The sequence below is a fragment of the Struthio camelus genome, chromosome 18, assembly GCF_040807025.1.
Source record: "Struthio camelus isolate bStrCam1 chromosome 18, bStrCam1.hap1, whole genome shotgun sequence".
In the NCBI taxonomy this organism is placed as follows: Eukaryota; Metazoa; Chordata; class Aves; order Struthioniformes; family Struthionidae; genus Struthio; species Struthio camelus.
The window spans coordinates 1,692,501-1,936,946 of NC_090959.1; the positions used below are offsets into that span (position 1 = coordinate 1,692,501).

Here is a 244,446-nt window from a genome sequence, read left to right on the forward strand (position 1 = left end):
GGAATCCCTCAGCGAGAACAGGTACGCTGCGGACTGGAAATCATGGATATAGTACTGGGACTTCAAAGGCTAGGACTAAAAGCAGTGCTGTTCAGGCTGGAGCTCTCCCGGCCAAGAATGATGAATCAAAGAAGGTTCTCTCAAGAACAGCAGTCACGGAGGCAAAGGTAGGACATCTCCCAGGCAGACCTTCTGGAGTAAGGACAGTGACTCCAAAGGTTCAAAATCTTAGCAGCAAGGCATCTTTGAAAAAAACTGGCACAAGCAGTACTGATACTGGTTCTTACAAAACCAAAAAGACTAAAGAGCCTGTAACCCAAAGGGAAACTAAGGAAACTTTCAGACATCCCCCTATAACGCCACATGAATACATGCTCTCTTTGTACAGGACTCTCTCCGATGCAGAAAGAAAAGGTGTTAATGGAAGTGTAAAACTGGAGGCTGGACTTGCCAATACAATAACCAGCTTTATAGACAAAGGACAAGGTAAGAGAGTAGCTCCAGCATGTATGTGCGTGTGTCTGTGTGTGTATGGACAGGGAGGGATGCGTGTGCGTGTATGCATGTTTATACATTTAGAGAGCGTTATCAGAAGATAATAATACATTTTTTAAGTCAAATAGCTCTTTTTAATGTAAATGAAACCGTACAACTTTGCTGCAGTTTTTACTCTCATGCGTTATCTCAGAAAATTCATCTAGAGGCAGAACTAGATGGTTGTGTGGCAGCCAAACACAACATTTAGAGAGAGATAGAACACATTTTAGATGCTTAAAGAAGTGTATTGCTGAAAATCCATCAGTCTTTGCATCTTTAGGTGTTTAAAAACCTTTTAAAACCTGGTTTTATGTTCTTTGCATAACTATCTCCTGGAAACTGGTAAGATTGGATCTTGTTGTAAATGAAATGACATGATATGCTATGAACATGGCTAATAGCATTAGCATTCTGTGAAAAAACTGCAAGTTTCATTATCGAAGAGCCAGCCTGTTTTGTTCAAGGCAGAGTTGTGACGAACTACAGTATAGTCCCAGGAGTCATTATAGCATAGCACAGATGTATCTGTGCTAGCTTTAAGCTAATGCTTTTGGGTACCACTAGCCTCCTAAGCACAGAAGCTCACAACTAAGCACAGGCTACCTCGAGCAAATAGTTTCTGGGACTCCAGAATTTGCAGTTCAACATTCTGGTTCCAAACACTTTTAGAAACTTAGACTAGTGTATGCTATCACATGAGAAATAACCAGGCTCCAAAAGAAAGGTGTTCACCTTATCGCTTAAGTTGGATAGTTAGCCCCATGCTGCTTCCAATGATGTTAGTAAGGGTTTTGTCATGGTCTGAAGGAAGCAACAAAGGGTACTGCTAACAAGGTAATGATAGAAGACTCAGCCAGGATAGACAATTCATTTTCCATTTAATTAAGAATAGCTTGACTTCTAGGGAGGGATGATACGCTGCTCACAAGTGCTGTGTTCCAGTTCAAGTCCTCGGCTTGCCACTGCACGGCATCGTCAATGTAACATGTCGATAAAATGTTGGCTCAGCCATATTCCTCATTAGTGCCGCTCGTGAGCTTAACCAAGCAAATGTAACATCAGGTTAAAGGGAGGTATGTTTTTCTGCCCAATTTGAAAAAGTTGTGAATCATGGGGAGTTAAGTTAATAAGGCAATTATCCTTGTGTCTGGCAGTTCCTGGGGGATGTTGGTTTTAAAAGACTAATTCACTATTGTATTGTCTAAGGGTAAATTTGCTCGCGTTTGGAGCCAGCACGGGACCTGGGCACCACTGAAATCCTGTTCCAGTAATTTAAGTAGGGTGTAAGGGGTGAATAGGCCCTGTGAGTGCTCAGCCCTGAAAAAGGACTATTTTCCAATTGGCTAATTGCTACTTTGAAGCTAGAAAATGCACCCTGGTGAAAGAAATTACATTTCTACAAGGCAAACTCAGAAGCTCATTTCCTTGTTGAGTCATGGAGTTCTTCTGGGTCCCTGATCCCTTAGACAAAAAATATTGTTTCAGATGAGTATGCTAATTAAGGGATCTTCTAGGCTTATGAATAAACTTCAGAAATACCATGAAGAACTGAATAACCACTATTAATCTGTGCTTGATATGCTTTTAAAAATGTGTGTGCTTTTTTTAGATGAGCGAGCGCCAACCATAAGGAAACAAAAATATATTTTTGACATCAGTGCATTAGAAAAAGATGGCTTGCTGGGAGCAGAGCTTCGAATATTAAGGAAAAAGCCTTCTGATGCATGGAAGTCTCATTCTTCTGGAAAAACTTCCCAAGTGAAATTATTTAGTTGCTCCACAAACAGACAAGCAGCTACACTCCTGGATTCTCGTACTATCAGTGTCACAGATACACCAAAATGGGAAGTGTTTGACATCTGGAAACTTTTTAGGAACTTTAAAAACTTGGTTAACTTGTGTTTTGAACTGGAAACTTTTGACAGAGGGAGAGCTGTTGATCTCAGGAGTGTGGGTTTTAACAGAACAGGAAGACAGGTCAATGAAAAGGCTCTCTTCTTGGTATTTGGGAGGACAAAAAAGAGAGACTTGTTCTTCAATGAAATTAAAGCTAGATCAGGCCAAGATGACAAAACTGTTTATGAGTACTTATTCAATCAGAGGCGGAAGAGAAGAGCTCCTCTAGCAACGCGGCAAGGGAAGAGGCCCAGCAAGAATCTGAAAGCGAGGTGTAGCAGAAAAGCCCTCCATGTGAATTTTAAGGATATGGGCTGGGATGACTGGATCATAGCCCCTCTAGAATATGAAGCATATCACTGTGAAGGGCTTTGTGAATTCCCCCTTCGATCCCATTTGGAGCCCACCAATCACGCAGTTATCCAAACTTTAATGAACTCAATGGACCCAGAATCTACGCCCCCAACTTGCTGTGTCCCAACTAGACTGAGTCCCATTAGCATTCTTTTCATTGACTCTGCAAACAACGTAGTCTACAAGCAGTATGAGGACATGGTAGTGGAGTCATGTGGTTGTAGGTAGCAGAACAGTTGCTCCCATGACTATGTTATGAAAGGCAACATGACAAACTGAACATAACCTCTCCTCAAACAAGGTTAACTAAACTTCTTACCTCTAGGGTAAGTTTGTTTATGAAGATGTAGCAGTAAATCCAGTGCTTCTGCATGTTTCTTCACTGTGGGCATATTTCAGCAGTATTTGGCTGCTGTCATGCAGCCCAATATAAGGCCTTGCGTAGAGAATCTGATAGCAACACAAGACTGGCTCTAACTAAAGTCGGTGACAGAGGAAATTAGACCTCTGCACCGCTAGATCATCTGCTTTTATCCCAGAGGCAGTTGGTAAAGATGGTATCAGTGAGCTGTGGATATGATCTGTTTGACTCTTTAATAGTGTTCTTGAGCCTGAATTTACATCTGAGTCCCATGTGCATTGTCCATTACACAACGTTAGAAAAGAGCCCTGATGTCTAGAAGAGGAGGCTGGGTTCTGGTGTGTTCTGAGCTTGGTGTAAATAGTTACACTGTAATATGATTTCTTTCTGATTAGCTATGGAAACTATGCATATATAAAAAGGAGTAATTAAATATAATATTCTGATTTAGTTTAAGTTGTACATGGAGATAGGTGATGCAGGAGGTATTTGTTTCCATGTATGTTTTCCTCCAAGCTACATATCTTTCTTAAGTATCCACCTTTTCATTATTATGTAGCAAGTTATAGTACTCTGTATAAGGTCCAAGTTGCTCTCAAATGTTCATAGAAAGTGTTAAATTACAGCATAAGATGTAATAAATTATTGACACAGTGCTACATTGTGTCTAGCTATCCAACTCTGCATAATTATAATGCTGTTAAGAATTTGTTTTGAATGTTTTTGTACAATAAATGCAAGTGAAAGGGACTTTTCAGTGCAGCAGAATGCTAGTGGCATGGATAACATGTCCATGTACTTTATTTGCCTCTAACTCTGCTGCCACAGAGAGAGATGATGGAAACATGGGAAGAAAGATGTGGTTTGATCTGGTGTGGAATGATACTATCACTTTGTATCTGGGGCAAGAATGGGTTATGCTGATGATTATAAAGGAGCTCTGGTATCATTTTATTCCACCCTGCAAGGACAATATGTTTGTGTATCCCCCTTTTCTATTCATGACATGTTTGGATTATGAATTTATTCTGGGATTACTCTTTGTATGCTTCCACCTACAAAACTAGGTACTAGAGGTTCAACTAGAGAGGGATCAGACGGACCATAAGAACTGCCAAAAATGATTGAAGTAGCTTATCAATAGTCTAATATGCACATGCCAAGGTTGATTCTATCACTATCTTTGATTTATCACAGTTTAAACCAGCAGGTCACATGATTTCCTGGGTCTGAACTCTGCTCAGCGCAGCTTCACTGATGTCGGCAGTGGCAGAGAGCTGAATATGGCCTCTCACACCCTGAAGCCCACATTCGATGATCTCAGACTGGATCTGTTGTAGCTCACATGAGGGGCAAACGGTTCTAAAAAACTGGGCGACAGCCATAGATAAGCGATGGCAAAAAGTGCTGCCCTTCCTCCTGCACTCTCTAGGCTGCTGAGCCTTTAACCAGTTTAAGAGGACTGGTTAAGTGGGCTTGCTTCCAGATGCATGGGGTTCCCCTGGGTAGGTGCACGTCATGTACTATAACCCACAGCAGAGTGATATAGAAAAAGCACTGCAGGGACCGTATGTGTGACCTCCCTGTAATAGTTTTGCAGCATGATTTGTACCTGCAGAAAAGGATATTACTCAGCTCAGGCTGGATGATAACGCAAAATGCGGTAACACAGAATGAATGCTGTACTTGAGAGGGGAAAGAATCACTAAATAGTAGGTCAATATGAATTTAAAACGATGGGCACTTGGAGCTACTCTGTCATATGCACATAAGAAATTCTGGTGTCTTACGGATCTAGTTTGTGAATGAGGGCTATCTCCAGTACTGTTGTCTTCTTTCTGGATTCTCAGGATGTACGCTTCCCAGACCTTGGTCTTCTGGTCCCAACTGAGTCTTAGACTCAGTCTAACTGTTATTGTCCCTTGCTGAATACTTACCACCAGCCAGTCTTACTGGTTTCAGATATTTCAAAGATTCTCAAACAACAAGGAGCTTCTAATGCCGTGCTTTACCACAAGCTTACGTAGACATTGTTACACTAGTAGAGAAAACAAGACAAGTCCTGAGCCAACAGATTGTTTCAGACTCTTTTTGCTCATTCTGCTCATTCTGCTCAAGCATTTCTTTTCTTTCCGCTGGGTGACTGACTCGCAGCCTTTAAGGCTACTTTCTCTAGCACTGACCGCAGCTACCTCTACCGAGGATGATTACATTACTATGAGAAAGGGTGTGAACAAATACTGTTCCTCATGCACATGCCTGTTTGTTCTTTCCCAGTGAAGCTTCTGTTCCCACTTATGACAGACCCTAATATAATAGTGCAATAAACTGCACTCTGCAGTTTATTGGCAGCACTGGCACATTTCTCACTGGGCTTAGGGTGAGCAGTTTAAAATATGCTGTAACAAATATTGCCTATCTAGGTTCATCCGCCACTTTCCAATTCACTGTCTGGTAAAACAGTGTCTTTGGTTTTTTAATCACTGAATACATCATCTTGGTGCTTACAGCATGGACCTAAGGACTGCTGTGTGCTTCTGTGCTCTTGGTCTGTGAGGGCACTGCTGCTCAGCTCTCTGGGATGGATATTTTAATGGTATAGCAATGTTTTTGAGGATTTTGTTAGAGTGATAGTCTGGGAAATACGGCCCTCTCCTCTTTATTTTATGTGTGTGTGTCATCCTATGTTGTTTGAAAGTGGATGGTGAAGCCATGTACTATTTAATTCTCTTTACCATGATACAGTACTAATCACTTAGGTCCTGCTCTGACTCGTCTCAGACTTCAGGAATCCCTATATGGCTCAGCCCATGTAGAGGCTGGCTGTTCTGGCCAGAACTCCTTCTCATACCAGCTTTTCCCTTGCAGTTGATGCTGCAGGAGGTTATTCTTAGTGAGTCCTTGAAGCTGCAGTTAGGAAAATCTGAATGTCTTCCACATCCTTTGCTAAAGCAGAGATTATCTCTTCTGTTGGATTTACATGTTCCTCAACCCAGATTTTTGAAAGGGACAATCAGATGGAAAGGAAAGGTGTGAGAATTCAGGTAAAACTAGCGACTCAGCTTGGTATAGGAATACTTCTACGCTCCAGCTTCTACTCCCCCTAATCAATTATCTCTGTAATTACTCTAATTCAGCCTCTGCAATTATATTGCTATCAATAAAAACAAATTAAAGAGGATATTGCTAGAGCGCTGCTAAGCACCTATAAGAAAGGCTTGGTCTTGGAGAATACTCTGGGAACATGCTGAGAAGAGTAACTGTTCTTAAGAAGACACAAGGCTGCGTTATGAAATTTGTAGCTTAAAAATCATAACTAGGCCTGCCTTCATTGGGGGGAAATGCCTGCTGCCAAGGTACGTGATGCCCAGTTCTTCTGGACTTGCAGCTGGCAGTCTGGGAGCATCCAGGGCAGTTCTAGGGATCTAGGGCTTCAATGGAGCTTTGCATTGCATTCCTGCCATAACTTCAGGCCTTGCCCTTTGCATGTTGCATTCCGTTTCATAAAATCTGCAAGTAAACCTGCTCATTATTTGCCACCGGAAGCTGATAGAATGAAGTCATTGCAAAATGATTAGCCAACACTGGAATGTCTCTTTGCAGATGATCATACTGCAGTACGTCTAACTCTTCCAAAATACTACCTAGTTTTCGTGGATAAGCTAAACTTGAAGGCCTACTTTAACATAAAAAGAAAATATCCTATAATTCATTGTAGACGCAAATTTGTTCTTTGTCAAAGGCTGAATAATGCTCTGTAACAGAGAACTCCATTGAGAATGACTTTCCTTCAAAATGGCTGTAGCCTTCTACTGTTTTCAACTGGAATAAAACTGTCGTTATGAACGATACTCTTTTCAAGATGACAGTTGTTTCCGAAGGAAGTGTATCTTAAGTTGTCTTAAAAGAAAAAATTAACTCCTAGGATTACAGCTAAGCACCACCTTTCTAAAAGGCAGTTTGCTTCAGGTGCAGCTGGATCCATGAGGCACAGTGATAGTTTTGGAGGAAGGTGTGACAGTAGCATTTGTGTTACAGATGATGCATCACAGAGTTTGGAAGGCTGAGGAGGAAAATAGCTGGACACTTCAGGCTGGAGGGCTGCAGATCAGCCTGAGGCTCTTGGTGAGGCAGGCTATGATAAAAGTTTTAAAAACCCTGAAGTTATCACTTAGTAGGTATCTCTCCGAGGTTCTTGTTTCCTGTCTTTGTGTGGGGTTTTCAGTACATTAATAAAACAAGGTAACGATGCAGTTAAATAGTAATTAAATGGAGTATGCATCAGCATCTGAATGGAAAAAAAAATGCTAAGATTTTGCAATTATTCTAAAGCAAACAGTATGAACCTAGGAAAAATTAAAAGAAATACAAACATATTGAGGTCTCCAAAAGCACTCTTTGGATACTGGGTTAAAACTCAAAATTCAGCTAGGTAGTATTAAGACCTTAAAGGAAAATGAAAAAAAGTGAACAGGTTTTTAATACGAGTTTAAGCCAATTTGAAACTACAGACACTAAAATGCTTTTATTATAATGGATTATTACCACATAAAAATGACCAGACAGTGAGTTTGGCCTAGACAGAAGTAATTTCAGGCAGAGTGTTCAAATTAGGGGTAACCTGACATCCACTTTGCTTTGCTGCCAGCTCAGATGTGGTGAGAGCTGAAAGGGAGAGTCCTAGCACTGTCCAAGTTTGCTCCAGCTCAAAGTGATGAGCTTATAATGGTGGGCATCCTAGACAGCAGGATTAAGGTAATTTTTTCCACATTTAACGCTCAAATTGAATATCCTTGGTTTATAATACTGGTAGTGATGCTGAAAGCATCCTTTTGCATTTGCATTACTGATATTGTTTGATAACTCTGGGAACTCCAGTTCAATGTTATTTTGTTCAGGACTGGTCTACTGAGCATTGACTAACTTTCCTCATGGACCTCAACTACCCTATAGATGATTTATTGATGTATTTTTTGAGCCCTTGGGATCATCTGGAGCAGACTATTATGAAGCAGTTTCTGTTATTCTAATTTATCAAAAAATTCAACAGCTATAAGAAAATGCTGCCATGGTGAGCTATCAGTTTCTTTTTCTGAATTCCTTTTTTTTTTTTCATTCAATATTTACTCACAAAGCCTTTGCAAATCTTGTTGGGCTTTTACATGGAAATTTGGGTTATATGGAGTTAGAACAGAAATGTTTATCCGAGGTTTCCAAGATACGTGAAAGGTGGCCATTACAAATATTCATTATCACAGAAAAGCACAGACGTGCAACCCACGTGGACTTCGTTCAGCCCTCATCCCTTTCTGAAAACAGAGGTTCAGGGATAGGGCACAATCTGGGACTGACACACAGCGAAGAAAGTGGAAAGAAACAGAGAACCTTGGAACTACTTAAGTCTGGCACTGCTTTCTTTAGTATGGTCGTTATACAATGTGCAAAGATAGACACCTTGAATTATTGTTATGGCTTTCTTCCCATGGGTGAATTGGTGTTAGCAACTGGATGGTAGAAACACACAGAAACCCGAGCTGTAAAGCAATACAGGTTAAAAGTTCAGCTTTCCACCTTTATGATGGCAGGTTTCACTCTCTCACTGAGAATGCCTCATTTGTATTTACTTTTTGGGGTCATTATCTGTCCCATGAGAGTCTTTGTGAAGGTCCAAATTTCAAATAAACAGTACACTATAAGACAGGTATGTGTGGCTAATTTTTGTTGTATTTGGCTAAAATATGGTACTAAGCTGAATAGGTAAACATAAAAGTATGCCATTTAAAACAATGCATTCCCATTAGTGTTTGAATATGTGCCTAAACTCCATGTACACTTTTACATGGTTATGTCATTTCCTGTGTAAAATGTGCTTGTTTATACAGCAGCCATATGAAAGATGCAGTAACCCGCTATGTGGGCTATTTGAAGCTGTCTTTAAGAAACATAAAAACCCCTTGACCCTTGTATAATAAAAGGTGTTAAAAGATACTGCTTTTATAACATCTTAGCCAAGACTAATAAGAACGTACAAAGCAAACAATTTTTTTTTTACTCCATAGTCTTGGTCAATCACGTGTTATTTTATGAATTTACTGTTGCTGTTGGGTAGTAAAACGATATTTAAAAATAAAATTGCACTAGCTTTCATTGCTTCTCAACAAATTTAATAAAGAAGGAAATCTTAACTTTTTTGAAAAACAGTAAATACAGTACAGTAAATATAGTTCTTAGAATAGCCTATTTATTCTGTTATCCTGAGTTCGCTGATGTCCATATTTTGCTGGGGGCATGAGGAGGGTTGCAGAATTAGTTTCAATTTTCTGCAATGGTTAGGCTAGCTGAAGTAACACAAATGGATTCAGTTTTCCTTGGTGTTATTTTGAGGGGCACAGCTGTCAAGAAAAATGGCTCTGCTAAATAATAATGGTAGTTAATTGGCTGACTGTCTGCTAGGGTACAGAAAATGTCCTGTTTGCTGGGTTTCTCTGAGTCTCTTTGCCATCCAGGAATCCAGGTTCTGCAGACCCTGCCCATCGTACCACCAGGGATATGTCATTGCATTTAGCGTAATGCTTCTGCACGCTCAGTTACTGTCTGCTTGTTTTTGACAAGATGCCATTTATTATGGCATAAAGTCAGAAATGAGCCTTTTATTGATAAAACCAGACACATTTGATTTTGCTTGTGTATAGGACTTCAAAATATTAATTTCTCCAGAAATGCTGAAAGACAACTTAGATCCTCCACAGGTTTAGAGAAGGGAGAGAAGATCTTCACAGGACCTCTCCTCTGGAGGGTACAAACAAACTCATAAACTTGAGATGGCAAAGAAGTCATTAACTCAGATTGTTAGTGACCAAATTACAAGATCCCAGCTAGAGAGGATAAGAGGCTGATGGGCCTCTTCTGGGAGCAGGTGCTCTACAGAAACGCTGCAGGGAACGTGGCTCGGGAGAAAGGGCTCAGGAATGATCGGCTTTCAGGAGGAGGCAGGTCGGCAGTCCCAGAGCATTGGAGGATGGGAGGGACTGAAAGCTGGGTGGTGGAGAGCATAATAACACAAACTGAATGCTGGAGCAACTGTAGAACGAATACACCCTCAAATGGAACAAGATGGGTGGGGTAAAGGGAACATAACATGTTTGCATGCCTACCAGTAAAAATACTTCTTTTGAGGGCTTGGTGTGAATAACTCTTCTTTCCTCTTTCCACTTCCCCATCCTTCCCATGCTAGCAGCTTTCAAGGCTTTACTCAGATCTCTCACCTGGGAGCGGGTGAAGGTTTAGAGCAAGAGCAGGCTGCAGACAAAGAAGACAAACAGCTCCTAACGGTGGCACTGAACAGCCAGAAACAGCCAGTAGCTTTAGCACAAGTACTAACTGTGGCCATGTGTGCTGTTGGGGGAGGTCCAGAGCACCACAACTGAGAAAACTGAAACTGGATGATGAGGCACTTTCATTTATGGGATCTTCAGATGGGTCATGAGCTTCACTGTGGGCTGCAGACAGACAGGCAGTCTCTCTCTTGTCTAGGCCGTGTGCAGCTTGAAGTTAAAACGACTGGTGATACAGCTCTGGACAGTTACTTCGGGCGGTTAATTTTGGCATTTTGGTGCCTTTTACAATAGCCCTTGGTGACAGCACGCTCATTCAGAGGAGTAAAGTGAGTGCTCAGGCTTCCCAGACAGTCAGAGGGGAGAGGCAAACCCTGGAAGAGTGAACTGAAGTGTCTGTGGGCTGAAGAGCAGGCTGACGGAAGAGACACATGCAGATTGGGTCCCTCTGTCCATTTTGGGATTCAGCTGTACAAATGAGAGAGTCTCACCGTCTAGGAAAAAAACCTGTTAAACATATCAATCCTCATTTTTTCCACTTGCCCAGGGAGTGGACGGTTCAAACCCAGCTCTCTCTCCCTGTCACACTTATACCTGGATGAAGGGACCGGGAGCGGGGAACCCTTCATGTCTCCCATGGCATAGCTGAATGTGGGCTCCTACTCGGGAAGGTTACATCCTGCCTGTGCCCTAGAATATGAAGCAGAACAGGAGGCAAACACAGAGGAAGCAAAGCAGAACAAAGGAGGGCTGACAGATGTCTACTCCAGCACACCTTGCAGGGAGTGCACCCTTTGGGGAGTAAGAGATCTAACCAAAATTTCTTATCTAGATCACACAGAGGGAAGACTTGTACTAAATGCTGCCACGTTCAACTCAGTCCTTTCTAACTTCTGGGTCCTTAGATGTGAACAGTTTTATCATAGAAAGTTTTATCATAGAATGTACCTAGCAGTGTCGGTACATTCTGAGAACAGCTATTGGATGAGTCCTATAGGCAAGAAATATCGAGTGAGGGGAGGGAGAGAGGGAAGGAAGAAAGGACTTGGGTGATTAGTGGCAGCACAGCTAATACTCGTGTTTTGGACATCCATCCAAAGAGTTACTCCAACACAGGAACATATTCATAAGGAGCTGCCACTACCATAGTGATGGCACATAGACACAGTCAAGTTTACAGATCCCTGAGCTATAGCCCTGCACCCAGGCTTGATCAAGGATGAGATATTTGCTTGACCATCTAGGGACTACAGTCCAGGGATCTTCACTTCATGGTGTCCATGTTAGCATTTAAACCCATTTGGTATGGGCTGATGATGGAAGCTGAATCTCAGCTATATTCAAAAATATTACAGAACTGGGACCAGTTCATTGATGACTTCATTTTTTCCTGTAAGGAATAATGTAGTGTGATTAATGATCAATGAGTCAAGTGACTAGCTAGATCTTTCTAAGGTATAGAAACTCTAAAAACAGCTTGATTCATTGTAGTACTTATAAAAATAAGCTGCTATTTACCTCAAACTATAAATACAGTGGAGCTATCTCTCAGTTGTAATGTTTCTGGTAAGAGGAAAAGCCATATGAAATAATTCACTTCTTGCAACAGTAATGAAATATTCCCCATGCCCGTAAGATAAGAAAGTGATGAAGGGCATGTGCTGGAGTTGTTGGTGTTTTAAAACATTTAACCTGCACCAGTAAACCTACTGATTTTTAATAAATCCTGGAATACTGGGGAAATTCCAGAAGTTTGAGGAGCTCTAGAGAAAAGGAAGTTAATTCAGCACTAAAAAGGGTCACTGTGATGATGAGGTCAATTACAAGCAAACTATGGGACTGCTGATACTGATTGAATCTTATAATGTGATTGAAGAGTGGTAGCACAACTCATAGGTGATAAGAGCAGGAAGAACAATTAAGATGCCTGATGAGCTGCATAGCATAGATGGAAAATTTTACACAGGGATTTTGAGTCTCTGAAAACGTCAGCTGAATTTCTACAGCAATTGAGATAGCAAACATAATGTTAGGAGGGACTACAAAAGAGTATGCAGGCACTCCAGGAATTTACATGGCTCTTGAATACTATGTGATACAGTAGAGCTGGAAAAGGGCAACAGGAACAACTGAAAGTACAAAATGGCTTCTGTAAGAAGAGTAATTAGACAGAGTGGGGCTCTTCAGCCTGGAGGTGACTAGGGCAAGGAGGTGAAGTGGTGAGGGCTAAGAAAGCGAACAAGGAACAAGGTTCTCCCAGACAAGAACCATAGTGCACCATGTGAAACCAGTTTGGGCAGGTTTGGAACAAACAGAAAGATACTGATTCCTACAACGTAGCCCAGCTACAGAACTACTGACCATAGGCTGTTTTGAATGCTAAAAGTCTATATCTGTTAAAAAAAATCAATGAGTAAGTTCATAGACAAAAAATTCATCAAAAGCTGCTAAACATAGGGCCCTGGGACTTTCTGAGCCACTGATAGCTGGAAGCTGAGAAGCTGTGCCAGGAAAACCTCTTCACACGTCTGTCCTGTCCTTATTCTCTTCTTTAGGGATCTGCTATTGTCTACTGGAGATGAGCCAAGTGGGCCCACGGTCTCACTCGGCAAAACCATTCTTAGGTTCTATATCAAGCCCAAAACTTCCAGTGGAGCTAGTACAATAGGACCTCCTGGCTTAGTCTGTGGAGTAGGACTAAGTGGCTTTGGCCACTGTCCTGTTGGACTGGCATGGCTTTCTGATGTGGCCTCTTCTCCAACCTTTTTTTGTGTGTGTGTGCGCCTATTTTTAAAGTTCCTTGGAATTAAATGATGCTACATAACAGCTGGTTATTATTTATTTGTAAAGAAGGATCCAGGGTTGATTAAAGGACCAACAGCTTTGAAAAGCTCATCACATTCAGCTGTAGTCTTATTTTGTGAATAATAGCACTTTACTGTTTAATAAGCACCTTATTTCTACGTACTAGCCAGTTTCTGCTTTGTATCAGTGGTTTGCCTTCTTTGTCTGCTACACTGAAAAGCCTACCCCCATTGGCATTGTTCTACCAACGCAGATTGTGATGAAATTTCTTCTTTTTTTTCCATGGAAGAGGTGGATAAGCTTGATTATACTTTTACTGTGCACCTTTTTACCAGATTCTTTCTTCTTCATGTAGTTTTTCTTTAGACTGTTGAAAATCCTTGTTTTCAGCCGAGTTAAAAAGTAACTTCGCCTCACTAAAAAGTTCCTATTTGACAAGATCAATTTAATGCCTGTTAATCAATATGAAGTAAAAGTTATCTTGTTTTTTAGGGTGAGACATTGATACAAGTAAAGGCGCAACCTCATGAGCCCTGTTAGCGCTAGATTCAGGAACAGACCTGTGTCCCAGGCTGGAGTGCTCTCCAGGAGTGAACCGTGCTGCCAGGAGGAGTGAACCCTTCAAGAGGGGATAAAAGAAAGATGCTGACAGCCATCTGCACTTCCTGACTTTTGAACAAGTGCTGGGCAGAGGACTGACAGAGTTTCTGCTGCTCAAATATATTAGCTATAACTCTTGCTCTTGGGACATTCTCCAGACACCCCAAGGACGTGAAGATCAAGATAGCCTCTCTTTGGCATGGATTTAAAGGTCATTTGAAAGCTGCACTGGAACAGATGCCTGATTCATATGGGTTCTGTTATCCTGTCAGCTCTGAAATGCATGTGCTTTCCTGTAGCTTAAGGAGGTTAGCACCTCTTGCTGTGAGTCAGTAGGACACCTCTGTTACCTGCTCATAACCGCTTATTCCCAGCTAGAGGGTATGTGGCATGCATCACTTCTCACTGGTGCCCTGCTCTCCCTGCACAGTGGCAGGTGTCTCGAGGAGGGATCAGCTCTGGATATCAGCCAGGTTTTTGTGCTGCGGTCTCCAGTGTAGGCAATACCAAAGCTCGAGAGCACTGCACACTTCCCTATGCCCCACAGGAGTGGTGTGACGCACACAAGGACTCTTGCACTGCTTTTGCTCCCCAGCCTCAGAGCAGCAGTGGGAGTGCAGTGCTGGATGCAGCCCCTCTAAGGAAGGGGCCCCAGGAGGAAACACTTGGGGCCCTTCGAATTTTTTGCTTATTTTTATCGGGATACGTGGGATATACTGCCACTGCATGTGCCATCTGTTGCTTTGTCCTTCTAGGATTCTTTGGAGAAGCAGGAGCCCCTCAATACCACAGGAGAAGGTTCCAATTTACAGCACACGGCCAGCTCCTGTTGCTCTTGTTGGGAGCCATGTGAAGGGAAGGAAGAGGGAATTACTGCTGGAAGGTGAGGGACGGCAGGGACATCTCTCAGTGAAAATGTCTTTGCTATAGAGGGCCTGACAGGGTGTCCCCGACAGATTATCCCAGATAGCTAAATCTTGCCCCATATTATATGGTTTTGATCACAAACATAAATGTACTTGGTAAAAAACAGAAGGTCAGGAAGGTTTAAGACACGGTATATGAGAAAACATTTTCCAGATTTCAGCTTCCTCCAAGGTAATATGCAAGTGTAATTAAAACAGAACCTGGAAATATAGAGTACAGTACTCTATTGAAAGTGTGTTGTATGAGCTGAACTCCCTTCATTGATAGTTTTCCAAAACACACAGCTGCAATAATCTTTATCCAGGAGAAGGGAATAAATTAAGTCTGAACACCTCTGCATATAGTACAGTACAGTGTAAAGCGCTGCACCCCACATAACCTCTTAGTGGTAATGGAAAGCTGAAGGAGGCGCAAGTGGAAAACCTCTCTGACCAGCAAACATTTTCTTCTTCGGAAAGCACATAGATGGGAAAAAAAGCTTATGAAGTAGAGGCTGCTTAAGTACTGGGATGTCTTGTTTCTGAAGCTGTCTGCTCAAGTCATTGAGACTCCACAATGGCAGCATGCCAAAGCACACTCCAAGCTTGACAGGTGGGGAGGGAAACGTCCTGGGCTTGCCCCAGCAAACAGTGAGAACTGATGGCAAGCTAAAGCGAACAAATAGGAGTTTATCATACTTAACAGTAGCGGCAGCCACTAGGATATATAAGACTGGAAAAAGTAATCAGGTCCTACTTCTACTTCCCCTGAAGCGTTCAGTCATGGAGTTCAGGTTTTGCTTGCTAGGTTACACCAAACTCAGAGAAGTAGAGCAGTGAGGAGCCTGTTCTGCTTCACATCTGCTTTGTCTCCTGCTGCACTGGAGCAGGAGAGAGGTAATCCCTTTCTGGAGACCAGAGCAAGGACCACTGTGCACCCTCAGCCAAGGAATTCCAGATCAGGGAATTAGTCCTCACACTTGCCAGACTTTGCTAGAACCTTAGTGCGCTGTAAGGATTGCACTTTTATTGAAAAAATCCTATTTTCTTGTATTTTTATTTTTTAAATAGCATTTAGCCTGGGAAGTAGCCTTAACAAATGTGCTCACACAGACATCCCAAACTGCATATTCAGTCTTATGGAGAGGACTAAGCATCTTTTAAGTTGTTAATGACATAATTAGCTTCCATTAAAATCCCTTCTTCAGCTTGTAATTGTTGTCCTAACAGTGGACTTAGTCTGAAAATGTCCAGATTTACGCAGCATGCAAAGGAGAAAGGTTTTGCAAAAATCTCCAAGGCTCCAAGGGCCTGTTATCTCTATCTATGCTCCAAGTCCTAAAAGGGTGCATTAGACAGGACATAGTGCCAGGCCTGCACTGGCTCCATTGGTACATACAAGGCCCTTTCAGAACCTGTAGCACCGGAAAAGTATGCTGCAAAGACACTCAAATAGCTGCAGGGGCCAGCTGGCAGTCTTGCAGTATTGGCATTGAATCAGAATTAATAAGATCTGCTGGACCTGAACTGAGTTTTGGGTTTCTCTTCATCTTGATCTCCAGAGTGCCCTGGAATACCCATATAGACTATTTTCTCTTTTGTTATCTGGAGTACCCCAGTCTCTCCTATCCTAGGTAAAACGGAGAGATCCTGTCTCCTCATATGATTATGAGGATTTATGATTTTCTTTGGCTTTTATTCTCTGGAAGCAGGAGCAGGGGGTTAAGAAGGAACACGAATTTAATTTTAAATTTTGCATCTAGTAGGGAACTCTAGAATAAGCAGAGAAAAGACTGATATTGAAACATCTGTACTTTTGCTCCAGTCTTTCTTTGTTTTTTATAAAGAGGGAGCTCTCCCCAGCAGACGCTGGGTTAACAGTTGCGTCTTTAGGTTGATTTTGATTCCTCAGGTGACTGAGAAGAGAAAAATACAAAAAGTTGTCATAGTAGTGTAAATATTTAGAATATTTCAAAAATAACCCGTACAGATACTTCTTAAAGATGAAAGTATATATGTCTATATAAAAATGATAAAAAAGGAAAAGGAATTCCTGTAGGAAAAGGAATATCCTAGAATATCCAAATGAGGGCAAACATTTAAAAAGTAATAAATCCTCTAGGCATCAAAACTGGCCTGGAACATTTTGATGATACATTTTTTCATGCAAAAGTGACAGCTTCTCAAAGTGAAGTTTTGGGGGAAGGTAAACACCCAGTTTTGATGGAGTGCTATTCTGAGTCCAGCATGGTATTACTGAACAAAATACCCAACTGGCCCTTGCCCCACTTGCCCCATACAGAACAGCCCATACCCTAGGGCTGAGTACTTCTGTGCAATACTAATACTATCTTCAAGCTTTGCCCTGTCTAGTTGAGATTAAGGAATTTCAATTTGAATCTTTCACATCAAAGATGGTCATCCCAATTATCATGATAGAGGCCTCTGCTTCTCTCCCACTCTTTCTTGTGGCACTTTCTGGATATCACTAATTAGCAGTCCACTAAGACAGAAAGTCACTTCCTGTTCTGATTGATAAATATTCAATTATCAGTTGGCCAAGTCTCACAGTTGATAATATTCCACTCTGCTTGCTTTACAACTCTTCTTGCCTTACACATTCTGCAATTATATTGCCTGCAAATAAACGTGGCTGTGGTCCAAACAAACAATGAAATTAGTAAGTCACTTGAAACTGGATTGAAACAGCTGCAAGAATAAGATCAGTTCCTATGCTGGCTTACATGGGTTAAAACTGGATCAAAATTCTTAAAAAAAAGTGCTGGCCATAACTTGGATCTGTCAGTCATTTTAAAGGGCTGTTCTGCCAATCCACTCCTTTTTGGTGGATCTGAACACTGAACAACTTCCTATGTGCTTTTACCCAAAGCCTTTCATTTCCAGCTCCCTCCTGCCTCTGTACTCCAGAATCGCAATCCCTGATTGTCTCCATTCTCTGTCAAAAGGAGATCCTTATTCTATCTTCACATACCTGGACAACAGGTGGATGTGGAATTTTCCTACCCTGAGTTTTTTCAATCCTGTTGTCACTGTTCATACTCATTCTTTACATTTGAGTGCTTAATGGACTGAGGCTTTGGCTAGAACTATGCCACCCTTCCTGTACTGCACATTAGTTGACCTGTCAAGATGAAGCCTTGCCAGCCACCTCAACTGTCTTCACCTAGACCAGGTGCTCCAGAAAACCTGATGCTTCTCAGAGCCAAAGTTAAGCTCAAACTGGAACCCAAAGCAGGCGCCAGCTCCTCTGGCTGTGGTTCAGAGCCTAGAGCCATAGCGTTTGCAAACTACTCCTATCCATCTTTCAGGTTACTCAGTTGTACTTCTTCTTTTGTCGTTTTGCTCATTTTCTGAGTGGCCAAGCTAGGGTCTCCAGTCTGTGTGCACAGAATGACATGGAGGGTGTGCGTGTGTGTGCATGCGCACAAGCTGAGAGAATTCAGGCTGTGAAGAAGTGGTTGCATAGAAGGAAAGCCATAAAAATAGACAATGGGACAAGACATACATACAGTAAATATTTATTATTTTCAAATAAAGAGCTTGCAGTATAACTATATATGTGAAATCTCTAAGGGTCTGCACCTCCACTGGAAAATTTTCAGGAACCTTAAGTTTGAATCCCATAACTCACTGACCTGGGGACTCACGCTACCTGGGGTTAATCACAGTTCACCTTCTTTCTGCAAGGCACCAGAAAGGGAAACTGATAATATATACCTTATGAGTGGCTCACACAAGGATCTTAAAGCAGTTATGAGAATGTGCCTTCATACCAAAGTCTAATAAAAGGCCCTTTCCCCAGTATCCTGGCCTCTCAAAAGGGACTCCCGGGAGAGGTTTGTTCCCTGTGCTTGCTGGTGTGGGGACAGGGCTTCAAGGTCGTTACCACCGCTTCTCCCCTTACCCCCTTTCTGTTACCTGCAGGAAGATCACTACTGTCACATTCAGCATCACTACTACTGCTACTGCCAGCAGCAGTTAGGATGGCAGTTGGACACAGTTTGACAATAAAGCTAAACTGACCCAATAGCCGATTGCTGCCAAAACAGTCAGTCTAGTGTCATGTTGTCCTGTGGGCCCCCCCCCCCCCAACGCTGTGCTACACATTCCTGGCATTCCTCTGATCCTGAGGAGCGTTGGTTTAGGTAGCTAAGCTCACAGAAAATTAATTCTACTAAAAACAACAAAAAAGACAATTTTCTGCTGGTCTAGCTCCTCGAACCAGGTCACCGGCTCAGCATTCATTAGATGAATGCTAGTGCTAGCACAGCGCTAGCACATTCCTTTCAGTAATGAGTGATTTTATGTGCTTAGCTGTACTATCAAACCATATCCTTTCTTACTTCATCTACTAGCCCCATCTAAGCAGAAATACAGGAACAAAGGGAGGCCTCTCCAACCTCCCTCCCAAGATTTGTACATTGTCACTGCAACCATTTCTATGGCACCAATCACCTGAGTAAAGAAGCAACCACTCCTGCAGTCACCAGACTTTTCCCACCACCAGTTTCCCACCAGCAATGTCCAAGGAGGGGACATTGTTGGTAGACACTGCAGAGTCCTATTTCCATTCTGCTTTTACTAGCTTTCTGCACAACCTGCTTCTCTATCACATAGCAGTCCAATATCCTTTCTTGGTCGTACTTAAAAAATGACAAATATTTGCAGCATTCTGCAGTTTCTCACACTCTCCCTTCTTTATCTCTGCTGTGCTCCAAATTCAGATTCTGTACTCATCCCTTTCTCTCTGCACTCGTGTCTGATTTGCGTCCTGTATTATTCCTGAGTATACACATCCATCCAGCCCCATTACTGCTGTTTCCCAACCAGGAGAGCAAGTTTCTCTCTCCCGTTCTTTTCCAATTCTCCTTCAATTAACTCCCCTAAAATGCTTTCCCTCAGCCCATGTTTTGTGGCCCCTTATCTCCTCCCTCTAATAACTGCTCCCTCTAGCTGACTGCAATGACTTCAGCCAGCTGCCTGGCCTTTAAGTAGAAAGATGACAGGGTTGAGGCTGAAACACAAGGTCCCTTCAAAATGGATTACCATCTTCCTTTGGGGTTCTTCTTCCCTGTTCAGTCACCTAGTTGCGAGCATTCCTATCACCATTGTTAATGGCCCTGGATGAAAAAACATCAGCAGTTAGATGGGAACTTAGCTGCCCTGCCTGTGGGACCTCCTGTTGTCCCTGGTTAAATAAAAATGCTTGCCCAGGAACAATTCTACAAGGAAGATTCATTTTGACTAAGGTAAGACACAGGCAGTCACGGAGCTCCCCACTGAGCAGAACCATAAAGACTGTGTAAGTAAGGGGGAGTAAGTTGCCAGTGCTCTGAGGAAATTCCTTTAGAGCTGAATTTGAAACTCAATGGACTGACATAGGAAGGACTTAGCTGCTACACTGAGAATGAAATAACAGAGTGAGGCAGAAGAGTCTCACCTGAGACATTAATTTTCTGCCCTTGAAATGTGCTGAAATCCTCCTCTGCATCATTAGGTAAGACATCAGGAACTGGTATAATCGGTGCAATTATTAGATACAGCTCTTGAGTTAGATAGGGAGAACAAACACTCACTAAGGTATATTGACTACTGCACAACACTGAGACTCCTCTGCTACGGACAGAGTCTTTTCTCTGTAGTTACATAGAGTAGCGTAGGGATTCTCGAGCTGAATTGCTTTCAACAACTCTAGCTTATTAATGGTGATGAGGCCTCAGAAACATGTATGCATTCTCCCCTATTGCCCTCTCACCAAAAAAAAAAAAAAAAAAAAGGCTGTTAAAAACATTGTTTAATATTGCTTGGAGCCTAATACATGCAGGACAGCTAAGCAAATAGAAAGAAACAGAGCTAGCTTTAACCTTCCTCCCTAGACTAGCTATGGGCACAGGAACCAAAAGAAATGTAGCACATCGCTGACAGAGATCTTCAGTTTCCTGTGTATAACATCCAACACAATTTCTGAGCAACTTGTTCACTAAACGCATTGTCAGATACAGTTCAAGTTATTTTGGGAGAGAGCTGCAGTGAGTCAGAACATCTCAAAAAACCCTAACTGTACATACAGGAATCTGGGATGCCTGTAAAGAAGGAAGGCCAAGTAGGTGATTCCATTGGCCCCATGAGATCTGACATTTAAGAACATATGAAAGAATTCTAAGGACTACTGTGGAGTTTCAGGACCATTAAAGCAGCTGCTACTGCTCTCTTGAGAAGCTGACATCCCAATAAATATGCTGGGAAAGAGGGGAGTAGAATATTATAGTTCCCCAAGCCCTTTAAGACAGCACTGCTGCTGTAAAGAGCAGCCTCACTCTTCCCCAGCTGCTCTTGCCCACATCTGCACCAGCCTCCCTCTTACCAGTAGTAACATTTGTGAGGTGATGTGGATGTGATCCAGACTAAAACTAACCTGGCAAAACAAACCAGCTCATTTTGACCTCTGTCAGGTTGCTGATCTGATTCACTCTGCAGCCTCATGAAAGCTGGTGCCAGTAGAAGAAAGAGGTGGGGAACACACAGTGGGAGCAGGCAGGACCATTCCTGCCTGCAAAGTCCTGGCTCTGGGGCCTATGGGACACTGGCATATAGGGCTTTATCCTGTTTTCTTGCTACCACCGCTATGAAATCTCCGTGCTGGCGCCTGTGTGAGGGTCTCAAGGAAACTGTCTTCTGCTTGGGGCTGCCAGAACAGCCAGCCCAACCTCAGCTAGGGGAAACCCTGCTGCTCTCACGGCCAGCTTCCCATGTCAACCAGCAGGGCTTGACCCTTATGGGTCAAGCTTTCTAGGAGAGAGAACTTACAAGCGGCAAGCACAGATTTGCCACCTTTCCCCCTTCCAAACCAAACCCAAATGCACCGGCACCCCCAGCCTCGGCTAGCCCCCCCCCCCCCATCTCCCGCCTCACAACACCCCCCGGCAGACCGCGGCCCCCACTCCCGCCCGGCTCGCTCCACGCAGCGGCGGCCCTGAGGCGACGGCAGAGCGCGCGCGGCGCCGCCCACCAACGGCCGCTGCCGCAGCCACCCCCCCGCGCGCTCACCCGCCCCCCGCCCCTCTGGCTAACGGCCGCCGCGCGCGCCTCTCGCACCGCGCGTGCGCGGCCCGGAAGGGGCCGAGCCCGGCCCGCCGCGCCGCCGGAAGCGGCGCCCGGGATCCATGGCGGCGCTGGTGAGAGTCGTGGTAAGTGGCGGCGAGAGCTGGGGTTGCCTTCCCCGCCCCCGCAGTGCGCGGCGGCCCCTTCCGCGTGACGGGACGGGGCGGGGCGGCGCAGGCATGGTGGGCGGCGGCGGCGCTGCTGAGGGGACGAGCGGCGTGTGAGGCTGAGCGCGTCCCCGTGGGGGTGGTTCCGGTATCGCCCCTGCGGTGCTGGTCACGGACGTGACAGTCCCACGGGCTCCTGCGGGTCCCTGTCTCCAGCGTGGCCTTTCCCTAGGCAGCGTGATTAAGAAAAAAAATATTAAACGATGCTTATAAAGGAGTTGTGGTTTTCGTAAACGGTAATCGTTTTAACTTTTGACGTCGCTGTGAGAGGTTACTGCACCCGACCGCTTATTCCTGTCCTTCTCAGAGTGCGGCACTCAGGTGGTTCGGGCATTCCCCGTGTCCGTGGCGGATGTCTCTCGTGAAGGGGCGGGAAGGGGAAAGGCGTGAGCTTTTCTTTCGGAGGTTGTACTTACATAACAATTATGTAAGACTTTACTCCTCTGGTTGGGGCTTTGTGTTTGAGAAAATTTGTCTGGGACTTCTCCAGTCACTTTGGACATGGTGTGTATGCTCTGTGGGACGGGGATTCTCTCTCCTTGAGATTCCTTTCTCACTTATGAGGTACTTGATAGCGAAGATCATATAAAGACTCCAGTTTCTGTGTTAAGTGGAACAGGTTGCGCTCCTATGAAGGAATGAGAGTGTATTTATTTCCTATCACTCAGCTGTTTTATTCTTTCTAATGCACTTGTGTCTATCACCTTTTTTGTGTATATGAGCTTTTAACGTCTGTGCAGCAGGATACCACTCTTCAGTAGAACTGAGAAAAGTGAAGTCTGTGACTGGGTTCTGAGATTCTGTCACAATACAAATACTGGGATGCCAGCTGTGCTAGGTGGAGAAATATTTATGAAGGAAGAAGACCTTTAGTCAAAGGGCTGTACCCACTTACAAAATTAATCCTCTTGTTTTTTTTGGAACTGACGTTGTCTCAAGGTGTGGTTTTACCAGCATGGTGAGCCCTACCGGAGAGCTCACTGCAACTGGAATGAGGAGTCCCTGCTCCCTCCTCCCGTTCCTAGTCTTCCTCCCTGCTTGCATCTCTGTACCAGATATCTGGCAAAACGTGGCAGGGGAGTTTGGTGAGGGCTTCTTACAGATCCTCTCAGTCAATGGAATAATGCTTCGTAAACATCTTAACTTATTCTGTGGGTATAAAAATTGTGGTGTAGTTTTATGATGCGTACAGCCCACTATTTTCCGTGATTGTTCTGTTTCTGCCTTCAAACGCTGGTTGCATGCTTTTCTTAAATAAATAAATAAAGGTTTGCCTTCATTTATTTAATCAAAACTTTTGGTTTTTTTTAAATACAAGTTTGGAGTTTAATCGGAACATTGTTGTGTGAGTGAATAAGATCTGCAGAAGGCGGAGGACAGCTAAACTGTTTCTGAGTTATTAGGATGCTCCTCTTCATTGCTAGTCTCTCTGTTCCAGAGCTGCCAGACTGGAGTAACACAATGGATAGCAGCATGCAGTGGATTATTACAGACAACCATGGTCCAAGGCCAATGTAGAAGGATGCTCTATGGTATTTTCCAGGTAGGACGTCAGAGTCCGTGAAAGTGTGTAAAAACTGGAATGTGCTTATATCTGTAAGGAAAAGTCACAATTTTTAAGCAGAGAGGTTTCCAAAAGTTTTGCCTCACCATCTGTGTACTGATGAAATGCCAAGTTTTTGAGAAGGGCATGTAAGCTCCAAATTTTCTTGGTTCACCTGTATTGAGAAAACAATCAAAACTACTTACCAGTGCTGCAGATCCAGAAAGAGGCATCTTGAAGGGCTGAAGAAAGTGTTTTCTCTAAATTAAGTGGAAGGGAATGGTTTCAGTATGTTCTGTGGGACATGGTGAGGCAATTTAGAAGTCTTCTGCTGCTGAAAGGAGGAGTTCTCACTCTTCCTCCTCTCTGTTCCTGCTCTTACCTTGTGCTGGCTCTGGTGTTTGTTAGACCCTTTTGTGAGGTAGTTTAACTCATTGAAATATGAGAAAATTATCTCGAAAAGAAGTGAACATTTTCTATCTTTTTACTGAGGGGAGGAGTAGGGAGCAAGACCTCCTTCTTTTGATCTCAGCTCTTTACCTCATAGTTGCTTTCATTCCAGCTATGTAGTTTTTTAATGGGTAAGAGTGTGAGTTGTCTTTAGTGGATAGAATGACAGAAGTCCTAATTTACGTGTCGTTTTTCTGAAGAAGTCGTTACAAGCTATTTAGTCATGATCCCACTTAATGGCCAGCATTTTAAAGAGCATGTCTCCACAGTACAATAACCTTAGAGTTTCTAATACAGAGATGGTACGTCTGCCTGGCACAGCACAACACTGAATAGTGATGTTACTTCCATTTTAAAGCACTGCTTTACATTGTTACTTCCATTTTATGCTAATATGCATGGTACCAGCTTGTGCCTGTCCTTAATAAATTATCAAAAGGTTGTGTAATAGCAGTTAATAAGCAGGTGAAAAAATGCTTATAAAATGGCAATACATGCAGACTATACGAACGGAGTTAGGGTATGTTGATGTTTTCTTGTTGCATAAAATGAAATCAGAGGAGATTGTTAAACCTCTTTTCTGTTCTCCTGTATATGACAGCTAGTAGAGCCAGCCGTGACACACAAAATTAGAAACTCTGACTTCTAAGCTCTTTGCCTTTGATATCTTTCATCAAATCAGTCCTTTCTGTCCTGGAGAGATTAACTGTAGCCATACAATTAAAGCCCCCGTCCATATTAAGTAGCATACAGTGTTGGGAGTGCTGAAGAAAATGAACATGCGTGAAGTTCATTGGTAAAGTTATAGATTTACTGTGAGCCACCATTTTAGGATTCAGTAAAATCCTAGGAATGAAATGAAACAGCATATTTACCTTGACCATGCCTGACGTTAGTGATGAACAAGTTACTGCTACTCTGGACATGCTGGGAAGGTATGACAGGTGTTTTATTCAGTGTGCCACTTCTTACCTGGGGATCCCACCCACTCTTACTTGATACCTTTCTTTACCACGCAGTTGCACTGTAATACAAATTGTGTGTCACATGGCGGTTATAGTGATACATACCTATTCCTTTGTAACTTGTTGTGCTCGAGTCCTGTCCACAAAGACAATTAGGTGGGCTATAAAGTTGCTCTTAAAATCTCTTTCTCTGCAAGGCCAAGGAAGAAGAATTATTTAGTAAGAGACAAAAAAACATAAGAAGAATTAATTCCTCAGAAAATCAAAGCAGCCTAGCCTGTGGTTTTTGAGAGTGGAGAGGTCTGCCAGTGCATTTCACCTGTACGCTTACAGAGTGCTAGGAAATACGTAATATGGGGCATTACGCTTGACAACCTATTTATTTGTAACAGTTTGACAGTAAGTTTATGCTTTATGTGATACAAAGTTCTGCAGGATTAGAGTGTACTATAATTGTCTTGGAAGCAAATTAAGGGTAATTGGTGTAAAGTTAAGTGTCACTACCAAATGGTCTCTTCACTTTTTTTCTTTTTTTTTCTTTTATCACTTTTATTAGAGACGCAAGACTGGCCGATTCCCACTGTCTACTGAGCGTGTTGGATTGTCTCAAGCCAGTGGAGCCATTACACAGCAAAACAGATCGTTTTACAATACAAATAAGGTTAGAAGAGTTTGTTGTTATCATTGGAGGGCACATTGTGCTAAGTATTATATAGGTACAGGTAACAAAATATTTTTGAAAATGTTTAGGAAGTGATTCAACTTTTGTATAACGTGTTTTCATATAGCATTAACAATAGGTCCGATAATTTGAGAGGTGCTTTGTTCCTTTCCAGAAAATGAAGTGCTAACGTAGGAAAGTCTGGTTGCAGCTGGGTAATTTGTGGGGAGGTTCCCATGACAAGCCCAGTTAGGAAAGAATCTAAGTTAAGGAAAGTAGTAATAAGAGGGGGGGCAGATGGTCCTTTCTTACCTTCAAAGAAGGAAGCACAGAAATTTCCTTTATATATTGGGAGTGACAAGGTGACAACAGTTTTGCTATATGCTAAAGCCTTAAAATTGTCACGCAGGGTATTAATAATGACTAATTCTAGTGTGCAGCTAATAATGAAAGTCTGTTCATCAATACTACTTTGTTAATGTGTGTCTTTTGTCTTGGAATAGAAGTCGTCTGGAGCATGAACCATCTCCATAGGATTTACTTAGTATTTAATCCAAAAGAGTCAACATCTCAAATAACAAATACTATGATCTTGCTGTAGTGATCTCAATGCAAATATAGTGGCAAAATGCAAGAGAAATGGGAGGACAGAGGGAAAATGAGGGAGCGATAAGTAAAATTTACATTAAAAAAACCAATACCACTTTGCTCTCTGCCAAGAGCAGCACGAAGATCTTCAAGGCAGAGGTGAGAAGCTTGTATTTGACATAGTGGAAAAGGACTAGTGGAAGAGTACCAGGGTAGAATGATGAGTCAGGAAACTTCCTGGTTAAGATGGCCTTGGTATATAAGAAACCACGCAGGATTTATGAACAGAGAAAAAGCTGTTTACAGCAGGGCAGATAAGGTTTGAGATAAGTGCTTGAACTGCAGCGTTAATATTTTGAACAGAGAAGAACTTACTCATTTTTGAAATGTGAACTTGACTACTCTTGGTGAGAAAGTGAGTTAGAATTAATGGGGAACTCCAACTGTTTCCTTTTTGTATTTGTTGTTAGAATTAAGAGGATTGACTGCTTTGAGCGCTGAGTTTCAGGTGTTGTGCAGGAAAGTCTGCATGAGGTAGGCCTTTCAGTGTCCTGATCAATTTGTTAATTTGAACAAGTTATAAAACGTATTTTGAATTTTTCAGTATATGTTTTGTAGATCTGATTTTTATACACGCTTGTCTGACTGTTTAATTGCATGTGGCTATAGCTGTAGCATTGGCAGGCTGAACTACATACCTCTGTCTGTACCTTGAACCAAGCACTCACTAATTAAATCCTCTCTGCATCTCCTGAGCTAGTTCAGGCAAACTTCTGAATGAAGTAAGAACCACGGAATTTCTTAGAAAAAGGCTATTTTCTGGTTTAAAAAAAAATTTTTTTTGGGTGATGAACTAACAGAATTTGAATCAAGATAATTTTGATTTTAAGGGTCAACTTCCTCTGCATAATGAAAAACCTGTAATGAGGGAAACTTCATAATGTATTTGTAGACAAGGGCGATGTGCTAGAACTAATCTGTCTAGATTAACTAGGGCCTAACTGTGATTTTAATTAGTGTGGAGAAGATGAGCAAGATAAGCTTGAAGAACAGCGTAATAAAAATTGGTTTAAAACTTCATGTACGTCTCAGTAGACTTACTGGGTCCATCACATATGGCAGAGGGAGAGAAGGTACCTTTGCAGAGGTAATTGTTCTGGATGATAACAGTGGACGTGGTGAGCAGGTTTAGTGGCCAACATTCAAAGCAAGGATCTGAGTATTAAGGAAGATCCTGGGTAGTCTGATGCTCTATCTTACTGGGTGATTGATAGATACCAAAATGGTACTGAGCGTGTTTCTTCCTGTTTACCTAAATACTAGGCATGATGGAGGTCAAGACATTAACAGCCATCCATGGACAGTATGAGAATACAATGTGTTTTCGTGAAATGCTAATGCTGAATATACATGGCAATTACGTCTCAAAGCTGCAATTTTTGTCCCCTTTGCAGTTAATTAAGCATAGCAACTTGTACTGGATATGTGTCTGTATTTTACTATGTCTCTTTTAAAATCATTCATATTACAGGAAAATGAAAGTTTGTCAGTAGCGTTACTTCAAAAATTACTGTACTAGCGCTAGGAAAGTTTTGGAGAATACAGCAAGAATGATCAGGGATGGGAAGAGCCTTCTGTATGTGAAGAGACTAGGTTAGGACTCTTGGAATCTAGAAAGAGGTAACAGATGGGGATATATATGATACTAGCTTATACAATTCCTTAAAAATACTGAACAAAGGGATAGGAAATTATTGTTTCCTGCTTTTTATAGGAAAACGGGGTGCATCCAATGAAATTACAAGGTTCAGGTTTAAAACTGACACGAGGACATTGCTTTTGCATAACTAAACTGTGAAGCTCAAGTGTCACAACTCCATAGGCTGTGGAAGTTAAATGCTTCAAAAACTGATTGGGGTGCTGAAGGTGCATCCATTTGCAGCTGCCAAAAGTGATTGTGTGGATACGCTTTCTAGTGCAGGAATGACTTAAAAGCTGGGCAGGTGCACCCCAGGAGGCTGCTCTCTGTGTGCTATATTTCTTAGTTCTGCATCTCTTCCAAGTATCTGCTGCTGGTCCTTGCTGTAGATGGGATACAGGCCTAAGTGTTTGTTCTGGTAATGTATGACAGTTCTTTTGTTGCTAAATTGCTACACTTCCTACCAAATCTGGTAACTCTAGTGGATTTCTTTTTCTTTTTCTTTTTTTTTTTTTTTTAAATATTTTTGTGTCTTTGGAGAAACCTTTTAGAGTGAAATTCAGTGATCTAAAGTAATTTAGTGCTTCTTTGGGCAGGGAACTTTCTCAATGATAATGGCTTTCAGCTATATTCCTCAAGTATATGTAGGAGATTCACTTGCATTAGATTTTGGTTAGATTAGTTAAAAGTAGAGTAGTTTGTTGATAATATAATGAGTTAAAGTATACAGTCTAAATGTTCTTTAAAATTTGTTAGAACACAAACTATAATTACTGATGGTTGATTGCTAGTGCCAGTGTGTTTTAGGCAGAATACCACATAGATTCTTATCAACCCAATGCTCTTCAAGGTGTGTAGTTAACCTGGAAGAAAACAATTATTTTCTTGTTTGCATCTGATGCAAATAATTGACCTGATAAATACTAAGGGCTAACTATTTTTCTGATCTGGATTTTCCGCAAGTAAGATCTAGATTGACATAAAGCTCCATCAGCTGCAAGGGGAATAAGATTCTGGAGGAGCTTTTCAGTGAGAATGGTGGGTTCATGTAACTTTAGTAGTTTTAAGAAGGAACGATGTATAATTCTAGAATATGGTTTGCCTGTGCAAGTAAGGACTGAACTCAGAATGTGCAAGGGCCAGATAGATTTATTAACTAGGTTTCTGTGATTTGTTTGTTAATTTTGTCTGCAAAAGATTTAATTCCAAATAAAGCTCACACATGTAGAAAGAAAGAACATACCTCATACTTAGAAAAAAAAGGAACTATATTTTGCAAAGCAGGTTTTTGTACAAACTGTTAGAGCTTGAGCTTCCAGTGGGATTCTTACCAAAACTGTTATGTGATGCTTGCATTCAATTGCAGAAAAATGTCAAGTAGAAAGAAAAGTGTATCTTTATTTAGCATTGTGAGACTACTTGAGAAACACTGGGACTAATCCTGGTATTTGCATTTCAAACTGAAGAAGTGGAGATGGCACTGAAGAGCTTGGATCAACACTTTCTTTTTTTCTCCATTTTTTTTTTTTTTTACTCCTTGGATGCCTAATCTTGCCTTTTAATGTTTGATTTTTTAGCTTTAAACTCTAAGTTTGTACATTTGCTAGGAAAAGCTGTAACATTTCTTAGGGAAGCAAAAGTAGTCTAAATTAAATTAAACTTCTGTCCTAATGATGTTTGCTGGATCTTATTCGTTCTACTTAATGTTTGGTACGAACAAAACACAGGAATGCCTACATAATGTCATTGTGGGATCTTCAAATAATTAAATACATGCAATATTACTCATCAAAATATTTATTAGGCTGTTGAGCGGTTGAAATACTTAAATGAAAAGTGCCTGTTTTTCTGCAGGTTGCGATGAAGCTCAACTGCTTTATGGTCCTGAGATAGAAATTACTGAATACCCTGCTATTTTTTATAGCATGCCAAGGTCATACTAGATAACCGTTAAAGATTCTGTGTCTTCAGGCATTTTCATATATAATGTGGAAAGTTATAACGTAGAAAGTAGCCAATGATGTTTTCTGATGTGTGTATTAAAACTGACCTTCCTAATCTGGAGTGGTTAAGTAGGTTTTATAAAGGTATGTTTTGTAGAGAGCATCTAAATAGCTACTTGTTTTGTTTATTGAACTGAGAAAGCAAACCAAAAAAGCTAGTATTTGCAATTAACCTTGTAATTTGTCCAACTAAAATTGCTGAGATAGAAATATATGTGTGTGTTTTTTTTTTTTTTTTTTTTACATTTCAGCATTTTTCTGCAAAAGATTCCTTGCAGCCATCTGAAGAGAAAGTGGGTGCCTTCACAAGGATAATAGAAGCAATGGGCTTCACAGGACCACTGAAATATAGCAAATGGGTAAGGCATTTACTTGGTGATTTTTCTCTTTTGGTTGCTTATTACTTTTAGCATTCTAAAAAAAATCTGTTTTCCCTTATGATAGGGGGAATACTTGTGTGGAACAATCCTATTTATTGCCTAAGTAAATTCTTATTTTGTGATATAGGGAATAGTAATCTAGAGCTTGAACCTGCCTTGATTTATGCATTTCCATCACTGAGTTCCGCAGCCTACGTGTCCATTGTGGGAAGAAGTTCTGCTGCTTTCAGCTGATGCCTATTAATTTCCTATTTAAAAAATTGCTGATTATTCTACCCTTGGAGTGTTTGTTCACGTCCTGCCTTCCGCTCACAATTTTACAGATTCTTATATCCTATAATAGCTGACTTTTTCTGAACTAGAGAGACCTAATCTAACTTGTTTCTGTTACTGAGGCTATTTCATATTTTTCATTTTTGTTGCTCATCTCTGGACCTCTTAGCCTTCTATATTTCTGTGACAGGAGGGGCTGCCAAGCAAACAGTAGCGCGGTATGTTGTGCTCGCTTCGGCAGCACATAGGCTAAAATTGGAACGATAGAGAGAAGATTAGCATGCCCCTGCGCAAGGATGACATGCAAATTCGTGAAGCGTTCCATATTTTTTAGAAGACTGAGAGGTGATCTAATCAATGTGTACAAGTATGTGAAGGGGGGGGGGGTGTCGAAAGGATGAGACCAGACTCTTCTCCGTGGTGCCCAGCAACAGGACAAGAGGCAGCGGGCACCAACTGTGACATAGGAAGTTGCATCTGAGCATGAGGAGAAACTTCTTGACTGTGAGGGTGCCTGATCAGTGGAACAGGTTGCCCAGAGAGGTGGTGGAGTCTCCTTCCCTGGAGATATTCAAAACCCGTCTGGACGGGGTCATGGGCAACGTGCTCTAGATGAGCCTGCTGGAGGAAGGGGAGGTTGGACTAGATGATCTCCGGCAGTCCCTTCCAACCTCAACCGTTCTGTGATTCTGTGATGTTATTGTTGCTGTTAAGAGTCACTTTTCAAGAGTAAGCTGAGCAGGGCCAAGTCACAAATAGATTTTCCTCTTGGGAGTTTTCTAAATAATGCAGTTAGTGACTAAACAAGAGGAGTTCTGTAAGAGACACCTTCAGTTGCTTCTACAGAAGGAAAAAGAGATGGAATTCAGAACTACTTAGCTCTGAGCTAAGGACACAGTATAAAGGAGTCAGTGGGGAAGACTGTAACTAGGAAGGACTGAGCACAACTGCAGAAATTAAAACTCTATAAGGTGTTTTGAAAGATTGCAAGACAGAGTAGATCTTCTCAAAGACTGATCTGACACTATTGCTGATTACATCTTCCCCTGTCAGAAAGTAAATATAAAGGAAAGATAACTTGCACTTAAGAGGGTGAGGTATTTTGATTTAAGTTAGTTGCTTTTAATCGGGTAGTGCTAAGCCTCATGAGAGAGTACTTCTTCTTTCGTGTGTTTGTGTACATATTGTTGTAATAAAGATTCTTGTTAGCTCTAAGTGTTGATTCAGAGTTCTTCATTGCTACGCTCTACTGCCTGCTTTTCGCTGGGGACTTGGGTTTGGAGAGAATTATTTTGTGATTAAGGCCCCAGAGACCTGAGTTTGTTTTTTGGCCTTGCTAGTGCTCTCTGAGATCTTAGGGAATTTTTTTAAATATTTCTCTTTTTTTCCTCATTTTCCTCCCTTTCTGCTTACCTCTTCTTCACACCAACACCTCAATGATTAAATTTCACCAATTTGTTCCCTGTGTTACCTGCCTTATTTAAGGGCTGCATGGCAGGGAATGTTCTTTACAATACGATTTTAATATCGAGTAACGCTTGGTCTGGGGCAATGAGTTTTACTGGAAAGATACTCTACTTGCAAGCCAGACGGTGTTTCCTTTACCATGGAAATCTTCAGAACTCCAATAAGTGATGTAAATTATTTTATTGTAAGGATTTTCTATGTATACTTGATTATTGAGAAAGCTTCTAGGCCTTTGTTTGTGACAGAAAACCTGCAACTATTGAATAAGAAAAACAATGTATTTCCACAGTAGGAGAACAGCTGCAATTTTCTTACCTTCATTTTCGTCAGAGCAGATGTAAATAATGGTACTTTGGTACAACGGTTTGGTACTTTGAAGTGCCATGCTAAAAGCATAGAGTGCGGGCGCTGGGCACGCTGCAGTACAGTGCGCACTAAGATGGTCCCTAGTAGATACCAGTTTAACAAACAAACAAAGAAAACCCCAACAACCATGCTTTCTCTTTCTCATCTGGCCCTCCTCTGGTAGGGCAGTTGGCTCAGGATTTTTCAAGTTTATAAATTCTCTCCTTTGATGTCAGTGGAGGGGAATAGCTGGTAGTTCTTTTTGCTGATCTCTGCTATCAGTTATTGTGCTCTTTGAAACTTCAGCACATGTTTCTTAGTTATAGATGATACTCTGAAGGTCTTTCTGGTGTAATGGCAGACCAAGAAAAAAAATTAGAAGTGCAAAAGCATCTTTTATATTATGTGATTCATCCTTTGGGTTTCCCTTCTAATTTGTGAAACTTAGTTGGTGAATTTTCATTCTTGCAGAAAAAAAAGATTTTTAGGTGATTGGCACGTCACTTTTTTAATGCTTAAAAATTAAATTATACAGGACATTTTGAGCTGTATGCATCAGCAGTTAAAGTTATTGGAGGACACCGGGGATTGTGAATGGATTTCTTTGCAGTCTTTTTAAGGAAAGCCATTGACATTATTTTCATATAAACAGGTATTATATTAAACTTGTTTTGGAAGGGAATTCTAGAAGTCATTTAGTCAGTTTATTGCCTCAAGGCAAGAGCAATTATACTTCTGTCATTCCTGGGAGATATTAATGTGCTCTCAAAAATCTCAAGTGATTGAGATTTTTAGGAGAAGTCTTCTGAGAAGACGACTGTATATGTATGTATTTAACAACAACAGTAGCATTCGGTAGGTTTCATGATGAATACTCTAATTACTGTGTTTTCTCTTTCTCTAGAAAATTAAGGTAGCAGCTCTGCGCATGTACACGTGCTGTGTGGAGAAAACTGACTACGAGGAATTTTTTAACAGTAAGTTACAGATCTGGTAGCATTAAAATTAGGATATATTTCAGATATGTTTATACCAATAAATATGACAGAAGCAAGAGTGGGCAGACCCTAACAGTGCATGGTAAAGCAGAAGCTGATTATACTGCACCGTTCTCTTAAGCTCCAACAGTGGCAAGGGTGCAAGGGCAAACTCTGAAATATGGAATTGTTAAACTTTATCTCTTGCAGTGGAGAACAAGAGCAAATGGGGGATAGGCAGAGGCCAGAATATCCTGGAATGTGAAGAATATTGCCTTTCTTATTGCCAAGGGTAGCAGAGACTGAGAATCCAGGTGTGCATGTTCCCTTTTTCTTGGGGACAGATGGTCTCTGTGTCCTACCCATTCCCATAGTTATGAGAAGGTCCAAAATAACCAGGATGCAGATGCAGTTATATGAGAACCATGCCCCTCCAAAGGCATGCATTTTTTTTTTTTTTAAATGATGTGCAGTCAGCTAGATCTTAGGGTCCTGTTTGTCTCTTCGTCATGTCTATGATAGGATTGGCTAGAACTGGATAGAGAGTATGACTAGAACCAAGACGTACAAGTCCCTCCTCCAAGTATGTAGGAATAATATTGACTTGAATTTGGATGACTGAATTTGGATACTAAATGCCTTATTTGCCTCAGTCTTTACTGGTGAGACTGGCCGTCAGGAATCCCAGGCCCTGGAGACCAGGGAGAAAGTCTGGAGAAAGGAAGATTTTTCCCTTGGTGGCGGAGGAGGATTGAGTTAGGGATCATTTAAGCAAACTGGACATACCGGATACACCCATGAATGCTGAGGGAGCTGTCCCATGTTATTGCTAGGTCACTCTCCATCATCTTGAAAAGGTCCTGGAGAACAGGAGAGGTGCCTAAGGACTGGAAGAAAGCCAGTGCCCCTCTAGTCTTCAAAGAGGGCAAGAAGGGACAACCTAGGGAACTACAGACCAGTCAGCCTCACCTCCATCCCTGGAAAGCTGATGGTGATTAGGAGTAGTCAGCATGGATTCACCAAAAGGAAATCATGCTTGACCAACCTGAGAGCCTTCTCGGATGGAATGACTGGCTGGGTAGATGAGGGCAGAGCAGTGGATGTTGTCTGCCTGGACTTCAGCAAGGCTTTGGACACTGTCTCCCATCACATCCTCCTAGGTAAGCTCAGGAAGTGTGGGCTAGATGAGTGGACGGTGAGGTGGCTTGAGAACTGGCTGGATGGCCGAGCTCAGAGGGTTGTGGTGAATGGCGCAGAGTCAAGTTGGAGGCCTGTGGCTAGTGGTGTCCCCCAGGGGTCAGTCCTGGGTCCAGTCTTGTTCAATGTATTCATCAGTGACCTGGAGGAAGGCACAGAGTGCACCCTCAGCAAGTTAGCTGATGATCCTAAACTGGGGGGAGTGGCTGACACACCACAAGGCTGTGCTGCCATTGAGAGGGAGCTGGAGAGGCTGGAGAGCTGGGCGGAGAGGAACCTCCTGAAGTTCAACCAAGGCAAGTGCAAGGTCCTGCACACAGGGAGGAATAACCCCAGGCACCAGTACAGGCTGGGGGTTGACCTGCTGGAAAGCAACTCTGCCGAGGAGGACCTGGGAGTGCTGGTGGACAACAAGTTAAGCATGAGGCAGCAATGTGGCCTTGTGGCCAAGAAGGCCAAAGGTATCCTGGGGTGCATTAGGCAGAGTGTTGCCAGCAGGTGGAGGGAGGTGATCCTGCGCCTCTCCCTCTCCTCAGCCCTGGGGAGGCCTCCCCTGGAGTAGTGTGTCCAATTGTGGGCTCCCCAGGGCAAGAGAGACATGGCAGTACTGGAGAGAGTCCAGCGGAGGGCTCCAAAGATGATGAGGGGACTGGAGCATGTCTCCTCTGAAGAAAGGCTGCGAGAGCTGGGCCTGTTCAATCTGGAGAAGAGAAGACTGAGAGGCGATCTCATCAATGTGTACAAGTATGTGAAGGGGAGGGTGTCGAGAGGATGGGGCCAGACTCTTCTCCGTGGTGCCCAGCAGCAGGACAAGAGGCAGCGGGCACCAACTGTGACATAGGAAGTTGCATCTGAGCATGAGGAGAAACTTCTTGACTGTGAGGGTGCCTGATCAGTGGAACAGGTTGCCCAGAGAGGTGCTGGAGTCTCCTTCCCTGGAGATATTCAAAACCCGTCTGGACGGGGTTCATGGGCAACGTGCTCTAGATGAGCCTGCTGGAGGAAGGGGAGGTTGGACTAGATGATCTCCGGCAGTCCCTTCCAACCTCAACCATTCTGTGATTCTGTAACTTTTCCATGTTGCTCACAGTTCTTTAGCTGTCAGCCAAAAAATCTGTGGCTTTATTGGTATCATTACATAAACTTCAGTAATGATTTCATTCTTATGTGAATTACTCATTTCCTGTGTCAGTGTGATCCAGCTGGTAGTAAACCCATTGCCTGGGTCTGGCCTGTCACCTGACTTCCTGAGTCACCAAATACTTTCTTATGGCCTTAAAGCGCACTAGCACAGGTGGGAGATGTTGCCACCTCCTCTTGAGAGATTAGCTGAAGGCATATCTTTGTGTTCCTCTAATGTATAGCTTATTGAGGGTGGCTTGGTACATGGTGTTGCTGCTGCAAGGCTTTCCAAAGGTTTCCAGAAGGTTTTCCAAAACTGTGTTGTGGTTTCAGTGGTTGCAGAAGTTGAGAAAACTCTGTAAGCAGTAGGATTCATCGTTAGTAATCAGAAAATTAGGACCTCATTTTTCCTGTACACACACCTCTCTCCAGCTGTGTGCCCTCTCAGACTTTCTCAGCTAAGTTCTCTTCTGTTTGTGAGAACAGAAACCTCAAAGAGAGGTTTTGCTATTTTTAACTGGATTTTACTATCTCTGATTATCAGATTAATTGTAAAAAGATATATAAGTGTTGCTCTAGATGAAAATTTAAAGAAATTTCAGAATGTGACTGAGAAAATGATTTTTTTTTTTTTTTGGTACAGGCTTTTAGGTCCAGTTCTGAGTAAAATAAGTTCCATTATATTCTTGGTATTGTCTTACTATTTTAAAAAGAAAGTTGCCAAAGCTCCACCTCACTTTAAGCATATCACAAACAGCAGGTGGCCTTTCCCTCAGGTTTCTCTGTTCTCTCAAGGAGTGTCCTCATTGCTCCTTTTGTCTTTCCCTCTGCAGCACAAATTATAGCCTGTCCAGCTCTGAATTTACAGCCAGGCAAGTCTATGTTTAGGTTCAGTTGAGAGTGTTGTTACTTAAGGGAACTAAATAGCTTTTTTTGTTGTTGTTGAGATTGACAGAGCGCTTGATGGGGCACCCGTTGGTGTTCTAAGAATGCCTGTGGTTTTGGGGTCTAGGGCTGTGGTTCCAAAAAAAGCGTTGCTCTGATAGAAAAACAGATGCAAAAGGTTTGTGTTACTTCTATCTACTTACAGCTGCAGCTGGTTTTGGGACTGGCTCGAAACCTTAACAGGCCTGTGATTCATGTTAAAAATAGTCCCACTAAAAGACAGACTGGGTGAGGTGGGCAAGAACCTTTAAATTGGTTTTGCCAATTAAGAAGCTTTAGGCTATGGTTCTGCAGGCAGCTGAGTTGAAATAGTGGCCAAAGGGAAAGGGCTCACTGCTCCATCTTCCCTCCTCTGCTCCACATAGGTGCTCTGCCTGTGTCCTGGACTGGATAATTGTCATGTCCTGTAAATTGTTGAGCTCACTGAAGAAAAACTGCCTATTTTTGTGCTAGCTTACTGTTTTGCTGTGTTAGTGAATTAAAGTGGCCGAGAGAAGCATCTGATGGGCAGCAGTGGTGGGCAGTACACACTTAAGAGAAGGGAACAAGACGTGAAACCAAATATCCAGCTTTTAGTTCAAATCACCACATCTTCATCAAACTAGGTCAGCTGGGAGCAGGTTTTTCCTTCCCAAATTGGTCCTTTTTCAAATAAAGATGAACTTAAGCAAGGATCACGGCTTATTCCCGGAGGAGCGATCTGGGGAACTGGTAGGAACAGGAAACAACTACCTCTTAACTTTGTCCCTAGGTGATGCAGCAAGCATAGGTGTGCCTTAGTCTGTTGGTGCAGGTGCTGCATGCTAGTGATAATGAATTGCACTGCTTAGGATCCATAAGAGTAGTAAGGCTCCTGCATGAGATCCAGCTCAGACCTCCCTGAGCCAAAGCTGGCTGTGGGTGGACCTACTAGTATATTTGTGCATTGCTTCCACTAGCACTTCTGGCTCTAGATGCATGGTGTTGAGATATCCAAGTGAACTCTGCCCAGAGTCAGCTCAGGTCTCTGGAGAGCTTATTAGCTTTTTCTCTGTGGTTTATGAAAGTTGTTAACCTACTGAGCTGACCTTGGAAACAGTACATCCACCCATGTGCAAAACTATTTGTGGACTAATTAACCCTGTGTGATCAGGACTTGTTCTTCACAGAGCCATCTTCAGTGTTTCTGGACATGCTTTTGTGATACGGTTAATTTGTGATATGAATAATAACTGAGACTTGACCTTACGGAACTTGGATTGGTATGTGGATGTTGTAAGGTAGTTAGTTCTCGGATACAGGTGGCATAGGGTATAAAGGTTGGATGATGTGTTGTTGAGGATGGGGGGCAATGATGAGAGCTTTTCATACGTCATAGGCTATCATGCTATCTCAGTGCCTCTCTGCTGATGCTTAGTGAACTTATTGAAGGGTTCTCTTTCACAGTATGAGCCCTGTTAGCTGCCCTGCTCTGTATTATGCCTTGGAGCAGCAGTTCACAAAGTATATTTTCATATAACAGCCATGCTCTGCAGATCATGAAGCCTCTGTAGCATACAAAGAAGCTTGAATTGCAGCTCTCTGGTATTATTCTGCTGTTTATTTTATTGTGCCTGCTATTCTGTTCCTTTGTTTTATGATCACCCACAGACAAAACCTTGGGAACTCTGTTTTAGAGCTTACATCCCAAATGTCTATATTGTGCTGCTTACAAGAAAAGGAGAGACATTTTTGAAGACTTCAGCTGTTATCTGTAAAAAGGAGGAGAGCAGAGAAGTAGCAGAGGGAATAGCAACGTTATTGGTGGCAGACCTTCTGTGCAGAAAGCTTGTGGGGCTTGGGTAGTTTTAACAAAATGAGGGAAGTAGCCATTTGTGAGGAAAGTGCTTCATGCTTATCCTTATACTTGAAAGACCAGGAGACCTTTCGGGATCAGTTAGGTGATACTGAGAGATGAGCTGAAGAGTTTGGTGGATGAGGAGTATAGGGTGTCTTAAATTTGTCTTGAACTGTTAATACTGTTAATTGCTACGTTGTCATGCTGTTGCAGTGGAAAGAGCCTGTCCTATCAAAACAGCATTTCAGATAGCTCCCAGTGGAGCTGCCATGCAACTCAAAAGGGCTGGAGTTTACCTACAGCTATGTGGATCCTTCTGCCTTCCTTAGCCCATCAGGCATCTTATAAGACGCTTGCTGCCACCTCTGTCAGTCATGCTTTAGGAGTTGAACACAGACGTAGTGTGCCTATTTTTTTGCAGGGATGTTGTCCCATTGCATCCTTCTTAAAATCACGGTAGTTGCAAAGATGATCCATCACGAAAGAAAGTCTTCGTTCACATTTGCTTTCCATGCCTGATTAATTTTAAATTCAGAATATGAGTGGAGGAAGAGGTATGTCCTCATAATCGTGGTATTCATGTCTCTCATCAGATACAGACACCTGAACAGGATGCATTCTGTAGGCAGAACAGATTTATTCCCCAGCTAATATCACAGTTAATTAATAGCTAGCTTGGCTATCTGACATTTTTTCTGTATCTAAGCATATTCCCAAGGGAATAATTTCCTGTTAATTATAGGATGGAGCTTTCTGCACTGTTAGTCTGGAATAAGGCATTCCAAATCCCACAGTTTTAAAACTGCATTTCGTATGAAAAGCTAATTTCTAAAGGCATGCTTCTTATTTGAGGACTGGAAGCTTAGTTGCTGGGCTCTGTTCACAAACAGTACCACAAGGAAATGGTATGAAGTCTGTTATCAGGAGAGCTGAGGCAGCAAAGTGTGCTACAAACTAGCAATAATTGCTCATGAGCCCTAAAAAAGAAATTTCTTTGCTTTCTAATGGTTGGTGTCAGGTATTGGCTTTGACTGTTGCTGTTCCCTCTGTTACAGCCTGATATATCGTGATGCTTAGTTGCATGTTTTTCTGCCTTAGCTATGCGATATCTCTTTGTGACCATAGGATGGCTAATAGCTATAGTGCTTGCTGAAAATAAGTTCAGTCCACATATATGAACCATTGAATCAGGCATAGGGCCTCAAGATGAGGTCTTTAATTTCTGCATGACCATGTGCTCATTTAGCTTAAAAAAAAAAAAAAAAAACTGTTAAATTGATGTGTGGGTCAAGTGCTGTCATGAAGACAGCCTCCTTCAGAGAAGTGTCTGTGTACTCTTCCCTTGTAAGAGGTCTTAGTTGTTATTTTGCATGTCTTGCTGAGCTATGCTAATAATTCAGTTAAAGGAGCAAATGCTTAGGTGCCTGAACTGAGTACAGAATATAATACAATGCCTTCCTTAGTTCGAGGTGGGACTTTGCCTTTTAGTTACTGATTCCTGGAATAAGTCCAGATCTAGTACGTCCGTTACTTCCTTCTCAGTGATACCCTTTAAATTCCACAGCATCCGTCATGGGGCTTCTTAAATCACGTTGTGGGTTGAATCTGTATTTCATGCTGGAATAAGCAGGTTATTCTTTAAGTTACAGCGGAAAATTTACTGGTGTAGGAACCTACTTGCTGAACTGCTTAGTCCTTTCGTCAGGGTAATAGGTAGTCTCTGAGAAACAGATGTAACTTCCTGGGAACAGGATGAGCTTTGTGGTCCTATGTAGAGATTTTCCAGGCAAGTATTTGGTGAATGCTGTGTAGTCGGGCCAAGGTTTTAAAGTTTGTGTGACAGTGCTCTAGATAATCTGCCAGACTTAGCCTTTCCACTTGGGCCCTTGCTGATTCTGATTCAAGTGTGGGAAGAAGCAGTAAGGCCCTTATTCAACACTCTGAGAAGTTCTTAGATGAGTCCTTGCGTTACATAATGCTGCTGATCAAGCTGGATTCTTTGCAGGCCTTTTTGGCCAGTCCTGTTATGTTCTTAGTCTTACCCTGATATGTTGTGTGTTACATAATCTTTCATGTTTTGTACTGCTCTCCTCTGTTCTCTCTGATCTCAGTTTCTGTTGATCTGCAATCAACCAGGATTGGTGGCCGGTTAGGAACTCAAGTGGGGAGAACTCTGTGGAAGTTAGTGGTACTTTTCATATAGCAAACAAGACAGTCAGTAGCACCTGATCACTGTTTCACAGCATGGCCAATGAGTGTATTGAGCATTTACTGTAAGATTTGATTGCATTGTTCTGTTACGTATCTGCTTGAGAGTGGTCCAACTGCAGTTTTCAAGGCTTTGGACTCATTGTAGTCCTTCTGTGTGAATCTATACCTATTGTTTTGGAAAGGCCTCAACAGAGAGCAGGATCAGGATTTGTCATCAGGAGGTCAAATCTGAACAGAGAAAACATTGTTATTTCTTTATGGAATACTGCTTAGTAAGTGTAAAAGAACTTGAATATTGTTTTTTCTCTTCCTTAGGTGACCTGAGCATGACACATTACGGGTCATGTGGTTTTTCCTAGGTGGAGTGCCTTGAGTTTTAATGATTCCTTAGGCTCTCTGTAGAAGACTTAGTGTAGTAAGTCTCTGGGAGCAGCGAAGGGTAGAAGCTGCTGTGTTTCCCCATGTACTGCTATAAGCTTTTCTGAGACCTAACTCAGATATTTTTACCTTGTTATTTTCAAGGCAGAATATATGGGTCACTGGTTTTGGACTTAAGGGTCCCTTTACGGTCTCTTTATCCCCCTTTGTTTACTGAAGTCTCTGTTCCTCTCTGTTAGGTTCTTGTTCATTATCTCACTTCTTTGCCAGTCTCATCACTCACTAAAATGAGAAGGCCTATCCTTGCCTTCATGAGTGTGATAGGGCCCTCAGTACTGGCTGTCCCTGTATATTTAATTGCTGGTCTGTCTTTATCATTGACCTTTCTTGGTCTAAAATTGAGCTATGAATTAGGATTTTTGACTAAGAGGATGTCTTATGTGATTGAGTTGTGGGCCATCTCTTTGTAGCTTGGCATAATACATTGAGATGTAGCAGTCACTTGGCAAGATACTTTTTTAGTCAGGCAAGTTGGGTGATATAGCTCTTGCTTTTTTCATGGCTACCTACGTAAGGGTTGTCTTAGAGCAGGATTTAATATCTTCATACAGGAACTCGATTTTAGTAGAGACTTGAAAAGTTCTTAGACACAACTAACAAGAATTTGTCCGTGCTGAGAAGTAATGAGGACTAGCATATACTCAGGTCGTTATTTTGGATAGAGTGTCAGGCCTGATTTTAGGCTGGGACAGATTTGTCCAAAAATATAGCCTATGAAAAGGCAGTTCTGTTATATAATATGGACCACTGAATGCCAGGCAGGTTGTTTTGGTCTGGACCTTTTCCTGGTTCATGCTGTCATCAGCTGCTGTCCTCTGTTTTGGCTGTTATTCAAGCCTGTTACAGAATAAATGAAATATGCTGTCTGGGAGAAGGAGTTCTGTCCCTGCCAGGGTCAGTCTTCAGTTCAAGGTCTTTGCTGCATGGATTGTTGTAGCTCTCTTCTCTGTTTTACCTCTCCGTTGTCACTCTGGGAGTTGGATACTGAGGGAATCCCTGCTAGACGGGTACTTCTGCCAAAGACATCAGCCTGGTGTTTATGGACGCAGTGTCTCCCATCTCGGGGAAGTATCTGGATGAATTGCTCCAGGACTGTAAAGTCTATGACTGGGGTCTAAGATACACCTCAAACAACATCATGCCGTGTCTTTCAGTCTTACAGGAATCAAGTGTTTGAACAGATTAAGTCAGCTCCATCAAAGGGCAAATCTTCAATAGGTGCACTGTCTCCTGAGGAAGCAGATGCCTTTCAGCTATGAAGTATTCCATGTGATATGATGGTCAGCATTGCTTTCAGAGAGAGGTGCGGTACTGGCAGCAGTGAGAGCTGCTTGTAGGGAAGTCTGGTGTACCAGATTTGAATAAGCAATGCAAAAAAATGCTATCATGGACTCCTGTAGTCAGACTATCGGTCTGGCCAGCGATTGGATTGTAAATATGCATATAGTAAATGAGGCAGGCTTGATAATTGTCAATGCAAAATCATGAATTGCTGAATAAGCACAGCTGTTTTGCTCATTAGGTTTTGCTGCTGTAATTAACAACCACTGAGTAGGATACATCAAAAAACTCAGTCTTGCAAGGGGAGATGGGGTATCTGCCTGCCCTTAGGGCTGGTTGCCTTGCAGCTGCTAATGCTTGCCAAATACTGTGAGCCAGCTCTAAAGCATGGCTTCTTTAATCAGCAGATTAAGCTTCTCAGCATGTTATTGGAGTATATAGTCTAATAAATGCAAAGACTTCAACTTCTGCTCTGAATGTTAGAGTACACGTTTCCAAGAGTACGTGGAAGATTGTAGCAGGGTGCTACTGAACCTGCAAAGACAAGGGATAGATACCTTTCCTTTCAACCAGTAAAACTGATAAGGTTTAGGAGGGCATTAAGGATACTCCGATCAGTTGGTATAGGAGAGGTTGCATGTTAAAGAGATCAAGAGTAGTCTTGCTGAGAAGTGCTTCAGCTTGCTTTATGCTCGCAGGGAGTACTGATTCTCAGAACCAAAGAACTGATGGAGCTGGTATTGCTGTATATCTTAGTGTGGCCTTAGCGCTTCATGATCAGAGGCTCACCGTTTTCATTTCTGATGCTGGCAGGATTGAAAACAAACTGAAGAGGATGAATGTGAAAGGAGCTAACCTGGAACCTCCTTAAAAGGATATCTGTGGGTTTTTTTTTTGTCTCTAAACATCAGCGCAGTCAGTTAGGTTTTCTCTGTCTGCTCTACAGGTTTGTGTGAGCAATGTGGCAGTACATGTTGTTATCAAGTGAAAAAGTATCATTTGCTAGACAAACACTAGTTTTAGCTCTTTTGACTGGACAAGTACCTAAACGCATTATTTATTTTCCCATTCTCTGGAGGCAAAGTCTGTGATGCGTTGCAAGTTGTGCTCATGGCGTTGTCATGTCTCCACTTTTAATGTAGCCATTCCTCCTATAAATTGAGGATATAGTCAGTCTTAATGTAGAAGTTAAATGAATTACAAAAATAGAAGTGCAACATTTGGGAAGTTAGAGGAAAAAATTCTTCCCTCCTGGGTATTGAGTAGATCTTTAAAAATCTTTAGTATCTCAAATAGTTAGAAGTATGAACTTTGCTTTCCGATAAAGAATGTTTTTTGTTGTAGAAGACTGATAAGTAGTGACTTGTACTTCAGAAACCTCTGTCTTTTGAGCTAAGTGTTTCACTTTGATTCTTGCCTGTGGGACTCTCACTTAATGAAATGATTTGGTTAAATGCAAGCACTGTCTACTCTTACCCTGGTTAGGGAGGTTGCCCTTGGCATGCCTTTAGGCCAAAGTAGAGTTGTTCCTAGGTGCATGAACTGTTTCTTATAAGAATGAAAGAGCTAAGTGAGGAGAGGGGTGGGGGAAAACTTGTGATTAAGCTCCAAATATGGAACGTCAGTATCTTTATACTGCCTTAGAGGTGGCATAGATGATACTTGGGCATTGATGCTAAAGCAGCGGTGGTTGCCTGACCATGCTTGATGTGTTTGAAGAAAGGTTATGAAAACATTGCTTCATGATCCAGGTGAACCTCCTTGGTAATACTTGGGAGTCAGGAAGTATAGGAGTTGGGAAGGAATATGTTCAAATACAAAAGAAGACAAGGTTGACTTCCTTGGAACAGACCTTAGTGGAGACTCATTTTCTGAGTACTCTCTGGCCTCCTTACAGCTAGGCTTGAATAGTTCAGAAGACAAGGTCAGGTGCTGGACAGGCCAAGGTAACTGTCAGATCTGGGTCCTTCATATTCCATATTGCTCCTAAGACTTCTTCAGAGGAGAGACGTAGAGGAAGCTTCTTATGAGGAAGGCGTAAGGTTGAGAGGAGCAGCGAGACTTAAAGTGCACACAACCCATAGGTCCATGCTTTTCAAGCATGAGGAAGAGGAGTATGGTTTCTGTGGTGTATAGCCTAAGTCTCCAAGCTCACATCGTAATGGGACATGCATATTCATAGTGTGAACATGCACATGGACAGCCCATCTCTTGGAAACCCAGTGGCTATAGTAGCAGAATTAAATCTGGTAAGAGCAATTGTTACTCCAGTTGATCAGTTGTTTTAATCCTAATATGGAATGGCTAGAGGCTGTGAAGACTGATTGGTGCTGTGTGTTATACAGCTATGTAGTACATCAGAACAGCTGGGCTAGACCAAAGACCCGTCTAGACATCTAGACTAGACCCATCTAGTATCCTGTCTTTGGCAGTAGGCAACAGCACATCCTAAAGGAGGGTGCAAGAACCAGGCAAAGCATCCATTGATACTTCCCTATTATTCTTTACTGCTTTGGGACTTCCAGAGCCACATATTTGTGTTTAATTTTCCACTGCGGATTTTTTTCTCTGTAAATTTTGTCTTAATGAGTTATAAACATATGTATTCCTTTGAAATCTATAGTGTCCTGTGGCTACATGTTCTAGAGTTTAAGTATATGTGTGACAGTGAATGGTGTTTGCTTCTGATAGGTATTTACTGTTTAGGGCAAGAAGTTAAATTACTAAAATGTATTTGGGTTTTAGCTTAGTGAATTTCTGGTAGGTGCAGAAAGTGATGAAATTCATATTAATGTTTAGTTTTGGTTTTTACTGTTTTTTTTTTTCCCTGCCCCTTCCCCCCAAGGGTGCCATATGCCTGATACTTTGAATTCATGGTTTCTAGTAGCCCAGCTTCATGTCTGGTAAGTGAAAATTAAAATATTGTTTACAGAATGAAATTACCTTACGGTGAGAAAAAGTGGGCTCCATGGTTATTGGTAACAGTGGTTATATTTAATTTGTTAACTTTTGAATTGTAGCAGTTTTCTATTAAAGAACAAAAAGAAGCTAAAATCTTTTAAATCTTTAAATTCTGAAGTAATGGAATGACCTTTGCCATGAGTTTTCCAAAAGCCTTTCTCAGACTAGGTGGAAAAATTATGTGTAACTGTTTTAGGAAAAGTTTAAATTTACATAGAAGTGGTTTAAATTGTGAAAATTTGTGGTGATTTAAGTTGCTGCTTGTCAGAAGCATTTAACAAATTATAGCCCTGACATTTATGCTTGCACTTCTGAAATGTACATAAAGGTTGGTGAGTGCCAGCTTGGTTGTATATAAAAATATTTAACACCTTAAACAGTAGGGTTTTTTACTTTTTCATTTGTGAAATTAGTAGCCAAAAAAATCAGTTTTTCATCTAACATTACATACTTGTAAAGGTCAGAGGGATGCACAGGGGAGTACATTTTGGGGTGGAGTGAGAGGGGAGCAGATCTTTCAGGAAACTAAAGTCCATAGATTTGCTTTCAGCTACCCAGAGACTAAAAGAAGGTTTGGATTGAAATACCTGCACTTAAACATAGGCTCCTTACTTCCTTGCCTCTGTTTTTTCCCTTCTTTTCTTTTAATTTCCTGTCTCCTTGGTATATTGAAAGATGGGGCAGCTTATTTCACTGAAGAATGAATAAACTAGTAGAAGCCTTGAAATTGGAATCGGTTAATGAAATCAATTGAATCAACTAACCAGTTAATGAAAAGCCCGTGAGATTTGCTGTTTTTCTGTTTCTCACCCTTTCTTGTGGGGAAAAACGGCTTTAAAAGGCTGAATTGATAAACTAATCATTCATTTCAATATCTGAAAAACTACTGAAATAAATATGCAAAACCAAACCATTTGTAAATACCTGGGAGAAAATAAAGAGGGGTAAATGAATCTGCAAAGACTATGCCTTTTTTTCCCCCTCATGATTTTTATATCCTGTTGACAAGAAAACCTACCTTGTGATAGAAGATTATGTATCTTGACTTTGATACTCTCTTTCGTGAGAGTCTTAAAAAACGGAGCTATGATAGAGGTGAAACTAGCATGGAATGGGCACAAAACTGCTAAGATCATAGCTGTATCAGAGAAGGCCAAGAGTTGCCTCTCCTTGAGGCCGTGATGCCGAGGGGACAGATAATAAGGGAAGCTGAAGTACTCTCACATTTTAAGTTATGATGGACAGGGTGACAGCAATATACTACACAAAGAGGAATTTGGTTCCTTCCTATACTTTGTTGGGCAACAATGAAAATTTGAACGTGGAGGGTAGCACAGAAGGTTAGTTCTTCTGAGATTTATATGCCTGGCTTCTCCATGTTCCTGGGAGCTTGACCTAAGGAGGGCTGTCATTCTGGACTGCAGATGGGAGATCCAGTTTGATGTTCCAGGACAGGGGGGAATCCTGATAGGCGTGCTCACTTATTGAGGCCATAGGAAAGTGCAGTGGGTTTTGCTTATGACTAAGCTCGGTGACCAAGATCCTGCCATGGTATACTTCTACATTCAGGGTCAAGTGTACTGCTACATGCTTTCTCTCTGATTCTCTTGTTTTAATCAATCTTGATGTGGGTAAAATGGGAACAGTATTAGTGATCCTGCTAGCTCTGGCATAGTCAGGGCCATCTTCGCTCTATCGGAAGGCCTCTGCCTTTCCTGCTCGACCTTTTGTCTCAGAGTTTAGAAATCTTCCTGATCTGGCAGCCAACCATCTCACAGTGTAGATTATGGATTGCTAGCTATTAAAATGTTCCAATGTTCCCCTGCAAAGCAGTCTAGCTCATTTTCTGACTTATTTGCTCTTTCCTCTTCTACTTCAAAGTTTTAGTTTCGACTGTCTTAGGGTATCTCCTGGACCTGGAGAAGATAAGGTTTTTCTCTTAGTTTGGATTAAAAAAAACCCCTCTTGCTGCTGTTATTGCCCATCATGCTCCCGTCAACTGTGTTTCTATGTTCTTATAGCCCACCTTTTATAGACTTAAGGTACTTGTCAGAGCATAGCTCCTTGTGCTACGGATTCCAGTAGGTCCTCTGTTTGAATCCTTGGTTTGAATCCTCTTCTTGTCTATGATCATAGTTTTCCTCCTTATGTCTAGAAGGAACGGGAGGGAGGGGAATTCAGGCTCTCGTGTTTAGCCTGCCCCTTACACTAGCATCTTTAAATATAATTTTCCTTCAGATACATCCCAGTTCCTTCCCATACAGTGCTAAAATTCTACTTAAGCTAGAAATCTTATCGGTATTCTTCCTTACTGTCGTGCTTTTATGGGTCATTTCTGTTGCTCTGCATTTTTCATGTCAGGAGGACTTCTTTTTGTGCTTAGAAGCCTAGACCTTTTAGGAAATCTCAAGCTGTTCGTCTCAACTGCTGGATTTGTGTTTTCCTGTGCAGTGGCAATCTAAATGGATTAGTGACTCTGTCTGGACCTATTAGGAAACTGCCAAAGTGGTGACTTTAGTGGCTGTACCAAGAAATGTCTCAGTATAAGAATATAGGATTGTATCATGTGGTTATCTAGATCTCCCTTCATATTTTCACCAAGCGTGGTGCCATCCCTGAAGCGTTTAGGATCAAAGTAGAGGGGTACTTCAACTCCTGTTCTGAAGGACTATGGTAAGACCTGAATATTGTTTCTGATGTGGAAAACTGCATTTGAGAAGGTGTTTATCAGAGAGAGTCCAGAGGAGAACAAGAACCATCAGTTACATTAAAAAAAAAAAAAAAAAAAAAAAAACAGTTCCTGCGGGAAAAGACCAGATTTCCGTAGAGGAGACTGAGGGTGTTGTATCAATTTGAGATATGCTGTTCCAAAAGAAAGGGAATAATTTATCTATCAATCACAAAACAGAGAGTAGGGAGAAATGGAGAGTCCTGCAGGGAGGCGTTTGGGAACAAGTTTATCTCGAATGACTTCAGTATTTAGTTGCTCCTGCCTTCAGGTGAGAGAATGGACTAGGTGACCTAAGTGCTGGCACCAGGAGAGAAGATGACTACATAGCGAGGCTCAGATCTGTTAGTTTGTGCCACAGCAGAGATGTGTACATGGCTGTAAATACAATAGTTAGTGAACTTGCTAGGCTGAAGCACAGGGTAACATGCAAACCTATTTAGGAAGAGTTTAGGATTCTGCTCCTTACTGTTATTCTCAGCAACCATTATTCATAAAAGCGTATATTGCAAAATGTAGCTGGTGGCAAAGTCGATTCTGGAGCATCCTCCTCCAGTTCCCAAGTTCCTGGCCATTCATGAAAGATCTAGATTAAACAGAATAAAACAACAACCTTCTACAATTGTTGTTGATACTTTTATTGTTAAGCCAGAGTAATTTCTCTGACCTAGTGTGGCATAGCCCTAAAAGCAGTTGCACTGGGACGATTGAAGAAGCAGGAATGAGTGGCCATGTCCAGGGAATAGCAGGAAGCTCTGAGTGGGCTTTGCCCTTAAAGACAGAATGCATCATCACACCTTGATTGCTAGCACTAGTCCACTTCACAGCAGAGTCAAACAGGGTAGTGTCGATTAGCACTTTCGGTATTTAATCTGTTGGTACTGAGTGGGAATACTGACACCAACAGTTATAGCTAGGGACTGTTGAGGGGAACTGCTGCGTTTTGTCTAACATGACTGGAGGCATAGGAGCTTCTTTTCCTTTTCAGGCATTCTTTTGTATAATTTTCTTCTGACATAATCTTCTCACATAAGTTAAATGCAGTGTAAGTAATCCACCCTGACTGTTGTCATGTAGACAACTTTCTAAAGATAGGTTGGAATAATTTTACTTCAGTGGTTTGACAAAGATGAGTCAGTCTTTGAATAAATTACAGAACAGGTTCTGTAGTGAAATGATAAAATGTTTCACACTTGATCTAGTTAGAAGGTTTGTAGTCTTTAAAGAGTCTGTGTCTTTTAAACCTCAGACGGCAGGTGTAGTAACAAACTACCAAATTTTCAAATAAACTGCAGAATTCCATGATCTCACTCGTGGTGCTGCAGAACAGCTCTATGACAGCACTCTGCATCCAAACACAGAGCTGCCTTTTAGGCTTCAAAGGTAACAAGTTTTAGTCTGAACACTGCTCCATTCCTGCTCATCAGTGACCAATTGTAAGTGTTGGTCTGTGTACCAGGAGGAGAGAGGAGTACACCCCCACTGAAGACAGACTGGATGGGAACCAGTATTTATGCTCATGGGGTTTCTTGCCAAGCCAATCTTAATTTTTTTTCCCCCAAGCTTGTGTATTCAGCAACTAAAGTATAAAAATTCTTTTCTCAGCCCAAAATTAGTCTCCTAAACTGAGTCTTTTTCTCTGCAACTTGCTAAGAGTGAGAAAAAGTTTGGGATACAGTGACATGTACGAATTAACTTTTTCATACAGCTCAGTTATATAAATACACAGGAGGAACAAAGGTTTTAAAACTGGTGAAACAGAAACAGAAGTTTTAAGCTGGTTGTGCATTTGGTTTGTGGAAGGACTGGTAACTGGACAGCTCTGAGTTCTGGACCGCTATTTTAGCAGAAAGCTTTTGTCATCTTCTGTGAACAAGATGCAGGTAGATTCCTTTCCTGCTACTGTCTTGCTACTCGTTCTGCCAGCACTTCAACATTTTCCTTCTATTCTTTTGCTGTTGCTGATTTCCATTTGTCCTTCCTTGCAAGACTTTTTCTAGTTCTCATCTGGATTTGCAAGGTTTAACCAGTGTCTGCCCACCATTTTTCAGAGTCTTGATCACTCTGCCCAGCTGTCTTTCTCACTGGAGTTTGCTGCCAAACATTAAAACAAATGTCAGATTTTCTGCAAAGTGATCAAGGCTTTGCAGCGTGGTGTAGACTTGGACGTTCAGCATGCTTCAGGCAGAAAGCGGAAGAAATGAGGTGGGATATGCTACAGAGAAAGCCTAAACTTGGTCAGGTACTCCAGAACTGCCTCTCGCATGGTCAGTGTTGTTTTCAGAAGCCCTTCAGTTAGAAATCCAAGGTCCAAGGGCTTTTCTTCTCTTAATTTTAGTGTTTGAGATGAATGGCCCTTGTGTGGCACTTGGATATATGGCTCTATTCAGAAACAAGAATATAGAACTAATGCTATTCTTGGTGCCTTCGGTTTATTTTGTCTCTGTGAATCATCCTTGAGAATAAATTTTGCTTCTTTCGCTGGTTAAAAATATCTTTCCTTTACTAATCAGTATGCTAGATGAAATCCATCAAAAAGATTAGTTTCTTTCCTTCTACGAATCAGCTCAGTTGAAAGTTTTCAAGTGTTTATGATTCTACCTGTTGAGCTGGCATTCCCAAAGCACCAAATACTTTCAGTGCCTACAGGGATGCAGATCTTATTTCCACTGAAGAAATGAACAGATATAAGCACGATTTTTACCTTTTAACTCTTCTGGTATGTTCACAATTGGTACTATGTGACTGCTTCAAAGTGGCCTGCAGCAGCTATGAACTCTTACTCTCGCATAAGCTATGAGAGAAAGCTTTTATGTGGGAAGTTTCCCAGCTGTAGCATGCCTCTGTGCAAAGCAGTGACTTCTTTCAGCTCGAGTGTTTGAACACCACGCTGTCTACAACACTGTCAGTACAGGAGAGGCACTTCTGACTCAGGACGTAGGAGCCGGGCTGATTAGTGAAGTAGAGAACATGGGACCGGTGATGTGCTTGGTGTCTTAGCTTAGTGAAGAAGTAGCCTGTATTTTACTAGATCTGTAGACAGCATTGACCAAAAGAGGCAAAATAAGTTGTTGTTGCTGATGATTTTTTTTTTTATACTGAACAACAGCAGTGAAGTTTAAGTGTCTTAATGCTTTAAAAAAAAAAAAAAAAAAGTGAAACAATTCAACCTGGTATTCTCATTAAGATCCCACAACGCACTTACAAACTTGTTTGTTCTTCCAGCAGGTACTGCAGGTAGGAATTGTGGCAAATGGTTGGACATGTATCCGAAGACCCTGTAGCTGAAATAATTTAGGAGATGCTAATGTGAATTTGGGTGACGTCTATTAACTTGCTTAAGCTCTCACAACTTGGCTGGTGTAAACTCTTTTAGCACTTTAGTATACCAAGGTGAATGAAAGCTGGTTTGAATCCTAGGACAAGACATTCATTCCTGCTCCAGAGGGTGATAAGTTCTTAAGAATGTGGAATACTGTTTAACTAGATTACAGTACTATCAGCCAGAATAGAGTCCACTGACATTCTCCCTTAGCTGGATTGGCTAAAATCCAACGGGTGCAGGTCTTGAATACAGAATAGACAAGTTTGTGATAGTTTAGGGGGAAAAGTTTGTGATAGTTTAGGGGGGAAAAAAAGGCGTTTTTTTCTATGTATGGGGATTTTTTTTTTTTCTGATCACAAAAACCCATTCTGTAAGGGGACTTTTAAATGAGCTGAAATCTTTAATTTACTGTTTAAATTTACAGGAAAATTAGAAGCTATGGTTTTGTCTGGTGTTTATGTTCTTGCAGGATGTGTCTGGTACGAATGAAGCAGGAGGGTCGATCAGGAAAATATATGTGTCGCTATATAGTTCATTGTATGTGGGAGGATGTTGAACAGCGTGGTAAGGTGATGGGGGTAAGTCATCTTTGGTGTTGATTATCTTGATTATTTTGATGCTTCAGATGCTTTTGTAACTTTGTATATCTTAGAAGAAAGCCTAAGAATTAATTTGTAGCTGTGTGTGCATTTCTTTATTAGCTTAAGCTGGTATATGTAGCCCTTATTCTTGACCATTTATACCTGGACTGACTATTTTATTGAGCCAGTGAAATTTTTTTCTGAAACTATACCAAGATCTGGACCGATGCATTGATTTGACTGAAAATAATGTGTTTTCCACCTAGTCCTTGCAGAAATAGCGATGCTGCTACAAGAGAGTTGGAATTAGTGGATGGGAATGCGCAGCTGGTGTAGGGAGAAACATGACTGGTGCCAAATGTATAACCATTACTTAAGTAATTCCAGCAGAGCTTTGAGTTTTCTATATGTCTAGAACTATGAGTAAAAGGAGGGAGAAGGGACAAAGTTTTGTACATGACTCTAACTAATCATTAGTTAAGTTTTCGCTTTGACTACTTGATGTATCTAGTCTTGATCACAAAAGAGACATTGTAAGGAAAGGGTAGCTCTAAGAATAATTAATTTGCGAGTCTGAAGGAAGAAAAGGGTTTGATCTTTTTGGTGTGTGCCATGAGCAACGTTACGCTAGTTAGTTGTAACGGTCATTTCTTATCTTAAAGTCACAACTGTCTGTCTCCATCCTTGCATTGGTGACAGCCTTCAGAGAAGGCACTGCAGAAGCAGTGGAAGTAGGTGATGGTTTTTACAACACCAGTATCACAGTGGTGGCAGTGGACATGGTGCAGTTGAGGATGCCCATCTTCAGGACAGTCCTAGTGGGAGAAGAGAGCTTGGAAAGATTGCCTGTGTTGTGGAAAAAGTAAAGAATTATGCAGTGATTAGAGAGAGGTTTGTACATGATTAAAATTAATAGATCAGTCAGACAAGTGACAGTTTTCGTACAGCAATAATGTCTTATGATTGAGACTTAATTGTCAGCCACGTAGGCAAGGGGGAGGCAGCTATGGAGTTCTTTTCTTGCGACAAAAGGGGGAATTAACGGGTGAGTCAGCATTTGGTATGAAGTCACATCAGTAATTCAAGAGGTTTATATCTGATTATATCTTTTGTTTTGTGTGCAGTCCTAGAGTGTTGTTTCTGGTATGACTTCAGTTATTCCATCCATAATGGCTTTTTTCTTTTTTTTTTTTTTTTTTTTTTTCCAAGGAACTTCCTTAGCTTGTGCTAAAGGTTGCTTTTAAGGTCATGCTCTTAATCTTCTTTAGGATTAAATCTAAATTTAGGCATCTTACAATTTCTTGCTATGTTAATAGGCAGGTCATAAGTTCGTATATGGGGATCTCTACTACCCTCATCAGATGCTGTGAGGCAGCATGAGTAAGCTTGGACAAATTAGATAATAGTAGTACAGGTCATTTTTAATAGTATGGTTTGTTCTTAGAGGCTTTTACATTGGTTTCTCATTATAGGAGACCAAATGACGTAAGTGCTCATGCAGCAGGTTTCAAACTGTGCTGCTTTTGTGGACTGTAGATTATGCAGGAGCAACTCACTGAGTAGAGGAACTGAGCACCACTCTAGAAACGTGTTTTGAAGGGCAAATAGCAAACACTCCACATTATTAACTAGCTATTCTAAAATCACTATATTTAATTGCATTTTTCAAGTATTTTGTTTTTTGCCCTTCATTATTTTTAGGTTTTGGCCTTTACTTCCTTTTCGCTGTAGTTTTGGCTAAGAAAGAAATAGAAAAACACTAAGTAGTCAAACTCAGAATGAAGAGTGCACCAAAGAAAGAGATTGAACAAGATAAAGAGTTTCTGTGTTTTTGTCCTTACTTGCATCTTCCGTGTCACATCAGTGGTTGTTTCCTGTTTCTGTAGCAACTGAGACTCTCACAGGATTTAAGAGAAAAAAATTTGAAGTAATTTCTCTATTCTTTTTGACACTGTGTTTTTTTTCCTTGTATCAGCTAGCCTCAGATGTTTTCCTGTAGTTTTTCTTGTAGGAAAACTATGCTTTCCTTGAAGCAGTGGCAGACAGTAAAGAGAAGCAAAGCTGTTTACTGCCCTTACAAGCATGCAGAACTTAAAAGTGAAGCATGGTGTAAGTTAGAACTGTATTGGGATGATTCAGTAAACCTTTTTTTTTTTTTTTTTTTTTTTTTAAATAATCCTGCTTACAGTCAATTCTTTATAGGGAAAGCACAGGTTTTCCAGTTCTGGAAAATAAATTATTCTATTGCTGTCAGAAATTCTCTGAAGTGTAAAAAGTGTCCTTGTATGTGATTTTTATCCAATCTGGAGCCTCAAATGTTAATACGTGCTTGTTATAATTGTGTGGTTACTGTACGATGCAACTATAAGGAGATCTTAAGTTGTTTGAAAGCCTTTCATTCTGTACCTTGATGGGTTAGACACCTTTTCAGTTCATCCTTGAATTTAAATTTCCTAGGCTATCAGGCTTAGTTTGTAATAATGTGATTTCTATAATGCATTTTATTTTGTTACGAAGATATGTTTTTGAACGTAACCTAGTCTTAGCCATAGCTTTTATGTGGCAATAGCTGATGCTTAAACAAAGCATGTACACATTTAAGGGCTTGATCCCACAAACAGTTACATCTGTGTGTATATTTAATATAGTGTAACTGCACAGAGGCCCATTGATTTTAATGAGTCTCCTTGTGAGAGAAGGTGAACTCTTGAGGTAACTGCTAACTAGTCCAGGCGTTAAGGGTGTGTAAGAAAGCATAATGAACTCTCCTAGACTGTAAACATGGAAACTGGGACTATTCTCTTCCCCATAGTGTTTGCAAAGGCACAGAGCTTTCATAATCTTGTAGTGATTGTTTTTCATCTTTTAATGATTCCTCATCTTTCAGACGTTAGTTTGTGAAGAGCGATGAGCTTTTCAGTCTCTTCTGGTAGTTTTTGCTGTATATTGGAATAAAGTAACTTATGCATTGATCTTTGAAGAGGTTAGCTGTTTCTTTGCTCACAATCATTGCTTTAATTACCTTCCTCTCTGCTAGCAATCCTAACCCAATATACCACTACATCCATGCTCCTGCCTGGGCACTTCCTGTTTTTTTCCATGTTTATTCACTCCTCCTCACTTATTTTACTCCCCCTGGCATGCATGCCCTCTACCTCAACTCTTTCTTATTCACATCTCAGCTTGAGCAGTTACAAAGAGTTTTAAGTGGTAAATAGGTAAAGGGCACCTACCCTAGCTGTGAGGTACAACTTATTAATCTTGATATATTTATCCTTAATGTTTCATTTAAAATGAAGTTAAGTTAATGCTTTACCTTCTCTGTCATACTCAGACACAGGGCTTGTGAGCTGGTTGAAGAATATGTATAACAGCTATTTATTTTCAAGCAATTTAATCCTGCAACCAGTATCCACTCTACCTTCAAAAGAAGATAGTTAAATACATTGAGATAGCAATAGCAGATAAACAGAAAAGATGATATTAATGTTCCTCTGTTGATGATTTCAAATTTCAGAATCTGACCTTTCTTGGAAAATGAGTAGAAAATGCTGAATACTTCCAAGGTGCTGAGTTATCATCTGTATGGCTCCCAGGTGATTAGGAAATTGCATTCCTTGCTTTTTGTCTCTTGCAGGGTATCAGAGGTCACAACTGAACTCTCAAATTGGTACATTCCTGTATTGCTGTGTAAGTGACAGAGCACCTGTGTGAAATTTGCTAGTTGGATGTAATTAGGTTAATGTGTTGATGGGAAGAACTGCAGTTCTTCAACCTAATTTCATATCTAGGAATATTAAAATACTTGATACAGAAAATGGACATTGTATTCCTGAATCAATATTGATGGTTTATTAGAATATGCCGTCTGCTCTTAAATATGCAGGTTCATTGGAGCAGAAAGTGATGGAATGTAAGGCATTTTAACTGTTAATTTACATCAGCTCCAACTGCACTTGGATTTTGTATTATTTCAAAAACTGGTTGTTAAAATTACTGAAATCTGAATCTCAGCTACAAAGTTTTTGGACCTGTTAGCCTGAGCTCCTTCAGCACTCCTGATTGTCGGCAAGAGTCAGAAACTAAAACTTGACACAGCTGTAAAAACACACAGAGAGCCTGTGGCCTCAGCAAATTCTACCAGTGCAGGCATATTTCAGATATAAATTTTACTCTGCTGTCCCTAGTACTAATGAAGTCAGTTTCTTTTGGTGGGTTTGCAGCCAGGTGTGTCCAGTTCTGTGGCTAACCAGTGCTCTTTACTTAATTTTTCCACTAGTGACATTTCTATCAAACGTCAAAAACAAACAGAAAAATTGGCTTTATGCAATGGCTCAAAGTGTTAATAGTAACATTAGGCTGGGTAAAAGACTTCCTTTCGATCCTGCTTTGCCAGAGATCTCCACCTTGTGGCTTAGAGTGAATAGATTTATACTATCCAAACTGGCAGCTGCTTAATCAGTTTGTAAGGGGAATTCAGTCAGTACTAGAAATCGCTCCTATTTGTCTTCCTACCAGAGCTCTTTAGCAACCTGAATATTAATCTGACTGACCTGAATATCGTGTTTTAGCAATTGTGTGTATATAAAAGCAGACATTATAAGTTTGAGTGTATTTTTTTTCATACCCTTAGATGAAGCTGCAGATTTGATCAGGACTGTATACTCTGGAGCTCCCTGGAATGTGATTTCAGCTGATATCTCACAATAGGGACGTGACAAAAATTTACTCATCACTCTGGATGCAAATGGGATGCTAACTTAAAAAAGATGCATTAGGCTTTTTTCAAAAATCTGTAACTTCTTGTGTGCTCATTTTAACAATGATGTGTCTGGTGTGTTGTGGTGGCATTGTACTTCTGAAATGAGTAAGGCTTTTTCAGTGCAAAATAATTCATTTTATAACCATACATATTCTAAAAACTGCAAGAGAGATGATAAGAACAGGAGGGGCTGTCCAGCTCAACCTACCAGACCTGTTTTAATTTATCTTAATCCCATTTTCCTGTTTTCCCACCAGACCACTCAGACCCCTCCCCTCCCCTTTTTTTCCAGGAACACATCTAGGTGTCTTTTGAATTCATTTATTGGCTCTGCTGTGCATAGCACAATACAGTCTTTGTTATACTTTTAGCCAGAGCTGTTTATATACAGTGACCCATAATTTGCTCTCAGTTACATTGGTGAACATCTGAAGCAACACCATCAGAATCAATAACATGGTTCACATCAGTGTAACTGAGAACAGAATTTAGCTCTGTAAACTTGAATGCAACTTTCTGCCTTGATACTTTTCACAATTAAAAGACTTTAGATGATTAAAAATATCATCTTACCTCACACTAGCTATATTCTGTTTTTCAGAAACGAGCTTGGGGGTCAGAACTTCTGTTCACATCTGATATTATTGCGCTTACCTAATTTGATACACTTATTAATTAAATTATAATTATAGTCATTCTTGTGGAGAACAAAAAGTTTGAAACTTTTAAACTATAGGCTCAGAAATCATGGCAAGAATTAGACAAGTGAGATTCTAGAACAGATTTCTAAGATGAGAGGACGGCATAAAGTTGATAAAATTTTAAGAAGAAACTCAATCTTTGTATGAATTGAACTGTAGTAGGTGAGTTGCCTACAGTGGGAAGCTACTGTACTTGGAAACTCTGGAGGTCCTATTCAGGCCTGTCTCCTAAATCTCATTGAAGTCAAGGAGTGAATTTGGGATGCAAAGAACAAAAACAAGATATCATGGAAGAAGAGGGGGAGGGTTGGGGCAGGAGGAGAATGTTTGTAGTATTCTGGGAAGGGAGCAGATGGGGCAGCTGTGTATGAGATGGGGGAAGTATATTGAAGCAAAAGGTTACAGAGGTAATGATTTTGTTTGAGGAAATGGGTTGGGATACCAGATAGAGGAGAATTTTGGCACAGTTGAAAATTTAAAAAAAGGTAGAGGATTAGTTTTAATTTCAAATGCTCTTTGTATTTTTTGAAATGTATAACTTTACTAGGACATTTTGAGGAGAAAAACATTATGAAGTTATTAATGGCTTATTAGAAAACATAATGTATCAAATCTTAACAGTTTTTTAGTGTTCCCTTTTAAAAGCTTACCAAAGTAGTGAGATTCAAAAGTGCAGTTTGGTTTTCTACATTTTTGTTTGTTTGTTTGATAGGATGTGAGGCATTGTAGGACATGTTTTTTGTATTAAGAACATCCCAAATTAGTGACATTTGAATTATCCGGAGGTAGCTTATATAATTTGACAAGTAACTGTGCCCTAGATGTAAAGGCCTTCATGAGCTCAGATCCAGCTCAGCTTTTTAAAATCAAAGCAGATCCAGCTCAGCTATTTAAAATCAAAGCAATACCATATTGGCAGTTCTGGTTCCTGAGACAGCTCTTGTTTAAAAATAGTTGTCTCTTTCACACAGTGCAAAGGCCAAGTAAATAAGCTACATCAATTCTCTGCACAATGTGTGGGCCCTGTAATGCCTGTATTCATTTGATTTTCTTTTGTTACCAGGTCTCTCCCATCCCCTGTTGGTCAGGGCAATAGTTGCTGAAGAATACATTTATGTGAACGTGACAGTTTTTTTCCCGTGAGAGTTTTGATATGAAACATTGCAGATTTCAATCCTGTTCAAGAGGGTGGTGGTTCTTCTCTCTCAAGAAACTGGTGCATGTGTAGAGGTTTAAGTTTTTGCTGCTTCTCTAGGTAGAGAAACCATATATTGTATCTCAACACTTCTCTTTTGGGAATCTAAAATACTGTGGGCCTGAAGACAAGCCTTCTTGATACAAAAGAATGTACAACCCATGGAAATGGACAGTGGATATTTGTCAAGCCAAAGAAAATGCAAGGCTGCACCAAGATTGTTCCCAAGCCAACTCTTTTGTCAGCTGCTGGCCTCAGTCTTTGGCCCCACCTATGATTATGGTTAGGGTTAGGGTAAGGGTTAGGAGAGAGAGAAAGCGTAAAGCCCCATGTGGAGTGGGGCTGCAAAGGGCATGCCAAAGGAATTGTGGGGCTGCACCAAGATTGCTCCCAGGGCAACTTTTGTGTTAGGGCCAGGAATGGGGCTGCTGGGCTCTGGTTCAGGCCCCTTCGAGGGTTAGGATTAGGAGAGAGAGAAAGGGTAGAGCCCCATGTGGACTGAGGGTGCACAGGGCATGCCAAAGGAAACGTGGGGCTGCACCAAGACTGCTCCCAGGGCAACTCTTTTGTTAGGGCCAGGAGCGGGGTTAGTGGGCTCAGGCTTGGGCCCCGCCTGACGTTAGGGTTAGGTTTAGTAGAGAGAGAGAGTGTAGTGCCCTGCATGGAGTGAGACTGCAAAGGGCCTGGGAAAAGAAGTGGAGGGCTGCATGTTAAAGAACCTGGTATGCAAGTGGAAGAGAAATAGTGCATCAACTTTATAAATCTAGCTTTACCAGGTCATGGAGTTTTGAAATTGTTTCTTTCTCATGTTCTGCTTTTAATATAGTTGTTCTAGAATCGGGGCCCATGGAACTAACATGCCTGGCTCTCTGGAGCAGGCATGTTTGGGGCATACCAAGGCTACCTGGTGTTGAAATGAAGGTATAACATACGCTTGAGTTGTTTTCACTAGCCTGCCCCAGTTTTCCATGGAGTCTGGCAACAAAAATCACTTTAAATTTCCTGGATGTGTTGGAACCTGTTACTGTCAGATGGTCTTCTTGGTCTACATTGTACCTTCATCTGGCACCTGCAAGAAATACACTGGAAGCTGCCTGACAGGACCCCTTCTAGAAATACCTTTCTCATTATCCGTCACATTCTAAACCAATGTAGGGATTTCATGTGCCAAAACCGATTTTATCATACAATGATTGTCGGTTTTAGGTGCTGCCCTGTGTTCCTCAGAATCTCCAGAACATAGTTTAGTTGCCAAAATTCCGATGTTGAGCAATGAAATAACTGCAGAGCACTACTGCATAATTTTTATTTTGACAGTACAGACAATGACAACAGAAATTGGGAAAACTGTCCTTATAGAACCTGCCATAACCTCCAGGCTCAGCAGAGCTGGTAGCAGCTATATTTACACTGTTCCCTGGCCTCCTGTCAGTGCTTTGTATTTCACTTGCAATGCAGTTCATGATTTGCCTATGCTCAGTACAGGGTTAAGTAATAAATGTCCAAAATATCTAACGTAACGATATATATTGTTATCAATTTCCTAGTCCTTTGAAGTTCTCCCCAGAATTCCTCACCTGACATCTGCCAATCTGCTTGGCTTAAGTCTTTGGGACTTTTGAGAGCAAGGCGTCTCATCTTGCAGATGTAATGCTTTTTTATAAACTCCAAGCTGCAGCAGTGAAACTGAATGCACTGTTAAGTTCCTTCCTAAATACAGAAAAATATTGAAACTGATGACTTTTCTAAGTCTGAATAATCAAGATTTGCTAAAGTCATTAGAGGTATTATGTTGCTTCTGATATAGTTTGTTCGTATTATTGCTTGTGTTTTTCACTGCCAACAATGGCAATGGTATTATCTGCTGCCTCTTCAAAATTTATATTTATAAATTTCCAATTATGAATAACTTAATTTTTCCTTAAACTTGTGGTGTTTGCTTATCTTGAAAGACGGTAACACAAGTATTAATTAACATTCTGATACAGTGCAGGAATGCTATAGGTGTTCGAGACCTTGCTCATTCCCTTCCCCTTTTCTTTGTTCAGCTTTTCTTGTCTCTTGCAGACTCAACAGCACCCATGTGTTGCAGCTTTGATTAAAATGGTATGCAGCTATTCTTGGCCCTTCCAGTTCCCCTGTACTCATCCAGCTTCCAAATGCTATTTTGGGGTAAATTAAGGAATGATTTACAATCTTGTATTTTGCACAAATAGACATATTCTGGAAGTATCTGCACAGGGCACAGAGAGCACAATATCAGTGAGGTTTATTTGATGCTTAGGATCTCTTTTCTAACCTTTATTTGGGGGTGAGGATTAATAACTTTGTTTTGTTTCGGAAAGCAAAATGCAAGTGGGGCTTTGCAAACTACTATCGTTGTTGAGGGGAGAGGAAGAGACCCCCTTGCTACCATCATTGTTTACAGGGAGAGGAAGACAGATTTCTTACTACTGAGCAAATCTTTCCTGTTTTCTCTTTGGGACAGCCAATGCATTCAAACTAATAGGATCTTCATCAAACTTCCACAATATCTGTCCAGCTGAGGAAATTACTCTTGTTCTTTCTCAGTCCTGCTATGCTGTTCGAGCAGCATGGTGCTGCTCTGTTGGCTGCCCTCCTTGCTTGACTTTTTCCTCCTTTCAGGTGTGTGAATGTACGAGCTTACTTTCCCATCAGTTGCTTTTCTGTTTTGCTGGCTGTTACGTTGCACTGTTTTCCTGTATGCCTAATTTTAGTATTTTATTTTTAGTACATAGGCAGTTACTTAGGATCCTCTGTTCTTCGTTTTAACTCGTCACACCCATTCTGAATGATTTTTCTCCTTCTTTTCCTTGGGCGGCTTTGTGTTACGCAGATGCCAGAAGAATTCACTAGAGCTTGTATGTTCTTCCCTTTTCAGATCCACACCTGCTTTCACCTTTCCCCTGTCTTAGTACATCACACACTTTTCTCACCTACCTCATAACTTAGAAAAATTTGTCTGCATACCCTTTTCTTTTGCTTCTTTTGTTCTTTCTTTCCTTGCAGCAGCCCTTCTCATAGGTCATGCTGGCACCCCCAACTCTCTCCATTCCCTTCCGTTTCTTTCCCACTTGACTTGACTTTGTAATCATCAGTGCCAGCTGTGCCTGTTCTCCACCCTTTCCATGCTTCTCAGCTGATTTCAGGGTCTCAGCTGATTTCACACGCTCTTCCACCAACCTCCTATTGCAAGGGTCTGTAATGAAAGCTCAGGCTTCCTCTTAATATCTGCTTGCTTCAAACCTACTCTGGCATGTTGAAGCATCTGCATGACTTTACTTGTTTCATTTCAGATAATTCTCTTCTTCAGTTCTTTCATTTGTCTAGCTGAACACCACCTTTCCCCTTCTAACTCCCAGATGCGTATTTACCATCTTCAGCATTTCCTCAGTTACTAATCTTCCTTCTGCCTTATCCTTTTCTCTCTCTGGCTTAGACACCACTTGTATGTCTTCCCAAAACTGGTGCTAGGATCATCTGCATGACTTGTCACTCACTATGGCATTTCATCTCATGATAGTCTCCACTGGTTCTTGTGCTTCAGTGGCCTCCAGTGGGAGCAATGTCTGTTTACTCGGGGATGGAGTGGAGTGGGGGGTGCTTGGCAGTCTACTTGCATTGGCAGTCTTGATAAGCGTCTCCTGCAAGCAGCTCCTTGCCAGTTTAGTTGTAGAAGTCCTTCAAAGTCCAATCTTAAATTCTACTGCAGGCTTGATGTTTATAATACCCATACAACAATGCCTTTTAGCCTGGCTAGATAAGTGGGTTGCACACGTATATATTTTCCTCTTTGAACTCAGTATATTTTGTTACCTCATTTTCTGACTTCTCTGGTCTATTTTATCTGTTTATAAAAGCTCCCAGCTTTATGAAGCCCTTATCTTGGACGTGACTGCTTTTGCTAACAACTCCCACAATAAAATAAATGATAATGATCAGGAGGTGCAAATACAATGCATTCAATAATTTCAGTACTCTCTTTCTTTTCTTTCTTTCTCTCTCCTTTTTTCCATTTTTTTACTCCTTTAATATGAGCAACGATGCATAATACTTCTGTGCACCCCTAGACAAACTTTGTTTTTCTGTTTCCTTTCTTGTTTTGGGAAGCTCAATAGATCTTATTCTTTCTATTCCCTTGTATCTCTTCAGTTGTTATGTCTTCCTCCCCTCAGTTTCTGGTCATACACAGCATTGGCTATTTTCGTATTGGTGTTAACTAGTTAATTATCGTTACACTTCTGTAAGAACATGAATGTTGTTATTTCCATGTTCAAAAGGCAAGAAATAATGCAAAAGGTGAAAAGACTTGGTCAAAATAGCAGCACATCTGATCTTAGAGAAGGCAATCTCTATTTGTTGCTAGTAGATCTATTTGCCAATTCCGTAAGGCAATTTCCAAGTTAGTCAGTTGGCATTCTTGTGGCCACAAGGATAACTGCATGTTAAGAGGGAGATTCAGCTAAAGATGTGGCTAACGTGGGTGGGAAATTGGATCAGTACAGTCTTGGTTTATGTAAAATGAGTAACGCTTTCACCTGGGTTGGATTTCAGATGCCTGGAAATGGATTTCATAACTAAGGGATGTCACCTGAATTAGCAATTAATTTTCCTAGGTAGTGCTCAAAGCGCTAACAGTTCCTTGTGTTTGTAGATGCTATATGAAAATTCATTTTTTTAAAACAAAGGAGGTGGTAGAGACCCTATGATTGATGTAGGTCTTTGGCTTGATCTCTGGCCAAGAGGCCAGAGCCCAGAAGCTTAAACAAAGTGTCCGAATCAGGGCATCCTAAATTTACCCTGTTGTATTTCCTAATTTATTTTTTACTTACAGGGGAGAAGGTGGCCCATGTGTAGATTTAATCTTCTTTGTTCAGGAAACAATGTGAAAGGAAATTTTTGCCTCCTTGAAGTCCTTGCCTCCTCATTTAGGATCTTCTGGAAATTTATTTATTCACAGCCGCACCAAATTTGAATGAAATACAGAAGTACGATGGAAAACTCACAGTATCTTACCATGCAGCTTTTTCATGGTTTGCTTTCCTCCTTTGCCTTTTACTTGAGGGCAGAAATAGGGTAGAGAAATAATTTTTGTTCACTTCTGAAAGGTTACAGTAATAAAGAAACTCTTGTTAACATCAGAGTGTATGGCAGGCAGGAGTTTTCACAGTCTGGCATTGTTTATTTTACCAGCAATTTGGAACCTTCTGCACTCTTAAAATATTGGCAAGAAAATATTTAACTGTTAACTGTTCTGTGGCATGCGTGTGTTTGAAGCCCTGGGGAGGAGGAGTGCTTGGGGAAATCGGGTTTTTCTCAGCTTATGATTGAAACCAGAAGGTGCAGAATATTGGTAGAAGGTGAAAGTAACGTGACTTCAAATTATAATTTTAGGCCTAATGTAGAACTGATGGGAGGACGTCAAAGAAGTCATATGTGAACAGGACTGTGGTAGAAAATAGTGGGAAGTCTGATGGAGCAAACAGAAATAAGTCAGGCTGCTAGACACAGGGGAAATGAATTTCAAAGTTAGATGGTGAGAGTAAGTATTTGCATTTGTCCCTGCCTCAGTCACTGGGTAAAGGTTATAGCAGTACTAGGGATCAGCATCATGGAGTGTAGGCTTGTTAATTGCTCAGTAATTGTGTGGAATCTAGCAATTGTCACCCCATTTGGAAATGAAATAAAATTATTTTTTTTATGGAGAGTTTATGGTTTTTTTCTTTTTTGGAGAGCAGATGCAGTGGCTAGTTTGGGTAACTTGCTGTTCCTAGCGAACAGAAACTGGTTCTGGTTCCAAATTCTTGGAGAAAGCATTTTTATTTTTCCCTTCCCTCCAGGTGAAGATGACTGACTGGTATGAGCAGGATCATTCTTGCTAATATTTCTATATAAGGCGTAGCCTCTTCCTGTAGGATTACTAAAAGCTATGCTAAAGGCAGCATTTTCTTTCACTCACAGTAGTTTATTTCAGTAGAAATTCTTACTAAGTCAGCAAAGGCACCTGACTGGTATCCAGGATCATCTAATGGGCTATGCCTGTCTCATTGCAAGTCACGGCAGGGAAGAGGTAGGTAGGTGCACAGAAGAGACACCAATCAATATCTGCAAAGTTCAGCAGAAAGTGAGTAAAACGGAACGTATTTAGCAGTCGTTGTTCTCATGCTGGCTGAAGATCCAGTGTATTATTTCTAACAATGACCAAAGATGTTTCAGGAAAAAGTATAAGAAACAGAACAAATGTGAATCAGTATTTCTTCTTCTATATCTTGTGTTCACTAATGAGTAATGTGAAAGTTGCATGGGGACCATCATATTTAATAGCTGCTAATAGAGCAATCGTCTTATGAATTTGTGTAGTCCCGTTCTGAACCCATTCATATTTTTGGCTCTTTAATGTCCTGTGACAATGACTTCCACAACTTGTGTTATATGAGAAAGTACTTCTGTTTATTTTTAAAGTGCTGTTTGCTTGCTTCACTGGCCTCTTTCTAGATCTTGTTTTATGAGAGTTAATGAACAGTATTTCCCCATTCACCAACTCCATACCGCTCCTGACTTTACATTGTATCTTCCTTCTTGTAGTCCTTCCTAAGTAGAATTAGTGTTTAGTGTGTCCTCCTACCTCTAATCACATTTCTTTTCTGTTTTCTAGTTTTATATCTGTTCCGAGATGCAAAGATAGGTGTGTGCAGCATTTATTTGCAGACGCACTGTGGATTTATGGCAGAAGAGGATTCCTCTGTTTTTGTTTTCTCTTCCTTTCATAATAATTGCCAATATTTATGTCCCTTTTTCTCCACTGAGAATGGATGCTGAACTGAAATTTTCAGAGATGTGTCCACAAAAATATTTTAAAGATCCATTTCCTGAATGGTAGCTGCTAAACAAAGGCACATTGTTATATAAATTTTCCAAAAGTATACGACTGACACCTTTATCAACACTGAATATTACCAGTCATAATCATCTGAGACTGTTAATTATATTCTTTATTATAGTTTCTACTAATTTATTAGAAATGGAAGTCAAATGTATTAGTCTACTTCCCTGGATTTTCTGAAATGCTTTTCAAAAATTTATGCCACATTTCATGGCTGTGCAACCATATTAAATGTTATCTAATATGTTCCATTTAGTTTAATACTTTCTGATCCCAAGGATTTTGTTGCTCTTGATTTTTATTAAGTTATCTTAAGTCTGTTTCTATGGGCAGATCATATCGCATGGAATATGGTTCTTTCAACCCTTTTAAACTTGATCCTGTAACTTCCTTTCAGTTTTTTTAGACAGAATTCTTGCTTCCAACGTGCTCAGTTATATTATAGCGATCACGTTTAGGCTTTTAGCAAGTAGTTTTTTAAAAGAGACTTTACAGGAAAAAAACATCACAACTTCTTACCCAACTAGAGAGAGAGCACAGCAATTTTACCTCCCTTCTATCCTTTCTCTTGAGAGGTTGTCAATGAGCTCTGCCAGCATGTCCTGAAAAGAACTAAGAATTAAGAATGAGCCCCCCATCCATTTCATATAGTTAGGATTGTGTGGTGACCTACACTGCATCTTTACCTGTAAGCATGGCAAAGTTTCCAAATCAATAGACTGCAAAATAGAAACATATCTCATTTTTCTGATACACGACAGCTGGGGGTGACGATTTGTTTTCTTTCTGAAACATGTAATGCTGTATAACCTGCGTTTCTTTATCAATTTGCAGTAGACCTGGTCTAGGAAGTGTTACTGGTGGTAATGCAGTTGTTACGAAGATAGCAGAGCGTGCGAAAGTCTTTTTCCCTTAATTTGTTGTTTGTATGGATTGAAGATTTTGGCAGGAACTGGTTCTGATACAGACTAAAATATATTTAGCTTGTTGTAGGTTTTCACGGAACGTTGAGGGTGGCTTTAAAGAGTACGCTCTGAAGTTAAGTATCTACTGAAGTGCATTAAAAAATTACGTGCTTTTAATTAGAACACTAGAGAGTTTATCAAAAAAGTTAATATTTTTAAAAAGTATATGGGGAATGACAGCCGTAGTTGATTATAAGCCAGGTAGCTTGACCCTGGTTGCAGGCAAAGTAGCAGAATGGTTAATGCAAGACTAAAACAAAGTTTGGAAAAACAATTTCTGCAGTATCTTTGTCATCTATACAACTTTGTGACGTTGCCTGGAGGAACTAGGCTTCTTGGCCCCTCGCTACAGAGATTCTTTTAATTCTTTATATTATTTCAGTCTTTTTGATCTTTAGCTACATGTCTGAGTCATTTTCAGAATCACTGTCCTACAAGTAATAGTCATGTTATTGAAGGAAATAAAAGGGCTGTATGCAGTCTTTCCCACTTAATGTCGTATGCATTTATTAAAAGGACAGCAAACACTTAAAGCCTATATATAACTATATATAGTTATATTATTTATAGTTATATTATAAACTATATATTATAAGCTATTCTTTCCAAACGCAAATTTGGAGAAGGTGCAGAAAAAAGCCCAAATGTTTGAGGACTGACAAAAATGTTTTGTGGTGAAAGATTTGCCCTGTATCTCCTACAGGAACTTCTGCCGACGTTGAATGCTCCATTAATCGAAAGTGTAAATAGGAGTGATTCATGTTTATGGCAATGTGGCTAGCAGAAGTCCCCAGAGTAGACCCAGTCATAACAACAAAAGTGTACTCATACCTGTGTAACTTATTTTGCGCAAGAGATGAACTAATTTTACTGTATCAGCATAAAACACTGCTTTGCTATTACAGCTTTGACCGCTTTAGGAGTGCTCTGATGATGTAGTGTATCAGAGCACCTAGTGTAAACATTATCTTAAAGAGCCTAATCTTAGTTTGAAAAGATTACTGTTGTGACACGTTTACTAAGTACAGATATAGGCGCAAATAAAGTGTACAGAGGAAGCCTTTTATTCTAGCAGGAATGGTATAATGAGAATGAAAGGGTGGAAACTGAAGCCAGAAAATTCAAATAAGAAATGAGATACACATGTTCAACTGTGAGGGTGATATGCTTTAGCCAAACACAACTTATTGAGCTTAGTACAGAGAGAACTCAGTGAAATGTAATGGTCTGTGATATGCAGAGGGTCAGATTCTATGATCTAATCATTTCTTCTGGCTGAAATCTCTTCATAAAAAATATAGTTCAACCATAACTTATGGCCTAAAGAGAGGAATTGCTGCATGAAATTCAATGATTAGTGCTTGTACAAGGTAAGGTTGGAAGTGTCCCTTCTGGCCTTACAGACTAGGAATGGATGAGTGTGTTCAAGTAGCTTAAGGGTGCAATGCATGTTATGGCAAAAGCCATAACGGCAAGAAACTCCCGTTGAAATTGTGTTGCCTGTGGTCATCGTGGCTATGTCCACGCTAGCATGTAGTGTGGCCAACAGGGACGCATTTGTTGAGTGAAACAGTTGAGGAGCCAATGTCCCTGCTATACAGGGATGATTTTTACTCTGTGCTAATTCTGCTCTGATCCTGTGGACTAAATGCCTCTTAGCAGGTGGAGTGCATTAGAGCACGCTTTCAAGTTTGGTGCACTCTGAGACGTCTCTGAAGTGTAAACCAAAGCATGATAAGTAGGGATGATGAGATTCGCTATGAAAACATACTCTTGATCCAACTTAAGGGTGAATGTAGAATTACCGTATAGTAGCTTCATTTAAAAATTTGCTTGTATCTAAGGCAATTTCATATATGTCTAGCATATAAAATAAAGTAGTGTGTTCTTGTCTTCCCAGAAATTTTGTTAGAATACAGAAACTTAACTGAGACTTGAGTTGGTAGATTGCCTGATACAGCAATAAGCCTCAACAGCAGTCTGTTCAGCAATGCATATTGACTTGTTTGGGCTAAAGCTGAGGTTTCTCGCCATAATGTAATAACAAGAATGTGGTGTGTGCGCTGTAGTCTTAAAAAGGAGAATGTGGGATCATGGAGTCCTTCAATGAAAAGTGGTGACATGTAAAAGAAAGATGCGTTAGTTGTACATTTCCTTTTTTTAAAGGTAAGTGTGAGAGATATGCAAGTAAATATATTCCTGGTTTTGAACTAGGATTTTTCACTGTGTCAATGGTATATAAATTTATTCTGGTGACAGCTCTGCAATGGCCTGTTTCCAAAGAAGGCAAAGTCGCTAAGTCCCTAAAAAACTCCAGATGTTATCGTTTTTTCTTGTTATTAGCAATTACTCACTTGGAATTGTCTAGAAGTTTTTGTACTTAATAATGAACGGTAGGAAGAGTCAGCAGAATCATGACCAACCAGATCGTGAAGCTTGCCAGTGCTAAGAACGTGTACGTTCTTCTTGTTTCATAAAGAAGGATTTTTTTTCTATAATAATTGTACTGAAGCAATGCTGATTGTAGTTTTCAGAAACTGCAATATTCTTTTAAAAGTAATTTTACTGCCTAAGATACTGCTCCATCCCCAAAGTCATATTTTATATTTTAAACTGTTTATCTTTAAGATGTATTTATTGCCATGTTTGTTTAACTTGGTTATCTCCTTCATCAATCTATTTCTTACTAACTTAAAGCTGCTGCTCTTTGTTTTTAGTATAGAAAGCTGCTTCCCTAGGGATGTATAGTCCAGGACTTGTCTCTGTAATGGGACTATTTGTTTTCTTTGCCCCTTGCAGTTGCCTGCTGTAACATTTGTAGTATGTGTTAAGTAATCCTTGAGGTAACATTTTTATTATGTCATAAAAAGTGCGTGGCAAATATATAATAACTCATGGAATTTGTTTGTTTAAAAATGGAAGGATAATTTATTGAGTGTGTTACATGAAACCTGCTCCCCGTTATTAGAGCTGTAGAAGTGCAGCTTATTTAGAAGTATGTTCTATTGAGAAAAACCACGATCTCTGACATGCATAGAAAGTTTGAGCATGGTTGGGTAGAAATGACATCATAGTTTATGTACTCAATAAAAATTTAATTAAGTCATTACAGAAGTTGCAGTCATCATTTAACCCTCTGATTTCTTATGTTTAGTTCTTTTTTTTAAAAACATTTAGTAATAGCCAGTCACCAAATCTTGATGGCCTATAAAATATCTGCATGAATTTTAATAACTTATATTAATGGAAAAATATAAGTAACTGACATAAAAGGAATTTTCCTTGTGTTTGCACTATAAGCAGTTCTATAAAAATCAAGTGATGAAAAAGATAGCAGTTTAATGGAATAATGTTTGAACTGGACATTCGATAGTATGACAAACTAATTTACATTTTGATAGGAAGTTGTTGCGTAAACACCAAGGTTAGTACTCTTAAAGATACTAAGAAAGTATTTAGGACGTGTGGTTCACACTGTCATAAGTATTAAGATTTTAGATATGTTAGATTTCACAGCTTTTCTTTAACCTTGTGATAAGCTATACACCAAAGACAGTAATGCTCATTCCATATTAGAATTCCTACCCTGTACTCCTGTTTGCAGTTTAAAAAAAAACAAACAAACAAAAAAAAAACTTGCCCCCTGACTGCAATCTCGTAGATAAGCGTTCTGCTAGCATGCAGGATTGGAGATAATTTTCATTTATACTTATGTTGCATGCACGGTCTGTAGAAAACAAATGCTTGGTCTGTCTTAGATCTGTCACATGAGTCAATACAAAGAAGAAGCTTTACCAAAGGAAGCATAGCTCTGCCCTCATGAGACGAACTGTTTATTAGATTGTTTTGTTGACAGAAATAAGAAGCATGGGGAAAAGGAGTAACCAGTTTGCATGAGGGAGATGCGAATGAGTTATTTCAGCCATCACTCTGGACCTAGCAGTCTCTTTTTGCTCTACCTAAACTCACACAAGGCTCAATTCTGAAAGCCAATGGGTAGCTCAGGCCAAACTAGCAAATATTTAAGCAACTGTTAAATTTAGTTAAAAGTCAATGTGGAACATAAGACTGAGTCATACAGCATAGGGGGATGTAGCTTGAGAATCACCAACTCTGAAAGAAACTTAGTCATAGTGAACAATTAGTAAGTCTGAGCTTCTAGAGAGATGCTGTAGAAACAGAATTCATGTGATTCCTGAATGAGCAAGTCAATATTGACATGTAATTAAGAAATAGTGGTAGGGATGGTGCCTCTATCTTTAGCATTACAGTACTTTTACTGTAATAGCATGTCTAGCTCTGGAGCCTGTGTGTTAGAAAAAATGTTGAAAAACCTGTGAGTTTCTAAAAGTTCTATATGAATGAATCAAGGTCTGGAAAACCTGCATAACAGGTAAAGCACTTACAGAGCAGTTTTCATTATCTTAGTCTATGCTGCCACTGAAAGGACAGCCTTATCTTCACTCTTTCTGAGGCAGCATTTTGTCTCTGCTCATGTAGCTAATGTCAACACTTGGCTGAAGATTTTTTCTGCCATTTGTATATTCTTACTAACGTTGACTTTGACTTTTATTTGTGTAAAGAACTAATGGAGCTGTTTTGTACGTTCTTCTGAAGTCACTGACTACGTGAACCTCACAACTTAGAGAGAAATCCTGACATATCCCACAGTAGTCTGTCGTCTTTTCCTACTCAGAATGAAACTGGTAATATTTTTTTCATCACCTCCACTGGTTTAGAACCCATTCGAATGGTTTTCTTTTTTATTTTTCAGATTAATTCTACTGCTCTAAAAGAAGATTTGAGAAGTATGGTAGAAAATTTCTATGCAGCTCTGTTTGGATATGATGAGGTAAGAAGGTATTTTCAGAGAATGATCAGGATCAAATAGGCCATCCAATTCACTGAACAGCAAATGCTGCAGATGGGTAAAACATTTGCCATACATGTTATTGGTTAAATGTTGCCTTACGGAGGCAAACTTCTTAGCCGTTGTGATCAAGTTATGGCTTGGGTTGAACTATCTTTAAGAAAAAAAGGAAATGTATAGCATAGTGATTTAAAACATGAGACATGGAAGAGGAATGTTCTTTGTTCTGTTTTACTGTCATTGCTTGACCATCAGCAAATGATATCCTCCCTCTGAATCTCATTTTACTCCGCTGTGCTTTGAGAGCAGTATTTATAGTAAGTGTCTATGAATATTGGGAAGCAAAAGCATCTTTGTGTACAAGTGTTGATGGGACTTTGAAGTAGAAAATGCAATTGCATCAGCTCTTAGAGCAGATGCTCTAGTGGGTGTTGCTACTGTTGTTCTTATTCACATAGTGATGATATTTTTTCATGTGACTATTTGCATTATTAATATCTTGTAAACTTCATAGAGTATTGGACAATTTATGCATGCAGTTCTGTCCTTTATTTTTAAGTATAGCCAGGATGTGTATGTCTGTATGTCTTTTTCTTTCCTTTTTGTGTTGACAGTCTTTTTAGAAACAAAATGTCTAGTTAAATTAAAGACAAATGTTGACCTTTCATATTTTAACTGAATATTTTAGTCTCCTCTTGCCTTTGGCAAATGTGTCAGCAGAAGATAGGAGTTATGAGACTGTGGCGATAGCACAATATAATCTAAAAAGACAAAAAGTTCTCATGGATGTGACTGTTGTGTAAGCTAAATTTTAAAATTAGATTTAACTGGAAAAATCTAGATAGTTTTTTGATGATAAGGAGTTCTCTCCTTCTCATTTAGAATGAGGCAAATAGTCAAGTCCAGATTGCTTTTCCAGAACATCGTATTATATATCTTTTAATTTTTAGTTTTTCAAGTATCATGGGCTTCACGCAGTTCTGTAAAGTGGTACTGTCTTCTCTGTAAGGCCTATATCTTTACGGTAAAGATTTCAAAACGGAGAAACAGAGTGGTCAGCTACTACATTAGTATTCCTGCTACATTAGGAATACCCCCACCCAGATTTTTCTCATTGGCTGAATATTTGTTATAGGTTGAAGTATTTAATCTCCTATAAGATCAAGGTGGTTTTTCATTCTGAGAAAGAATGACGTTGATGCCTTTTGATAGGTATAGTCCACAGTAGCTGTGGGCTTTGAGACATCTAATGTTGTCAGGTGCCAAGTAGTTAGAATAATGGATCAGGTTTGTCCTGTTTATATATTATCTTCACGTGCAGTTTTTAATCCCCCGCCCTTTACTTAGGGAATCTTGTGTGATGATCACGTTCTGGCAGCAGCCCTTTGGAGAAACCTTTTTAACAGGAACTGTGAGGACCCTAGGCATCTGGAGTTACTCGTAGAGTACGTGCGCAAACAGGTACGCTACAGCTCATAGCACAGCTTCTCTTTGTTCTCTTGTTAGGATATTGAATGTTTATTTTTTATTGCCTGCATGCTATGTAGCTCTGTTCTCTTTGCAAGTATAACTGATTTTTATATTCATTTGTTATTTTTAAGGAGAAAAAGGTAAAACTGTAAAAACTGGCTGGCATTCATTGCAGTTGGATGAAAAATGGCTACAGAGAAATTCACAGGAGATTGAAAACAACCATGCTTATTCTTTTTCTAGACCCAGGCTATGGAGGGGCTTGACAAAGCGTGTTGGAAATGGGCTGCAGTTTGTTACAGAATTATACTCGATGTTGTGGAGTCATCCTTGACAGTGCTGTGCTTTATGGGGCTTCCTGTAACTTAATATCTGCCAGGGCCATTTAAATTACTTTTGGGAGCCTCTCCTATGGCCTAGAACCGGAGCGTTGTAAAGAAGGGATTAAGTTGCCTTAAACCCATGGAAGCAAGATCTTAAGAGGGAATGCTATTCTATAGCCCTTCGTAATGAAATGCCACTGTGATTGAAAGTCTCCTGATGGACTTTATGTGTAATAAGCAACAGATTTTGTTTTCTGGGATGATTTAAATTTCTTTCGGTTCATACCCAGAGGAGAAAATGTCAAACAGCGTTTGTCCTCTCAACCGTTAGGAGGCTTCTGAATTAGATTTCTAGGAAATGCTGGATAGGAGCTGATGGATGTAGTCCAGGGTGGGTTCCAAAGATGGAAGAAAGGGTGACAGAGAAGTTCCGGAGGAAAAATGTAGGCTATTGGGCAGGAAATTGAAGGCCAGGACTTCCACAGTAGCATTGTCCGTAATGTTTCCAATACTGTATTCAAGATCTGATAGGTATTTGGAGAGGCAGTATTTCACTCCGATTCTGACAAAAAGGTATGGGAAGTGAAAGGCTCAAATTTGTCAGGGACTGAGGACGCTTCTGGAATGCTGGAGTGCTTCTCAGGAGGGTCAGGTTTAATATGTCAGGTTGCTGATGCTTAACATCAGGGAGGTCGTAGGAAAGTTTAAAACTGAAGATAGGCAGGAAGCAAACAAGTGTAGAGAGCATGAAATTTGGGACAATTTGTCCACCAAGTGGGGAAGTCATAGCAGTGCTGCATGCTCAAGCAAAGGATAGGACAGAAGCTATCAGCAGTCAGATAGGAAACAGCGATCACACAGATAAATGTGGCACACTGGGGAAGAGTCAGCATAGCTTTTCTGAAGGCCAGTCTTGCCTCATCTGTGGAGTTACTTGAAAGAGTTACTGATGCTGAGGACAAGAAATACCTGATTTACCTAGTCCTTCAGATTTCTAGAAAATCCTAGGAAGTTCCCACCAAAGGCTTTTAAAATAAACTAGGCAGCCACAGGAGAAGATCAAGTAACTGATAGGAATACAGGCAAAAGAGGGGCAAATAAATTGTCAGATTTTAACAGAGAAGAGGTTGTTACTAGATTCAGGGGAATAGGGGTGGGAAGGGCTGTGTGCTGTTCAACATAGTTTTAAGTGAAACCGAAAGGGGAATGAGTTGTGAGGTTTGCTGATACTAGGCTATTCATGGCAATGAGTAAGTAAGCATGAGGGTTGCTTGCAGAAAGATTTCATGCAGTGAATGACTAGATGAAGAAATGGCAGATGCAGTTCAGTGTAGACAATCATAAAGTGATGCACTTGGAGAAAAAAACAGTCTCAACTTTTCATATACAGTGATGGCTCTAAACTGTCTATTACCACATCGAAATGAGCCCTTGAGATTATAAAGGGGCTATCAAAATGTCAGCTTAGTGCTAAGTAGTGTTAAAGTAAAACAAATGCTCAGAACTAATAAGGAAGGAATACAGAATAAAACATAGCATTGTCATGCCACTTTTTAGATCCATGGTACTCCTGTGATCTTGAATAATGTGTACAGTTTGGGTCCCTGCCATCAAGAAAGATCTATAACCGTACTGGAGAAGGTTCTGAGAGGAGCAGTAAGGTTGATATGAAAAAGCTTCTGTATTAGCAATGACTAGAACTCCCTAGTCTGAAAGAAAACAGCTGAGAAAGAATATGAGACAGCTCTGTGAAATCTTGAAGGCATATGGAAGGTGAGGTGGAGTAGGACCAGACGATCTGCAGAGGCCCCTTCAAAGCTCAACTCTTCTGTCATTCTGTGGGGTGTGGAAAGGTTGTTCAGTGTCTTCTGATACAAGAACTTGGGGACATATGTTGCCACAGGTTGCCTGGGATGCTAAAATGTATATGGGTTTCAAAAGCCACAGGCAAAGGTTATGAAAGAGAAATCTGTCGAGGGCCGTTAAATGTACAGCCACCTTTTCAGGCCTAATATCCCTGAACTAACAAATTGGAGAAGGCAGGGAGAGTAAACAAGGCAAATAGCACTGTATGTATGTGTTGTACTTAACTCCACCTGAAGAATCTGCTACTGGTGACTGTCAGAAGCAAGATATTGTGCTTAGGTGGCTCTTCAGCCTGGTGCTGCGTAGCCGTTGACACATGATGTTCTTTCCTTTGCTGAGAAATTCCTTGTCAGAGTGTCGTTTGTTGCTAGTAAGCATTGGAAATTCCTTGCGTAAGAAATCTTTTCCGCACTTTCTTGCTGATCCTGTCTTTAACAGTGGCTATTAGTGGATGCCCAGAGAAGAATATAATAACAGGGCAAGCGTGTGTACTATTTTCCTGGTCAACTCTCCTAGCAATCTGTGTTCCCAGCCTTCCTGAGCCAGAGGTGGTATTTTTGTGTTTTAATGCCCCTTGATGGGCTTTTTTTTTTTTTTTTTTTTTTTTTAAAACCCTTGCTGACTTCCAGTGTTTGCAGTGTCCTGTGGCAGCGAGTTTCACAGTTACCAATATATTAACCCTCTGCTGTGTGAAAAGTTGTTGTTGGTGGTGGGTTTTTTTGTTTTTTGTTTTTATTATTTACTTTGCACCTTATCATTTCATTTGATGCCACTTATTTCTTGTATGGTGAGAATGGGTATACATTCCCTGTTCACCTCCTCCAACCTACATGCTTTTATAAACCTCCGATGTCCCCTGCTAGTCAGTTTTTTTTTCCATAGTGCCCTGGTCTGTGTGAAACCACTTCCTGGAGCAAGCGCCCCAGTGCAGGTAATGGTGCTGGTAACACCTCGTCCCAGTTAACTGCTGGCAAGATGAGGTGAATCACAGGAGCCTCACGCGGCTCCTCTTTGTCCTGTGGCCACGCTTCGGCGGAGGCGTGAGCTGCGGCGTGAGTAGAAGCCTGCGTTGCAGTTGGCTCCGGGGGCCCTGCCATAGCAACCCCGTCTTTTTGGGACGCGGTCAGCAACTTTGTCCCGTTAGGGGTGCGGAAGCGCGCCGCTCGGCCCCGCTCTCGGGAGGCCGCGGGCCGGCGGGGCCGGCAGGAGCGGGCGAGCGCCGCGCGCTGACCCGAACCCGCCTGTCGCTTCCAGGTGCAGCACCTGGACGCCCTGAGCGGGGAGGAGCTGCTGCTGACGGGCGAGGTGAACTGGCGCCCCCTCGTGGAGAGCGACGCCCGCAGCATCCTGAAGCCTCTTTCCCCGGTCTACAACGATGAAGGACTCTGAGAGCGTTGTCGCTTCGCCCCGGGATCGGCTTCTCAGATCGGCTTGGGAAACTTGCCTCCGATGAAACTGGTCTGGTGTGCTGGGGTCAGGAAGGGAATAGCTGCTGTTGAAAGAATATGTTTAAATAGATGCCCTGTCTGCGGTGGCTCGATAGCAAATTGGACAGCTGTACTCTGCTGAATATTCATCTGTGATTAAATGCTTAGTTGGTTTGAGAACCTTTGTCGTTGTAATGGCACTGACTGGTCCTTGCAGACAAATTCCAACCAGACGTTTTACCATGAGTTATAGTTCTCTCAAGAAGACATATCTGTACTTTGCCTCGTTTGGAGAGCTGCTAGGTACAGACACAGCGGTGTTCCTCTGCTCACAGAATGGTGTTGAACACAAATCTGAGCTTTGCTTATTAGATGTTAATATATTCCAAAAGCCTGACATTAAGATAGAATGGCCCATTTTTGCTTTAATAGAGTTGTGAATTGCTTTAACAGATTCTAAAGGATTTTCCATGAAAATTCTTCTTAGGAACTCTGCGCTGTTGCACAAGGATATGAGGATGTAAAGAACAATGTGCCGTTCCCACTAATCCTCTATGACTAGCCATCCTAATGAGAATAAAGTGTGAAACATGGCTGGGCTGTCACTAAAAGCTACCTCAGAGTACTTGGTATTTCAGAGGAGCTCTGCCTTGCTGATATTTCCACATTCTTTTTAGAGCTGTGTTCTAGTTATTCCTTTAGGAAAATAACATCCCCATTTCTGGCCATGGCTATTCATGGGATGGGACTGTGCTATCCCCCACGCCCAAAGCAGTGGTCCAGAGCTTTTTAACAAGACCTGTCAACCCCAGTTAACACTTTACACAGATGGGCAGGCAAATTACCCCTACGTGATAATTATGAGCGCAATTGCACCACTGATTAAATCAGCAGAGGCTAAGGTGTGCTGGGTAGGTGGATGGTTTACTAGGCTATTTCCAGGTCAGTGACAAAGACTGTCTTCATTTCTCTCATGTCTAAAATACTAATCCATAATAAATGTCAGTCTGGATAAAGCTGATGTGCATGTGTTTTCTGTGCCATGTGCGCTTCTGATCAGAATAAGCCCTATAATATTAGGACTTATTCCTAATAAAACTATTAAACAAAATTAGAAGATAATAATCCCTAATTTCTGATCAAATGCTGTTATTTCTGGTGAAAGTGTGACTGTGCCAGCTGTAACTGTTCTTCCTTCTGATGTTGCTTCCTTTGGATTGTATGTTTTGGTGAATATTCAGCATCCCTCTTCTGTGTGAAGAACAGTGGGATGCAGAACACAGGCTCCTAAACACTGGTTTGCATTTTTTTAACCTTCTGTTAGGGAGCCTTCTCAGTACTTAACAAAATGCTTTTTTTTTTTTTTTTTAAATTTTTTTTCCAAAGCGAACTTCCTCAGTTTAACTTGTTATAAAATGAGTCATGTAAAGAAACCCTCTATGTGTGAGGTGTATCCCTCCTCTGTGAAAACATTACAGACCAAACAACTTGCTTGCAGTTTATTTAAGATGCTTTTGTTGAAAGCTGAGCTAAGCAGAGAAACCTCTTATGTGTGAAGTATTATACAGTGTGTGTGAGATAATAACACCTTGTAATTCATTACAGCTGGGTTGTATTTACATAAAAGAAGGCTGAGCTGTGTAGGAATTTGCTGATTAATTTATTTTTAATGGGAGTGAAGTATACCAAGTACCAAAATAAACTTTACTTTGTGTATCTTACTGCTCCTGGAATAGGTGGAAAAATTAATGGTAGATATTTTGGCTCAAAGCTACATACATTAATTCATATACAAAACAGTCATTTAAACTTTAACCCCTTTCCTAGTATGTAATTTTAAACCTAGATTCATGTTATCCATGCCATGGGAACACAGGATTAGGAGTACACCACCTTCCAACCCAGAGGACCTAGGGCACACAGGTCTGAGATCACGTAGCGTCTCTGGTACTGAAGCTGTGAAGGCTGCAAACTAGAAAACATGGGACCACTGGTCTGGGATGATGGTGTCTTTTGTACTGTGAATGTGGGACACCATACAATCAAAACCTTTCCTGTATGTAGGGATGGGAGTCTCCAGAAATTGTGGTGCTCGATTGTGGTCACTGGCATGTGTTTTTGCACTTTGATTAATATGAGAATAGAAAGACCTCTGATCAAGGTTCATTGTTTTTTCATAAAATGCCTTCATACACCCCACTGTTACAGAACTGAGCCAGCAGTCAAGGTGTGTTTTGGAGAGAAGTGGGTGGAGCTTATTAAGAGAATAAGACAGAGACTGTCTATGAATTCAAAGAGAGGCCTGCTAAAGAGGAAGAATACAACGGAGGCTGCACGGGGCGAGAGAAGAACTGGCTTCCCAGCTATTGATTATCTGGAAACAGGATTTGGGTGTAGACTATGAGAGTGTCTTTCTGGCTCTTGAGAGATGCATTGCAATAGGACAGAAAAATCCTGTTTTCTACATGTTATATGAGAGAGATCTTTACAGCCAGAAATTAGAGCCCTTGAGGAAAGCTTGCGTTTCCAATAGCAAAATCTGCATCTCACAAACATTATGGCAGCAATGATTAGCAGGTAATGTGATTTCTGTGTACAGGCCTGAACCCAGTATTATTAAGCAGGCATGTTGTAAAGGCCATCTTTTCCTATTTTCAAGGTTTTGGAGAGGGAATAATTTAAGGTGTTTTGCTTTTGGATAGTTCTTTGTTTATGCTGCTGTTTTTCTGAGAGCAGTCCCAGAGCATCAGCTTGGGCCACTTACTGTATTTTGAGTGAATGTATGGATGTGCATTTCTTCTGACAGCAGCCAAGTTCCAACCCTTTATCATCCGGCCTAGCCTCCTGTCTCATATATAGAATTCAGACGTTGCTAATTATTCTAAAGAAATTGCTGTCCAAAATTACCAGTGTCATGAGGCACCAGCATCTAGGAAGCACCGAATATTTCACCTAGATCTTGGCTTCCTTGTTCCTGTGAGCAGAAAACATGGGCCAACAATCAATGTTTTCCCTTCCATCTCTGCTGCTTTTGTTCCAGCAGGAGGGTAGGTGCATGTTTGGCTCACAAGGTCACACTTGCAGGCTCTCTTCAGACTGAGACAACTTGGGGTAGGAGGAGTCATCTGATGTAGCTCAGGCATCCAAGGGTATTTTAGATGGTTGAATTTTCCTGCAGTTCATGTCATTGCCTCTGTTCCTGTTTGCACTCCCATTTGGTATTTATATCTAGCTGTCTTCTCCTGCTTCTTAGACAGCTGAAGTGCTAAAAGCACAGGCATCCTTGATGATTCCCACATTTCCTGTCCTGTCCAGGTGCCTAAGCCCTGTTAAGAGTACAGTTACTGCTCCCGAGACTTCTGAATCCTGTCTTCACCTTCCACACAGTGCAGTTTTTAGTCAAGCCCTCAGGCCAGAGTCGCGGCTCCTGACACAGCAGTGGGATTTAACCACTGACCTGTCTCATTTATCCTGCCTTTGGCTTGGCAAATAGCATAAAGAAGAACTGGAGACTGAGTAAGAGCAAATTTTTCCACAGGAGCTTTAATGTAGTAGATGTAGAATAGCAGTGTGGTAGGGGGAGAAGCATAAGTTGGGAGAGGATTGTGACAGGCTCTGAAAGCATGGTCACTCTGATTTATGCCACTGCATGACACCTTTTGAAATGTGCGTGACACATTTTGAAGAGCAGTGGGAACCAGACAAGGATGGACCTGGACCGGGAGGCTCTGACCCACCCTGTATTTTTACACACTCTCCTACCTCTGCAGCGTCACCAAGGAGACCTGCATTCAGAGATTCGGATCAACACAGATCTGATGCAGTCTACTTGTGGCGTTCTGTGGGACAAGTTTAATCCTGAGCATGGAACAAAGGTTGTCTGCATCCTAGAGGTGTGCTGAAGTACTGCTGCAAGCATTTAAAGAAGCATGTTGATTGTCTACATGAGCATCCTGAACAATTCATCATCTTCTCTGAGCCCCAGAACTGGACTGTGTATGCTTTCTTCCAGCAAGTTGAAAATACCAGAGTGTTGGGAGTGATAGACATTCACACCAATACCTAGAAATTGCCTAGTGTCTTTCTAACTCTTCTGCTAAGAGTTATGCCATGAACAAAGTGGTGACTTGTTATGACTTCCTATGGGTTCTCAGGCCACAGTGCAGATGGATGCTTGTGGTCTTAGCCTAGTACATGTATTTTTCTGGATGATACTGGTGATAGCTAGTTTTTTAGTAGACACCCCATTATCTAGGCCCCTGTCCTCTGCATCTGCCTCTTTACATTTGGCCTGCTGTGTCTGATCGCTGTTGTCTTTTTGTACCATGAACTTTAATCAAAACTTTTTTCTCCCCTTTTCTTCACAGGAAACTGATAAACCTGTGCCCCCTTCTTGCTGCTGAACAGTGCTTCATCAGGCTTCATTTTGCCATTAGCATGCTAAAGTCAGATTAAAACCTCTTTCAGTAGTCTCGGTAGTGGTATTTCTAACACTCTGCAGCATGCATGGGGGAACACTGTCTCCATCCTTTGGGCATATTGTGTCTGCCGTCTGGACCTCAGCAGGTCTGAGAGGTCAAGGAGAGGGCAGAAGCTTAGGAGGCTGAGAAGGTTGGTAAGGACATAGGAAAAGACACTGAGGCTGAACAAGTGTGAGTATTAGTCTCCATTGCTTAGGCAGTTGTGCTGTGCTTCTGAAGCGTCCACCTTTTCTGCCTGGGAAGGGAATCTTGCCCACTGCTGTTGGTGGGCTGCCTGCCTTCCTGCACTGTGATGGGGTAGTTCCTTATTAGTAGTCTTGTGATCTTTCCCAGACTCCTCTTTCTTTCCTCCTGCCTCTTCTTCAGCTGCTTATGGCTGTCCTGTGCATGAGTTCTTCCTGAAGTTGCTGAACATGTTGAGGGAGTACTCATTTTGCTTACAGTCATTCAACCTGCTCAGCAGCTTGCTCTGCTCATTTGTGGGACAGAGGAGGTGTCTGGGCCTCATCCTTCCACTGGGAATGCAGAGCAGAACCTCACATAAGCATGATCCCCTCGTTTCCTGCTGCATTTCAGTGGCTGCTCCAGGTGTGATGTGCTGGGAGCACCCAGTGAGTTTAGGGGAAGTGGCAATAGATCTGTCTGAGGGACCTGTGACCTAATGAAAGCATTTTGCTGTATGTGAGAGTAGGAACCAGAAATACCTACTATCCTGTTTTATGTCGCCTTGTGCAGATTCTTTCATGTAGGAGGACGCTGCAACCGGTTGTTGAAGCTGGATCCTGTTGATGGTGATGTGCTAGTGCAGCTCTCCCAGGAGGTAAGGGCTGCTTCATGCTTATTTAGGAAATAAGGAGTCTTGCAAATGGAAAGCTTTCATTAAGGGTTGCATCACTCACTAAAGGAGTGAGCAGAGATCATGTTCATTCCTCATCCCACCAGCTAGCCTCCTGGGCTACTCCACATCCTGTCAAAACAGCGCATCCTGTGAGGATTTGCTCATTGTCCCACATGCTTCCTTTCATACCCTCTTCCTGCCTGTAACTAGATCCACTGATATTACAATTTCCAATTCTGTTTCTGTGTATCTCCTTTGGAAGGAGAGACAGAAGAGATGGCTGGAAGTGCTTTATCACATGGAGCCTTGCTCACATGTAGGCCCCTGCCTGTTGGCGCTTACAGAACAGCAGCCTGGAGAAGAGGCAGGTCCTTCTCATGAGCCTCTCGCTTTCAAGGGCTGTGGTCACTTTTCTGCCTAGCTCTGAGCTCCCAGAAGTCCTTACAGGCCCTGCAGGGCTATTGAACAAACCCTGGGTGACGAGTGAGAAATGTTGATGGGACCTACATGACAAATCCCTGTGTTGTCCAAAGGTTTGTTTACTTTCCTTAAGGAGTAATCAGAAGGTGTAGCAAGCACTGACATCCGCCCAGGCTCTGCAGGCATTGACAAAATTACCTCAGCCTTGGGGTGGTTGTTCTCATCTTATGATGCCTTTTAGCTCTGCTCTAGCTATAAAATTAGGTTTCTAGAAAGGTGGCCAATACTTGCACAGCACTCACTGTAGTGAGTATTTATTTTGTATTTAAAATGTACTTCCTCCTGCCCCGATACAAATGGTAACCCCCTGTTGGTCAGCTTGGATGTTCTGGGAACTCATGGAAGAGCTGTGGAATTATAAATTAAAAAGAACTCGTCGGAATTGAAACCTTCATGCAAGTATTGATGTGCCTGAATCCTGGAGTGGGGAAGGCACCAGCTTGTGTTTGGACAGGCACCAGCAAAGATGATTGGCAGCTGTATTGGGATGATAACTCTGTTTTGTCAGAGAGCTATCTTGTCTGTTTTGAGCTGCAAATCAGTACCTGAAGCAGCTCAGCCTGGACCCCAAAGTGACACGGAGTGACTCTGTGACCATGCACTGGATGCCCTGTGTGGCATAGGCAATATAGGGATCTCAGATCAGCAAGAGCATGTATGCTGGGCATGCTGCTGAGCAGGGAGCTAGCAGAGGAGGTAGGGATGTCCAAGAATCTTCCCTGCCAGCACTCGCTGTTAGATCATTTGCCCTATAGCCAGCAACTAGTATTCAACCCTGTCCTTCAGCTGCATGGGTGCGAAACTATATCTCCCCTGATTTGGAAGAGCCTTAACATATGAATGGAAAAAAATGAAACAAGGAGCTCATGTGCTGCAGCTGTGTTTAGAAAGAGAACGATTCTGTAGTGCTGTGATCAGGAAACTCAGTTGAAAAACTGGGACATTTATTTGTCTTTGTGCTGCTCTGTTGGTGAGTTCAGTATTGACACAGATCTTGGTGCAGTAATTAAAATGCAGACCTCTCCCATCTAGTTGTGTGTCCTAGTTGTTAGAACAAAACCAAGGTCACTCTTGCTGCTTTCATCTGGCCAGCGAATCTAGAATTATTGTCTGCACAGTGGAACATTTTTAAGGAGATGCCTTCCAGAAAAGCCTATTGATAAGTGCATTTGAGCACCGTGATGTGTGATGAGAGATGTGGATTTAAGTACTGAAGATGAAAAAGGGGAGACAAAGCACATCCAGCTTCCCATGTTCCAGGTGAGTGCTCTCCAAGAAGCATGTGGTTATGAAGAGAGTTAGCAGGCTCCCTTGCATCTGTGCTCAAAGAGGAAGCAGCATGCACATTTTGTGGGAAGTGCAAGGTGTTTGTATTTGGTGAACTCCAAGAAGATCTGTAGTGGGGCACGTGGATGAAGTGCTGCCTAATTTTTGGATCCCAGCTGAACTCGGGTATCAGCTAGTTGCCTAGGAACGTTCACTTGGAAGTGGGATTCAGTATGTGTGTTTAGCCAGAAGGGAATTTTCCCCCATCTTTCACTGTTGATTATAGAAGGTGTATAGACAATGCTTCTAGATAAGGTCCTAAGTTCTAGCTGGCAAAAATTGGCTGATGCGATTCCCACATCCTGTATTGGCCAACAGACTGAAGAGTGTAAATTACAGACATTCATCTCTTTGCCAGACGGTGGGGACAGGATACCTCCCATCTAATTTTAAAAGTCTCCACCGTAAACCTGGGTCACTGACTCTGGCAGCCTAAGCTCGCTCTCCTTATGCTCAGTGAACAAAGATAAGCACTTTCATGGCACAATTAATCTGAGCTGTTTAGATGTCTGCTTCAGGATGAGGTAACTGACTCCCTAGCCATCCCTTCCTCTCCCCACTGACATTGAAGAAGGCCAGGCTGGATGAGTTTGGCTGGAGACATTTGCATGGTGGGTGCTTTCATGTATGGAGGTCCACGAGAAATTACTGGAGGGAGAGCAGATCACTACTGAACACCAGCTGGAGAAAGAGTTGAAATCCCTTTACCGTACCAGAATTAGAAGTAGTGATGTTATCTGGCAGAAAACACATCTGGTGACTTCCTTTAAATTTACAGTCTTTTTATCTCTTCAGGAAGGCAAAAGGAAGCGTGATGTTAATACACAGTACCCTGGGAAAGCAGCTCCGGAGAAAGGCCTCTCATATCTATCTAACAGCCCCTTCCCTTGACTCTGTACATTGATTTTTTTCAAACTTCCTTACATTCTGTTTGGTTTTTCACCTCACGATTTTAAGTTATGCTTTTCTTTAGGCTGCTCCAACACTGAGTTGCACCTATACAACTCCTGTACCAATACCATTATTATAATTTTGTCTGATATCTGTTGTCCATGGCAGCTAACTCTGCACCTACTCTCTGCTGGCTTCGTTGCAGCACAGGTCCGGCAGATTACTTATACTTTCTGATTAAATATACCTTGGCTTCTGTTCTTGCAGTTTGCGCAGTCCTGGTACAAGTCTTCATTCTTACTTCAGCAATCTAAAGGACTAAACAGCCAATCTAAATAAATCATCTATCTCCATCTCTAGTCAATGGAGAGTGATAGCCCCTTGAGGGTGTGATTTATCTCAGCTGCCCTGGAAGCCGGTGTTTGAATGTGCTAGAGAGTAGACATTTAGCTTTTAGACAGCCTAATTTAGACTGGATAATTTAATCTGTGGGGTTTTTGTAGCTTGTAGATAAAAGGCTAGCTGATTACATCAACTATCCAGCCAGTTCTTCATGCTATGCTTTAACATCTTTCTGATTATCCTCTGTAGAGTTTAGCAGCTGCAGGGTAAGTGTGATGAATGGGGTGGGGGAGGTCCGAATTGCAGTCTGGGGACTGCTATGTGCCTCCTGTGCAGAAATTTTCTTAGGCTGCATTATGTACTGAATGTGTTCCCAACATAGTGTTTTAACTTACTATTAGTGTCTCCGCCTGTAGTGTTTGTCCAAAAATAGCTGCATAATAATTCTGGGTAACTGGAGTTAACTAATCCCCAAAATACCCAGCCCATGGACAGTATTGTCATTCACACTGTACCAGCCTCCTGTGTTTGAGTGCTCCCTTCCTTGAAGAATTTCCAGGAAGATGCTAAGTGACCATATGAGCTATTACTCTCGTAGTTTGTGGTATTTAATGATGTGTGCTGTGCTAAGATTCCTGCCATGCTTCATACAGACACTGTGGCCTTGTGATATCAAAAAATGGTGTTTTGGCTTCTCTGCTGGGTGCCAGTGTGGCAAATCCCAAGTTCCCAGGAAATGCTCATCAGGAACCAGTAGCTATGGTTCAAGAATGAATGAGTTTCTTGGCCTAGTCTCATTACCTGTTACAAAGGATATTTGTATTTCATTATAACTGCCACTGAGAAGCATGTTTGATTTGGAATAGATTTCAAGCAGGAACAAGTCGCAACATCTGCATTTCCACTGTGAGCACAATGAGGGACAAAACAGGTTAGAACCTGCTTGGCCAAGGGTGGGAACGTCACAGGAGTGAAAGGGAGGGCAGTGCATGAATCAGTTACAGGGAAAGGGAAGGAGCAGATTGAAGAGCTGATCTTCCTCACCTTCAGAAGGTGAGTATCAGGAGTGAGGCTGGCAAAGCTGAGCAAGGGAGCTCCTCCCCCAGAGTGGGAGGCTGTACCTGGTGATTAACTCCCAAGCAGAGGAGTGGAGCTCATGTAGAATCCTGAAGGAACCTGTTGGGAGGTAACTCAGGAGAGTAAGAGAAGGCCAGGAAAGTCCTGGAATCTGCCAGAGGACTAATCCAGCTAGAGAGGCATTTCTTAGCATCAGTAGCTCTGGTAATGTTCAACTACCTAGCAGTAGAGGCAAGACTGCAGTTCCACCGCAGCTATGGAGGCCAGCAAGGGGTGTCTGGACCACTGAAGAGCCGTCTAGAGCAGCTGAAGAAGCCATGGTGGAGAGAGCCCACCCCGCTGGTGCTCCAGCACAGTGAAACAGCCAGGCTTGCCATAGATGCCTTTCTTGAGCAGGGGGAACGTGGCTACCTGTGTGCCATTGCTGAGGAAAGGGAGCTACCTTTTCTTTCCTCTCTGGACATGGAATATATGAACCATCAGAGAAGCCAAAGCTTTCTAGAACCCGGTGTCTCGAAAGACAAAGAGGCCAACTCTGCTGACATGGACATTGGGGACAGGTCCTCCCTCTACTCCGAGCTAACATCTGGCACCTACTTTCCACTTATGTCTGATGTGCACCCTCCAGAGCTGGAGCTGGGATGGCCAGGGATGCCGCTACTCACAACGTCTGGCCAGACTAAAGCCACTGCGATTTTCCAAAGAAACAAGGCTAACAGCATTAAGGATTTGCTTCGGTCCCTGATCAGCCGGGCACGGACGGTACGTATAGAGCTGTGTCCCTTGAGCGGGCTCTTGTACCACAGCACCTATCTTGGTGGTTGTTCCCACAACAGTACCCCAAATGATCCAAGTTGTTGTTGCTGTCTAGATGTCTGGCGTGACGTGATTGCTCTTTTTCTAGCAGATTTATAACTGTTCCTGCTCCTTTCCTTTCTTGTAAGTTTTTTCCACCTGGGATTTCATGTCATTTGGGTAGTGCCCTTTAAGGCTCTCTGCATCTCTATTGGCATGTACGCAGAGCACGGTATCAAGGCCCAAAGCAAGTGATAGGGTGTGCAGCGTTAACGCTTAGCTGTCCTAAGCCAGCAAGCATGCACCATCAGGCCCATTTTGCCCTCCACCACGGAGTCTGCAAGGCCAGGGCTTGTCTTGATCCATGGACGTGATATGAAGTAGGACAAGAGGATTGCACTGGTCAGCTGCTGTGGGAGAACATAGGCTCTAAGTAAACTTTGAACATGGGGGACTGAAAGTCCCTGCCTATGATTTGCAGTAGGTTAGACTATATCATCATATCTTCTAGCCTTGATGTCTGTGCCTCTCTGAGTTTGAATAAGATGAGCCCATTTTTGCCCTGTCATGCAGTTCCTGCTGGGTATGGATTGCCAGCTTTCAGACATAATAAAGATTGGACAATGACAATATTTGCCTGTCAAGCACAATCCTGATGTGGGTGTGCTCAACTGAATTATGCTCCTTATTTTTTGTTTCTTTTTACTTTGCCATTATACTATGTACTAGAGCAGCAACTCAGACCACTATCTCAGATACGTTTTCCGCTTTTATCACCTTTGTCCTCTTTATGGCTCTTTTCGTGTTTTCCACATTCATTCTCTTTTGTGCTATTTCAATAGCACAATATTGCTATTGCTCAATAGCAATAACTTTTAGTGCAAAGTTCACTTTGTGCCAATCAGTCAGCTTCTAGGCAATTTCTCTTATCGCTCTAATAGTTTCTTATTTAACTCGACAGTCACTCCATAAATCCATTACTATATAGCATATAAAGTAAGGACTAAAGAATTGTTAATCTTGGACTTCAGCTGTGTCAAGAACACAAGCCATTTCCCAGCAGATCAAACGAAAGCATTGTCTTCTATCACCATCTGCAATACTGAGAAACACAGTTATGTTGTCCCCCGCAGATCCAGCTGGGGCCATGCAGCAGCTCAGACTGCTGTGCAGCTTCATAACGTCATTGAACAACCACATATCATTGAAAGTCAGGCATGACAATGAGGTAAATGGGGATCTTTATTTTTTTTTTTAAACCAAAATAAGACCCTTTTGCGACATAAGCTATTGCCCAGTTGTAAGCAGCTATTGCTTAATACCTGAATGCGCCTTTATAGGCAAATATAGGAAGTTTTGTTCAGGAAGTAAGCCACAAAAATCTTTGTTTGTCCTTGCAAGCAGCTGATTTATGACATCCTAAACACTCTGAAAAGTCCTGTGACAGTTGTTGCGTCATTTTAAGAAACAGGGATTAAGACATAGCCATGGACAAATGCACAACGTAAATGATTTCTGAGGAAATGTCCCCTTGACACCTAGCGCAAGTCCCAGATCTCTGATGATGTTTTAATCAGCGTGTTGCACCCTGATTCTTCAAACCACATGAAAAATATCTTACTACTTTCTCAGTTTGCATGAACTTGCCAGTTGCTGCAGAGAGGTTGCCCAGGCAGTAAGCACTCACAGAGGTGCTTTCTTGTACACTTTGAGCTTTTTCCCTTTTTCTGCTTGGCTTGGAAAGGCACTGAGAATCTTCAACTCTTTACATTCAAGCTGGGGCTTTTCATGCAACATTTTTGACTGTGTTGTGTAAAATGGGATAACAAGCTGTAAACCATCTTATTGGTTCATTACTAGTGTTTTACTGACTTCTGGTTTAGCAGATCTGGCCAATGCTTCCCATGATTAACTCTATGATTAACTCTATGATTGCTTCCCATGATTAACTCTCTGAACAGCAGTTCAGCTCCTTCACAGTCCCAGTTTCACATCTTTAAGTAGTTCACTGATTCATTTTGCTCGTCAGAACATCCAAAGGGATATTATTTGTACAGTTTTTAATATCAAGAGAGCAACCAGAGGTAAAAAAAAATCTTTTGTCTGAATTGGCAGTAGCAACCCAACAGAGAACCACCTACTTTTCACTTTTGAACTGCAGGTTTTGCAGTGCAATGGTTCAGATGCTTTCTGCACTAGACTTTAAATTCTCCCTGCACCCCTCCTATGTCTGTGTTCTCTTATGTGCTTACAGCTAAAACAGAAGGGAGATAGGGTGCCAGTGGGATGTGGGAAAGATATCAAGATCCCAAAAGGCTTCTCCTGGGTCCTGTAGACAGGAAGGTGTGCATCTTGAAATGTTGTTTGCAGTTTTCTCCTGGACAGTCATACTGAACAACATCAGCTGATGTGTTTTGCAACAGCATATTTGTACTGACAAATCATCGAGATGGACGTTTGTTTTATTGGTACTTTTTGCTGGTGTGGTTTGTCTTTCTACTTTACTGTATTTAACCACCTGTCTTTGAAGATATATTTTCAGATTTGAGCTTTTCTTTTTGCAGATGTAAGAAGATGCAGCATAACGACACCTAAGCCTTCATTTGTTAATATTATTACAATTTTTCTTTTGTTGGATGAGCTCCAAGCTATTTTGAGATGTTCAGACTACTTTTCTCCCCCCTCTTATGCAACTCTGACACTGGCTGCATGTCTGCATTTACATGCAATGGTAGAAGGGTCTTTAATGGTCCCCAGAGAAGCAATATATTGCTTCAAGTGGCAACACTACAGTAATGACCCAAACCACACTGCTATTGGCAAATACCAGTAAAACCAGCTGTGCTGGTTAGAAACCAGACAGATGGCAACCCCAGAGGGATGCTGGTAAGTGCTGTAATTCCCAAAGTGATGACTGCAGTCATTGCTGAATTGTGAGTTTCCAGAAGTGGATTCTGAAATGTCATGATTTAACCCTACAATGGCAAGGAGTGAATTTTTTAGAGCCTGTGGGGCAGCTGTGTCTTTGTGGTGTCCTGGCCTGCCAAGACTGTGCCGTGGGCTTGGAGGCCGTGATCAGCATGGTGAGCACGGGATGATGAACAGGGAGGTTCTGAGCCGCCCCAGCCATGCAGCTCCCGCCACGGAGGCCAAGGGGCTGAAGGCACTGGATATACTTTGCTCAGGTTTATAAGGCCAGATTGACTTAAATGCCTAAGGCTTTTTAAACATGAGACAAGTTGTCAGGAGCCTGAGTTGGAAATGGTATTTAGCTACTTAACTTGTAGTGCCGTATTGGTCTGTTGAAAATTACGTTTGAGGTTTTAGACCTTGCTTTTATGACAATACTGCCTCCTTAGGAGCTTTCAAGGGGAAGACTTCCAGGGTCTCTTGGCTTTGGGTCCAGCTGAGGTTACTGTAAGAGCTGCCTGCTTTGTTTACTGAGAGGACACTGATTGGACTGGCCCTTACAGTTGGGCTGCAGCACATAGGCTTAGTATGAGCAGCCCCCAGCCTACAGGAGTGCCCTGGCAAGGGCGCCTGCTCCTCCAGTGCACAAGGCCATGACAGGGCACATTCTGCCCTCTCACCCCACCACGCTGCCCTTTGTTGCAAACCGCAGTTCATGCAAGGCTGCCAGCCTTCCCGCTTTCTTGCCCCAGCAGCAGCTGTGGGTGCTTGCCAGCACCACCAGGACCAACACTACCCAAATCCCTCCTTGTGAAAGGATCACATGTGAAAAGGCTGTGAACAAAGCCGGAGCTTGTTGCACCTCCTGATGCCAAGCAAAGACCCGCTTTGGAAAACATGAGTCTATCACACGGGGCTCCACCCATCTTACACAAGCCAGCGTCCTGCTGCCTGGGGCGCCTGTTCCAGTGCCAACGCCAGAGAGCTACCATGAGGTTGCCAGGAGATGCAGATCTGCCTGGCAGCCAGCTGCGTCACAGCCTGGGGAGCGGGATGCCGTGGGTGACTGTTGCCCAGACTGCCCTACGCAGCCATGCGAGTGCCTGCTCTGCCTTATCCCTCTCACAGTGGGCACCAGGGACCAGGGGTGCCTTTTTTGGACAAACAACAGCCCCAAGCTCTGCTGAAGCCTGTGAGCACCAGTGGAGACGAGTCCGCTGACTTGTTCCTTCTGTGCACACTTGGCATGCATCGTGCAGCTGAGCCCAGAGAGTTTGGGGCTGAAGGAGCTTCGTTCTCTCTCGAACTCCTTTGTCGTATTGGCTTTTCAAGCTAAGTTTAGATTGTCTCTATGGCCAAGTCTGCCCCAGGCCTAAGCCTCAGATGAGCCGGGATATTGTGAGGCAACTGTGGCTGAGAGGGACTTGCCTGGGACCCCGCACAAGGTTTGAGCTATTGTTTTTTCTTGCTGCTTCCTCATTAGATGATGCATAGCCCATAAAAATCACTTGGTTAAACTGCCTGGTCTTACAGCCCTTGGTCTTCGGCTGAAGGCCAAAATGGAAAGACATAGTGAAGTCCCACTTTTTCTGTAGGTGTCAGCAGCACCTAATGTCAGTGGCCCAGCAGCAGAGTTAATGTGGGAAGTCAAATATGTTTCTCTCACTGCTTTCAGAGACCTCCTCCCAGAAGCTGACCCTACTGTCCATGCTGGATGCTAGGATTTCAGGAGGGTCAGGAGGGGACGATGGTTTGCTAGAGCCTCATATGGCTTCTGGGAAGACAACGCTGGCAAGGGCCATGGCTGTTTGGAATCAAGCTCTGAGGCCTGTGTTTCCTAGGACTGGGCTCAGAGGGTGGAGGAGAGGTGATTTTGGCCTAGACAATAAGAATGTTTTTTAGCTCTTGCTGAGGAGGAGAGGTATATTGCTTTCTCACAGCTGCCTAGCCTCCTGCTTGGATACCTGGGAGCACCCTGACATCTAGGAAGGTACTCCCTCATACCTTGCTGTGGTGGGCTGTGGGGGGTCTGCTGCAAAAAGGAGAGGACATCCAGGCTCTTGCATGACTGCCAGGAAAGGAAGAGGAGTCCTGGGCCTGCCAGGATGGCCTGCCTCAAATACTGGGGGCTGGGGACACTGCTGGGTCTTTGTGGGCATTCAGATGGACTGAATCTGGGAGATCATGTAGCAAGAGACTGCCTGGTGGACTCTGAGGCCATGGGGACCTAGTGGTGAATAGCAGGGACACGTTACCTGGAGACCCTACTTGTACCTGGTAGCCTCCTGCTGCATGGCTGTCTGTGCTTCTGACATTGCGCAAGTGAGTCCTGCGTGGGGCAAGTGCTGGCCCATTGCATGGGCTGTAGCGAGAGCATACGGGAGAGGTGCTGTGCCTGCAGCTTCCTCAGGCCATGCGGGCAGGAAGAGACGATCAAGGCCAGTGCTAGCATGGTGGCAAGCACAGCTGTGTGAGGTGCCTCACAGGGACAGTGGTCTTCCGGAACAGTTCAGATGAAGCCAAGAAATCTTGCCCACTTGCAAAGGGCTAAATTCACAAGGAGCAGACATCTCAGAGAGGAACCTTTGGGCATTCCTGCCTTATGCTACCATGGCCCAGGTACAGAGGGTCTCTTGGTGGTGTGTGCAGACAGACAGAGCTGAAGCACAGGGCCGAGAGGAGCCAGCATGCTAAGCAAAGGATTAGATAAGAGAGCAAAATAAGGCCGGCAGGGGCCCCTGCTCTGCTCATGGCAAAACACAGAGCAGGAGAGCTACCCCACCTGCCAGGCCATTGGGCCCAGCCTGTGGATCTGGAGCAGAGATGTGAGCCTGTCCCCGTGTCCTAGGTGCAGCAGTACTCTGAGCTTCTCTTTCCTGCAACTGTTTCAGGTCAGACCCATGAACCTGATTCAGGCAGTGCCCAGTTTAAAGCCTGAACCACTGCATACAGAAGAGTTAGTCTCACAGCCATCATCAGCATTTAAATTTTTATTCAAAGCGGAGCAGAAGTGGCAGAAGAAAGCTCACCCCACAGAGTCTACTCCACAGGTGCCTCAGGCCGTGGAGAATTGTATTCATGGTCATGCTCTAACACAGGCAGAAAAGGTTTCTGAGAACAGGTTTCCCACCTTCTCACAGGATGTATTATGGGCAGCAGGGACAAGCTCTATCATGGGTTTTGCACGCCAGGTATAGTGCAGAGCACATACATTGAGGTAAATAGGGCCATTGGAGCTTCACTGAAATGCTCAGAGCTCTTGGATCATCTTTATTGGGGCATTCTCTACTAGGTACAGAGACTTGAAAGCGGAGTTATACACACAACTTACAAGTGCCAAACAATTATCTTATTTACTGCTAAGATATTGTAAGGACTGGGACTAATATGCCTGATTAGTAGTTCCAGTATTTTTTCAGCTTTTGAAATGAAGCTGGCCTGTCTGTAATTCCTTGGTTACCTCACTTTTTTCAGTCCCCCAGCATGTTACCATCTTCCCTGAGATCTTAATATTAACCTTTAATGGTTTGAGGTCTAGGTTACTGGGCCGTTCTGTGAGCACCCTTCAGGGAAGTTTGTGAGACTTGGCTAACCATCCGTCTCAGCTTTCCTGCCCGTTCCTTCCTTCTCCAAGATGCTCCTCCATCCCCAGTACTAACAGTGGTGGCTAACAGATCACAGCTGTCACTTCCTGATCAAAATAGCAGCCTTCTTGCTGTTGTCTGCTGGCAGTGTCAATCTTTGCGTAAGAGTAGAGCAGCTTCTCCAGTCACATCTTAATCTGTTTATGGCCGATCTCCTTTGATCCATTGTCCTGGTTGCAGGTCATTTTATACTTTGAATTTTCTTGTTCTGGGACGACTCACTTGTACTACATACTTGTCATGACTTACCTTTCATTCTCTATTTTTTTTCTAGGTTTTGGAGAGTTCATTTAGCCAGGATGGTCTCTTACCTTCCATCCCATCTTTCCTCCACAATGGGCTGGATTGCCATTGTCGCCTTCATTCTCGTTCTTAAAGATTTGCTAATTCTCTTTAACTTCTTTTTCATTTTAAACCTCCTCCCTTAAAGAGCTTATCTTGCAGTTCTCTGGTCTATTGAGAGAGATTTTCTCTAAATACATTTTTTAAATTTTAGTGTTATTTTTTCTTCCTACTCTTAGGATTGTTGACTATTGCTTCATGGTTGCTCTCACCAAGAGATTTTAGAATATCTACCTTTTTATGGACAGAGTCGAGTTCAGAAGAGAACTCCCATTAGTTATTTCTCCATCTTTTGTATAAAAACCTGTCACTAGTGCATTTCAAGGGCTTCATAGGCATCTCTATTTCTTTGCCAAAAGATGACTGAACAGTTAAAGATTTCTCCTTGCCACAAAAGCCTGAGCTCTGGATAACTCAACCCATTGCCCATAATGGATTTCATCCATTTTATCTTTCTCGTCTGCTGAGGTATGGGCAAACCCCAGTATGATGACGTTCTCTTCTACTTTATTTATGAGGCAGGTTCTTTCAGCTGGTTGACATCATTGCAAGGCTGCTTCTATTATCTTTGAAAGCTCATGGCAATCACAGGATGGGGAGGGACGAGATGTAACTCATAACTGAAAAAGGCAAATATCACACCCATCTTCAAGAAGGGCAAGAAGGAGAGACTGGGGAGCTACAGGGCAGTCAGCCTCACCTCAGTAAGCTATATCCAGGCACATGACTGTGAAAGCCAGCATGGCAAACTGTGCCTGTCCAACCTGAGTGCCTTTGTGATGAGATGACTGGCTGTGTGGATGAGGGGAGAGCAATGGACGTTGTTTACCTTGACTTTAGGCTAGGACTTTGACATGGTTTGCTATAGTCTTCTTACAGTCAGATTGGTGAGATACAGTTTGGATAGGTAGACTACAAGGTGGGTGTAAAAACTGACTAGATCACTGGGTTAAAAAGTGTGGTGATCAGAGGTTCAAAGTACAACTAGTGGTGTTCCCCAGGGGTCAATACTCATGGCAATATTGCTTAACATCTTTATTAATGACCTGGATGATGGGATGGAGTACAACCTCAGCAAGTTTGTGGCAATACCAAATTGTGAACAGTCAATAAGCTGGAAGGCAGGGTTGCGGTTCAGAAGGACCTTGGCACACTGGAGAAATGGGCTGACAGGAACACCATGAATTTCAGCAAAGACAAATGCACAGTCCTGCCTCTGGGAGGGAATAACCCCATGCAGCAGGATATGCTGGTGGCAATTGCCTAGAAAGCAGCTTTGTGGAAGGGGCCCTGGGATCCTGATGGACAAGTTAGGCAGAATCAACCGTGCTCTTGTGGAAAAGAAGCTCATCCACATCCTGGGCTGTGCTGGCAAGAGTGCAGCCAGCAGGGATCGTTCTCCTCCATTCAGCATTGGTGAGACCCCCTCAGCAATGCTGGGCCCGATTTGGGCTCCCTAGTACAAGACAGACACTGACATACTGGAGTGACTCCAGTGGACATCACTGAGATAGTCACAGGCTATCATATGGAGCCTATGATAGGAAGAGGCCAAAAGACCTGTTTGTTCAGACTGGAGAAGGGGAGATCTCATTGCTGTCTTTGGACACCTAATGGGAGTTTATTGAGGAGCTGTGGCTAGAATCTTCTCACACCTGCAGAGCAAGTAGATTAGGGGCAATGGATACAAGCTGGAACCAGAGAAATACTGATTACATATTAAGAAATTGTTTTTTATGATAAAGGTGATCAGACACTAGAACAGGGACCCAGAGAGGCTGTGAAAATCTCCATCCTTGGATATATTCAAAACTCAGCTGGAGAAGGCACTGAGCAATCTGATATAACTCTGAAGTTGGATATAGCTTTGACATTGGCCCTGCTTTAAGCAGGGGCATATGGGGGAACGAGATGACCTCCAGAGGTCCCTTTCTGCTTGTGTTATTTGATGAGTAAGTGTAGTTCCCCCTAGGGTGTGATCTTGGGACAAGGACAAGTACATACTAGATTGAGATACCACCTCCCTTACCTGGCAGTGTGTCCTTCCTGAAGAAATGATACCCCCTTATATTAATATGCCAGTCATCCGTGGAGTCACTCTTACACCAGCTGAATCATGATTTTGGCCATTCTCAGGCTTTCCTGTTTATGTATTCTGGCACATTTGTTTAAGACAATATATATTGTTGCACAAATGATCTTGAGAGTCTGTGTGCATGCACTACCCTTCCTGCTATTTTTTTTCTGTGAATGACAGATTGATGAGATAGGAGGTGGCAGGGTGGGGAATATCTTCATAGGTATTAAAAGTGATTTTATCTACCATGGTGGGGTAAGGACTATTAAACACAATGGTCCAGATGCAATCACCGCTCTTGGCTGTACTTACCCTGAAACTCTGGAGGTTTGAAGACTTAATTCACAGTTTGTAGCACAATCAACTTGGTCATATGATTTCAACAGTCTTTTTTCCATCCATCCCCCACCCCTTTTCTCCTGGCTAGGTGATAGCAATTGTGATGGATCTGTTTACAGACATGGAGATACTGTGCGACCTGCTGGAGGCCTCAAGCAGACGGCATGTCCCTGTTTACCTGATCCTGGACGAAGAATACTTGAAGCATTTTGTGGAAATGTGCAATAAAATGGCTCTGACTGAAGACAACTTCCCAGTAAGTTTTCAGTCGCACTTTGGATGTGATAACTAAGCCTTAGAATTGATAAAAAAAAAATGCTACTTCCCTCTAGCTGGTCTCTAGGACCACTTGCCCCACCTTGTCTAACTGTCCCAGGCTAAGAGATCATGGCTGTTTGTTCTAGGAAGTTGAGATCTGTCTCTAAACACAGAGGAGGAAGAAGAAGAGCCCTTCTAGTCCTGTGTCTTGGTATTTTGTGGTCTTCATTCCAGTTTTACACCCCACAAGTGTGAGGTCAAGGCAAATAAGACAAAGCCTTACTGAAAGCTTGGCTGGGCTAGTGCAGACAGACATACAGAGGTGGACCAGGAAACTTATGTTCATGTGGACCTGTACCATCTCCCCTCCTGTGGATCTGTATCATCTCCTCTCCTTGTCCTCTCTCTAACCTTGTCCTAGGACACAGAATTGCAAGACTTAAACTCCTCTTAGTTCAAATCCCTCAGCTTAACTTTAGATTCGGGCCAGAGCTGTGGTAGTGCGATAACTGTGCGGCGAAGGGAATCAGAGAGTGCCTTTTGAAGTCCTGATGCAAAAATCTACCGTTTCCTCCTGACTCTGGTGCGCAACCTCAATGTGAAACCAAATCTTAAAAATGTCCTTGTAGGATCTGCTTTTGGGCTTGTGATTCAGCCTGTGACCTGAGTTCGTGAAGGATTTGTGAAGAGCCTGGTTCCCTACTCAATGACGTGCCCATTAGCAATGGCACGTGGTGCCCAGAGCAGACAAATAATAAAAACTAAAGTGTCAGTGTGGCAAGCTCCCTTGGGAACTCCTAGGCTCAGTCAGTTGACCACCATATAGCCTTCTGGCTACCACCTACCCATGGAAGATGTCTTGCCATGTCATTTGTCAGTCTTGCGAGGCCAGCACTCGTGCCTGTGCTCCTGCTCGGGGTGAGCAGGATTCCCTGGAGTCATGGGGTTGATACTCTTCCAGCCACCCAGTTCATATATTTCCCCTCTTCTTGGTAGAGGATGCTTGGAGGTTATTCAGTTATCTCAAAACTGTTCTTAATTAAAAAACAGGCTATGCAAAGATGCAAAAATAAAGTTTTACAACATTCAAAATAGACGCAGTTACAGCTGTCTTAACTTCTCCTCACTCTTGACCTGTCTACACAAAGTTTAATTTAGAGAGGCTTTCTTCTTCCCCCATTTTGGTGATGCTCTGTCCTTTCTTGTTTCTCACAAGCCAGACCCATTTCATCCTGCCTTTTCAGATGGCAACTGTTAGAGAGAAGCTTGTCGTGCTGGAGCACATTCGCTTTCATAAATATCTACATCAGTGAAGTCAGCTGGTGGATCCAGATAAATCTCATCACCCCAAAATGTATTTTATTTGTTTCTTATCCAAGAATCTGGCCATTGTTTTTAATGAAAATTGCCATTGGTTTACATCCATGGAGATGTCTATGTCTCTTTGTTAGACTTGATGTCATCTCTTGTACTTGAATAACTAATTAACACTTCCCTCCCCCACTCAGTGACTCATTCGCAGGTTTCTATGTGAAGTGCCTCTTAGGCTGATGCATGTCAAGCAACATTAACATACATGCTTGGTATTCACATCTAAATGGAATGAGTATACATATTTTATTCCTGGTTTTCAGTTGAGACCAGATATGATGGTAAATCTCCATTTGGATAACTGGTGACAAGCTGGGGTTTAGTGGGGAATTTGGGGCACATCACCCTCCAGCATCTTACTTCTAAGAACATTGTATGAGCCTCATGGTATCAAATCCCGGAGCTGAGCATCAGCAAATCCTGCAGTAGTGCTTCAAGCATTGGCAGCGGTCACAGCAGAAGACTCAACTGTTTGATTTTTCAGTTAGTCGTCTACTGGACCTATGACTACTGTCCAAGTCAAGTGAGAGTGATACATGGCAGTCTGGCTTTCCTGCAAGACTTCATGATTCTCATCCTGTTTGGAAAGTTTGGGGTCTGGACTGACAAGAGGAAGAAGAGGATGGAAGAAATGAGCAAGGTAATAGAAACTCAGCCAACTGTTGGAAGGACAGAGGGAGTGAAGAAATACTGCAGAGAAATCTATGGAATATCCCTTACTTGGAGCGGTTTTAACTTCCCTGAGGGGATAGGAAGCTCCTCCCAGCGAGAACAAGAATTACTAAAACCTCAGCCCTGGAAGAAAAAAAATCCTGTGTTGACTGGCAACAGGATTAGTTGAACAGCTCTCCAAGACACCAGTGTATCTTGCTCTCTTTCAGCAACCTGTTGAGGCTTTTCGTAGGATCATAGGACAATTCAAGTCGGAAGGGACCTCAGGTAATCATCGTATCTCATCGCCTGTTCAAAGCAGTGTCAGCTATGAGAGCAGATAAAGGTTTTCAGGCTCTTACCTGGTCTAGTCTTGTAAATGTCTGGGGATGGAGACTGCACAACCTCTCTGAGCAATGTGTTTCAATGGGTGACTGTCTTCAAGGAGAAAAGTTTCTCCTTTCCCCTAGGTGACAAATGACATGTTCTGGGAAGCAAGAAGGTAACAAGTGAGGATAACAGTGCAAAGGTTGTGAAGCTTCAGTCTGTCCCTGCTAAAAGTTTACATGAGCTGAAGAGAAGACTGGACAACTACTTGGAGAACGGGTGGGGTTACCACTGAGATAAACCAAAAGACGCTCAGGAAGTCCCTTGAGCAGAAAACAGAGGCTGCAACAGTATTAGGAGGCAGCATCATAAATCATTGTCCTCTTCCTACTCTTCCTTAGCTACCATTGACCACTGTAGAGATAGACTATTGGGTTTGATAGGCCCCTGGTCTGGATGAGATTTGCTGCTTTTGTGAAGCCTTGCAAGCAGTGGTGCTCCTTGCACCGGCAGGGAGACTTCCTCAGAGTAAGAGTCAAGCACGCCCTGCTGCAGTGAGCTCCCCAGCAGATGCTGGGCTATTTCCAAGAAGTCCACCTACCACCTGCAAGGACTGTTACAGAAGAGGAAGGCTGGTGGGAGTGGAGCTGAGCTCTGCCTTCGGCAGGGTGACCACCTCCTGCTCCTCGCCCCTGAGGCACAACTTCTGCACTGGGAACCCCACGTGAGGCCAGACTGGACAAGCCAGTCACTGGCTGAATATGGATGGCCCTGTGAACCCACACATCTTCCTTGGGAGAAGGGGGAGGAGGAGAGCATTTGTAGACAAATCACAACTACTCATGTTTGTCTTTTTTGCCTGCATCCTGGCATCGGCTGTTGAAAAATGTGTCTGGCCAGACTGGAAACTCCTTTGTGGCTGAGGGAAGGCCTGCCCAAGCATGCACCAACCTCCAGCATGCAACCTCTCTGCCGAGGGACAAAACAGTACCAGCAATGTGCTTGCACACCATCCTGTCACAGCTCATCACTGCTGGTCTTCATCTTTTGATAGGCTGGTGCTAGGCAGCGCAGGTGACTGGGAACTGGCCTTGAGGTGTAGTATGGGATGATCTAGTATGCCAGTGTTGATGCAGCACTAGGGATGTTTGTTTACATACTAGATGTTTTGTTTAGCACTGCATCATATAGACCAGTCCAATAACTGTATCCAGTGTTCTCTGTTCTCCTCTTCGGCTTGCCCCAGCTAAGGTGCAAATAACATCTATTATGGGCAAGCGCTTCATCTGATGAAACGCTCCTGACAGATACTGAGAGCCTCATTATATAGTCTCACATATTTCAGAAATGTTCTACAACATCAGGATTCTCCAAATTTTTTTCAAAATAACATTTGCAACTTGTTAATATTTGCTGGTATTTTTATCTTATGGAAGCAGCATTGTGACAAACTATTTTGGTATGCAAAAGCCAGAAAATACTTTATGCCTTGCTACATCCTACTTTCAGAAATAGGGCTCCAGCTTGAGATAAGCCATCATTGATACCTAAGGGAGTATTCCATTTTAATTCAATGCATAGCCTCTTACCAATGCTCCTTTCTTTGGTTTCAGAACATGCGCATAAGATGTCTGAGTGGAGATACATACTACAGCAAAGCAGGCAAGAAATTTGTGGGCCGGGTTTTGGAGAAGTTTACCCTGATCGATTGTGACCAAGTTCTTGCTGGTACATACAGGTGAGAAAAAGCAGCAATTAGGGCAACAAAGACTGATGACACCATGAAAATACTCAGTGTCAAAATGCTTGTTAAAACCCACAGAATAATGTGGCTCTTGTTCTTTTTCTTCTTTCTGATAAGGATACACTGCTCTCCCTCTTCATTTCACCCTTATATATGACATTTTCATTTTGGTGATTTACCTTCCACCCCATCCTCTTGCTTCTACCTTGCTGCTTAACTTTCAGGTATTATTAACCTCCTGTCTGCCAACACTAACACTTCCTGGACCCATCTGTCTATGAATATCGCTTCATTTCTTAAAAGTGTAAAATGTGCCCTACCAGGTCAGATGATGCTCCACCTAGCCTAGGTTTTTTCTCCAGCAGTGGCAGTAGGAGATGCTGTTTAGGGAGAGCAGCAAACCTGGCTACTATCTGCAGTCCATTCCCCTTGTTCTCTGACAGCAGGTGCAACCATTGCATTAGAGATGTTAGAGAGTAGATCCCTACCTATTCCCTTTAGTATCTGTTTTAGATCTACTGTTCTCGAATTTGCCCAAGCTCATTGTCTATTTTAAACCAGTCTTCTACTTGTTTCATTGAGTGTCCCTAGTTCTAGTGCTGCAGCTGCTCCGTTCTGCAATCTTTTTAATTGTCTTTTTCTGTATCCTCTTCAACCATGCTGTGTGCTTCTCGAGATGCGGAGACCAGAGGCACGTGCAGCCCCCAAGATATGGATGCACCAAGGTTTTACAGAAGGTCAAAAGAATGCTCTCTGCTTTGTTATTATCACCCTTCCTGATGGTGGCCAGCATTTCACTGGCTTTTTTTGGCTGACATTGCACATTGAGCTGATGATTTCAGAGAACTGCCAGCAATGACTCCAAGATCTTGCCTGAGCTGTAACTCATTTAACTGCACCTCCCTGTGCTTGAGGTCACTGATGAACACGTTGAACAAGACCAGTCCCGGCACCAATCTCTTGGGCCTCACTGCTGACTCTTATCCATGCTGAAAAGTGACCATTAAGCCTTTGCCTTTTGCACCCCATGCTTTAACTAGCTCTCAGTCCATAATAGGACCTTTTCTCCAGTCCCATGGCGACTTAGCTTTTTAATATACTTTTCTGGAGAACCTCATCAAAGACTGTTTGAAAAACGAAAAATATATACACTTTATCTGTGTCCTTACTGGCACCCTTACAAAGCTGTGGGAGGTCCATGAGGAAGGGCTTGCCCTTACAGTAGCCTTGCTGACCCTTTTGCAAGAGGCTGTATTTTTCCAAGCCTTCAGAGAGCTTGTTCTTCACAGCAGATTCTGCCATATCCCAGGAGAGAGATCAGACCCTCTTGTCTGTGGATCTCAGGATCCCCTCTGGAGCCCCAACTGTAGATGGGATCATGATGGCAACCTCCCAGTCCTCAGTGCAGCAGCTCTTTGCAGTGACCCTCACTGGGGTGAGACACGTTCTAGTGTCATCAGCAGTAACAGCTGAAGCAAAAAAGTCATTGAGCTTCTCTGCTATGGCCTTATCATCACTGAGTACCCCTTTTAACCCACGGGTCTCAAATGGCCCACCAATTCCTTTACTGGCTGTACAGCATTTTGAACGACCTCCAAGCTGCTTGTAATCATCTTGAGTTTTTGGACTGCTCCTTTTAGGTGTTTTTTGACTAACTGCTTCATTTTTACATAGTTCTGTTCCTTGAAGTTGAATATCCATGCGCTGCATTTATTTAGCTTGCTCTCTCCCACTACAGAGTTAAAATTAATTTTGTTGTGAGCATTATTACAAAGTGGCTCTTCCATTTCTACCTCTTGAACTGTCTTGTGCATCATTCCAGATCACATCCTGAATAGCATATTTCCTTGTGGGTCAAACAATTTAGACTTCTTAATCTGGGAAGTAATCATTTATTGCTTCCACAACTCAACCTAGTGAAGCATTAAGTTCATCTGTATAAGAGTGGATGAAATCTTCCGCTATTACGAGCTGTCCTAATTTTTCAGCTTCTCTAATCTCACTTAACATTGTCTGATCACCATCATTGTTCTAATTGTACTATGTTTTTATTATTAGAGTCTCAGATTTCCATCTGTAGGTCTTTCCCACAATATTTCCATGCTGTTGCACATCATATTATCCTTCACATTCAGTGCAGCTCCCCTAACATTACAGACTTTTCCATTATTTCTGTAACATTGGTGGCCTGGCAATATGGTATACCATAGGTTTTCCACCTTCCACCAGGTCTCCTTGATTACTTGTCTCCCTCTCTCTCTTGTCTATCTCCCAGCCAGCGCTTGCCAGACCCTCAGTCCACCAGCGTCTCAGCCTGTGCTGCAGCTCCAAGCTGCACCTTCACCTCTGCTCTGGCTTCATCATCTCTGAATGTGGAGGTCTTACCTGATCAAACTCTAGCAGTATAAAACTGAAGTGCCTGGTCTCAACTGATTATGTAGCATCTCTTTATAATCAATATGAAGAACAATGTCTTTGGAGGCAATTTAATCCATCCTAAGACAAGTGTCTAAGGACAATGGGGCTGAATCAATCACTGCCTGGAAATATATATCCATCTCCATTGACTGTAAGGGGATATTAGGCAACTGAGACCACTAATTTTGGGATGGCTAAAATGGAGCATGTATCTGCCGGATTGCACTCCACAGCTGGAGGAACATCTGGTGCTCTTATTTCCCTGTAACCCAGTGTATTGTCCGAAACAGAGATTCGGTTCTCTGGGTCAGTTCCTCCCTCTGCTGTTTTGGAGAAGCGATTTGGGCCTGTCATGGGCTCTCTTTCTCTACACCTATGTTGTCGAAATTTCTCAAGTTCTGGAAGATAACTGTTCGGATGAAAATGGCCTTATATCTGGCCCTCTGCCATCCCAGTAAGTACCTTATGTTCTGGACTATAAGAACCAGTCTCTGGAATTGTTCTCAATAGTGGACAGAAAAGTTTCTGCAGAAGAAATCTGAGGAGGCTCCTACTAGGTATACTGTAGCCTAGTAGTATACTCAGTACAGTAAATAATTAGATTACTCTCCCTGAAGGTGGAAGGTGGGAAAGCTAGATTGAAAGGATGACAATAGTTACTGAGCAAAGCTGAAGATCATTTATCCAGTATCCTGGGATGATACAGGCCAGAGTACAAGAACAAAGCATGGTTCTTATCCGGTAGCAGGTTTTACAGTTCAGCAGTCCTGTGCACGAGGATCAGAGGATTCAGGACCTCTGAGATTGTATGTTGTATGTGCTTCTTTATGTTTGCTTTCCCTTAAAAGACATTTCTTCCACCTGTTTGTTTAATTATTTTTGGTTGTTCTGTCTTTGGCTTCCACAATACCCTCTGGCAATGAGTTATGCAGTATAATTTATGCTTTGTGTGAAGAAGTGATCCATTGTATTTACATTAAGCCTATTGCTAGATAATTATACTTGATGTCCCCAAATTCCCATAACCTGGGAACAGTAAATCACTGTTCCCTACTTACTTTCTTGACTGCACCCATGATTTCACTTGCTTTCTTTATAATCCCTCATATGAATCATCTCTTCTCCAGCTGAAGTATCCTGGGCTGTTCAATCATTACCCATACAGGAGAACTTCCAGATCTTTAATATTAATCTCTCTCTTTTGTGAGAGGTGTTGACCAGAACGGCATGAAGTGGTCAACGATACCCCACTACACTTCAGCATAGTGGTAAAATGATGTCTTCTATCTTGTTTTCCACCCACATTCTGGCAGCTGCTAGTCTGTCTGCTGTTTGCTTTTTTGACTAGTGCTAAACATTGAAATGATTCTTTTGTTGACCTATCCAGGGCAATCCTGACCTCTTAATGTGATCTGAGAGCTCATCGTTGTTTCAGAGACTACTAGGGTTTTTGCATTAGTTTGCATTTATTGACATTGAACTTTGTCTATCATTTTGTCTCTCATTCACCCTACACCATAAGATCCTCTTGCAGCTTATTATCCAGTTTTCTTTTGACTACCCAAGATAATTTTGTCATATATGAACTCTGACATTGACTGTTTCTACCATTTTCCAGGTCTTTTTTGACTATGCTGAACTGCAAAGATCCCAACACAGAACTTGTGGGATTCCAGTGGGTAAATTGAAACTATTACTAGCAATTTGTCTCCCATTTTAACAAATTATTATTCTTTGGGAATACCTTCCTTTATACTCCACAATCACTTCTTTAAGAGCCTTTGGTGAAAGACCTTCTGTTCAAAATCTGTTTGAAAATCCAAGTATCCTCCATCAAGCAGATCATATGTACCTCTGTGTTTGCTGCCTCCTTCAAAGCATTGCAACAGGCTTTTGAGGCAGGGTGTCCTTCCACAAAAATATGCTGAGCCTTCAACATTATGATTATAGTTATTTATGCATCTAATCATTTTACTGTCTATTTGGTTCTACCAGTTTGTTCAGAATGGAAATAACACTGGCTGGTTTGTAGTTTTCCAGGAGTTCTTTAAAAGGGTTCACATTTGCTTCTTTCCATTCCTCTGCTACTATGTCCAATTTTAAATGATAGGTTATTCACTGGTTAATAATTGGAAAATTGCTGACTTCCACTGTTTGAAGGCTGTTTGCTTTAATATTTTCCTTTACTGCACCTTTTAACTATGGTGACTTTTTGGATGCTTTGAAATGTCTTTATTTTGATAGGTACATTTGCTCTGAGCCACTAATACAGCATCTTTAAACAATCTTCATGCTGCCTCAAGCATTCAGACTTGTTGGTTACTCTTTTCAAATTCTTTTTAACAGCATTCCTCACTTTCTCTTTTAAGTTAAATATTACTGTTGTGGATTATTTTGCTTCTTAAAGAACATCTGATATGAGTACATCATAGTGATTTTTGCCTAGTGGCCTTTACAAAGAGTCTTTCTGAGCTGGTAATGTTATTTCTCCTTTTGCTGGTTTTTCTGGTTAGTTTCTCAAAAAAGCAGTCATTTATAATATCTTGAATGTAGTTTCTGCAGCTCTCCTAGTCAAGGCCACTATTCTACATGGATATAAGTGAATCTCCCTTTATTCCTCTGCTTTTTGCCTTCATGGCCTCTCAGCTCTTCCTTAGCATGTCATATTTTGAATCAGTACTCTGTTCAGAAAGTTCACAGTATAGTCCTAATAGTGGAGTTCCAATACACAGGAAACATATTTTATTTGATGATATATCATTTATGTTATTTGACTTATTTTTCTTTAATGTGTCAGGCCCCTGCTCTAGCAACACCACGCCTATTTGTCCTTTCTGTATAACTTGTTCCCGTGCAATTATACTGTTCCTTGATTTTCTTCTGCCCAGTAAGTTTCTGAGATGCCTCCTGTGTCAAAGTCATCATTTCAGCACAGATATTTCATAACATCTGTTTGCTTTTTTAGCTCAGAGGATTTGTACAGATGCATGTAAACATTTGCATCTGATCTGGTTGCTCATAACTGAACCTTTCTAAACACAGCTTTATTTGTTTGGCTGCTTCTCATTGTTTCTAATTTCTTACCCGAGTTTTATTAATTTCCTTCCTGTCCTTATATCAGAATACAGGTTTTATGTTTTTATTCCTAAGGTAGAGTGAGCCATCTCAAACTGTGTGGTCTTCTACACATGACAGCTTTCCTCCAGACTCTAATTTAACCCTCCCTATATCTTTTACATTATAATGTGCAGCAGCCAGGTTTCATTTAGGTTAAGAAGGAATCCGCTTATTTCTTTAAATAATGTCCCTGTAGTTTTCCAGTTCCTCGTGAATCTACCATCCTTTCCCTAACACAGTTTCCTTAACCATGTACTGAAATGCTCTTTCTTACTTCTCTGTCCCATTCTAAGCATGGTATATAGCATTTCCTTAAGACTACCAAGAAGATCCTGATCTTTTTTAGCCTTCTATTTAGGTACTTTTATTTTACTCCCAAGACCTAGCTTATCACTCTTGGAGTTAATGGGACCTATATAGATGTTGACCAGTGTCTTCTCTGTAGCACTCCCTAGATTAAATCCAAATGTCTCTGCTCTCCCTCATCCTAGCAAGCAGCTTGCCCTTCATTCTTTGCTGACATCCTGCCTCATCATTAATTCACCCAGGACTGTATCTGTGTCCTGTCTCCCATAGACATGACACAATTTAGCATCTTCTCTATGGTATGGTTTTTATGTCTTGGGGATGGTAACCATGCTGACCCTCTGTCATGTCTTTTCCAGACTCAACATCCCCTTTTCCTCAGAGGATACCCCCTAAGCCTCCAATGATTTTCTTTGCTTTCTTGTGAAGTCTCCACTTGGTCAACCTCTTCCTTAACATTTGTTGTCCTAAACTGACACGGTGATCCATCTGAGCTGCAGTCGAGTGAAAGTATTACATAGATCTCATAGACCATAATGCAGTTCATACATTCCCAGGATGATTGCTTTTTTTTCCCAGCTCTGTGACACTGCAGACATACTCTGCACTGCACACTGTTTTCCTTAAGACATACTCTAACCCCTGATCTCCTGCAGAGCTGCCACCTGGTCATTCTCCACCCTGTATTTACCTTGAATATTTCCCTATTGAACTGCATCTGATTTTTTCAGAACCTTTTTCAAATTCAATATAAATTTTAGACTGTGCATTCCTTCTCCCTTTGATATGATTTGCCAGTTTAATAAGCGTGTACTCTTCCATCCCTTAAGCTTCCAATGAAAATAGTGGTTAACATCAGAGCCAAGATGCCAAATCCCTCTAGAGTTTCAATACATCCTTCTGTGCTGACAGTGAACCCAGATATCTAGTCTCTCTACAGCCTCTCTTGCAGGAGGTGATTTTCCTACTCAGTTCTTGACTATTCAGGTATTCAGTAAGTGCCTTTTAATTCTTCAGCTGCGAACCAAGCTCAGGGCTCTTATCTTAAACAACTGTAGGCCAATTAGTTTAGACTCCTCAACTTTTCTGTCTTTATTGATTAAATATTTATTTCCCTTTGTTTTCCTTCTTTACCATTATGTTTTTTCAGGTGTTATTTTAAGGTAACAGAGTGAATGATATGAAGGCATTTACTAGGGTAGCAAACAAGAGAGAGGAGCCCGGGGCAAATGGGGCTAAAGCTGAAATTGAAGGTCTAGTATTGAGTTTTTAAATACTCTATCAGATCAGGGAGGGTAACGAGCAGCTGGAGAAGAGCCCATGTGCTATCTGTATTTAACAACAAGCAAAAATGATACAGAGACATTTGGGCTGGTATTTTTAAAAAAGAAAAAGAAAAAAAAAAAAGAAGAAGAAGCATTTCCTTGAGAGCCAAAGTGACACAAAAGTGATAAAACTGAAACACAGAAATTACTGAATAAAAATCAAAACAGCTTATGTTGTAAACTGGGATCTCGTCAGCTGGAAACAACTGAGGTAGAGAAGTTGAGTGTGACTAACTGCGAGTCACCTGCACAGTACAGCAATGGGAGGAACCGTAGCCTTAGACTGTATTGCAGTTTTCCATGGGGACACAGGGAAGAACTAATCCTGTTGTCAAAAGTGCTCTTGAGATTGACACTTCCTCTGAAATACTGCATGGTGTTCTCATCGCTTGTGCTCAACACAAGCTGGAGCATCAGGCCATGGGAATATTTTGGCAGAACAGCCAAATAGACTGTGGTGTTTCTCAGACCACATGTCCAATCTCCTCGGAGGTGATGCTTCAGCTCCATCTCCTGGCCAAAAGCTGAGCTGCAAGTGTTCCTGAAGGATTCCTGCTCAGGAGTGTCTGAGAGTAAGCTAGGGAAGGAGATGGCCTCCGTCCTATGGAGATACTTTCCCAGATTTCAGCAATTTGTGCCTCAGGGTGCTCCAGAGCTGGAGATGGTATCTCCATAAGCAATAGTCCATTATGGAAAAATTAACGGCAGGAAAGTCCTACTGCTTTTTGAACTCATATGAACTCCTCGCATCCATGGTGCCTTGCAGTGAGGAGTTTCACAGCTTGCCTGTGTGTTGTGTTGTGCAGGGAAGTACCTCTTCTTATCTGTAATGAATTTGTCACCTGTTAATTTCATTTAATGCCTCATCTTTATACCAGAAGAGACCAGGAATGAGCATTCACTATTTCCTCCATGCCACTCATGAAGTAAAAGACTTTTATTGGTTTGTATCATTGGCTTTTCCTCCCCCTGTCATTGCTCTTCCTCTCCAAGCACTTCTGTGGGGATAGCCTGCAAAGGCATCTGGCCAAGGCCACCTCACCCACTGCTGAAGACTATGTAGTTGTCTAGGAGGACGGATTTGGGCAGCAGGGCTGTGTACTGTATCTTACCAGATATTGCCAAGGTTTATGATGACCCTGGTGTTCCTGTTTCATACCAAGGCACAAGAGCTCAGGTCTCGCTGTTCCATGCCCCTCTGGAGGCCTAAGAACAAGCACCTGATGACACAGGGCTAGGAGGCAGCTGCAGTAATGGGTATAGTATGGCTGGCAAGGTCATATCCACCTATTGTGGAAACCTGTGTTACGGCCAGGAAGAGAGCTGCGCCTCGGCACAAGTCCAGAGCTGGCTTGCTTGGACAGCATCCTTCTGGAGAGCTTTGCAGGCCAACAAATGGACTGGAGAGGGCATCGCAGGCTATTTGGCAGAAAACGTAGCGGCTGAAGAAGTATCGGGACCAGCAGCAGCAATTCTGGCAGCAATGGTAGGCATGATACTCTTGCAGGCCGCTGAACGGAGACTGTCCACATACATAAAGGCGCAGCCCTCTCTCACAGAGCCTGCCAGCAGGACTGAAGGTGGTGCAGACACATGGATAGTGTGTGCCAGCTGTGCCATGCTATAGAAGGGTGCAAAAGGCTGTAGAGTAGGCACTGAGTCAGGGATTTGCACTACGGTGAGCAAGCACAGCACTCTTGTGTAGAAGGGGAATAGCTTTAAGCAACGTGGATGGCAACACCACCGCTCCATTTGTCCCGGGAGCCAGGCAGTTCCTCTGGGATAGATGCCTTTGGCGATATAGATAAAGGCTATGTGAAATCTTCCTTCTCTGGGCATTCAGATTGCCTCAAAGAACTTGCATAGCTTTGTGAGAGATGACTTTCCTCTGAAAAAGCCACCTTTCCTGTTATATCATATTTACCCACATGCCCATTAATTGTATTCTTTAGAAGAGTTTCTACTAATTAGTGCAGTTCATTTATGGGGCTTAATGGTCGGAAACATTAAAAAAAAATATATCACATTAACAACCTTCCACTCTCCTGCTAACAAAGGCACTTTCAAGTCTGAAATTACACATCACGGTTAGCAGCTGAGCTATTTCTTTCTTGAATTACTTTGGCGGTCTTGGCTTAATGTTACCTGGTCCTTCTTACTGTTTGTTCTGGTGATTCGTTTTCTAATCTCTTCTACAGAGATTTCAATTTGAGACTGATCCTCTGTCATGTTCTATGTAAAGGTAGGTTCAGAGCAGGTTCCCAAGCTCCTGTATAGTAAACACTGATGCAGAGGAAGTCTCTGAGCACTCCTGTTACATATGGAGCATGTGTTAGCCCCAGGGAGCTGATTAGTGTGTTTCTTATGCTTTTTGCAAAGTGTGCCCCAATCATTTGGAAGGATAGGCTTTCTGATTTTAATAGCTTCTCTTCTTCTGTCATTTAGCCATCCCAACTATTGTCTGTTTTTTCTTATATCCTTCCTTTAAGGTGTATGCATTTGCTCTGAGCCCGCAATATGGGGTTTTTGGATAGTCTTCATGCCAACCAGAAAGGCTTTTTCACTCTTTTACTTCTTCTTCATTCTTACTTAATTTCCCTATCTTGACATTAAGCAGAACAGTATTGATTTTTTTTCATTTTTCGTTGCTCTTGGGGACAGGAGGGGTGCAGAGTGTAAGTATATTTTTTCTTCAGAATAAACATAATAACTGCATACTGCCCAGGAGCAAGTCAAGAGCTGCTTTTCCTACAGTAAGTTCCCAAATATCTTTTCTGTGAAGTAAACATCGATGGCTCCCAAAACATAGTGTCAGTATCACGTCCTGAAATGACATTTACTCTATTTACTTGAAAATAATTGGAGTCTCCCATTATGACTGCTCTCCTGTAGCTTCTGTGATTTCATCATATTCTTGCCTCGTCAGTATCTTGCTTTAGCAGCTGATAATGCACCCATAATGAGATGCTTCCATCCGCAAAGGTTCTACTTTATTTGTTAATATAGTCTGTTAGTTTGGTTTGACTATAGCAAGAATAAAGAAAAAGACGATGATTGGGATGTCAGGAGCCTGGGCTGCCTACTGTGTGAAAGGAGTTTTCCTGTTTAATCTGGGAAAATGAGAACTGGGAGGAGAAATGTGGTTACTATCTGCACATAAAGAGGAGGAAGAGCTATTTAAATTACAGTTTGGCACAAAGAACAAGTGGCATTACACAGATAAGGAAAAAATGCTGACTCACAATTAGTGAAAGTTCTTCCCCCTGAGAACAATGGGTGATGGTAATATCCTTCCAGCAGGAGCAGTTGGGCAAAACCGAATTCTTTTTTAAGGTGGAACTACTGAAAGGGGTCCCAAGACATTATACTGTGAGAGCAGGGACTGGACTTGCCACACACCAAAAGCGGGTGCCACAAGAAGAGAAAAGAAGTCCAAGCATGTATTGATATTCTTGATAGAAGAAAAGGAAGGACTGAAACATGGTGCTGTGCTTTTGGCCAGGGACTGACTGCTTTTTTTACACCTTATATAAAGCTAAGGAAAACCTGCCATTAATGTTTTAAAGGTTTCTACACTCTTAAAGTTAACACGCAGGATATTTCTTGTTCATATTTTCATACAATCCATTAAATCACTGAGCTGAAAAATGCCAGTCTCTGATCTACAATTAAATGATCACTTGGGGGTTGTTTTTTAAAATTATGTAATGAGTACATCCATCTCTAAAAGTAATCTCAGACTTTTATACAGCAGAGAAGGTGTTAATTTAATGACATAATTGAGTAGCAAGAAATCATTCAAATGCTAAAATCAGTGTTAAGTATCTCCTCACTTTGTTAACAAGTGTTACGTGTACTTTTTTTTTCTCTTCTTGCAGTTTCACCTGGCTTTGCAGCCAAGTCCACACCAGCCTGGCGACCCACTTCCGTGGTCAAATTGTTGCAGACTTTGACAAGGAATTCCGGTACTTGTACGCCGAATCCAAAGCAGTGACTAACTTTTGTGTGCCAGATTCTGGAACATGCCCCTCTTCTCAGAATACCTCAAAGGATGCAGAATCCCTTTTAAAAGCTGCCCAGGTGAACGATGCTGAAACCTCAAGCCCCTCAAGCAGCCTCTCAAATGTAAGCATCAAAAGCATAAAAATGTCTCCATTTCTGAAAAACTCCACCTGCAATGTACACCAGGAAAAGCAAGATTTGAGCCCTGCTTATGTTAATAAAAAGGGCAAGGAAGACACCTCTCCAAAGCCTACTTGCTTTAAGCAACAAGGGGAACCACCAGACTCCTCTCACTGTCTTCCAAATAAATCCGCCTCAGCTGTGCAGGGCAAACCAAATCTCTGCTCCCTGCTGAGGCAGGAGCAGAATTTGCAGTCCCTTTCGGAGGGTGCCAATAGCAACGGCACAAGTGAGAAGCAGAAAGGGCCCACCGCTACCTCCAGGGAATGGACAGCAGACAATTTTTATGGGATGGAAAAAAGACAGAGTCCTGGACAAGGGAAATTGGACCTGATATCTCCATACAACCAGCTAAAACGAGAGAAGAAAGCTGCAGTTCCTTGCTATGATAAACTCAGTGAGGAAATGCTGATGGAAAAGAATAGTGTGTATGGGGCTGAGAAGAGAATGACTCTTGGGCACAGTAAGCTGGATCTGATCACCAAATACAACAAGTTAAAATCTAAACAGATACACAGTCGATTCGAACTCTGACCTGGTTCTTGTGGTCCTTGAGATGTCCTTTGATCTCATTTACTAGTGGTTGTTTTTCCCTACCAATCATCATATCTGGTGCTTGAAGTCAAAATATGGGTGGCAAATTGGTCTTATTCCTATCGAAAGGTATCAATGCTATGCTGCAATCTCCAATGTGTACAGATGACTGATTCAGATGGGATTAGCAAGTACAATTTAAATTTTCAATTACAAGATGATGGTAAGTGAGAGAAAAAGAAAAAATCCACACTGCTACTTTACCCATTTTTAAAAGGACCATTTTCCCCAAAGCTGTTTTGCTCTGATTGTAAGCTGTTTGACCACTAATGTCTTCAGGATTAACACAGGTTTTCTTCATGTAGCCGTTTGTTGCAAACAAAACGGTCAAAAGGCAGGGCAACTTTGTTAAAAATAAAGATGTTCTGGTGGAAAGAGCTGTGTTGGGTCCCTTGACAGGAGGTGCGCACCCCGGGCTCGACCTGGTCCTCCTGTCGTTGAGCTGCCTGCACCGAGCTGTGCCATGCTGGGAGGACGTGGGTGGTGGGTGCACATGGGCAGCCTCAGCACCCTCTGGTGTCTGCACACATGTGGTGTGTGCACATGGCTGGCATCTGCTCATGCGTGGTGTGTGCACATGGGTGGTGTCTGCAAACACCTGCATGTACGCATGGGTGGTGCCTGCACGTGCGTGGTGCGTGGACCTGCATGGTAGGGGCACCTGGGTGGCATCTGCACGCACATCATGTGTGCACATGGGTGACGTGTCTTGGCACATGGGTGGCATCTGCAAATGGGTGACGTACGCAGATCGGTGGTGTCAGCACAGGGGCGGTGTCTGCACACGGGTGACATTGTCCGGTGGGTGAGGTCAGCACACAGACCATGTCTGCTTGTGGGGGATGGTGTCTGCACATGGGTCATGTCTACATGTGGGTTGTATCTGCATGTGAGTTGTACCTGAACGTGGAGAGCAGCTGGACACGGTAGTGCCTAGACATGCGTGGCCTGTCTGGAAACACGGGTGGTACGTCTGCAGCTGGGTGGTGTCACACGGGTCATGCCTGGGCAGGGCCGGCATGCTCAAGCACAGCTGCTATCTGGCCGCGGCGGCGTCTCCAGCTGCGGCGGCGCGGCTGGACACGGGGGCAGGAACGGCCCGCGACGCCGTGCCCGAGCATGGCCGGTGTCCGGCCGCGGTGGGGTGTCCAGCCGCGGCGGTGTGTCCGGCCGTGGCAGTGTGTCCGGCTGCGGCGGCGTGGCTGGGCACGGGGGCAGGAACGGCCCGCGACGCCGTGCCCGAGCACGGCCGGTGTCTGGCCGCGGCGGGGTGTCCGGGCACCGAGGACAGCGTCGCCCCGCGGAGGCGGCTCGGGTGCCGGCCGGTGTCGGCCCCGGGCGTGCTGCCGCCCCACGCAGAGCCCCGCGGGGGGCCCGGCCGCAGGCTCGGGCCGCGGGAGGCCGGGACAGCCGCGGCCGAGGCCCGAGGGAGCCGCCCGGGCCGGCACCTCCCGGCCGGCGGCGGCGCTGCGCCCCACAGGGCCGGGCCGGGCCGCTCCGCTCCGCTGCGCTCTGCGCCTTCCGCCCGGCGGCCGAAGCGGAAGCGGAAGCGGCGCCGCGTGCGGGTGGCAGCCCCTGTCGCGGCCCCGCGTCCCGGCCCCGCCATGGCTGTTCGCGCCAGCTTCGAGAACAACAACGAGCTGGGCTGCTTCGCCAAGCTCACCAACGCCTACTGCCTCGTGGCCATCGGCGGCTCCGAGAACTTCTACAGGTGAGGGCGCAGCGCCGCGGGCCCGGCCGCGCCGGCCTCGGCGGCCCCGTAACGGCTCCTTCTCCTTGCAGCGTCTTCGAGGGGGAGCTCTTCGGCGCCATCCCGGTGGTGCACGCCTCCATCGCCGGCTGCCGCATCATCGGCCGCCTCTGTGTCGGTAGGTGCTGGGTCCGGGCCGCTTCTGGCTCCTTAGGGCAAGGGAGGCCGCGACTCGCGTTGTGCTCCAGTGAAAACCCTAAACATCCCTCTGAACACTGTGGGTTTGATTGCGGCGGGCAGCGCGAGCAGGCAGCACCTGCCCCGCCAAGGGGAACTTTCTCCTAGGGCTTTCAAGCGTGTACGGAGAAGGTGTGAAGGTGGGGAAGCCAAGTCTTATCTAGTAGGAAAGAGCGAGGGTAAGGAAGAGCGTTTGCCTTTCAGCGCATGAAGCAGACATGTCGCTCTGCTTTCTGGCAACCTGGGAAAGGCTGCTCTGTTTCTCTGCAGGTTAGTGGTTCCCAGCCAGCGCTGGAGGTGTGCGGTAGCGGTGGTGGGGGAGCGGGGGGGAAACATTACATACGTGTAAGTCAAAGAAAAGTTTTTCACCTGTCTGGCTTGAGTTTAATTACCGTGAGAAGAATATTTTTTCTCCATCCTACCTTATTGCTTTACCACATTAAAGCAACAAAAATGAGCAGACTCTGTACATTATTGGGTGATCAGCGTCTGTAGGGGAAAATCTTTCTCAAAGTGGTTCAGTAAGAACCTTGTGCTTCCTCTAGTTCTGCTTAATAAGAGAAGCGATGAAAGGTAGTGCTGCTTACTGATTTCTACTTTGAGATAAGTCTGTATTTCATCTCAGTTTTTCCATCACCTGTGGTGCTGTTTTATTTTTAAATGGTGACATTATTTCACTTGGGCTGAATTCTGGTCCTGGGAGGAATGGATAGAGCAAGGACAATTCCAAAGCATTACATGAACTTCAGGAAAGCAGTAAGTGCGGTGGAAATGTGTTTTTTAAATTACTTTATCTAATGCAGAACTTCTTTTATTCTTTTTTTTTTTTTATTGTTGTTCTTTCAGGGAACAGACATGGACTGTTAGTCCCAAGCAGTACAACAGACCAAGAGCTTCAACATATCCGCAATAGTCTTCCAGATTCTGTACGAATTCAGCGAGTAGAAGAGCGACTCTCAGCTCTGGGCAATGTCACTACTTGCAATGACTATGTAGCTCTTGTTCATCCAGATCTTGACAGGGTATATGGCTCTTACGCTTTAAAATTCATAGCAAATGCATTTGAAATGATTCGGAAGCTACAATTTGAGTCTGTAGTTAGGTGTCTGAGGGATTATGCTAATGGCAGAGCGCTCTTCATGTAGGAGGCTGTGCTGCCTCATGTTTCCTTTCTTCTCAGGAGAGAAATCACAAACTTGGATTTTGGATTTATGACTCAGATTCAGTTAATCTGTGTTGTTTTATATAGTTAATTTTTTTTGTAGAGGTAGACCCTTCCCCAAGTAGAGTCTGTGCCCTCTTGCTGTAGCAAATGGTGTTTGTGGAAGGGATGGGATGTGGGAGTATATTGTCAGGTGCAGTTTGCTCTGGGTATGTGAAATAGAATGAATGTAAAGAAGTGGGCATGCATGTAATAATCAATTAAAGAGAACATAAAAAGGGTTTTGGTCAGGATTACAGCAATAGTTACAGCATGCTGCTGATCTAGTTGAAATTTCCAACAGAGTGTTGAAGGAGGACAAGGAAGTGGTGGTATACATATTTACAGACAATTGAGTGGAAGAGAACCGGAAGGTTCTTCTGTGGAAATTTAAAGCATGGTTAGTGGAGACAAAATTGCTGCCACTTTATATTTGAGAGCTGATATTTTAATAGCATTAGGGAGATGTGCTGTGTGGCTACAGATAATGAAGGTCCTTAGACTGTGTGCTTTCAGTTTGTGGCTAAGGTGACAGAGAAATGGGAATTGGCATAAGAAATGCAAAAAAAAAAAAAAAGAAAAAGAAAAAGAAAAACATATGCTGCAAAGACCACTGCCTTTAAATAGGATTAGAAAGTAGGTAAGATGGCCAGAAAGGGAACAGTCAAAATAAATTACAATGAAAACCTGGAGAGCTTTATCTGGAAGGGAAGGAAGTTCTCAGAGTTGCACAGAAAGACACTATTCAGGTGCGTCCTAGATCTGGGACAACAGAGGACTGATTCACAGGGTGTGCCCAGAGATCTGGTATTGAAGTGATTCATGTATTGCCAGGATCCTCCAGAAAGAGCAGGGGAAAGAGCGTTTCTTAGGAAAGACAGAGACCTGTGTTTAGTTGTAGTTTTTCAGCTTGGTATGCACAGGTAACTAGAAACACATGTGGAGTGTAAAGACTGATAAAGAAGACTAAATGTTTGTATAATAATTGAATTCCAGTGGACTGTGAAAGCGTGAACAGGTTTTCAAAGCTGATACTGGTATGCAGGAGCAGCTTGACTAATAATTCTACAGTACCATTTTGCTGAGGACTTTATTCTTGCATTGTTTTTGCAGGAGACAGAAGAGATCTTGGCAGATGTGCTAAAAGTTGAGGTTTTCAGGCAAACGGTAGCAGATCAGGTGCTGGTAGGAAGTTACTGTGTTTTTAGTAATCAAGGAGGAATTGTGCACCCCAAAACCTCAACTGATGATCAGGATGAACTCTCTTCATTGCTTCAGGTCCCACTTGTGGTAAGGATTTGTGTTTTATCTCTCCACTCCTTTCCATTCCAGTTTTCGGTTTTAATGTTTCTATGTCTTTGTGATTTTTTTTTGTTTTGTTTTCCTCACAGTCTCCTCAATACTGTATTCTCTGGAGAGCTGGTCCAAGTGGGAAATGAGAAAACTTAAAGGGGGCGTTCTCCAAGGCGTTTTCCCTGTCTTTTCTGAATCTAAATTAGCTACATAGCACTTTTAGTTTGTTCTTGAAACGTTGCTCTGTTGGAATTGTGCAAGTAGTACTAATTCATTCATGTAGATTGTGAGGTTGTCTGTGGTTTGGCCAAAGGCAACTTTTTAAAAATTTCAGTCTTAAAATCCTTTCCCTACTGAATCAAACAGCAACAACCTAGTTAGTTATGAATTTATGAATTTCAGAATAGCTATACCTCTGTGCTTCCTGTTGGTGAGGTTTTATTTTACTGAATTTCACACAGTTTTCTTTCCAGATGTTAACAACTTTTCCTTAGTCTCCAACCTTATATCTAAAATCTTTATAACTTTGTTGATGGCAGAAGTGTTATTCTCTTTTCAGGAGTGTGAATTGAGGCCCTTCACTAAAGACTTGTAATGAGAAAGCATAACAAAGTGTGGTGCTGTCAGTGTACCATGGTAACTCTTGACGGTTTGTTTTTGCTAGGCAGGAACAGTGAATCGTGGCAGTGAGGTAATTGCAGCAGGAATGGTTGTAAATGACTGGTGTGCCTTTTGCGGGCTGGATACAACCAGTACTGAACTCTCTGTTATTGAGAGTGTCTTCAGATTGAATGAAGCTCAGCCAAGTACCATTGCTACAAGCATGAGAGATTCCTTGATTGACAGGTAAGGAGGATCCAACTCTGTGTATGAGAACAATCAAAACAGGCAAGATTTTACTACAGTGAAGCTGTAAAACTAGTAGTTTTCAAATGATTCCTCTCTTTCTTGTTTTCCCTCCCCCTCTTGCTCTTTCATTTGAGTTGTTCACAAGAATTACCTTGTTGCAAAAGGGTTTATTTTTCTCCTAGCTCTTTTGGTTGGTAAGTTTTATAAGCCTGCTTAGGGGAAAAGTGTAACAGTTCTTGTTACAATTACATAATGCTTTTTTATGAGAAGCACTATCCACTTCAACTTTCAAGTACTTGTTTTCTCCATGTTCAGTGCTTAGCTTTGTCATGTATGAATTTTTTTCTTTGAACACAAATCTTGTTCTAGAAGTTAAAATGCTTGTAACTGTGCTTGGCGTCTTGGATTTTGGTTGTTCTAATCCATAACGCTTTTATTTCAAATACTTGCTAGAACCATATCTAGAGCCAGAAAGACTTCAGAGCATTTCTGCTGCCTTTGAACGTTTTTGCTGAGTTTCTTTTTGGTTGCTTGGTTACTTTTCTAAAAAGCCTTTTTGCCTAAGGCTTTGTCTAAGTTTCTTTTTAATGCTCCACTCTATGTGGAGGAGTAGCGATATGGGATGTTGCCTCTTCCATGATGTATGCAAAAAACTGTACAAGGCATCCTTAGAGATGAATATCCCATGCAAATTTCATTTGGTCTTTTAACTGATTATGACTCCTGTGGTCATTGCTTTCATGCTGAGGGTATGTTCTTGAGTGACTTAGGCCTCTACAACTTAGTGACTGAGTTCTTGTTTTTCATAAACATGTATGGGGATGGTTTATTGCATAGGGAAAGAATAAGGAATTCTTTTTTCAAAGAACCATTTGAAAGAGTTCTTTGCTGCCCTTTCATAGGACCTGCATAAAGACTTGGTGTCTGTGAGCATAACACAGAGCCATTACTAAACTTGCTCTGAATTTTCAATAACTTCTCAGACACAGGTGAGTGTACATTTCACCCTTATCAACTTGACAAGTCTATTCTTATGTCTGGGTCTTAGCAGCCACAGGGTCTGGAGCACTCTTTTTCAGACTCTTATGTTCTAGGAAGGGAAATAATCTGCAGTTGCACAGGACCAGTGGTAGAGAACTGACTATACTTTGAAATGCCTTCTGCGCTCTCTGGCACTCCATCTTCTAAGTCTTATTTTTGTTTTATCTTTTTAGCTTGACATGAGAAGTGTTGGTTCCTGCCTTCCAGGAAGCTCCCAAGGAGTGAAATGTCAGGCTGCACTTTGGAGTACAAACTTCTAGACCTTCTGCTGCAGGCCTAGCACAAGGAAGAGGCTACAAACCCAACCTTTTATAGTGTTTTGTAAACTAAGTATTACAAAACTGACAAATTGTATGTACAAGTTATAAATAAGGAATGTTCTGTATCCCTTTGCTGACATTTTCCAGTTCTTTAACAATAGAGCTCTTTCTCCCTGTGATGTTGAACTAGGCCCTCAAAATAGTCCACAATATTTACTCTTAGCTTTGGGGTATTGATCATTAGAGATTATTTTGCCTTAAATAACGCATCAGTGTTCTGTTGTGCAGCAGTCTGTTTCAGCACACATACAGCACTGCCTTCTCTTTCCACACTTCTGCTGTTCCTGTACCAAAAGTGTCCTGAGTTTACTTGCCACAGAAACATTCAGAAGGCATGAGCTGCTCTCTTGCCCTGACCTGTGGCTGTTCCCATAGGGCAGGGAAAGGTGATTTCTAAAGTGAGAAGCGATCAGCTCTGTTGAAGAATGGAGTTTCTCAAAGAAGTCAATTCAGAGACTTAAAACAGCAACAAAGTGTGAACTGCCTCCAGAACAGTGGGTTTTGATCTACACATGCCTGGTGACCTGTGTGCTGCTCCTGAGGCATCTGCAAGGGAGAGCCTAGAAAAGCATGCTACTGTCAGTAGGCTTGAACTTTCTCTACAGGAGTTGGCCACCTACACTGGGGAATTCTTAGAAGTTGAGAATCAAAATAGATTGAAATCCACTCCTCTTGAGTTATCACATAGAAAAAAGTTAAGTAATCCAGTTCTAAGCAGTTTCTCCATTCAGTCATACATTTCAGATTTGGGACCTGACTAATGGAGAGCATCTGCTCTTGTCAGGGAGCAATGATGATGAAAAAGAGCTTTAGATACTGCTTTCAGATATACGATAGTCATTTACTTTTAAACCTAGCTGTTGTTCCTTAATCTCTCATTTCTGCTTGCCTGTTAAAGGTGTGTTGAAGGCAGAGGAATGCCTCTGCTTCCCATCCTAGGGGGATGTAGAAGCATCTCTCTTGATTCCACACAGCAGCACTACTCTCAGTTGGTTTTCCTGGAGGAGGTGGAGTACTGTCCTGAACGCAGTGTAGACATAGCTCTTTTTTGGCCCTGGTGCTTCAGGCTTTGTAGAATATTAAACTTTCATTTTGGTTTTGCTCTTTGGATGTTTACGGAAGGATTTACAAGCTTCTGTTTGATTAAAGGATGTTCTTTAAATAAGGATTGCAATAGGATCTTTTCTGAATCCTGCAATCTGTCTGGAATGGTAACTGAGCCTGAGGTTGCCATTTTCAAACTCCTCACCTTCCCTCTGCCGTGGGGGAAGCCTGTAAGCAGCCCATAGCTCTCCTTGCTACTATTTGGCTAACAATTTTAGGGTTTTATGGCCCCTTTGATAGACTGGACAACCTTTCTTGTCACTGACTCCAGATCTTCTCCTCTTAGTAATTCTCAGTAGTGAGAGCTAGAAGCTGCTTTCCTTCGCTAGCTCACAGGGCTATGTCATTAGAAGTAAAATGGTGGAGCCTGCCCATTGTTCCAAGTGTTGGCATGTATTCATCACAACTGTGAAAATGAATAAAGCTGAGGCTTTCCTCTTTTTCGTCTGTTAACTGCATTTTCTTTTTCATTCCAACTGATAGGCAGGAATCCTAGTTTGTAATGGTGATCTTGGTGTGTATTACATGTTAAAAATTGCTTAGTGGTCAACAACAACAACAACAACAACAACATCCAGACTCTGAGAAATCCAATTCAGTGCTTAAACAGGAAAGATACTGGCACAATGCTGGAGGTTGTGAGATGCCAAAGAGGATTAGAGAAAGTAAGGAAAAGAGTATTGCTGCGATGTGTGACCTCCTGTAAAGATTGCATTGATACTTGAAGATTGGAAAGTGGCAAATGTGATATCAGTTCTAAACAAAGGGTGTATTGAAATTCTGAACTAGTAAGGTGAATTAATAAGGAAACAAGGAAAATTAATAGAAATTATAAAGAAGAATGGAATTAGTGGAGACATGGATATGTGATATTATGGGAGAGTACAAACCAGGCTCTTTAATGGGAAGTCATGCCCCACAAGACCCATGGGGTTCTTTGAAGGAGTCCCTGGGTATGTGGAGAAGTAGGTCTCTTGTAGTCTACGTGAATTGCCAAAAGGCATTTGGCAGGTTTTTATGCCAAAGGCTTTTGAGGAACCTGGGTGATCCTATGGAATTAGAGGGAAGCTGTTTTTTATATGGTTACAGATGGAGGAAAAGTAGAAGTAAATGGTTACATTTTTCAGTGAAATTTCACAAGTAACTCAGCTGGGAGCCATGATGTTCAGTGTTGTTGTGTCCAGCCTAGGAAAGGCACTGAAATTGTGAAGTGAAGCTTGCTCATACTGACTTATTCCAACTAGTAAGGATGAGGACAGACTGACTGAGTTGATAGGTAAATGAAATTTAATGTAGCTAAATGTCAAGTGAAGCATATTGAAAGAATCCAGATTTCACATACACAGTGATAAGCTCTGAGGAGAGCAGGAACAAATTCTTGGGCTTGATGCAGATATTTGAATGAAGACATTAGCTCAGTACTCAGCCAAAAAAGCAAACTGAATCTTTGGGATTACTAGGTAAAGAAGAAAGCCCAAACAAAGAGCATCGTTATCTGTAAGTCCGTGATGTATCTGCATCTTGAGTACTGTGTGTGGATTAGACGCAAGTATTGCATGCTGGTTGCCAGGCTTTTGTGCATATATAGGGTAATTCTGCTCTGTTACTCATTAAATTTTGGTTTTCCTCTAAACTGAAACCTCCAAAAGAATCTGGGAGAAAGAAGAGGTGATTTTCATGCTGTTGACAGTTACTTCCCGTGAGAACCTGCCTAAAAACAGTGTCAGGGCTTGCAGTTGCAAGGCCGTGAGGATAACACCAGGGAAAAATACTGCCATGACAACTCGGGCTACACAGCTGCAAGGCAATACAGAGTTGCAAGTGGCAGGCACTTGGCATTATACAGATTAAAATACTTTAAGCGCTGTGCAATACTTGACCCTTCCTTTTCAAGTGCTTTGCCTCAAAGGTGGCCTTCTCAAGTGAAAGTGCCAATAGCAAGTGTTTTGGAATAGTCAGTAAAATGAAGTCATAAGTCCCCAGCACCAGGCATTAGTGCCATAAGCTCTAGAAGTTTGTAAAAATGAAAATGCTGAGGTATTAAGCAGTAGCTTATATACCACAGTTAACCCACCTTTGGTACTAAGCAGCGCAAGGCAATGCATGAGTTCAGGTATTAAAAAGGGCTGCAGGAATTACCCGGGGAACTATAGCCGATTAATTCCTGCTATGCTGGACAACTACGTTTTAAACTATGAGGAAAGGTGGAATTAGGCTCTCATCCAATAGGACGGAGAATTGTCTCAGGTTTTTGAGGGAGGAATGAGCGTCTTGCAACTCGAGGCTCTGTGAAGAAGTTGTAGGGCATGTAGCTTTGGCTACTATAATGTACTTCAATTTCCAAAAACCTTTGTCAATATCCTTCAGCAGAGGCTTTTAAAAAATTGAGTCCCCATAGAGTGAGATGGGAGGTCCCTCTGAGGATTAATGACTAGTTTATAAGGTAGAAGCAAATGATCCCTGTTACAGTGGAGGACCACCTCTGTTCTGACTGTGGTGATTAGTATGTTCCAGCATATTTACCATTTATGAGGAAAAATGGGCCTACTTCATTGAAATTATTCACAATAGTCAAGAACTGAAAAAATGTAGAATGTTGAGTGCAGGGTAAGGTATATAATGGGCAGCTCCCTCAAGGAGCCAGAAGGGCTGGACCTGCTGCGTGCAAGGTAAATGTTTGCCAGGACTTCTCTCTTGCTGTAGAAACGCCAGACACTGCAGGGCTGTGCGTACCATGCCAAGAACACACTTGTAATTCTGTAAAGAGCCTCTTGCTTATGTGACTAGAATTGAATAAGCACTGATTTTCTTTGCTCTCCTGGGGCGGCAATATGTTGTGGTACTGTGTTTCTGGGCAGGATATAAAGACAAGGACCACGACCACCTGACAATGAGGATGCCTTAACCATGCTGATGGAAGGCAGACTGAATCGATGTTTTTCCAGCGGTCAGGTGTTGCGCTTGTGTAGCATAAGACAGGATCCCAGCAATGAGCTCAGATGTGGGAATATAAGGAGCTATCCCTTATATGAATACTGACATTTGTGTCCTGATCCTAGTCAGCCCAGGACTGCACAAGCGGATAGCAGAGGGACCTGGATCGTACTCGGGGTAGTGGATGAACTGCTCACCTACCTACCTGCCTCATTCCACCAGTTCTTCCAGGAGGTGATAATCCTCTTGTCTCTCCTGGGCTCCCTCAGTCCTTGGGTAGGTGGTACCTGAACTAAGCAAGCTGGCTGCTCACAGTGGCCATTGCCTCAGGTACAGTTAGGGCACAGACTTGGATCTCTGTCACAAATTCTTGTGTTTGGCCTGAGCGCTGGCTTTGGGCTCGCTGGAGTTTCCTTGAGGCTTTTGCTGCTTTTTCACTAGTAACTACAGAGGGGTGAGTTTCTCAGCAACTGGAATACCCATGCACGTTCTCTCTCTGCACACATCTATAGGCAAGTTTCAGGCCTGAGTAGCTTGGATTTATCCTTGTCTAATTTTTCCCTTGAAACCAAAACCTCCTTTACAATATGTACATGTCATTTCATGCTCCTCTTACAGAGCCTGGTACTCTTAGCATCTTCCCTTGCATATGTTCATGCACCTCTGGTGCAATTCAGTTTTCAGGAGGTGAAAATACTTCCTGGCTGTTTCCTGGCAAATAGGGTCTCCTAAATCCCAGAACTTTGGGGCAGGATTTCCTGAGTGTCCAGAGAGAACTGTATGAAAATCCTATTCAGCATCTGAATTTTTACAGTAACAGGCTATATAAGAAAAGGATGGGAGGGAGGAGAGATGGTTCCTTTTAAGATATCTCAGTTAACTTTTGTTCTGGATATCACCAGAGCAGGCTTCTCTATTTCTTTTACAAAAAACAGCTCAGATACTAAAATCTGATTTGGCACTGTCTCCAGTGACCTCCCAGGCTTAGCATGGGCATCCTTTTGTGTCCTCAGCAGAAATAAAAACATGCAAATATATGAATAACTGCAGTGCCCTGGAGGGGTTGTGTTACTCTGATGTGTTATGTGAGTGCAGTGAATCTAGATGCTTTTGGGGTGTATCAGCCTCAATGTGCAAGTGTGCTCTGCTGACAGATGCTGTAGTGTTGATTTGAACTTATGCCATGTGCAGCTCTTGGACTTCCAAAAGGTTAACGAGTCACTTGGAGTTATTACAAAGTACCTAAAACCCCTGGAAGTCTCAAATATACAGCATTTACCTGCACCCCAAGGGCATACCTGCACGAGCAGTTTAGTGTGCACCAGGATGCAGCTAAGAAGTAGTTGTAAAACATAAAACGCACCAAAGTGTTTCTTCAGTTCTTTGAAGCAGCAGAAGAGGCGACTGAATTTTGCAAATATACTCCAGAAGGCAATATGCAGCTGTTTGAGGAAACAGCTGAACTTGCTAAGGACTCAGTTATCACATTGCCTGTAGAGCTTGTTACTCAGCTTCGCGTAAGGGTTTGAAGGAAACAAAAGTCTGCCTTTGGGCGTGAGAGGAAAAAATAAAAACAAAAACCAGACATTTCTTTGGATTGTAAATTTTGATTTTGTTTTTTTTTTGTTTTTTGTGGTTTTTTTTTAATGATGGCTGTTGGAAGTTGCTCAAAGGTTTAGGCTGTCAGAGCTCTCAAAGAGATGGCAGCATACAGGTGAGTTCAACGTACCATGTGGCTGTGGCATTCAAAGTGTGCATTCTACCACATAAGTAGTACACATAACAACATACGGAGGAGCGTTGGGGGTGGGGGAGTCTAATTAGTAGCTCTGATTTTATTTGGTCCTTGGCACTCCTTCACCTATCATGAGACACTATCACATTTTTCACCAACATTCAAAATTTTGCATCTACTAACTTCTCAGTTATGTTTAAACATAATAAACTGCTTGGCTATGAAAATTAAATATAAAGGACAAAATGCAGTTTAAGACCACATGTTATGCTGTCCTAGTGGGCCTCACTAAAAGTATCTCTTTGTCTATCTAGCTTTCATCATAGTAATATTTGAGTGCTAGTTAGAAATTCAGAATGCTGAAAATCTTTCTGGTTCTTCTTCCCTCATCACTGTAATAATGGATATTTATAGCCTCAATTGTTTGTCAAGAAAATAAAGAGCCTTTGCTTTTTTTTTTTTGCCATAGCTGACTTTTCAAGAAGTTGTACTTTTTGTATACTAACTGGACAGTCAGTGCTTTGCACTTCCATAAATAAAATTCAGTTATAGGTAGAGGGCTTATGCTAATCACCTCTTCCCTCTTGTCAGCCTGCAAAGCACTTTCTATGCTACATGAATGGCATTTCCATACAGGGCTAGACTTCACCATTACATTGCATTAAAAGAGATTCTTCTTGCACTCTTATTTATGGTACAAGTATCAGCATCAACAATAAAATGGTTTGTGATTAGGACACAATAGCCTAAACCATTCAGAATTTTAAGTGAGATGAGCAGAAGCTACTGTTGTACGAAGAGACTTGTGATTAGTTACTGAAAGTTCAGATATTTATCTAGCCTTTATCTGGCTCTCGTGCTTCCATCAAATGCAGCTAGTGATGAACTTTCTACTGTATGGCATGCTTCCCTTGATCTTTGCCAAATACTTGCACGTGAAGAAGTGAGCAAAAACAAAAAACAAATTTCTAAGTCAAACAATGTTTGTAACATCTACAGAGATTGGATTTAGTTTTATAAACAGGCCTAATTCTTACTGTACCTTGACCATTTCAGCAAAATAAAATGACGATCTCACTCCAAACAAACATTTCCATTCTTCCTAAACCCAACAAACAAATTCCACAGTCTAGTTACACATGCCACATAACAATAATTCATCTTTTTCCAGCATCTTAACAGGGGTAGAGTGCAGCGTACTTCTATACATCTTTTTCAATTTATTCGTAACCATCAGTTCATTGTTTCTGGCTGAGGGGAGCTTAAAACAGCATCATATGATATTTAAATATCCCTTTCATGAATGGCTCCCAAAACAAAAACATACATTCCCACAACTGATTTCTTTAGACCCAATTACTTTGTCTTCAGATTGTCCCAGTCTAGGACTTGATGTTACCAGGTAATGCTATGTTGTCTCGTTTGGTACTCCTTGAGCTTCTGCTCTGCACTTGATTACCTCTTGGAGTGCTTAATGGGTCCTTTTGCACTGTGCTGAGTGGCAACGTCGATTAATTATGAATGTACAAAACCTCTGACCAGCAGGTATTGGAAAATTGTATCCAGGTATTTCCCTGGATTTTGTAATAAACTAAGAAGATATTTTAGAATGGTTCAGCATCAGAATGCCTTCTGCTTACGATACTGAAGTGTTCCCGTTCATAGATTTCATGATTTTAATTCATTTATGAGACAGCTATTAAAAAAAAGAGTCTTGAGGGGTGGTTTAGCTACACTGGAGAATGCTGGGTTTAACAGGGAGCACTGGTGCAGGGCACTGAAGGAAGTTTCCCAGGTCAGTTGAAAAAGTTTGAAGAAAACCTGTCTCGAAGTCTCTGACATTTGCAGAGTGAGCCTGTGGAGAATGGCACACCTAGACTGACACATGACTGAGGCAGTAAGAAGGGAAAGACTCCACACTGCAAGGCTGCCTGTATTTTTTTCCAGTTTTTCTGCTTCTTTCTGTCCCAGGATTTCCAAAATTTGTAGGGCTCTGAAGTAGTTCTGTTTGGTAGGCTTTTGAATGCAATTTATTTTTTTTTTTTTTGTCTGTAGTCCTCATCGGAGCAATGAGTTGAAATGTGCAGCTGGCTGTGTCATACCCATTCCTGGACAGGTCTTTTGTAATATACAACGTTTTGCTGCACCTCTTTGTTTTTAAATTGGAAGATCGTGTACACCAGGACAAGGATACACAGAGACAAAATGCAAGGGATCACGACTGCAATTGCATTTACAGTGCTAGGCACATCATTTATTGTCACCATAATATCCACATCGTCGTGGGGGAGGTGCCTGTCTTTGTTTCGTTCAACGTCCTTCTGGTTACAGCCCATCCAGTCTTTGAGGATTGACCGGGGATAGCCTGGCTCCACACTCAGCCTCTGGTTATCAAACTTCCAATACTCCTTCCCTTTGTAAAAGTAGGTATAAACTAGAAGACAAAACAGAAGATTTCTCACCACACCGTTTCCAACTTGATAAGCTCTGTCTGTGTGTGAAGAAGTACAGAGCACCTGAAAGGCTGGGAAGATGGTGGCTATTTAGACAAACAAAACATGTTCATCAAGCACGTTCCACAAATATAGCCATGCTAAGTCAGTTTTAGAGCTAGGATTTAAAGGAGAAGCCCTAGCCCTGGCTTGGGGGAGCTATGTTGTCAACAACGCACCATCTGATTGGTATTGTTCCCCTTGGACAAGGTAAGCTGGTGATCATGATTTAAGCTTAGAATAATAAAAACACTAGCCTCACTCCCCTCCTCCCCCCACCCCCCCAATTTAAAAGCAAGCACGCTGCAATAATTTACTTTCTACTAAAGCATCTGCAAGCATGTGCTCCTCAAACAAGAGCCATTAACCATAGTGACAGAATGACAGTGTTTGCCTGGGTGTGATAGACCTTGGGTCAATACTTATATGTGTGTAGTTGCTTCCACCTAGCTTGAGGGAGCAGATGTGGAATAAAATCCGTCCTTTTGGCCACAGCATCTGGCCTTCATTGTCTCGTCCTGCTGTTAATAAAAGGTTGGTATGTTATGTTGCACATCATTGCTTGAAGTACCCCTCACCTCCTCAAAGGACTCCAAAACTTCTCTTCTAATCAGTCTCAAGTGATTTGAAGAGAAAAGGGAGGGAGCCTTGGGTCTTCTGCTTCTGACCCCTTGCTTAGCTGGCTCTCACTGCAGTCTTTCAGTGGCACTGGAAGACCCAACCTGAGAGCCCTTGTCTCACATCCTTGCCCCAAAAAGCTGCAATTATGGTAATGTTGAGCAGTTGAGAAGGTTCAGGGGTTGCGATCATGGTCAGGAAGAATCATAGACTACCTGTGCTCACGGGTGTCAGGGTGACCTTTGAGGTTTTTGAGACTTGATTTCTATCTTGGTGCAACTATTTGCAACAACCCAACTCCCACAACCAAACTCCCAAACTAGACAAACTATTACCAATCTAATATTCTTAGTGACTGCAGATACATACAGCCTTCTTTGCTGATAAAAGCTCCCTGTGGAGCCTGAGGGATTCCTCTCCACACAGTGATGGGCTTTGGGTATCCCGGGTCTGTTGCTTGCTTGTCCTCGTTGTATCTCCAGTACCTGTCTCCTTTAAAGAAGTAGGTTTTACCTACAGGCTCCCAGCGCAAAGCTGTGTCAATGCCTTCCCGGGGAAGACAGCTACTCAGCTCCACAAGGCTGTGTGGGTATCCTGGTTCTGCTGTTACTTCTTTAAAAACCCAGTATTTATCTCCTAGAGATGAAGGGGAGACACAAACAGATGAATTTGCCTAATTAATAGGTGAACTGATAAAAATATAAAATAATCACAATATGATAAGGACTTCCACAGCTTAACTATGGATTATATGAAAAAGCTGCTTCTTCCTGTTCATTATAATCCTCATACCTCTTGGTTTCTTTTGATGCTTCTTAGCTCTTGTTTTGGCAGAAACTTTGAACAATTGTTCCCACTCATCTTCTCCAGTCTAGACATGATCTTAAAGACTTAGCTTATGGCTTCTCTTACCAACTTTTATTCAGGCTGAGGAGTTCCAGGTTATTTAATTACTCCTTGTAGGAGGTTATTCCATATTTTTGATCATTCCTGTTGCCTTTCTCTGAACCTTCTCTAGTTTTAATATTTTGTTGCGATGTAGAACTGAAACTGCACACTTTATTTCAGAAGAACAGGTACTATGCTTTTGTATAGGGCTATGGTGAACTTTCCATCCATTCATCTTTGCTTACAACTTGCTCTCAAGTGACAGGATCATGTTCAGAAACCATCACAGTGCAAGGAGCTAACATCGGCTTCAGCATGAAGATGGCTACGTTGTCTCTTTAGGAAAAGCACTGACAACAGCGCCTCAGAAAGGCACGTGAGCAGATCATTACCACAGAAACTTGTGTTGCATCAGGATAATATGTGATGTGTGACTAACAGCAGTGTTCCCTTCTTAGACCAGATGTAAGGAGAAGGACCATAATTAAAGTGACATTGGACTTGCACACAGGCCACAACATGTGCAAGTCAATTCACCGTATTGGCGCCTAGCTGATCCCACTGTGAACACCTCTCTTTACAGATGTTTAATGGACAGCGGTCTACATATTTAACAAGGCTCAAGGCCTGCCTCAAGGATGCTACACTCTTCCCAACAGCGCCTCCCAGCTCTTCCGACCAGGGTGCAAAATTTTCATCCTTGCTCAGAAATGTGATTTGGGAGTGTCCTACCTCTAAAGAGGTCTAACAACCTGCCTGAACATGCTCTGTGAGACAGGCAGGACACTCGCACCCCCAGGAAATTGAAAGTATTTTGTGTTATCAGATGGAAGTTAACTTTATTAGCTTTATACAGAGATCCTCCTGGCAAGGCCAACCCCCCCCCCCACTAATCAGTATTTTAAGGACTGGTTGTCATACTGGAAAGAGGGAAAAACAAAGGAGAACATGTGCATATAGATCAGTCATTATTAGTGAGACCACCAAACATTAGTCAAAATACAATGAGCATATGTAAGAAAAGGGTAGGCCTATTTTAACACATACCCACTTCAAGGTACTCTTATACCGCCCACCTTGATTATTACAGATTTTGCAGGGGTGTTGCCACAGCAACCATCTTTCCTTGTGCCCCCAGGGCAAAGACAGTACCCTGCATGACACACCTGGGATGGCCAGCAGCCACCAAGCACTTCTGCATGTGGACAGACATTTTTAAGGCTGCAGGGAGTCCTAAGGCTGAACTTTGCAATCCGAAAATCCGAAGCATGCAGATGACTCATAAGACCCATTTTGTAGCAGCCGGTGTCCTGGACAGGTAGCTCAGACCCTGAACTTGATGGCGTAAGAGCTTGCTGTAAAGCTGCAGAAGGCTGTGCAGCCCCAGTGATCTGTGCAGCTCTGCAGGAAGCTGCAGCTTAGCCTGCTGGTGACAGGAGTGCTGGGGTAGGAAGCACTTGCAAGGGTAGGGGGCTGGCTCTGCTGTGCAAGGAAATGCTGCTAGTGGTACTTCTTTGTTGTGTCTTTGGTTAGAAAATCACAGTTGGTAAGTTGATTAGTGTCTCAGGAATTTCTGGCTGAGTGAAGTGCCCCCTTGGAAAAGGACAGGGACGCAGCTAACCTGTTTTCAATCTGTGCCATGAAAGAAGAGTGTGTTTTGAGGTAGGTATGGTAGGTTTGCACTGAAATGTACAGTACCTTTGAAGAAAACAAATTTTCCATCGGATCTCTCATAGGCTGCATCAATCTTTGCGGGGAGACCTTTCCAGAATTGCTCAATTTGCATGGGATAGCCCTCCTGCACTCGGTTGTTGCGCAGTCGCCAGAACCAGCGATCCTGAGAAAAACAGAATGATCTTTAGACTGTTTGAATATTTTTATCTTGCAGTCAAATGAGGCTAGGGCGGGGTCCAGCATCAAGCATTACTAATTCCTGCCTAAGCCCTTTAACCATGAAGTCCTGGTTCAGATGACAGCTCCAAACCAGCCTAACACTGTCTCCAGTGAGGAAAATGCTTCATGGTGGAGCTGGCAGCGTGCTTTCCCAAAAAGGTGAGAAGTTCATTGCTGGTGCTGTGAAAAAGGGCAGAAAGAAAAGTAGGAAAGGAGATAAAAGAGGAGCAGGAGAAAGCATTATGAACTTATTTGTGAGTGACCTCTTTGCATGTTTTGCTGCTGAGGGGTCGTGCGTGGCCCAGTGCAACTGATGCTCAACTAACAAACCCCAGGGCAGCCTTTACCGTTACCTGGGGAATGAGTAAAGCACTCAATTGCCAAAGGCACAAAGGCAGTTTTTAAATGGCCCTTTAGATACTATACAAGATTATTAGTTAAATAGTCATATTGGATGCTCAGGGAAGAGTAAGAGCGGGGCAAGAATATGTGGTACTTCTCTCAAATACTGTCCCAAACTTGAACTATTTCCAGTTCAGGCATTTTCTGCAACTGACAGGGTTTGTCCACTTAGTGACCTTCAATATTTCCCTGTCCACAATCACACCCATTGGGAAGATTGTAAGGTATATATTTGCTAGGCCACTTTCCATCCTCTTGGAAAGGCCCTGGAGATCAGGAGAGGTGCCTGAGGCCTGGAAGAAAGCCAATGTCACGCCAGTCTTCCAAAAGGGCAAGAAGGAGGAGCCAGGAAACTACAGGTCTGTCAGCCTCACCTCCATCCCGGGAAAGCTGATGGAACAGCTCCTCCTGGAGGTCCTCACTAAGCATGTGGAGGACAAGAAGGTGATCAGGAGTAGGCAGCATGGATTCACCAAAGGGGAATCATGCTTGACCAACCTGAGAGCCTTCTATGACGGAATGACTGGCTGTGTGGATGAGGGCAGAGCAGTGGATGTTGTCTGCCTGGACTTCAGCAAGGCTTTGGACACTGTCTCCCATCACATCCTCCTAGGTAAACTCAGGAAGTGTGCGTTAGATGAGTGGACGGTGAGGTGGCTTGAGAACTGGCTGGATGGCAGAGTTCAGAGGGATGTGCTCAGTGGTGCAGAGTCAAGTTGGAGGCCTGTAGCTAGTGGTGTCCCCCAGGGGTCAGTCCTGGGTCCAGTCTTGTTCAACATGTTCATCAATGACCTGGAGGAAGGCACAGAGTGCACGCTCAGCAAGTTTGCTGATGATCCTAAACTGGGGGGAGTGGCTGACACACCACAAGGCTGTGCTGCCATTGAGAGGGAGCTGGAGAGGCTGGAGAGCTGGGCGGAGAGGAACCTCCTGAAGTTCAACCAAGGCAAGTGCAGGGTCCTGCACACAGGGAGGAATAACCCCAGGCACCAGCACAGGCTGGGGGCTGAGCTGCTGGAAAGCAGCTCTGCAGAGGAGGACCTGGGAGTCCTGGTGGACAACAAGTTAAGCATGAGGCAGCAGTGTGGCCTTGTGGCCAAGAAGGCCAATGGTATCCTGGGGTGCATTAGGCAGAGTGCTGCCAGCACGTCAAGGGAGGTGATCCTGCCCCTCTCCTCAGCCCTGGGGAGGCCTCCCCCTGGAGTAGTGTGTCCAATTGTGGGCTCCCCAGGACAAGAGAGACATGGCAGTACTGGAGAGAGTCCAGCGGAGGGCTCCAAAGATGATGAGGGGACTGGAGCATGTCTCCTCTGAAGAAAGGCTGCGAGAGCTGGGCCTGTTCAATCTGGAGAAGAGAAGACTGAGAGGCGATCTCATCACTGTGTAAAAGTATGTGAAGGGAGGATGTCAAGAGGATGGGGTCAGACTCTTCTCCGTGGTGCCCAGTGACAGGACAAGAGGCAACAGGCACAAACTGAACCCCAGGAAGTTGCATCTGAGCATGAGGAAAAACTTCTTGACTGTGAGGGTGACAGAGCACTGGAGCAGGTTGCCCAGAGAGGTTGTGGAGTCTCCTTCCCTGGAGATATTCAAAACCTGCCTGGATGCAATTTTGTGCAATGTGCTCTAGATGAGCCTGCTTGAGGAAGGGGGTTGGACTAGATCATGTCCAGAGGGCCCTTCCAACCTTGGCCATTCTGTCATTCTGTGATTCTGTGTAAGTATTTTGGGGGTAGGACCACAGTCTTCTAGATTCAAGGTGCTCTAATATGTTATTGAGCAAACAACCTCTCTTTCCTCCCTGGCTGTAGTTTATGAGCAAGGTTGACTCAAACTCCCCAAGAGCTTCAGATAGGTTGAGTGCTATGAATGCCCAATAGAAGAGCGTGCTCTCTGAAGCCCAGACTTTGTTGTGTGCCATCTCTGGAATGACTCAGGCCTAATCCCCATTCTGTTACTGCCATTGCCTTCTGGCTTTACAGGTAACTCTTTTCTCATCTTGATGGCATCTGAATTCTCTGCTAATTCAGCTGGTTCACTTTTTGGTGCACAGGCTGCCTGGGCGTTTTGTTTAGCTTGTGATTCCCATTAGGCAGCGTGGTCTACTGTTTATAAATATTACAAATCCAATCTGCTTACATTTCCTGCTAGTATTACTCATTCTCTAGCCTCAGGGGAACAGAGTTATTTTCAGGGACAATTCAAATCTTACTGTAACTACCTTATACTTTTATTTTTCTTTCCCAGTGGAAAGCCTTATGGTTAGGTCAGAATTCTTAGTACCTTGAAAACAAACATTTCTCCTCTAAAGAGAGCCACGGTGTTGAAGTTGCCATCACAGATGTTTGGTTTTGTGCCTGGAGGAGATGGCCTATCACCTAGAGGAGGACTAGGAGGTCTTGGGTGTCTCTCATGTTTTCTTTCAGAAGTAGAATGAATTCTGCGAACCGGAAGAGTCGGTAAAGGCCTGGTTGGCTCCAGTGGCTCAACAGGTGGACCTAGAGGTGAAAAGAAAATTGTTTAGCCAGGTGGACAATTTTGGATTTTCTGTGCTTCTCTCTTAGGCTTTAAAAGTCAACAGGCTGGATAAATAGCCTTGTGAATAATTTATATATTCCTTATGCACTATATACATATAAGAACACATTCCCTAGAAATGGAAAGCAGAATGAGATGCGTTCACGTGTGAAAGATGTTGCAAAATAAATGAGTGTTAAGAATTGAAGAGGAGCCAGTATGTTTTTGTATGTTTTCCCAAGGAGGCGAGAGACAAAGGAAAGGAGGAGCCACACTAATACATTCCCAACACTGCAATATAAGGGCAACTGCATGGGGAATTTAGGAATCAGAAAGCAATTACCTTATTACAGATCTATCACTAAACTTTACTTTTAGAATACTATGGGAACTATGGTGAAAAGGGGTCTTTGTTTGCTCTCATTCAAGTGATGACGCCTCTCCAAGCACAGCAGCCTGAACAACCACCTAGGAAACTGTTAGTCACAAATGATGATAGTACTGCAGTTCCCTGAACCTGCAAAGCAATCCTCCTTTTTATCCTGACCCAGCTGAGCTCTGAGATGTGACAAGGCTGCATGAATGTAAAGAGCTACAAAAATATATGTAACTGATACCTGGAGCAGAAGTCTAATTTTAAACTGACTCTGCCATAGGAGTTTGCCATTTTGTTAAATATAAGTGATAAAATCTGGAACAAACCAAATAAATAAAGAGAATCACAGTAAGATTTCTTTTTGCTTCTCAGAGAAGATCACAAGTTAGCATGACAATAAGCAGAAGGTTACTAGAGGGCAAAGATTTTGGAAAGTTTTATGTTTGATGTAATCAAATGGTATTTGATTGTTTATTTATATGAGTTATGGTTTCCAGCTCTTTCTGAACAGGGCTATTTAAGATGCTATACAAAGAGACTGCATGAAAACCTCCACCAGTGGGCAGAATAGGGAATGACTTTCATGGTTGCTGGTGGTCTCATCGTTTTAGAGGTTCAAGAGCAATAGTGATGTGCTTTAAACCAGCTGATGTTATTTAACACTTGCACTGAACTAGGGTCATCCTCATAGGCAGCTGAAGGGGAGTTATCCTGTTGTGGATGATTGTCTGACCATACCCAGAGAAGGAATTTACTAATGAGACTTTAGATAACCATGGAATCTGGACACCTATGGCATTAGAAGAGGAGTTTTGCAGATAAACATTTTGAACTATGCTATCTAAAATGATGGTTAGGTGCACAAGTACCCATATCATCTTAGCCCAGAAATATTACATTTTCCAAGGGCCCCTATAATTAATGAGTACTTAACAAGTTACAGAACGGTGGCTGAGATCAGGGAAAAATCATCACAGATAATAGTGACAAAGAAGTTATCACAGCAAGTCATAACATTTAATTATTATTAGGACTGTAACATAAAGAATATTGTCTGTAGGTTTCATGGATGTTCTGCGCAGAAGGTACCTTTCAGATTACGTAATATAGTCCAACTTCCTGCATAATCAGCCCAGAAACCTCTACCAGCAAATCCTGTGATGAGCCTAGTGTTTCTGGTACAGATGCAGCACATTTTCCAGGAAGAGGCACCCAGGTTAGGCTTAAAGATTTCAAACAATAGAAAATCCTCTGTAACGCTCAGTAAATTGTTCCAATGATTAAGCCATGGCATTCCTAAAGTCTGTATCTTACCTATTTTCTGAATTTGTGCAGATTTAGATTCAGCAATTTTTTTCTTCTTCAGTGTCTGCTAAGTATCTCAGCATCTAAGCACTTACAGGTCTTGATTTGGATGTTCTTGAACTCCCCCTTACGAGCAAAATAGGTTAGTTCTTTATGTCTGTTGCTGCAAGGTTTTTTTGTATTTGAGATCTTAAGACTTACTCTTGCAGCTCGTTTCTAAAGCTTTCCACGTGGATCATTATATTTCGATAGGATGAAAATATGGCATGTACTCATCATGTCATATTTTGAGCCACCTGCAATTTTTATTATCAACTATTTTTATTTACTTTTATTCCAGAACTTTGATAAAAGACCTCTTTGAATATTGCTCACAGAAATCCTTTAAATGAAGATTGCCTGTTAATAATTACTCTTGGAAAGCTGTCAGCTAACTTGTCTACATTAAATGCATACAAATATTGCACTGACATTGTATATTTCTCATCCTCTTTCATTTCAGCCATGCAGTGCCCAGTAACTTAGCAGGCCATAAAGTTCTTTTAAATAAAATGCCCAACCTGTGATACTGCTACTGCTAACAATCTGTGACTTTCCCAAAATGGTATGCAACACAGGTCTCCAGACACTGCCTCTTATAGAAGCAACATAGCTAGAGCCCCCTGTTAGCTGGTCAACGCGGGTGCATCCACATTAGTGTTTTAGTTCAGATCAGGCGTGTCCTTTTGAAGAGAAACGCTCAGTCATTTACACTCTTTCTGGATGAAGCTATACTAGAAGATGCCCTTCCAGAGCACATCCAATATACTGTAGCTGCAAAAGGGCATCTTAAGACAAGGATGGAGATAGTCCAAAGTAACCACCCCCACAAAATGCATACAGTGTGGATGTCAAGTCCTCAGCAATCTCCTTAACACTATCTTTAAATGCTGCTGTACAGCAGATGCTGCTATTATTTTTGGTAATATGCTTGGTAATACACAGGCAATGTATCATTGTGTGAAGCACACAGGCTATGTACTGCCATCTTCTCCAGTAAGCTGCACACCGGCAGCTAGTTGAAGGAGGGGCACTTCTGATTCAGGCTGGAAAGCTAGTTGAGGCAGGACTGTGTTGACACCGGGAGGGAAATGCTTTAGAGGAAAGAATGGGAATGAGGAAAGAGGTCCCAGGCAGATTATATGTGTAGAAAGCCTGGTTTATACAGATGGAAAATGGGGGAAATGGGAGCATGGTGTTCAGATCCTTCTTTGGCAAGTTAAAAGGGGCAGGAAATTGGAAGCCTGTAATGGCTGACAAAAATGGTACTTGACCCTGGTGATAGTACCAGAACAAGTTTGAAAACCAGTGATTGAAACACTTGGGGAGGATAGGAAATGTTTGCATTAAGGAAAGACTGGTCTTGGCTGGCACCTAAGCAAGGAAACAATGATCAGTGAGTCATTGCACATAGCAGCCCTCTCTTTAAATAGCAGTGTGATCCTTGCACTCTTGTGCTGCCTTCTATACAGCTTCAAGTTGATGTGTTTTGTAAATAAGGTTGTGCATTCTAGTATTAAAGTATCTCTAACATATGTCCTATGTGACAGGATTCCTTGCCAACAGACTAACACAAGGCACATCTTTCTAAATGAGATTATTGAATGTTGCTGCATTTGAGAGCAGAGGAAGGCAAGAACATAATTTTACAGAGACGATCATAAGCAGTAAGATGAAAACATGAAATTAAAACCCTTTTCCTCTCTTTTAAAGGAAAAAATCATGAGAGAGGAATAATAACTAAACACACTATTGATAAATGTTTCTGATTGGTCACAAAGAGAAAATATCTGATACCAAGGTGCAGCATAGGGAATACAGAATTGTCAGCATATCCAAGAATCTCAAGTAACATGAGATATTAAAAAGTCACTGAATTAAAGATAAGGTTGCTTGTAGAGCATGTAATTCCAGTTTACAGAGATATCCAAAACAAAATCCAGTCTAATTTCAGATATGTCAGATATGTATTTCCAATTTGTTAGAACAGCTGGATCGTAAGGGAAAAGATCAACACTGAAGCAAAAAAGAAAAGGTAATAAATGGGTTAAAACTACAGAAGTAAAGGAAACTGGAGAATTAGGCTATTCAGGAATGGGATACCATGGTTCAGTGTATATACTTGTGACAAGTACCATGAAACACAGAAAGGCAGTAAGAAACAATCTCTTACTCTCATTTCACAGACTCAAAGCAGCAGAAAGGACAAGGAAATCATCTGCTGTCATTTGCTATGTAGCACATGTCAATGATTCATTCATGCTTCAGTTATGCTGCTTTTTTAGCATATTTGATAGTAATTTACAAAAAAAGGCCAGAAATGAAAAGTTGACTGAAATTCTTAGTAAAGCTGTTCCAACTAAAAGGTACTGCCTTTCATTTACAGTCTGAATCTGGAGAGCTTGAACTGGTACATCTTTCTCAATGAATTCAAGAGTCCATTCTTGTAATTTAGTTTTCTGAACAGGTGCTTGGCTTTGATCCATAGTTAGTGAGTATTCCCACACCTAACTGCAAGGCCCCTCTTCCAAGAGTGCCCCGGAGGTGCCCTGGACCTACCTCTCACTAGTGACTGGGTCCACACAGAACATTCAAAAGCAGCTCTCGGAGCAGAGAGTTTGGATGGGGGAGAAGATGGACACACTTCATCAGTGCAAAAATAAACACTGAATATTTGCCTTTCTCCTTTTGGGTGCCTAAGGGTGTATTTTTGATATAAGATGTTTTTAGCATTGAAGCCCAATTAAGCCCTTTCCCTTCCTGCTCCTATGACACTGATGTGCTGCCTTAGTTGTGCCAAAGTCATTTCCAAAATGATCAAGGTTAAAAACCCTCAATTTCTTAAATTCAGTTTACAGTGAACATGTGGTGGGCAACTTAGGCTCGGCAGCAAGTCAAAGTGCTCTGGGACAGGACAAGCGGGAAGCTCTTAAGCCAGTTTCACTGTCAGCAAAACTTTTTTGTGTCATTTGCTAAATCCTTCTGGGTAGGGCCATGTGACTAGCTCAGTCTTCTTCTGGAAAAGCTGGTGCCAGTTATCTTTTGTATAATAGCCTAGCGGTTAGAGCACTTGCCCAAAAAGGCAGTGAATTTGTTTGAGTTCCTTATTTTATTGAAAAGGTTAAATCCAAAGTTATTTTCATATAAGAGCATGTTCCAGTCCTGAGACGAAGTGCCAGGTGGGGAGGAGGAGGAGATGTACTTCCTACCTGCTCCGTGTAAGCTGGTGACAGGGTGGCCTGCAAAGGCAGAGCCGTGCTGATAGCCTCACTGCAGCCTGGCCAGGGACAGGTCTGGGTTCATTGAGGGAGCTTTATCAGCTACTCTGTTACACCAAGGGTTCAAATTCACAAGAGAGGACAACCTGTACAGTAGGTTATGGCCTGTCCTGTCCTTGCGGCAGGACAGCAGTCACATTCAACTCTCTAAGCCTTAGGTGCCTGAAGTCTGCTGCAGTCTATTGTAGAAAAGATGAAAGCAAAAATAGCACCCAGAAACAAAGGCTTTCACGAGCCCTAACATGGCACTTATCTAAAGAGACTGGGATAAACTTGTGAGGGAGAATCAATGTCATACACACGGAGGTCAGGACAGTGCAGATTAGAAAAGATTCAGGTGGACCAAAGATCTGCATGAATTAAAGGATTTGCTAGCGCTGTGTGAAGAGATCACGGGTCACTGCTAACAAGGGAAGCTGAGCCACCAAATGTATTCACTGTCTGACAGCCAAAATAGCTCTGGCATTTTGCTCTGAAGGACGTATCCAGCACTGAAAGGCTTCCCACACATTTTGGAGCTGTTACTGCAACTTGCTTGGATGCAGACCTCCAGAGCAGCAAGATAACCTCCTCATGTAAGACATCAGCTATTAACAAGCTTGGGTACCACTAGTGGTAGTCACAAAAACTCCCAGAGCTGGCTGCCTGTGCTATCTAATTTTCCAGTCTGGGGCACCCACATCCACAGGCCAAAACCCCAGCTCCACACTTCCTATCTTCTATGTACTCCTGCTATATGTACAATATCCTCAGGCCTTGTCCACTCTCCTCCTCCTGCTATACAACATGAGCTCCACAGACAAACACAGACTCCTCATCCCAACCCCTCTACTTGTTCCCAACATCTCTTCAAAACAGACTCCCAACTCCAAGTCTTCCCTCAGCTTCACTCTTTATGGCACGGTCATCCCGAGGGAATGCACCAAAGGTGAATCCAAAACCTGCTGCTTCAGGCAGGGCTATGTCATGGCCAGATGGTTGTCAGTGCCTGTGCTCTTGTGACGCCAGTGAGTGCAGAGCGTGGAGCTGCTCCTGCTGCCATTGGCACTAGGTAGCGCTGCAAGGTGCTCCCTTTCACCCACACACACGGTCACTCCATCTAGTGCAAGCCCAGCTGGGTACTAGGAGGACTCTTAAGATTGTATTTTATGGAATCCTTACTGTAGGTCCCACAATATACTCTTCCATGGACTAGATGACAGCCCAGCCCCAGTATCATGCTGTCCATGAAAGTCAGCAGACAGCAATAGACCAGGCATTGGGGAAGTGCTAACAGTTAAGAGTTTCTTCTTAAAGAGGCTGAACACCCTATGTGATTTAACACTCTTGTCATTTAGCACAGAGCCAAAACATCTGAGGTCAACATGTAGCTAGTCGGTCCAGATTCATCATTGCATAGACATGGGAAGCAGTGGCAAAAGGCACCAGTTCAGGTTACACAGGGATAAAGAATATTGAATATAGATTCACATGTGGCAGTGGTGAAGATGAAACTGGACTATGTAGAGCTGTGGCAGCCAACCAACAAACTTAGAGGTGGCCAAAGCTGGAAGGACTAGAAAGACCCTTGTCCCTCAAATGGCCTAACAAAGATGCTTCAGCAATACCCAGGCCCAGCATTGTGTTAGCCAGCTAAACACTTGCACAAGTCTGACTGCAGCAATGTGGATTTGAACCACCTGAAGCTAAGCTGAAAATGTAACCGTCTCCCACGCCCAGATCAAGTCTCCTAATTCCCAGGTTATGAGGTACAAGATTGGTACTAGATCTTTCCATGAATATGCTTTTGAGAAAGGGGAGGGGGGGGGGCAAAGCACTGAATGTCATCTGGCTGCCTGCTGCTGTTGATATGTGTTAGGTCTCACAGCATCTCTCGACCTGACTCTGCTGTCTCTGGATTACAGCAGAGCTCAGACAAGATCAGTGTTATGGAAACAGTTCGACCCTAGGTTTCCGAGGAGCAGAATCTCACGTACATCTAGCAGTGAAATTAATTATTTATTTAAATGATGGTACAACAAAGTAACAGCTCGAGCTGGGTGCCTCTGGGGAGGGACCTTGCACAAAGCATTCTGGGGTAATTATACTCCTTAAAGTCTTATTTCCCTGCCTGCCAGTGACAGTCTCTTCCAGTCTTCTTTACTGAGTCAGTGGGCTCCTTCCTTTTGATTGGTTCATGTCTACATCCCGGGACAGTTGCTATGTTCCTGCTTCACAGTGCCTTATCTTATCCGAAGGTTAACCATTATCTCTGTTCATTCTGTTCTGTATCTTTGATGGCTGGTTCTAGCTGGTTTTGCAGTCGCATCCTCAGCAATATCTTTCGAGTTCATTTACAATTCAATCCTGTGGCCTGCAGGCTTCATCTGCTTTGGGCACTAGCGCTAAGCTGGGCTAGAGCTAAATTAGTTCCCTTTTTTAACACCACGGCTCTTCTGCAAAGGACAGGCTGCGTGGGAACTTGTGATACAACGTGTAACTGCAAAATTACTTTTGGTGCCTTCATTATTAGATGGCTGCTGAGTTTGCCCCCTTTTTGGATTGCTTTGGCTGTTAAATTCTGCCCAAGTCATGTTTTAATAGCACAAAGAGAAACAATGGGTTACATCAAAAGTCTGCTACATTGGGGCTGTTGCCTTCATTAGCCACATTTGATTTGGCAAGATTAATTTTTCATAAATTCTTGATTATGTTTCTGGTATTTAGTGACGGAATCCTATACTAGCTTTCTTAGTGTTTGCCCAAGACTGAGTTCTGCACTCTGGTCTCCCAGAGATATACTCTTGGCTTTTTGTTTAACTAGAGTCCATAAGCACTCTTGTAATCTCATGAATTTTTCAATAACGATAAAATATTGAAATGGGCAGGGCAGAGAACTTCTTCATCTGCTTTGTGAAACGACACGGGACAAATTATCCAGACCTATTTTCACTTGTTATCCTTAGCGAGCACTATATAGCAAGTTCCTCTGTTACTACTGGACATGAGAATATTTCATTATCTGTGGGGGATGTTGGTGTATCCTCCTGCTCATTTCTAAACACTGGTCAGAAATCTTTATTGAGCACTACTATTCTTTCTTCATCATCCAGAATAACTCTGTCATTTCATTTAAACGAAATATTCTTCCTATGGTTGTTCCCTGACAGCTATGTATTTTCCCTTCCTATCTTTTGCTTCTCTTATTGCTTTTATGTATTCTACGACTTCTAATTTATAGAAGCTCTTGGGCATCTGGTAAGTGATGCTAACTATTCCTAAATATCAGCAATCTTCCCTTATATACTTTCTTCTGAGTATCTCCTTAAGGAAATACTCCTTAAGAAGTCTCAGTTATCGGGGTCTGGCTGGTCATTTTTCAATAGATGTCTAAAGTAAAACATCTTTGCTCATCTCAATTTCAACTCATCAGATTTCAGCCTCGCATTCTCCACAGCTTGTGCGGTGGACTTGGATGTCCTTGTCTTTGGTGCTTACAATAAGCATGCCATAAAATACAGTTTTGAGAGTCCTCTTGATTGAAGCCATGTATCCTGTTGTTGCTATATAGATTACATTTTTGTTCCTTTCACTTTTCCACTGAGTGAGGATGGACTTTCAGCTAAAGGCACCTTTTTTCCTGACACAAGATAATCCCAGTTATGGACATGCATATGGTACATCATTAGTACATGTTCAACACATATCCTTTATCCTTGGTTCAAGTGCTAGGCAGACAGAATTTGGTCTACAGTTAGTGGGACGGGATATACCAGCACAATCTGCCCTTGCTGAGGAATGAGAGCAGAATGAATAGACCCCATATAGTTTTCCCATCATTTCTGTTTCCAGAATCTCATCACAGTAACCTGCATTCAAGACAGAAGGCTAAAGACTGGATGTTAACAGATTTATCAGCAGCAGAGATGGTTGGGTGAACAAAGACCTACTTAAGGGATCCTGGCACCTTGATTTTTATTACAGGAACTGATTACATCCGACATTGATATAACTAACCGGCAGCAGCACACGTAAATCATAGTCTCTATCACTACGTTTCCAAGCAATTCTTTAGAAAATCAGTGAGAGCAAATCTCATTGAGGGAAAACTAAGTGAGAGAGGATATTGCATTGGACTGTAAGCACAGAAGTTGCTATTTGGGCCTGAATCCATTCATTAGGTCTGAACCTAGTCATTCTGCCTGATCCCAGCCCTGGGGTCAAACCCACCCACAGGGGCTGAACCTAACCACTTCCACAAGGGAAGTAGGTAGGAAATCCCTTGGAGCTGGACACTTAAGTTTTGGATACAACTTAGTAGGACTTTGCAGGCACTGTGTGGAGAAGAAGATTTTTCTTCCTCTCTATCACAATCAAGGCAAAAAATGTTAGAAAGCTTTTGGGTCACAACAGATCACCTTCAGAGTATGACTTCCACCACTGGCACTTAGCCTCCTCCCTTCATGCTTCCTCTGTCGCAGACCATCTGAATACCAAGGTGACCTGTGAAGATAACACAGAGAGAGGAGGCATTTAGGAGCCACTGTGTCGATAGTTGAGGACAAAATATAATTGTACTGTCCTCCCGGCTATTGACAGAGTGTTCCCTGAACTGCACAACACCTGCCTGAAGGCATCCTGAATGGCTCTGCATCCATTACTTCATAGCCTCTGGCTGGATGAGCAAGCAGTTCTCCAAACGTGCCAGGAGCAAAGGTGGTCCTTTGTTTCAGATCGGGGGAGATAATGATCCACCTAAAAACACAGGTGTTTCTTTATCTTCTTAATATTCACTCCAAGAGTAAAACTGTGATCCAGAATACAGGCAGGCAGTTAGGTTTTGAATAAAATATAGGGGTTTTTGGTGATAAAACGCTGATCTGTCTAGACATTTCTGCAGGACTATGCCAGCTCTCCAGGTATGCAGGAAAGGCTCCTCAGTTTCAAAACAAAATGTATGGTCAACATGAGCCAGGGACAGCGAGAGAAACACACCTAACTGCTCGGTTCATGTTTGTATTAAATGAACTAGTACACTGCTCACTAGGCAAATCTGTCCATAGAGATCTCTGCTCTTCTGTAATTAGACTTAGTAAAGTGAATTCGCTATTTTACAGTTAGTTCGGGTGTCTTTGCAACAACACCCACAGCATCCCCCACAGCTGGGCAGTTGAAGCCCTTGTGATAATCACCAGATGACAGGAAGGGTTTCTCAAGCCCTTCTCACAGAGGTGTTCTCTTCTGTATGAACAACTGCTGCCCAGGTGTTAGAGCACTCCCCTGGACCACAGGAGTCCATGGTCTAAATCCTTGCTCTACACAAAAGGGAAGGTGCTCACAGGCTCTCTAACAAGATGATTCCCTTTGCGGTTGGGCATGAAAACTGTCTAAAACTCCTAGCCTGACACAGGCAGAAGAAGGATGAGAGTCTGGTCTCTGCAAGACACTCAAGCTGTGCTGCTTGCACTGCAGTTCACCTCTGGGAGAACTTTATGTTTCACATTTGCTCCACTGCAGAACAGAACACTTTTTGGACTCAGGTAAATCTGTAGGGTAAAAGAAATATTTCCATAACATAAAGTAGTGCTTCTCTGTTACCTGGAAAAGTTCCTAAGGGAGGTGGGCTCCCCTTCAGCTCCCCTTCATCAGGAAGCAGCTGAACAGGGTGGTCCAGCTCCCTCTTCTCATGTTCCAGGACTGGTGCAGGCACGGGTGAGTCCCTGGGCTGTGACAAGGACCTCCAGGTGACCCCAGGAACAGCACAGGGAACTAGAAAAGGGCTGTTACTACCTGCCTGCTCTTTGGAGGAATAGGAATGGAGATCTGGCATATGGCAGGTGATACTCAGTTGATGCACTAGAGGAGGAGTCTGGTGTTTTCTTCTGGGTCCAACAGAGTCACTGGAAAGGAGGAAGGGTACAGATGAAGGGATGCAACACAGAGAGGGAGTCTGGGATCTCTGCCATCCTTCAACGTGCCAGAGTTGGGGCATCAAGGCAGATCTTCCCTGCCACCCCTTTTCCCTCTCCTATTTCCTCTCTGAACATATTACCATGGGGTCCAAAAGCCCCAGATCTAGCAGCTTCCTCTTGCACTCCGTGCTGTTTCAAGGATGCTGGCAGAAAGTGCATGGGGATGGAGAAGGGCTGATAGGCAATGCTGGATGCTTATAAGTCCTCAAAGAGATACTCCTTTCAGCTGGTTCTATGGGTGCTTCTACTGTGTAAGTACAGAAGGATGGAGAGTCATTGGGAACAAATGTGTAGTTTATCTCCATGCTCTGAACTCTATAAACAAGAGGAGAGAGGTTTAATCACGGCATCCAAACCCCATCCCTCCTCCTTCCCCCCAACTCCAAACATCCAAACCTCAAAACAAAAACAAAAGCAGCACTATTATTTCCACCATTTCCAGCCACTCTTCCAGCAAGGGTAATGTAGTGAGAGTTAATATTTTCAGCTCCTCAGCTGCATGTGTTGGTTCATTTGTGACACAGTGAAAAAAAAAAAGGTGGCAGAGATCCTTGTCATCTTGTGTACAAGTACCAGCAGGACCAGCAAGTCCTTGCCACCTTTGTCCCTGCCACTGCTCATCCATCTGATCATAATGGACAGAAACCTCACCTTCTTTGCCCCTGCAGAGCAACAGTTCTAGATGGGATGAGCAGTCACAGGAAGAATCACACTGTCCTCAAGAGCTAGAATCTCCCAGAGCAGGTGCACCATTTTTGGAAATGAAGATTACCCTTTCAGTTCTCTCTTTTGGAGGATGGTACTTGTCCTTCACCAAGATGGACATCCATCACAATGCCATTGTCCTTAACCGCCTGCTCATTTGGCATGGGGAGGTCCACTGCAGGCACGCAAGTTCATTAGGCATGCCACACTTTTCTGCCTCATGATCATTAAAAATAACACCTTTCATAGATAAGGGTCTCTGGTATCTCTATATGCTTCCCACCTTCAGAGGACATTATCAGAAAACAGTCCTATTCCTAACTTTTCTAGGCCCTGTATGACAGCGAAGCTTGTTCTAACGGTCCTGCTCACAATGCAGTGTTGCCATGTGGAACTTACAGCCCTTTGCATCAAGCATTTCTGCTTCACAAGCCATCTTGCACATGCATGTAGCTTATATGGATCTGGGATTGCTCTATGGGGACTTGTATGGAAAAGGTGAGGGAGGGTGTGAAACAGGAACTTGTTGCACAGGAGCAATACAGCTGGAAGAAGGTGCTATTTGCTCACAGATACTGCGCCCTGATGATCCACTCACTATTCCTGGATGTTAGAGGTGTTGTCTAGTGCTGACACACTTGTTCCTTGGCCAGGGGCTTGTGTAGTCTTTGTTACAACCCTGCACCTCAGATCTCATGGAATAAGCACATACACTGACTGGGAGCTCTTCTCCTGGGCTGTAGAAAAGATATGTGAGAAGCTGACATGTTCTCAGTGAGATTTGGGAGAACCCAGATCCTCGAGGTTGTCTCCAGGCTTAATGATTTGGTCTATCATTGAGTGGAAAGGAGACCTTTCCTTTGTGACCTTAGGCTTCGAAAGGGTCTTGGGGAAGATGGCCTGGCTTACTAGTTCTACATTCTAGAGAATGAGATATGGCTCAGTGCAGGAAAAGATCTTGTACCCTTAGGGACTGAGCAGTCAGCTTTCTGTTGTACGCTTTGCTCAACACGTCATAAACCAAGCTACATTGATCTTGGAGGCCAATTAAAAATTTGTATTGGTATTGCTTCTCTATCCCATTCTGCCCCCTTAGCTTAGGGTCGTGTGCCAGCTTATGTACTTCTATTGTCACTTGGATATTTTGCTAGCAGCAAATATTTCCTCTTATTATGTTCTCTCCAAGTATCCACGTGGACATCATTTCTGTTCTGCACGTCATATGGACCCCCCTGCTCTCCAGGCATGGAACCAGGATAGTCATTCCCGACATGAGAGGCTGCTTCACAGTCCACTGCAAAAGAGTGCTTAGAGAAGGACATGAAGAATAGATGAATCATTGCTGAAGGATGATCAATACAAGCTCTGTGGTAAGGCCATGTCCGAGTGCGCCTCTTCTCTCCTTCTGCACTGAAGCTGCCTGCTACCCTGACCTCAACCCTATGACAAGTAAAGGAGTCAGTCAACTTAAATGGATATTCAGGGGACCTACACATGAGTATTATTTCCAGTTTAATTCCTTCATGCCCATGTCACTCATAACATGGACACATAAATAAAGTGGGAGAAATCCTTCTGAAAAGACATGAAATAAACAGTCACACTATTTCCCTTGTTTTGTCATGGAATATGTTACAAGGAGCACTTATGAGAAGATGGAAGTACTGTTGACTTGCCTTCAGCCCACTCTAACACACACGCTGAGTTGCTGGCCCCTCTCATCATTGGCTTATAACTAGAAATAACATTTTAAACATTGACCTCATACTAGAACGAAGCACAAACAAGATTTCACATCATCTACTATCTCTTTAGGTGAGTTTTGAAATAAATCCAGCAGAAAATTCATTCAACAAGTCAGTTATAAGATAGATTTAGATGTATTCTTTCTCTAATGGCTAAACACAGATACAACATAAAAATATATTTGAAGCACGTCATTCTCAAAAGAAAGAGACAAAATGGACTTAAGTTCTAGTAGAGCCTCTGTTCTTTGTTCTATCAACTCCATCGGAATGAAAAGTTGGAGGTTTTAACTGAATTTATTTAAAAAAAGATGCTACAGACAAGGCAGTGGCTATGTGATTTATTCTGTAGAGTACGGTCCTAAACAATACGTATTGAGTGCATGCGGCTGCTCTTCAGAAAATGTCAAGGCAGCGAGAAAGAAGAAAGCTTTGATTTTTCAATAGGTGCTTTGGTAGAAGGGCTTTTAGCATCCCCAAAGCATGACAAAGTGGATTGGTATTGTGGAAATAAAGTGCATTTAGCTGTAAGTTCCTGCTAAGACTACAAGAAAAATATTTCAGCATTCACTTCTCAGCTGTAAGGAGTTTGGACGAAAGAATCTGTCCTCATATCTCGTATCTTCTGTTTCAGGGAAAAACAACCTAAATTTTCCATCTTTTCTTTGCAACCCATAAGGATCAGAGCTATTTTTAAAATTAAACTTCAGTTTCTGGGTCAGAACTCTGTGCTAAAGGCTGAAATCTCTACCCGGAGAAACAAAGATCCTAATGCAGAAGCTGCTGCTTCTTCTCCTGGCAGGACTGGATAACCCTATAACCACCAGCACCAACCCCAGCCCATTCCATTTTGAAGGCCTCAGAAATAAGCCTTGAATGACTCCAACTCAGATTACATCAGGCAATAGTAAGTTCATACTGCCTTTTTGCAAGCTGAGTTCAAATTTCAAGTTTGTTCTATTGCACAAGGAGAATCTTAACTTAGTATGTGTCTAAAGTTTAATGCCACTAGGTAAATAAAATATAAGCGGAAGTCTTGTGGTGCTGCATCTCACTCAGCGCAGGCGATGTAGTGTAGAGCTCTCTCTGTGTTATAGCTGTGTACAAGATGCCATGCTGTGGTGTCAGGAATATAACTGTTGGGGCCCTCAGTGCACTAATAGGCCTTAATGGCCCTGACCAGCCTCACTTGACACCCCCATACGTCCCCAACCATGGCCCAGGACCCCATTTCAGTTCAGCCTGGGGCTGTCAGGCCCTGCCTAGCAACACTGTCGTGATGTGTCTCCAGATCTGCCACAGCCCTGCCCTTCCTAGCCACAGACCCTGACTCATGGGTGATGGCTCGGCCTGGCCTCGGACCTGTCTCATCACTATGGACCTGTCCAGCCATCACTGGACTGTGACTGACCCTGGTCGCTGTCACCAGACCTGATCCTGACCCCAACCTATAGACTGATGTCCTGGCCTGACCTTGGATCTTCCTCATCACCATGAACTTGTTTGATGATCTGGAATCTGGGTTGACCCCTGCTGCCCCCAGGCCTGCCACACTCGCTTCACCTGGGGACAGTGGGACAGGCCCTGACCAGCAAGGCCCCTGCCCTGCTCGCCTTGGTATTGCCTTTGATTTTTAGCAGCTTTCAAGAATGAAAACTTAGGTACATTATTTAATGAAGGTTTAAAGCTTACTGCCCCAGCACTTCATTTAAAAGACATCCAGAAGAATCTCTGTCATCCAGAGTGTTTTACTGTGTTAAAGTATGCATGATACCATAGGACAATTGCCATGCAACTTCATCCTATTAATGAACAGTGAGCAGAAATCTTCAGTTACACAGCTGGAAAAGAGCGAGTTTCCTCTAGGTGTACTACAGACCATCTTATTTTAAATGATCAACCTCATTTAGACATCTACCTTGCAGTGAGATGAATTGCACTTTACAAATGCCTGTTTATTTCTATTACCTAGACAGGTGTCAAGGAAGCTAGCCCAGAGATGTCTCTTCTTTAGGCATCTACATTTAGACAAATCAATATTATTCTAGTCACCAAAGGAAAATTTCAGTTTAAAATAACTGATATACAATTATTTTAGTCTTGGCACAAGGTCTATTAGCAGTAGTTCTAATTTCACCAGCAGATCAATGATGCAAATGTTGACTAGTATTGGGTCTGCCATTAATCCTAGCAGCAACCCATCAGAAACACCAGCCTTCTGTGATGATATCCCACTGACAGTGACCATATAAGGTTTTTTCAGATCTAATTCATACAATATCTGCTCTACTGATCCTGGGTACTAACATTTTAATCCAGGTACTATGCAGCTGTGAATGCTGCATAGCTACAAAGTATTGTTCCTCTATGCTACTATTAAGTAATCTGTTAAACTTATAATTTCTTCAAAAAATGAAAGCAGGCTTGTTTGACAAAAGCTATTTTCCACAGACTGTCTCAGTCAGCTTTCACTACTTTACCACATTAGCCTTAGCAACTGAATCTGGTATCAGCTTTTCTTTTATTTGCCTGAGGAGTGACCCCAGACTAAGCTGTTCTCCAGCTACCTGTGTCTTTCTGCTTGTCCTTTTCACTTTGTCCAAATGGTAGATAGAAAACTCTCTTTAAAAAGAAATGGACTTTATAGTGTTGAAAAATTTGAGCAGCTGAGATAGCCAAGTACAGACAAGATCAGAGATAATCGCACTCCTGTGTTTATCAGGTATAGGAGAGTCTTTTTTTTTTTTTACTAACTTCATAGAGGATATGCTTACTGCAGTTTCTAAATGATTGCTCTGACTTGCTTGCTATGCAGTCGGTGACTCCTTGTAGAGGCTGATCATAGAGCATTACCTATTCCTGCTGACAGCTCAAGAAATGCAGGGGAATACAAGGGAAATTTATTTGTTGGAGTCCCTGAAGAAATGTCACCTTTGCTCACCAAACTGTGTAGACCCCATCTGAAGGCGGTGAGGAGTATCAGATCCAGCACCTCACAGTCCATTAGCTCCTTCTAGCTCAGCCTCCCCTTGGCTGCGGCTCTTAAAACCTGCGCTTGCCTCTTCTTCAGCCACCTGCCAATCATTCTCTGAAAGTCCCTGTGCTCGCATCCCTGACTCCCTCATGTGGTGCCACATCTTCTCCAACCCCACAGTTTTCTCCTCTTATCCTTTTGCCTCCTTTTCTCTCTTTCCTCCTTGAACCTATATCTTTATGTTATACAATGATGTTCTTTTTTCAGCTGGAGATTAGAAGTGTTTCCTAAGTAGACCCAAACTTCTTTTCCCTAAGTGTTTTTCCTTGAGTGCCTAAATGTTTTTTACTTCCTCTGATATTCTTCACATTCCTCTCCTCTATTTGCATTGGCTGAAAGATGATGAGAGAAGGTGCAAGAGTTTGCCAGAGGAAGGTATTGCTAATAGATAACCCTTGGGTATAGCAATTGCTTGTATTTCCTTTTCTATTAATCCTTTATATTACAGGTATAGTGAAGCATGGAGGAGTAGCAAGATCACAAAGGTTCGGTTATTCTGATTTGTGGATTGACATCTGTGCCACGGGAACAGATGTAGTACTTGGCTGTGGAATAAGGGCTTTAAATGGTTCCCAGTTCAGCTACAGCAGAAAATCCAGCCCACTGACTGCAAGCATTTTGGGGGATACCTGTCTGTGGCTGTAAAACACTTTTTATACTTGGGCTCAACATAAATAGATGAGTGGACAGTGTTGCTCACCATAGATTTTCTGAATTCCTTGGAGGTCATCCTGGGGCAGTTTGAAGTTATGTGTTTCCATGTACTGGTAGAAAGGAGCCATGATAGCACTGGGATCATTGGAGTGTTCCAGACCCAACGCGTGACCAAGCTCATGGACTGCAACCAGGAAGAGATCGTTCCCTGCAGAAAGAACATGCAGGCAGGTTAGTATCACAGCCACACTGTTAAACAGAATCCCAAGCTCCATCTCTTCATAAAGCAAGAAGCTACTGCTTTGCTATCTTATCATATAGCAGGGCACAGTGCCAGTGTCAGCTACTGGAGAGATGGGTTTAGTCCTTAAAGTCCGTGTGGTTTTTACAGTCAGTGTCAAAGAATGGACAGGAGCTTCCTAACCCCTGGCCACATGGAGCACTTTCGGAACAGGTAAAGCATGCAGCTGCCTAGAGTGAAAGGACACCGGCGTCTACAGAAAGCAGCCAATAAAATAAGCTGTTCAGATGCCATTGCCTCCTTATCCTAAGCTTAAACACAATGCTGCCGGGTCAAGTGAGAGCACTACCAGTCTGCTAATCAACAAGTGCCTGTGGTGGGAAGGGAGCTTGGTCTCTCTCCTAGGACCGCCAATGCAGTGCTCTTACCTGACCTGGACCACAAAATCCCAGGGGAGATTTGTAATGCAGGAGGAATAAGGATAAGAAGGAAGGACACAGACTGCGGCTAACATGCCCCAGAAGCATACTCGTGATACTTGGAATAGCCCCATTCCCTCTAGTGCAGGCGCCTCAGCATGTTTTCACTTTGCCAGATTCCTAGCACTGCCCTATCTACGGGAGGTCAGCCCAGGCAGCACTATCCTGAAGGTAGATAGAGGCAGAGCCACAGAGAAAAAGCCTGGTGACACTGGTTTGGGTCCCAAAGGCAGGAGAGAGGAGGAAGGAGGAAAGGGACGTGCTCCCAACAGGAAGAGAAAGGGCTGAAGGGCCCTATCTCATGCAGAACCTGGTAGAAGAAGAGAGAAGCTGAGGCACCCTCAACTCTGTGTTACAGGCATACATTCCACTTCTGCCCCATGGGTCTGGGCCCCCCATCTCCTTGCTCTAGAGTGGTCTCTGAATGTCCTATACTGTGAGAGCACTTTGACATGGGAGGACACACAAGCAATGCCCGTGTGAGCGATGAAGATGCAGCCAACAAAAATAGAAGTAAGAGACTCACCATGCCAATAAAATGCCTGCACTTTCATCCCTGTCCACACGAGCCTTCTCTGATGTTTTTGGCAAGGCACACGCCTAGAGCACTCACAATCAGGTGGAGAGCAGAGGTGGCAGTGGCTGCTCAGTGGCTGGTTTGCAGCCCTTCTCTAGCATCCCAATGTGTGAGGGCACAGTGCCTACAGGAGCCACTTCACCACACCACCCAACTGCCCTTATTTTAGAGGTATCAAAGTTCAGTTTTGCATATATGAGCTGAGCTGGCCTTGGGATAGGAATTACAATAGGGATTCATGTAGAACTATCTCCACTTTTCAAATGCTTATTGCTTCACTGTCACTCATAAAAATGTGACAACAGCACGTCAGGAGTTTGCAAGTCTACACAGAGTGGTGCTTTGCCTGCATCTCAAGACACCTTACCATAAGCCAGTAACATACAGTGCTCAGCTGGTCATACATATTGCACCAAAATGGCTAAATCACCTAAATGTTGAAGAGTTGAAGGGAATAACCACCTGAATGCAATGCAAGCCATATTAGCATATACAAATATATTTCAAATAAATGTTCAAACACATTTGTTCAAATATAAATGACGAAAAACATGTGGGATACAATTAGCCTTATATACAGTTAAGATTCCTGAGTTTCTCTGTTCTGAAAATCTGAATGCAGACTTACTTAATAATTTATTTTTGTTCATTGCTGGGAAATCTACTGTGTGCAGAACAAGTAAATAAAATGTCCACTATAATATAAAATTTATTAAGTAATTTCATGCTAAAGATTGGAGTGATCACTTTTCATGGGTTTTCAAAAACACTCTAGAAGATAGACCCAGTTTTCAAAGGGGATTCAAAGACTCAACGTCCTGTTGAAATTTAAATGGACTTAGTCTCCTACATCACTTAAATGCTCATGAAAACTTAATTTTCATTGCTACAATAACTATTCCATACAGAAGTCCATGGTAAAAGTCCCTCAGCGCAGAGCTGACTTTCATAGGAGGACAGTGTCCATGCTAAGAGCTTGGAGACTTTTTTCTTCACCAGTTTGGTGGCATTTTCCTCACTGTTGAAATATCTGAACAGTCTTTGTATTGACAGCATATCCAGGATTTGTCTCTATATAAGTCAAGCATAGGCTGGGCTAAACTTTTTCATGAAGCCCAACCACTACATTCATTTAAATCAGGTTTAAATAACCTTCAATAACTTGTTTCTACCCAAAACAAACACCAACCCACTATAGAGCTGGAAAACAGAATCACACAGAAACATGGAATTGTTGAGGTTGTAAGGGACCTTTGGAGATCATTTAGTCCAACCTCCTGCTCAAAGCCGGGCCAACTAAGGCAGGTTGTTCAGGGCCTTGTCCAGTTGGGTTGTGACTGTCTCCAAGGATGAAGACTGCACAACCTCTCTGGGCAACCTGTTCAAGTATTTGCCTACCCTTTACAGTAAAAAATCTTCTTATATTTAAATGAAAATTCCAATATTTCAATTTGTGCCTGTTGCTTCTTGTCCTTTCACTGGGCACCGCTAAGAAAAGTCTGGATCCATTTTCTTTACTCCACCTACATCAGGTATTAATATAGAGTAATAAGACTCTCTGTGAGCCTTCTCCAGGCTAAACAGTCCCAGCTCTCTCAGCCTCTGCTTGTATGAGAGATGCTCCAGTCCCTTAATCATCTTTGTGGCTCTTTGCTGTACTTTCTTCATCAGGTCCATATCTTTCTTGTCCTGTGGAGTGCAGAACTGGACACAGAACTGTGTATGTTCAGTTTTTCTAAATGTTTCCTAACTTGATCCTCCTCTACCAAAGGTAACTCCTTGCTACAGACTTTCCCACTGGTGTCAGGGGACTGAGATTCCTGAAGGCTGCTTTTACCAATAGAGGCCAAGGTGAAGAAGGAATCAAGTACCTTGGCATTTTTCTGTGCCCTTTGCCACTAGGGGCCCTGCCCCCTCAGCAGCAGGCCCCCTCTTTTCCCTAGCCTTCCATTTGTTGCTTATGTACCTGTAGAAGCCTTTTTGTTGCCCTTCATGTCCCTTGCCAGATTCAACTCCAGATGGGCTCTGGCTTTCCTAACCCCATCCCTGTACACTCAAAGAGTGTCTCCATATTCCTGTCACCTGTCCCTGCTTCCTCTCTTGCATGCTTTGTTTTGAGTTCAGTCAGGAACTCCTTGTTAATCCAAGCGGGCCTCCTGCCACCTTCAGCTTGAGCTTGGAGGAGCTGATCCTTGACTATCAGCCAGCACTCTTGGACCCCTCTTCTGTCCAGGTCCCTCTCCCATGGGATTCTTCCAAGCAGATCCTTGAAGAGGCCAAAGTCTGCTCTCCTCACAGCCAGGCTTGTGATCCTGCTAGTTGCCTTGTTCCCTTCTCTCAGAATCCTGAACTCCACCATCTCCTGGTCACTGCAGCCAAGACTGCCCCGATCTTCTCATCCCTCACTATTCATCCTTTTTGAGTACCAAGTCCAGCAGAGAATCTTCCCTCATTGGTCCTCCATCACCTGTGTTAGGAAGTTGTCATCTACAACTTGTCATCAATGCATTACAGAAACCTCCTGGCTTGTTTCTGCCATGCTGTGTTGTCCCTCCAGCAGATATAGGGGTGGTTAAAGTCCCCCATGAGGACCAGCATCTGCGAACATGAGGCTTCCTCCAGGTGTCTGAAGAAGGCCTCATCTATTACTTCTTCCTGATCAGGAAGTCTGCAGCAGACACTCATCACAATGTCACCCATGTTAGTCTGCCCTCAAATCCTTGCCCTTAATCTCTCAGTTGGCTCATCATTCACCTCTGGGCGGAGCTCCATGCATTTTTGTTGCTCTCTCACATAAAGACAACTCCTCTCCTCGCGTTCTATCTTTCCTAAAGAGCTTGTATCCATCCATGGCAACACTCCCATTGTATGAAATATTCTACTGTGTCTCTGTAATCTCAATAGGATTAAAAGGTAGAGCCTCTTTTTGCATGCTGTTTGGAGGAGGGAAAAATAGACAAAAGGCAATGCTGAGAGAAAGAAGACCTGACATAAATGGAGACCAAGTGTAACACAATCTAGAGGAGATGAGATGTCTGGTCAGCAGTAAAGGAAAGGCAATCCATGCACCTTGACAGACAACTAGAGAATCACTCCTTTATTGCTCTGTACGCTTACTGTCCTTCAGTGTGTGCAAAGATGTCACTGCTATGAGGTACTAACTTGTCTTTGCAATGAGAACCTTATCTTAACTGGATTTTTGACAGTACCTCATTTCCAAGCTTCTCTTCACTTTCCTGACCAAGAACGCTATACCATATCCTGTAACCCACCCTCATTCTGCTCAGCCCTCAACTCCCACATGCCTTACGTCCTCCACCCACATCCTTACCCTGAAGAGCATCATCTGAAGAAAGGTCCTAGATGTCTATGAGCAAGAGCAGAAGCAATGTGCCAGGTTGCTGTGCACAACCTGATGAACAGGGAAATGACCATGAATGTCTCTGATACAGAATTTCACCTTCTTGTATGATCAAACTGCATTGTGACAAGACAAACAGCTTGTCGTGGGAATCATACGCTTGCACATTTATCTAAAAGGAAAGGTTTGCTTGGTAATCTCATGCGACTGGGATTTCTGGCATGGATCCAAAGATGATTAAGGCTCAAGCAACGTCAAATACTTTGTTTTAAAAGATGATTTGTGTGCGTACCTTGGCATGGCAGAGCATATGTGTCCTTTCCATTTAACTGCACTGAGAAAACTAGGAAGAGTTCTGAGCTGATCTGCAAGCCCAGAAAGACAAAGGCTCACACCTGAAGAAGTCTGTAACCAGACATGGCAGTCAGGCCTACCAGCTATTGTGTATTATTATTGCACATAAACGCACCTTTCTCCAGTCACCATTATGACTCACCTATACTTGGAAACACAGGCACATGGGGGAAACAGCTGCTTCTGTCAAGTTTTGAAATACCATTTTGACTGATGGTGGTGCGTGAGGATGCCATGGAGCATGGGAAGTTTTGGCTGGAGAGCTGTTTCTTTGACATCTTTCTAGATGTAAGAGACTCAGTAAAAAATGCACCTTCCCCTTTCTAGCATAGCAACAGAGGACAAGTCAACACTGGCGTGAGAAAGCTACCTTGAGGGAGATTACATTGGTGGGAGGACACACACTCGAGTGGCGATATGCTGGGAGCTAATGGCTGGAGCAGGAGATGAAGCAGTGCTCCTTCATCATCTGCTCCTACAGCAGAGCCTCTAGGAAATGAAGTGACCTCCACAGAAAGTAGGACAAGGAACTCCCGTTGCCTCTCAACAAATATGCTGATTCTCAATGCTGTGGTTGCTTCTCAGCCCAAAGTCTTTGCTAAAAGACAGTGGAACGGCACCTACGAGACACAATTTCCATCTTCTGCTCCCTTCCCAGTCAAAGATTTCTCATCACTGATTCATTCTTCCAGCTTTGTTCTTGCTCTAGCCTCCTCCTTGACAGATCCACAGCTCTGCTTCCTTCCTACATGCCCCCACCAGCTGCCTTCTCCATCCTGATAAGACAGTCCCCAAGTCTGAAAGCAGCTAAGCAATTTTCAGATGGTAAGTGGACAGCATATATTTTGTGGGAGGAAGAGATAGGAGAAAAAAGTCTGACCACTCTGCAAGCATACAGTGCTCAAAAGCCCAGCTCTGGATTCTTCATCCTATTTTTCTTGTAGCATTGGTTACATCGACACTATTAGCAAGAAGTTTTAAAATTCCCTTTATTTTGGTAGATGGTAAGGAGTTTTACAGTGTGAAAAAGAATACACTGTTCATTTTCCTTCCCAAAGGGTGAGCTATGATCTGCCTTGAAAAGAAAATATCAAAGTAAAAAACTGTTGCCTGACAGTGAACTTATCTTCTCCTCATATAGCCCTTAACCTGGAGCTGGTAGCGCTCTTTGCTGTTTTCCACTGCTGTTTGACTGCCATTTGGAAACTGTTTACTCAGCTGATCTGCAGGACTCTTGAAAGGAGTATTTCTTAGACTGTTTCTGTCAGTTCTCGAACATGCAATAAGACCTCTGACCTTCATGTTCTGCACAATACTTGTCTGAAGAACCTTCTTTATTCACTTTCATCTTTTTGGAGCAAGACATAGAAAGGAGGACAGATAGTCTAGCTTGATACTTCACTAATTGTATGTAAATGAGATCAGACAATATGATAAAGCTCCTGAATTTCCTGTTCAATCCCTCTCCTCCAAGACCAAGAACAAATAGCAAGCTGAACTTGTGTTCAGTGTACCCCAGCCACCTGTGTCAGTGAATAGATAAGAGTAAGAAGGAACTGAAGAACCTGGTTTCGCATTTGCAGAGGGAGCTCCCAAGAGAAATCCAACAATTTCTACTCATTTGCACCATCTGTACAAAATAAATTGGCCTAGTCAGAGACCTGCCTCATGCTCCTTCTTCTTGGTTCTCAGGAGGAATACAGAAGTCCACTAACAAGCATCAGAGAGAACATTTAACACTAGACTTCAAACAGCAACTAAGATTGGGGGTAGTTTCATAAGTTGGTTCACTGAATGAAATAGTTTGACTTAGTTAGGATATAATAAAACATAAAGAAATGTCGTTAATTTAGCTTTAAAGCAGCTCACATGTTTTTCTTACCAAAACAATGTTACCACTAGAAAAAGTTGTAACTGAGGGCATACCTGTAACAACATACAAGCATTGCTCATTACCATTATCATGATGCCAAATTAAGTCAACATATGGATAACTTCTTATGTTGTTTGATAGTACTATTAAAGCCCATGCACATATCAGACACAGAATCCACACTACAATATACAACTTTAAGCATGCATTTTAATTGAATTTTCTTAGTTAAAAATAAGCTGTTTCTCCTCAGAAGAGACCTCCTGTTAGTTACCGTATTCCCAGTTGAATAGGTTTACATGGGATAAATTGCAATATAGTCAAATATATCAACTCCTTGGTTAAAAGCAGATGTTTGTAAGATACCATATCTCTTTGCAGAGATAAGAAACCCCTAGTTTTACTGAAACAACTACAGAACACTGCAATCACAGATAAACAGATTTATGTATGATCTTCCTTCTAGTCATATCCTCTATCACTCATGCTTCTTTGAATTTTCATATGTGGCTGGAGAAATGGCTATTAAATCAGATAACAGACATCTTGGGAAAGGTTTTCCCTGTAAAACTGCTAGCACATGCCTTCTTTTACAGCTTCATTCATTTTAACTATCAAAATTCATATCAAAACCATTTCTTTATTTGACTATAAAACACTGTACATTGTGATGCCCAATTTCTGTAGGTCAGCAAAAGCACTCATTTAAAACTATCAGCTTATAGTAACAGGTCACAGGGACACTGTTATGGAAATACAGTGATATTACTACTAATATGGTTAGGACTCCAGTCTGTTGTTATTTGTATAATACAGACACGTTGCCTGTGTGTGTGTGTCTGTGTGTGTGTGTGTGTGTCACTGACCATGACAATAATAGAGATGCACTGGGTGTAGGTGGATTCTGTACAGCACCTAGCACAGGGCAGTATAAATCCAAGGAAGGGCTTCTAAGACAACAGGAGTACAAATTAATAATATGGTGCATCTAATGAGTAATATGAGGGGAACTGTGACTCTCCGACCTTTTTTGCATTAGTTTTATACTTGGTAAACTTCCTCACGCTAACTATCATCATGCTAACACAGATCTATGTTAGACTTTTCTACTTACTGCAGTTCACACAGATGTAACTAGAGAGACAGATAAGAAGTTTAAATTTTGAAATTTTATTAAAGTAAAAATGATAATGAAGAAGTCAGATTACTGGTTGTGACAGTGCCATGCCTAGCATAATTACAGAAGAGATGGTGTGAACTAAACATGCTTCTAAAATACACTAAAATAACCTCTTCATGCCCATGGAGACAACTGCTTGCCAAGCTCAACATAAAGAAGCTTCAGGGCAACTCTAAGCTATGCCTTGGCACTTGCATCTTCAGACCTTGCAGATCAGAATTGTCAAGCAGAAGAACATGTGATTTGTTTGCAATCCTCTGTCTGCCTCCACAACTCTCTGTTCAGTAAAGGCTGTCTTTGCTAAAGGCTTTCAATCTTCTTGCACATGAACACCTTGAAGAAGTGGTGATACTGCTTTTCCATTTGTTTGTAACAACAGAGAGACGTGGGAAATAGCTTTTCAACCTGGAAAGGAAGTAAAAATGGGTTAAAATAAATACAGGTTTCATTTTGTTCATAAACTGTTGTGATTGTAAATTTAGCAATGAATATGATACATCTTACGGACTTCATGCAAACTCTTAGAGCATCTTTAAATAGCTTCACCGGAGGAAGAACAGTGACATGTAATCTGCACAGAAACTGTACCACAGGCAGGTAGCAAAGTGTTAGCAAAATGAGATTTTGGGGAATGTCACTAATGGTAATAGAGCCAATTTGACTCTACACTCTCCTGTCTGCAGTGTGACAACTCATTGATCAACTGCAGGATTAACTTGTACAAGGTGTGAGCTGCTCTCCTTTATAGTAGTTTCTCAAACATTTTTTTTTAAGTGCAAGCCCTCGCTTCACTCATCTGAATATTACCCCTTCTCCCTGTTTCTCAAATGAGATTGCAGCACCTCAGTTTTTTCAGGGTAGATGAGTAAGGACTAGCTGTTAATACCTGGAATGCAGGTATAAACACACACTTGATCTCACCCTGGAGGAACTGACCCACTGCCAGCAACTAAAGGTGGGCAGACACTCCCGGTTAAGGCAAACACCTTTTAAAGCTACTACTCCGTGGGAGCCACAAGCCCCAGATGAAGCGCTTGAGGTGACTCAGTAGACATTTCATACATAAGTCATTGCGCTTTATGTGCACAAATACGATAACACTAGCCTTTAGGACTCCTGGTTCAGGGAAGCAAAGCGCAGTCTGAGACACATGGGCAGCACAGACCCAACAGTGCATTTTAAATCATCTGCATGGACCAGATATCTCAAAGCAGGAACTTCTATCACTGAAGTAAAGATATCCTTTCTATTAGTATAATGCCAGAAAGAGATTCAAATCCCCATGAGATCAAGTGACTGCAGAAGACAAAGAACTACACTGTATTACCAATCATCATGAAAGATAGATAGTTTGCAATACTGTCTCAAAAGGCAGTGCGCAAAGTGACTTTATGCTAGTTACGTTACAGACCTGAATGATGTTGCAAGCTGATATGTCATCTGACGTGGTGCAAATGGCACTATGCGGACAATCTCCTGTAGAAATTCACAGGAAATTGTAAAATATCTTTCTGGCATGGTGAAGCCATAACTGTCTGGGTGATGTGGAGGCAAAACTGGGCAGCCAGAGAGAGGAGAAGCAGGGACTGCTTCAGCTGGCTTGGCAGCCACAGACATGCGCTGGAATAAGAATACTCTGCTGAAAAATATTCCCCTATCTTCCACAAGTGTAGATTAATTAATAGCCTGTCATTCAATACGAAAATACCAAAGAATCATCAGTTCCAAACTGAACAACCATACTTGCCTTTTACATCATAAAGTTCTGTGCAATAAAATAATTCTTTTATTTTCTCATCTTTGTAATCCATGGGAATGGATTTTTCCTCTTCTTAGATTGCAAATGGCCTCTGTTACTCTTTATAAGTTAATCAGTGGTAGGCATTTTATTGTTTTCACTTAGAAATCTTAAATGGCATAGAATATAAAACTTTCAGGTTTTAACATTTTTTACAAGAGCTATTGCATTTGTACTCTCCCCAATGTGCACAAATTTTGTTAGCACATAATTCTCTAATTTGGTACAACAGCTGGTCAAGAAAAGAAGAACACTTATAAAAGCACGTAAAATATAAATATGATTTTCATTCTACCAGTCTTTAAAAGAAGTTATGCTGGTGGTTTTATTTTTAAAGAATATTTAAATAAATTTGAAATCAATAATTTAGAGAACTTTCCCTTTTCTCACTTGTTTTCACTTTTCTATTATGAGCTAAAAAAAGAGTAAAATAATAATAAAAAAAAGTCACATGTGATGATTTACATAGACACAGCTAGTGAAGAGAGAAAGTGGAAGTCCAAGGGATGCTAAGTCCACTTTACTGCAAACAGCAGGATCTACAGACTGAATTTAGTACTTCCCCTAGGTGGGGGAATAGCTGGAAGGTTACTATGAAAAAAGGGTTTTGAAACAGCAAGGCTAGCCCAGTCTGCTCCAAACAGGTCTTGACCCTTCAGTAAATGGAATGCAGCCAGGTTACTATAGATACTGCTGGGCATTGGCTCACTTCACTATGCTTCACATATTATCTGTTTTTTCTTCAGAGAGGAAGAAGGCAAAAGAAGACTTTCTGGCTCACCTTGAGTCTACTGTTCTGCCTTTTTTACATAGTGGGTATATTTTCCTTTGCATGGAAGGACACGTTATTCTGATCCTTATTGGCTCCTTTCTATGAATCTCAGAGTATCTCATTCTCTGTGGAAAGAAACATAATACTTTACTTCGATTATACACAAATCAATAGGATTCCAAATGCCTACATACATGTATTCATACTATGTGTATAAAACAATTATTGACAAAAGTAACAGATAGCAATGTTCTCTGTGGAACACTGTGAATATCAGGCATATTTACAAGAAGATTGTTTTGAAAGTGGAAATTGCAGGTGATCCTTATTCATGAATTTCAGCTGCAATCAATAACTAGCCCTGTCAATACTGCAAAGCTTTAGAATGCAGACTGCAATAGCACAGCACTACTGCCATGCCACATCTATCTTTGTATAATGACAATGTAAAAAACAGAAGAAAGCATTACTTACAGAGATACTGTCCAGTAGCGAAGAAGAAGAAACTGAAAACAGAAGTCTTCCATTTGCACTGGTGGTCTTTTTCTCTTCACTTTAGTTTTGTAATTCACACAGTAAATGGAACATTTGTTTCATGTGATTGGCTATGACGACTGACAAGCTTCTCTGGTGGGATTAGCTTTTAAAAAATCATAATTTGCTATAAATAACTTGCAAGTCCTTCATTTAAGGCTCTCTATGTTTTAGTTAATTTGACATGATAGGGATGTAATCTCAAACTGTTGCATAGTTAAATGGCTTGGCTTGATCTTTTTTTGCCATGCATGGTTATCTTGAGACCACATGTCTATATGTTTGCTCTCAAATTTGATTCAACATTAAAATATGATTTTAGAGAACTCTGGCTTATGGGAACCAGTCTCTAAGCAATTTTAGGATAACAACAACCTTAAGTAGAAACATTTTAGATACTGAACATTGAACTGGTCTTCTGCAATGAACAGAAGTGCTGACCAACAACATGATTTGGGGGAGTGAAATACAAAAACAGCCCGAGAGAATAAGTTGGAATTTTAATACAATCTTATGCCCTGTACAACTTCCAATATCTATATGAAAGTCAGTCAGATAATGGGCATTCTGCATTTAAGGATACATAAGTAGTTTCAAAGCAGCTCTGATTTTCCCTCTGAAAAATACTAATGCTTATTTTCAAAAATATCAGAAGCCTGAAAAATACAGATGGATTCAAAATGCCATTTATTACAACAAAACTCTTTAGACGCTGAGATGTTCTGTACCTGAGAAACCAGAGAAAGAAAATAAAAAAAATATTTAACAGCCAAAAAGTGACAAAGACTACAGGTGTACCTTCTTGTGAGTGCATGCGCTCTCTGTCAAGTTTCTCATTGTATCATAAATTGTCCTTGTTGGCCTCAGCATTTTCACAGAAAATGAATATGAAGAAAGCAGTAAAATGAAAAAGAAATGAGGCAGAAAAGTGAAGCAAAAGGTAGAGGAAACAGGAACTTTAGAATGAACTGAAGATAAAAGACTGTACCAACTTCTGGCAATATGCTGGCTGAAGAGATAGGGCTAAAAGGAAGTAGTATTTCCTTTTTCAGCAAGCATGCACGGTTCCTGTACAATTCAGGTAAGTGGGTTGCAAGCAGACAGTACAGAATCATCCTAGAGAAGTGGATAACAGTGCAAATTGGAAAGAATGCAAGGACTGGACACTCTTCATCCCTCTTTGTCCTCTCTCTCCACCTAAAATATCACTATCTTAATCAAGCAGATCAAATACTATAAAGAATGTGTTGTGGACAATGTTTCCAAAGTGATATCTTTTATAATAAACAACTACCAGGTTTTCTTATCAGGTAAGAAAAGATAAACCTAATTACATGCACCACTTCATGCTAACGCTACATAACTTATTCTAACATACTTTCAGTAAGTTTATATGATTCATCTAATGAATGCTTGCAGCAACCATTTAAATTATTTTATTTCAGAAAAGTAACAATAAGAGGTAGTTCTTTAAAGCATCAAAAACAGGGAAAAATATTGCCAGCTATCTTTCTGCACCTACAAGTATCAGTTCTCTTTCTTGACATATCTCAATGTTAAAAGAGTCTGGCTTTTTAGAAGGGAACTTGCTAATAGATAAGATAAAATTATGAGTTGCGTATCTTGGTACATCTCATATTTGCTTTGAGAAATATCTGCAATTTGCTCTGAAGTACTAGGTGATAAATGGTGTGTTCTCGGTAATGCTAAAGAACTACGGGAAAATTTAGATTGAAAGGCATGTCTGGAGATCATAAAGTCTAATTTTCTGCTTCAAGCAGGGCTAACTTCAAAGCTACATCAGGTTGCTCAGGGCCTCGCCCAGCCAGGTTTTGAAAATCTCACAGGATGGAGTTGCCATAACCTCCCTCTGCCAGGTCCCAGAGTTGCACCACTCTCATGGTGAAGAATTTTTTCCCTTATGCCCAGATGAGTTTTCCCTTGTTACAAGTTGTGGCCGTTGCCGCTTGTCTTTTCTCTGCGCACCTCCCAGAAGAGTTTGGCTCCTCAGGTGTTGGAAGACTGCCATTCGATTCCCCTGGCCTTTTCTTGTGCATCAAGCGCTCCAAACCTCCACTATCATAGTGCTCCTTCACTAGACTCAATTCAGTTTGCTGACATCAGTCTTGAACCGGGGACCTCAAACTGCACGCTCCACTGTTGTTAAACTGGAAACTTCACTGCTTTCAAATAACAATGCGCTACTGACAAAAAGGGAAGCTGGTTTTGCAAAGAGATCGAGGTAAGAGGCAGGAAAAGCTTTCTAGAAGAAAATGGTCACAAAGAACAGGAAAAGAAAAAAAGGCAGTAAGAATGGAAGGGGGAGAAAGAATGTATTTCTTCTTTAAAGAAATAAAAATCCTACCCAGAATGTAGATACATAATATTTCTGCTGCACTTCTACGAACAACATGTCTACTCTGCAGCCAAAAGGTAAAGCGTAGCCCTCCCTCCTGCCCCAGCTGCCCATTTCTACTTAATTCTGTGTGTGGGCCCAAGAACTGATCAGCTGTAAGTTAAATGAGATCAGGCAAAAAAAAAAAGGAAAAAGACAAATAGCATTTGGCTAGATCAGTTCCCTAGTTCACACTGTGGCTGCCTGAACCTTCCCTCTGGTTCAAAGGGGAATCACGTGGCAGGGACTGGGTGGGGGGAGCATGTGCATAATCCCTTGCATAGCAGTTTAAATTGATTGAAGAGCTGTAGCATTAATCTAGAAACTAACTTTCTGATGGACAATGTTTAATGGAAGATGAAAGCTAAAAGCATGGCGCTACAATTCTGTTTCTCGTTCAGGGTCAAATTATTTAAGGCTTTGAAGGACACTCACCCCTGCAAAATCCAGGGACTGAATCTGAACAGGGAGAGCAATACACCTGTTCCTTGAGACGGTCTGTAGAAGGAGAACCTGTTCTAGCCAGATACAATCTGTAAAGTATAAAGACATTGCTCAATATCTGCATTTCTATAGGGGAACTTTCCATGTTTCATTTCTAATAGCTTTTAGGGTATTCAAGACAAATGAATGGATTCCGTTATTGGCTTGTGACAGTTAAGGCAACAGGTATCAGGAGCATGGGACAGCCTATGTAAGACACCCAAGATGGATCAGATGGATAAAGGCAAGGAAGGGTCAGTGATCTAAATGGAATGGCCTTCAAGCAGGGGACATTGTGAGGCAAAGAATTTGTAGGTATCCTGAGGCATTTTAAGAGCCTTGAACTCAGTGGGAATAAAGTGAATACCAAGAAATTTAGGTTCAAACCTAAATTAATTTGGTATACTTGATTTCTGAACAGAAGCAATCCAACCAGTGACAGGAGAGTGACTGTATCAAGAGCAGAGCCAGCAGACAGGAAAACATAAATCTGACTACTGTAGAAGTCTGACTGACCTACACTCACCACAATGAGCAGAGCTATTCTTGGTGCATCCATGGCCTGATTTGAGCATTTTTTTTCTTGTGAAAATTAATCTTTAACAAAAGACAAGCAGGCTAATGGAAGCTAATGATAGTCTTCTGGATCGTTTTCTTTAACATTACAATTCATATGCCTGCTTTGTGATACCTCTGATTTTCAGCTTCTGTTCCCAGTATGCAAAATATCTGAGGGCTCGAGAAGAAAAGGGCACATAGTGAGTGACACTGTAATGGCATCTAATGCCTGGCCTTTAACTGCCACTCCAGAAGGGCAAAAGTCTCTTGTAGGTCCTGTGCCCTACCTGCCAGCCCTGTGAAAATGTACCAGGAGAAGTGCCTGCCCTGAGTAAACTGGGTCTCTAAAATATGCATATGTTTGTGCAAATGAATTCCATGGTAAAAGCGGAGATGGGAGAGAGGATCCCATCTTTAGGAAAGGGGATAAAATTCCACAAGAATCAGGGATGCTTGAGATAGTAATATTGCAAGGACTGAAAACTGCAAATCGTGACATCTCCAGTGTAGACACCAATTGGAACATGTTGGCTAGCAGACTAAAAGCCAGCTCAAAGCTATGCCCCTAAAACCAGGTACAATTTTTCATAACAGGCCATAATACTCACTGGCTAGGTGTAAGATGTTCCTCCAAAATTAGCTACTCCAATCAAAATTTTCTCCGTGAGGTGCACGCTGAATGCTTATATTTGTCAGCTTAGACAGTTTTTGGCTGTCCTGTAAAACCTCCTCCTCAACAGATTGCTGAACATATGAAACGTCCAGATGGTGGCTTCAGGAGTGCCTGCTCTGATGTCTAGATAGCTGTCCACCGAAACAGTGCTAGGCCTAGTGGCATAATTATAGTAAAAAATCTGTCCAGTTCCTCTCCTGTGTGGCTAACGGAAGCGTTCCTGGACACTGTTTCAGGCCCTTTACTCCAGAACTTCTGGCGTTCTTCTTGGCTGGCTCTACTTCAGAAGGCCTGAACAGGAAGCTTTCCAAAGAAGCCTCTGGAGGAACACATAGGGATCTACAGGGACTTGCTTGTTGTAATGACTACAAGATTTCTTTGTTTCTGTTACCAAAACACAGCATCTCCTGACAATATTTAAAGAGTGGTCACATCCAGTATTGCTGAACCTGGAACAGCAACAATCACACAGTTACAAAAACATCTTGCTATAGATGTGAAGCTGTAGCTGTACAGGGTGGGAGAGTAGCTGGAAGACAGAATACTGAAGGATGCATCCTATGTACTGCACAGTGATTAGATTTGCTGTGAAGCCGAGTTACAGTGTGGTAGCTACAGGAGTAACTTGCTACGTTGACAAGCGGAGTTGTTTCCTGAAGAAGCCCAAGTAGCTGCCCTGCAGACACACACCCACTTACATGCCACACAACAAGCAGGTGAAGGGGAGGGACCAGAGCACAACTCTAGGCATGCTGAAAGGAAATATTTCTAGTGATCCCTGGCACAGTGTGTATACCTCAGTACTTATCTAGCTTTACCATTAAAAAAGCTCTCTAAACGTCTCCCCTAAATCAATCTTGCTTCACTTTAAGCTTTCTACCGCTATTTCAGAGCATTTCCTAAGCAGGTTGGTGCTTGGTAGGGATCAGCTTTAGAACAAAATGTGGATTGCAGATAAAAACTGACAGGAGGTATCATCATTGCAGATGGGATAGCCCCAGCAGTGGCAGTTCTGATTATCAACACAGCAGCACCAGAGGTGCTTGCTACTGCCATAGGTAGTGACGGTAGAGATGGGTGCCATTGGCACCAGCACTGCAAGATACAGGCACCACTGTCTGCAGTGACAGCGACAAGAGCAAGTACCATCACGGTCAACAGAGGAAGTTCCCACTGATAGCTGTGACGGGTTGGTAGACACCCCACATTTAGCAGTAGTGGTACTGGTGACATGCACAAATAGTGGTGCTGAGATGTAACTGCTGCTGGCACCAAGGGCATGTGCCAGCCCTGGCAGCAGAGATGACACTTAGGACTACTGTATGAGTAGCTGTTTCCATCACCAGTAGTGGCAGCTCCCAGATCCTTGTGAAGTTTCAAATTCCCTTTGACATGACTTATGTACCAGCAGCAATTTCATAGCATCTGAACTGAGCTTTCCCAGAAAGTGCTAGGACACACAGTGGTTCAAACATCTCCTTTAGAAAGCTGCCATTTGTTTTCCAAAAAAGCCATGAGACCTTGTGTAGAGGAGGACTCTGCAGGTAATGGCAATGTTACTGATCTGGAAAGAGAGCTGCATCATGGAAATCAGAAAATATGCATGAGCATAAAGTGAAAAAGCTAGCTATGCTGCACCTTCTCAGAGCAACTAAACGAACAATAAGAAGGTCCCTTACAGAAAGAAATGAAATAGGACTGGAAAGAAAGCATGTGACTCCAGTTCAGAGCAGACCAAACTGAAGCTAATCTAGAGATGACTCAATGCTATGACAAGCTTTCAGGCTCACATGGAGTATAGAGGCAAGCACAATCTGACCAACAGGAATTCATGGGGGAATGGGAAGTCACCGTGTCTGAATGATGAGACAAACTAAGAGATCCTGGGGAGCTCATAGGGGAGACATTCAAACATTCCCTGTGCCACACTTTTTTTTTTTTTTTTTTTTTTTTTGAAACAGCTGTCATGTGAGACTGCAAGACTGTGAGCAGGACTCTTATGTGCCTGGAGGTGAAGGTAGTCTTATGGGAGTGGAGAGCAGAAAATATCAGGCTTTCAGAGGTAATATAACCCACTAGCTGAAGACTACAGTGGTTCTTTTACTATTTTTCTCAGGGCTGTTACTTTATGTACTTTGCATGTATATGTGTAGTATTTAAGCTTTTTTACTTTTAAAAGACCACGAAGAAGATTTGCCTGGGATTATTATTGATATTACTTGCAATGTTAAACTGGAGGTTAAAATTGATTTCATGTAATTAACCTGGATTAAAAAAAAGTTTCAATTGTCAGAGGTGTCGGAGCAGAAAATGATAATGTGAATATTTAAACTGACAGAACTTCGGGCAAGGAGAACAGAGTATTAGAAAATATTCTATTTTACCCACCTAAAAGCGGATTTTATGCAGCACATCTATGCTTGAGCCAAACTAAATAAGATATTGAAGATGCCTAGTAAGATATCACAGCACAGTCAAAAAATCTGTTTACCTTGTTTCACAGACAGGCTTTTTTGCCTACAGTGAGCAATGTATGGCTGTCACTGTGAGTCTGGAGATGGGCAGTTTAAAGTCTGTTTCGATGTTCCTACAGTATATTTGAAGTAAAAAAAAGTCCAGGACTTGGAGAATGAAAGTATAGAAAAGTTACCTTTGGTGTTCCTTCTGCTACGCAAATAATTTGGATACTGAGGCTGCCTGCACTGGCACTTAACTCAGGTGACCCAAGCCTGTGTCTAAGCAGCCAAGATAGGCCACTTGGCCTGTGAGAAGCCACTTGCAACGTAGTGCTAAGAGACTATGACTTCAAAAATTGCTTAAATTGCCTCCAAGTGCCCATACATTAAAGTCTAAAACACTTGAATCTTTGTTGCAACAAGCTGTGGATAAGCTAAGAGCTGACTGCTGCTTTCATTTTTATTGATCAGAACTTTCTATGAAAAATATGAGATAAGTCTCCCTATCTGAACGGGATACCACTGAACGGGATCTGCTCTGAGTCCAGCACTAACAAAACGGCACCACAGAACCTGCCAGTTTCATAATGAACTACAGACTGTTCATGAGCCCAACTTCCTAGCTAGTTTTGCACATCCAAAAATAATCTTCCCTGGCTTGCATATGTGAATGTCAGGGAAGGCAGTATTAAAGCTCTGACAGAATTAAGATGATAGTTTGGCAATCAGGAATTGAAATACAGTATTACTTGGCTAATGGAATTGTGTGCATGAGAGGAACAAGCAATAACATCCAATGTAAAGAAAATTCATGGTCACTTTGAAAGCCCATGCAGGATCATTTTTGCAGCAGATGACAGATATGTTGGTACATGTGTCCCTGTCACCATGGTCTTGGATAGACAAGAACAGCATCATATCCATGATGCTCTACCGCAAATTTTAAGGGATATGGTAATGGTCATGCACATTTGGTCTAGCTATCAAAAACTGGCAAAAATCAGTATAATCATGATCATACAGAACGCTACTGGTGTATACAAACGCCAGTGACCTAGTTCACTAGACAGTGTGCTAAAACTGCTAGTTAACCTCGGCGGATTACCACAAGGTGTTTTTATCAGATGGAAGGTTTCATGAACAAGGCATACCAAATTCTCCATGTATAATTCAGAGATAGGTGTTTTCATAAAAAGATCTGTTCAAATCATTCTTCATTTTCTCACATGGAGTCTTATCCAGTCAGAAATGGTTCACTTATTGATTAAAACATAATTTGCACCACGGCTGAAGAGTCCAAAATAGTTCTGTGGGGCAATGGTTGCATCCAAACATGTATTCGCTGAAACTTTTCAGGTGCCACAACACAGTAAGACAACCATAGATTAACAAAAGTAAAGCTTAAAATCGTATTGGTTTGTAGCAAAACAGGGACTAAACAGATCTCTGCATTCATCAGCCAAATATTTGGAGGACCTGCAGTGTGAGTCTCAGCACCCTGCTCTGTTGACCAGGGATTACCTTTACAATTGCCTTGTTGCAAGGCTAAACGAGCTTTGAGGCAGTTTGTTCACATTTTCTGTGCAATTAATACGCATTATAGTCAGGAATGGAGTGTTTTACATGCTGATTTTTTGTGGGTTGATGTAAAGATATTGTTGTTACTTTATGGCTATTTTAAAATTTCTATAATTATTGAATGGATGCTGAAGAGCCAAAGCAATTCTTGTTTGTATATGGGTAAATAAATGGGAGAAAGCTCTCCTCCTGCTCTACTCCTGGGTATTTTTATTCTTTTGCTGAGAGACTTTTCCAGCTCCAGATTGAATAGCCACTTTGCTCCTAGTATACGTTATCACAAGAACAAGTGAGATGCTATTTGAAGAAATATTTCCTGTTGAATGGACAATATTGTCCTCCCTAACACCTCATTTCCAATGAAAAAGACAGTGGGATAAACCTCCAACCTAGGAGAAATTCTTTAAGACCTGTTAATAGCATTTCAAGTAAAACACACCTGAGGTGAGAACCTGCAGTTCCAATGACCAGAAACAGTGAAACAGAATGAAAAACCCTCCTAAAAAGGCCTAGATTGTCTAGTAAGGAGACAGGACATTTTCACACAAACTTTTGAATACTAGGGCTAAAAACATATGCAGAATCAAATTTCTAGTGTTTAACACTCACATCTTTAATGCTCTATTACTAGCTCAGAGAGGTTGCCAGGCTCACCCCTGTCATTCTCAACTCAAGAACTTCCCTTTCCATCATCAGCACTTCTGCAGGTGAAGGGGACAAAGATCACACTCCACCCCCTCACGGGTCACGTTAAAAAGAGTTTTTAAATAACTGTGCCACTGAGTCTATATTGCACTCAAAATACATAGATGACATTTATTCTCTAGAACAGAAAATCTCAACCCTTTCATCAATTTCCACAATCAACTAAAAAAAAAAAAAACTACAGCCCTCTATGGTCTCTGAAGTACTCCTCCAACAAGACAAACTTCCTCCTGCAAGCAACATCAGAAAGAGCAACCTACAAATCACAACATGAAGAAAACGCCACAGATGAAAACATTTTGCCTCCAAAAAAACAGAAACCATGTGAAATGCTTAAGAGAATGTTAACACACACCTGCACCTCAAATACCAGTTATTTGTGCTCTGAGGAACACCTCTCACGATCCTCACCCAGCCCACCAGAAAAACAGATCACACTTCTCAATGAGCCACATGGACACAGTGTAAGGAATGGTTTTCACACCAAAAAAGACCCTCTACTCATCATACACATTTCTGTGAAACACTATCCTAACCCAAGATCTATAAAAAAATCCTCACTTTACACCCTATACTAGAATGCATATTCAGAAGAAAAACGTTTTCCAGAGCCATCCCTCCCAGTATTCAAACAGCCTCCGAACCTTGGTAAGCTCCTCATCAGAAGGAAACTTTGAGTGAAAAAATCATATAAAACCTGTCAAAACCTTCCCCTGCCTCCTTCCTGTAAGGACCTTCTATCCCAGCTATCAGCACTCCCAGGTCCCACACGCTTTCCCCACACACTGCTTTCCTGAGATGTCATATCCCATATATCAGCCACCCTTAGTTATCCTGTAGGTGAAATCAAATAACCACTAAGACCAGAAAGAACTTGCACAAATAAAGCACAAAAATTTCCAACTGCTAGGAAAACATTTCTCACAAGGCAATGGCTCAACCCCTCATTCTCAATCCTGATCCTTAAGAAACCGATAAGCTGCCCTCTCCCCACAAACCTAGGAATGAAAATATATACCTTTTTAAGACAGCAGACAGCATGGAGATCCTGCTTTTTTGCCGCAGTATGATCTCCCACGCTTTCCACACTACCCCCTGGCCACGCCCCACAGCCTGTAACCTCTTTCTCTGCCTACATCTAAGCTAATAATTTAAACATGCCAGGAAATGTTCCTTCTCGTTCTCCAAGATGACAAGTATCTTATCATTTCTGCTTTCTTCCAAATTCATATTCCCTCTAACTTCACACTTACCAGCTGCATTTTCTCTCAAAGGCGACCTAGCTGATAGATATCTACTCAAAAGCCTGCGGGACTTTCTCAATTTCTGTTCTCCTTTGAAACTGCCACGTCTGTTTCAGGCCGGAAGCTGGTTTGCGTGCCTGAAAGCTTGGCTCTTTTGCAAACCACACTAGTTGGTCTAATAAAAGACGGTACCTCTGCTTACTCTGTCCTTAGACATCATGGCCACACCGGTGCTACTATGTCTTTATACTGTTTCACATCAAATCCTGTCCATGTTCCAAGTAAACTTCTAGTCTATATACAATGTTTCCAGACATTCTTTTGAATCCGTGTTCTTCCCAAATACACTTCTGCCAGCGAAAGCTGGAGTGATATTTTACCAGTCCACTGAAAAATTCTCTTTTTGTCACCTTCAGTCCTCTACAAGTCGTCAGTGTCCTCAAGGAAAGGTTTGGAAAATAAAACCAGATGCCATTATCTTGCCTTTAGATAGCAAGATAAAGCCATAAATACACAAACAACTCTTTACTCTTTCAGGCTTAATACCACACAAACAGTTCTCTGAATCCTCAGCCCTTCAGCTTTGGGGAAAATAAATATGGATTTAAACCACCTGAAAACTCTACCACCTACTGAGAAACTACCACCAACTCCTATCCAAACACCCTCAACTTTCTGCTCCTTACTACAACTAACTCCGGTTGCCCTGAAGTATTCCATGAGATATGGAGATTACATTCCAACACTCTCTCGTTCATCTTTTTCTCTCTGGAAGCACATTTTCGGCAGCAAGAGTGGGCCAAATCTCTGAAGAGCGAAACAGCCAGTACACACGCGCTCCTGTTCACTCCTGGATGTTCACACATGGTCTGTTTAAAAAAGGCATGCAGGGTCACAAACCTACTAATAAAACGATTTGTACATTGAAGATAGAATGCATATTTCATAAAACATTGGAGCCGCTGTAGAGGAGAGGAAGGCTCCACCCCCTATTGGTGAGTGGAGGGCAAACACTTCCCATTTAAAAGCCTATCAATGTGTCTACATTCAACTCGCTCTTCTTTTCAAAAATGACCTGCACTCTTACCGTCATGATTAGAGTTTCCCAAGGTCCATGGCTCATCTGAATCAAAGTGAGTATCTCCTCCTATTCCTGGTCCAGGAAAGTAAGCATGAGCTAGGAATCCACCTTCTCCATCAAATGGAGAACTGTCTCCATGGAAACCAGAAGCAAAAAATATCATAATATCTGCCTCCTTCCTGTCATTTTTAATTTCATGGTAAGGGACCTCTTCAAAGGTAAGTGGTGTCACTCTCTGCCAAACATCAAATGCCTGACGAATGGCTCTCCTCGTGTCAAGCTCTCCAACCTTGGGCGTATAGTTGTGTACACTGCATAAATGAGAAAGAAGGCTTGTTTAAAGGTACAAGAGTCCATTCAAAACTTCTTATTGCAATTCCAAAACACAGTTGTTTCTGCAGAGTCACCATATCTAGAGGGGCTTTAATTTTTGCAACAATTCTGGGCATGCAAAGTTTTGCTTTTGCAAACAAAGTTATCAGCAAAATAATAGCCCCAATATGAAGTCCACTAATGTTAACAAGAATCTTACCAATACTTGGGCTGATCTTGCATCATTTCCTAGAAGTCTGATTACCCTCCAAATTATGGTGGAGAGAGAGAGAAGTAATTTGAAAGCTTAATTTGAAAACATTAATTACCTCAGATTTTGCCTGAAAATATCATGCTAACATGGAATCCAGAGTATGGAAAAACCCAATTACTAAAATTCTTTCTGAGAAACAAAACCTATCACTAAACTATACAACCTTACTGATGTGAGCAGTTTCATTCTCAGGACTGCTCTAACTCTTAGGAGCTCATCAGAGTGATGGACCTGCCAGTTTTGTGCAACCCACTGCATGACAGTTGATGATACAGAGCTAATTAACAAATTAGTTTAACTGAACATAGATTTCCCATAAACTTTAGCTTAAAAAGCAGGCTTCATGAGGATTTTGTGTGCATGCAATAGACTCAAACACGACTCAGCTTGGCTTGGGTGATATGAAACATCTATGTCACATGGAAAAAAACTACAGATTTGTTTCTTTCTGTCCCCTCTTAGCAAATATTGCAAATGACTTAAAGGCTGGAGTCCTGCTATCTGTCAGCGTAGCTTCAGTTCCAAAGATCAAATTATATTGTAATTTAGAGGTCTAAGAACAGAAAGGTTCTTCTGGGGTTTTTCAGCCAAAGTTACTTGTCTCATAGCTGGGACTTAAGTCATCTTTGCTCATCAATTGTTTTCTAATTGAGAACATATTTCTCAGTTATTTCAGTGCTCTGAAAATGTTCCCCTTCACCATCATCTAGAGAACTGAAGGTCTCAACTATGCATTCAAGAGGAAGTTCACTTTTTACAACTCATTGCAGAATTTGTGTATCAAAAAAATACAGATGATCTTTTTCCAAAGAAAAACGGGGACATGAGGAGGGAAATATACCTGTAGGTTATATGCTTCTGCCTCCATTTTTGTCCAGTTAGCGCATATCTCTTATTCCTCCGACTATGGCCTAAGTGGGGATGATCTGGAACTCCACACCGAGGCTTCTTCATCCACCTGGAGGGACACAATGAAAAAGAAAGCTCACTACGAGTTTGGTAAAGAGACTCAAAATAACTAGGGGTGTGACTGTAAAACCTCCTAGAGATGACCAGTACAGAAACCAAGAAGGGCTAACTGATTCTGTGACTCTGTAATTACGAAGGCTTTCACTTCTAACCACAGGAAGAGATCTCTCCAGTTGGGGAGGTCACAGTCCTTACATTCTGTTTGATCCTCCCCTATAGCCTCTACTCTTTTGAGGTCACTCACCAACATAGGAAACTCTTGCCACTATGTCCAGGTTAAACTGGGAGAGCAAAGGATGCTCTTCCTTGCAGAGGGGTCCATGCACTACTGGCACAGACAGTCATGCCTCCTTCCCTACTTCCTCTTCTTCCAGGCCTAACAAATCTTATTCTTTCTTGCATCAGCTTGACAAGGAGAAATGGACTGCGATCCACAACACTATCCTGCTTGCCGGTTTGCGCAGGCTCCAGAAGAGGTGGTAGAGATGGTTGATGGAGCAACAAATTTCTCTGTCACTGCACGTGACAGGAGAAAGAGAAGACAGGGAAAGCAAAAAAGGGACTACAGCCAGTGGTCTCCAGAGGTCCCTGCACAGCAGTTTTCTGTCACAGCCATATTTTCTCGTATTTAGCAGTGCAGCCCAGGGCAAGAGCCCAGAGCCCAGGAATACTGCAAGTAATCGCTGGCCACTGCTTTCCCAAGCACACAGACGCTGCCCTCAACCTCCTACTTCGGCTACAGCTGGAGACATTGCCACTGGCATTCTCTAGGAGATTTATGGATTTGATCATCTGTTACACTGATGACAAAGGCAAGTGTCTTACTGCGACATGATGCCTTGATGATGCGCTGCAACATTTGGTATGCAGTGGCATGCCACAACCCACTTACGCTCAAGAGCAGCATCATCGTCAGTACTGGCAGATTTGTCATGCAGGACACCAAATTCTCTCCCCTGATCTCAGCAGAGCTTCCACTTCCTACCTACCCTGGGGCAACTCTTGGCCTACAAATACAGACGGTGCTTCATTAGCTGCAGCCAGTCAATATCAATGAGTCCACACACGTCTGTTCACTTGAGCCCAGACAACGTACATCTTACCTCCCAAAATACTAGCCCCTCTTCTTCAAAAGGGAAAGTCTCTTCCCATGACCCGTAGGTGGTTTACAAGATGAAACCAGACAGGATAAAAGGGACGACACCAGGGCTCAGAGTCGACAACCATTTTGTGCTCTCTCCTAGCTCACCTCATGGGGCCAGAGTCCTCCCATGGTAGTTTGGATGAGGTCAGTAAGTAAACAGCAGGGAACAGAAGACTTGTTTCTAGACAGATACCTTCCCTCACACAGCCTAAGAAGAACATTCATTGACAGCACATGTACGGGTTTCCAGTTCAGGCAGCAAAACAGTTTGCCTAAACTCTGTCAACTTCCCCCATTTAGAAATTGCTGGTGCTCACAAGCTTCAGGGCAGTCATCTGCCATATCCCCCCTGCCAGAAAAGGACTCCTTTCTAGCCTGTCCAAATGAGAATGTGTCCATATGGCAGCTATTTCCAAGCATGGTCCTGCAGACTGATCCTTTTGCTGGACTCCAAGAAAATGGGGTCTGTCACACTCCCAGATTCAAGAGAGACATCTCTGAAGATCCTCATACATGAAAGCCTCCTTATAGGAAAAGGAGAAGGCTCTCTGTGATGGCTTTGCACATTTGGCAAGCTCTGCAATTTCATGCCATTGACCCCTGTAACACCTCTGCTTTACTCTACAGGGGCTGTCAAATCTGGAATGGTCCCACCTGGTCACTGGGACTCTCTCCTCCTCACAAAACCTCTCCTTTGCCTTCCTCTCCTCTTTATACCTCTCCTCTTTATTCCTCTCCTCTTTAGCAGTGGCTAAGATGAAGGTCAGGTAGCTGAAAACACAGGATATTCTCAAAATGGCCTCCCTTCTCTTGGGGAAAGTGGCAGAGCGCTCCCAGTTTTGGGCGACAGCAGCATTGCAATCTGAGAATGCCAAAGACACATCTCTTCAGGTAGGGTGCTTGTAATGACTGTGGCTGCAGTACTTACTCGGTGGGAATCTGGAGCCAGATGACAAGCTAGAATGGAGGTGCAGTTTCCAAAAGGGGGAAAAAACAGCAAAAAGAAAAAGAAAAACCTTCTAGTTAGAGCTTTGAATTTGGGGGTTGGGGCGGTGAGCAGGGGAGAGAATGACATCTGAGTCAGGCCAAGCACAGTATCTTTTGTGGCTTCTCTTTACTCCTTTGGTTCACAGGAAGGGCTACATGCAGGGGCGCGCAGGACTCCTCTCGGGGCCAGGCTTGCCAAGGCTCTTCAGACTGATGTGACTGCCGGGACTACGGAGGGCCAGGCAGGAGTTTAATAACTTCAGGAGTTTAACACAGATGTCTAACAAAGCTGCGCCAACATAAAAGACAAAGACACTTATGTTGCCAGGAGGCCTGCAGAAGTTCAGGCAGGCCCCAGCCAAAGCCTGAAAAAACAGCCTGAAAACAGGGTATGTGCATCACACACTCTTTGCGGTCTTAAAGAGCAAGAGGGAGCATACGAAGTATTTGATGCACTCTCCAGGACCATCTTAAAACTTCCCTGACAGCCTGGAGGGCCCTGGCTGGCTAACCTCAGTTGATGGTCTGACCATCCACTCCCAGGATCCAGTGGCCACGACCTTGGTGGCAGCTCACATAAGTGCTGAGGCCACACATGCCTACCAGGAGGCAGGAATATGTTTTATACGTGTTCATATATGTTTTCATACAAGTCTGGCCCAGAAGAGGCTGAAATGGTACTACACGATGTGGGCAACAGAACAAGAACATTCCACTCTTGCTTTCTGTGGAGAAAGCTCTAGACCTGTAGCATTGGGGCGTTCTCTCCTGCGCCTGCTCCCTCAGCCTCTGCAATGAAGGGAAACAAAAGTGGATGTAAAGGAGAATATGACATTCCCTGCTCTTGCCCCAGCTCCATGACAATGTAAGGATGCCAGGCAGGACACAGGGCCGTTCCAGAGGCAAGCTGCAGTGCTGGCACTCTGGGCTTTAGGGCCTTCCTGAGCCAAAGGTTCCCCAGGACCAGCATTTTCAGAGCAGCTAACGGACTTACCCTACACACCTTTGCCTAATGCCTGCTTCAACCCCCATTATACTTCTGCCCTCTCTGAACCCCAAGACTCTATCACCAGGGGTTCCACAGGCCAGCTACGCATTGTCCAAAAACAACTTTTGTTACCTGAACACAGCTCGGGAACACCCAGTGTGTCAACCCCCTGTGCTAACGTCAAGCTGAGACTGCTTACTTTTTATTCGGATCAGTTCCCTGATACAGCTTGCTTCCCAGCCCCATGGGCCCGAGCAAGACCCAAAGGGCCAGGCTACAAGTCCAGCCAGCCCTTCTCCTTTTCTCAGCAGTGCCGCTTTATCTCAAAAGAATCGTGCAGCTGTAGCTTGGGACCATTTATCTTCTGCAGCTAGGCTTTTTGCCAGCCAGTCTCTAGTGAGTTCTTTCCTTAACCCTTTCTTTGCTGCAGGGGACTTATAAATACACCTCCCATCTGAAACAGCAACAACAGAGAAGTATTTCAAGCAGGGCTCACGTATTGAAAGATTCTTAGGAAAGGGAGGCACCAAGAGAACTGAACCCTCACAAGGTCTGCTTGGCCCTTTTTAGATATCGACTACAGCAATCCTCCAACTTCTTGGCGTGCCCAGAAATACGCCCTTTCCAACAGCACTGCCATCCAGCTCTTGTCCACGTAGAGCTGTTTTCCACGCCTCAGGCACCAAGTCCTCCACATGACTCTCACCAAAGAAAGAAGGGACCTCTCACAGTGGCCTACCGCTGAGCTGGTGGGAGCTGTATGCTTAAACTTCCTGAAGTATACAACGCAATTGCAGCTGTGCCTTGCAACCCAAAGGCAGAGAGACCCGTACAGCAGGCTACAAGACGCAACAGCAGACAAACCAGTCAGTTCTAACACAAGAAAGACCATTTCTTGGTTCTCTCCATGACCACGTTATGACAAACACAATATTCACCGCTTTTGTGAGGCGCTACACTCACTCTTCCCGTACACTTCCAGCACTGCATCACTGCTTAACTCTGGGGCAAAATTACCAGTCAACCCCCTGACTTCAGGGAGACATGAAGTTTGCTGGGGTGCTGTCGATTTCAGGGTAGGAGAAAGTTGTTTTGATTTTCCCCTGCTGATTTTACAAGAAAGCATATAAACTCAAGCTGTTATCCTGTTACTGCTCTCTAAGCTCAGTAAGCTTCCCCCTACTTGACCCCACCTTCCTTTCACGTGCCAGTACAGCAACAGCAATAGTGGTGTTCTTTCCCATTTCCCACTTATGTGGGCAGTCCTTGTACAGGAGCTTCCACACAGTGGGCTACTACTCTTAAAGGAAAGACCAAGCTCAGGGTTTGGGCCTCTGTGGGGAAGAAGGAGCCTAAAGGCTTTAGACTTTCAATATAAGTGTCAAGGAAGGGGGGGGGGGGGAAAAAAAGGCAGAATTTTTGTCTAAGAACCCATAGAAAATAAATTTTGCACTCTAACAGGTTATAAGGAAAATTTAAAGGGCTAGAGCTCAGGACACAGACAGAAGCGACAGAAAAATTAATAATTGCAATCTCCAAAGTCATAACGCAGACTGCAGTAACAGTCCTAGGTTTGACAAATACCTGAGCAAATTCAAGGGCTCTCAGAGCCAGTCTGGCTCAGCCTTGCTCTCCTCTGGCTCTGCTTCACTGGGAGGGTGACGGAGCACTGGAACAAGTTGCCCAGAGAGGTTCTGGAGTCTCCATCCTTGGAGATATTCAAAAGCCATCTGGGCACAGCCCTCGGCAACCTGCTTTTGGTGACCTTGCTTAAGCAACTGGGTTGCACTAGATGATCTCCAAAGGTTCTTTCACACCTCAGCCATTCTGCGATTCTGGGATATGTAAAGCTGGAACAACATTGCCTGTCTAACAGATACTAGCTTCAGCATTCTGGGGCAGAACTGAAGTGTACAAGCAGGGCTGCAAAGCAGCATGGCTTACTGGCTTACTTCGTGTCCCCTTTCTTTGTGCTACTGCTTCCCTTTTAGCAGCAGAGAGCATCATGACAAGAGAGAAGAACCACCACGCACAGCACGCTTCAGAAGGGTCTTCTAACGCCCTAAGAAAGGGTCAAGGGAACAGTCTCAAGCAGTGCTAGAGCGAGTTCAGTTCTTTGGGTTACCTTTTTTGCTCACAAGACGCCTCCCCACCCCAAGAAGCATTTCTAAGACCTTATCTGGATTGTGCTTTAGTCAGTGGATGCTCCCCACTAGCACAGAACACCAGGAGACAGGCTCAGTTAAGCCTGCGGTTCATTGGTATCGAGAGACTGCTCCAGGTCACAAGGAACAAATAATACACCCTCAACATATATCACATGGTGTCTACTGTCCAACAAATGGCAAATACTTCACACCTATGTAGCCTTTGCTATCCTCATCAGGATACTACTACACCTCACAAGGAGGAAAGCTGTTCATTCGTTACTCTGCTTCTTCACAGAGAGCGTCTATGCAGAGCCACAGCTCCAATTAATTAAGAAAGACTTCTTGAGAAGACATTTGTGGAGCCAGGATTTCACCTAAACGCAGGCAGAGATGAGAATAAACACAACCTTTGAGTCATGCTCCACCTGCGTACCAGGAAGGGGGGTCTACATACAAAGAACCGCCTTTAACAAGACCTTCTCCTAACAGTTGCAAACAGTACTCCTGGCAATAAGATGAAGCTGGATTTTCCCCACATGCTTTGGTTACGGACACCGCTTCACAGTCTTCAGGTCTTCTGTGACTGCCTGAGCTAGTCGTATTAAGCACCTTTGAGGATTTGGTGCCACCAGCAATAAGAACCCAGGCGATTCCTATTGGAAGGGATCTGGAGAGGACAAGACAAACATAGCCTACGTTCATCTTACTCAATGGTTGTTGGATCCAAAACTCCTGTTACTGGGATCCCGTAAAACTGCTGCATAGCGGCAACTGCAGACTGCATAGCTTTGCCCAACTGCAAGGCAGGCAATCGGCTGTCAGGTGGAAGCAAATAGCCATACGCTTTCAACCAACCCTGAAAAACAAAGAAGCAGAGCATAAGAAGCTGCACAGTCACTTGTAACATCTACAGACAAGAACATTTCTTCCCAACAAGAAGGGACTAACCAGCTAAAGAAAGTCAACAGCCTCTCTTTTTTTGTTCCGTTTGGCAACACCATCTGGTAGCAGGCAAGGACTAAAGAGCCAGGTTCAGAGCTCCCGCCTGGACGGGAAGACAGCTTCACAGGCCTGGCCAAAGCCAGCAAAGACTGCCTACTATGCCCAGCCTCTGCCCTGTACTCCACAGCCAGGTCTCGGCCGTTGCAGAACGCAAGCCTCCTGTTCAATACTTCTTACTTAGCCTGGCGGCACGAAAGCCGCAGAGAGCCTGTAGGGAGAGGGGCCCACAAAGGAGGAAGCCCTTGCTTCAGGAGGGTGAGAAAGAAAGCGCAGCACAGGATCAGAGCTGTGGACGCCAAAGACAAGTTACACGGGTTCAAAAAGTAAGCACAGAAATTCATGCTGGGGGGGAGGGGGGAGGCGGAAGATGTGCCAGGCATCACCAAAGGCTCAAGAAAAAGCCACGCTGCAAAACTGCTGGGACACTGGACGTTTTCTACCGTTGCCTTGGCATCTGAGGTCGGCCTCTGCCAAACACAGGCTACTGGAACGGAGGGACCACAAGAAGTCTGAGCCAAAGCAGCTGACCTGGTTAAGCCGCAGTGAAAGAGCAAGCTAACCAGACCAGCTTCGACAGGCGCTGCCGCCACAAACACAAGAGGCAAGACGGTCTTCCCAAGCCGCTTCCCAGCTTAGACACATGGAAAGAGGTGAATGCACAGGCAGAGGAGCTGCAAGTGACACAAGTGGCACCGCAGAGCTGAGGCCAGTTCAGCAGCAGAAAACTAAACTGGCACCTTGGCCACGGAGAAGCGGGAGGTCCTCAGGCAGCAGCAGCGAGACAAGAGCCTGCAGGAGACGCCGGGAAGGCTTTTGGCAGAGCAGCAGTGCCCCGGCACAGGGCACGGCGGGCAGCAGGCACAGGGCAGCCAGGGCGCCGCCGCCAGCGCAGCCAGGGCCTGCTGGCCGCACTCGGCCCGCTGGCCCCGCCAGGACCCCCGGCCCAGCTCCCCGCCCCGCTCCGCTCCCGCCGCTGGCCACCTCGCTCCCGCCTAGGGCACCCCCGGCCTCGCCCCCGGCCCGCCGCGGCCCCGCTGCCCTCGGCGCCCCGCCGCGCAGCCCCCGGCCCTGCGCAGCCGCCGCAGCCCGGGCCCCAACCCCGAGCCCCGGGCCCCACCTGGCCGGTGCTGGTGTCGGTGGCGACGGCGGCGCCGAGCAGGCCGCAGAGCAGCGCCAGCAGGGAGCCCGCCGCGGCCCGGCCCCGGGGGCCCCGGCCCCGGCCCCGGCCCCAGCTCGGCGCCATGGCAGCGGCGGGGCTCCGGCCCGGCGGCGCGGGCTGCGGCGGCGCGGGCAGGCCGGAAGGGGCGGGCGGCGGCGCGGCACCGCCTCTTCCTCGGCGGGGCCGGCGGGCGCGGGGCCGGCTGGCTGCCAGCCGCCCGCCGCCGCCGCCTCGCGGGCTGTCGCCGCCCCCTGGCGGCCCGGAGGCCGCGGAGGCTGCGCGGGGACAGGCCGGGCGGCGGCAGGGCCCTGGCCCGGGAGGGCCCGGCGGGACGCGGCAGAGGCCCGAGGCCGCGGGGGCGGGGGGCGCCTCCCCGGCCGGCGGGGCTCCGCGCCGTCGCTCCGGTTCCCCCACGCCCGCCTCTGGCTGCGGAAGCGCAGGAGCGCGCAGCCGCCCGGCCTTTGGGCAGCGCCGGCGGAGGGGCGGGGCCGCGCGAGGCTGTCTGCTCCGGCCTCTCGTCTCGGGCTGCGTCGCGCCCCTTCTTGAGAGGCCCCGGGGCTCGACGGCCTCCCAGCGAGCGGGGGGCTAGGGCCGCCCCGCGGTGCCCTTTGCTTTTGCTGCGGCCTTGGAGACCTTCAGCAAACACACCCGCGTGTAGGCACCCCGGGGGCAGGAGGCCGTAGTTCTGCCAGCAGCCTGGGGCTGCGGTAAAAGTGGGGCCAGCAGTCCCGTGGGCAGCAGCAGCCCTGCCCTGAAGGCCTCCCAGGTGTGCAAGCAGCGGGCAGGCCGTTTGGAGATGCGTACGCAGGTGGAGAGCCGGATTTCTCTGCTGCCTCCGAGAGACCCAAGGGCCTCCCTTCACTTTGGCCAGAGTTGGGAGGGGGAGGGCACAACAAATGGCCCCTGCGGTGACAGTGGGAAGGCAGGGGAAGCTGTGGATGGCAGGGGCCTGGCCCGGCCCCTTGAGTGGGGAGGGGAGCACAGGGCCCAGAAGAGCAGTAGCCAACCTACACTTTCACACCGGGTTCATTAAAGAACTTTGATCCTGAGCTGGCTTGGGGGGAGGGCGACACACGCTACAAAACCAGGGAAATCTCTTGCTCTGTCTGTCATAGGCTTTACCATCCTCAGCGTAGGAGCTGGAATGAATCTCCCTTAGCAAGTGAGTCTTTTAGCGCAGTGCCCATAGCCCGCCTGGCACAAGGGGCAGCTTGCTAGACAAATCCGACTCATGCAGCAGCCGTCAGCGGCGGGGGGTGTTTGGAGCTGGAGGAGTTGGCCCGCAGACGGTGTAGCCGTGGCTGGGAAACGTCAGGCTGGAGCGGGCTGCCGTCCCCCCGGAGAGACGGTGTCGGGGCAGCGGTGCTGCCAGATGGGGGGCGTTGGGTTCTCCTGCAGGTGGGCAGGGAGTGCGCCCTCACCCAAAGCAGCTTTTTGAACCTGCTGTGCTGCGTGCCCAGGCAGGGCCAGCCCTTTGCCTCCTGACTCAAGCTGACAGCAGCTCAGCTAGCGTGCGGCTGAGGCGGTGGCTGTGCTCAGGACAGCCTCTGTGCCCTGCCTGCAGAAGCTGGGCGCAAGCTCTTTGCAGAGCCAAGCCAGCTGGAGCTCCCCCTTCCTCCCGTGCCTGTGGTTTTGTCCCAGGGAGAACTCTGAAAGGGAACAGCTCTGGCTGCCATTTCGACTCGCTGCCTTGCTAGAGAAATCCTCCTCCCACGCACACACTGCCACTTTGTCAGACCTTCCCATTCACCAGCACCCCGTGTCCGTGCGGTGGGTGCCTCTGAAAGCCCTTGCTGAGCCAGCCACAGGCAGGTAGGGCAGCAGTGAGTGCCACATTGGCGTGGAAGGAGCGTGACCTGTGAGCCTGCCCTGCTGATTGGGGTCCCGGCACACTGGGAGCAGGTGATGACCACTGAGGGACAGGATCGGGGCTCTCCCTGCTCTCAGGAGAAACCCCAGCCATGGGCAGAGAGACCTTCTGGAGGTAAAGAGCAGCACTGCCAGTACAGTGAAAGCTCACGTCCCTAGAGCCGCATGACTCTGGTACACGTGGCCTCCACTGTAACCCAGAGCCCTCTGCTTAGCCTCTGGTGGCGTCAGGACCTGCCTGTTTGCCTTTGGGGACAGCCCAGAGCCTTCTGTGTGCCCTTTGATGGCCCGCAAAGCCATCTCTTCACCTTTTCAGGAGCCCCAAAGACCTCCATTTGTCATGAAGTCTTTTCCCTCACCTCTCCCATTTGCCTTTCAGTATCATCCAGAGGGCTCTGTGTGTCTTTTGGGGCACCGAGATGTCCCCACGGGTCTTTCAGGGCAGCCCAGGGCCTCCGTGTGCCTTGTGGGGAAGCCTGGGGCCCTGCCTTGACCTTGCTGATCCTCTCCAGGAAAAGGGCACTGTGGGCAGGGGGAGGCGTGGGGCAGTACCGAGTGAGCAGAGCAGCGTCCTGGTTGGCAGCCCTCCCTAGACATGTCTGTGACTACTGATTTACAGGCTTAGGTGCTGTGCTTGGTGCTTAGGAAAGGCCAAGAGCTCAGGCCTGGCATGGACTTGTCAAGGGCTCGGTCGTTCTTGGTGTTGAGCTCTCCGGCAAGCCAAGGGCAGGCCAGGGCTGCAGGCAGGCGCCGGCGTGGCCTGGCAGCAGCAGGGCGGTGGCGCGGGAAAGCGGCAATGCAACAATGCGCACTTGTTGTGGTAGTGTTGCTCGCTGGGAGACTGGCCTGGGCGACCGGAGCTGGGTGCCGCTGGAGCAAGAGGTGCCAGCGGAGGGTCGCAGCTGCAGCAGGACTCTTGATAGGAGCCATGGAGCATTATCTTGCTGCTGGCCTCCGAAATATAGATGGACTGCTGAGGGCAGGGGAGAAGAGGGGCGAGGTGCGTGCTGGGGGGATGGAGAGGGTTCAGCTTGGGAGCTGGTGACCACGCAGGGCTGCTCTGGGGCATACGGCAGTGCGGAGGGAAGGGAGAGGGATAGACGTGGGGTGAGGCCAGTGGAGACTCTCAGGGAGTCCTGTCTCTGCCCATGCTGGATTCCAGCTCAGCAGGCAGGAGGGGTGGTGTGGAAGGACAGCAGGGGTTCGGTTTACAGGCATGGGAGCTGTAGGGAAGGAGGCGATGAAGCAGAGAGCTGCTTTGGAGTAGGCCACTCTTGGCACCCTCTTTGTCTGGAGGTGCCAAGTGCTCCAAGAGCACTTGGTAAGTGCTGTGCAAGAAGGCTCTTGAGATGGTGGCCTGAATGCCCATGAGCGTCTCTGTCTTTCTAGCTTGGGCGCAGAAGACAGCAACTTGGAGTAGGAGGTCCTGAGCTGCTGGATATCCCGCTCGGGGTCAAACTGCCTTTGCTGCCTGGCGCCAACCCTGTCTTCTACCGGGCCAAGCTGGGGGCAAAGGTAAAAGGCGTGGAAAGGGGTAGGAAAAGGCTCTCCTTTTCCATCATCTCCTTGCCTGCATCCATTGAGCTGCCTGGAGAAGAAAGAGCCATTCAGAGAAATCAGTGTGGTGACCTGCTATAGAGTGGGAGCTGCAGGCCTCTAAATGAGACAGGGCTGGGCAGGCAAAGCCAGCTCTGGGGTGCGTGCCCCTGAGAGAAGGGAGGAGTTGCAAAGAGCAGGGCCAGCTCCTGGCCAGAGGTCGGGAGAGCGTGTCCCAGCCCTGGTGTCTGCCCGTGCATGAGCTTGCATGGCCAACGCCAGCCGGGCATCTGGCACCGTGCAAGTGTGCGGCTGGTGGCCTGCGAGCAGCAGGCAGCAAGGTGTCCGGGGGATGGTGTGCTTTGGGCAGGGCCAGAGATGTGAATACAGGCTCTGGAGGCAATGCTCTCGACCTCGGAGGCTTGAAAGCGCTACCCTTAGGAGCTGAAGAAGCTCGCAAGTGTCCTTGTCTCTTTCCTGATCTCTCGTACCCTGCTCATGCTGTGGACGATACTTTTTGCAGCTTCACCAGCCATGTGGTTATTTCAGTCTGGGAGATCCATACTGCCGCTTCTTGAGCAATGAGTACCGGAGTCTGCATGACCCACATTTGCGAGCCTACTACAACCGCAAAGACAACCTCCGGAGACTGAAGAGAGGAGGTTTCATCACCAGGGATGGCAAAGTAGGTTGACCATCAGGGAGAGAAGAAGAGTTTCCACTGGGGGCGGGGGGGTTGCCAGAGCGCTTGCTGCAGCCCTCCTGTTGTGGGTGGAGGGCGCGGGGCTGCCGTGCTGATTTCCCTGGGGGCAGAAGTAGCCCAAAGCCCGCTCCGGGAATTCCCACGCCTGCTCTTCCAAGGCTGTGCCACGTTGCCTCAGCGCTGACGGAGTATGGGTGGGAGGTGTGGCAGTGGAGCGAGGAGCACTGCTCCCCCGCGGGTGGGTGGGAGCATAGCCCCCAGCTGCTGGGCAGGGCAGGGTGAGCAGGGGAGCCGCTCCGGCTGGGTTAGCCCTGTTTCTGGGAAGGCACGCTGCGTAGTTAGCATGACAAGTGTTCTCTCCATAGGTGGTTTGCAACCTGCGGGAGTTCAACGAATACAGGCAGTATCTGACAACTCTCAAGATCGAGGCTGACAAAATGTACCGGCGAGAACAAGTACGTAGAGCTCGGGGTTCCCAGGCATGCTTCACGATGCAGAGGGTTGGGGCTTTCCTTCTTTTCTCTCAGCAAGGCATGACCTGAAGAAGCGGGGAGAGTTGCGCTGGCGGGCCAGGCCTTGTGGCATGGAAACGACTGCGCAGGTCGGATCTGAGCTAGGGCGGGGGTGGGGACGGGCAGGAAGGTCGTCCCCAAACTCCCAGGGTGCTGAGGGAAGGCCTTCTCTTCTCCCTCGGTTGTGTGGCTGAAGCAGAGTGCTGCTGTGGGCCCGCGTGAAACCTCAGCATGCAGGGGCGTGAGAGCATTTTGTGGCAAAGGTGAGCTAAAAGCTGGTGTCAACTTTCAGAAAATGCTGAAACAAGAGCTGGCAAGATTAAAGGATGCCCCGAAAGTGCCAGAAGGGAGGGACATTGCTCGCCTCCGAGAGTGGCTCCTGCGGGAGCAAAGAGAGAGCCTGAGAGATGGAGAGAGGGAGATGAGGGCCAGGTAAGAGACAAGACAAGTAAGCCTTGCTCCAGGAGTGGGCCTGTGGCCTTTCCGCGTGGTGCTGGCTGGAGCTTTGTGTTCCGGGAAACGCTGCCTAAGTCAAGCGGGTGCAGATGCTGACTGTGCCTCGAGTGGCAGCATGAGTGTGTGGAGCTTGGCCAAGGCAGCTGGGAGGTGTTTGGGGCGCTTGAGGCGGGGCCCCCACAGCAGGATGATGCCAGTGGCAAAAGAGGAAATGGTCTGGGCAAGAGAGCTGCAGGTGCTGTGTTTGAGCCATCTGTGTTTGTCCGTGAAGGTTTCTTGCCATGATTGCACCGAGGATGGAGAAGCTTGAGGCTCTTGAAGAGGAGAAGGGCCTCCTGCAGCAGGCTGAGCGAGAACAGCAGCAGCTGGGAAAGAAGAAACAGCCAGGCAGCCAGAAGAGCTCAGGTAAGCTAAGAGACTGCACTGGAAAGGAACGCGTGAGGCTAACACACATCTAGAGGCAGATTTCTCCAGTCATGTCAACAGGAGCCAGCGTGTTTGCTCTCAGCTGTGGAACAGGCGCCTTGTGCTTGCTGGTGACAAAACTGCACCTAAGTCACAGCTGCTGCGTCCTTTGTGAGGCGTTCGTTCAGGCAGACGCTCTTCTGAACGGTTGTTCTGGGCTCTTGCACGTGTGCCCTCCGAGCAGGAAAGAGGGCTTGCTTAGCCCTGTGGCCAACACACTTTGCCACGGAGACCATTCACAGGCGGGAATTGTACTTCCTGTCCTTGGTAGGAGCTGCCGAGACGAGTGAGCCTTCAGCTGTTGGGAAGAAGACCAGAAGAGCTGTGCGTACTTCAGTGCTCTGCGGGGAGAGCTGGCAGGTCATGGCTCGAGCCACATGGCACAGCTTGTCATCTGAGGAAGAAGATGCTACTCGGAGAGCTCTCAAAGGGAGACCTGTGAGTAGGCGCTGGGTGGGTGCGGGTGGCCACGCCTGCTAGGTGGCAGTGCGTTGGCGCTGCGGACTCCTGGGGTGGGGGGGTGCTGGCACGCACACAGCCTGTCTCAGCTTGTGACTGCTGGTGGATGGTCAGGGCGTGTCCTGAGCAATGCCCTGAGGAAGCAGGGAGGGGTGTTGCCATGCTGGGAGGGTCTGTGTTGGAAAAATGAGGAGGGCTCTGGCCTTCCTGACCGGTGGGGCTCCTATTTCCGCCTCCCACTGACACCAGTCCCCAGGAAAACCTTCAGCTTGTCTTGGAGCCAACTGTCCCAGTGTGCACCTGCGTGGCTGGGGATTCGCTCTGCTAATGCCGCCGCCGCCGAACTGTGGGCACCGAATCACAATTCCTGCCTCTTTCTGTTGTGTGCTGAATCTTGTTCTGTAATGCATGTCTTCCCTCCTGTAGGAAGAAGAATGTCTATCAAGCAGCAAGCTGCGAAGCTGGCAAGAGGCGGCTCATCAGGAACTTGAGAGTCCTGAAGGCAACCGGAGTGAGCCGCCGCTTGAGGCCCAAGACACTGACAAGCAAGGTGCGTACAAGCCTGGACTAGAGTGCCCTAAGGCTCTGTGTTGCCTGCCAGGACTGCAGGCACTGCTCTGCTTCCTTCTGAGGGCTCGCCTTTGCTCTAGTTCAGAAATGCTTTGCAGGAGGCTCCAAGAGAGGAGCTGTAGCCTGACGGAGCTGTGGCTGCTTTGCTGGCTCCTCCCGTCACAGTAGCTGAGGGGAAGCAGTGGGGAGGGCTGGAGGCTGTGCGCTGACCTGAGTTGAGGAGCAAGGTTAAGCAGCAGCCAGAGGAGGTTTCCACAGGCTAATGTCTCTAAGCCAGTGGTGAGCGTCAGTCATACTCTCCGCAGGAAGTCTTTGTAGCCTAGGGACAAAGTCTCGCTTTGCTTTCCACACCGCCTTGCCAAGGGAGCGCTACAGGCTTGGAAGTTACTCAGGGATGGCTGTTTGTTTCTTGCTGCAGAAAGCAGTAGGGAGGATTCTTCGAGAGAGCTGTGTCTCTGTCCTGAGACAAGCAAATGCTTCTCTTCAGGAGCCTGCGAAGGAGACAGCGACGCTGACCTGAAAGAGAGCAGAAGATTTTGGCAGGTATGACAGCAGCCTCCTGCTATGTCTCAGAAGATAGCAGCTGTCGTGCTGTGACGTGGTTGAGCTGTATCTGTTAACCGGGTCCAGCTGACTTTCTTCTCTTTGTCCTGAGCCTTTCCTGCCTCACCATCACTCCCCACGCTGCCCACACGCTTGCTGCACTCCTGCATCTTTCTGCTAGGAGGGCTTTATTCGCAAAGCACCCAAGCGTCTGAGTGTCCAGAAGCGCAGCTGCTTGACTGGGGCAGCCACAGGCCTCTCTCCTTGGTGAACGTGTTGCCATTCGCTCAGTAGTCAACCTGTCAAGGTCCGAAAGAGTGAATGAGGGAGGAGGACATCTTGAGGCCGTTGCCTGGGTCTGTACGTGGCTTACAACTCACCCCCACTTTGCATGCGGCTGGCAGCCTCCCTCAGTACTGCCTCAGAGCTGCAAAGGAACCTGAGAAAAAAGGCAGGAGTGTCCTGAGAGCAGACAGTAACCATGGCACAAGAGCCCAGAGCACACAGTCCTGTACAATAACTCAACCTGCTCCTGCTCCTGTGTCCTTTGTGTTGCTTGCTTCCCGCCGGTGTAGAGCATGAGTCCTGTGGAAGTAGCAGCTGTTGAGGAGGCCCACTGTTGCCTAGTGAAGGTCCTCTGGCCATGGTCAACAGTCCCCAAGGGGCCACTAGCTCCCACTTCAGGGCCGGATTCCTCTTTTTCACCATACTCAGAGCCAGGCTGGCTGCAGTACCTACCCCTTGCTTTAGAAAACCTCCTGTGAGCGCTTTTGAGAGAGGCCAGCGACGGTTGGCTGCTAGCTGCGCGAGACCTCCAACACCTGTATCCCAGGTGGTGTCCCCTGAGCAACAGCTTTTCCTTCTGCACATCCCCGACAGCTCTCTAAGGAACGGCCTCTTTCTGCTTGGACTCAGGCTGTGTCTGCTTTGAGACTACACTTCTTCAAGCCTGACTGCTTGAAAGCCACCTAGTTAGCAGGCCATGAGGAGGGGAAGGAAAACCTGCCCAAGTCAAGGAGCACATTCACTCATCAATTCCTCCTGGTTTCTGTTCCAGAGGTCTGCAAATGAAGGCCCGCCTGATAAAGTCCAGACTATGCTGCTATGGACTACAGTAACAGAAGCGCAGGAGCTGGAAGAGGTGGCTGAGAGCGTGGTCAAGGAAGTGCTGGGGAGGGTGAAAGAGCTGGATCAGTCAGTCTGCGTTTTAAGGAGGGCTCCCTTGGCGATCAGTGGACCATTCTTTGGGAGGGCTAGAGGGGCAGAGTCTTCTGAGAGAGCTGCTCCAGATCTCCAGCAGGAAATTGGAGGGGCGGCCTCAGAGATTGTAGCAACCGTTCTCGATTCCTTTGGGAAGCATTTGGTATGCAGCACATCAGATGCCTCTGAGCGCGGGCTGTGGGCCAGGCAGAGGGAGCAGCTCACTGCCACAGGAGCCATGCGAGCTGGCACGTCTGGAGAAAGCAGCCTGGGAGAAGCTGAATTACCTCCTCTGGCTTCTCTTGACAAAATTGCCAGAGATGCTGTGGAGAGGGTTGGGTGCACCTTGGAATCGTTTGTAGCTTCCCAGTTTCAACATCACTTCCAGGGCAAATTTTCTGAAATCCTGAAGCTGCCCCTTGAGACACTTTCTGAGAGACAACTGCAGCCATCCTGCACCCCTTTCTCAAGCCAGGCCACAAAGGAAGTAGAAGGAACATCCAGAGCAGCTGAACATAGGACACCAGAGGCTACAAAGAAAAGAAAGTCCCCTATGTCACGACCGGTCCACAAAGTTGCTGCTGGATCACAAGAGAGTAGCACGCTTGCAAGGGCTAGCGTCCAAAATGCCATTTCTGAAGTTCAGCAGCTCCATTCAGAACTAAAAGTGTATGCTCAAATTGCTGTCCATGATGTTCTTGAAGCCCTGAAGCAGCAGCAGCAGAAGTTAGACAAAGAAATGCATCCAAAGGACAGTTCAGAAGAAAGCACCACGGAGAGTGAGCTAGCGGAGTCGCTATTAGATCAATGCAGTCAACCTGAGAGTGCCATTGCTTTAGGAGGGAATTGTGGGTGGTGGGTTGCAAAACAGCCCAGCCCCAGAGACTGGGACGAGAGCTATCCGGGGCAGGACTTGCGAAGGCCAGAAGGAAGGAAAATCCCTGCCAGAAAACTAGGAAAGAGTCAACCAAGAACAAAGCTCCCACATATCAGCCTCCCGGGAATGGTCATGCCTTCAGAGGCAGAAGGCCCATCTGAAGAGGAACTGTCATGTACTCTCCTGCAGTCTGTCCTCGGAGGCTCTGAACAAGATGCTCAGAGCCCACCAGAAGGCTTTCAGAAGCCCTTGAATTACCCCTCAGCAACCACATCAAGACTTTGCACATCTGTGTTGGAAACCTTACCGAAACAGAGGCCAGGGAGCATGCAAGACGCCTTGCCCACCATGGGCCAGCAGTTTTCCAGGCAGCCCGTTCCTCCAGCGACTCCAAAGCCCCCTTCCCAGAGAGGAGCCCGGTGGAGACCCATGCGTGTAAGGCTTGTGCCAGGCGAGCCGGAGCAATGGGAGTCAGGAGAGACGACGTTAGCTGGGCGGCTGGTGGAGGGTGTCCTAAGGAGGTGTGCAGCTCCAGGCTCCAGTTCTTCTGACAGCAGTGATGAGAACTAACAGTCGGCAAGAGCACTGAGAGAAATGGTCACCCCACAGAGAATAGTTTACTTCCAAGGGCTGCTTTTACGTCCTGGTATTCTGCTGCTGCTGCTGGGACTTACCGTTCATCACAACGTTCAGCAGCAACTACTCCAACAGTTTGACGAGACTTTGCGCCTTACTAGAGAGGCGGAGGCGCAGGAGTTTCTCTTCAACCAGCCTACCTGAGGGAAGGGCTCCACAGTGCATTTTTTCCCATGGACTCGGAAGGCCCGGGCTACCAAGGAGTATTCCGGGAGGAGAGGGGACTGCCAGCACTTGCCTTCCCGTCTGTGTTACTGAGCTTGGTTCAGGCCCATACGGTGTGTGTGGAGGGAAGACTGCTGTACTTTTCATATGTCTGGGACCACCACGTGTTTGAGTATAATAAACAGAGTGTTCCCCGCTTTTGTGAGGCGCTGGTGTGTCTTCTCTTCCAGTACACCTCTACCACTGCATCACTGCATCTTACCTCCCCAAATACTAGCCCCTCTTCTTCAAAAGGGAGAGTCTCTTCCCATGACCCGTAGGTGGTTTACAAGATGAAACCAGACAGGATAAAAAGCTAGGAATGAAAATTCATATCTTTTTAAGACAGCAGACAGCATGGAGATCCTGCTTTTTTGCCGCAGTATGATCTCCCACGCTTTCCACACTACCCCCTGGCCACGCCCCACAGCCTGTAACCTCTTTCTCTGCCTACATCTAAGCTAATAATTTAAACATGCCAGGAAATGTTCCTTCTCGTTCTCCAAGATGACAAGTATCTTATCATTTCTGCTTTCTTCCAAATTCATATTCCCTCTAACTTCACACTTACCAGCTGCATTTTCTCTCAAAGGCGACCTAGCTGATAGATATCTACTCAAAAGCCTGCGGGACTTTCTCAATTTCTGTTCTCCTTTGAAACTGCCACGTCTGTTTCAGGCCAGAAGCTGGTTTGCGTGCCTGAAAGCTTGGCTCTTTTGCAAACCACACTAGTTGGTCTAATAAAAGACGGTACCTCTGCTTACTCTGTCCTTAGACATCATGGCCACACCGGTGCTACTATGTCTTTATACTGTTTCACATCAAATCCTGTCCATGTTCCAAGTAAACTTCTAGTCTATATACAATGTTTCCAGACATTCTTTTGAATCCGTGTTCTTCCCAAATACACTTCTGCCAGCGAAAGCTGGAGTGATATTTTACCAGTCCACTGAAAAATTCTCTTTTTGTCACCTTCAGTCCTCTACAAGTCGTCAGTGTCCTCAAGGAAAGGTTTGGAAAATAAAACCAGATGCCATTATCTTGCCTTTAGATAGCAAGATAAAGCCATAAATACACAAACAACTCTTTACTCTTTCAGGCTTAATACTACACAAACAGTTCTCTGAATCCTCAGCCCTTCAGCTTTGGGGAAAATAAATATGGATTTAAACCACCTGAAAACTCTACCACCTACTGAGAAACTACCACCAACTCCTATCCAAACACCCTCAACTTTCTGCTCCTTACTACAACTAACTCCGGTTGCCCTGAAGTATTCCATGAGATATGGAGATTACATTCCAACACTCTCTCGTTCATCTTTTTCTCTCCGGAAGCACATTTTCGGCAGCAAGAGTGGGCCAAATCTCTGAAGAGTGAAACAGCCAGTACACACGCGCTCCTGTTCACTCCTGGATGTTCACACATGGTCTGTTTAAAAAAGGCATGCAGGGTCACAAACCTACTAATAAAACGATTTGTACATTGAAGATAGAATGCATATTTCATAAAACATTGGAGCCGCTGTAGAGGAGAGGAAGGCTCCACCCCCCATTGGTGGGTGGTGGGCAAACACTTCCCATTTAAAAGCCTATCAATGTGTCTACATGCACCTCACTCTTCTTTTCACATTCCCTCGACTAGCACTGATGGAAAGAGGCTGCCCCTTTGCAACTGCCAGCTCCTCCAACCCAGAGCTGTGGTGTGACGGGGCAGGTGGGGCCAGTGGGGCCAGTGGGGATGTGGTGAGGAAGGGGGGGTCATATGTTAGCCCTCCCCTCGCACGGATGACCGCGACGGCTGAGGCAATGCTTGGGGTTGGGCATGCTGGCTGGGAAGGAGACCTCCTAGCGCTGTCCCCGCTGCTCTGCCAAAGCTGCTGGCAGCTGGCGATGGAGGCAGCCCGGCGGTGTGGGCAGCTGAAAGGCCCCATCGTGTCGCCGAGCCCTCCTGGCCTCGGGCTCCTGGGCAGGCGGCAGCCCGGCACCAGCCCCACCGGGGCCACGGAGTTGTGCCCATGGCCCAGCTCTGGCCCCGCTGCAGCCCTGCGGCCAGGCCACTCGCGATGGGAGACGGCACAGGCACTGGGGGACATCTGCATGGGGCTGCTGCTCCCGCAGGGCAGGCACTTTCCAGCCCGCACACACACACACACACACACACACACATCCCATTAACAACACACTCACCAGCGACTCCACGCATACACTGCCTGGCAGCGACGCTGTCTTCTGCAGCAGCTCGCCTGCCACCGCCCCTCGGCTGCTCAGGGCCACAGTGCCCGGCGTGCTCCCAAAGAAGGCAGGGCGGTTGCAGGAGTGCTCAGCGTGCCCCGTTCTTTCTTCCCCAGCGGCAGAGCAATGCTGGGCACGGCGTTTCTTTCTCGGGCGGGAGCAGTCCCGGGCTCATGCTGATGGTCTCCTCCTCCAGGGGCTGCGGGCCACCTGCTGCCATTGTTAGAGCTTTGCAAGCATGCTTTCACGCCTTCCTCTTTCCTCACTGCTCTGCAACTCCACTTACAACCTCATTGACCCTGGAAGGTGTGCTTTACATGGTCGATGGGTGATCTTTGGGAGCCCAGTTACCCCAAGCGCCACTTTTGCCCCGCTCCCCGGGCGGCAGCTCTTTAGCAGACCCCTTGTGAGTTGTGTGTGGCCTGGGAGCCTCCGGTGTCCCCTTGGGCTCCTTCTCTTCTCGTGCTGGGCACCTTGCAGGCGCCATGGCCCGTGCCTGAGCCCAGCCTGCGCACGGCTCATCCACTGCCGCCCATCGCATGGGTTGCCTCGGCCTGCTGCGTGTGGAGAGGGGCGAAGGGGCCCGGGGCTGCCCTGACCAGCAGACCCCCGGAGCTGTCGCAGACCTGCTGAGCCAAGGCCTCAGCCCAGCAAAGCTCGTGGGCTGGCCCGCGGGGCCGCAGCAGCCCTGGGCATCACCTGGTGGGGACTTGCCCAGCAGCTCCGCCCCCTCCAGCCTCCATGGGGCCAACCCTGGGGCTTTGACAGGCGGAGCGGCACCCACTGGGCGAAAGGGGCTGAAACAGCACAGCAGCCCCGCACCTCCCCGGCCACTGGCAGTGAAGAGGATGCCAAGCGCATGCGGCTCTGCGTCCGGGGGTCTGCGGACGTGTCTCTGCGCGTGCACGCGTGCGTTCGCGTGTGTGCGCGTGTGTGCAGGGGGTTTGTGGGGGCTGTGTGTGCAGGCTTGGGGGTGGCTGTGCGCGTGCCCAGAGGTTCCTGGGGGAGGGGCAAGGAGAGGCGCTGGGTCAGCCTGGGCGGCAGGTGGGACACAGTGCGCTGTCCTGGGAGCTGCCCAAACGGGAAGCCCCATGGGCCGCCGGCTGCGCCTGTGCCCCTGCGCAGCCCGCGGAGGAGGCCGGAAGGCCCTTGCCACCTGCCCCGCTCACGGCAGCCTGCGCAGCCGAGCAGGGGGGCTGTCCCCAGCCCAGGCCGGGCGGTCTGGCAGAGACCTTTCTGCTGCCCGGCCCCTTGGAGAGATGGAGAAGCGCTGCCGGCCCTGGGGAGGTGGCGTGGCTGGAGGGGCCTGCGGCTGCTGGCCCTGGCTAGCAGCTCCTCTTCCGGCCGCCAGGCCCCACACCTGCCTTCCCCCAGCAGCCCTGAGGACAGGGGCTGCCCCTTGGCAACCGCCCGCTCCTCTCGCCCAGCCTTTGCGCGCAGTGCTCAGCTTGTCCCTTCCTCGAGCTCTTTGGGAGAGGAAGCGAGAGGCAGCTCCGCAAAGAGCCGTGGGCTGCAGAGCCAGCGCGACCCACCGGCAGCCGGGCGGCAGCACGAGGAGAAGGCAGGGTCCGGCAAGGCACGGCAAGGCCTGGCCCCAGGCCCAGGAAAGGAGTGTCCCAAAACTCAAGCAGACCGAACGGGCCCCAACACATGAAATCCCCCACCCTCCAAAACACCAGCAGCACCTCCCTTTGTGCCTTTGTTCCAGGCCCCGGGCACTGCGGAGGCACACAGCAGCTTCCAGCAGGCTCGCCAGCACGGCGGCGATTCCTGGCAGCAGGCGGTTTCTTCACGACGTCCCTCCTGGGAAACTGTGCCCCCTACCCCCCTACCCCTCCGCCGCAAGGCCTTTCCTCCCAGTGTCCAGGCCCGTGCCGAGAGACGCAGTCACAGAGAGTCGCTGAGAGCTCCGCTTCGTCTTTCCAGGCCGTACGTCCTGGGGGCCCTACAGCTTCCCTTTGAAGAGGCATGGGCACTGTGCGTCAGTGCTGCCTCGGCCATCATGAAAGCTTCCGAGTTACCCCGGTGGAGGCCGCTTGCTGGTCTTTCCCCCTCGAGCATCCCCACAGCCACGTTTCAAGTGAAGGTCTACCGATACCTTTCTGCTGCAGCTGACCTGCACGTGATGTCTCAAAGGGCAATTTAAATCATGGGGCTATTTAGCCAAGCTCAGTGAACATCCCTGCAGTCTGAATGCTTTTTGGGACTGGAGCTCACTTAAAGACAACACACAACACTTAAAGAACTACACAGAAATATATATTTAAAACAAACAAACCAACAAACCAACAAACATTCTCTTCCCTAAAAGTCTACCTAAACAAAGAAAAAGCTAACGCCGGAGGCCTGCGGAAAGCCAGCCCTTCCTAGCAGCAGCCAGGGTGAAGGACGTTTTGGCCTGCAACAGAAAAGGAGGCATTTGCAGGGAAAAGGAACGGGTTGCGGGCATGCCGTTTCCCAGAGCCCCTTTCCCGGCTCCCCAGACTCTTCCCGGCAAGTGCTGCTGGTAGTCCCGCCGCAAAGCCAGAGGCTTCCTGCGCAGACCTGAGCTGATGGCCAGGCACAGGGGCTCAGGCAGAGAGCTCCTGAGGGCTTTGGTGCTCCTGTGCGTCGGGCAGCTTTGCCCCAGCACCCATGCCTGGGAGACCTGCCCGACTGCCCTGCCGCCATCCCCTCTGGCTGCTCTCGGAAACCACCGCGGGAGCAACGGGAATGGGAAGGGCCCAAGCCCGGTCTGTCCCCGTCCAGGCGGCAGCAGGGGCAATACCTGGCCACTGCAGCCATAACTCTGCCAGTCCATGGGTTGGGGCTGGCTGCAGCCTGCCAGGCCGTTGGTCCCCAGAGCCTGAAACAGACAAGGAGGCGTTGCTAGGGAAGGTCCCAAAGCCGGCGGTCTCTGTCCCCAGGGCCTCTTGGCCTGCCCCTGCCCGCGGCAGGCAGTGCACAGCGCAGCCAGTGCTCCTGCCTGCCCACAGCAGGCTGCCTCCCACCAGCCGACCCCTTTCAGAGCTGGAGACAACGCGGGGCAAAGAGGCAGTTAAAGTGCTGCCTTTGTCCCTGTCCCCGGCTACCAGGAGCATCGGGAAGGCTGCTCTCCAGGACAGCCTTGCTCCTTCCGTTGCTTCTGTGCAGCTGGCAGAGGGCCTGGCAGGTGGCAGGGCTCCTGTTGCGGGCAGCTTTCACCGCCTGCTCCTCTCCGGCCAGGGGAGCTGTGCCCCTTGCCCTCAAATCCTCTGAGCGGCCAGCTCCTCTGCAAGAGGGTGCCAAGTGCCTGTGGCCTTTTTGCCCAGCCGGGAGGTCACAGCAGTGACGGCCTCCCATCAGCACTGCTGAGAGCTCGTCCCCGAGTGCTCCTCCTGCCTCGGAAGCAATTGCAGCAGGAGGAGGCTGCTCAGTGATCTACAGGCAAAGGCATTGCAGGGTGCTGAGGACGCCTCCTGGGCTGTTCTCCCCAGCTGACACGCTTGGGAGCAACAGGAAGCACCGAGCCCTGGTCTGTGCCCGGCAGGCAGCCGGCTGCGGGGGGAGTACCTGGCCACCGCTGCTGTAGCTCTCCCACTCCATTGGTTCTGGCTGGTCGCCGCCAGCCAGCCCGTCTGTGCCCAGAGCCTGAAAGAGAGGAGGCGGCGTTTGCAGGGAAGGTCATGAAGGCAGCAGGCTCTGGCCCCAGGGCGTCTCTTCCTCCCCCTGCAAGCTACCCCAAACTTGCCCGCAGTCCTCTGCGAGGCCAGCCCCTCTCCAAGAGGCTGGCAAGCACCTGAGCTCTCAGCGCCCACCCGGGAGGGAGGGCACAGCCGTGATGGCCTCCCGCAAGGCCTGCCGGCTGCTTCTCCCCAAGCACCTGGGCACAGAAAATGTTCCCTCTAGCAACAGCCCTGGCAGTCCTTGAGTCTCCGGGCAACAGCTGGGGGTGGGTGCAGCCTTTGGAAACACCACCCTTTTTCCCAGCTCCCCAGACAGTTTTCCTACAAGAGCTGCTGTCATTGCCACAGTGCCGGAGGCTTCCTGCGCAGACCTGAGCTGATGGCCAGGCACAGGGGCTCCTGAGGGCTTTGGCGCTCCTGCGCGTCGGGCAGCTTTGCCCCAGCGCCCATGGCCGGGAGACCTGCCCGACTCCTCTGCCGTCATCCCCCCTGGCTGCTCTCGGAAACCACCGCGGGAGCAACAGGAAGGGCCAAGCCCCCATCCGTCCCCGTCCAGGCGGCAGCAGGGGCAGTACCTGGCAGCTGTAACTTTGCCAGTCCATGGCTTCGGGCTGATCAGTGCCAGGCAGGCCGCTGCTCCCCAGAGCCTGAAACAGACAAGGAGGCCTTGGCAGGCAAGGTGACGAAGCCAGCAGGCTCTGGCCCCAAGGCCTCTTTTCTCCCCCTGCCTGGGCCAAGCGGTGCACAGCGCAGGCAGTGCTCTTGCCTGCCCACAGCCGGCAGGCACCCTCCCACCAGCCCTTCGTTTTCCCGGACGGGAGAAGACTGTGCCCGCAGAAGCCATGGCAAAGGTTTCCCCTAGGAACGACCCTGCAGAGTGTGCTTCTGTCCCTGGCTGCAAGGCACGTGTGGATGGGCACGTTGCTGGGCTTTGCTTGGTCCTGCACTTGCTTCCGTGCAGCTGGCAGAGGGCCTGGGAGGCGTCAGGGCCCTGGCGCCAGGCACGTGTCTCCACCTTCCCCCTCTGCAGCTGCAGGAGCTGTCCCACTTGCCCCCAGTCGTCTGCGAGGCCAGCTCTTCTCCAAGAGGCTGGCTGCCATGCTCCCGTCCGGCTGCTCTCGGAAAACCACAGCCCCATCTGTCCCCATGGTCCAGCCAGCTGGCTGTGGGGGGAGTACCTGGCCACTGCAGCCGTAGCTCTGCCAGTCCATTGGCTCTGGGTTGCCCCAGCCAGCCAGGCCGTCCATCTCCAAACCCTGCCAGAGAAAAGGAGGCTTTTGCAGGGCAGGCCATGAAGCCAGCGGCCTCTGGCCCCAGGGCCTCTTGTCCTCTCCCTGCCCGGGGCACGTGGCGCACAGTGTATAGGCCTGCCCGCAGCAGGCTCCTTCCCACCGGCAGTCCATTTTCCAGGGCGGCAGGCAAGTGGAGAAAAGAGAAAAGTGAGAGCTGGCCTGAGCCCAGCGTGGCCTGCCGTGGATTTGGGCCATGCCTTCTGAGCCATCACACAGCCCCTCCTGTACCCGCCCAGCTCCCCGGCATCTTCTCCCCAGCCTCACTGGCCCTTGCTGCTGGCCGACCCTGCTACACACCTTGTCGCACCGTGGCCAGCACTGGAGCCTCTGTGGGACCGAGTCCTTGGAAGCATCCGTGTTCCCGCGGCGACAACGGCCGCATTGTGATGTGACTGGAGGTGGGGGGGGGGGCCGGGCTGGGGAGGCCAGTGGGGATGTGGTGAGGAAGGGGGGTCATATGTTGCCTTCCCCTCGCACGGATGACCGCGACGGCTGAGGCAAATGCTTGGGGTTGGGCATGCTGGCTGGGAAGGAGGCCTCCTAGCGCTGTCCCCGCTGCTCTGCCAAAGCTGCTGGCAGCTGGTGATGGAGGCAGCCCGGCGGTGTGGGCAGCTGAAAGGCCCCATCGTGTCGCCGAGCCCTCCTGGCCTCGGGCTCCTGGGCAGGCGGCAGCCCGGCACCAGCCCCACCGGGGCCACGGAGTTGTGCCCATGGCCCAGCTCTGGCCCCGCTGCAGCCCTGCGGCCAGGCCACTCGCGATGGGAGACGGCACAGGCACTGGGGGACATCTGCATGGGGCTGCTGCTCCCGCAGGGCAGGCACTTTCCAGCCCGCACACACACACACACACACATCTCATTAACAACACACTCACCAGCGACTCCACGCGCACACTGCCTGGCAGCGACGCTGTCTTCTGCAGCAGCTCGCCTGCCACCGCCCCTCGGCTGCTCAGGGCCACAGTGCCCGGCGTGCTCCCAAAGAAGGCAGGGCGGTTGCAGGAGTGCTCAGCGTGCCCCGTTCTTTCTTCCCCAGCGGCAGAGCAATGCTGGGCACGGCGTTTCTTTCTCGGGCGGGAGCAGTCCCGGGCTCATGCTGATGGTCTCCTCCTCCAGGGGCTGCGGGCCACCTGCTGCCATTGTTAGAGCTTTGCAAGCATGCTTTCACGCCTTCCTCTTTCCTCACTGCTCTGCAACTCCACTTACAACCTCATTGACCCTGGAAGGTGTGCTTTACATGGTCGATGGGTGATCTTTGGGAGCCCAGTTACCCCAAGCGCCACTTTTGCCCCGCTCCCCGGGCGGCAGCTCTTTAGCAGACCCCTTGTGAGTTGTGTGTGGCCTGGGAGCCTCCGGTGTCCCCTTGGGCTCCTTCTCTTCTCGTGCTGGGCACCTTGCAGGCGCCATGGCCCGTGCCTGAGCCCAGCCTGCGCACGGCTCATCCACTGCCGCCCATCGCATGGGTTGCCTCGGCCTGCTGCGTGTGGAGAGGGGCGAAGGGGCCCGGGGCTGCCCTGACCAGCAGACCCCCGGAGCTGTCGCAGACCTGCTGAGCCAAGGCCTCAGCCCAGCAAAGCTCGTGGGCTGGCCCGCGGGGCCGCAGCAGCCCTGGGCATCACCTGGTGGGGACTTGCCCAGCAGCTCCGCCCCCTCCAGCCTCCATGGGGCCAACCCTGGGGCTTTGACAGGCGGAGCGGCACCCACTGGGCGAAAGGGGCTGAAACAGCACAGCAGCCCCGCACCTCCCCGGCCACTGGCAGTGAAGAGGATGCCAAGCGCATGCGGCTCTGCGTCCGGGGGTCTGCGGACGTGTCTCTGCGCGTGCACGCGTGCGTTCGCGTGTGTGCGCGTGTGTGCAGGGGGTTTGTGGGGGCTGTGTGTGCAGGCTTGGGGGTGGCTGTGCGCGTGCCCAGAGGTTCCTGGGGGAGGGGCAAGGAGAGGCGCTGGGTCAGCCTGGGCGGCAGGTGGGACACAGTGCGCTGTCCTGGGAGCTGCCCAAACGGGAAGCCCCATGGGCCGCCGGCTGCGCCTGTGCCCCTGCGCAGCCCGCGGAGGAGGCCGGAAGGCCCTTGCCACCTGCCCCGCTCACGGCAGCCTGCGCAGCCGAGCAGGGGGGCTGTCCCCAGCCCAGGCCGGGCGGTCTGGCAGAGACCTTTCTGCTGCCCGGCCCCTTGGAGAGATGGAGAAGCGCTGCCGGCCCTGGGGAGGTGGCGTGGCTGGAGGGGCCTGCGGCTGCTGGCCCTGGCTAGCAGCTCCTCTTCTGGCCGCCAGGCCCCACACCTGCCTTCCCCCAGCAGCCCTGAGGACAGGGGCTGCCCCTTGGCAACCGCCCGCTCCTCTCGCCCAGCCTTTGCGCGCAGTGCTCAGCTTGTCCCTTCCTCGAGCTCTTTGGGAGAGGAAGCGAGAGGCAGCTCCGCAAAGAGCCGTGGGCTGCAGAGCCAGCGCGACCCACCGGCAGCCGGGCGGCAGCACGAGGAGAAGGCAGGGTCCGGCAAGGCACGGCAAGGCCTGGCCCCAGGCCCAGGAAAGGAGTGTCCCAAAACTCAAGCAGACCGAACGGGCCCCAACACATGAAATCCCCCACCCTCCAAAACACCAGCAGCACCTCCCTTTGTGCCTTTGTTCCAGGCCCCGGGCACTGCGGGGGCACACAGCAGCTTCCAGCAGGCTCGCCAGCACGGCGGCGATTCCTGGCAGCAGGCGGTTTCTTCACGACGTCCCTCCTGGGAAACTGTGCCCCCTACCCCCCTACCCCTCCGCCGCAAGGCCTTTCCTCCCAGTGTCCAGGCCCGTGCCGAGAGACGCAGTCACAGAGAGTCGCTGAGAGCTCCGCTTCGTCTTTCCAGGCCGTACGTCCTGGGGGCCCTACAGCTTCCCTTTGAAGAGGCATGGGCACTGTGCGTCAGTGCTGCCTCGGCCATCATGAAAGCTTCCGAGTTACCCCGGTGGAGGCCGCTTGCTGGTCTTTCCCCCTCGAGCATCCCCACAGCCACGTTTCAAGTGAAGGTCTACCGATACCTTTCTGCTGCAGCTGACCTGCACGTGATGTCTCAAAGGGCAATTTAAATCATGGGGCTATTTAGCCAAGCTCAGTGAACATCCCTGCAGTCTGAATGCTTTTTGGGACTGGAGCTCACTTAAAGACAACACACAACACTTAAAGAACTACACAGAAATATATATTTAAAACAAACAAACCAACAAACCAACAAACATTCTCTTCCCTAAAAGTCTACCTAAACAAAGAAAAAGCTAACGCCGGAGGCCTGCGGAAAGCCAGCCCTTCCTAGCAGCAGCCAGGGTGAAGGACGTTTTGGCCTGCAACAGAAAAGGAGGCATTTGCAGGGAAAAGGAACGGGTTGCGGGCATGCCGTTTCCCAGAGCCCCTTTCCCGGCTCCCCAGACTCTTCCCGGCAAGTGCTGCTGGTAGTCCCGCCGCAAAGCCAGAGGCTTCCTGCGCAGACCTGAGCTGATGGCCAGGCACAGGGGCTCAGGCAGAGAGCTCCTGAGGGCTTTGGTGCTCCTGTGCGTCGGGCAGCTTTGCCCCAGCACCCATGCCTGGGAGACCTGCCCGACTGCCCTGCCGCCATCCCCTCTGGCTGCTCTCGGAAACCACCGCGGGAGCAACGGGAATGGGAAGGGCCCAAGCCCGGTCTGTCCCCGTCCAGGCGGCAGCAGGGGCAATACCTGGCCACTGCAGCCATAACTCTGCCAGTCCATGGGTTGGGGCTGGCTGCAGCCTGCCAGGCCGTTGGTCCCCAGAGCCTGAAACAGACAAGGAGGCGTTGCTAGGGAAGGTCCCAAAGCCGGCGGTCTCTGTCCCCAGGGCCTCTTGGCCTGCCCCTGCCCGCGGCAGGCAGTGCACAGCGCAGCCAGTGCTCCTGCCTGCCCACAGCAGGCTGCCTCCCACCAGCCGACCCCTTTCAGAGCTGGAGACAACGCGGGGCAAAGAGGCAGTTAAAGTGCTGCCTTTGTCCCTGTCCCCGGCTACCAGGAGCATCGGGAAGGCTGCTCTCCAGGACAGCCTTGCTCCTTCCGTTGCTTCTGTGCAGCTGGCAGAGGGCCTGGCAGGTGGCAGGGCTCCTGTTGCGGGCAGCTTTCACCGCCTGCTCCTCTCCGGCCAGGGGAGCTGTGCCCCTTGCCCTCAAATCCTCTGAGCGGCCAGCTCCTCTGCAAGAGGGTGCCAAGTGCCTGTGGCCTTTTTGCCCAGCCGGGAGGTCACAGCAGTGACGGCCTCCCATCAGCACTGCTGAGAGCTCGTCCCCGAGTGCTCCTCCTGCCTCGGAAGCAATTGCAGCAGGAGGAGGCTGCTCAGTGATCTACAGGCAAAGGCATTGCAGGGTGCTGAGGACGCCTCCTGGGCTGTTCTCCCCAGCTGACACGCTTGGGAGCAACAGGAAGCACCGAGCCCTGGTCTGTGCCCGGCAGGCAGCCGGCTGCGGGGGGAGTACCTGGCCACCGCTGCTGTAGCTCTCCCACTCCATTGGTTCTGGCTGGTCGCCGCCAGCCAGCCCGTCTGTGCCCAGAGCCTGAAAGAGAGGAGGCGGCGTTTGCAGGGAAGGTCATGAAGGCAGCAGGCTCTGGCCCCAGGGCGTCTCTTCCTCCCCCTGCAAGCTACCCCAAACTTGCCCGCAGTCCTCTGCGAGGCCAGCCCCTCTCCAAGAGGCTGGCAAGCACCTGAGCTCTCAGCGCCCACCCGGGAGGGAGGGCACAGCCGTGATGGCCTCCCGCAAGGCCTGCCGGCTGCTTCTCCCCAAGCACCTGGGCACAGAAAATGTTCCCTCTAGCAACAGCCCTGGCAGTCCTTGAGTCTCCGGGCAACAGCTGGGGGTGGGTGCAGCCTTTGGAAACACCACCCTTTTTCCCAGCTCCCCAGACAGTTTTCCTACAAGAGCTGCTGTCATTGCCACAGTGCCGGAGGCTTCCTGCGCAGACCTGAGCTGATGGCCAGGCACAGGGGCTCCTGAGGGCTTTGGCGCTCCTGCGCGTCGGGCAGCTTTGCCCCAGCGCCCATGGCCGGGAGACCTGCCCGACTCCTCTGCCGTCATCCCCCCTGGCTGCTCTCGGAAACCACCGCGGGAGCAACAGGAAGGGCCAAGCCCCCATCCGTCCCCGTCCAGGCGGCAGCAGGGGCAGTACCTGGCAGCTGTAACTTTGCCAGTCCATGGCTTCGGGCTGATCAGTGCCAGGCAGGCCGCTGCTCCCCAGAGCCTGAAACAGACAAGGAGGCCTTGGCAGGCAAGGTGACGAAGCCAGCAGGCTCTGGCCCCAAGGCCTCTTTTCTCCCCCTGCCTGGGCCAAGCGGTGCACAGCGCAGGCAGTGCTCTTGCCTGCCCACAGCCGGCAGGCACCCTCCCACCAGCCCTTCGTTTTCCCGGACGGGAGAAGACTGTGCCCGCAGAAGCCATGGCAAAGGTTTCCCCTAGGAACGACCCTGCAGAGTGTGCTTCTGTCCCTGGCTGCAAGGCACGTGTGGATGGGCACGTTGCTGGGCTTTGCTTGGTCCTGCACTTGCTTCCGTGCAGCTGGCAGAGGGCCTGGGAGGCGTCAGGGCCCTGGCGCCAGGCACGTGTCTCCACCTTCCCCCTCTGCAGCTGCAGGAGCTGTCCCACTTGCCCCCAGTCGTCTGCGAGGCCAGCTCTTCTCCAAGAGGCTGGCTGCCATGCTCCCGTCCGGCTGCTCTCGGAAAACCACAGCCCCATCTGTCCCCATGGTCCAGCCAGCTGGCTGTGGGGGGAGTACCTGGCCACTGCAGCCGTAGCTCTGCCAGTCCATTGGCTCTGGGTTGCCCCAGCCAGCCAGGCCGTCCATCTCCAAACCCTGCCAGAGAAAAGGAGGCTTTTGCAGGGCAGGCCATGAAGCCAGCGGCCTCTGGCCCCAGGGCCTCTTGTCCTCTCCCTGCCCGGGGCACGTGGCGCACAGTGTATAGGCCTGCCCGCAGCAGGCTCCTTCCCACCGGCAGTCCATTTTCCAGGGCGGCAGGCAAGTGGAGAAAAGAGAAAAGTGAGAGCTGGCCTGAGCCCAGCGTGGCCTGCCGTGGATTTGGGCCATGCCTTCTGAGCCATCACACAGCCCCTCCTGTACCCGCCCAGCTCCCCGGCATCTTCTCCCCAGCCTCACTGGCCCTTGCTGCTGGCCGACCCTGCTACACACCTTGTCGCACCGTGGCCAGCACTGGAGCCTCTGTGGGACCGAGTCCTTGGAAGCATCCGTGTTCCCGCGGCGACAACGGCCGCATTGTGATGTGACTGGAGGTGGGGGGGGGGGGGCCGGGCTGGGGAGGCCAGTGGGGATGTGGTGAGGAAGGGGGGTCATATGTTGCCTTCCCCTCGCACGGATGACCGCGACGGCTGAGGCAAATGCTTGGGGTTGGGCATGCTGGCTGGGAAGGAGGCCTCCTAGCGCTGTCCCCGCTGCTCTGCCAAAGCTGCTGGCAGCTGGTGATGGAGGCAGCCCGGCGGTGTGGGCAGCTGAAAGGCCCCATCGTGTCGCCGAGCCCTCCTGGCCTCGGGCTCCTGGGCAGGCGGCAGCCCGGCACCAGCCCCACCGGGGCCACGGAGTTGTGCCCATGGCCCAGCTCTGGCCCCGCTGCAGCCCTGCGGCCAGGCCACTCGCGATGGGAGACGGCACAGGCACTGGGGGACATCTGCATGGGGCTGCTGCTCCCGCAGGGCAGGCACTTTCCAGCCCGCACACACACACACACACACATCTCATTAACAACACACTCACCAGCGACTCCACGCGCACACTGCCTGGCAGCGACGCTGTCTTCTGCAGCAGCTCGCCTGCCACCGCCCCTCGGCTGCTCAGGGCCACAGTGCCCGGCGTGCTCCCAAAGAAGGCAGGGCGGTTGCAGGAGTGCTCAGCGTGCCCCGTTCTTTCTTCCCCAGCGGCAGAGCAATGCTGGGCACGGCGTTTCTTTCTCGGGCGGGAGCAGTCCCGGGCTCATGCTGATGGTCTCCTCCTCCAGGGGCTGCGGGCCACCTGCTGCCATTGTTAGAGCTTTGCAAGCATGCTTTCACGCCTTCCTCTTTCCTCACTGCTCTGCAACTCCACTTACAACCTCATTGACCCTGGAAGGTGTGCTTTACATGGTCGATGGGTGATCTTTGGGAGCCCAGTTACCCCAAGCGCCACTTTTGCCCCGCTCCCCGGGCGGCAGCTCTTTAGCAGACCCCTTGTGAGTTGTGTGTGGCCTGGGAGCCTCCGGTGTCCCCTTGGGCTCCTTCTCTTCTCGTGCTGGGCACCTTGCAGGCGCCATGGCCCGTGCCTGAGCCCAGCCTGCGCACGGCTCATCCACTGCCGCCCATCGCATGGGTTGCCTCGGCCTGCTGCGTGTGGAGAGGGGCGAAGGGGCCCGGGGCTGCCCTGACCAGCAGACCCCCGGAGCTGTCGCAGACCTGCTGAGCCAAGGCCTCAGCCCAGCAAAGCTCGTGGGCTGGCCCGCGGGGCCGCAGCAGCCCTGGGCATCACCTGGTGGGGACTTGCCCAGCAGCTCCGCCCCCTCCAGCCTCCATGGGGCCAACCCTGGGGCTTTGACAGGCGCAGCGGCACCCACTGGGCGAAAGGGGCTGAAACAGCACAGCAGCCCCGCACCTCCCCGGCCACTGGCAGTGAAGAGGATGCCAAGCGCATGCGGCTCTGCGTCCGGGGGTCTGCGGACGTGTCTCTGCGCGTGCACGCGTGCGTTCGCGTGTGTGCGCGTGTGTGCAGGGGGTTTGTGGGGGCTGTGTGTGCAGGCTTGGGGGTGGCTGTGCGCGTGCCCAGAGGTTCCTGGGGGAGGGGCAAGGAGAGGCGCTGGGTCAGCCTGGGCGGCAGGTGGGACACAGTGCGCTGTCCTGGGAGCTGCCCAAACGGGAAGCCCCATGGGCCGCCGGCTGCGCCTGTGCCCCTGCGCAGCCCGCGGAGGAGGCCGGAAGGCCCTTGCCACCTGCCCCGCTCACGGCAGCCTGCGCAGCCGAGCAGGGGGGCTGTCCCCAGCCCAGGCCGGGCGGTCTGGCAGAGACCTTTCTGCTGCCCGGCCCCTTGGAGAGATGGAGAAGCGCTGCCGGCCCTGGGGAGGTGGCGTGGCTGGAGGGGCCTGCGGCTGCTGGCCCTGGCTAGCAGCTCCTCTTCTGGCCGCCAGGCCCCACACCTGCCTTCCCCCAGCAGCCCTGAGGACAGGGGCTGCCCCTTGGCAACCGCCCGCTCCTCTCGCCCAGCCTTTGCGCGCAGTGCTCAGCTTGTCCCTTCCTCGAGCTCTTTGGGAGAGGAAGCGAGAGGCAGCTCCGCAAAGAGCCGCGGGCTGCAGAGCCAGCGCGACCCACCGGCAGCCGGGCGGCAGCACGAGGAGAAGGCAGGGTCCGGCAAGGCACGGCAAGGCCTGGCCCCAGGCCCAGGAAAGGAGTGTCCCAAAACTCAAGCAGACCGAACGGGCCCCAACACATGAAATCCCCCACCCTCCAAAACACCAGCAGCACCTCCCTTTGTGCCTTTGTTCCAGGCCCCGGGCACTGCGGGGGCACACAGCAGCTTCCAGCAGGCTCGCCAGCACGGCGGCGATTCCTGGCAGCAGGCGGTTTCTTCACGACGTCCCTCCTGGGAAACTGTGCCCCCTACCCCCCTACCCCTCCGCCGCAAGGCCTTTCCTCCCAGTGTCCAGGCCCGTGCCGAGAGACGCAGTCACAGAGAGTCGCTGAGAGCTCCGCTTCGTCTTTCCAGGCCGTACGTCCTGGGGGCCCTACAGCTTCCCTTTGAAGAGGCATGGGCACTGTGCGTCAGTGCTGCCTCGGCCATCATGAAAGCTTCCGAGTTACCCCGGTGGAGGCCGCTTGCTGGTCTTTCCCCCTCGAGCATCCCCACAGCCACGTTTCAAGTGAAGGTCTACCGATACCTTTCTGCTGCAGCTGACCTGCACGTGATGTCTCAAAGGGCAATTTAAATCATGGGGCTATTTAGCCAAGCTCAGTGAACATCCCTGCAGTCTGAATGCTTTTTGGGACTGGAGCTCACTTAAAGACAACACACAACACTTAAAGAACTACACAGAAATATATATTTAAAACAAACAAACCAACAAACCAACAAACATTCTCTTCCCTAAAAGTCTACCTAAACAAAGAAAAAGCTAACGCCGGAGGCCTGCGGAAAGCCAGCCCTTCCTAGCAGCAGCCAGGGTGAAGGACGTTTTGGCCTGCAACAGAAAAGGAGGCATTTGCAGGGAAAAGGAACGGGTTGCGGGCATGCCGTTTCCCAGAGCCCCTTTCCCGGCTCCCCAGACTCTTCCCGGCAAGTGCTGCTGGTAGTCCCGCCGCAAAGCCAGAGGCTTCCTGCGCAGACCTGAGCTGATGGCCAGGCACAGGGGCTCAGGCAGAGAGCTCCTGAGGGCTTTGGTGCTCCTGTGCGTCGGGCAGCTTTGCCCCAGCACCCATGCCTGGGAGACCTGCCCGACTGCCCTGCCGCCATCCCCTCTGGCTGCTCTCGGAAACCACCGCGGGAGCAACGGGAATGGGAAGGGCCCAAGCCCGGTCTGTCCCCGTCCAGGCGGCAGCAGGGGCAATACCTGGCCACTGCAGCCATAACTCTGCCAGTCCATGGGTTGGGGCTGGCTGCAGCCTGCCAGGCCGTTGGTCCCCAGAGCCTGAAACAGACAAGGAGGCGTTGCTAGGGAAGGTCCCAAAGCCGGCGGTCTCTGTCCCCAGGGCCTCTTGGCCTGCCCCTGCCCGCGGCAGGCAGTGCACAGCGCAGCCAGTGCTCCTGCCTGCCCACAGCAGGCTGCCTCCCACCAGCCGACCCCTTTCAGAGCTGGAGACAACGCGGGGCAAAGAGGCAGTTAAAGTGCTGCCTTTGTCCCTGTCCCCGGCTACCAGGAGCATCGGGAAGGCTGCTCTCCAGGACAGCCTTGCTCCTTCCGTTGCTTCTGTGCAGCTGGCAGAGGGCCTGGCAGGTGGCAGGGCTCCTGTTGCGGGCAGCTTTCACCGCCTGCTCCTCTCCGGCCAGGGGAGCTGTGCCCCTTGCCCTCAAATCCTCTGAGCGGCCAGCTCCTCTGCAAGAGGGTGCCAAGTGCCTGTGGCCTTTTTGCCCAGCCGGGAGGTCACAGCAGTGACGGCCTCCCATCAGCACTGCTGAGAGCTCGTCCCCGAGTGCTCCTCCTGCCTCGGAAGCAATTGCAGCAGGAGGAGGCTGCTCAGTGATCTACAGGCAAAGGCATTGCAGGGTGCTGAGGACGCCTCCTGGGCTGTTCTCCCCAGCTGACACGCTTGGGAGCAACAGGAAGCACCGAGCCCTGGTCTGTGCCCGGCAGGCAGCCGGCTGCGGGGGGAGTACCTGGCCACCGCTGCTGTAGCTCTCCCACTCCATTGGTTCTGGCTGGTCGCCGCCAGCCAGCCCGTCTGTGCCCAGAGCCTGAAAGAGAGGAGGCGGCGTTTGCAGGGAAGGTCATGAAGGCAGCAGGCTCTGGCCCCAGGGCGTCTCTTCCTCCCCCTGCAAGCTACCCCAAACTTGCCCGCAGTCCTCTGCGAGGCCAGCCCCTCTCCAAGAGGCTGGCAAGCACCTGAGCTCTCAGCGCCCACCCGGGAGGGAGGGCACAGCCGTGATGGCCTCCCGCAAGGCCTGCCGGCTGCTTCTCCCCAAGCACCTGGGCACAGAAAATGTTCCCTCTAGCAACAGCCCTGGCAGTCCTTGAGTCTCCGGGCAACAGCTGGGGGTGGGTGCAGCCTTTGGAAACACCACCCTTTTTCCCAGCTCCCCAGACAGTTTTCCTACAAGAGCTGCTGTCATTGCCACAGTGCCGGAGGCTTCCTGCGCAGACCTGAGCTGATGGCCAGGCACAGGGGCTCCTGAGGGCTTTGGCGCTCCTGCGCGTCGGGCAGCTTTGCCCCAGCGCCCATGGCCGGGAGACCTGCCCGACTCCTCTGCCGTCATCCCCCCTGGCTGCTCTCGGAAACCACCGCGGGAGCAACAGGAAGGGCCAAGCCCCCATCCGTCCCCGTCCAGGCGGCAGCAGGGGCAGTACCTGGCAGCTGTAACTTTGCCAGTCCATGGCTTCGGGCTGATCAGTGCCAGGCAGGCCGCTGCTCCCCAGAGCCTGAAACAGACAAGGAGGCCTTGGCAGGCAAGGTGACGAAGCCAGCAGGCTCTGGCCCCAAGGCCTCTTTTCTCCCCCTGCCTGGGCCAAGCGGTGCACAGCGCAGGCAGTGCTCTTGCCTGCCCACAGCCGGCAGGCACCCTCCCACCAGCCCTTCGTTTTCCCGGACGGGAGAAGACTGTGCCCGCAGAAGCCATGGCAAAGGTTTCCCCTAGGAACGACCCTGCAGAGTGTGCTTCTGTCCCTGGCTGCAAGGCACGTGTGGATGGGCACGTTGCTGGGCTTTGCTTGGTCCTGCACTTGCTTCCGTGCAGCTGGCAGAGGGCCTGGGAGGCGTCAGGGCCCTGGCGCCAGGCACGTGTCTCCACCTTCCCCCTCTGCAGCTGCAGGAGCTGTCCCACTTGCCCCCAGTCGTCTGCGAGGCCAGCTCTTCTCCAAGAGGCTGGCTGCCATGCTCCCGTCCGGCTGCTCTCGGAAAACCACAGCCCCATCTGTCCCCATGGTCCAGCCAGCTGGCTGCGGGGGGAGTACCTGGCCACTGCAGCCGTAGCTCTGCCAGTCCATTGGCTCTGGGTTGCCCCAGCCAGCCAGGCCGTCCATCTCCAAACCCTGCCAGAGAAAAGGAGGCTTTTGCAGGGCAGGCCATGAAGCCAGCGGCCTCTGGCCCCAGGGCCTCTTGTCCTCTCCCTGCCCGGGGCACGTGGCGCACAGTGTATAGGCCTGCCCGCAGCAGGCTCCTTCCCACCGGCAGTCCATTTTCCAGGGCGGCAGGCAAGTGGAGAAAAGAGAAAAGTGAGAGCTGGCCTGAGCCCAGCGTGGCCTGCCGTGGATTTGGGCCATGCCTTCTGAGCCATCACACAGCCCCTCCTGTACCCGCCCAGCTCCCCGGCATCTTCTCCCCAGCCTCACTGGCCCTTGCTGCTGGCCGACCCTGCTACACACCTTGTCGCACCGTGGCCAGCACTGGAGCCTCTGTGGGACCGAGTCCTTGGAAGCATCCGTGTTCCCGCGGCGACAACGGCCGCATTGTGATGTGACTGGAGGTGGGGGGGGGGGGGCCGGGCTGGGGAGGCCAGTGGGGATGTGGTGAGGAAGGGGGGTCATATGTTGCCTTCCCCTCGCACGGATGACCGCGACGGCTGAGGCAAATGCTTGGGGTTGGGCATGCTGGCTGGGAAGGAGGCCTCCTAGCGCTGTCCCCGCTGCTCTGCCAAAGCTGCTGGCAGCTGGCGATGGAGGCAGCCCGGCGGTGTGGGCAGCTGAAAGGCCCCATCGTGTCGCCGAGCCCTCCTGGCCTCGGGCTCCTGGGCAGGCGGCAGCCCGGCACCAGCCCCACCGGGGCCACGGAGTTGTGCCCATGGCCCAGCTCTGGCCCCGCTGCAGCCCTGCGGCCAGGCCACTCGCGATGGGAGACGGCACAGGCACTGGGGGACATCTGCATGGGGCTGCTGCTCCCGCAGGGCAGGCACTTTCCAGCCCGCACACACACACACACACACATCTCATTAACAACACACTCACCAGTGACTCCACGCACACACTGTCTGGCAGCGACGCTGTCTTCTGCAGCAGCTCGCCTGCCACCGCCCCTCGGCTGCTCAGGGCCACAGTGCCCGGCGTGCTCCCAAAGAAGGCAGGGCGGTTGCAGGAGTGCTCAGCGTGCCCCGTTCTTTCTTCCCCAGCGGCAGAGCAATGCTGGGCACGGCGTTTCTTTCTCGGGCGGGAGCAGTCCCGGGCTCATGCTGATGGTCTCCTCCTCCAGGGGCTGCGGGCCACCTGCTGCCATTGTTAGAGCTTTGCAAGCATGCTTTCACGCATGCAGGAGGCTCCTGCAGCACAGGAGAGACACATGCAGTTGAGACAGGTTCCTTTGGCCTGGGAGGCATCTCTTGTGCCTGACCCAGGCTTTAATCTTTATGCACCTTGGCCACAGGTGTATAAATGGTTACATTAATGCCTAGGCGTATCATCTTTTTATTCCAATCGTTCCTGGACAGTTGCAGTACTCAGCAGTCAAGGGCCACGCTCTTTGGGACAGTGTGCTGGAAAAGCTTACAGAGGACTACTAGCCCTGCAGCTGAGATGATGGCTGAGTTCTGGAATTGCCTGGGTTCAGGGAGGTCTTTGTTGAGAGTGCACCTGTCTATTAGGAAGAAATTCAACAGGAGGCTTCAGGAGTTCAGGAAATTGGCAGTTGAAGTGCTCTTCAAATTGAAAGGCTACGAATGAGTCCAAGGTGGAGAAAACACTTTCAACAGGACCTCTGGCGATCTTGTCAAGAGAAGTCCCAGAAATTGTTTGGTGGTGAACTGGCTTTGCTGAACCTGCTTTTCCCTCATCTGGCAGCTCGGGCAGCTCCTCTGGCAACGAGCTGCTCCCTGCTCCTGGCGGAAGACCCTGGCTCCGACCTGTCCAGCGAGCTGAAACCAAACACTTGCCTGAGTTATCAGAAACTCTTGCTACAATCTCTCTAGCCACCAGTCCAATTTCCTCCTGGAGATCTGGATGAAAAGGCGCAGAAGGCTCTGTCCTTCCAGCCCTACCAAACAGTCTTCCACTAACCTCAAGGAAAGCCCTCCTTAAAGGGCACACAGACGGATCCAGCTCTTTCACCTTCTGCAGCACTTCCCGCACCATGTTCTCAGCCACTTTGACAAGCACTTGGGTGTCTTGGGTTGCTCTTTGTGGTTCAAACACTGTTTTACAAACACGACCTCTCACCACGTTCGGCTCTCTCTCTGAGTTAACATGCTCGTGAGTGCACCCGGGGAGCTCAGCACCACCTGAGCTAGAGTAAGCTTGGCTCCCAGGGAACTTCTCAGGTAACTAACTCCCTTTGTGGTCCCATGCGTCTAGCATCTCTCTGAAATCCACCGTCACCCTGAGGTGCTTTTCCCCTTCCCCGCCGCTCCAGTTCCAGAGAGAACTGTGCGCTTGCGGGTGGCGATGCAAAGGGTGGCTTCAGTGGAGCTGTGTCTCCTCTCATTGCTGAGCTGAAAACGCTTGGTGAGCCACTGGGTTTCATGCTGCTCTCTGCAATGACTTTTCTAGTCCTGGAGCAGGGCAGACTGCCCATCACACCAGCTAGCTCCTCGCTGCATGCGCTACGGCTGCTGGAGCTGCCCAAAAGGATACACTGGCTCCTCCCACACTGCAGCACCTTTCTCTTCAGGTCTACCTCTGTCATGTGTCACGGCTGTGTATGCCATTCTTGCTCCTTCAGCCACAGCCACGGTCAGGGTAGCCTGTGTTTGAGGATGCAGTTCTTCGTTTAAACCTCCTGTAACAGAAACAGGGACAAAGTGATGAGTGAGTGCGTTCTTTCACTTGGGCTAGTTTTACTCATTGCCAAGTACTCACTGGATGTGCCTCAAGCAGTCAAGCCTAAAACAAACGTCCTCTCCACCCAGAGACCGGCAGATCCCAAGCAGAACCAGACCGTTCCTTAAAGAACTGTCTGTGATTTGCCAAAGGAAAAACTGGTGCTAAGGGGATATCGCCTGGGATACAGGCGTTGGAGGTTTCTCCCATCAAGGAGTCCAGTGTTGCTGGTGTTTCTAAAAGTCAGCCAGGGGACATGTTCTAAAACAGAGGGAGCTGCAGCCACCCTGAGGTCATGAATCTCGGTGCAGCAGACCTCAAACATCAGGCCCTGCCCTGGAAGTCAGTGGCTGCCTAGGGTGACGACGTTCACGATGTAGTGCAGCCTGAAGAAGGCTGCTGCAGGCTGCCAGCCTGACTGGGATGGGGGAGCAAGCTCTGTGTCAAGTACAGACCCAGACAAGAGTCTGAAGGTGTCCTGACCCATCATTTCCTCTTTTGCACCTTGACAGGGTAAGCCCCCTCCATTCCGGTGATGCTTTCAGAGAGGCTCTAGGATGGGGCAGACCCGGGCAGCCTTTAAGGAGACCTCCGCCAATGGGAGTCTCATGTCAGGCAAGAGCAGGCTCTCTCCTCAGCGAGCCTCTCATCCCCTTCGTGAAGCAACTAACCCCAAAGAGGCTGCGCTCTCACAGTGACAGCCCTGTAGTTGCATCAGGCAACTACCTGGTGACTGGCCCCTAGAAGAAAGGGTGTCACCCAGGGTTGCCTTTGCCCCCTTTTTGGGTGACAGCTTAGAAAACCACAACTTGGAGAGAGAGTGAGCAGGAGTTTGGAGCCCCATTGTCATGAGGAAGCAAGAGGTGGCTCCTGGGACGGCTTCCTTGGAGCCACCAGCCTGCCATGCCATTACTTGATCCTTTCCTAAGCCTGCCTGCTCTTCAAAAGGCTCAGAAGACTCTCTGCCTCTCCTCACAAGGCACAGAGCTGCGGCGAGGGATGCTGCTTTTCTCCATCAGTGAGCACCAGGGACACGAGTCATACCTTACAGCGCCTCTGAGCCTGGCAGTCGTGTCCACACCAGAATGCCTGGCCCACCACACCAGTCCTCACCTCGTCTTTGTTCCGTGTCTTTCCGAGAGAAAACGAGGAAAGCCCCAACCCTCCGCACTCTGAGCATGAAGTGGAGTCTATGAACATGGACAGGAACGTACTTGTTACCACCTGTCAATTTTCTGTGGTAGCTCAGCAACTGCAGCGGGCTGCAGGGCTCGTGCTGTGCTGAATTTATGGAAGGCAAGCGACTGCTGGCCATGGAAATATTTCGCGTGAACTCTGAAGCACAACAGGCTTCACTCCGCAGACAGTCTAATGTAGGGACATGAACTGTGCTCAGTAACACAGGTGTGAGGGCAAGTGCTGGGAACCCCCTTGCCTTCTCCGATTACTCCTTGATAGCCCAGTGATAGGCGCCACACAGGCAAGCGTGGGACTCAGGATGGTGCAGCCCATAGAAGAGGGGTTTGCTCTGGGGGGCTCCCCAAGAGTTTAGGAACCCCAGCTGCACCACGGCCAGAGCCTCCACACTGTGAGGTTGCCGTCACCCTCCAGTGACCCCACGAGTGTGGAGCAAACCTAGTCAGCAAAGGAGAAGTGACACTGCAGACTCACACCATAAGCATCTAGGTACTGTGGAATTTCCTACTGGATTATCTGTTGAATGTGCATACTGATAGCTGTTGACCATACTGCTGAGCATTCTGTTGACCATCCTGTTGGTATCCATACTGTTATTGACTGAGGACATCTGTTCTATTGTCCAACTGCGGTCTGGCAGTGATCGACTGAATAATGAACTAAGCTCAGGAAGGATAAAAGAAAGTAAGCCACATACCTCTGTGTGGACTCGGACTCACCGTCAGCTGGTCTGAGGACCCGACAACCCGCCCGTCAGCAAGGACGGCCCTGATGCCAACTGCCAGGGAGAACCTGAATCATCTTGGCGCAGCTCGAGCATGGTGAGAACAATCCAGGGAAAACTATACCGGAGGGGTGGCCCATAAGGACAAGGAAAGGGCGAGAGCGGTTATTATATCGTGCATCTGAGTACAGTCTTTGTACTGCACATCCGTGGCTTAACTATAGAGCTCTGATAGATGTATTCCATGTTTAGTTCTTTACTATACTTTTTGGCTTTGTTATCCCTGTAGATTGTCTGGTGTTAATTGTTTAGTGTTGTCCAGTGTCCCATCATATGTGTAGAACCACTTAGCTCTAATAAACTCTTATATCTGACAAATGACGATCTCCCGAGTTCAGTGCAACTAACCCCGGAATCTGAAAGACTCCCAGGCGCCCCTCTAGTGGCGCGTCACATATTTGATGTCAGAAGTGGGATTCTGATACGTTAGCCATGCCGTCCTCCCGAGATCATAACGCTCAAGAAGCCTGGAAACGGCCTTGCTGAGAGCTTTCAGGCAGAGGGGTGGAAAAACCCAAAGTGGGACTCGCAGTGGGTAGGGAACCATGGCAGAGATCGGGATGCAATTTGGAATGAGCATGATAAATGGAGGAATATGAATAAGTTAAAGACAGGAAAGGGCCAAGATGCCATGTGCTGGCTACTAGGCAGCTTGCCTTTAGGCAGCCTTGGAAAAACTGGAGGAGGCTGAAAATCTCCTAGAAGAAGCCCACAGCGATGGGAAGGAAGCTGAAATGGAGAAAATGGTTTAGAAAAGCATTTAGAAAAGAAATTACAGCGTTTAATCACTGCACAAGTGGAGAACAAATGTGAGACATTACAGAAGACTAATACAACCTGGAAAGAACTAGCGCGGGTATCCCAGCACCAGGAAACGCCGGCAAAGGACCCTGCTGCTGGCCATGCCGTCCGGCAGCAGGTAGGCAGCGTGTGGCTCGCTGGCAGCAGGTACAAGGCACAGCCTGGCATCCCGGACCGTGGGACCATGAGTTAGGAACAAAGTGAAGGGGCCGCTCAGGCAGCCTCAGCACACGATGTCTGTGTGAGATTGCACTCAGGGAGAATTGCAGACCATTGAAGAAGCTTACTGGCAAACACGAGGGCAATGACTAATGTGAGAGAGTGAGTGAGTGTGTGGAAAAAAAAAATCAAATAGGGCAAAAGCCCTAATCCTATTAAGTAGTCTCTGCAGCAGGAGAGCATGTGAGTGTGTGCATCAGGCACTGCATTATAACGCTGATAACCATGACGCCTTCAGGCAGCAAGCACACACGTCTACCAGCTGGTTGGGTCCAGCAGGGCCTCACCAGAGTTCTCGTATGTGCGTGAAGGTAACCACTGCACTTGAAGCTAACATTATGACTGGGTCTGACTCTTAGGCAACCTGTAAACCAGCTTGAACCTAACCAAGGTGTTTAAAGGAAAGGGCAGTGGGCTGTGAGGGGAAGGGGATTCCCAGGGTCCTAAGGTCTGTCCCGCTTGCTGCTCCGTGACCACGGGGACAAAGGTCAGTGTGAGGGCATGGGGGAGTCATCCTTTTGCAAATCACAGAATCACAGAATCTGCTCCTGGGCTGGCAGCAGCCCGGCACCAGCCCCACCGGGGCCACGGAGTTGTGCCCATGGCCCAGCTCTGGCTCCGCTGCAGCCCTGCGGCCCGGCCACTCGCAATCACAGAATCACAGAATGGTTCAGGTTGGAAGGGGCCTCTGGAGATCATCTAGTCCAACCTCCCTGCTCCAAGCAGGGTCCTCTAGAGCATATTTCCCAGGGTCACATCCAGACGGGTTTTGAGTATCTCCAGCGAAGGAGACTCCAGCACCTCTCTGGGCAACCTGTTCCAGTGCTCTGTCACCCTCACAGTCAAGAAGTTTTTTCTCAGGTTTAGATGGAACTTCCTGTGGTTCAGTTTGTGCCCATTGCCTCTTGTGCTGTGGCTGGGCACCGCGGAGAAGAGACTGGCCTCATCTTGTCGACATCCCCCCCCCTCCAGATACTTGTACACACTGATGAGATCGCCTCTCAGTCTTCTCTTCTCCAGATTGAACAGGCCCAGCTCTTGCAGCCTTTCTTCAGAGGAGACATGCTCCAGTCCCCTCATCATCTTTGGAGCCCTCCGCTGGACTCTCTCCAGTACTGCCATGTCTCTCTTGTCCTGGGGAGCCCACAATTGGACACACTACTCCAGGGGGAGGCCTCCCCAGGGCTGAGGAGAGGGGCAGGATCACCTCCCTCCACCTGCTGGCAACACTCTGCCTAATGCACCCCAGGATACCTTTGGCCTTCTTGGCCACAAGGCCACATTGCTGCCTCATGCTTAACTTGTTGTCCACCAGCACTCCCAGGTCCTTCTGTGCAGAGCTGCTTTCCAGCAGCTCAGCCCCCAGCCTGTACTGGTGCCTGGGGTTATTCCTCCCTAGGTGCAGGACCTTGCACTTGCCTTTGTTGAACTTCAGGAGGTTCCTCTCCGCCCAGCTCTCCAGCCTCTCCAGCTCCCTCTCAATGGCAGCACAGCCTTGTGGTGTGTCAGCCCCTCCCCCCAGTTTAGGATCATCAGCAAACTTGCTGAGAGTGCACTCTGTCCCTTCCTCCAGGTCACTGATGAATACATTGAACAAGACTGGACCCAGGACTGAGCCCTGGGGGACACCACTAGCTACAGGCCTCCAACTTGACTCTGCACCACTGAGCACATCCCTCTGAACTCTGCCATCCAGCCAGTTCTCAAGCCACCTCACCGTCCACTCATCTAACCCACACTTCCTGAGTTTACCTAGGAGGATGTGATGGGAGACAGTGTCCAAAGCCTTGCTGAAGTCCAGGCAGACAACATCCACTGCTCTACCCTCATCCACACAGCCAGTCAGTCCATCTGAGAAGGCTCTCAGGTTGGTCAAGCACGATTCCCCTTTGGTGAATCCATGCTGACTACTCCTGATCACTTTCTTGTCCTCCACATGCTTAGTGAGGACCTCCAGGAGGAGCTGTTCCATCAGCTTTCCCGGGATGGAGGTGAGGCTGACAGGCCTGTAGTTTCCTGGCTCCTCCTTCTTGCCCTTTTGGAAGACTGGCGTGACATTGGCTTTCTTCCAGGCCTCAGGCACCTCTCCTGATCTCCAGGACCTTTCCAAGAGGATGGAGAGTGGCCTAGCGATAACATCCGCCAGCTCCCTCAGCACTCGTGGGTGCAGCCCATCAGGGCCCATGGATTTATGGATGTCAGGTTTGGACAAAAGCTCTCTAACCCGATCCTCCTCCACCAAGGGAGAGTCTTCCTTTCTCCAGCCTTCCTCTCTTGTCCCCAGGGTCTGGAATTGCTGAGGGCTGGCCTTAGCAGTGAAGACTGAAGCAAAGGCAGCATTCAGTAACTCTGCCTTCTCTATATCCTTTGTTACCAGGGCACTCGCCCCATTCAGCAGCGGGCCCACATTTTCCCTAGTCTTCCTTTTGCTATTGATGTATTTGAAGAAGGCCTTCTTGTTGTCCTTGACATCCCTTGCCAGATTTCATTCCAAATGGGCCTTAGCCTTCCTTGTCGCATCCCTGCACGCTCTGACAACGTCCCTGTATTCCTCCCAAGTGGCCTGTCCCCTCTTCCACATTCTGTAGACTTCCTTCTTCTGTTGGAGTTTTGCCAGGAGTTCCTGGCTCCTCCGTGCAGGTCTCCTGCCCACTTTGCTGGACTGCTTACTCAGAGGGATGCACCCATCTTGAGCCTGGAGGAGGTGATGCTTGAATATTAACCAGCTTTCTTGGACCTGCCTTCCTTCTAGGGCCCTACCTCATGAGATTCCTCCAAGTAGGTCCCTGAAGCGGCCAAAGTTAGCTCTCCTCAAGTCCAGGGTTGCGAGCCTACTTATTGCCCTGCTCCCTCCTCGTAGGATCCTGAATCCACCATCTCATGGTCACTGCAGCCAAGGCTGCCCCCAGCCTTCACCTCTCCAACTAGACCTTCTTGGTTTGTTAGTACAAGGTCTAGCAGTGCACCTCTCCTTGGTGGCGTCTCCAGCACCTGGGTCAAGAAATTATCCTCAATCCTCTGCAGGAACCTCTTTGACTGTTTGTGCCTAGCTGTGCTCTCTTCCCAGCAGATGTCAGGGTGGTTGAAGTCCCCCATGAGAACCAGGGCCTGTGATCAGGAGGCTACTTCCAGCTGTTGGTAGAAGGCCTCATCGACGACTTCTTCCTGATCAGGTGGCCTGTAGTAAACCCCCACCACTGTGTCACCCATGCTAGCCTGCCTTTTAAGCCTTACCCATAAGCTCTCAACTTGCTCTTCATCCACCCCGAGGCAGAGCTCCATACGTTCTAGTTGCTCCCTCACATAAAGAGCAACTCCACCACCTCACCTTCCTAGCCTGCCTTTCCTAACAAGCACATAGCCGTCCATGACCGCATTCCAGTCATGTGAACTGTCCCACCATGACTCTGTAACTGCAATGAGATCATGGCCCTGCGACCGCACACAGATCTCTAACTCTTCCTGTTTATTCCCCATGCTGCGTGCATTGGTGTACAGGCATTTCAGAGAGCCAGTCAAGCATGCAAGCTTCCCAGGAGAGGTGCAAGAGGATCCTCCATAGCCATGTTGCATGCTGTCTCCCCTGGCTGCATGCACCCGCTGGAGGCATCCTGACTTGAGTGGTGTTTTACTGACTACCCTGTCTCTGCACCACTCCCCTTCCCCCATCTTGCCTAGTTTAAAGCCCTCCTTACCAGGCTGGCCAACCTGTTGGCAAAGACAGACACGTGTGCCCCGCTTAGTGAGGTGGATCCCATCGCTCTTCATCAGCTGTTGATCTTCAAACAGGGTTCCATGGCCATAGAAACTAAAGCCCTGTTGCCAACACCAGCGGCGCAGCCAGTTGTTAACTTGGAAAGCTCATCTACTCCTCCTCCCGTCCTTCCCCCTCACAGGCAGGATTGAGGAGAAAACGACCTGGGCTCCCACACCCTTCACCACCATCCCCAGAGCTCTGGAGTCCTGTGTGATGGTTTCCAATTTGCCTTTCGTGTTGTTAGTGCCCACATGGAAGAGCAGCAGAGGGTAGTAGTCCGATGCATGGACAAGCCTTGGCAGTCTTTCCATGACATCTCTTCTTCGAGCCCCTGGCAGGCAGCAAACCTCTCTGGACAAGAGGTCAGGTCGGCAGATAGGTGCCTCTGTCGCCTGCAGCAGGGAGTCACCCGCAACAATCACTCGCTGCTTCTTCTGGGTGTTCCCTCATGGCACGGGGTCTGTCAGGCCAGTTGCCTCCCTTGGAGCCGTGCCCAGCTCCTCCTCAGCTTGGAGGGCGCTAAACTTGTTCCTCAAGGGTAAGTCTTGAGGAGGAGTAAGAGCCTTTCTCCTTCTATGAGATATAACTGATCAACCACAGCACACCTTGCACAAGAGAGCTGTCTGTCAGCGCTAGGCACTCCCTGGAGCCTGACACCTGTGGAGCAGCACCTGCTGTGAGAAGGTCTGTCTGGGTTGAAGCTTCAGACACTGGGGATGCAGCAACTGCCACAGCCACTGGGGAATGTGCTCTGAACTCTCCTGCAAGCCAAGGGCAGGCGAGGGCTGCAGGCAGGCCCTGGGATGGCCTGGCACCAGCTGGACAGTGGCACGGGAAAGTGGCAATGCAGTTCTTGTAGTGCCGCTCGCTGGGAGACCGGCGGGCATGACCGGAGCCTGGTGGCACAGGAGGGAGAAGTGCCAGCGGAGGGTCGCTGCAGGAAGGCTCTTGAAAGGAGTCCTGGAGCGTTTGTCACACCACTGGTCTCTGCCCGTGCCTGTGCTTGCCATGGCCACTGCCAGCCTGACTTCTGGCACCGTGCAAGGGCACAGCTGGTGCCCTGCGTGCAGCAGGTGGCAAGGCATGCGGAGGCCAGGGAAGGTGTCCTCTGGGGAGAGTGAAAACTTCTCCTGCTTTCCTTCTTTGTATATTTACAAATGCTGGGCCTTCTGTGCTAGGGAAATGTGCAAAGTGTCTTCTTTGCTTCAGGTGCCAATACCTTCTTCCCCAACAGAGGTACTGCCTGGAGGCAGTGTTACTCCAGGCGTCCCTCAGGACTGGCTGCCCCTGAGGACACTGTGTACAGTGGCCTGGAGGTTGGCTGAGTATGAACCGTGAGGCTTGAACTCTTCACTTGGAAGGTTCAGCCCAAAGCCGGAATTGCTGGTGTGGAGGTTTCTGACATTTCTTCCTGGTTGCGTAGGATGATGACTTTTGGGGCAGAGGGTGGGGGTGGGCTGTCTTTTGTTTCCTGCCCCCAGCCCTGCAGGGCTCCTTCCACCTGCAACACTGGCTGCAGGAACGGACAAGTCCATTTCAGTGGAGGAACGGCACGTCTTCTGAAATGCCTCCGTAAATAGCTCCTCACTTCCACACAGCATCAGTAGATAACTGCAAGGCTGACGCTGTAGAGCCTGGGCTGTTTCTCGAATGAGGGGTCTCTAGAGTAGAGAAAGCTTTCCTTAGGGCAAAATTGAGAGCCAAGCTGAGTGCTGAGCCAGGAAGAAGTCTAAACCTCGGAGGTTTGAAAGCACTACTGTGTGAGCATATGAGATGCCTTGCCCTGCATGGACCAGCAGCTTTCCAGAGAGCCCGTCCCTGCAGTGGCTCCAAAGCCCCCTTCCCAGAGAGGAGCCCGGCGGAGACGCATGCATGTAAAGCTTGTGGCGGGCAGCTGGGGCAAGGCGAGTGGTGAGGGAGGTGTGTGACTCGAGGCTCCAGTTGTTCTTCTGAGACGGGTGCTGAGAAGTAGCAGCCAGCAAGAGGAGGGAGGGAGATTGCTCGGACTCTTGAACAATCTGCGGGGAGAAGAACATGAAGGGAAGCACATGGCAGAGGGCTGTGCTCCCCCTCACTCCAGCTGCCTTTGGTGGGCAAGGGCAAGGGCAGCGTCTGGTGCCCGTGCCCTGTCCCACCATGGCCCTCTCTCAGCTGCAGGGCTTGCTGATGGTGTGGGTCAGCAGAGAACAGCAGAGATGTGAGTGCTTGGGCAGCTGTGGGGAAGCTGTTAGCAGCTGTTTACATGCCTACAGCACTGCTGGGCCTTGCTGTCTTGGCAGAAAGCCACAGGCACCATGGCAAGGCCGTTGCCCAGCAGGGCAACTAAAGGGTGCCCCCAAAGTGCCAGAAGGGAGGGACATTGCTCACCTCCGAGAGTGGCTCCTGCGGGAGCAAAGCGAGAGGCTGAGAGATGGAGAGAGGGAGATGAGGGCCAGGTAAGAGACAAGACAAGTAAGCCTTGCTCCAGGAGTGGGCCTGTGGCCTTTCCGCGTGGTGCTGGCTGGAGCTTTGTGTTCCGGGAAACGCTGCCTAAGTCAAGCGGGTGCAGATGCTGACTGTGCCTCGAGTGGCAGCATGAGTGTGTGGAGCTTGGCCAAGGCAGCTGGGAGGTGCTTGGGGCGCTTGAGGCGGGGCCCCCACAGCAGGATGATGCCAGTGGCAAAAGAGGAAATGGTCTGGGCAAGAGAGCTGCAGGTGCTGTGTTTGAGCCATCTGTGTTTGTCTGTGAAGGTTTCTTGCCATGATTGCGCCGAGGATGGAGAAGCTTGAGGCTCTTGAAGAGGAGAAGGGCCTCCTGCAGCAGGCTGAGCGAGAACAGCAGCAGCTGGGAAAGAAGAAACAGCCAGGCAGCCAGAAGAACAGCTCAAGTCAGCTAAGAGACTGCGTGAGGCTAACACACATCTAGAGGCAGATTTCTCCAGTCATGTCAACAGGAGCCAGCGTGTTTGCTCTCAGCTGTGGAACAGGCGCCTTGTGCTTGCTGGTGACAAAACTGCACCTAAGTCACAGCTGCTGCGTCCTTTGTGAGGCGTTCGTTCAGGCAGACGCTCTTCTGAACGGTTGTTCTGGGCTCTTGCACGTGTGCCCTCCGAGCAGGAAAGAGGGCTTGCTTAGCCCTGTGGCCAACACACTTTGCCACGGAGACCATTCACAGGCGGGAATTGTACTTCCTGTCCTTGGTAGGAGCTGCCGAGACGAGTGAGCCTTCAGCTGTTGGGAAGAAGACCAGAAGAGCTGTGCGTACTTCAGTGCTCTGCGGGGAGAGCGGGCAGGTCATGGCTCGAGCCACATGGCACAGCTTGTCATCTGAGGAAGAAGATGCTACTCGGAGAGCTCTCAAAGGGAGACCTGTGAGTAGGCGCTGGGTGGGTGCGGGTGGCCACGCCTGCTAGGTGGCAGTGCGTTGGCGCTGCGGACTCCTGGGGTGGGGGGGTGCTGGCACGCACACAGCCTCTCTCAGCTTGTGGCTGCTGGTGGATGGTCAGGGCGTGTCCTGAGCAATGCCCTGAGGAAGCAGGGAGGGGTGTTGCCATGCTGGGAGGGTTTGTGTTGGAAAAATGAGGAGGGCTCTGGCCTTCCTGACCGGTGGGGCTCCTATTTCCGCCTCCCACTGACACCAGTCCCCAGGAAAACCTTCAGCTTGTCTTGGAGCCAACTGTCCCAGTGTGCACCTGCGTGGCTGGGGATTCGCTCTGCTAATGCCGCCGCCGCCGAACTGTGGGCACCGAATCACAATTCCTGCCTCTTTCTGTTGTGTGCTGAATCTTGTTCTGTAATGCATGTCTTCCCTCCTGTAGGAAGAAGAATGTCTATCAAGCAGCAAGCTGCGAAGCTGGCAAGAGGCGGCTCATCAGGAACTTGAGAGTCCTGAAGGCAACCGGAGTGAGCCGCCGCTTGAGGCCCAAGACACTGACAAGCAAGGTGCGTACAAGCCTGGACTAGAGTGCCCTAAGGCTCTGTGTTGCCTGCCAGGACTGCAGGCACTGCTCTGCTCCCTTCTGAGGGCTCGCCTTTGCTCTAGTTCAGAAATGCTTTGCAGGAGGCTCCAAGAGAGGAGCTGTAGCCTGACGGAGCTGTGGCTGCTTTGCTGGCTCCTCCCGTCACAGTAGCTGAGGGGAAGCAGTGGGGAGGGCTGGAGGCTGTGCGCTGACCTGAGTTGAGGAGCAAGGTTAAGCAGCAGCCAGAGGAGGTTTCCACAGGCTAATGTCTCTAAGCCAGTGGTGAGCGTCAGTCATACTCTCCGCAGGAAGTCTTTGTAGCCTAGGGACAAAGTCTCGCTTTGCTTTCCACACCGCCTTGCCAAGGGAGCGCTACAGGCTTGGAAGTTACTCAGGGATGGCTGTTTGTTTCTTGCTGCAGAAAGCAGTAGGGAGGATTCTTCGAGAGAGCTGTGTCTCTGTCCTGAGACAAGCAAATGCTTCTCTTCAGGAGCCTGCGAAGGAGACAGCGACGCTGACCTGAAAGAGAGCAGAAGATTTTGGCAGGTATGACAGCAGCCTCCTGCTATGTCTCAGAAAGATAGCAGCTGTCGTGCTGTGACGTGGTTGAGCTGTATCTGTTAACCGGGTCCAGCTGAGTTTCTTCTCTTTGTCCTGAGCCTTTCCTGCCTCACCATCACTCCCCACGCTGCCCACACGCTTGCTGCACTCCTGCATCTTTCTGCTAGGAGGGCTTTATTCGCAAAGCACCCAAGCGTCTGAGTGTCCAGAAGCGCAGCTGCTTGACTGGGGCAGCCAGAGGCCTCTCTCCTTGGTGAGCATGTGGCCATTTGTGGGTTAGTTTCTTCCTGGAGGAGCTCCAAGAGTAGCTTAGAGAAGAGCGTGCTTGTTGCCCAGTTGGCCTCAGCGGGGCTCATGACGTGCTGCCTGGCTCCGTCCCTTGGAAGAGCCTCTCGGAAAGCATTGAAGAAGGTGGTGGGGAGACATCCCGAGAGTCAAGGATGAGCCTTCTGTTGTCTTGACAGGCAACCTGTCAAGGTCCGAAAGAGTGACCGAGGGAGGAGGACAAGTTGAGGCCGTTGCCTGGGTCTGTGCGTGGCTTACAACTCATGCCCCACTTTGCTTGCGGCTGGCAGCCTCCCTCAGTACTGCCTCAGAGCTGCAAAGGAACCTGAGAAAAAAGGCAGGAGTGTCCTGAGAGCAGACAGTAACCATGGCACAAGAGCCCAGAGCACACAGTCCTGTACAATAACTCAACCTGCTCCTGCTCCTGTGTCCTTTGTGTTGCTTGCTTCCCGCCGGTGTAGAGCATGAGTCCTGTGGAAGTAGCAGCTGTTGAGGAGGCCCACTGTTGCCTAGTGAAGGTCCTCTGGCCATGGTCAACAGTCCCCAAGGGGCCACTAGCTCCCACTTCAGGGCCGGATTCCTCTTTTTCACCACACTCAGAGCCAGGCTGGCTGCAGTACCTACCCCTTGCTTTAGAAAACCTCCTGTGAGCGCTTTTGAGAGAGGCCAGCGACGGTTGGCTGCTAGCTGCGCGAGACCTCCAACACCTGTATCCCAGGTGGTGTCCCCTGAGCAACAGCTTTTCCTTCTGCACATCCCCGACAGCTCTCTAAGGAACGGCCTCTTTCTGCTTGGACTCAGGCTGTGTCTGCTTTGAGACCAATTTGTTAGATTACTGCTATCTGTAGCTTGTCTGCTTGCAATAGTCCCAACCAGACGGGAGCTCTGAACCTGGGTCTGTAGTCCTTGCCTGCTACCGGATGGTGTTACCAAACGGAAGAAAAAAAGGGAGGCTGTTGACTTTCTTGAGGTGGTTAATCCCTTCTTGTTTTGCTTGGGAAGAAATGTTCTTGTCCTTCGACTTTACAAGTGACTGGGCAGCTTCTTATGCTCTGCTGCTTTTTTTTTCAGGGTTGTTGCGGATGAGTGAGGAGTGACGCACTTCACTTGTAAGAGAGAAGCTGCAATATGTTTACTGAGATAAGATAGTGATTTAACAAAGTTCAATGCTAAATAAAACAGTGGTTTGATGAGATTTCATGGCAAGGTTCAGTTGTTTATTTGTTGCATAGAGGACAGTGTGAGGCAGAATCGTCAAGGAGACCCTCCAGTGAGTCGTGGACTCCTTCAGAGTGGACTGCCTGGCTATCCAAACTGCTTAGTCCCAGACTTAGTCAATGGTTTATGTCCAACGGATTATGTGCACAGTCAGTTTGAGAGACACTTAGCAAAGTTTGCAAAGTCTCAGCAGCACAGCCAATCCAAGATTACAGTTTGCAAAGTCTCCGTGGGCCATTATTTTCTTACCAAGGATCTGTCTCGGGTAAGGAATCTCTCAGCTTTGAAGAGGAAAGTTTCAGTCACTCAGAGGATCTGTCACCGGTAGGGAGTCTCTTGACCTCGAGGAGTAACCTGGAGAGGTGTGCCACCTCAGGGGGAGGTTCACCACCATGAATCCAGCTGCCGTGTAGGAGAGCTCAGTGGGCTGTAGGCTGCAGCACTATTTACCGGCGTGGAGTTTGACTCATGGTCATGCAGTATTTGGTGTGGAGATGTCTCTTTGTTGCTGATCTCATGCCACGTGTGGGGAAAGCTACCTTTATGCCAATCTCATGCTGCGTAGGGGAAAATGTATCCCTTTTTGCTCATCTCATGCCTGTTTCTGGCCTTTGCCAGAAACTGGTTTGCAACCAGTATGGCCTAGTTCCTCCTGGTCAGTCCTGGGCACTGTCAGCTATTTGCGGTCAGCTGGAGCCCGAGATAAGGGAGTTGCACTCCGCCACCCCTTGGGCTTGCGATCAGGGGCGGGGGGAGTTGCGCTCCGCCACACTTCCACCCCATGACCATAGTCAAATCTCCAATGCTTTCACAGAGTGGTGGTGCGGTCCCCTCTTGCCTCTGTGTCATAAATATATGGAGTGGTTATTGCCTCTTTTATAGATCTACTCTCCATTGTGGCATCTTCCTCCAGTTTGGCCAGGGGAAGAGGCTGCTATGAGAGCGTGAGAACTCGTATTCTTACTGATTTCATACCGCTAATTACTACTATTACAATAATAATGGTTATTAAAATAGTGAACAGTGGTTGGAGTAGGCTTGCAAGCCATCCTGGAAGTCGGAAGCCCATCAGTTCAAAGTTGATTTAGCCATGATGAGTATATTCCATCCTGGATGCTTGCAGAGTCAGCCGCTACTTGCCGAACTTGCATAATCTGCAGGGAGAGTGGCTGGGAGACGTTGGGAATGTGCACGCAACAGTCTTCACCGGAGATGTTCAAGAAGGCACAGACTCCTCCCTCCTTCAACAGCGTGAGGCCCAGAGTGGTTTTCAATTGTAGTGTTATGCGGGCGGTCGCATCTCCACGCTCATTTAGGAGAGTTAGGCTGTCGCTGTGGCGTTAGCCAGTATTTCTCCTTGATCAGTCAGTTGCGCTACTTGCTCTCGAGTTTTAGCTGATGCAATTCCCCAGATGAAGCACCCTTCTAAACCTCAGAGCAAACGCTTTCGAACCTTTTCTCCACGTGAAAGGTCTCGCCATAGAGTTGCCCTGTTCACTCGTCGCCACTTTTGAGAGGCAGGGAGACCTGGCTAACATGACTTAGGAGGAAGCTAATGAGCATTGTACGCCAACAAGCATAGCAGGGAGGAGGGTATGTAGCGTGTGATCCGAGCATGCTCAAACCATGCCCTTTGGGGCTGGCACAGCTGCCTTTTTGCCTTCAGCTACAAAGGTGCTTTTGCTGTCTGCGGGCTGAAAGTCATCCCTAAAGAGTTTCTCAGTGAAATTAAGCACTGAGTTGTTGGCACAGAGACAGCCTTGCACTGGTGCATGCCGTAAGGGGGGAAAAGTCATGAGTGGATGGAATGAGGCATTACAGGACAACGGGAGCGTGCACTTCCATTCAGGATTTTCAGGAGGGGGGGTTGTGAGAGTGTTTGGGTCCTTTCCAAGCACATCCCCATAACGATCCTCTTCCTCCCCACTGACATGATTTTAGGCAAAGGGAGAATTTAGTTTGTTTCCCTTCTCCTGGTATTGGCCGAGTTCCATCCTGACAGCGCATCGGACATTCATGTGCCTTGACTTTGGGGTGGACCACACACCATAGGGCAGGTTCTTCCAACCGTTCCCATGTCAGTGAGTGATCTTCTCAACTCCCTTGGTCAAGAGCACAAGGGATCCCCCAAGGGATGGTAGTGCATGGCATGGTGGTCTTCCTTCCCCGTGCAGTACCATCCAGGTACACACTTTGGTCAGTGCAGCTTTCACCTGTCAGGCCCGAAAGCATTGAGGGCCAGCTATAATTGCACCACAGTGGATCTCTGGCTTCCAATTGGGGGATAAATGACCCTCCTTTAGCCCAGGTATTATTTAAATCTTCCTCTAAGTTTGGGAAGCAGAGGCAGATAGGCAACGGGGTTCCCTCGGTCGATCCCAGATTGTTTAAACAAGCTGTGATTGAGGAGGTATTGATAAGAGCCAAAGAGTTGTATTTGTTTCAAGATTGCATTGGATTGAAACCCTTCATTTTGTGGGGGCTTTTCCATACTATCAGTAACAAGTGCTAGGGTTATCATTCCTCCCACTATACCTATTATTTGGAATGAATTCATTTTACAAAGGATTCCCTCAGGATGAATTCAGCCCTTTTTGGGATAGTACCTTTTTGTTAGGGGTTAGCAATTTGGAAAAAAATAAGCAGTACTAATAGTTTTGGTCTTGCTAGTAGGCTTCACTCACTGAGCCTGTGAAAATAAGAGTAGCATGAGTTGGCGGGGTGAGTCCAGACAGATTACCCTATGAAAAAGAAGGAAAAATGCATCGTGCGCTAATTCTGTGTTTTGCACCACTGCTCTCAGTAGCTTCCCAGGCAAGTGGGCCACGGGGTTTAATTAAAGCCATAGGCACAGGACCGATGGATAGTAAATTGGCCATCACAGGCTGTCCTGGCTGTAACGTTGTCGGCTGTTCTCCTTTCCCAGTAGCTGGAGCACTAAGTTTAGTTCTGACAAAGAGTGCTCGGCTCACAGGGCTTCCAGAGGGCCCCTGTGGGTTATGTACTTGATGGGGTACTTAGGGAAGTCGCGTATCCCATTGAGCCTCGTGTGGTTTGAGGCTCTTTCAATAAGCCATTAGCCCTTTCTATCATCCCATTTGACTGAGGCTAGTGTGGGGTGTGAAATACCCATTGAATTCCTTCTTGTCTTGCCCAGTCTTGCACTTCCTGACACGAGAAATATGAGCCCTTATCACTTTGGATAACATCAGGAGGAGACAGATCTGAGAACCAAAACACTAGTCCTCCCACTGTACTTTGCCCCTCAGCTTTTTGACTCTTAGTTGCCATAAGCAAGCTGGAGACTACTTCCACTCCTGTGAGGCTGTATCGATATCCTGCAGAGGATTTGACTGGTGCAAAACAATCACTTTGCCATGTAGACCCTAAAGTTTTCCCTTCACTGACATGAAGAGGTAGTGCTTTAGCAGGACGATGTGCTTCTAATTTTAATCTACACTGGGGATGTTCTGTAAGAATAGTTCCACAAGTTTCCTGTTTACGGGCCAGTCCTTACTCTGTGCAGCAAAGTAAAGAGCCTCCTTACCTGTGTGACCTAGGTTGTGATGTAACCATTCTCCCAGCTGATACCACTCAGGATCTCATGTGATTATCCTAATTTTTGTTAAACTCATCTGTCTTTAGGTTCCCCTTGGTGGCTGGTTGATTGTCCTTGGTATGAGCTTTTACGCATCCCATCTTGAAAGGTGTTTTCCTGGCTATATCTAGCAATAGTTGCCAATCTTGATTTCTCCAAACTGGGGATCTATTTATTTCCCACTTCAAGGGAAGTGCCTTCCCCATCTTCTATTATTTGTGTGCCAGTGGTAATATCTAATGCAACAGCCTGATATTGCCATTGACCATTTATCCTTTTTGCTGAGGCATCAGTGAAGCAAGTGTTTTCTGTTGGTGCACCCTCAGTGAGGGGTGGTGCATTCAGAATTGGTGAAGGTGTAAAAGGGTGTTGTAATGCTAGAGGCTCTGTGTTTACAGGCATCTGCAGTTTGGAAACCTTAGTGTGTCCTTCAGTTAACTGCCTATTTTCTGCAACTCCTGCTAGGTAGACATACCATTTTCAGAGAGTAGATTTTTGTGCAACTCCTTCTGGGGGAGCAGAAGTCCCCACAATCTCCAACGAGCTTCTCAGAAGAGCTAAGCAGAGCCCAGAAACTGCTGCACAAGCTGCTGCATCTGTTGGCTGCCTCTGCTCTGTTGGCTGCACTTTCACCTGGCCATTGCGAGATGTCTCTGTCCTCACAGCAGCCCGGGCACAAAACCCCACTGTCTACCTCCTGCTGCCTCTGTACCGTCACGTCAAGGAAACAGCTTCACAGGCCTGGCCAAAGGCAGCAAAGACTGCCGGGCTAGTATGCCCAGCCTCTGCCCTGTACTCCACGGACAGGTCTCTGCCCTTGTAGAACACAAGCCTCCCGTTCAACACTTCTTAGGCTGGGGGCACTTGATCCACAGACATCCTGTATGGAGCTGGGCTCCACAGAGGAGGAAGTGCTTGCTTCAAGAGGGTGAGAAAGAGAGCGCAGCACAGGATCAGAGCTGTGGATGCTTGTGGCGCGCCACTAGAGGGGCGTCCGGGATTCTTTCGTATTCAGGGATTAGTTGCACTGAACTCCAGAGATCATTCTTTGTCAGATGTAAGAATTTATTAGATCTAAGCGGTTCTACACATATGATGGGACACTGGACAATACTAAACCATTAACAGCAGACAATCTACAAGTATAACAAAGCTAAGAAGCATAGTAAAGAATTAAAAACACACACATATCAGAGCTCTATGGTTAAGCCACGGAAGCACAGTACAATGACTGCTCTCGGGTGCACGGTATAATGACCGCTCTCGCCCTTTCCTTGTCCTTATGGGCCACCCCTCCGGTATAGTTTTCCCCGGATTGTTCTCACCACGCTCGAGCTGCGCCAAGAGGATTCAGGTTCTCCCTGGCAGTTGGCATCAGGGCCGTCCCCGCTGATGGGTGGGTTGTCGGGTCCGCAGACCAGCTGACGGTCAGTCCGAGTCCACACAGAGGTATGTGGCTTACTTCCTTTTATCCTTCCCGGGCTTAGTTCATTAATCAGTGCCAGACCATGGCTGGACAATGGAACAGATGGTCTTAGGTGATAACAGTATGGATGCCAACAGCATGGTCAACAGGATGCTTATCAGTACATTCAGCAGCTATCAGTGCGCATGTTTAACAGTTGCACGTTTAACAGCTATCAGTGCGCACAGTCAGCAGCTATCAGTGCGCACATTCAACAGCTATCAGTACGAAATTCCACGGTATCTAGATGCTTGCAGTGTGAGTCTGCGGTGTCCCTTCTCCTTTGCTGACTAGGTTTGCTCTGCACTCATGCTCTGCACTCATGAGGCTACGGCAACCCCACAGTGTGGAGGCTCTGGCCGTGGTGCAGCCGGGGTTCCTAAACTCTTGGGGAGCCCCCCAGAGCAAACCCCTCTTCTACGGGCTGCACCATCCTGAGTCCCACGCTTGCCTGTGTGGCGCCTATCAATGCTAAAGACCATTATCATTGCCACAGCATCTGATATCGGCCTCTGCCAAACGCATCATACTGGAATGGATGGACCACAAGAAGTCTGAGCAAAAGCAGCACTAACGAACAGAGCTTTGACAAGCGCTACCACCACACACCACCTTTTCCCCAAGGCCAGGTTCTGGACGAGGGGATGGGGGGCGGGGAGGTGAGCGAAAGGATGACAATTCAACTCTGTCCGCACAGACGATTCCTGAGAGGTTCCTCCCGAGAGACTGCTGGCTCAAGCGCACACACAAGAGGCAAGAAGGTCAGTTCCCAGCTTGGACAGGTGGAAAAAACTGAAGGCACAGGCAGAGGAGCTTTGATATGACTGACACCACAGAGCTTTGTATCTTTTTCCTCCCAAAGGTGTGGTTTTCAGTACAACTGGGAGTTTTAATTTCCTCACTCAAAAGGAAAAGTCAGGCTCTATGGGACAAGACATCCCTCTGCAATTTTTATTGAGCAGAGTTTAGGGAGCTTGGCCTTAACCTTTTTCTAGTGCCTTTGCCTGCTCTGTGGCCAATACAGTTTGCTGGTTCAATAGTTGGAGTGTTCCTGAATGCACTCCTTAGGTGAGTTATAGAGTTTGCTCCTCAGTTGTAACACTTTGGGCACAGAAGGCACAGAAGGCACCTCTCCATTTTGCGCAGTGGTGTGTCCTTCCCCGGGCATGGTCATGACGTGCCGCAGAGCACGTTCCCCAGTGGCTGTTGGAGGTGCTGCATCAGCTGTGTCTGAGGCTTCAACACAGACAGCCCCTCTGACAGCAGATGCAGCTCTACAGGTGTCAGGCTGCAGGGAGTGCCTGGGGCCTCTCCATGAGGCTTGGGCTGACAGTCTGCTGCCCTGTGCGAGGTGTGCTGTGGTTGACCAGTTGTATCACCAGATAAAGGAGCTGCGGGAGGAAGTTAGTAGGCTGCGTACCATCCGAGAAGATGAGCAGGAGATTGACAGGGTATTCTCGGAGACTGTGCAGCTCCGGGAGTCCCCAGCCCCCACTGCAGTGGAGTTGCCGGAGGGCTCTGTACCGTGTGAAACGGCACATCGTAACGCTGTTGAAGAGGGGTGGAAGCTGGTGACCTCTCGTAGAAGGAGAAAGGCTCTTACTCCTCCTCAAGACTTTGTTCCTTTGAGGAACAAACACAGATGGCTCAAACACAGCACCTGCAGCTCTCTTGCCCAGACCATTTCCTCTTTTGCCACTGGCATCATCCTGCTGTGGGGGCCCCGCCTCAAGCGCCCCAAGCACCTCCCAGCTGCCTTGGCCAAGCTCCACACACTCATGCTGCCACTCGAGGCACAGTCAGCATCTGCACCCGCTTGACTTAGGCAGCGTTTCCCGGAACACAAAGCTCCAGCCAGCACCACGCGGAAAGGCCACAGGCCCACTCCTGGAGCAAGGCTTACTTGTCTTGTCTCTTACCTGGCCCTCATCTCCCTCTCTCCATCTCTCAGCCTCTCGCTTTGCTCCCGCAGGAGCCACTCTCGGAGGTGAGCAATGTCCCTCCCTTCTGGCACTTTGGGGGCACCCTTTAGTTGCCCTGCTGGGCAACGGCCTTGCCATGGTGCCTGTGGCTTTCTGCCAAGACAGCAAGGCCCAGCAGTGCTGTAGGCATGTAAACAGCTGCTAACAGCTTCCCCACAGCTGCCCAAGCACTCACATCTCTGCTGTTCTCTGCTGACCCACACCATCAGCAAGCCCTGCAGCTGAGAGAGGGCCATGGTGGGACAGGGCACGGGCACCAGACGCTGCCCTTGCCCTTGCCCACCAAAGGCAGCTGGAGTGAGGGGGAGCACAGCCCTCTGCCATGTGCTTCCCTTCATGTTCTTCTCCCCGCAGATTGTTCAAGAGTCTGAGCAATCTCCCTCCCTCCTCTTGCTGGCTGCTACTTCTCAGCACCCGTCTCAGAAGAACAACTGGAGCCTCGAGTCACACACCTCCCTCACCACTCGCCTTGCCCCAGCTGCCCGCCACAAGCTTTACATGCATGCGTCTCCGCCGGGCTCCTCTCTGGGAAGGGGGCTTTGGAGCCACTGCAGGGACGGGCTCTCTGGAAAGCTGCTGGTCCATGCAGGGCAAGGCATCTCATATGCTCACACAGTAGTGCTTTCAAACCTCCGAGGTTTAGACTTCTTCCTGGCTCAGCACTCAGCTTGGCTCTCAATTTTGCCCTAAGGAAAGCTTTCTCTACTCTAGAGACCCCTCATTCGAGAAACAGCCCAGGCTCTACAGCGTCAGCCTTGCAGTTATCTACTGATGCTGTGTGGAAGTGAGGAGCTATTTACGGAGGCATTTCAGAAGACGTGCCGTTCCTCCACTGAAATGGACTTGTCCGTTCCTGCAGCCAGTGTTGCAGGTGGAAGGAGCCCTGCAGGGCTGTGGGCAGGAAACAAAAGACAGCCCACCCCCACCCTCTGCCCCAAAAGTCATCATCCTACGCAACCAGGAAGAAATGTCAGAAACCTCCACACCAGCAATTCCGGCTTTGGGCTGAACCTTCTGAGTGAAGAGTTCAAGCCTCACGGTTCATACTCAGCCAACCTCCAGGCCACTGTACACAGTGTCCTCAGGGGCAGCCAGTCCTGAGGGACGCCTGGAGTAACACTGCCTCCAGGCAGTACCTCTGTTGGGGAAGAAGGTATTGGCACCTGAAGCAAAGAAGACACTTTGCACATTTCCCTAGCACAGAAGGCCCAGCATTTGTAAATATACAAAGAAGGAAAGCAGGAGAAGTTTTCACTCTCCCCAGAGGACACCTTCCCTGGCCTCCGCATGCCTTGCCACCTGCTGCACGCAGGGCACCAGCTGTGCCCTTGCACGGTGCCAGAAGTCAGGCTGGCAGTGGCCATGGCAAGCACAGGCACGGGCAGAGACCAGTGGTGTGACAAACGCTCCAGGACTCCTTTCAAGAGCCTTCCTGCAGCGACCCTCCGCTGGCACTTCTCCCTCCTGTGCCACCAGGCTCCGGTCATGCCCGCCGGTCTCCCAGCGAGCGGCACTACAAGAACTGCATTGCCACTTTCCCGTGCCACTGTCCAGCTGGTGCCAGGCCATCCCAGGGCCTGCCTGCAGCCCTCGCCTGCCCTTGGCTTGCAGGAGAGTTCAGAGCACATTCCCCAGTGGCTGTGGCAGTTGCTGCATCCCCAGTGTCTGAAGCTTCAACCCAGACAGACCTTCTCACAGCAGGTGCTGCTCCACAGGTGTCAGGCTCCAGGGAGTGCCTAGCGCTGACAGACAGCTCTCTTGTGCAAGGTGTGCTGTGGTTGATCAGTTATATCTCATAGAAGGAGAAAGGCTCTTACTCCTCCTCAAGACTTACCCTTGAGGAACAAGTTTAGCGCCCTCCAAGCTGAGGAGGAGCTGGGCACGGCTCCAAGGGAGGCAACTGGCCTGACAGACCCCGTGCCATGAGGGAACACCCAGAAGAAGCAGCGAGTGATTGTTGCGGGTGACTCCCTGCTGCAGGCGACAGAGGCACCTATCTGCCGACCTGACCTCTTGTCCAGAGAGGTTTGCTGCCTGCCAGGGGCTCGAAGAAGAGATGTCATGGAAAGACTGCCAAGGCTTGTCCATGCATCGGACTACTACCCTCTGCTGCTCTTCCATGTGGGCACTAACAACACGAAAGGCAAATTGGAAACCATCACACAGGACTCCAGAGCTCTGGGGATGGTGGTGAAGGGTGTGGGAGCCCAGGTCGTTTTCTCCTCAATCCTGCCTGTGAGGGGGAAGGACGGGAGGAGGAGTAGATGAGCTTTCCAAGTTAACAACTGGCTGCGCCGCTGGTGTTGGCAACAGGGCTTTAGTTTCTATGGCCATGGAACCCTGTTTGAAGATCAACAGCTGATGAAGAGCGATGGGATCCACCTCACTAAGCGGGGCACACGTGTCTGTCTTTGCCAACAGGTTGGCCAGCCTGGTAAGGAGGGCTTTAAACTAGGCAAGATGGGGGAAGGGGAGTGGTGCAGAGACAGGGTAGTCAGTAAAACACCACTCAAGTCAGGATGCCTCCAGCGGGTGCATGCAGCCAGGGGAGACAGCATGCAACATGGCTATGGAGGATCCTCTTGCACCTCTCCTGGGAAGCTTGCATGCTTGACTGGCTCTCTGAAATGCCTGTACACCAATGCACGCAGCATGGGGAATAAACAGGAAGAGTTAGAGATCTGTGTGCGGTCGCAGGGCCATGATCTCATTGCAGTTACAGAGTCATGGTGGGACAGTTCACATGACTGGAATGCGGTCATGGACGGCTATGTGCTTGTTAGGAAAGGCAGGCTAGGAAGGTGAGGTGGTGGAGTTGCTCTTTATGTGAGGGAGCAACTAGAACGTATGGAGCTCTGCCTCGGGGTGGATGAAGAGCAAGTTGAGAGCTTATGGGTAAGGCTTAAAAGGCAGGCTAGCATGGGTGACACAGTGGTGGGGGTTTACTACAGGCCACCTGATCAGGAAGAAGTCGTCGATGAGGCCTTCTACCAACAGCTGGAAGTAGCCTCCTGATCACAGGCCCTGGTTCTCATGGGGGACTTCAACCACCCTGACATCTGCTGGGAAGAGAGCACAGCTAGGCACAAACAGTCAAAGAGGTTCCTGCAGAGGATTGAGGATAATTTCTTGACCCAGGTGCTGGAGACGCCACCAAGGAGAGGTGCACTGCTAGACCTTGTACTAACAAACCAAGAAGGTCTAGTTGGAGAGGTGAAGGCTGGGGGCAGCCTTGGCTGCAGTGACCATGAGATGGTGGATTCAGGATCCTACGAGGAGGGAGCAGGGCAATAAGTAGGCTCGCAACCCTGGACTTGAGGAGAGCTAACTTTGGCCGCTTCAGGGACCTACTTGGAGGAATCTCATGAGGTAGGGCCCTAGAAGGAAGGCAGGTCCAAGAAAGCTGGTTAATATTCAAGCATCACCTCCTCCAGGCTCAAGATGGGTGCATCCCTCTGAGTAAGCAGTCCAGCAAAGTGGGCAGGAGACCTGCACGGAGGAGCCAGGAACTCCTGGCAAAACTCCAACAGAAGAAGGAAGTCTACAGAATGTGGAAGAGGGGACAGGCCACTTGGGAGGAATACAGGGACGTTGTCAGAGCGTGCAGGGATGCGACAAGGAAGGCTAAGGCCCATTTGGAATGAAATCTGGCAAGGGATGTCAAGGACAACAAGAAGGCCTTCTTCAAATACATCAATAGCAAAAGGAAGACTAGGGAAAATGTGGGCCCGCTGCTGAATGGGGCGGGTGCCCTGGTAACAAAGGATATAGAGAAGGCAGAGTTACTGAATGCTGCCTTTGCTTCAGTCTTCACTGCTAAGGCCAGCCCTCAGCAATTCCAGACCCTGGGGACAAGAGAGGAAGGCTGGAGAAAGGAAGACTCTCCCTTGGTGGAGGAGGATCGGGTTAGAGAGCTTTTGTCCAAACCTGACATCCATAAATCCATGGGCCCTGATGGGCTGCACCCACGAGTGCTGAGGGAGCTGGCGGATGTTATCGCTAGGCCACTCTCCATCCTCTTGGAAAGGTCCTGGAGATCAGGAGAGGTGCCTGAGGCCTGGAAGAAAGCCAATGTCACGCCAGTCTTCCAAAAGGGCAAGAAGGAGGAGCCAGGAAACTACAGGCCTGTCAGCCTCACCTCCATCCCGGGAAAGCTGATGGAACAGCTCCTCCTGGAGGTCCTCACTAAGCATGTGGAGGACAAGAAAGTGATCAGGAGTAGTCAGCATGGATTCACCAAAGGGGAATCGTGCTTGACCAACCTGAGAGCCTTCTCAGATGGACTGACTGGCTGTGTGGATGAGGGTAGAGCAGTGGATGTTGTCTGCCTGGACTTCAGCAAGGCTTTGGACACTGTCTCCCATCACATCCTCCTAGGTAAACTCAGGAAGTGTGGGTTAGATGAGTGGACGGTGAGGTGGCTTGAGAACTGGCTGGATGGCAGAGTTCAGAGGGATGTGCTCAGTGGTGCAGAGTCAAGTTGGAGGCCTGTAGCTAGTGGTGTCCCCCAGGGCTCAGTCCTGGGTCCAGTCTTGTTCAATGTATTCATCAGTGACCTGGAGGAAGGGACAGAGTGCACTCTCAGCAAGTTTGCTGATGATCCTAAACTGGGGGGAGGGGCTGACACACCACAAGGCTGTGCTGCCATTGAGAGGGAGCTGGAGAGGCTGGAGAGCTGGGCGGAGAGGAACCTCCTGAAGTTCAACAAAGGCAAGTGCAAGGTCCTGCACCTAGGGAGGAATAACCCCAGGCACCAGTACAGGCTGGGGGCTGAGCTGCTGGAAAGCAGCTCTGCACAGAAGGACCTGGGAGTGCTGGTGGACAACAAGTTAAGCATGAGGCAGCAATGTGGCCTTGTGGCCAAGAAGGCCAAAGGTATGCTGGGGTGCATTAGGCAGAGTGTTGCCAGCAGGTGGAGGGAGGTGATCCTGCCCCTCTCCTCAGCCCTGGGGAGGCCTCCCCCTGGAGTAGTGTGTCCAATTGTGGGCTCCCCAGGACAAGAGAGACATGGCAGTACTGGAGAGAGTCCAGCGGAGGGCTCCAAAGATGATGAGGGGACTGGAGCATGTCTCCTCTGAAGAAAGGCTGCAAGAGCTGGGCCTGTTCAATCTGGAGAAGAGAAGACTGAGAGGCGATCTCATCAGTGTGTACAAGTATCTGGAGGGGGGGGGATGTCGACAAGATGAGGCCAGTCTCTTCTCCGCGGTGCCCAGCCACAGCACAAGAGGCAATGGGCACAAACTGAACCACAGGAAGTTCCATCTAAACCTGAGAAAAAACTTCTTGACTGTGAGGGTGACAGAGCACTGGAACAGGTTGCCCAGAGAGGTGCTGGAGTCTCCTTCGCTGGAGATACTCAAAACCCGTCTGGATGTGACCCTGGGAAATATGCTCTAGAGGACCCTGCTTGGAGCAGGGAGGTTGGACTAGATGATCTCCAGAGGCCCCTTCCAACCTGAACCATTCTGTGATTCTGTGATCGCGAGTGGCCGGGCCGCAGGGCTGCAGCGGGGCCAGAGCTGGGCCATGGGCACAACTCCGTGGCCCTGGTGGGGCTGGTGCCGGGCTGCTGCCAGCCCAGGAGCAGATTCTGTGATTCTGTGATTTGCAAAAGGATGACTCCCCCATGCCCTCACACTGACCTCTGTCCCCGTGGTCACGGAGCAGCAAGCGGGACAGACCTTAGGACCCTGGGAATCCCCTTCCCCTCACAGCCCACTGCCCTTTCCTTTAAACACCTTGGTTAGGTTCAAGCTGGTTTACAGGTTGCCTAAGAGTCAGACCCAGTCATAATGTTAGCTTCAAGTGCAGTGGTTACCTTCACGCACATACGAGAACTCTGGTGAGGCCCTGCTGGACCCAACCAGCTGGTAGACGTGTGTGCTTGCTGCCTGAAGGCGTCATGGTTATCAGCGTTATAATGCAGTGCCTGATGCACACACTCACATGCTCTCCTGCTGCAGAGACTACTTAATAGGATTAGGGCTTTTGCCCTATTTGATTTTTTTTTTTCCACACACTCACTCACTCTCTCACATTAGTCATTGCCCTCGTGTTTGCCAGTAAGCTTCTTCAATGGTCTGCAATTCTCCCTGAGTGCAATCTCACACAGACATCGTGTGCTGAGGCTGCCTGAGCGGCCCCTTCACTTTGTTCCTAACTCATGGTCCCACGGTCCGGGATGCCAGGCTGTGCCTTGTACCTGCTGCCAGCGAGCCACACGCTGCCTACCTGCTGCCGGACGGCATGGCCAGCAGCAGGGTCCTTTGCCGGCGTTTCCTGGTGCTGGGATACCCGCGCTAGTTCTTTCCAGGTTGTATTAGTCTTCTGTAATGTCTCACATTTGTTCTCCACTTGTGCAGTGATTAAACGCTGTAATTTCTTTTCTAAATGCTTTTCTAAACCATTTTCTCCATTTCAGCTTCCTTCCCATCGCTGTGGGCTTCTTCTAGGAGATTTTCAGCCTCCTCCAGTTTTTCCAAGGCTGCCTAAAGGCAAGCTGCCTAGTAGCCAGCACATGGCATCTTGGCCCTTTCCTGTCTTTAACTTATTCATATTCCTCCATTTATCATGCTCATTCCAAATTGCACCCCGATCTCTGCCATGGTTCCCTACCCACTGCGAGTCCCACTTTGGGTTTTTCCACCCCTCTGCCTGAAAGCTCTCAGCAAGGCCGTTTCCAGGCTTCTTGAGCGTTATGATCTCGGGAGGACGGCATGGCTAACGTATCAGAATCCCACTTCTGACATCAAATATGTGACGCGCCACTAGAGGGGCGCCCGGGAGTCTTTCAGATTCCGGGGTTAGTTGCACTGAACTCGGGAGATCGTCATTTGTCAGATATAAGAGTTTATTAGAGCTAAGTGGTTCTACACATATGATGGGACACTGGACAACACTAAACAATTAACACCAGACAATCTACAGGGATAACAAAGCCAAAAAGTATAGTAAAGAACTAAACATGGAATACATCTATCAGAGCTCTATAGTTAAGCCACGGATGTGCAGTACAAAGACTGTACTCAGATGCACGATATAATAACCGCTCTCGCCCTTTCCTTGTCCTTATGGGCCACCCCTCCGGTATAGTTTTCCCTGGATTGTTCTCACCATGCTCGAGCTGCGCCAAGATGATTCAGGTTCTCCCTGGCAGTTGGCATCAGGGCCGTCCTTGCTGACGGGCGGGTTGTCGGGTCCTCAGACCAGCTGACGGTGAGTCCGAGTCCACACAGAGGTATGTGGCTTACTTTCTTTTATCCTTCCTGAGCTTAGTTCATTATTCAGTCGATCACTGCCAGACCGCAGTTGGACAATAGAACAGATGTCCTCAGTCAATAACAGTATGGATACCAACAGGATGGTCAACAGAATGCTCAGCAGTATGGTCAACAGCTATCAGTATGCACATTCAACAGATAATCCAGTAGGAAATTCCACAGTACCTAGATGCTTACGGTGTGAGTCTGCAGTGTCACTTCTCCTTTGCTGACTAGGTTTGCTCCACACTCGTGGGGTCACTGGAGGGTGACGGCAACCCCACAGTGTGGAGGCTCTGGCCGTGGTGCAGCCGGGGTTCCTAAACTCTTGGGGAGCCCCCCAGAGCAAACCCCTCTTCTATGGGCTGCACCATCCTGAGTCCCACGCTTGCCTGTGTGGCGCCTATCACTGGGCTATCAAGGAGTAATCGGAGAAGGCAAGGGGGTTCCCAGCACTTGCCCTCACACCTGTGTTACTGAGCACAGTTCATGTCCCTACATTAGACTGTCTGCGGAGTGAAGCCTGTTGTGCTTCAGAGTTCACGCGAAATATTTCCATGGCCAGCAGTCGCTTGCCTTCCATAAATTCAGCACAGCACGAGCCCTGCAGCCCGCTGCAGTTGCTGAGCTACCACAGAAAATTGACAGGTGGTAACAAGTACGTTCCTGTCCATGTTCATAGACTCCACTTCATGCTCAGAGTGCGGAGGGTTGGGGCTTTCCTCGTTTTCTCTCGGAAAGACACGGAACAAAGACGAGGTGAGGACTGGTGTGGTGGGCCAGGCATTCTGGTGTGGACACGACTGCCAGGCTCAGAGGCGCTGTAAGGTATGACTCGTGTCCCTGGTGCTCACTGATGGAGAAAAGCAGCATCCCTCGCCGCAGCTCTGTGCCTTGTGAGGAGAGGCAGAGAGTCTTCTGAGCCTTTTGAAGAGCAGGCAGGCTTAGGAAAGGATCAAGTAATGGCATGGCAGGCTGGTGGCTCCAAGGAAGCCGTCCCAGGAGCCACCTCTTGCTTCCTCATGACAATGGGGCTCCAAACTCCTGCTCTCTCTCTCTCCAAGTTGTGGTTTTCTAAGCTGTCACCCAAAAAGGGGGCAAAGGCAACCCTGGGTGACACCCTTTCTTCTAGGGGCCAGTCACCAGGTAGTTGCCTGATGCAACTACAGGGCTGTCACTGTGAGAGCGCAGCCTCTTTGGGGTTAGTTGCTTCACGAAGGGGATGAGAGGCTCGCTGAGGAGAGAGCCTGCTCTTGCCTGACATGAGACTCCCATTGGCGGAGGTCTCCTTAAAGGCTGCCCGGGTCTGCCCCATCCTAGAGCCTCTCTGAAAGCATCACCGGAATGGAGGGGGCTTACCCTGTCAAGGTGCAAAAGAGGAAATGATGGGTCAGGACACCTTCAGACTCTTGTCTGGGTCTGTACTTGACACAGAGCTTGCTCCCCCATCCCAGTCAGGCTGGCAGCCTGCAGCAGCCTTCTTCAGGCTGCACTACATCGTGAACGTCGTCACCCTAGGCAGCCACTGACTTCCAGGGCAGGGCCTGATGTTTGAGGTCTGCTGCACCGAGATTCATGACCTCAGGGTGGCTGCAGCTCCCTCTGTTTTAGAACATGTCCCCTGGCTGACTTTTAGAAACACCAGCAACACTGGACTCCTTGATGGGAGAAACCTCCAACGCCTGTATCCCAGGCGATATCCCCTTAGCACCAGTTTTTCCTTTGGCAAATCACAGACAGTTCTTTAAGGAACGGTCTGGTTCTGCTTGGGATCTGCCGGTCTCTGGGTGGAGAGGACGTTTGTTTTAGGCTTGACTGCTTGAGGCACATCCAGTGAGTACTTGGCAATGAGTAAAACTAGCCCAAGTGAAAGAACGCACTCACTCATCAGTTTGTCCCTGTTTCTGTTACAGGAGGTTTAAACGAAGAACTGCATCCTCAAACACAGGCTACCCTGACCGTGGCTGTGGCTGAAGGAGCAAGAATGGCATACACAGCCGTGACACATGACAGAGGTAGACCTGAAGAGAAAGGTGCTGCAGTGTGGGAGGAGCCAGTGTATCCTTTTGGGCAGCTCCAGCAGCCGTAGCGCATGCAGCGAGGAGCTAGCTGGTGTGATGGGCAGTCTGCCCTGCTCCAGGACTAGAAAAGTCATTGCAGAGAGCAGCATGAAACCCAGTGGCTCACCAAGCGTTTTCAGCTCAGCAATGAGAGGAGACACAGCTCCACTGAAGCCACCCTTTGCATCGCCACCCGCAAGCGCACAGTTCTCTCTGGAACTGGAGCGGCGGGGAAGGGGAAAAGCACCTCAGGGTGACGGTGGATTTCAGAGAGATGCTAGACGCATGGGACCACAAAGGGAGTTAGTTACCTGAGAAGTTCCCTGGGAGCCAAGCTTACTCTAGCTCAGGTGGTGCTGAGCTCCCCGGGTGCACTCACGAGCATGTTAACTCAGAGAGAGAGCCGAACGTGGTGAGAGGTCGTGTTTGTAAAACAGTGTTTGAACCACAAAGAGCAACCCAAGACACCCAAGTGCTTGTCAAAGTGGCTGAGAACATGGTGCGGGAAGTGCTGCAGAAGGTGAAAGAGCTGGATCCGTCTGTGTGCCCTTTAAGGAGGGCTTTCCTTGAGGTTAGTGGAAGACTGTTTGGTAGGGCTGGAAGGACAGAGCCTTCTGCACCTTTTCATCCAGATCTCCAGGAGGAAATTGGACTGGTGGCTAGAGAGATTGTAGCAAGAGTTTCTGATAACTCAGGCAAGTGTTTGGTTTCAGCTCGCTGGACAGGTCGGAGCCAGGGTCTTCCGCCAGGAGCAGGGAGCAGCTCGTTGCCAGAGGAGCTGCCCGAGCTGCCAGATGAGGGAAAAGCAGGTTCAGCAAAGCCAGTTCACCACCAAACAATTTCTGGGACTTCTCTTGACAAGATCGCCAGAGGTCCTGTTGAAAGTGTTTTCTCCACCTTGGACTCATTCGTAGCCTTTCAATTTGAAGAGCACTTCAACTGCCAATTTCCTGAACTCCTGAAGCCTCCTGTTGAATTTCTTCCTAATAGACAGGTGCACTCTCAACAAAGACCTCCCTGAACCCAGGCAATTCCAGAACTCAGCCATCATCTCAGCTGCAGGGCTAGTAGTCCTCTGTAAGCTTTTCCAGCACACTGTCCCAAAGAGCGTGGCCCTTGACTGCTGAGTACTGCAACTGTCCAGGAACGATTGGAATAAAAAGATGATACGCCTAGGCATTAATGTAACCATTTATACACCTGTGGCCAAGGTGCATAAAGATTAAAGCCTGGGTCAGGCACAAGAGATGCCTCCCAGGCCAAAGGAACCTGTCTCAACTGCATGTGTCCCTCCTGTGCTGCAGGAGCCTCCTGCATGCGTGAAAGCATGCTTGCAAAGCTCTAACAATGGCAGCAGGTGGCCCGCAGCCCCTGGAGGAGGAGACCATCAGCATGAGCCCGGGACTGCTCCCGCCCGAGAAAGAAACGCCGTGCCCAGCATTGCTCTGCCGCTGGGGAAGAAAGAACGGGGCACGCTGAGCACTCCTGCAACCGCCCTGCCTTCTTTGGGAGCACGCCGGGCACTGTGGCCCTGAGCAGCCGAGGGGCGGTGGCAGGCGAGCTGCTGCAGAAGACAGCGTCGCTGCCAGACAGTGTGTGCGTGGAGTCGCTGGTGAGTGTGTTGTTAATGAGATGTGTGTGTGTGTGTGTGTGCGGGCTGGAAAGTGCCTGCCCTGCGGGAGCAGCAGCCCCATGCAGATGTCCCCCAGTGCCTGTGCCGTCTCCCATCGCGAGTGGCCTGGCCGCAGGGC

The 244,446-nt window shown here is 46.5% G+C and overlaps 5 protein-coding genes, 1 long non-coding RNA gene and 1 other non-coding gene across 11 annotated transcripts in view; 5 read left to right on the forward strand and 2 right to left on the reverse strand.

The window, feature by feature from the left end:
- Positions 1-3,891, forward strand: part of GDF5 (growth differentiation factor 5) — a 4,958-nt gene extending 1,067 nt beyond the window's left edge. The window contains exons 2-4 of one of the 2 annotated variants that reach the window (XM_068912826.1): positions 1-167; positions 389-486; positions 2,147-3,891. The exon at positions 1-167 is cut by the window's left edge and continues 172 nt beyond it. In XM_068912826.1, the coding sequence (XP_068768927.1) occupies positions 43-167; positions 389-486; positions 2,147-3,015 (1,092 nt within the window). In that variant the 5' untranslated portion in view covers positions 1-42 and the 3' untranslated portion in view covers positions 3,016-3,891. Of the gene's footprint in view, positions 487-2,146 lie in introns of both variants that reach the window. The other variant, XM_009679269.2, reaches the window with a different exon arrangement.
- A 17,978-nt stretch (positions 3,892-21,869) lies between these two features.
- UQCC1 (ubiquinol-cytochrome c reductase complex assembly factor 1) lies at positions 21,870-77,536 on the forward strand. 4 transcript variants are annotated; one of them, XM_068912709.1, is made up of 10 exons: positions 21,870-22,000; positions 23,520-23,624; positions 25,596-25,700; positions 30,242-30,349; positions 33,360-33,432; positions 45,288-45,345; positions 51,926-52,034; positions 71,339-71,416; positions 72,782-72,895; positions 76,348-77,536. In XM_068912709.1, exons 1-10 carry the CDS (start codon positions 21,977-21,979, stop codon positions 76,480-76,482), a joined length of 909 nt encoding a protein of 302 aa, XP_068768810.1. In that variant the 5' UTR covers positions 21,870-21,976; the 3' UTR covers positions 76,483-77,536. The 4 variants fall into 4 exon arrangements, with proteins under 4 accessions (XP_068768810.1, XP_068768811.1, XP_009677566.1 ...); XM_068912710.1 differs by lacking the exon at positions 76,348-77,536 and adding an exon at positions 75,976-76,165 and having other exon boundaries at positions 21,873-22,000; XM_009679271.2 differs by lacking the exon at positions 21,870-22,000 and adding an exon at positions 22,077-22,317.
- Positions 30,869-30,974, forward strand: LOC138061568 (U6 spliceosomal RNA). Its single transcript, XR_011135405.1, has one exon. It is a non-coding gene; the product is annotated as a U6 spliceosomal RNA (small nuclear RNA).
- Positions 77,537-85,872: 8,336 nt separating the features above from the next.
- On the forward strand, positions 85,873-112,727 carry FAM83C (family with sequence similarity 83 member C). The gene is made up of 4 exons (XM_009679273.2): positions 85,873-86,717; positions 96,151-96,318; positions 100,283-100,407; positions 111,458-112,727. The coding sequence occupies exons 1-4, from the start codon at positions 86,163-86,165 to the stop codon at positions 112,293-112,295; spliced, it is 1,686 nt and encodes a 561-aa protein (XP_009677568.2). The 5' UTR covers positions 85,873-86,162; the 3' UTR covers positions 112,296-112,727.
- A 1,138-nt stretch (positions 112,728-113,865) lies between these two features.
- On the forward strand, positions 113,866-120,530 carry EIF6 (eukaryotic translation initiation factor 6). Its single transcript, XM_068912946.1, has 6 exons — positions 113,866-114,066; positions 114,138-114,223; positions 115,129-115,304; positions 116,597-116,773; positions 117,441-117,622; positions 118,840-120,530. The coding sequence occupies exons 1-6, from the start codon at positions 113,960-113,962 to the stop codon at positions 118,847-118,849; spliced, it is 738 nt and encodes a 245-aa protein (XP_068769047.1). The 5' UTR covers positions 113,866-113,959; the 3' UTR covers positions 118,850-120,530.
- A 4,309-nt stretch (positions 120,531-124,839) lies between these two features.
- On the reverse strand, positions 124,840-182,079 carry MMP24 (matrix metallopeptidase 24). Its single transcript, XM_068912945.1, has 9 exons — positions 181,942-182,079; positions 180,530-180,678; positions 174,426-174,542; positions 173,005-173,309; positions 150,703-150,864; positions 133,336-133,550; positions 130,456-130,594; positions 128,239-128,505; positions 124,840-127,193 (listed from the first exon to the last, which is right to left on the reverse strand). Exons 1-9 carry the CDS (start codon positions 182,065-182,067, stop codon positions 126,856-126,858), a joined length of 1,818 nt encoding a protein of 605 aa, XP_068769046.1. The 5' UTR covers positions 182,068-182,079; the 3' UTR covers positions 124,840-126,855.
- LOC138061552 (uncharacterized) lies at positions 158,691-171,920 on the reverse strand. Its single transcript, XR_011135391.1, has 4 exons — positions 171,692-171,920; positions 161,766-161,931; positions 161,301-161,416; positions 158,691-159,126 (listed from the first exon to the last, which is right to left on the reverse strand). It is a non-coding gene; the product is annotated as an uncharacterized lncRNA (long non-coding RNA).
- Positions 182,080-244,446: the final 62,367 nt, after the last annotated feature.

Bases quoted from the DNA above. Each gene is read 5' to 3' on its own strand.
- EIF6 (XM_068912946.1), top strand. From the start codon at position 113,960: ATGGCTGTTCGCGCCAGCTTCGAGAACAACAACGAGCTGGGCTGCTTC. The intron at 114,067-114,137 runs GTGAGGGCGCAG...TTCTCCTTGCAG, and splicing joins GGCTCCGAGAACTTCTACAG to CGTCTTCGAGGGGGAGCTCT. The intron at 114,224-115,128 runs GTAGGTGCTGGG...TTGTTCTTTCAG, and splicing joins CATCGGCCGCCTCTGTGTCG to GGAACAGACATGGACTGTTA.
- FAM83C (XM_009679273.2), top strand. From the start codon at position 86,163: ATGTTCAACTACCTAGCAGTAGAGGCAAGACTGCAGTTCCACCGCAGC. The intron at 86,718-96,150 runs GTACGTATAGAG...TCTCCTGGCTAG, and splicing joins TGATCAGCCGGGCACGGACG to GTGATAGCAATTGTGATGGA. The intron at 96,319-100,282 runs GTAAGTTTTCAG...CTTTGGTTTCAG, and splicing joins TGACTGAAGACAACTTCCCA to AACATGCGCATAAGATGTCT.
- UQCC1 (XM_068912709.1), top strand. From the start codon at position 21,977: ATGGCGGCGCTGGTGAGAGTCGTG. The intron at 71,417-72,781 runs GTAAGAAGGTAT...CCCTTTACTTAG, and splicing joins CTCTGTTTGGATATGATGAG to GGAATCTTGTGTGATGATCA. The intron at 72,896-76,347 runs GTACGCTACAGC...TGTCGCTTCCAG, and splicing joins TAGAGTACGTGCGCAAACAG to GTGCAGCACCTGGACGCCCT.
- MMP24 (XM_068912945.1), bottom strand. From the start codon at position 182,067: ATGGCGCCGAGCTGGGGCCGGGGCCGGGGCCGGGGCCCCCGGGGCCGG. The intron at 133,551-150,702 runs GTGAGCAACACT...TTTCACCTCTAG, and splicing joins AGGAATTCAGAAAATCTATG to GTCCACCTGTTGAGCCACTG. The intron at 127,194-128,238 runs GTATGTATCTGC...TTTGTCTTCTAG, and splicing joins TTTTATCAGCAAAGAAGGCT to TTTATACCTACTTTTACAAA.